Source organism: Hemiscyllium ocellatum, chromosome 20 (assembly GCF_020745735.1).
Source record: "Hemiscyllium ocellatum isolate sHemOce1 chromosome 20, sHemOce1.pat.X.cur, whole genome shotgun sequence".
NCBI lineage: Eukaryota > Metazoa > Chordata > Chondrichthyes > Orectolobiformes > Hemiscylliidae > Hemiscyllium > Hemiscyllium ocellatum.
The window spans coordinates 37,836,189-38,124,546 of NC_083420.1; the positions used below are offsets into that span (position 1 = coordinate 37,836,189).

A 288,358-nucleotide genomic window follows, 5' to 3' on the forward strand; every position below is an offset into this window, starting at 1 on the left:
CCTGACTGCCCCGGCCGACCCATTGTCTCAGCCTGCTCCTGCCCCACCGAACTCATCTCCGCGTACCTCGACACGGTTCTGTCCCCCTTAGTCCAAGAATCGTTCGGGACACCACCCACGCCCTCCACCTCCTTCATGAATTTCGCTTCCCCGGTCCCCAACGCCTTATCTTCACGATGGACATCCAGTCCCTGTACACCTCCATCCCCCATCACGAAGGACTCAAAGCCCTCCGCTTCTTCCTTTCCAGCCACACCAACCAGTACCCTTCCACTGACACCCTCCTTCGACTGACTGAACTGGTCCTCACCCTGAACAACTTCTCTTTCCAATCCTCCCACTTCCTCCAAACTAAAAGAGTTGCCATGGGCCCCAGCTATGCCTGTCTCTTCGTAGGATATGTGGAACAGTCCATCTTCCGCAACTACACTGGCACCACCCCCCCACCTTTTCCTCCGTTACATCGATGACTGTATCGGCGCTGCCTCATGCTCCCATGAGGAGGTTGAACAGTTCATCAACTTTACCAACACCTTCCATCCCGACCTCAAATTCACCTGGACCATCTCAGACTCCTCCCTCCCCTTCCTAGACCTTTCCATTTCTATCTCGGACGACCGAATCAACACAGACATCTACTATAAACCGACTGACTCCCACAGCTACCTGGACTACACCTCCTCCCACCCTGCCCCCTGTAAAAACGCCATCCCATATTCCCAATTCCTTCGTCTCCGCCGCATCTGCTCCCAGGAGGACCAGTTCCAATACCGTACAGCCCAGATGGCCTCCCTCTTCAAAGACCACAGATTCCCCCCAGACGTGATCGACAATGCCCTCCACCGCATCTCCTCCACTTCCCGCTCCTCCACCCTTGAGCCCCGCCCCCCCAACCGCCACCAGGACAGAACCCCACTGGTTCTCACCTACCACCCCACCAACCACCAACCGGAACCTATCAGCGTTCCGCAAAGACCACTCCCTTCGTGACTCCCTCGTCAGGTTCACACCCCCCACCAACCCAACCTCCACTCCCGGCACCTTCCCCTGCAACCGCAGGAAATGCAAAACTTGCGCCCACACCTCCTCCCTTACCTCTCTCCAAGGCCCCAAGGGATCCTTCCATATCCGCCACAAATTCACCTGCACCTCCACACACATCATCTATTGCATCCGCTGCACCCGATGTGGCCTCCTCTATATTGGGGAGACGGGCCACCTACTTGCGGAACGCTTCTGGGAACACCTCTGGGACGCCCAGACCAACCAACCCAACCACCCCGTGGCTCAACACTTTAACTCCCCCTCCCACTCCACCAAGGACATGCAGGTCCTTGGACTCCTCCATCACCAGAACATAACAACACAACGGTTGGAGGAAGAGCGCCTCATCTTCTGCCTGGGAACCCTCCAACCACAAGGGATGAACTCAGATTTCTCCAGTTTCCTCATTTCCCCTTCCCCCACCTTGTCTCAGTCGATTCCCTCAAACTCAGCACCGCCCTCCTAACCTGCAATTTTCTTCCTGACCTCTCCGCCCCCACCCCACTCCGGCCTATCACCCTCACCTTGACCTCCTTCCACCTATCACATCTCCATCACCCCTCCCCCAAGTCCCTCCTCCCTACCTTTTATCTTAGCCTGCCTGGCACCCTCTCCTCATTCCTGATGAAGGGCTTTTGCCCGAAACGTTGAAGTTCCTGTTCCTTGGATGCTGCCTGACCTGCTGCGCTTTAACCAGCAACACATTTTCAGTTCCAAATTTTTTTAGTCTTAATGATGAAGTGATATAAAGAATTTGCCTTTGGGCAGTAGCTGAATACATGGGGGTGGTTGTTTCTGGTACAGTAGTAAACACAGTGAGATCTTAGATTAGATTAGATTACATAGTGTGGAAACAGGCCCTTCGGCCCAACAAGTCCACACCGACCCGCCGAAGCAAAACCCACCCAGACCCATTCTCCTATATTTACCCCTTTGCCTAACACTATGGGCAATTTAGCATGGGCAGTTCACCTAACCTGCACATTTTTGGACTGTGGGTGGAAACCAGAGCACGCAGAGGAACCCCACACAGACATGGGGAGAATGTGCAAACTCCACACAGTCTGTCACCTGAGGTGGGAATTGAACCCAGGTCTCTGGCACTGTGAGGCAAAAGTGCTAACCACTGTGCCACCCACTTTCTTCTTGGGAAAGAAAGGGTCCTCAAACAGCCCTAAGATTGATAGAAAATCAAAAACTCGAACAAATGCAGTGTCTGTTCAGTCAGGGAAGTGCAGCTGAGGTTAAACTCAGCTTGTGGAATATAGAGCAGCATGGAACACAGACAGCTCGTAGCTTACTCTTTTGGACTTTCACTTTTACATTTAGAGTGCACTGATTTTCACTAGTACAGTTTGACTTTTGTTTCGTATTATTAAAAAATGAAAACGAAAATGCATTTACACACAGCCCTCTCCATACTCTTCTGAAAGTTTTCAGAAATAAGGGTGGTCTCTTGAGTCTTTAGTGAGACAAATGTGGAGTTGGGAGCTTTGAACTGCAGGAGTCACACTGCCTCACCCCCACCCTCCTCTGCAGGAGTCACACTGCCTCACCCCCCACCCTCCTCTGCAGGAGTCACACTGCCTCACCCCCCACCCTCCTCTGCAGGAGTCACACTGCCTCACCCCCACCCTCCAGCTGCTGCTTTTGTTGTTGTTTAGCCTCCCGCCCCCTCCCCTCCCCTAGTAACGGAAGTGGGAGGTAGAGGTACTTCCGGCTGGCCCTCAGACGGTTGGCGGTGCAACCTTGTTGTGAGCGGGCGAGTGTGGAGCATCCCAGCGCGGACTGTGTGTGAGGGAGGGGGGGTGGAGAGAGGGTTTAACCGGGAGAGGAGAGAGCGGCAGAGCTGCCGGGGCGGAGGCCCGAGTGTCCGCACACGGACAGCCCCAGGATGTGCCCGGGGGCCTGGAGACGCTCGCTGTGAAAACTCTGCCCCTTCCAAGGCGAAACTTCCAAGCAGCCGGCCGGCCGGCCCGGGAGAAACCATGAAGAAACAGTTTAATCGGATGCGGCAGCTCGCCAACCAGACTGTGGGAAGGTAAGCGCGGTCACCGGGAACTCCCGGGGTGGGGGGGTGCAGTCATTGCATTAGTTCATTGGGGCGAGGGAGGCAGAGTTGGGTGGGTGTGGTGTCGGAGCGATCGAGTCTGCAACTCATCGGGGAACTCGTGGGAGTCACTGCTTGTAACTTTCCAGACTGGCTTGTTCCAGTGATTTTAAAACAACAACAACCCCCCCCCCCCCACCCCACCCCACCCCCCAACCACCACCACGCGCTCCTGGTGCAAGTTGTATCCAGGCCGCTTGCACCAAGATAGTTTCGGTGCATCAAGTTTCAATCCTCTCTGAAGAACTCACAAAGTTCTCCCCTCCGGCCTGGGGCCAAAGAATGGCCTCAGCACAACTCGCGGGGTTGTCAGTTTTGCTGTTTTCTCAGCGTGACAGATTGTGCTGTGGTTTTATGTAAAGCAGTCTGGTAACGGCCGATCAAGTGCTGGGTGGTTATTACAGTGTCGGCGACTTGCAATGCAAATCAGATATTTAAGTAAAGTAGATGGTTGGCCACTGGTGTAACTCCGCTCTTGCTTTGAGGTGATATGCCTGCTCGTTAAAACGTTACCCAGAGCCAATCAGACGCTGTGCGAGCGCAAAGTTTGGTCAACTCCGAGTTTGGAACGTCCCTAAACAGTGTTGAGGAAGTGACCGCGGAAACTGGGTTTAAGTACAATAATTCACGTGTTGCGGTGCACTTTGTGAGCGATATGGTTGGATATGTACTTTCGATCCTCCGATATTGAAATGACAGGACTTTGGAATCAACATACAGGGCGTCCATTACAGCGCTGACTAAATCCTGAATGGAAGAAGGGATCCACAACAGGACAGTAAACCTTTTTAGCAGCCAACCTCTCTCCGGTCCAGGTTCCTGCTCTGTCTAGGTCTGCTCTCTGATTCCTTGCAGCGACCCAGCCAGATCAGATGCTTCCTGTTTGTCAAAATAGTAATCTGGTTGCCTGACCACCTTTTTAGCTCCGGTTTCCCCCTCATCTTGATTTGCCTTGTGATTTTTTTTTTGTAATCAGCAATTTCCAGTACCACAATTTTTCGAACAGTGCTTATTTCATTCCTATTCGCGATGGAGTGCAGCACATTGCCACTTCTATGGTACGCTACATTACGTCTGTTACTTCGCAGTTTGCAAAACTGAAAAATTAAAATTGAAGTGAAAGTGTAACTTTGTTTTTTGTTAATAAAAATTGTGCGAATTTCGCCATATTTAATCAGCGTCCAGAAAAAGGCAGTAAACGTTGTGAATATGTACACTTAAAGTGCGTATTGAACAGTTGACTCTTGTCAATTGAATCATCACTCGTTATGATATGTTCATGCTATTGGAGGGAGAAATAACCCAGTTGTGTCGGACCTACGTATTGTTAAAAATCTGAAAAGTTGAGGCTGACATTCAAATGTCTTCAGTGTCATAAACATGAGATTATATTGGATCCAATTTGATATGTTTTATTGAAATCTTAAATTGTATTGTTGCTGAGAACTTGTTTACAGCAGTATTTAGTTAGCATGAAATGTCTGTGGAGGAAACAAATCCATGAGAGCAGATCTGCTAACTGTAGCATGGGCTTCTGTGCCAATTTTGCAATTTTAAGTCTCTTGTTTCCCTCAGGGAATTTGTTTCAATTATAACTGTGGGTTGTGTGTTGGCTTGGTAACTTGAGGCAAGGTCTTGTGTTGACTGTCATTATTTTGTCAGGAAGATTGTGACAATTAGTAGCAACATAGCTATACACTTTAACGGTGGCTGCTTTAAGGGAGATGAAATGTACTAAATAGCAGGCTCTAGCAACCTTAATCTGACTGCATATTTGTTCCATAGATAGATGGATGGACTGGTATTTCATCTGTGTCTTGAATAACCTATTAAGGTCTGCCTTTCTGCAATGTACCTGGTTGAGTCTTGGTTACAATGAGACCAAAGCACCCACTTGAGGTCTCAGCAGGTTTGAAAATAGCAAACGGGAAGAAAGGATGAAGACAGAAAGCCGGAGTATGTAGGCCAGTTAGGGAAAATGTTGGGAACAGTTAGTAAAAAGCTTATAACAAGCAACTTAAACTCCCAATTCATTCTGGAAAAATCAGTATGATTTTTGTAAAAGGGAAGTCATGTTTGACTAACTTCTTTAATATTCTTCAAGAAAATAACCAGCAGTGTAGATAAAGGGGAACCTGTGGATGTACAAGACTTAGATTTCCAGAAAGTATTCAAGAAGGTCCCACATCAAAGACTACCTTGCATAATAAGAAATCATATGATAGGGGAAAACATGTTAGCATTGTTGAAAGATTGGTTCAGTAAAAGGAAACAGTAGGAATGTGTGGATGATTTTCATTGTGGCAAGGTATGACAAGTGGAGTGCAATAGGGAATGGTGCAGGGCCCTCAGCTATTGACAATTTATCTCTGACTTAAGTGAAGGGTCCAAATATATAACCGCTACATTTGCTGATGACATAAAGGCAGGATTGTAAGCTGTGATGAGGACGTAAGGAGTCTGCAAAGGGATATATACAAATTAAATAAGTTGGGGAAAAATGACAGATGGAGTGTAATTTAGGCAACTATGAACTTGTCCACAATGGCAGAAAGAAGAGAACAGCAGCATATTGTAGAGTCATACAGCACGGAAACAGGCCATTCGGTCTCACCAGTCCATGCCGACCATAATCCCAAACAAAACTAGTCCCAGCTGCCTGCATTGGCCCATATCCCTCCAAACATTTCTTACTCATGTACTTATCTAAATGTCTGTGAAGTGTTGTAACTGAACCACTTGCTCTGGAAGTTCATTCCACACGCAAACTTGTCTCTGTAAGATTATTTAAATAGAGATGTGGGACCTTTAACATTAAATGGTCTTCTGTTTAAGACCGAGATAAGGAGAAATCTTCTCTTTGAGGGTCATGAGCGTTTGGAATTATCTTCTCTAGTGAGGTCCATGAATATTTTTAAAGCAAAAGTAGATATATTCTTGACTAGCAAGAGGGACAAAGGTAGTCAGAGAGTATACAAGAATATGCAAATTGTAACAACAGTGATCGTCTCGCAGAATTGAATTACAAAATTGCCTATCCCTACTTCTCAGCAACGTACGATCGACAGAACTAAGAGACTATACACCTGATGACTCAGCTGAAAGATTTCAGTCTTGCTCCATACAGTTGTGAATGGTAATGAAAATTGAGATATTTGTGGAGCTTCCTTCACTGGTTAATTATTTCAGTGAAAGAAGAACCCAATATATCATTGCACAAGCCAAGGCTGATATATTGCTGCCATCTTCAGCTGGAGGCATTGAATATGATTCTGCTTCCTTCTCAGTTCCAGCAGCTCAGATACCAGTATTCAGTTTCTTTCAACTCTCCACAAGATAACAAGGGACTGAAGGTGCTGGTTTCTACAAAGACTATGGGCCCTGATGACTTCCTAACAGTACTGCTGCAGTTTTGCATTCTAGGACTAGTCTCACCCCGGTCAAACTGTTTGAGAACAGCAGCAATTATGGAATCAAGCAGCTGCTTTTCAATTTTGAGCAGCATTTACCCTCATGCTCCTGAATCGTTGGCTACCTAATGCTAACTGGGGAAGGCAGATCAAAGGCCTTTTCCTTAGGATAGTTCCTGTTGCTGTTATCAATAGATCCAGGTAGCAGACTGTTGGGAAAGTAGTTTAATCTGACTGCCTGTCTCTCTTCTGTGGTTACGTTTGTGTCTAAGTGTCCATGGAGAGAGAGCACATGATGTTTGCTGGCTTGAGGCTTTCCGAGTGTTGGAGTCTAGTGTGCCATACCACTATTGGAAATCACATCTTTAAATTTTTACTGTGGTTAAAGGTGCTTCTTTCACATGAGGATCTTAATTTGTTATTGATGCCAAAAGAACATAATACTGACATTTACCTGACAATGTGCAAAACTTATCCAAGAATGTCTTGCTCATGAGCAGGACAATTCCAATCCAGACATTTCTACTCTTATCAGGGAGGTAAAAACAATGACTGCAGATGCTGGAAACCAGATTCTGGGTTAGTGGTGCTGGAAGAGCACAGCAGTTCAGGCAGCATCCAAGGAGCAGTGAAATCGACGTTTCGGGCAAAAGCCCTTCATCAGGAATAAAGGCAGAGAGCCTGAAGCGTGGAGAGATAAGCTAGAGGAGGGTGGGGGTGGGGAGAAATTAGCATAGAGTACAATAGGTGTGTGGGGGAGGAGATGAAGGTGATAGGTCAGGGAGGATAGGGTCGAGTGGATAGGTGGAAAAGGAGATAGGCAGATAGGACAAGTCCGGACAAGTCATGGGGACAGTGCTGAGCTGGAAGTTTGGAACTAGGGTGAGGTGGGGGAAGTCTATTCTATCAGTCTACTCATGATCATCAGCAACGTGATGGACGATGTTTTTGACAACACTGTCATGTAGCACTTACTCAGATATGACTTGCTACTTGATAGTTGGTTTGGACTATGTCTGAGTCACTCAGTTCCTGACCTGTTTACACCCTTGATCCAAACGTGGCCAAATGGTTGAACGCAAAAGGTGAGGCAAGAGTCATTGCTCTTGATGTCAAGGCAGCATTTAACACAGTGTGGTAGCAAAGAACTCTTTAAAAAAATGTTAAGATGAATGAGATTTGAGGAAACTCTTATTTGGTTGGAGTCATACTTAGCACAAAGGGAGATGGTTATGGGTTGTTGAGGATAATGACCTCAGTTCTAAGACATTGTAATGGGAATTCCTCAGAGTAGTGCCCTGGGCCCAAGCATCTTCATCAATGTCTTCCCTCTGTGACACCTTAACTGAGAAAAGTATGCTGATAATGTATCTTGGTGTTTCACGGCCATTACAATGTGTCTAATCTCAATTGGACCACAAGATGGCCAAGGTGCCTGACTACCACACTGGACAAAAACAATTTGCACCAGTTTGTTATAAACAGAAAATAATATATTTAATCCTTTCTTTTTGATAAAGTTACTAATTTGTCCTCATGCAACATAAACTGTCACCCTTTCAAACTCAGAATGCATACAAGCACATTCATGATGCAAACAGAAAAAAGATGGTTCAACACAGATTATGGGCAGAAGAATATCATCTGGGAGATCAAAAGTCAAGATCGCAAGAATGTCTCTGGCAGTTTGTCCGTAAAGCAATGTCATTGTTCACCTGGTCCAGTGGACCAATTGTTAGAACTATTTCTTTGAATCTTTATTTCTTTATTTTCTCTCACATTTGCTGTGCGTTCTGCAACTTTCAAAGGTTTGACTCCATTCTTAGTCGCAGTATGCAGACTGGACTCGAGGGGCAGAATGGCCTAACTTCCACTCGCAGGCCTTTACTTCTACACCTATGTCTTATGATCTTAGTGTCTTATTTGCAAGTCTGCTGTACTTTCTGTCCAGGAAGTATTGCTTTTATTGAGGTAACAACTTCACATCTAACAAATGGCATGGGCTACCATCGTCAGTTTTCCCTATTTGAGTGGAGGCAATGAGTATTTTTGTATTGGACTCTTCAACCACATGAACATATACAGCTAGATCTGATGTTGCCTTAATTTTGATATTCATACACATTTGCCAGTAAGAGTCACTGGAATTACAAATTGACATTTGTTAAATTCCCAGGCCCAGCATGTCAATTCATTTGCGTCACCTCTTTTATGTTTCCAGTCAGCAAGCACAGCATAAAGTGGGATTGGCCAGATTTTCAGCTTTGTGTTACTGCCCTTATCTTTTAGTTAGATCAGTAGGGAAGAAAGTCATGACATAGATTAAATTGTAATATGCTATTGCACTGTCAGTACACTTGTACAAAAGCATTCTAAATTGCCCCAGAATATTTGATCAGATTTTGTTTTTTTTTCTGTTGCTCCGCTAGTTCAAAGATGACAAACCATTCATATCTTGGTTTACTGACAATCTTTTATTAGTTTAGAAATTATGGCACTTGACAGTGTTTATGGAGTGCTGGCTCTACCATCAGCATGACATTGTACACCACATTTTAAATAATTTATTTCACTCTGCTGAAGATAAATGGACTGGATTACTATCTGCTCATCAGTGCATGATCTCACTTAACGACTGAACAATGTAAATTTTATAGGTGTGGCAGTTAAATGCAAAATGTATGTAATGATCATAAGTTGTCACGTGTAATCAAAGCAAATATTTCTACATTTCTGAAATGTATGTAAAACCACTTTTTGTCTGAGAGGCTGAGATGGGTTAATTCTTGGGCACTCTGCTGCATACCCATTCAGCAACAGTGAAACATTGCATAACTATGACCCAGAAGGGGGGCATTTGCTCCATCAAGTCAATGTAGGCTTTCTGGAGAGCTATTTAATCAATCGCATTCCTCAGTCCATCACATAAACCAGCCTTCCATCCATATCTCCTGCTGCCTCAGGAAAGCAACCAACATAATCACAAACCCCCTCCCATTCCAGTTATACTTTCTTTCACCATCTTCCATTGGGCAGAAGACAAAAGTTTAAATACATGTCCAAACAGATTCAAGAACCACTTCTTCCCCACTGTTATCAGACTTTTGAACAGACCTCTCAATTGTTATTATTGATCTTTCTCTCTGTATGTAAAAAGGGTAACTAGGGAGAGAATAGGGCCCCTCAGAGATCAGCAAGGCGGCCTTTGTGTGGAGCCACAGAAAATGGGAGAGCTACTAAATGAATATTTTGCGTCAGTATTTACTGTGGAAAGGATATGGAAGATATAGACTGTAGGGAAATAGATGGTGACATCTTGCAAAATTTCCAGATTACAGAGGAGGAAGTGCTGGATGTCTTGAAACACGTAAAAGTGGATGAATCCCCAGGACCTGATCAGGTGTACCCAAGAGCTCTATGGGAAGCTAGGGAAGTGATTGCTGGGCCTCTTGCTGAGATATTTGTATCATCGATAGTCACAGGTGAGGTGCCGGAAGACTGGAGGTTGGCAAACGTGGTGCCACTGTTTAAGAAGGGCAGTAAAGACAAGCCAGGGAACTATAGACCAGTGAATCTGACCTCAGTGGTGGGCAAGTTGTTGCAGGGAATCCTGAGGGACAGGATGTACATGTATTTGGAAAGGCAAGGACTGATTCAGAATAGTCAACATGGCTTTGTGCGTGGGAAATCATGTCTCATAAACTTGATTGAATTTTTTGAAGAAGTAACAAAGAGGATTGATGAGGGCAGAGCAGTAGATGTGATCTATATGGACTTCAGTAAGCTGCTCGACAAGGTTCCCCATGGGAGACTGATTAGCAAGGTTAGATCTCATGGAATACACGGAGAACTAGCCATTTGGTTACAGAACTGGCTCAAAGGTAGAAGACAGAGGGTGGTGGTGGAGGGTTGTTTTTCACACTAGAGGCCTGTGACCAGTGGAGTGCCACAAGGATCGGTGCTGGGCCTTCTACCTTTTGTCATTTACATAAATGATTTGTTTGCGAGCATAAGAGGTACAGTTAGTAAGTTTGCAGATGACACCAAAATTGGAGGTGTAGTGGATAGTGAAGAGGGTTACCTCAGATTACAACAGGATCTGGACCAGATGGGCCAATGGGCAGATGAAGTTTAATTCCGATAAATGCGAGGTGCTACATTTTGGGAAAGCAAATCTTAGTAGGACTTATACACTTAATGGTAAGGTCCTAGGGAGTGTTGCTGAACAAAGAGATCTTGGAATGCAGGTTTGTAGCTCCTTGAAAATGGAGTCACAGGTAGATAGGATAGTGAAGAAGGCGTTTGGTATGCTTTCCTTTATTGGTCAGAGTATTGAGTACAGGAGTTGGAATGTCATGTTGCAGCTGGACAGGACATTGGTCAGGCCACTGTTGGAATATTTCGTGCAATTCTGGTCCTCTTCCTATCGGAAAGATGTTGTGAAACTTGAAAGGGTTCAGAAAAGATTTATAAGGATGTTGCCAGGGTTGGAGGATCTGAGCTACAGGGAGAGGCTGAACAGGCTGGGTCTGTTTTCCTGAAGTGTCAGAGGCTGAGGGGTGACCTTATAGAGGTTTACAAAATTATGAGGGACATGGATAGGATAAATAGACAAAGTCTTTTCCCTGGGATCGGGGAGTCCAGAACTAGAATGCATAGGTTTAGGGTGAGAGGGGAAAGATATAAAAGAGACCTAAGGGGCAACATTTTCACACAGAGGGTGGTACGTGTATGGAATGATCTCCCAGAGAATGTGGTGGAGGCTGGTACCATTGCAACATTTAAGAGGCATTTGGATGGGTATATGAATAGAAAGGGTTTGGAGGGATATGAGCCAGGTGCTGGCAGGTGGGACAAGATTGCGTTGGGATATCTGATCGGCATGGACAGGTTGGACCGAAGGGTCTGTTTCCATGATGTACATCTCTATGACTATGTTTTCTGTAGCTGTAACATTGTATTCTGCACTCTGTTCTGCAACCTGATACTTTATATGCTACGATCTGTCTGTAGAAAACAACACTTTTCACTGTACCTTGATACATTGACAACAATAAATCAAATCAAAAGTAGACTTTTAATTCTTTTAAATGTTCATTGAATTTCCTTTGAAGTAATTGTCTCTTCTAAAGGCCGTGAGTCCAGAGTCATTACCATTTCCTGGGTCAAAGGGTTCTACCTCTCATTTACGCTGTATTTTTTGCCTCCGACCTTAAAGCTGTATTCCCTTGAACTTCCACCATCACCTCACAGAGTCAGCTTTTCCTCCTGTGCCTTTCTTAATCCTGTCATAAAATTGTAAATCTATGTTGAATCTCTCCTCGATGTTCTTTACATCTGTACATTGAAGGATGAGTATGAATCTGAAAGCTGTACTCACAAGACAGGCATTTCGGAATTTCCCTGGTCATTGTCTATATAAGTGTTTATCCTTGCGTACATTTGTGGCTCTTTTGCTGATTTTAACCCTGCTGTCACGTGAAACTTAAATTTATGACTTTATTAGCTCTGATTTGATTTCTAGAGAGGAGAGTGTTGGTGAACTTCTTCCTTCTCCATAAAATTCAAATCTGATTTTCAGGAAAAATACGTCGACACCACCTTAAGAAAGATGTTTCGGCCTTATATGATGAGTTCAGTGTAGATTTATCAGAGTGATATCTAAATTCCAAGAGTTAAATTGAAAAAAAACAGAACAAGAGATCAGTCTAAGGATGTGGGATGGGTCATTTAGGACTGAGGTGAGCAGTTTCTTTACCCAGAGAATGGTGAACCTGCAGTATTCTTTGCCACAGAAAACATTTGAGGCCAGAATATTTTCATGTTTTTATGATTGAGTTACATGTAGGTCTTAGGACTAAAATGATGAAAGGGAATGGAGAGAGAGCAGGAACAGGATACTGTGTTGGAAGGTTTGCCATGATCATATTGCGTGATAGAGCAGGGTTGAAGGGCTGAATAGCCTACTGCTACTACGTCTATGTTTGTTTGACAGATTACACAGATATTTAGGGGAATGGGATGGAGTAAATTACAAGTTTTATGTTGATTTGGGACCTAAGACTCTAATAATCTAAAAATTAGAGCCAGAACTTTCAGGAGTCAATTTAGAATATTGTTCCATATTACAGATGGAAAATCTTTGCATTTTCTACATTCCTGAATTCTGTTCTTTGAAGTTTTCCCAACTTGAGCCACCCTCCCTTCGTAGTGCTTTTTCTTCGGCAAAGTCTGATTCTCCTATTTGTGTGGATTTCACCCTATATTACAATACACACATGAGTTGAATTGACGTTGAAATGTTGAGGTCTGTGTGATGATTAATGCTAATGCATTGGTTCCCAGTCTTGATGGTAAGAAAAGTAAAAAAGGGAAAAAATAATATTTTTTTGTGACCTAAAGTTAAATTATTTCACACATTTTGAAACAGACCAGAAGTTACAGCAGTTAGTGCTGTATCATCTGTGACTAATTTTGTTCAGCAAAGGTATTTGGGGGGGGGGGTAAAAATGAGTATTTGGAGTTAGGTTGCAGATTAGCCATGCTCTCATGAGTAACTGGCTTGAGCCAACTGACTGGCGTCTGTTCCTGTCCTAACCGTATCCCAAACTATACCATTTAATTCACCACCACCCCTGCTCGAGCTCACTTACACTGGCTTCTTGTTTCAGTGTAGCTGCTGTTTAAAAAGATTTCACCGTTGTTTTCATATCTCTCTGTTGTCTTACCTCTCCCTGACGCAGTAACCACCTTCTGCACTACAATTCTGTCAGATTTCTCATATATGTCTGGCATCTTGTGCATTCCCTGATTTTGATTATACTATTGACAGTTGCATTTTCAACCACCTAGGCCCCAAGCTTTGCAATTCCCTCTGTAAACTGCTCCTCCTTTTAATGCATGCATTACATGCTGCTTTGGCCAGCTTTTTGCTTTCCTATCTTAATATCTCCTTCTATGAACCACAACTTGCTAGTTGACACTCGAGTGTTTGGGATGTTTTACTATGATAAAGGTGCTTCATAAACAAGTTGTTGATCTTGATCCCTTGGGCAACTGATGCTTTGTCCACAAAGGAACACTGAGCTTATGAACCAGATGAAGGTTCAGGGTTATAGAGGGAATTGACTACCTTTTTTGGTTCTGGTTGCTGATTGAAATGTTTAATATTACTATTTTGATGTACGTTAAAAGTTTACAATATGTGACAGCATCTAATTTGTTTTCTTTATGCCATCCCCCAACAGGAAGGTGCACACCCTGCCTGGAACATCAGTCAGAAATGTAACCTGTTTAATATGTTGCTTGGACAGTTCCATTTTCCTCTTGTACCTATATTCCTTGCAAGAAATTAGTTTGCTTGAGGGCGAAGGAACTGCTGAAATTTCAGGTGGGCCAATTTTGTCCATAAGATGATGTGGCCTCTTGGTAGACTTGATAGCACTGTGAGAAGTAAGAGCACTCTAGATCAATCATTTCACTTGAGCACGTAATCTGAGTCAGGGCTGGATCCCTATCAGAGTTTTGAATTCTGAGGCAGCGATGGTTGTCTTGGGAGTTCTGACTGAGTTAGAAAAACTGTGCTTCACCTGGAACAGACCCCTTGCCTCTCAAATTCTACCCAACCCTGCTCCCTCCGATCTCACTGAGGGGTTGGAGCAATTTTCCAGCCTGAAAATGGTGTCATATTTTGAACAAAGATTGGGAAGCACTGATTTAGGTTGATGTTCCAAGAAAGTATTGCAGGAATGCTGTACTGTTGAAGGTAAAGGGTTTTCTCATTAGATGCAGTTCGAGAATTTATTCTTTCACGTGTGATGTTTGACCACTATCCGGCCTGCCTATTGCTGCAAATCAGATTCTTTGTGTGAAATACTTTGAGACGTTGCAATGTGATAATTTCCTTTTTAAATGTTTTATGTGCATTTGGGCAACTGATTCCCATTTTAAAATTGATAAGTTTCACAGAGACACCTACTTTATTGCATTGAGCCTCCCAAAAAATAAATCTTTGTTTTCTTTTCATAATCATTGGGGCAATTTTTCCTTAATGGCTAGTAATTAAATCCGAGTATCACTTTTTGCTATTATTTGTTTGAGTAAAGTTCTGAGTTAGATCCCTTGCTGTCTAATGTGTCAATATGAAATTTGCAAAAATAAGCAAACAAGAAATGTCATTTAGCTGAAGTAATTTGCCTTGCTGAAAGAGACAGGAGAAGGCAATCTGTTCGAATGTTCCCAAATTATCTTAGATTCCTGTTTGGATTAATAAATGCTTTCAGATGTATAGCTGTGAAATTCCCTTCCTTGATGTTTCCAATTTTCTCTCCTCATTTTATCATGCTCCTGAAAATCTGCCTCTCTGACCAAATTATTGATCAGCTGTCCAAAGATTTCCATATGGGTAAATGTCAAACTTTTGCTTTTGCTTTTGCTTTTCTTAGTAGGAAGTGCCCTGGGATGTTGTACTACATCAAAGGTACTCTAAAGATGTATAATAGAAGGAGGATGGTGGTATCCAAACTTCATGGTATGATTCCTCCTCAATTGACATTGAGTCAACAAGATGAACAGCAAAGAAACAGACACTTCAGTCCAACTCACCCATGTCAACCAAATATCCTAAATTCATCTAGTCCCATTTACTGGCATTTAGCCCATATCCCTCTAAACCCTTCCTATTCATGTGCCCATCCAGTTGCCTTTTAAATGTTGTAATTGTACCAGCCTCCACCACTTCCTCTGACAGCTCATTCTACACACGCAGCAGCCTCTGCGTGAAAAATGTTTCCCCTTTGATATCCTTCCCCTCTCATCTTAAACCTATGCTGTCTAATTTTGGACTCCCCTACCCAACAGAAAGACCATGGCTATTTACCATCTCCATGCCCCTCATGATTTTATAATCCTCAGCCTCTGATGCACCAGAGTAAATAACCCCAGCCTATTCGGCCTCTCCCTACTGCTCAAACCCTCCAATCCTGTCAACATCCTGGTAAACCTTTTCTGAGCCCTCAAGTTTAACAACATCTTTTATACAAAATAATTAGGTATACACTTGATTTAAGAGAGAAAGTTGTGCATTGTATATCTTTTTATTCAACTTGTGCAGAAATGTTATGACACATGTCTGGGGCATGGGCAGCTGGAACCCAAACCTTCTGAGCCAGAGGTAGGGACAGTAGGGACAATACCACAATGTCACAAGAGCCCTTCTAGAGTTGTACGACATGGAAACAGACCTTTGATCTAACTCGCACGCTGACCAGATATCCTAAATTAATCTAGTCGCATTTGTCAGTATTTAGCCCATATCCCTCTTAAACCCTTTCTGGTCCTATACCCGTCCAGATGCCTTTTTAAATGTTGCAATTGTATTAGCCTCCACCACGTCCTCTCGTACTCATTCCATACACTCATCACCCTCGGTACGGAAAAATTGCCCTTTAGATCCCTTTTAAATCTGTCCCCTTTTGGCTTAAACCATCTGCTCACTTGTTTTGGATTCCGCTACCCCAGGAAAAACCCTTTAGCTATTCACCCTATCCATGCTGCTCATGATTTTGTAAACTTCTGTAAGTATAAAATGTACCAGCCTTCAATGCTCCAGTGAAAATAGCCCAAGTCTATTCAGCCTCTCCATATAGCTCCAACTCTGGCAACACCTTTGTAAGTCTTTTCTGAACCTTGTAAGTTTCACAACATCCTTCCTATAGCAGGGAGACCAGAATGGCACACAGTATTCCAAAAATGGCCTACCGAATATCCTGTATAGCTGCAGCATGACCTCCTAGCTCCTATACTCAGTGCTGATCAATAAAGTGTTTTGCGTTGTAGACTGATTTCTGTGCATGAATGCCTGACCTTGGCTGAGGTAATGTAGCATTGTTCAAAGCGAAAAACCACCTTCAGATGCAATCTCAAGATGGGGGATGTTGTCTTCCCCTGCAGTAAAAGACAAGTATATTCCTTAAAGCTTTCAAAAGCCTGCAAATGATCATGTGTTGGCATAGGGTTGGGAAAAATGAACCAGTAACTCGGTTCACTCCTGTCAGTGGTCTACTAGCTCTACACTGTGGAGCTGGTTCATCAGTAAAAGATGATCCTTGACTTAGGATAATAATCTTCAGTCTATTCCATTTGCTTCCCTTGTTGTTCCTTGCTACCATTTTGATCTTTTCAATTTGATATTTTCTGCAATTTGATCACAATTCTTTTTGCTTTATTAATTAATCTTGAACCTCACTCCATCCTTGTTACGAAAATCAGATCTGTCATTATTTTGATCAAATGTTAGCGGAGACTTTTCAATCGGATATCCCTCCCTGTTGGGTGTTCTAGTATTGATAAGAAGTGTCTCCTATCCCTCCTGATGTCTTTACTGATTGTGGCCTGTGAATTACGCAGGAAGTTACAAAGCCGAGGAAACCATTCTGCTACCTGGAAATGCAGAGTGCTAAGACGATTTGCACTTTTGTAACACTTAGCATCTAATGTAGTTCTTAGCATCTTTCTGTCTGTTTTGATCATATTTTATTTCTTCTATTAGTGTTGCCTTTAAAGGGACATTAGTGATTATTCTGGTTTGGCAATAAAGCAATACATGTCATTGACATTGGTTTATCAAAACAGGCATACGACAGAATGGGTTCCTGCAGTCAAGCACGTACTAACTCAGCCTGGTGTCCAAGTGTGGATCCTGCTCTTTTCATCCAAAACAGCTACAGAGAGTTGAGACATTTGTGTCAATAGTAACACTGATTAAACTAGGAGGGAGAGGATGCTGTGTCATAGGTCCTGCGAGAAAATTGGAATTTGTTTTAAATGAATCAAATCTTTCTCAAATTTCTAATTACTTCATGTGAAGTTGTGAAGTATTCTGACTTTTTAAAAAAATGCCCCTGTAGCTAAAGTCTCTCCGAGCATTTAATGGTTTGAAATTCATTAAGATGTGTTTGGTCTTATCTGTTTTTGTGAAGTTTTCCCACATTTTCAGTAAATATACAGTACATTTCTGTGTTCCAGTTGAATCTCCCATTGCAGGAATCTCTAATTACTGTGCAGCAACAACCTTTGTACCTGGTGGAATATTAATTTGGTTATTACTTTGGCTTCCTAAATGAATGCAGTTCTGTAATTTGTGGGCCACTATCTGCATTACGTTTAAATTCTGTTGAATATGATGCACCTGTTAACTTCTAATAAGATCAACTTCATTGTTGTAGAAGGAGATTAGTTTACCACTCAATAAAATGCTGCATACTTGCCTGGAAGATATTCAAATTATTTCTGGCTTCTAAAATTCCATCTATGGCAACTTCCTGAGTGCAAGAATCCCTTTGCTTATTTTGTACTGAGCAAATTTGAAATCATCTGTTGGGAAAAGGAACAATTTGTTTTTATCACCCAGTGTTGAAGTCAGTACTCTCAGCTTAAATGCAGTTTAGTTTAGATGTAATGTTCTTGCTAATCTGTTCCAGCAAATGTCTGTAGCCAGGTACGGTATGAATTAAATGCAGAATGTTGCCTGTATACTGCTGAACACTTCATTATCAAGTTTAGCACCAGTTTATTTCTTCTGCAATGCAATAACATTATATTGTAGAATTTCAAATGAGCATTTTGTTCTGCACTGTCTCTCTCTTTCAGGATTTCACCGAGTTTTCCTCTGGCCTCTTAAATGAGTGTGACAAATTTTTTAGTTCTCTATAGTCTTATTCCCTCAGGCTGAAGTTATGTTAGAAAGCACCCATACACTGGAGTACTTAACATTCTGACTGGCTTGCTGCCCAACATTGGGATCCCAATCTGCTAAAGTGTTCAATTTATAACGGTAAGATTCGATGCCCTAGGCATTTGTGTGTACAACTACGCCTCCTCCTCTCCCCTGCCGCCAAAATCTTAAGTCTGTAACATTGTCCAGCCCTGCAACTTTGAGAACTTTGCATTTCCTCAAACATCATTGATTTTCCTTTGCCCCTCATAGTCATGTAATTGATTGTCCAGGCCTTGAGCTGCTCCCCACGCTTCCACCCCCCCCCCCCCCCCCCCCCCCAAAACCTCTGTCTCACCAGCCCTCTGTCTGACTTGGACTCTCCAGTATCTGCAGGCCTCATTATCTCCTTGGTCACATTTTACCTGCTCGTGCTCCTGAGAAACAGTGGAGAAATTTGACTACATTAATAACAACAACAGCTTGTATTTATACAGATACCTTTGCCATAATACATCCCCTGAGGCAATTTGCTGTAACCATAGCAATTAAATACTTGGTTTTATGAGTTGAAGACAAGAAAGTTATGAAAGGGGAAATAGGCAATCTTAGTAGTAACGGCAGGAATATGAGATCAGAAGCTCATCTTGAGTGTGCTATATTAACAAAGAAATCATGGCTCATTTCAAACACTCAACTCAAAGGTGAAAGTGTGTTGACTCCTGTGCCATTCTATTCTCCTTGTTTCTGTTTCTCTTCATGGTTATGCCTAAATGTTAGGGGGTGATGCTCCTTTTCCTGCTGCATACATTCTGATAACTGCTGTGATGATACGGAAGTGATGTTTCCTTTGGAATCTTCATGGAGAAAGTTTTATTTCGATAGACCAACAATAATCTTTAATAAGGAATCTGGTTGATAGATCTCATTATTTAAAAACTGTTTTAGATATTTTAATTGATCAATTGTCAACTGATAAAAGTATTTTTATTTTATGATTTGGAGATGCTGGTGTTGGACTGGGGTGTACAAAGTTAAAAATCTCACAACACCAGGTTATAGTCCAACAGGTTTGATTGAAAACACTAGCTTTTGGAGGGCTGCTCCTTCATCAGGTGGTTGTGTCCAACCACCTGATGAAGGAGCGGCGCTCCAAAAGATAGTGCTTCCAATTTTTATTTAAAGTTGTGACCAGTACAATAATAGGACTAGAGAAATGGAGCATTCCTATAGCCTCTGTCATAACAAGATTGATGAATAGAGTGTGATGGATGCTGTCCAAACGGATTTTAAGAAAGCATCCAACAAAGTAAAAGGCTTGGTTTAAAAAATAAAAGAGCCTTGTGGAATTAGAGGGTCAGTATTGAATGGATTAATTGGCTTAACGACGGAGAATCGAAACTTGTTGTTAATGGTGACCACAACTTTGCTTTTTTTGCTACATAGGGAGTAGAAGGTGGAGAGAGCAGAATTGCAAACATTGTCAATGATGGTAAATTTAGAGCAATGGCCAGCAGAAGATAAGAATTTACTGCAACAGGACAAAGCTAGGCTAGCAGAGTATGAAAAGCTAGATAATAAGTTTAGAAGTAGAACCTCCAAGGTGGTAATTTCTCAAGTAATACCCGAGCTACATGCAAATTGGCATTAGGTGTAAATTGGAATTAGGCACAAATAAGATGAGAGAAATAAATATATAGTTCAAAGCCCTTTGTGGGCACAGTGGATTCCACTTCGTAGGGCAGTGGCACCAGTACTAGGAAAGTGGTATCTGTACTGTTGCCAAAGTCCATGCCTGAACCATACTGGGACTGGTGTTCTTGCAAGCTGCATAACTATACATGTGGAAAAAGCTTTCATACAAAGGTGTTGAAGGATCAATGTAGTAAATGAAGGGATAAGTTTGAAGCTAAAGAGCAAAATAGCGATGTGGGACTTGAAGGTTAGGCAATTTATTCATTATAAATTGATTAAAATTAATTCATTAATGCAGGGGTTATTGGACAGGTGATGTGTTGCAACTGCAGGATGTGGGTGCTTCTGGATGTCAGTGTGATCAAATCAAACACATTTGCAGTGAATGTCTGCAGCTGCAGGAACATTGGTTTATAGTCAGTGGGCTGGAGGTTAAGCTACAGAGGGTGCAGTACAAGGAGGGCAGGAAGGAACAGACAGCAACAACCGAAAAATATAGCACCATTCAAAACTAGCTATTACAAAGATGATAAAATGTTAAACCTAATTGCTCTGGATTTTAATTTACTATTTCTACAAATATTAGAATAAGTAACAGTCCACACTGAAGAAAGTAAAGATTTGATAGTCATTATGAAGAAATTACTGCCAAGTAGCAAGGATTGAGTCCTGAGTATTGAGGGCTGTGTAACAGTGAAGATGAACAGGGGCTAGGTAACGGTCAGGTGGCTGCACACTTAAAGCTGACAAATCTGGTCTCGTTCCTATTGGAAAGATGTTATGAAACTTGAAAGGGTTCAGAAAAGATTTACAAGGATGTTGCCAGGGTTGGAGGATCTGAACTACAGGGAGAGGCTGAACAGACTGGGGCTGTTTTCCCTGGAGCGTCGGAGGCTGAGGGGTGACCTTATAGAGGTTTACAAAATTATGAGGGTTATGGATAGGATAAATAGGCCAAGTCTTTTTTCTGGGGTTGGGGAGGCCAGAACTAGAGGGCATAGGTTTAGGGTGAGAAGGGAAAGATATGAAAGAGACCTAAGGGGCAACTTTTTCACGCAGAGGGTAGTACGTGTATGGAATGAGCTGCCAGAGGATGTAGTGGATGCTGGTACAATTGCAACATTTAAGAGGTATTTGGATGGGTATATGAATAGAAAGGGTTTGGAGGGATATGGGCCGGGTGCTGGCAGGTGGGACTAGATTGGATTGGGATATCTGGTCGGCATGGACGGGTTGGACCAAAGGGTCTGTTTCCATGCTGTACATCTCTATGCCTTGGATTAGGGGAGTGGAAACAGGCAATTTTCAGGTGACAAAGCTAGTTAGGAAAGTATGGTATGAAGAGAACATTACCTATATTTACCTTAAGTGGGCAAGCTAAAATCTGTTAGATGAAGCATAATATGGTAGGAAGAATTTTTTTAAAAAGCAGAGTTATGTTAATGAACAACAACTTCAGACTTTCAAGGTGCAGTATAATTTATGCACGTAGTACAAGTAAATAAGGTGGCTATTGAAATACCACTCTTTAGAACAAAGGAAATTGAATGTTAAAGTAATGAGGTTGTGCATCAGTTGTACAAGAAATTGGTAGATATGGAAACAAACCATTTGGTCCAAATCTTCCAAGCCGGCCAGATATCCTCAATAAATCTAGTCCCATTTGCCAGCATTTACCCCATATCCCTCTAATGACTTTCCTATTCATATATCCATCCAGAAGCCTTTTAAATGTTGTAATTGTACCAGCCTGTCTGCATGAAAAAGTTGCCCCTTGGGTCCCTTTTCAATCTTTCTCCTCTCACCTTGAACCTATGCTATCTAGTTTTGGACACCCCCACCTAGGCTATTCACCCTATCCGTGCCCCTCATGATTTTATAAACCTCAAGAAGGTCACCCCTCAGCCTCTGCTCCAGGGAAAATAGCCCCAGCTGAGATGCTATAGGAAGGATAGAAAAGGAGGCAAGAAAGGGTGGGGTGGGGGTGGGGGTGCAGGTGATGTTGTTGATTGAACAATACATTACTGCTGTATCTAGGGAAGATATTTCTGAAAAATCATCCAATGAAAATATATGGGTAGAAATTACAAATAAGAAAGGAAAGATCACTTTGAGATTGTACTATCGGCCCTCCAATAGTAAAAGGAAAATTGAGAAACAAATATATAGGGAGATCTCAGAGGTATGTAAGCATAATAAGGTTACAATAATTGAGGTTTTAAATTTCCAAACATTGACTGGGGCTGCCATGTTGTTAAAGGTTTCAATGGTGAAGAATTTGTCAAATGTGTTCAAGAAAATTTTCTTTATCCATATGTGGATACTGGAGAAGGAACAAAATTAGATCTTTTTTTTGGGGCAATAAGGCAGGGCAGGTGACTGAAGTAAAAGAGGCAGAACACTCTGGGTCTAGCGATCATAATTCTGTTAGTTTCAAAATGGGTATGAAAACAATAAGCCTTCCATAAAAGTTAAAAGTTTTAATTGGAGTAAGACAAATTGTAATAGTATGAGACACGAACTTTCAGAAGTTGATTGGAGTAGACTGTTCGCAGGTAAAAGGACGTCTGGTTAGTGGGAGGTGTTCAAGTGTGTGATGAGAGTTCAGAGGCATTTTGTTCCTGTTAGAGTGAAGGGTAAGGCTGGTAAGATTAAGGCATAATGGATGAATTAAGGTATTGAGGTTCTCATCGAGTATAACAGTCTCATTTTAGATATAAGGTAAAAACAATGACTGCAGGTACTGTAAACCAGATTCTGGATTAGTGGTGCTGGAAGAGCACAGCAGTTCAGGCAGCATCCAAAGTGCAGTTTAGATATAGACAACTTGGTTAATTGATTCTCTTAATATAAAGAGTGTAGCGGTATTCTTAAGGGAGAAATCAGGAAGGGAAAGAGGGGATATGAGATAGCATTGGTGGATACGATTAAGGATAAACCAAAGAGACTACAAATACATTAAGAGCAAGAGGATAACTAGAGAGAGGTCGGGCCTCTTAGATCAAGGAGGTTGTCTTTGTATTCAACTCCAGGTGATGGGAGAGATACTAAATGAATATTTCACATCAGTTTTCACTGTGAAGAAAGAAGTGGAGTCGTGTGGATGCAGAGAAATAAACTTTTGTTTTTTTTTAAAACCGTTCACATTACAAAAGAGGTAGTTTGGGAGGTCTCAGAACACATAGGTGGATAAATCTCTAAGACATGATCTAATATATTCCAGAATATTGTGGGAAGTAGGAGACCCTCTAGAATTATTTGCATCATCTATAACTACAGATGATATGCCCGAAGACTGGAGGATGGCTAATGTGTACAGATAGTTCTTATATAAAGCGTCTTTTGGCAGTGCAGTTTGGCTATTACATCGCTGAAGAATTAGGGAACGGAATTTTCGATTATGTTTACCTATTTTTGCAATAGCGCAATTCCAGTGGCAATTGTTTTGCACACTTCATTCTGCACGTGCTAATGTCATCACCAAAGTCTCCACGCCAATTTGCGCATGCTCTGCTGTCAGTGTGTGTGAGAGGTAAGTATGATACATTGAGCAGCTTCATCTCAAAAATTAAATTAAGGGGTGGTCATCGCTCTCCCTCTTGAGAGAAATCCAGCAGTGTTCCACAGGGATCGATTCTGGGTTCTCTCTTGTTATAAAGAAAGGCTGGGACCTTTTTCACTGGAGCTTAGGAGATTAATTGGCAATCTGATAGAAGCTTATGAAATAAGGAGAGGTGTAGACATAGCTAGTGGCAGTTATTTTTTCCCTAGGATGGGGAATTTCAAGACCAGAAGGTATATTTTTAAGGTGAGAGGAGAGAGATTTAAAAAGGACATGAGGCAAAGGTTGTGCTCAGAGGGTGGCTTGCCATGTGGAATGAACTTCCTGAGAAAGTGGTGGATGAAGGTACGATTACCGAGTTTAAAAGATTGATTTGGATATGTAAATGAATAGGAAAGGTTTGGAGAGATATGGGCTAGGAGCAGGTAGGTCTGACTAGTTTAGTTTGGAATTATTTTCGGAATGGACTAATTGGACTGAGGGCCTGTTTCCATGCTGTAAGACTCTATTCAGCTGGTCCATGTCGTTCAATCCCTCCAATGCTGGCAACTTCCTTGTAAATCTTTTCTGAGCCCTTTCAAGTTTCACAATCTCCTTCCTGTAGTAGGAAGACCAGAATTGCGCGCAGTATTCCAAAAGTGACCTAACCAATGTCCTTTATAGCCACAACATGACCTTCCAACTCTTATATTCAATGCACTGACCAATAAAGGAAATTATACAAAATGCCTTCTTCACTACCAAAATTGGAGAATAAATTTTTCTGAAAGTTGTGTGACTTTGGCATTCTCTGCCTCAGAAGGTAGGGGCATGTTTTGACTGTTTTTAAGGCATATGTAGATATTGTTAAGCAAAAAAAAAATGGTTATCAGGATGAGATGGGAACATAGAATTTCAAACATGAAACAGATAAGCCACGAGCTTATTGAACGACAGGGCAGGTTCAAAGTGCCTAATGGGCTATGTTTGCTCCAAATGCATATGCTTGAATGTAAACTATATGTGTAGGAACAGAGAGACTCTGGAGGTGCATCTGCATTGATATTTGAAGATGAAAGGACATAGAGCGCAAAGCACATGAGATCTGGGGCTCCGTAAGTAGATGTATCGAGTACAAAAGCAGAGATGTTGCACTGAACCTTTAACTTCCAGAGGAAATGATGGATGCAGGTACAGTTACAACTTCTGAAAGGCATTTAGATCAGTACATAGAGTGATAGAGATGTATAGCATGGAAACAGATCCTTTAGTCCAAACTATCCATGCTGACCAGATATCCCAACCCAATCTAGTCCCACCTGCCAACACCCAGCCCATATCCCTCCAAACCCTTCCTATTCATATACCCATCCAAATGCCTCTTAAATGTTGCAATTGTACCAGCCTCCACCACATCCTCTGGCAGCTCATTCCATACATGTACCACCCTCTGCATGAAAAAGTTGCCCCTTAGGTCTCTTTCATATCTTTCCCCTCTCACCCTAAACCTATATGTTCTAGTTCTGGACTCCCCGTCACCAGTGAAGAGACTTTGTCTATTTATCCTATCCATGCCCCTCATGATTTTACAAACTTCTATAACATCCCCCTCAGCCTCTGACGCTCCAGGGAAAACAGCCCGAGCCTATTCAGCCTCTCCCTGTAGCTCAAATTCTCCAACCCTGGCAACATCCTTGTAAATCTTTTCTGAACCGTTTCAATTTTCACAACATCCTTCCAATAGGAACGAGATCAGAATCGCATGCAATATTCCAACAGTGGCCTAACCAAAGTCCTGTACAGCCTCAGTGTAACCTCCTAACACCTGTACTCGATGCTCTGATCAATAACGGAAAGCATACCAAATGCCGCCTTCACTATCCTATCTACCTGTGACTCTACTTTCAGGCAGCTATGAACCTGCACTCCAAGGTCTCCCTATTCAGCAACACTTCCCAGTACCTTACCATTAAGTGTATAACTCCTCCTAAGATTTGCTTTCTCAAAGTGTAGCACCTCACATCTATCTAAATTAAACTCCCATCTGCCACTCTTCAGCCCATTGGCCCATTTGATTAAGATCCTGTTGTAATCTGAGATAACCACCTTCGCTGTCCACTACATCTCCAATTTTGTGTCAACTGCAAACTTACTAACTATATCTCTTTTGCTCACATGCAAATCATTTTTATAAAGGGTAGTGGACCAGCATCGATCCTTGAGGCACTCCACTGGTCACAGGCCTTCAGTCTGAAAAACAACCCTCTGTTTTCTATCTTCGAGCCAGTTCTGTATCCAAATGGCTAGTTCTCCCAGTATTCCATGAGATCTAACCTTGCTAAGCAGTCTCTCATGGGGAACCTTGTCTAACGCCTTGCTAGAGTCCATATAAATCACGTCTACTGCCCTGCCCTCATCAATCCTCTTAGTTATTTCTTCAAAAAGCTTAATTAAGTTTGTGAGACATGATTTCCCACGCATAAAGCCATATTGACTATCCCTAATCAGTCCTTGCCTTTCCAAATACATGTACATCCTGTCCCTCAGGATTCCCTCCAACAACTTGCCCATCACTGATGTCAGGCTCACAGGTCTATAGTTCCCTGGCTTGTCCTTACCACCCTTCTTAAATAGTGGCACCACGTTAGCCAACCTCCAATCTTCTGGCACTTCACCTGTGACTATCAGTGATACAAATATCTCAGCAAGAGGCCCAGCAATCACTTCCCTAGCTTCCCACAGAGATCGAGGTAACACCTGAACAGGTCCTGGTGATTTATCTACTTTTATGTGTTTCAAGACATCCAGCACTTCCTCCTTTGTAATATGGACATTTTTCAAGATGTCGTTATCTATTTCCCTACATTTTATATCTTCCATGTCCTTTTCCATAGTAAACACTGATGCAAAATACTCGTTTAGTATCTCCCCCATCTCCTGCGACTCCACACAAAGGCCGCCTTCCTGATCTTTGAGGGGCCCTATTCTATCCCCAGTTATCCTTTTGTCCTTAATGTATTTGCAAAAACCCTATGGATTCTCCTTAACTCTATTTGCCAAAGCTATCTCATGTCCCCTTTTTGCCCTCCTGATTTCCCTCTTAAGTATACTCCTACTTCCTTTCTACTCTTCTAAGGATTCACTTGATCTATCCTGTCTGTATTCGACATATGCTTCCTTCTTTTCCTTAACCAAAACCTCAGTTTTTTTTTAGTTATACCTACCAGCCTATCCTTTCACCCTAGCATGAATATACTTTCTCTGTATTCTCGTTATCTCATTTTTGAAGGCTTCCCAATGTCCGGCCGTCCTTTTATCTGCAAACATCTGTCCCCAGTCAGCTTCCTCCAATTTAGAACTTCACCGTTTAGATCTGGTCTATCCTTTTCCATCACTGTTTTAAAACTATTAGAATTATGATCACTGGCCCCAAAGTTCTCCCCCGTTGACACCTCAGTCAACTGCTCTGCCTTATTTCCCAAGCGGAGGTCAAGTTTTGCACCTTCTCTAGTAGGTACATCCACGTACTGCATCAGAAAATTTTCTTGTACATACTTAACAAATTCCTCTCCATCTAAACCTTTAACACTATGGCAGTACCAGTCGATGTTTGGAAAGTTAAAATCCTGTACCATAACCACCCTATCATTCTTTCAGATAACTGAGATCGCCTAATAAATTTGTTTCTCAATTTTCTGCTGACTATTGGGGGCCTAGGATACAATCCCAGTAAGGTGATCATCCCTTTCTTATTTCTCAGTTGCACCCAAATAACTTCCCTGGATGTATTTCCAGGAATATCCTCCCTCAGTATGGCTGAAATGCTGTCCCTAATCAAAAATGCCACTCGCCCTCCTCTCTTGCCTCCCTTTCTATCCTTCCTGTATCATTTGTAATCTGGAACATTAAGCTGCCAGTCCTGTCCATCTCTGAGCCATGTTTCCGTAATTGCTATGCTATTCCAGTACCATGTTCCTAACCATGCCCGGAGTTCATCTGCCTTCCTTGTTTGGCCCCTTGCATTAAAATAAATGCAGTTTAATTTATCAGTCCTACCTTGTTCTCTGCTTTGTCCCTGCCTGCCCTGACTGTTTGGCTCGCTTAATTTCTCAACTGTACTAGTCTCAGATTGATCTCTTTCCTCATAAGAAATGTTTGGAGGATGTCGGCCAAGTGCAAGCAGCTGAAACTACTTTAGTTTTGGATTATGATTGGCATAGCCTGATTGGACCGAAGCATGGAAACATAGCCTATGTGACTCTAACAACTGTATCATATCCATTTCGAGTTGCCACTTTAAGAAGGATATGAGAGCCCTTGGGAAAGTGCAAAACAGATTGCCAGAAAAGTTCCAAGGTTAGGAGATTTTAGTTGAAAGGTGACGATGAAGTTCTTCTTTCAGCACAGGAGATTAATAAGAGATTTGATAGATATTGCCAGACTATGATAGTCCTGGGTAAGGTAGACGAAAAGAAGAGTTCCCATGAGCTGATGGGGCCACAGACTTGTAGTATGGGTCAAAAAATGCAGGAGGAAGAACTTTGTCATCTGGGTGACAATGACTTGGAACACTGTCCTTTGTAAACTGAGGAGACAGAAGCCATCCAAAAGGAGATCTAACTGCATGGGTGGAGGGGAATGAGACTGACTGAAGTATTTTGTGGTGAGACAACATTACAGTGGACTTGAGAAACTTACTTCTGTGCCTTAAATGAATAAGGACTTAACAATTCTTGTCTCAATCGACTGCATCTAGAAATGCTCCCAAAGCTTTATCTCAACACAACTTTTATGGACATTAAGTGGTCTTCTGAGTCTGCAATGTGACAGGTAGGGTGCAAGCTGGAAATGATCTGCCCACCTTATTGATTAAGGCTAAAAAAAATCAGCATATGGAGGTTTGTCTGAATTCGACCTTCAGCTGATATTATGTTTGAGGTCCACCCTTTAGCCTTTATTTGCCCTGAGGCAACAAACATTGGCTGCATTCAGGAATACAGTTTAGCCCCACCGGTGATCCTGAAAGACATAAATGCCAAAAACAACGTGGTACCATCTTAAAATATTATTTCTTTTTTGTGGAACTCCAAAACCCAATAATCAATAAAAAGCAGATCTCTGACTGCTAGCTTTTGCAATGTGATTTGCATTTTTTAGTTCCCATTTAAACTTGCTGAACCAGTTCTACTCCCAGGACTCTGCAGATGTTTTGTTTGTGATGGTGGGGGATAGTGGAAGGTGAACATTGTGCAAGGCTGTGGCACTAACCCTTGGGCTATAATCCTGATGCATCTAGTCTGGCTGTATATTTCACACGACTGAAAATAGCAATTCCTACAGTTGCTGCAAAGTGGAAGAACATTTTTCTTTGAATGTTGTGTGGCAATGTCCTGTCAAGCCTACAAGGAAAAATAAACCAGTACATGTAATGCAGAGCATTGAAAATGGACCCATTGTCTGATCCCAGTAGTAATGTGTGCTTGACGTTTGAGCTCTTGTTTAAAGCTCTTGGGATTAGTCATGTGCTGGCAGTTCATTTATTTTTAATAATGTGAATTTGAAGCAGGTGAGGAATATGTGAGTTGCTGAAAGGCACGATTGATTGCTTTATTTTCAAACGCTTGTGTATTACCCACCTGATTGTTTCAAAATATTTTAATAAACTGTGCACAATTTGATATTTCTCTATCCCATGAGTTGTTTGCTTAAAATGATTGGATTTTCAATTGCCGTACGAATTTATTGACAGCCCAAACTTTTTATAGAAGTCATCAATTTATGACAAAGAACTTATTTGCAGCAAGGCCGGTCTTCATTTTACTTGCAGTGTATGAGCCATCGTTTTCCAGCCTCGGACACTGTTAAATTGTCTACCCCTATTTTGGACCCACCCAGTAAATAGACATTTAAATTGCATGATTTAAGAGCAGTTGAACAATGATTTGAATTTTTTATTGTATGTAATTGTGCAGAAAACTGTCTACACCGTCTGGACTTAGTCAATTAATTGTTTTCAAGCTTGGTAATTTGGAGCCATAGAGTCATAGCATGGAAACAGACCCTTTGGCTCAAATCGTCCATGCTGACCAGATTTCCTAAACAGAACTAGACTCGTTTGCCTGCATTAGGCCCATATCCCCTAAAACTGTTTCTATCCACGTAGCTGACTAAATGCCTTTTAAATTGTTAATTGTACCCTCCTCTCCCACTTCCTTTGGCAGCTCATTCCATGTACACACCTGCCTCTGCATGGAAATGTTGCCCCTCAAGTTCCTTTTCAATCTTTTCCCTCTCACCTTAAGGCAAGCATACAAAATACCACCTTCACCATCCTGTCTCCCTGTGGTGCCACTTTCAAGAAGCTATGTACCTATACAGCGAGACGTCTCGGTTTGATAACACTCCTCATGGCCCTACCATTAACTGTGTGAATCCTGCCCTGGTTTGTCTTACCAAAATGCAAAATTTTGCATTTATTGAAGTTAACTTCATCTGCCACTCTTGGGTCCACTGGCCCAATTGATCAAGATCTTTTTGAACTCTTAGAAAACCTTCTTCACTGTCCACTTTACCGTCAATTTTGGTGTCATCTGCAAACTTTTAATCGGGCCTCCTATGTTCTCATTCATATAAATGACAAATAGCAGTGGACCCAGCATTGACCCTTCTGGCACACTGCTGATTACAGGTCTTCTGTGTTACTTAAAATTACTTTTGATGAATGTTCTTCAATTGGTGCTTTTGTTTATTTGGAGAACAGCTTTGCGAAATAAATTCTATTGAAGAGAAAGAACTAACCACTTTCATGCGAGTTCAATCAGCAGTTGAATGTGTTTCGCTGGTTTTCTTGAAGACTATTTGGATCTGAAAGATTCAGAATAGCAAATATTGTCAGCCCCATGATAAAATAGACCATTTATCTTCTATTCTGATCTGGCTAGATACTGAATTAATTATGATAGATGAACTAACTGCTACTTGCAAATTGCAGAAACTAGTGTGCTGTTCTTAACCATATCTTCTATAATGAACAGGATAAATAGATTTTCTAGGGATACAGTTTTTAACAATTGCCCTCCCTTTCCTACACGTTACTGTTAATTTAAAGGCTTTTTGAGGAAAAGTTTGCTGCACTAATTATTATTTTATCTTTAATACAGTCTGCCATTTCCTGATGTCAGCAGGATTGCATGAATTGTTTCCAGATGGTGGCAAAGTAAACACTCTAAACTAATTCTTTGTTGTTGGGATGATTGACTTTTTTTGTCATCCACTATACATTTGGATATCATAAAACAACAGGCTCTGAAGTAGGCCTTGGCTAAGATAAAATGAAGTAGTTTTTGCATATGTTTTGGGATAACTGTTGCCTGAACATGTTGTCATATCCAGTGAAAGGGTTGGGACGTCATATGCTTTCAGCTCTTAGACCAATCATCAGTCCTGAGCCCAGTCAGTGGCAGTTGGCACTGCTATTACAAGCATAGTCCATTTGTGCTGTGGGCCTCTTTAACAGAAAAGCCAGGCATTGGATTTCAAGTAGAGACAGATCAGTAATTCATTATACAAGGCGTTGCAGATACTGTGCGAGGTAGGAATGTTTAAGCACAGCATTTGGAGCAAGGAAGGGGAATAATAGGTTAGAAGAGAGAAAATGATAAAAGAAACAAAAGAATGTAAGATGGCGAGTAATTAAAATGATGTTTGAGAAGGTATGCCAGAATGAAAGGGGGATTGCAAAAGATATGCAAGACTGGGAAGTTAAGAATGCAAAACAGATTTCAATTAAAGACTGTAGGAGAACGTATATTATTTTCTCACATAACAAAAATCAGTGTGCCTTAAAATAGTGTATTGCACATGAAGCTCATTTAGAATGAGAGTGAGGAAATAGGTGATACACAAATGCAAGGATTTAAGATTTCTTGCAGGGCATCACAGTTAGTGTATCTGAGATTATTCTTGAATTAAAACTTTGAAAAGTTTTATTTTCCATGTTGAAATTTGAAATATTTGAGTCCCTGTTGTAAAATGTACTTTACTGATGAATAGGTACTTATAGGGTGTGGCTGCATTGCAGAAACTGCAGCTTAGGTTTGTCTACTGCACCTGGTCCTGTTTATACAACAAAAAGAATGCCTCATCACCACAGCTTTCCAACCAGTACCAAGCCACCGCTTGGCTGGTGGTGAGAAGAGCACTTCCAGTGAGAAGAGCACTTCCTGTGAGATCCTTGTATACCCAGACACACTGCGCCACTGCAAGCTGCCCTCGAAGCAGGGGGCAGGCTGGTGGATGGAGACTGTCACACATCTCTTGCTTGGAATGTGCCATTGCAAAGAAAATCTGGAGAAAGATGCTATAGATTTTGTCAAGATACATTCTGAGCAGCTTCCTGACACAGGACTTTTCCCCAGGAAAGATGGGTTGTGCCTGGAGGATCATCAGCTCAGTAAAAAAACGCTGTTTGGCCTTCCAGAATAACGAGTTGACTTTGAACGAGTGTTGCAGACTGGCACATTCCAAGGTCCAGGATTACGTGCTAAGGGATGCACTAAAGCTCAGGGCAGCTCCCACCAAGGCGCAGTTGGGAAAGACCATTGTCTGAAGTTAAATGGGGGCCTAAATGGGGGTCTTTTCAGACACTCCCAAATATTTGTAAATATAACCTTGCACAAGAAAGAAATGCCTTTGGTTTGTTTGTTGGCTAGCGAGAAACTCCAGTGTTTTATTTGTTTCTTCATATGCTACCGTACAGAACCGAACGGCTTCAGTGACTACATATATACCTTTATGAACAAAAATGAAAAAGAAATATAACAAATCTTTCTCGTTACTCCGTATTCCATGAATTGTGTTCCTACCAGAAAACTGAAGCTGTAATTCAATTTGTTTGAAAAATATATTTCGGTAAAATTTCTGTCTTGAATTGTACTAAAGAAGGAATCAGTTTGTTAATTCCATATCTGCAAAACAATTGGAATTCTGTCAGCTGCAGATATCTGTCTGTGGCAGTTTCAGTAAGAGTGACCACTGAATAGTCATTGTGAAGATGAAATCCTTCACATTGATACAATCTTACATTGTGTTATGTGATGTTATCACTTTTGTAAATAGGACATACTGAGTACAGATCGAGTGACTCAACTGAACATCATAAGCGCTGTTTGCCATCAACAGCTGCAGAATTGAATTCAAACACGATCTGCAAATGATTATGGTCTGGCATATCCCATATTATACTATTACCGTCAAGTTAAGGGAATCAATCCTGATTCGATGTGGTGTAGAGGGCATCCCAGCAGCAGCACCTAATGCAGAGGTGTCAAACTGGTGAAGCTCCAAAGAAATAGGTTATTGATTGGTGAGGGCATATCAAGTGTTCACGAGAGAAGGCAGGTAAATAGGGTCGAAACATATTAGTCATAATTGAGTCATGGAGCAGACTGAGTAGGCCAGTGGCCTAATTCTGCTCCTATATCTTGTCTTGCAGCCCCTGAGAGATCAAAAATCATTTAACACATCCTTAAAATACTCATTGGTGCATCCAAAGCATTCTAAGATAGAAAATTCCCAAGGTTCACAAATCTTTAGTCATTTCAGTTTTAAGTGATCTGTCCCTATTCTGAAGCTACTTCCTTGGTTCCAGATTTCCCAACTTTAAGAAACAACACCTCCATACCTATCTTGACAAGCTCCTTTCTCAATCCTGAATATTTAATTTCATCTAATTCTTATGAACTCAAGAGAACATAGCCAGTTTACACAATTCTGTCCTCCTGGGAACTAATATTGTGACGCTTCAACTGTTTGCGTCCCTTGCAGTCTTTTTGTGAAATCCTCTCGACTTGAGTTCTTGCTTGGCTTTGTATATTCAGTTAATTTAGATGCATTTCCCTTTCAGTGCCTTGATCTAGCTGTTTTCATGTTGTATGAAAATAGCTGAGGGCCCTGCACTGATCCTGTGGCACTTCACTAGTCCAGCCTACTACTTTGATAATGCCCAATGTATTCCTGTTTTCTGCTAATCCGTTAACCAATACTGTACCGTATTACAGTATTGTTATTATCACCCCCAATAGGCTGCGCAATCTTGCCCCTTTCCCCCAGTTCACTTGTATTTTCCTTTGCCTTCACTTACTTATTTAGCCTCTCCTTAAATTCATCCATCCTATCCATCTCAACTACTCACTGAACCAACAATTTTTGATTAAAGAAGTTTCTCCTAAATTCCCAACTCCATCATTCTCACAAGTGGAAATAATTCCTGTTAACAAAATTATGGAAGATTTTGATTATGTGAAGTTCCATTAGGTCACCCCCTCAGACTTGGATTTTGACAGCAGCAATGTCAAGATGGTAGTTATATGGCCCAAATTTATGCAAAAACCAAAAATATGTCATTGAAGGATAGTGCTCCTTCTTGCCTAGCTTTACTTTGAGGCAATGAAAATTGGTGACCTTTATTTTCTTGCTGTTTTTATAACGGTGGATAAATATTTGGAACAATACTTGGGGACAAAAACCCAAATTGCTGGAAAGACTGTGGAGAGAAATCCGTTAATGTTTGACTCCAGTGATCCTCCTTCCGAACTGGGAGGGGAGGTGAGATCTGAATGAAAAAGATGAGTGCAGTCAGCTGAATAGAACTGGGATAGTGCTGATGTTGCTAAGTGCCTGAATATCAATTTAAGTGAGTGCACGATAATGTTTTGCCATTAGAATAGGTTTCAATGATTCACAATTGCAACTCTGAATTACATTTCTATAAATATTTCTTGTTAAGTACTGCAATATGTGGTTGCTGCATGTAGTTTACAACTGACAGAAAGTTATGAACTTCTTCATTTCCCACAAACCAGTGCTGGCATTATGGGATGCACATCGCACAGATGCTTCCTCTGTACTGACCCGAATCCTTTTTTGATCGTTGTCTGTTAGTTCCTCATGCCTGAGTTAGTTTATTTTTGCTTTAGTACTTGGTGATATTTTTTAACATTTTATGTTTGTAGTATTTCTGACCTTTATTGAGACCACTGTGGTGCACAATTAGATGAATAATCTGTTGTTAAAAATGTGCTGCAATTTATACTTTATTCACTGGTTATTCAAGAATAAACTTGAGTTGTAAATAAAATATTTGTCGAGGAAGGTGCCACCTACCAGTTCTCTGTGAAAGCTACAGTATAATTTTAAATAGGAGGGTTGTTTGAGATTATCTATTCTTTCCACCTCTATTTTTAAGCCAAGTGATTTTCATTTTATGCGCTAAAAAAATTATTTTAACTGCTTCACCATTTTGGAAGCATGTACAATAGAAACTGTCTGGTTTACTCTCCTGTCATTTACTATATTTAGTAAGTGACTCAGTTATTCATCATGAAAGTGATTCTGATGGATTCTGTCGTCTAACATGAAGTGCTTTGATACCAGACATATAGGGACTTCTGTAAAAAAAGCAAGTGAGACAGTCAGAGTAATAAATTCAACATACCCATCCAGACATAAGTCTAGTGTTCTGCTCTGTTGCCTTTTCTGTTTGACATTAAGTTTTCTTATCTTGCTAATCAGCAAATTCAAGCACCAGAAGTGACCAACCTAATAATACTGCCAAGATGCAAATTTAGTATAAAATGGCAGCTGGGGGTTATCACAATGTTAGTTTTTTTTAAGACTAGCAGAGCCAAGAAACTGTCTTCTGGTAGACTTGAAAAGTAAAGTGTTTTGTTTGGGTTGTGAGTGAGTTTACAATTGTAATTGAAACTCTCCTTAGGTGTGCATCTGACCTGAGATCAAGCAGTGAGCAGGAGTGTTTGTGAGCTGACTCAATGTACCTTTCTGCACTAACATGAGATTTTCATAATGTCCTTTTATTGGATAACCCATTGACTGTATGTGACATTTCACACTTCAATCATCCAGTTAGATCATGCTTTTATCTTTATAAAATTGCTGTAATCGCAGTTTCCTTAAAAGTACTTTTGAATAAATGTTCTATTGAATAAGTTTCAAGAACTAGCCTGCTTTATTTGCAAACCATTTAGAGATTCAGTGCGCGAAATTCTAGTTTTTTAAAATTCGTTCTTGGTATGAGGGTGTCACTGGCTAGGCCATTCCTAATTGCACAGAAGGCAGTGAAGACGCAACCATGTTGTTGTGGGTTTGGAGTCACACATAGACCAGACCAAGTAAGGATGGGTAGTTTCTACATGATGGTCATCATTAGACTCTTAATTCCAGATTTTTAAAAAAAATTGAATTCAAATTTCACCAGCTGCCCTGGCAGGATTTGAATGTGAGTCCTCAGAACATGACCTGGGTCTCTAGATTAACTGTCCAGCATTAATACCACTAGGCTATCACCTTGCATCTAAGCCAGACCAGTTAAAGATGGCAGATTTCATTCTCTATAAGACATCAGTAAACCAGATGGATTTTTCAATTGGAACTGGTCAGCTTTTAACTAAAATTTCACCAGCTGTCATCCATGTCCTCAGAACATTACCCCGGTCCTCTGGATTATTAGTCTGATGCCAACGTTACTATACTACTACATCCTACTGGCAGAGCACCATTGTGAAACTTGAAAGGAATCAGAAAAGATTTACAAGGATGTTGCCAGAGTTGGAGGGTTTGAGCTATAGGAAGATGCTGAATAGGCTGGGGCTGTTTGGAACGTCGGATGCTGAAGGGTGTCCTTAAAAAGGTTTATAAAATCATGAGGGGCATGGATAGGGTAAATAGACAAGGTTTTTTTCCCTCGGTAGGGAGAGTCCAGAACTAGAGGGCATAGGTTTAGGTTGAGAAGAGAAAAGGGATCTTGGGCAACTTTCTCACAGAGTGGTGTGACTAGAATAGTTTAGGATAGCTGGTCAGCATGGGCGAGTTGGACTGAAGGGTCTGATTCCGTGCTGTACATCTCTGTGACTCTGACTCGATGTAGCAAGTGGGAGTGTTTTAATATGGAAATAATGAATGCACTGTCTTTAAATTAGTGCATGTAGTTTTCAAATTAAACTGAAAATTGGCTTTAGTCAGCTAGATCTTGTTTCATTAACCATGGAGGTCAAATTTTAACCTAACTGACAGAGGGCTTCAGTTTGAATTGGTCATTTATATTGACGTTTCTTCCTCTTGGAAATCCACGCAATAGTGGATGTTTAACCTGGGTCATATTGGACTACTTGATATGGTCCTAAATGATGATGTAAAAAAAACCCTGACATTTAAAATGTTCTTAATAGGGGAAATATGATCTATATAGACATTTGGAATTAAAAAAATCTCTGCTTTGAAAGCTAGTATCATGTAATAAATACAATGTAAAAGGAGGACATTCAGCCCATTGTTGAGCTCTTTGCAAGAACAGCATAACGCAACTAGTTCCACTATCATGCCTTTTCATTGTAGCCTTGCAATTTTTTTCTCTCCTCAGGTAATTATCCAAGTATATTTGTCGATCAGGTTCCAACCCCCTCCAATTCTTCTAAACTCTAGTCAATGTAGGCCTAGGTGAACTAATCTCTCCTCATATGACTCTTCTGCCATTCCTGGCATCAGCCAAGTGATCTTTCACTGCATTCCTTCTATGGCAAGTGTATCCTGTTTTGGATAGGGAGACAAAACCTGCACATGTCCAGATGCAGTCTTACCTGAGGCCCTGTCCAACTCCAGTAAGAAAGCCTCTTGCCATGAAGGCCAAAATACCATTTGCCATATAATTACTTTTGCATCTGCCAGTTTACTTTCTTTTGTGCATTCACATTTACCAATATATCACCATTCAAATATGTTCTGTCTGTCTGTTTTCCATAATGAAATGGATAACTTCGTATTTATCTATGTTATACTGCATTTATTATGTGTTTGCCCACAGATTCAAAACCACCTTGAAGCCTCCACGTATTCTCTTCACAACTCTCAACCCACCTAGTTTCGTGTTGTCAGCAAACTTGAAAGTATTACTCATGGATCCCTCATTCAAGTCATGTATATATTTTTAATATATACACAGCTCAGGCACTGATCCCTGCAGTATACCACTAGTCACTGTCTGCCACCTGGAAAAAGGCTTATTTATTTCTGTTTCTAATTTCTCAACCAGTTTTCAATCCATGTCAGCATATTACCCTCAGTCCAGTGTGTTTTAATTTTCTCCACTTTTATGTGGGACCTTAACAAATGCCTTTTTGAAAATCAAATACACCACTTTTTCCACTGGTTCTCCCTTACCTATTCCGCATCCTCCAAAAAACATCAGTGGGTTAATTAAGCACAATTTCCCTTTCATAAACCTATGCTACCTCTATCTAATCCTGTTAATACTGCTGAAGTGCTTTGTTGCACAAATATAAGCACTGACTTGAGCGTATACCCAACTGGTTTGTGGTGAGTTTTCCTCTCCCTCCCTCCTTTTTTTTAAAATAGTGGGGTGAATTTTCCATCCACCAATCTGTTAGAACTGCATTGGATTCTATATAGTTTTGGAAGATGACCACCTATGCGTCTAATATTTCCAGGGCCATGATAACGGTTGTACCTTTATTTTTGCATGTTGCTAATCTTCTGTTTAATGCTTTTCCTTACATCTCTGCTACTTTTTGGAAGCCAATAAAGAACCCCCATCAACATTTTCTTGTGATTTCTTATCTCTACCCCTACAGATTCCACATTATGATTTTCTAGGCCAATATCCTTTCTCACTATTGCAATGATTTTTATCTTTTATTAACAATGTAACCCACCCCTTTTCCTTATTTGTTTGTCCTTCATAAGTATTGAATACCCCTCAATGTTAAGTTCCCATCCTTTGTTACCCTGCAGCTATGTCTCCATAATTGCAACAACTATATAACTGTGTATCTATTTATGTTGTTAATTCATCTACATAATTGTGAATAGTCTGTGAATTAAGACGCAATTGCTTTAGGGATATCTTCTTAACCTTGATAGTTGTCATTTTGCATTATGACCGTACTTGTTTCTTGTCCTTTTTTTTAACCTATGTTCTTTTATTTTGCAGCTTACATTTCTGTATTTCCTTTCCTTCAGGTTCCCATTCTCCCTTCAGGTTCCCATTCCTCTGCAATTCTAGTTTAAACAAACTGAGGAAAGCTCCCGAGCATATTGGTCTCACTCCTGCTCAGGTGAAACCCATTCTGTTTGTATTGTCCATCTTCCTAGAATTGGTTCTAATGCCCCAGGAAACTCCTCCAAACACCAATCCTGATCCATCTTGTTATAGAGTCATAGAGATGTACAGCATGGAAACAGACCCTTCAGTCCAATTCAAATCCATTCCGACCAGATATCAACCTAATCTAGTTCCATTTGCCGGTACTTGACCCATATCCCTCTAAAACCTTTCTATTCATATACCCCTGCAGATGCCTTTTAAATGTTGCAATTGTACAGCCTCCACCACTTCCTCTGGCAGCCTTTACTACACACGCACCACCCTCTGCGTTTTCCCTTAAGTCTCTTGTATATCTTTCCCCTCTCACCCTAAAACTATGCCCTCTAGTTCAGGACTCCTCAACCCTAGGGAAAAGACCAATCTATTTTCCCTATCCATGTCCCTCATGATTTTATAAACCTCTATAAGGTTACGCTTCAGTCTCTGTTGCTCCAGGGAAAATAGTCTTAGCCTATTCAGCCTCTCCCTGTAGCTTAAACCGTCCAACCCTGGCAACATCCTTGTAAATCTTTTCTGAACCCTTTGAAGTTTCATAACATCCTTCCGATAGGAAGGAGACCAGAATTGCAGGGAATAATCCAAAAGTGGCCTAACCAATGTCCTGAACAGCCACAACATGACCTCCAGACTCCTACACTCAATGTTCTAACCAATAAAGGAAAGCATACCAAACGTCACCTTCACCATCCTATCTACCTGTGACTCTGTTATTTCTATATTTGCTAGCACATGACACTGATAGTAGTCCCAACATTGTTACCATTGATGTCCTTTTTAATTACTGTCCCAACATTCTAAAATCAGCTTTTGAACCTCATTCCTTTTTTTATCTTTGTCATTGGTACCGATATGTGACAAAGCCACTGGCTGTGCACCCTCTCCCAAGCAAGACGTTCTTGTCCGTGATACCTGGGAAGCAACATACCATCCTGGAGTTTATTTTGTGGCTACATAAAGGTCTGTGCCCCTTACGAATGAATTCCCCCATTATTGCAGCCCTGCCTCACCTCTTCCCCTGTTGTGCAGCAGGCACCCATAGTGCCCCAGACTTAGTTCTCGCTAACACCCCTGAGAAGCCATCTCTTCAATCCCCACCCCCAAAAAAACAGCATCCAAGTAGTACATCTGTTAGGGAGGCTGACATCCATATAGTTGTATTGCACTACCTGCCTTCCTGTTGTTTGCTGTTACCCATCCCCTTTTTACTGATTCAGACTTTATCTATGGTGTGACTACCTCACTGAATATGTTGTCTACAATAATTTCAGCATCCTATGTGCCCTCAGTAAATTCACCTGCAGCTCCAGCTCCAAAATGCAAGTGGCCAGGAGCTGCAACTAGACACACTTCCTGCACATGTGGTGATAGGGGACATTGGAAGTATCTATGACACCGAGCATTGGAGGAGGAAAGTATGGATGTTAGCTCCGCTGACATGACTTCTCCTTAGATTAAGTTTGCTAGTTCCTCCTTTTAACGGTACTAGTCATGATACGCACCTGTTCCACACCCAGCACTCCCATTACAGTTCAAAGTCCCTTATTTTGTTAAATCTGAAGGACTGCAGCAGTTTTGTTAGGAAAAAAAGCAGAGATACTCCACTGACGTTACTCTGGATACTTTCTTATTTCGAGCTGTTAAAAACTGCACTCTTGCCAGTACTGTCTCACACCATCCCATGGCAGCTGAGCTAACATCCATAATATCTCACTGTCACTACCTCGCAGAGTTCACCCGAGTTCCCATGTGCTGTTTTGTTTGGAGTTCCTCCCTAGCCTGATTCACAGTGGTGCTGACAGCTGCAGGCTCTTCCTATTCCCATTTCAGGGACTGTGCTATGTGATAGAATTAAAACTAGTGATTAGTTCAAGGTAAAGAAAAGTATCTTGAATGTTATGAATGGTAGAAACAACAAACTTGATTTGACTGGGGAGTAGACTATAAATGTTATCACAAGTTTGTCAGACACAGCTGGCTGCACCAAAGGGATCTTCACCCATTTGTTGTTTATTCATCTATAAAGAAAAACAACAAATGAAAGAACTCTGCAATTAAGGTGGAAACTGCTGGAAATATAAATCATGCCAGTCAGTATCTGAAAGAGAAAGATAGGGGAGTTTTTTTTGTAAATTCCTTCAGCAATACAAAATCTTGAGTAGCCAGTGCTGATTCCTTTAAAGAATTGCTCTCTTCCCCACCTATACATAATGACAAATCATAACCTGGTCATTTGCCAACACTTACTACTTTTTCAATTGTCTGTTATGTTGCCATAACAAACACCGGAACAGACAGAGGCAGGAAGTATGCAGTAGTAGGAAATAAAACAATACATTCTGAACCTTTGAGATTCTGATAGCAAATTACATTGCCATCCCATTGCAGATGGTGTAAAGTGGAGTCTACCTTTGACCTATCTGACTTAGAATCAGTCATTGTACTGTACTTGTGTGGCGAAAGCAAAGTTTGTGCAGTGTGAGCATGTGCACAGAACTCTGTTTACTGGCTACTGTTTAAATTTACAACAAGGCCTAGAAACTTAAAAGACAATCAAATTATAATCTGATTGAAAGTTTTGAAGTCTCAGACCATTGAAAGGCATACAGTGGATGTTGTCTGTATAGATTTTAAGAAGACTTTTGACAAATTACCACAAAGGGCTGATTAATAAAGTTAAGTCTCATGAGGTAGGAAGGTCCATGTCCAAACATTGACACTTTACTGCCCTTCAGCCAATGAATTGTGGCAAAAGATTATTTTTTCAGATTACTCAAGGGGAAACAGTGGTGTTCCCTTGGTTCAGGACTAGGATCATAGCTGACGTGGATCTTGGAATGCAGAGTAAAATTGAAATGATACCACACTGAGCAATGGCAGACATTGAGGAGAATGCAAATTAATTGCAGTGGGACCTAGATAGACAAGCAATGAACAGAGGTGGAATTTGACAGAGTAAGTTTGTTCTTTAAGATGCCCTGTTTTAAGTTGTTTTGATTTAATGTTGCGTTTTTCATGATTTTTCCAGTTAGCATTGTGGATTTGCATTAATGTTTTAAGCTGGGTGGATGGGGGTGGCGATCATGTCCCATTGGTTGCAGTTTTGGAACTGACCCCCTGGGCACTCATCCTCACACTTGCCAAACTTCCAGCTGGCAGCTGACACTCGTGCTATCATCGCCTCTCCAATGTGCACCTCATTCCAGATCTGGCAGTTCTCACTCTGTTGGTAGCTCTGCTCCCTCGCTGCTCACAGCAAGGATTCAGAACATGGAAATGACCAGTCAAAGGTTCAGCGGGCAGGAGTATCAGCCAGTAGAAGGGAAGGTCTGAGAGTACAGTTGGCAGCAAGGCTGATGCTAGGGGAGTGGGAGATATGAGGTGTAGGAGGTAAGTACCTGTTGAAAGAGTTTTCATTTTTACTTGTATATTTATTTTAAAGTATTTATTTACAAATGTTGTAATTTAGCTATGTAAAGTATTTAAACTTAGAGGATATAACATTTTATTATTTTTGTCAAGAAAGGTTCAACAGAACTTTTAATTAAAGCTTTTTCCTGGTTTATAACAGGAAAGTCTGTGTTGTTTAACATTTTCCTATATGTTACACATTTCAAGATACAACCAGAATATTAAGTGAGGAATCACTGTAAAGAAAAGTGAAGCAGTGCATTTCGACAAAGGAGATGGGGAGAGGTAACATATATTTAAGGGTGCAGCTCTAAAGAAAATGCTGAAACAGAAGAACGTAGCATTACATGTACATTGATCTTTGAAGATGGCAGAACATACTCCGAGAATGGTTAGCAAAACAATGGAGTTTTTGGACTTCGAATACAAAAGCAGCAAAGCTTGATTCCAGGTCTGGGAGATTTTAGAACATCAGTTTGGAAAAGTTCTCCATGAAACCAAGGAGATTAGGAAGGGATTTGCTAAGGTAAGATAAGGTAGACATCAAAAAGCTAATAGGAAAAGGCTAGGGAATACAGAACTGAAGTCTTTTGGTGAAGAGATGCAAGGGGAATGCGAGGATGAAATTTTTGGAGTGTCAGGTTATGAGTGACATGGATAAGGAGAAATTATACTTACCAAGGGTGCAGTATTAAAGTAATGAGCTGGAGACTGAGAGAATTCGAGGAAATTTTTTTTATCACTGAGGCTGATGCGTACTGTCAGTTCTTTTATAACGAGATGGGTGCGTCTTTGTGCAGCAAGACATAATCGAATAATTGTGCTTTAGGAACCATGTTTAAAGTATTGGTGCTGTAATTGTGTTATAGCCAACACACATTTTCAAAGTTCACACTTTAGAAGCAGTGTCCCCAATCCGTCAATTGCATTACAGGGAACACGTGTTGATGAACGATGTGTTGTAACAGAATGACTTGTATCTGAAACACAGTGCCTAAAAAGTGGTAGAGATAGGAACCCTCAAGAACTTTTGATAAGTATATAGATGACCACTATATATGCCACAGCATACAAGGCTATAAACAAATTACTGGAAGATGGATGTTTGATTATCAATGCAGAACCAATTGGCTATAGGACCTTTTTTTCTGTGTTGTTAAAACTTTAGACTTATATGACTCTGTTCTTTAGTTTTCGTCAACTATTGGCTCATTAAGACAGTTTTTCTTTGTCTTCATTACAAAAACCTGCTTTAATCTTGTACATTTTCATAAAATCTCCCCTCCCTCTCCTTTGCTCCATGGCGAACAAACCCAGCTTCCTAAATTGAATCTTGTACCTAAAATCATTCATTTACAGAATCATTGGGAAATCTCCTCTCCATCTACATGGCTTCCTTCCTCCTGGGTGCTAACTAGAACTAGACAATTGGTTCTGGCCTAATTGGAGTTTTATCAAGCTTCAACATATCTTTGCTGAAATTGGTCATACTCGAGACAACTAGATGCGCAACAATATCTCTGTGGCATGGATTGTAGGAGATTAGGGGTAGAGAGGAATGAAGCCACATTGGGTGCATTGAAGACAATACACAAGATTAAAGGAGGTACAGGTGAAATGCTGCTTTACCTGGAAAGACTGTTGGGCCCTTGAGTGGTGATGAGAGGAGGTAAAGGGGCAAGTATTGCACCTTCTACAGTTACATGGGAAGATGCTGTGGAGAGGCGGTGTTTGTGGTGTGGAATGGACTCTAGTGTCCTGGAGGGAACGATCCCTGCAAAATGCAAATGAGGGAGTGAGGGGAAGATGTGTTTGATGGTAGCATTCTCCTGGAGTTTTCTGAAATGACAGAGAATAATCCTTTTAATGCAGAGGCTGGTGGGATGGAAAGTGAAGACAAAAGAAACCCAGTCCCACTGTTGAGTGATGGGAAGGGGCAAGGGCGGATGCATGGGTGATAGGTCAGATGTGAGTGGGAACCCACAGTCCTGGAAGAAGCAAACCATGTCAGCAGCGCTGTTTTGGAAGGTGGCGTCATCCAAACAGGTGCAATGTTGGCGAAGGAAGTGGGAGAATAGGATGGAGTCCTTGCTGGACAAGGGTAGTGAAGGTAGCTATGGGAATCCATGGCTTTGTAGTGGATGACGGTGGACAGTCTATTCCCTAAAATGGAAACAAGGTCATGAAAAGGAAGGGAAGTATTGGAAATGGATGGTATGAAGAGGGAATGAACTTCCCGAGGAAGTGGTAGATGTGGGTACAATGTTTAAAAGATATTTGGATAGATAGATGAATAGGAAAGGTTTGGGGGATATGGGCCAGGAGCAGACAGCGGGGGACTAGTTTTAGTTTGGGATTATGTTTGACATGGACTGGTCGGACTAAAGGATTTGTTTCCGTGCAGTGTGGCTCCATGACTACAATACAGGGCTGGAAATTGAATTAAGTTTTAAGAGTTCTGGCAAAAACATGATGCAGCACCAATGTAATTGTCACTGTTACAGGGAAATGCTTTTTAACAGCAGCTTTTTTGGGATTCATGATAAAGAAGATGATGACATAAGGTGTTGTGGCATCTTTTAAAGGTCCTTGGATGCTTTAGCTTAATTGTGTTAGTAGCATGTAAGTGATGAAATAGACTTAATCCTCCTTCTAGGAGGAAGCAGATCTGTATTCCAAACAGATGATCAACTGATAACTGAGCAGACAGATATATGTCTAGACTGTTTACCACAGAAGTTCTGGAACGGTTCACATGTCTCAAATCAAACATCATTTGTAGTGTTAAGCTACAAATTGTTCTCATTGGTCACTACCATAGCAACTAACAATTTGCTTAAGAAATTGTTGATTGGCAACCTTCAAATATTTTGACAGTGGCTGAGCAAGTTCCTTTCACGATACAGATTTCCAATTTTGGAAAATAGCGATGCAGCATAATGTTAAAAATTTGTTTGAGCCACTTTAAACATTCCTTCATAAACTCAGTGCCATATTTGCTGAAAATAAACATTTACTTTTGAGGAATAACACATCAGTACTGAGTCTGCCTATTAACTATATGAATTCCCTCAAATGAAACTTGTCATTCTATGTATCCTGATTTATGAGACAGGGAAATTAGTCTGCAACAAATGATTTTAAGTGGGGCATGGGGAGGGAGAACGGAGAAGAATGAGCTTAAATAAGAATTATTAATACCAGTGTAAAATCTGCCAATGTTTACTGAAAGCACACTTCATTTACAGTGTTTTTAAACAATGTAGTGAGTTTCCTCATTATATCAGTGAAGGCTATTGTTTCTCTTAAGAGTTAGAGTCCTACAGCATGGAGACAGGCCCAAACTAGCCCACGCTGACCAAACTGTCCATCCACACTAACCTCATGTCCCTGCACTTATCCTTTGAAACCTTTCCTATTCATGTATTTGTCCAGATGCCTTTTAAATGTTGTTAATGTACCCGCCTCAATCACTTCCGCTTGCAACTCATTCCATATGTGAAGAAGTTGTCTCTCAGCTTCCCTTTTATTCTTTCTCCGGATGCCCTCTTGTCCTTGATTCCCCAACCCTGGGAAAAAGACTGAATACATTCAACCTATTCATGCCTCTCATGATTTTATCCACTTTTATAAGATCTCCCCCTCAGTCTTCTCGCCCTCTAAGGAAAAAAAGTCTTGGCCAACCTTTCCCTCTAACTCAGACCCTTGTGTCCTGGCAACATCCTTGTAAATTTCTTCTGCATTCTTTCCAGTTTAATAGCATCCTTCCTGTGGCAAGGTGACAAAAACTGAACACAGTATTCCAAGTGAGCCTCACCAACGTCCTGTAAACTGCAAATAACTTCCCAACTTCTATATTCATTGCCCTGACTGTTGAAGGCCAGTGTGCCAAAAGCCACCTTCACTGCCCTGTCTACCTGTAACTCTACTTCGAGAATCATGCACCAGAGCTCCAAAGTCCCTCTGTTCCACTACATTTGCTTAGGCCCTACCACTCCCCATGAAACTCCTACCTTAATTTGTCTTTCCAAAATGCAAGACCGCACATGTGTGTATATTCAACTCCATTTGCCATTTCTCAGCTCATTTCCTCAGCTGAACAAAATTAGGTTAGGTTAGATTACTTAGTGTAGAAACAGGCCTTTCAGCCCAACAAGTCCACGCCGACCCTCCGAAGAGCAACCCACCCAGACATTTGCCCCTTCACCTAACACTACGGGCAATTTAGCATGGCCAATTCACCTGACCTGCACATTTTTGGACTGTGGGAGGAAACCGGAGCACCCCGAGGAAACCTACGCAGACACGGGGAGAATGTGCAAACTCCACACAGACAGTTGCCTGAGGTGGGAATTGAACCTGGGTCTCTGGCGCTATGAGGATCCTGCTGCAATTCCTGATAACCTTCCTCCTTGTCCACAATACCACCTAATTTAGTGTCATTTGCAAACTTACAATCATGCCTCGGACTTTCTCATCCAAATCATTGAGAAAGATAGCAAACAAACAGCATTGGGCCCAGCACTGACCCCTGAGACACAATTAGTCACAGGCCTCCGTCCGATAAGCATCCTTTCCACTATTACCTACTGCTTCCTACCATCAAGTCAATTGTGTATTCAATTTGCCAACTGCCCCTGGATGCCATGTGATCTAACCTTCCAGAGCAGCATACTGTGTAGAACCTTATCAAAGGCCTTACTGAGGTCCATGTAGACTATGTCAATCTTTCTGGTCACTTCTTCAAAGAACTTTTAACAGATTTGTGAGGCATGATCTCCCACGCATAAAGACATGCCTCACAAATTCCTAATCAAACCTTGTTTTTTCCAAATGCATGTATATTTTATCTCTTAGAATCATCTCAATTAACTTGCCTACCACAGATGTTAGGCTTACTGGTCTATAGTTCCCAGGCTTTTCTATGCAGTCCTTCTTGAATAAGGGCACAACATTTGCTACCCTCCAGTATTCTGGGACCTCACCTGTAGCTAACAATGATGCAAAAATATCAGTCAGGGCTCCTGCAATTTCTTCTTTAGCCTCTTGCAATGTTCTTGGATATATCTTGTCAGGTCAAGGAGATTTATCCCCCTTCATGCATTCTAGTACATCCAATACCACCTCTACTGTGAAATGGATTGTCTCTAAGATATGACCACTAAACCAACCCCTCCCCCAAAACAAATTCCCAAATCATCGTGTCTTTCTCTATAGTAGACATTGAGAAGCAATCCTTGTTGTGGACCTCGTCCATCTCTTGCGGTTCTACACATGCATGTCCACTTCGATCCTTGAGGGATCTAATACTCTCTCTAGTTATTCTTTTTCCTTTAAGATACTTAAAGAACATCTTTGGAATCACCCTAATCTTCTTAGCCATTGCTATCACATGCCTCCTTTTCGCCCTCCTGATTTCCTCCTTCAGTAAACTCCAGTATCCCCTATATCCCTCCAGGAATTCCTTGATTCCAGCTGCCTGTACCTGAACCATACCTCCTTTTCTCTGATTAAAGCCTCCATATCTCTTGTTGCCTATTCCTGTAAACCTTGCCTTTCACCCTCATAGGGATATACAGGCCTTGAACTCTAGCTATCTCACTTTAAAGGCCTCCCACTTGCCAGAGGTCCCTTTGCCTGTAAACAAACTACTCCAAGCAACCCCTGCACGCTCCTGTCTAGTTCCATCAAAATTTGCGTTGCCCCAGTTTAGAACTTGAACCTCTAGGCCAGTTTTGCCCCTCTGCATAACTATTTTAAAATTAATAGAACTATGCTTCCTACTGTCATTTGTCTTGCCCTATTTCCCAAAAGTAGGTTGAGTTTTGTGCCTTCCTGAGTAGGACTCTCTCTGTGCTGCTTAAGGAAACTTTACTGAATGCACTTAACAAATTCCACCCTATCTAAGTCCTTAACACTCTGGCCGTCTATGTTAGGAAAAATAAAATCCCTACGATGACAACCGTATTGCTCCTGCAAGTCTCCCTGCATATTTGTTCCTCTAATTCCTGTTGACTCTTTGTAGGCCCACAGTACAAAATCAATAATATCGCTATTCCCTTCTTATCTCTTCATCCCATCTACAAAGCTCCATTGGATGAGGCTGTGATACTCGCATTAATCAAAAATGCAGTTCCATCTTCCCTCTTTCCAACACCTTTGTCCTGTATAAAGCACCTGTACCCTGGCACATTAAGTTGCCTGTCCTATTGTTCCCTTGGCCATGTTTATGTAATGGCTATGATATCCCAGTCCCACGTACCTATCCATGCCATGAGTTCATCGACCTTACCTGTCAACCTTCTTGTGTTGAAATAAATTGTTTAATCCAGCAGACATTCCTTGCTCCCTGTCATGTTCCAGCCTGACCTGTCTCTTCACTTTACTACTTCTGATTACTGTATGTCCTTCCAACCTCGTACTTGAGGCTGTTGAGGATCCCACTCCCGCCAATCTAGTTTAAACCTTCCCTTGTAGCACTAGCAAAGCTAACCACCAATGTGGTTGACATGCAACCCATCCTTCTTGAACAGGTTACCTGTGCCCCAGAAAAGATCCCAAAGATATGGGATCCCTTCCCTCTGCACCACTTCTTTAGCCACACATTGATGTGGCATATTCTTCTGTTCTGGAGATTATCACAACAAGGGCCTGGCTTTTAACTTATTTCCTAGATCTCTAAAATCCTTCCACAGGACCTCCTCCCTATTTCTAATGGTCATTTGTGCCAATGTGCCCAATGACTTCTGGCTGCTCACCATCCCTTTGAGAACATTCTGCAGCTGCTCCATGACATTCTGGACTCTGGCAACCAGGAGGCAACATAGCTTCCTGGATTCCAGTTTACCACCACAGAATCTCCTGTCTGTCCTCCTAACTATAGAGTCTTCTGTCACTAAGGTCCTGTTAATTTTATCCTTTCCCGTTGTGCCCCAGAGCCAGTCATAGCACTGCCGATCTGGCTAGTACTGCTTTCGCCTTTCTTAATATCTTTTGATTTACCCTTCATTATAAATCTATGATGAAAACATCTTTTGTTTTTAAAAAATATTAAGCTTCAATATACACACAGCATGATAGTGGTGGCCTGTAACCAATGGAGTTCCATAGGGATCGGTTCTGGATTGTCTTTTATTTGTCATTTATATAAAAGAATTGGATGAAACTATAGAAGGCATGGTTAGAAAGTTTATAGACTGCACCAAAATTGGTGGCACAGTAGACAGTGAAGAAGGTTTTCAAAGATTACAAAGGGATCTTGATCAAATGGGTTAATGGACTGAAGTTCAATCTGGATAAATGAGAGGTATTGCATTTTGGGACAAAAACAGGGGTAGGACTTGTATCCTTTCTCACCACCATTAATTGTATAAGATATGAGCAGGTAGGGAAAGAGTTAAGTTTTAAGTTTTTGTGAAACAAAAGGTTCAGCTAACATGACACTGATCAGATAAGAACTTGCAGTAAACAGTGAGGTGCTGGAGGCAAGGATAGTGGGTTAGCAAGGTGGAAAAGCGTTTATTATGTAAAGCTATTTAACAAAATGAAGGAGCATTCAGTATGTAAAGTCAGTTAACAAGGTGAAAAGTATTCATTATGTGAAGCCAATTAACAAGGTTAAGAATGTTCATTGTGAAGCAGCAAATGGCTTAATCTTTACTGCTGGCACTCTGATTGTAACGGTCACCCAATCAATATGTATGTTGCCTTATATGAATGCTCCTCTCTCTATAAAATGACTATATAGTTCACTGAGAAACTGCTGTTCCAGAGAGGACTGGGAACTCATGTTCCCGTGCACATAGGCGATCGTTCTCTCTTCCTCCAGAGGCTGGAATAAAGATGAAGGAGGTAAAACTATACTGTGTCTGAGCATTTTGCTTCGACTGGGGTGGGGGGGCAGGATGGCAGTGGGGCTTTGGATAGTGATGTTGAACAGAAGCACCTAGGAGTTCAGATACATAATTCTTTGAGGTTTGTGCCACATTGAGACAGGGTGGTTAAAAGGTTGGTCGGCACACTTCTCCTAATTGCTCAGTTGTTTGAGTATAGGAGATTGTATAGCACGTTAATGAGGCCTCTTCTGGAATACTGTGTCCAGTTCTGGTAACCCAGTTCTCGGATGGAAATTATTAGGCTGGAGAGGGTTCAGATGAGATTAACTGGAATGTTGCCCGGTATGGAAGTTGGAGTTATAAAGAAAGGCTGGGACATTTTTTTTATTGGAGCGTAGGAAATTGAGAAGTGACAATTCAGAAGTTTATGAAATAGTGAGGGGTATAGATAGATTTAATACTAATTGTCTTTTCTTTCGGATGGAGGATTTCAAGACTTGGTGGCACATTTTTAAGGCAAGAGGAGAGATTTTAAAAAGACATGAAGGACAAACTTTTTGTACAGATGGTGATTCACTTGTGGAATGAACATCCTGAGGGAAGTGGTGGAAGGGGTATAATTACAATGTTTAAAACACATTAGGATAAGTACACAAATAGGAAAGATTTGGAGGGATATAGGGCAGGAGCAAGCAGGTGGGATTAGTTTAGTTGGGATGGACTGGTTGAACCAAAAGGTCTGTTTCCATGCTGTGTGATACTATGACTATTGCAGTTATTTTTGATTTTTGTTATGTGTGCTTTGAACTTTAGAAATTGGTAAACATTTTGCATTTTGATTGTGTATAACTGTGTTTTATGATCTATGTTCCAATATTTAGTCAAGTAAATTATGTTTACAAAAGTTCTATTTTTATAGTAAGTACATTGTTTTATATTTTGACACTTCAGTAAAATGCAGTTTTGATTTTTTTTCCCCCTGCATTTTAAGATTCATTATATTGTCAAAATGAAGTGCATCAAGTGATGGGCTGACAGTTCTGAATTTTGGCCAAGGAGCAGTATTGTTAAAGTGCCACAAATCATCAGATTTTTGCATGTAAATGTATTTAAAATAGTGTGCATCTTCTAGTTCTTAAAATATATTGCTGATAATGTGAAGATTCTTTTAAAAAAAAATCTAATTCACTTCAGCCAAGCAAGGCAAGATGGCCACTCCTCTAAATGAATGATGAACTCAGCGGTTTGCATTGGCGTTAGAGCATGCAGAGACCTGTAAAATTACAGAACTTTCAGGCAACCTGTTAATTTTACAGTTTAAGAAATGAAGAGAGAGAAGTAAGGCATTCTTATATTTATATCACTTGTGGTCAGTGTGGTTTGGTATTTGCAGGCCATAGTGCATTTAGTATTGTTGCACTGGGACATCTTCAAATAGTTCTCCTAGCAAGGAGCTGCAGCAGGTACATGTATAGAAGACATAAATGGAAATAACGTTTGGCCCAGTTGATAGCACAGTCAGAATCTTATGGATTCAAGCCTCACTATGTATAAGTTGTGACTTTGCATTAAGTATCATTTGAGGCTAATAATACTTATTCTTAAGGCATTAATCGGACAGCAGCTTCTAGGGATGTGTGTGCAGTTAAACATGGCATTCTGGAAGTTAGATTCTGAGTTGTCTTGCTGCTGTGTTATCCTGGTACCTTACCAATAAACTTGGCTTTGAAATCCATGCAAGGGTGTGAAGTTGTTATAATTAGCTATTAGTTTACCTCTAAATACAACAGAGGAAAAGGTTGCCATGTATGGATGCAAATTAATTTCTGATGGAGTGCTCAATCATAATTTACAGACAAACAACTCGTATGCACCTGAAAATGGAATTTTACTAATCTGGGATCATTTTCATCACTTAAAATTTGAGGCTTTGGCGATTTATTTTTAAATGTCTTTTCACTCATTTCCTTTTGTCTCAACTGTCTAAATCCCGTCTTTTTCTTGCTGTATTAATTACTACATTTATACATTATTAAAATGCAACTCATACTGAATGTTTCACTGAGGATCCTTCAATATTACCGATCCATAAGCCACATTGCTATCGTCAGTAAAACCACAGATCAGTAGAGAAACTATACTAGAAAAGACATTGGATTGGAAGAATTCTCTGTTGAAAAGCCCACGCAATGCTGTTGTTTAAAGATAAAATCATTTAATTTTGTCTATGGGGAAAAAAAATCTTTCCTCAAGCCAGGCTTAATAGCATGTCAGAAAATGGCCACTTTTTTTTGGTGTTGTAGAAATCAATGTGCCTGCTTGCGTGACTTGTCCGAGTTAAAAGGGCATAGGTTAAAAACCTACTCCTGTATATAGCCCAGGCTGACTTGTACATGCAGTGAACACTAAAAGTACTGCATTGTCAGAAATTCTGAATTCTGCCCTGCTGGATAATCTCACTTGTGTCCATTTCAAAATGGACACTACATGCCAGCTAACTGTCCAAGATACTGAAAAATGAGTAGAAAACTTGTCGCAGTTATGTAACAAATCTAACATTTATCTAATATAATTAATGTGAAGGTAGTTTGGGATTAAGATCCTAAGTCACTGAAATGTGTTTCTGTTCTTTTAAAATCTGCTTAGATCATTTCTCCCCCATATGCTCTCATTCCCAGAACTTCTCTTCTGAATAGTTCAGATAGTTTCTATTCTGTGCACTTGGGTAATGGTTATTTAAAGCATGTGAATGCAAAAGCTGTGTTGGTGTTGGAATGAATGCAAGTTTTTTTTCTGCAAAACTGTACTGCTGTGCTGTTAGTTTACACCAGATCAGAATAGACTGCAGCATTTCATTTTGTACAAGAGTAATGTCAGTTGTATTGCAAACGTACCCTGAAGTTAATTGTCAGTAATTCTAATTTGCATTCTTTTTATTCAGTTATTTTCAATCTTCATAGGACCTATATTGAGAAGTTTTTATTTGGGAAGGCAAGGTACAGACTGACATCACTTCACAAACCAAGTTCTGCTTTAGAGTGCTTGATTACCTTTGCCTTTGTTTATCAATTGCTTCACTTCTTCCTTCATTTACCGACTTAGATTTAACCTTTTAATCTCCAGGTAGAAGATATAATAATATAATCCCACCCGCTGAATGGATATTTGAAGATCCTGCGTGATTGACTTAGGCCAGGTTCATAGATTATGACTGATTTGTTTTAGATTGTACAAATATTAATCAAGTAGCCTATTTCATAAACAGTTTGTTTGATTTTAATGGGGTACTGCTTTCTAGAAGCTCTTCACATTTGATTTGGTTTATGTAACCTATAAGCCTTAAAATGGGAAATATAATGTCTTGTTTCTGAAAATGATTAGTTTTTTTCATTAGCTTTCTACTTTCTATTAGCATATGCTTCTCCCTCTTGCAACCTTCTAAAATATTGATAAAACAGCTAAACCGGTCAGGGCTTTATATTCGAGTTTAGAAGAATACGCTTACCAAAAGAAACATGATACTGAGAGGATTTCACAGGGACAGTCATGTAAAAGTGTTTCAAATTGTACTCTAATTTAAAATCTTGGTACAAGTTTAAGCTCTTTATCTAGTTTGTCAAATTACCAGAATCTATGAAAGACAGCTAGCAAGGTTAGACCTCATGGAATACAGGGAGAGCTAACCATTTGGATACAGTACTGGCTTGAAGGTCGAAGCTAGAGGGTGGTGGTGGAAGGTTGCTTTTCAGAATGGAGGCCTGTCACCAATGGTGTGCCACAAAGATCGGTGCTAGGTCCACCAGGAGATATCATTAGTAAGTTTACAGATGACACCAAAATTGGAGGTGTAATGGACAGCGAAGAAGGCTACCTCACAGTACAACAGGATCTTATCAAATGGGCCAATGGGATGAGCAATGGCAGATGGAGCTTAATTTAGATAAATGTGAGATGCTGCATTTTGGAAAGGCAAATCCAAGCAAATCAGACCTTAATAGTAAGGTCCTGGAAAGTGTTGCTGAACAAGAGACCTTGGAGTGCAGGTTTATTGTTCCTTGAAAGTGGAGTTGCAGGTAGATAGGATAGCGAAGAAGGCATTTGGTTGCTTTCCTTTATTAGACAGAACATTGAGTGTCGGAGTTTGGATGTCATGTTGCAGCGTACAGGTCATTGGTTAGGCCACTGTTGGAATATTGCGCGCAGTTCTAGTCTCCTTCCTATCGGAAGAATGTTGTGAAACTTGAAAGAGTTCAGAAAAGATTTACAAGGATGTTGCCAGAGTTGGAGAATTTGAGCTATAGGGAAAGGGGGTTGAATAGGCTAGGGCTGTTTTCCCTGGAGCATCAGAGGTTGAAGGGTGACTTTATGGATGTTTATAAAATCATGACGGGCATGAATAGAGTAAATAGCCAAGGTCTTATCCCTGGGGTGGGTGAGTCCAGAACTAGAGGGCTTAGGTTTAGGGTGAGAGAGGCCGGAAATAAGAGGTCTCAGGCACATTATTTTCATGCAGGGGGTAGTGCGTGTATGAAATGAGCTGCCAGAGGATGTGGTGGAGGCTGGTACAATTACAGCATTTAAAAGGCATCTGGATGGGTGTATGAATAGGAAGGGTTTAGAGGGATTTGGGCCAAGTGCTAGCAAATGGGACTAATTAGGTTAGGATATCTGGTCAGCATTGGGTGAATTGGACCGAAGGGTTTATTTCTATGTTGTATAACTATGACTGCATGAAATGTTTGAAAGGCAGAGTTTGTTTAACTTTAAGGCAGAAGTGGGTAGTTCGGATGCTGGCAATCAGAGTCAAGGTTAGAATGGTACTAGAAGGGCTTTTGCCCGAAACGTCGACTTTCCTGCTCCTCGGATGCTGCCTGACCTGCTGTGCTTTTCCAGCACCATTCTAATCTTGTTTAATTTTAAGCCGATCAATGGTCTAATGACCTAGTTCCATTTTCTTCTTTTGCCCTTCTGGCAAAGAGTGATAAAAATTGAAAGTGACACAAATATCTTATTTCACTTTGAATTAGCTGCTGTTTTAAAACATTAAATTGATATACATTGTCTCACCTTGAATGGCAGTGACAGCAGGCAAATTTGGAGCTAAGTCATGGTGTATCTATAATAAATGGCTATGGTTGCAGTGTCTTCCCAATATGATTGACATGGTGCTAGAAAGTGTTGTGTTGGAAACATTAACATATATGCAAATATACTGCAAATTTGTGCAGTATTTTTCAGGTGCAGGGATTAAAAAGACAAAACACATTTACATTGTTAAGCCTAACTTTGGCTGCATGATAGATTTGACTTGATTTTGATTTATTATTGTCACTGAAATAGAGTGAAAAGTGTTGTTTTGCATACTCTACAGGCAGAACACACTTTCAGAAGTGCATCAGTAGGAGAGCAATGCAGAATGCAGTGTTACTGGTGCAGTGAGAGAGAGGTGCGAATTAACATTTGAGAGGTCCGTTCAAGAATCTGATAACAACAGGGAAGAAGCTGTTGTTGAATCTGTTCGTATGTGTATTCAAACTTTTCTATCTTCTGCCTGACGGAAGAGGGCGGAAGAGAGTTTCATCTGGGTGGGAGGAGTTTTTGATTATATTGGTTGTCTTGCTTAGGCTGGTTTGATTGTGGACTGGGCTGTGTTCGTAACTCTGTAGTTTCTTGCAGTTTCGGAAAGAACAGTTGCCATGCCAAGCTATGATGCTTTCAACAGTACATTTATGAAAACTCAAAAGAATCTTTGTGGCCATACTGAATTTCCTTTAGCCTCCTTGGAAGTAGAGGTGGTGTTGTGGCTTCATGACTGTAGTATCGATGTGAGTGGACCAGAACAGATGATCACTCCAGGAACCTGATGTTCTTGACCATTTTTACCTCAGCACCATTGATTCACTGAGGGGAGTGCCCTCCACTCTGCTTCCTGGAGTCAATGAGCAGCAGCTTCATTTTGCTGATGTTGATGGAGACATTACTGTCATTACACAATGCCACTAAGCACTCAATCTCTATCCTGTACTCTGTCTCATTGTTGTTTGAGATCCAACCCAGGGGTCGTCAGCAAACTTGTAAATTGAGTCTTGTGGAATTTGGCCACACAATCGTGAGTGTGTACAGAGAGCAGTAGGGGGCTGAGTAATGCAGCCTTGTGGGGCACCAGTGTTAGGGATTGTCGTGGAGGAGGGAGTGTTGTCTTTTTTTTTAATTGATTGTGACCTCTGGGTCAGGAATTTGAAGATATACTTACAGAGATGGGCAGCAGAGACCTAGGTTTTGGAGTTTGGAGATGAGCTTGTTTGGAAATATGGTGTTGAAGGCAGATCTGTAGTCAATAAATTGAAGCCTAATACAGGTATCCTTGCTAACCAGATGTTCAAGGCATGAGTGTCGGGCCAGGAGATGGCATCTGCTGTGGACCTGTTGCACCAGTAGGCAAATTGCAAAGGATTAATGCAATCTGGTATGGGTTGAGTGAGCCATGACTAACCTTTTGAAGTACTTCATAATTATGGATGTCACCCAGCAGGCAGTAATCATTCATGCACGCGACATGATTTTTCTTTGGTATCAGAATGAGGGTATTCTTCTTGAGGCAGATGGGGACTTCAGATTAACGTATGGAAAAGTTAAAGATGTCAGCAAATGCTTCTGCCAGCTGGTCCACACAGCATCTGAGTGTATGGTCCGGAACTCTATCCTGGTCAGTCGCTCTCCACAGGTTCACTCATGAAGGCTGATCTAACATCTTCAGTAATGAACCTGCGTAATAGACACTCAATTCATTGATTGCAGCAAGCCTGTATTGTTGGTGAGAACATATTGACCAAAATTGTGTCCTTTGCTTTAATAACATTGCATTGAGTATTTTGCAAATAGAGTCATAGAGATGTTCAGCATGGAAACAGCCCCGGCCGAGATCATCTCATTGGTACAGATCCCAATTTCCTCAGTAATTCTGCCAATGCTTACATATCAAAAACTATGTCTGCCATGCATTCATGTCTGATCTGATTTGTCCCATGCCAATTTAGATTATGACCTGGGTCATGTACATAAATTTTGCCCTTTGAGATTCCATGAAATTTGGCTCCTAGCTCCTCACGCTGACTGTCCTCCTCGACCTCCTCTGCCTAGCATGCTGTTAGCGCCAACATGGGCCATAACGATCGATTCTCCCCCTCTCAATGAAAGTGCCTCCGGTGCTGGGCAGGCAACACAGACGTCCAATTCCTTTGGTGTTGATCCTCCTCATGATACTGTCTCCTACTCCCACTAATTTGTACTGCAGTTTTGTTTTGTGTTGATGACATTACAGGAGTCAGTTTATAACGGATTATAACGTCCACAATTAACTTCTCGTAGCTTGCAGTGTTTAACACAAGCCTACTCTGGCATAATTACTTTTATAATGGTACTTTTTCAGTACGTATCAAGAGGAGGAATTGTGATGTTTATAGATATTAATAGGTTTGATTGATCTACTTGGGGATTAAGGTGTGTGGATGAACATAATGGGTGGAGGAAAAAAATCCTTGTTTGAAATAACTACTGTACACGTAATGTGAAAAAGGAGCACTTTATTTTGTAAGCCTTCTCATTTAACCAAACCTATTTTGTTTAAACATGATTCAAATCAATTGTACTTTTATATTTCAGAGCTGAGAAGACAGAGGTGTTGAGTGAGGACCTTTTGCAGGTAAAAACAAGCCTTTAATGGTGTTATTGAAAGCTATGCCTCCAGTAAAGGCAATTAAACATATTTGCCCAAGACTGCAAATAGCATTGGAATCTCACTGAATCTGAGAAAAGAGCTTCCATTCAGATGCAAACGTTGGTTTAAATAAATGTTTTAATATAAGACTAAGCACACTATTATGAACTTGTGTTCTGAAAATATATTAACACTGTGTTTGCCTGTGTATACAGTCCACATTTAAGGCATAAATTCTCAAAAAGAAAATATCTGTGCATATGAGAGAAATTCTTCTTTTGTCATGGAACATGATCTGAATGTTGGGTACTTAAAAGTATTGAGCAAAAGCAAATGCAGTTTCTGCATACATTGATAATTTTGCTGTCATTCTCGCTGTCGAACGTTTGTTTCCTGTCAAGCATCAGCTACAGTAACACATGGTTGTTTTTTCCAGCTTTAAACCTACCCGACCCCTGTGGCTGACTGAGTTAGAGCAGCAAATAATCTTAAATTTGACTGCTACCAACTTCGTCATTCCATTTATGATTGTAGATAGCTATTGACTTCAATGTACAGCCTAGAGTATTAGCCTTGAAGGTGGGAAATTTATTCATTTTATATGGTTGGTAATCCTGAATGTCATAGGTGAAATCCAATTGAACAGTGACTTCCTGAAATGTAATACAGCATCTGAAGAATGTTGAACTTACTGCGAAGAAGCAATTATGCTGGCTGAAGGGAGGTTGCTGTAATTAGTTTAAGAACACTCTTCCAAGGATTGTGAAACTCCTGCATAATTATAAACCTAGAAAATAACCAACAACTTAACAGTAGCTTTAATAAAACTGAAACATCCTTTTCAAAAGTTGACAAGTCCAAAATGGACCTGCATAATTATCTACAGCATATTAAATTGGACAGTTGGACACGGCCTCGCAACTTAAGCTGAACCAAATGATCCCTTCAACTTTCACTCGTTAATAATCTACAAAGGAATACAGATGTTGACAGTAACATTTTTCTCTGAGGGGGATTGTGGCTTGAAGGTCATAGAATCGTGAAATGGATACATTATAAACGGAGACCTTTCACACCCATACTGGTTTTTGGCTAGTCTTGGTACCATCCATTCACTATAGCCTTGCAAATCTTTGCTTTTCAGATAATTATCTTTCTTTTTAATTGAAAACCAAGGTTGAATTTACTTCTACCATCCCTTCAACAACTTCACTCTAGCTCCATCCCAAAAGGGACGTGGAAAAAAGATTTTCATCATGACATCATTGGTTCTTTTATCATTCGCCTTAAACTCGTGTCATTAGAACACAGGCCTTTAACCAGTGAGAACATTTTGTCCATCTCTACTCTGCCTAGATCCTTAATTTTGAACGCTTCTACACCAAGCGTTTTTTCTCTAAGAGCAAACCAAGCTTTGCTATTCACGAGAATTTGGGCATGCTGGTTTGACCAGCATTTATTGTCCATCTCTAATTACTCTTGAGAAAGTGATGGTGAGCCACTACCATGAGTCAGTACATGTAGTACAGGTGCAACCACAGTGCTGCTAGGAAGGGAGTCCCAGGATTTTGACTTAGCGCTCAAAAAGAAAAGAAAATGGTGTAATTCCAAGTCCGTGGTGTTTGACTTGGAATGGACTTCACAAGCAGTCGTGTTTTCATGCATCTGCTCCCTTGGTCCTTCAGGATGGTAGTGGTATTGGATTTAGAAAGTGAATCAATGGAGTTTTCGTAAATTGTTGCAACACATTTTATAGATAGGACATGCTGCTACTGTGCACCATTAATCATTGGAATGAATGTTTTAAAGTGGAGGTGGGATGTCAATCAAGTGGCTGCTTTGTCCTCAATGATATCAAGGTTCATGAGAGTTTTTGGAGTTGCAGTTAGGTAGGCAAACGGAAAATATTGCATCACAGGCTTCTACCTTGTTAAGGATAGACAGGCTTTGAGGAGTCATAATCTCAGTTACACACTCCATAGTTTCCAACCTCAGACCTGCTCTTGGAATTCAGTATTTTTGTGGTTCGTCAAGTCCCTGTCAATGGTAACCCCAGGATGATGATAGTGGGAAATTCAACAATGGCAATGCCTTTGAATGTTGGGGGAAGTTATGTAACTTCTTGGTAATGTCATTCAATGGCATTTGTGTAATACAAATTTTACTTGCCACTTATTAGCTGAAGCTTGAATATTGGCTCCTTCCATACCTGAGAAGTCATGGATGATGCTAAACATCGTACAATCATCAGCGAATATTCCCACTTATCATAGAATCATATAGGCCATTTAGGCCTACCAAGTCTGTATCACCTTTCCAAAGACCATCCCATCCCATCCCTGTGACCCTGCATGAGGTTTTACCCCATGGCACAATCCTGGACAGTGAGGCAAACTTTAACATGGCCAATCCATCTAACCTGCAAATCTTTGGATATGGAAATAAACTGGAGCACCCGGAAGAAACCACATACAGTCACCTAAGACTGGAATCAAACCTGGTTTCCTGTGAGGCAGCAGTGTTAACCACTGAGCCACCATGCCATCCCATTATAATCTAATGATAGAGGGAAGGTCATTGATGAAACAGCTCCAACCTTTTTAACCTTTCTAAATTTTTGAAAGATCTGTTAACTTTCTGAAATTTCCTGCTATTTCTTCTTGCTGTACCCTGTACTACATTATCTGTATCTCGGACTGCATCTTAATGGCACCAGAATTATTTGCAGTAAAACAATTTTCTGCAACTCTGTTCTCTTTTGGTGCATATGCTTGGTGTGTATAAATGATGGTTTCATGTTATAAAACATGAATGTTCATACATGAAGGAGAAGTTGGGGAAGGAGCACAGGGTACATTCAGTGTCTTTCTTGGGCTTTATTTCAAGTTTTGAGCTGACATTTATATTGTGAGGTATATTCTTTTGCTCCTTTGGAAATTTTGGCATGACTTATTGACTGGAGGGTTGATGTAAAGTTCAACATAACATTGATAGTTTTGTTGTTTTTAGAGCATCCCAGGCCTTTTTTAACAAGCATGATTGCATTAAGTTAGAAGCTGTAAAACTGCTCTTCTTTCTCAGCATAATTTCCAAAATAGGGACCTGCAACAAGCTTCTCTGTAACCGAAGTTTGTCAAGGGGTTGTCCTGTGGAAAATATACTTTGCAGATGATCTTTTACAGGGCTCAAAATAACTTTTTTTTCCCAGAAAGCATCTCTTGGAATTTCTCAACGGCTATGTTTTGATTATCAGCAGCTTCTTTCTCACGAACTCCTTAATTAGGTGGTGGAATCAATTAATACAAATATTTGCTGTATTTTATATTGCCAAATGCTGGATTGGGACACTCACGTAAGCAGAATTAGAAGAATTCACTGATATCCTCAATAATCATCATCACTCCATTAAACGTAAAGCTGCAAAACTCGAGGAAAGTAGAAAACAACATAGTACTTAAGATTGAACAAGGAGACAGGCATGAGTCAATATCAAACACGTTTTCGTTTTTTATAAAAAAGAAGTAGCTGACATAGTTTTTTGCCAATAGAAATATCAGCATGAACACAGTTCCTATGGATCGGTGAGATTACAGCTAAATCTAACACAGCTTAATTTATGAATATTTATTGTATGAATTTATGATGTAATAAAACAAATGTGGGTTTTTATGAACTGAAACTGTTCAATATTAACTTACTCAACTGGCACTGTATTGACTATAATTGCACTGGCAAAAACTTTACAAATATATAGCTCCAAAACATCAGCTTTATTCTAGATACTTCGCATTAATTTCCAAGGGATTTATTACTTCACTTTTTTGCTTCGGTGAATATTCCTTTGCTGAAAGATTTAAAACTGTTTTCAGCCCCTTTGCAGTCCCTTTGTCTACCTTTCAGCCACTCATGCCCCTTTCAGAAATTCTCCCTGGTATGCAGACCCTCTGCCCTGTGAGCAGACTTGATTGCTTTCGCCACTGTCCCATCGCTATCCCTATTGCAAAGTGCTGCAGGCAATCATCTTTCACCCCTTATTCACATCCCACCAAGAACATTAAAATACATTTTGCTGGGACAGCATTTATTGTCTATTCCTTATTGCCTCTGAGAAAGTGGTGGTGAGCTGCCTTTTTGAATGGTTGTAGTCCTTTGTCGATAAATGTATGCAATGTTGTTAGGATTGGATTCCAGGATTTTGACCCAGCAGCTCTGGAGGAATGTGATCTATTTCCATGTGATAATGGTGAGAGAACCTTTGTAGGCGGTTGTGTTCCCATGTATCTGGTGCTCCGATCATGTCAATCAAGTGGGCTGCTTTGTTCTGGACAAGCTTTTTGATTGTTGGAGCTGCATTCATCCAGGCAACTTCTATCACACCCTTGATTTATGCCTTGCAAATAGTGGATAGACTTTGGGGTGTCAAGAGGTGAGTTACTAGATACAGGATTCCTAGCCTCTGACTTGTTCTTGTAGTCACAACATTTATGTGTTTATTCTAAGTACATTGCTGGTTGGTTGTAATCCTGTGATATTGATGGTGGAGTTTCAGTAATGGTAATGCCATTGAATGTCAAGGGGTGATCGTTAGATTCACTTTTTTTTGGGAGATGGTCATTACCTGGCATTTGTGTGGTGCAAATTTTACTTGTTGCTCATCAGCCCAAATCTCATTTGGCTGCATTTGGACATGGCGTAGATTCATAGAGTCAAAGAGATGTACAGCATGAAAACAGACCCTTCAGTCCAACCCATCCATGCCGACCAGATATCCCAACCCAATCTTGTCCCACCTGCCAGCACCCAGCCCATATCACTCCAAACCCTTCTTATTCATATATCCATCCAAATGCCTCTTAAATGTTGCAATTGTACCAGCCTCCACCACTTCCTCTGGCAGCTCATTTCATACACGTACAACCCTCTGTGTGAATAAGTTGCCCCTTAGGTCTCTTTTATATCTTTCCCCTCTCACCATAAACCTATGCCCTCTAGTTCTGGACTCCCCGACCCCAGAGGAAAGACTTTGCCTATTTACCCTATACATGCCCCTCATAATTTTGTAAACCTCTATATGATCACCCCTCAGCCTCCGACCCTCCAGGGAAGACAGACCCAGCCTGTTCAGCCCCTCCCTCTGCTCCAATCCTCCAACCCTGGCACCATCCTTGTAAATCTTTTCTGAACCCTTTCAAGTTTCACATCTTTCCAATAGGAAAGAGACCAGAATTGCACGCAATATTCCAACAGTGGCCTAACCAATGTCCTGTACAGCCACAACATGACCTCCTGACTCCTGTACTCAATACTCTGACCAATAAAGGAAAGCATACTAAACATTGTCTTCACTTTCCTATCTACCTGTGACTCCACTTTCAAGGAGCTATGAACCTGAACTCCAAGATCTCTCTGTTCAGCAACACTCCCTAGGACCTTACTATTAAGTGTATAAGTACTGCTAAGATTTGCTTTTCCAAAGTGCAGCACCTCGCATTTATCTGAATTAAACTCCATCTGCCACTTCTCGGCCCATTGGCCCATCTGGTCAAGAAAGCATTAGGGATGTTTTGAATGGTGGCAAAGATTGGGCAATCGTTAGTGAGCATCCTTCAGACTTTATGATACAGGGAACGTCATTGAAGCAGTTGAAGATGATTGGACCTAGGACAGTACCCTGAGGAATGGCTGCAGAGATGTCCTGGCGATGAGATGACTGACATCCAGCCAGTGCAACAATTTTCTTTTGTGATAGGCATGACTCCAACCAGTGGAGAGCTCTCCATTTAACTTCTATTGACTCAAGTTTTTCTCAGGCTCTTTGATGCTGCACTCTGTCAAATGCGACCTTAATTTCAAGGACTCCCTCAGTCTCTCTCTCTCTCGTTTTGTACAAATTCCACTTGACTCAGTTCACCGTTTAAAATGAAAAGTCTGTGCATTGTTCAGAAAACTTTATTTGAGTTCTTAACAGTTTGTTCTTGAGCCCCTGCTTGGAAGTAATTCCATTAATACTATGCAATTAGAGATGTGTGACCACACTCCTGCATGCAAACACCCAATTGATGCTAATCCCAATCTGTTACATTAAAGTGCGTGGGACAGAAAGTAGCTGCCCCAAAAAGGTCTCAGTTGGATTTTACTGAATAATCACTGTGTTCTAAAAATATAGAAATGCAAATTTCTTTTGCTTCTGGTTTTCAGAATCCTGTTTCAAAAATGCTGACTTATATGGAAGTTCAGTTTTTTGAAATGTATAAATAGGAAACTGCACAGAATTATGAGTTGTCTTCAGGATATACACAAAATTTAATTTTAAAAATAATAATTGAAAGTCAGCTATACTGTCATAGTGTTCCAAACATCCTTGATGGTTAATCAATGCAGAATATAATCTGAAGGAAATGTATTGACGTTTCCTATCCTGTCCTAAAATTGTTAACACTTGCTTTGGTACATTTCAAAAGGCACAAGTAACAACTGTACTTCAACTTAGTGACTATTCCTATTGTTAAAGTGAAGTCCATAACCTCTGAAAATAGAGTGAAGTAGTTGCTTGTACAAGAATAAGATATGAGCAGACATATATACTGGATTGGATGAAGAAATGCACTTCAGCAAACATATTGGGTAGAGTGCCCAGTTTCTTGACTGTAATATTCTGTTATAGACATGTATTTGTTCTTTGATTTGTGAGTATTTCTTCTCAGGTCAACTCTTATTATCCACAAGTACCAGTGTTTGACAAGGTAGGGGGGATCCACTGCCTTGAACCCTGCTTGGGCTTGTGACTTTTTCCTATGGGTCTTCCTGTTAATGAATAGCCAATTCTTCTTATAAACCTTTTGTGTCTCTGGCAACCTGTCAACAGCTCAGAAACCTTGAGGAAATACTTCTTACTCACTTCCCAAGCTACTTCATGGAAATGAGACCAACCCTATTTACTGCATTAATTGCCTTGCCAGAGACTACCCAACTCACCATGGGCTGGGAATAGAATCTGGGACAGCATTTCATCAGCTTCCTACTTGTCAACTGTCAGTATGTGAATCATTTGGAACAATAGACTGAGATATATTGTTTAAATCCTGTTTTCTAATTTGCCTCTTTTAATATACCAAGCATTTCAGTCTGCCCATTAACATAAAAGTTACTTTGAATCAATTATTTTTGCTTTACAAAAGGTCTCTTAAGAAAAGCATTTTCCAAGATGTTATTATTCAAATATTCCAAATTTGGTAACTTTAAAACACCTTAGCTTGTTCAAATGTTCAATGGCATTCCTTTATTGTTTTTTTTAAAAATTAGGCTGATTTCAACCACATGTCTATAAAGGATATTCTAATTCTAAAAAAAGCACACTAAAATGTTGTGCGGTCGCTGATGGGGAGAGCTCATGAGTGGGAAACATGAAGAAATGGGATGCAGTTCTGGAGATCAGAGGTAGCGTGAGGGGAAAAAGATTAGTCAGATTTTAGTTTGAGAGGAATTTAATAAATTCTGTGGCAGGAAAAGCCAGTATAGCATGCAAATTGAGGAAATGTGACCATGAACCTCTTTGGTGATGTTTATTCATCATGAGCTAGCTGGGCCAGAATTTATTGTCCATCCCTAGTTGCCCTATCGAAAGTGACATTGAGCTGCCTTCTTGAACTGCTGAGTCTGTTTAATGTATGTGTGACCACAGTGTGAACCCAACACTGCTAAAGGAGTCTCTGGATGGTGAGTAGCTTACTGTGGAACGTTCAGATGGTGGTGTTCCCATATATCTGCTGCCATTGTCTTTCTAGATGGCTGTGATCACGGGTTTGGAAGGTATGGTCTAATGAGCCTTGGTAAATTTCTGTAGTGCATTTTATAGTGTACACTGCTGCTGGTGAGTGTTAGTGGTGAAGTGACTAAACGTTTGTGGATCTAGTGACAATCAAGAGGCCTCTTTTCTATCACTGTGTTTGCAACTCTTTCACACAGCATAGTCTTCAAGAAACACTGCTGAATTGTATTTATGCACCTTAAGACAGTTACACTTGAAAGTCTAACACACTTGATACAACTGCAACACACCAACTTCTGTGAACAAGCAACCTTTATTAAACATAGTACAGTACAAGCTGAGCTTAGTGGGTCGTGACAAAAGCTCTCACTGAATGAAGGAAACAGTCTTTCCTTATACAAAACTCAACATCACAGTCAGTACTGCCCACAAGACAACCCTCAGCCATCTCCTCATAGTCACATGTTACTCAAGATACAATGCATTGATACCCCACCTTCAGAAACATTGTAATGTAAGTCATCCCATAATGGTCAAATGTATTGCAAATGAATTTTTTTTTTGTAATTATACGGAATAGTTAAATTCCAACTGTATTGTTCTTACTAATTTCTGGGTGAAAATGTAAGTTATCCCTGAATGGCAAGGGAATGGCCATGTACAGCCCCAAATTCCACCTGTAACACAAAGACACACCACCTTACTCCTGGGCATTCAGTTTCTTGAGGGTCTGTAGAGTAAATTAACTCTTTAATATTTAAATAGATGTTATTGACATTTTCTTTCTGAATGGTCAGGGTACTTGATATATTATTTGCAAGTGATGGCCAGTTAAAGCAAATGGCAGTTTCAAATCCATTTTCCAGATAATATATTTTAATTTTGTACTTAATTCTGTAATCACTATAGTATTTTGTATTGGGAAATATTGTACCATTCTTTTCAATATATCTTTGTTTGGGGCTTATTGTCGTCTCCTATGAAAATCAATGTCAAGTGATTTCTGCATTATACAGTCCACAAAAATGGAATCTGTGTGTGCAAGCAGAGAACATGGCTTCAGTGAGTGCTTTGCATTTCTCTTGACCAAGGAAGCAGGTACTGCTCAAGTCATAGTGAAAGAGGAAGTAGTTGAGGTACTGAATGAACTAAAACTTGATAAAGAGTAGGTTTTAAAATGGCAGGTTATGCTTATTGTCAGGATCAAATAGCATTTCAAGATGCTGCAGAATGAATAGTTGTGATCTTCCAGTCCTCTTTCAATATGGATGTGGTGCCAGAACACTTCAAAAATGCACATGTTTAAACAGCAATGTGAGGATAACCCAGCTATGACAGGCTTGTCAGCATAATATCACTGTTGGAAAAGGCTTTACCCTCTGTCCTGGGAGAGGGTGAACAATGTCCTTCATGACATCCTTGACTCTAGCACCAATGACACAATATGTCATTTTAGAGTCACCTTGATGGCTGCAGAAACACCTGTCCGTTCCCCTAATTACGAATGCCCTATCACTTCTCTTCCAATCTTCTTCATCCCTGCCTGTCAGCTGAGCTGCTCAATGTGTCTCAAACATCATTCTGACTGCACTGTTCTGAGGAACCAACACCTTCACCAGTATCCGAAATGCTAAGCTGATGAGCGAGCCTGACCTCTGCACACCTGTATTCCCATTTATTCCTTATTTATGATCATCCTGTATTATCATTTATTCCCTATCCTGTGTTGTGACCACCTACTTGAACATGCTATCCACATTGGCCTCAGCCTTGCTAATGCACAGGTGACTCTAGTGCTGCTCCATCTCCAAAACTCAGAAGTTGGATTTTTGTAGTTGGTGAAACTTCCTGCCATGTGGTTGTAGAGGCTACCATAGTGACACGATGGGACGTGTTCCATGCGATGACGCCATGTCTTGCCTTCACTTCACTTGTGTTAGTTTTATTTTACTGTGGCTAACTTATTACATTTGCTTTACGTGGCCTTCACTTAAGAACCCTTACAACCATAGACAAACCATATATGTTCCTTATTTGTTCTGGTAAATCCAACTAATATTTGACACAGTTGCAGTCAACCTGACTTAAAGTGCCTCTTTTTTGTGCAATAAATTCCCACATGAACCTCACTTGGTTTGCATCTCAATCAGATGGAAGCTCTCTACTGTATGCCCCTTAAATTTGAGTTGTTTTAAATGAGGGTAATGCCATTGATGTGTGCATACAGTTCCGAGAAGTGTTTGTTAAAGTTCACAATCAACTAACCAGCACTGTTGAAGCCTATGGAATAAAACAGATAGCGACAGAATCATATAGAGTTGGCTGAATGCAATTGTCACAGTTAACAATTGCTCCACAAACTGGAATTTATGCTTTGTTGCTTTTTCACGAGTCAGTACCAGGACCACTAATCCTCTCTGTCTGTATTAATGATGTGAACTTGGCTGTACAGGGAACAATTTAAAAATGTGCAGATAGCAATCCTGCTCCTTCTCCAGGCACTTTCACTTGCTTGGAGGCACACAGCAACTGGTTTGTAACCACAAGGTATATGCCTTGTTTGTTAAAAGCCACAGCTTGCAACAACTGGTGAAGGGAAATGAATTGGCATTCTTCAGGCTTCAGGTGTTTTTAACCTCAGAAGGACAGCACATTCTTTCCAGAAATCTGATGATTCCAAACCAAACATTTTGTTATGGACTAGGCCAGACCCCCTTAAAACATTTTAAGACGGTAGCCCAGGTCCTAACTTTTCTAGTTGTTTCAGGCATGTGTAAAGTGTATATCCCCAGAAGTGATGCTGCTGGTCAAACCACTTGGCTTCAAGTAAAGCAATTTATTTACACACTACTGAATGAAACACAAGCAAAAGAAAACAGATTTAGAATAACAACTATTTGAAATCCAACCAACACAATATCCCCGCAACTTAATAAAGGAGCTGTTCCAACTTCCTGCAGCAATCCCATAAGTACACCCCTTGGCAAAAAAGGTAAGTTCAAATCCAGGTTCTTATAGCAGAGATGTGAGTGTGAGAGAGAGTGTCAACCAGACATTTGTTGAAGTGGGGAAACTACTTGTCCAGCAGCGCGCTCTAACCAGTAACTTCGAACAGACTGCTTGCTAAAACCCAAAACAAAAAAAAACTTGAACTGGGAGAACTGACCACTCCCCTTTTGTTGTACAAGTGTTTTTATTAAAGAAATCATGAAATCCTTTTTCCTGATGTTGCCTTAGACCATTAGCAAAGTCCTTAATGTCAGACAAATCAAAACTTCTGCCTTTTACATCCCCTCTTGAAAAAAAACAAGGACAACATAACATTGTTAAAGAAGCAACATTGTCACAATTCACACTCCCAATCTGCTTGGGAGCTAATCACAGATTTTAGAGCAAGCTGAAGGATTTTGCTGTCAACATCTGGACACTATTCCAACACCACTCTCTTGCTGATTACTTGGTAGTGACCAAATCTCCCTTCATACAATGCCCATCTCCAGCTCATCTGTAGTAACCTCTCTCACTGCTTGAACAAACAGCAGTATGAGCAGCATTTAGAATGAATATCAGACTACTTGCTTTTAAAATATATAATAATTCTTTTCCGAATCTTTGGTTTGTAAAATAATCCTTTTCCCACTTCAGCACATCATCAAAAATAAGAATTATAAAGCCTTTTTCTGAGAAAAACCTGCATTTTGTCCAGGCCTTGGTGCAGTTAGACATGGACTGCTTTACTGCTCTTAGGGAATTAGGAGTGACATGATGGGGCTGAATGGCCACTGAAAACATTTTGTAATTAAGTAGTACAGAAAGGAAGCGAATTTTGACTAAAATATGTTTTTTTTGGTTTCTGGTTAAGATCGAGAAACGTATGGATGCAATAAGAATAATTTCACACAATGCCCACAAGAGACTTGCTGCATGCTTGCAGGTTCAGCAAGGCATAGAAGTGGAGAAAAGACAAGTAAGTAACATTTATGCTGATTTATAAGAGTTTTCAAAGGAAATATAACCAATAGTGTTTTGCCCCAATTACTTTGAGGAAAATTTGGCAATTGTTCACATGCATGAACTCATTTCAGTTCTCTCTTTAAACATAGTTTGACTCTTAGTAAACAAGATTCCAGGACACATTTATGAGGTGTAGTTATTCTTTTTCCACCTGAATCAGTGGAGGCAATAGATAATGTATTTAGTCATCCTGATGTTGAACTGGAGGAACTCTTATCTCATTTGGAATTGGATGGCAGATGGCAATAGCATCATGAATGATATTTTCTACTACGAGGATAGATAGACTCCCTTTGTGGGAGTAGATTGGATAGGTGCTCAAGGACATGATAACCCAACTTGCCTCCTTTCACACTGTGACTCAATTAATCTGTGATACTACTGTTAAATCAAAAAGAATTTCAGGGGCAGTGTGATGCCAGGTATGTAAACCTTATGTCCTAACAAAAATCAAAGTTACATTACTTTGGCTGGTCACAATTGGCAGCGTACTAACTGTATTCAGACTGTACTTGTAAAACTCAACATAATGTCTAATATTAAATGTGATTCCACAATTGAACAGCATTTGGTGAATAATTAAAAGTTTGCTAATCACACTGGAAGCAATGGAAGATTAATAGTTGAGCTCACAATGTGGTTCGTGGAAACTTGCTGAAAGCTATATGTGTGTTCAGATGCAGTTACCTGTCCTCAGCAAGAAAATGGAATTTGTGCCTTTTTGAATTAAAAATATGGGGATCAATAGTTCTCTTGTTCATTTTTCATGGTATTGCCTTTCCCAATCAAAGACTATGTCCATGAAGTATTACCAACTCATGACTGTTACCTATTAACATTTTGTGTATGTACCTTATCAACTTTTGGAAATCCAGATGTATGATAAAGGCACCTCAAATTCTCTCTTCAGAACATCATTTCTAGTTCTATCAATGTCATTGATTGCCGTGTGAGACAAATCAATTCATAATTATTAAACCCTCTGTTAGGTCAGCCTCTTATTATTTTTCTTTAGAGAAGAAAGACCCAGGTACTTCATCCTATACAGATACATACACCCATAATTTCTGACACCCATTGGTATACATCTTCAATACACTCACCGGTGCCCCGTGAACATAACTGGGGTAAGATAGGTACCAGGGTGGGATGGGTTGATGTATGAGAGGTGGAACTCAGGAAGATTCAAGAGTTACATAGTGATTGCAGTCCAAATGCTAGCTCTAGTTTGGAGTTTAAATGCCATTTGAAAATGACTTGGGATTATTTCAGGGATTGGAAAGGAGTTGAGGTTATAAGGCTGTGTGAAGGTTAGAGTGGTCATCCGAAATGCTATTGAATGTGACTCAGATGATTGGAGTAGGTAGACCAAGTGAGGTACAGAAACGATAGAAATAACAGCAACAATAAACTGTCTAGCTTACTTCATTATTCATATGATCATGTCTGAACTTGGATTTCAATGCCACTTGCATGCCTGCTCAACTCAGAGGCCAAATATCTGTGGATCATAACCTTAAATGTATTCAATAATGGCAACTCCACTTCTCAAGCAGAGAATTCCAAAGATTCACAAGCCCTTTTAATGAAGAAATCTCTTCTTGTTACAGTACTAAAGTGATCAGCCCCTTATCCTGAGACTATACCAACACACTTTATTTCCACTGATGATGGAACCTATCTCTCCATATCTACCCTATCAAGCCCAAAAAGATCTTCTAGTTTCAATGAGGTCTGTCATTCTTTCTTAACTCCAGACCTTAGGACTCCATTTGCTCAGCCTCTAATCAAGGGATTAGTTTAGCGATGCTTTGCTGTACTGCTTCCACTGCGAGTGTATCGTAAATGTGGAGACCCAAAACTACTCCCATTACTCCAGATATGGTCTCAGCAAAACTCTCTACAGTCACAAGAATTCTGTATTCCTGTACACCAATCCCCTTGCAATAAAGGCAAACATGCCATTTGCTTTCTTATTTACTGCCACATCTTCAAGCTAACTTTCTGCATACCTTGCACACACACAAGAAGTTTTTAATATCAACAATTACAAGTTTCACACTTGTAAAAATGATTTTACTTTTTCTACTGTTATGACCAAAGTGAATGGTTCCTAACTTAATTACATTATATTCCATCTTATTGCCTACTCATTTAGTCTGTCAATATCTCTGTGCTGTGTCTTTGTGTCCTCACCACACCGCACCTTTCCATTAGCTTTGTATCTTCAGAAAATTAGATATGTTCTCCATCACTTCACCTAAGCTGTAAATTTGGATTCATTTATGTAGCTGAGGCGCTAGCACTAACCCTTGCGACACTTCATAATTCAATTGCCTGACAACTTGAAATTGTCACAAATGTTGCAAGCTGCATCCTCAAATTTGTTTGTCAAACAGAATTTTCCTGCAGAAAAACCGATAGACTTGATCCAGTGATCACATTCCTGGTGAAGGGCTTATGTCCAAAACGTTGACTCTTCTGTTCCTCGGATTCTACCTGGTCTGTGCTTTTTGACCCCAATGATTCAATGCCTTTCTAAATGTATTATTACAACTTTCTTGACAAATTTTGGCATTTCCCAATAACTGATGTTAAGCTAAAACATTTGCAACATCCTGTTTTCTCTCATCCTCCTGTTTTAGTGTTTTTAACTTTCTTTGCTAATATTTCAAAATATTAACAAATTTTCAATCTGATGGGACAGTGTCTGAATCTAAGGAATTTTGTAAATTCATTGCTAATGAGTCCATTATCACTGCAGCGATCTCTTAGTTTCTCCAATGCCGCTGATGTTAATTTCCTCACTTTTTTAGATTACTGTCTAATTCTGGAATGAAACTTGTCTTCTGCTGTGACGAACATAAAATATCCATTCAATGCTGCTGCTGCTTCCTCAGTCCTACAATAAATTCTCCTATCTCTATTTCTAAGGAACTAACTTCAGCTATTTTCTTCCTTTTTGTACACCTAAAATGGCTTCAAATTGTATTTTGTCTTTTTGGCTAATTTACTCTCATTCTACTTTTTCCATTCTGATCAACATTTTGGTAGCTGTTTTCTAATTCCCTCCCAATCTTTAGAGTTGGTGCTTTTTTTTTGCTATATTATAAACCGTGCTCTGGGCGACAAAGTGGTACAGCGGTTAGCACTGCTGCCTCACAGTACCAGAGACCAGGGTTCATTTCCCACCTCAGGCGACTGTCTGTGTGGAGTTTGCACATTCTCCCCGTGTCTGCGTGGGTTTCCTTCGGGTGCTTCGGTTTCCTCCCACAATCCAAAAATGTGCAGGTCAGGTGAATTGGCCATGCTAAATTGCCTAGTGTTAGGTGCAGGGGTAAACATTAGGGGAATGGGTCTGGGTAGGTGCGCTTTGGCGAGTCGGTGTGGACTTGTTGGACTGAAGGGCCTGTTTCCACACTGTAAGTGATCTAAGCTAATCTAATCTAATCATTTAACCTAATAACATTGTTAACTTGTGAGTGAGCCATAGATGAGTCTTAGTTATGAATTTTTGGACTTCAATTTTATGTACATTTATTGTAAGTTGTTAGATTAAGTATTCCCCGTTTGGTTATAACCATATTTTTCATTTATTAACTCAATTAGCCATTGTCCTATTTCCGCTCATCAATGTAATTGACTGTGCTTAAATTTAAGATTGTTGTTTGATTTTGGAGTATTTCGCTTTCAAATTTAACATGGAATTCAACAGTATGCTGATCACTGTTTCCTGCAGGATTCTTTACCCCTGCTTTGTTATACAAATTGGATCAAAGATAGTTTCATCCCTTGTCTGTTTCATGACATGTTTTTCTATGTTGCAAAATCTCTACACAAACACATCTTTGGGAGCACTCTTGCCATTTTAATTATCCCAGTCTATATTAAGATTCAAATTACCCACAATTAGCACATTACTTTTGTTACAAACTTCAATAATTTCTTGTTTAATGTTATGGACAATGTTATACTTACTGTTGGGGGCCATATAAATCATTCGTACTAGGTTTTTCAACTTGAAGACTGTGATTCCTAGTTTCCACTCATCCTAACTAGAATTCATAATATTTGAGGCTAGATCCTTTCTCATTAATGCCTTTATGTCATTCTTTACATTCTCGAGCAACCCTATTGTGCCTGTCTCCCTGAAGTGTTACGTAGTTTGGAACATTTGTTTTTCAACTTTCAACCATGTCTCTCTAATGGTTCTTCGATCTTAATCATTTACCTTTGTTTTTGCCACTACTTCATCTATCTTATTGCTGATACCTTGTCTATTCAAATGAATTTTTATTTTTTGCACCCCTCTTTCATATAATGACCTGATTTAATGATGTGGAGTTTTTTTTTGTTAAACTTTGGCTTTAATAACAGTATAACAATGTAGGTAATGTTCAACCTTTTTCTTTTTGAATTTCTCACTATCCCTTACCCTTCCATTTCTTGGTTAAGCAATGTCAATGTCCCTAGTTCTGTGATTGATTAGGACATTGGTCTTGGTATGGTTCAAACACAGTCCATCCTGAGAGAATAGCTCACTTTTCCCTGAGTACTGATGTCAGTGCCCCATGAAGTGAAACCTCTTTTGGTCTACACTACTCTTTGATAACACACGTTTAACTCTCTCAACTGCCTGACCCAATGCTAGTAAGTACATGGTGCAGATTGCAAGCCAGAGGTGGTTACCTTTGGTGTTTTGTATTTTAATTTGCACCCGGACACCTCAAATTTGCTTACCAGAACATTCCTCATTCAACCCATGACATTGGTTTGTACATGGTCTGTGACAACTGAATCTTCTTTCTCCCACTACTTGTCCTTCTCCAGGAGGAAGGAGATCTTCTTAAGCCTCGAACTGAGCAGCAAAGTCAAGGGACTGGCCATGACAATGAATAGAAGGGTTTTATTTAGAGTGACTGACAGGTTAAGGAGGATAGTAGGGTGGTGAAACTGAACACAGTTGCATAACTAATAAACTTGTAGCTTACTGAATAAACTGGAACTTGTGACCTTGATAATTTGTTGAATAACTCTTGACCATGCTGAGTAAATGCTTGCAATTTCATCACAATATTTTGACAGGCTTTATCTCTAATACCTTGCACATGATAGCTGCTATTCAGCTTCATGCATAATGACACATTTCAACTACAAAAGATATTCTGCTGAAGTTTTAAGTGGAATTGGAGAAATGTATATAGATTCTTAAACTCATCATTTTGTTTAAATTAAAACCAGTATTTTGGTAATCAGATCAAAATCTTTTGATGGTTTTACTCCAATCATTGTGAAAGCAATCACTTGTGGAATGACTACAGTGTGATGTTGGCACTGATTTGACAAACATTAAAACTGTCAAAGCATTTGATTCCAAATGTTCTATCTCCTTGATTTGAATTTTTTTTAATCATTAACAGAAAAAGTTACCATTGATGGCTCTCTCCCAAAGCATGCAGGAAGGAATTGCTTTAATAGGGGATGACTCTCTCATTACGTAAGTAATGTAACCATGATGGAGCTGCTTTGTTGGATATGGTATAGCAAATTGTTGAGACTTTAAATAAAGAGGAAGACGTATAAATTACTGTCGTAAAACAAGATCAATCAGTGTCTAAAGAGAAAGGACAGACTGACATTTCAGGACTTCGATACAGAATGCATTGCACGTCGCCAACAAAAGAATGAGGTATTGTTTGTGGTTCAGGATGCTGTTTGATCAGATATGTATTCCAGTGTTTTTAAGCTGGTGGTGGTTACTACTGGGGGAGTTTGATACTGCTGAGTGCTTTTTTGCTATAAGTGCAGTGATCTGGTGTAGCCTGTGGCATTTAATTAGTATTTTACTTCAGTCCTTTCACACAAAGGGCTAATAGGTTGTTTTTTTAAGTTATTTTTTCCTAAAGACACTTCTCTCTCCTGCATATTCTGTTTGTTGATTAGATATATTGTTCACAGGTAACCTCAGGCATCGTGTTCACTGCCAAACACAACCACCTAATTATTCCATACCCATTTTCCAGCACTTGGCTCATAGCCTTGTATGCACATCAAAATACTACTTAAATCTAACAGAGGTTTCTGTCTCTACCACCCTTGAAGTTCCAGATTCCTACCAACTCTGGGTAAAAATGTTTTTCTTCACATCACTTCTGACCCTCTGCCCCTTAGCTTAAATCTGCGCCTCCTGGAGATTGATCCCTCCATCAAGGGGAAACATTTCTTCCTGCTCTCAGAAAAATAACCCCAGCCGATCCAATGTCTCTTAATAATTAAACCACTTCAGCCCAGGTAACATTGTGGTAAATCTCCTCTAGACCTTCTCCAATGCAATCACATCCCTCCTATAATGTGGATTCCAGAACTGCACAGAATACTGTTGCTGTGACCTAACCACCTTATGCAGTTCCAGCATAACCTCCCTTCTCTTAAACTCTATGCCTTGTCTAATAAAGATAAGTATAACTTTATAAACCATTTTAGCTTAAGGCACTGGTGGACATGCACACCAAGGTTCTGCTGATCCTCAGTGCTTCCCAGGCTCTTACTATTCAAGTATTCCCTTACCTTGTTTGTCTTGCATCAATTCAAATTTATTCATTTTGAATTCTGTTTGCCACAGATCAACCCATTTGACTAGCTTGTTATATCATCTTGCAGTCTGAGGCTATCCTCCTCACCAAATGCCTCTCCCCACCCCCCCCATAATGTGTATGTCATGTGGAAACTTATTGATCAAGCCTCCTACTTTCAGGTCTAAATTATTTATATAAACCACAAATAGCAAGGACCCTATTACTGACCCCTATACTACCCACTAGACACAGATTTCTGGTTGGAAACATACCCATCATCCATCACATGCTGCTCAGCCAACTTTGGATCTGATTTGCCAAATTTCCTTTGATCCATGGGCTCTTTCCTTTGCTTGCAGTTTCTCATTTGGCCTTAATTGAAAGTGCTGGTGTCCAAGTAGAATACATCAAAATCATTGCCCTCATCTACACACCTGGTCACTTATCAAAAAAATTCTAACAAGTTGATCAGACATGATCTTCCCTTAACAAAACCGTGCTGACTGTTCTTGATTAATCCCTACCTCTCCAAGTACAGAATAATTCTGTCCCTCAGAGTTGCTTTTATTTGCTTCCTCACCACTGAGCTTAGACTGAGTGGCCTGAAGTTTCCTGGTTTATGTCTTGCTCCCTTGATGAATAACAGAACCATATTGATTGTCCTCCAACCTTCTGGTACCTCTCTTGTTGCCTCACTCAACAACTTTAGATGCAATTCATCCGACCCTGGAGATTTATCTACTTTTAAGTCTGCCAGACCACTCAGAACTTCCTTTCTGTCTGTGCTAATTTCTTTAATTATATTACAGACCTTGTCCCTGATTTCTATCACCGTAATACCCATCTCACTCATGAGCACCGACCCAAAATATTAATTTAGATCCTACCTACATGTTCTTCTTCCATGCATAAATTACCACTGTGGTCCTTAAAGGGCCTTCTGGTTCCCTTGTAATTATTTTTTAAACCCTTGATGTATCTGTAAAACAACTTGGGATTTTCTTTTATTTTACCTGGCCTCATATCCTCTTTAGCTTTCCTAATTTCTATTTAAGTTCCCTCTTGCATGCTCTGTACTCCTTTTCTGTTTTGAGACCTCGGGATCCGAGGTAAGCTTCCTTTTTCTCTTAATCCAATGTTATCTTATCAGTTGATATCCAGCCTTCACAGTATTGGATAGCCCCACCCTTTGTCTTTATTGTAACATGTTGGCTCTGCACACTCCCATTTCCTTCTTGAATGCATTTCAATGTTCTGAGTCAGAGTTGCCTGAAAGGATCTGCTCCCAGTCTACTCTGGCCAAGTCCTAACTAATCTTATTAAAATCAACCTTTCACAATTTGAGAACTTGGATTTCAGGCCCAGCTTTATGCTTTTCCATAACAGTCTTGAATCTGACAAAGTTATAATCATGGTCTGCAAAATGCTGATACTTCAACCATTTGCCCAGCTTTGTGACCTAAAATGAAATCCAGAACTGCCCTTTCTCTTGTAGAGCCTTCTACATACTGGCTTAAAAAGCTCTCCTGGGTGCGTTTTAGAATCTGCTTTCTTCAGACCTTTCAAACAATGACTACCCCAATTGATGTTGGGGAGGTTGAAACCCCCTACTATCACTACCCTATCTAAGGAGTAGGGGGAACAGGACACAGGCACCATGGTTGGTCTTCTCAATGGTGCCCTCGTTTACACTGTTGTCACAACAGGGTTTTGTTGCAATCTCTAGAACTCTCATATTTTTGCCGTGGATATGCTTACTTCCCTTCACCAAGTACTTGAATTGGCTACAAACAGGACTGAGATCAAAGACCTGATCAGGATTTGGACTGCAAACAGTAAGTCAAGCTGATCTTGAAGGTGAATACCAAGGGAGCCAGCCTCCACCATTGTCCTATATTTCAATTGGGTGATACTTACACAGCTACTTGGGCTACACAGAACAGCCTAGAATTCTTTTGGACGAACAGCTAATTCAGTCATGTAATGGCCAATTCTAAGCCTTTGCAAGCACGAAACAATTAGAAAAGGATTTCAAGCACAACAGTGTGAAATTGATGTGGTGGGGCAGGCCACCCCTACAAAGCCTGTCCATGATGCTGCCAGTTACCTACAACCAACTGGAAATCATGAGCACGAGGGCAGAACAGTGAACACGATTACTGCATAGGTGATCAACAGCTCTCACCTCACAAAGCTCCCCAGTGAAAAAATCATTAACAAAGAAGGTTCATCGATGGGCAAGGTGGAGGAAAACGGTGGTGCAGCAAGCTGTCAAAAATCAAAGCAGATGAAGTTAGGAGTCAGGCAAGGGGCAACTAGCAAATGAGTTGAGAGGGAAACCTCAAATAAGACAACCCAAAAAGGAATAAACCATTTTTGAGAAAGAGTTAATTTCTGAAATAGATCATGGTAACAGCAACTCTGAATAAGACTGGGCAAGCCAGCCGAAACTAGCAAAGAAATGGCAAAATAGAGCTGGAAGAGAAGATCACTACCTTTCTGGATGCACCATTGTGAATCATTCAAAGTTTTCTGATTTGAGAATTTCCTTTTTGAATTCTGCAATGTTAGCTTTATCAAATTGTGTTGGGATGAACCCAATAAAACATTATCCCAGTTTAATTTATGTTAGCAAGTTCTTACGCAAGCACTTGTCCAGAAAGAATCTTTATCATTATCCTGAGGGATATCATTATTACTTTGTATCCATGATCGTGCTTGGTTTGGTTTCAGGAAATTGCTGGAAACATGTAGTGAAGCAGAACATAAGCTGGCGTTTGAGCTTGCCTCCTATGAATCTCAAATTGAGAGAGAGATCCTTGAGCCATTCAATAACTTGGCAGAAGTGAGTAAACCTCTCGTTGCTTCCCCCTTTCAAACTTTCACACAAATGTTTTGTAAAAAGTTTAGTTTCTGTTACTTGTCTGTAGACTGCTCAATTTCAGCGTAATCCTTCACTTGTTGATGACATGCCAACTTCAGGAATTTATCAAATTTTCAGGTTGAGAATCACTTGCTTTATCTGCTGCTCATTTAGGAGACCAAAGAAGAACACTCTGTGGAATAGTAATAACTACCTGTTTACTGATTATTACTTTTGTTCATTCTTAAAAGATGGAGATTCCTAACATTCAAAAACAGAGGAAGCAATTGGCTAAATTAGTACTAGACTGGGACTCGGCAAAAATGCGGTAAGAGTTTCTACATTGTAACAGAATTTAATGTGATACTTTCAAATCTATAACCAGAAATAACATTTTTAGATGAGAGGAATTTTATAGCTTTCAAGTTGTTCATTAGCACCCGTAATCTGTTTTTCACCTTTCACACTAGCCAGTAATCTGAACAGTAACAAAACAAAAGCCATCGGTGACACCATGAACTTAATCACTCACAGTAATGAATGATTAATCAAACCAAAGTCAGGACCAAATTATTGATAAACCATAAAAGCATTTGAGAGAATTTCTGCAAGCTGAAGTGTTGACCATAGTGAAGTTAGATTGGATGTGGTTTTGCTTCTGAGTGCTCAGACTAGTTTGAGTTTAAGGCTCTGAGGAATTGGAAACAGGTTTGCATCTGGTGTTTGTTGGAACTTTTTGATTGGAACCTGTGTTGGGGCTTGAGGAAATGCATCTGATTTGAAGATTAATTGCCTGTGGTTTGTTTTAGGTATAATCAAGCAAACAAAGCTGCATTTTCAGGAGGCAATTTCCCAGCGGTAGCAGCAAAAGTTGACTCACTGAGGGAGGAAATGGATGAAGCTGGAAATAAAGTGGAGCTGTGTAAGGTATGTTTATATGGTAATTTGAATGGAGAAATCATAGTCTGTATTTCAGTAATGGATATTTGTTTTATCAAGGTTTTGGTACAATTTGTGGGAAATGTTTTTCTATTTGATCTCTTGTGCCTTCCTAGTTGGTAATTTGTTTGGAAGTTACAATGGTGCAAAGAGTGCAGAAGTTTCATGATTTTAAGTTACAAGTCAGAAGTCACGTTATAGAGTCATAGGGATGTACAGCACGGAAACAGTGATACCAGGCTATAGTCAAAAAGGTTTATTCGAAGTCACAAGCTTTCAGAACACTGCTCCTTCATCAACTGATGTGGAGGAAAGCACACAGGCACAGAATATATAGGTGGAGAGTTAATTGCAAGATAATTCCACGTAATTAGGAGTGTTAAAAGATAGCACAAATGGTGTGAGTGGGGTGTCAACAGGCTGAATGACAAGTCTTTGCAGGTGGTCAAAAGCGTCAGATGGCGTGTGTAAAGTGTCACTGACTGAATAGCAAGTGAAGGGATGACCTATGATCCATTTAATTAAGGAAGAAGGATAATTTCAAAAAAGGAGAAAGTGAGGACTGCAGATGCTGGAGATCAGAGATGAAAAATGTGTTGCTGGAAAAGCTCAGCAGGTCATGCAGCATCCAAGGAGCAGGAGAATTGACGTTTCGGGCATAAGCCTGAAGAAGGGCTTATGCCCGAAACGTTAATTTACAAAAAGTCAAAGGTGGGATGGTGCTAGAGACAAACCAAATGGCTGGAATAACACTTTAGGTGTAAGAATCACATGATAAGGGTCTAACCAAAGTAACAAGTAATTCAAAACTGTGCAATTATACAACAATCTACCTTAATTAGTTTGTAATACAATTCAATTAGAATCCAGTTTGATGTGTTATGAAGTTGAAGTTATATACTACCTTTGAGAGAGTGAATGCTGTTCTGCACAGAGACTTTACAAGAGCAGTCTGAGTGTACTGGAAAATTGAAACTATGTAACATTTAGCTGTGAAATAGATATGAATTGGTTGCTGTTTTGATAACAATTCGAATTTAACCAATCAGTTTAATGCTCCAGGATGCTAAAACCCAATCAAGTTTGAATTTATTGTTTTGTCAACATCAAACCAGTGAGATGATCTAGTGTTGGGGATATAAAAAAGATAGGCATTTTGAAAATCAGATAGAGCAACTGCCATTGAGAGAGAGAGAAAGAGACTGAAGACACATCAAAGGTACCTTTTCATATGAAACATCTTCACAGTAAAAAGAACAAAAGACAACCCAGGGAGATCGTCATTTAGAAGAAGAAAGGCACCGAAGGTGACAGCTGCTGTATGGTTTTGAAATTAAGTTATGTAATTTTAACAAGTGTTTTATTGGAACAGTATATTGCTACAGAGTTGAAAGCCGGTAATAAGCAGTTAAGAAAAAAGGGGGGCCAAAGAGTTGTTAATAGTTGCTGTTTAATGTTCACTTTTAGAATTGAAAAATAAATTGATATTATTTTCTTTAAAAGTGGAATTTGGGAGTTCTTTGTCACTCATTTTAACAGATTACAAGGCGAGTGAGCTTTGCTGGGTGTTTAGTTCAATTAACAGAGGGGTTCATCGCCATGTCGTAACAGGTGTTATTAATAACTTTGAAAATACTTCCAAATATTGAGGAATGTCTAAGAATAGAATGTCAAAGAATATACAATTCTTCAACATTTAGTGTTTTATGTTAAAAACCTGAGTGAGTAAGATATCTTCTCTGCATGGAACAAAATACCTTTTGGGAAGTCATGTCTGAAAGCTTCTAATGCTTCTGAAATTTTCATGGAAGGGGGTTGTTTTTAGTCTTGTCTTGACTCCTCCTCCTTTGCTTATGTAGGTGCCAACCCTCTATGTGGTCCTCCCACTTTCATGAAAGTCTGTGTCATTTAACATTATTCCTTTATGAAGTTATGAGCTTGTATCTAGTTTTTTTTTCATAATCCTTTCATTGCTGATTCTTTTAAGATTAAAGAATAAAATATTCATTCAAGGTTTATCAATAAAGATGCTTTGCTTTTCTGTCTTTGAGCATTGTTTTATTCTGCTTTCTAATGATATATTATATGAATCTTTGCCATTCTTATTAACTGGATAGTTTCAGTATATTTTAAACACTTTACTTTCACATCCTGATGTGATGTTGCCATTAGTCTTTCTAGGCTTTATTTTGTATGACTAAACTATTGTTTATACGCTATGTTGTCTGTGCTGAGCACTAATTTACTTAATAGCATATGTGTGTCATCTCTATGTCCCCTTCTAGGTCTACCCTTTTCCTGTTACAAGTAGTTCTCTGACACGATGGTTGTGCTCTTGTGCCACCCCGTATTATACAAAAATCGCACTTTATAAACTGTGATTACTGTTGGTGATGTAATAGTGTTGTAGCCAACACATTTTAAAAGTTTTAGCAAGTCTCCCAATTTGTCAATTGCATTACAACGAATTTGCATTAACAAAATGCATGTTATAGCAGAATGACCTGTATATGGGATGGAGTTTCCATGGTAACTTCTATATTAATCTTTGGTTTGCTTACTTAATATACTTATGTCTCAATCAAATCTATTTTTCTGGAGAACAAAGAATATGATGAATATGATTGAATTTTGGTGGAGTTATAAAGCTTGCTGGCAGTGAGGTTCATCACTTTCTGAATCAATTGTGGCTTTTTCTTTTTGAAAATCCATGTTTTAATTTAAGAACTTTACATTGAGATTTGACACCTGTTCAATTTTTAAACTGACTTCTTAGTGCCTGAGCGCGCTACCAACTTTTCCTTGAGTCAAGGTTGGAATGCAAGACTCAAATGCCACAATTTTTACTGACACAGGGGAATTCTGGAGAGAGAAATCCCAGAAAACCCTGGTTTAGACTTGTAGATGCTTACAGCCCAGAAAGAGGCCATTCTTCTTGTCTTTATTGGGTATCAAAGCACTGAATGCATTGATCCCACTTCACAGCTCGTTGAAGTAATGTTACACGAGTTTCTGACTCATCCATCCATTCAGGCAGCAAGTTCTAGATTCCTACCACCTTCTGCATGAAAGGCATTTCTTCTTAATTTTCCTCTTCGCTTTTGCCTCTTGTCTTCAATCCATATCCCCAGTTATTGACCCTCTACTATTTTACAAAGGTGCCTTCTTATCCATTCTACCTATGACACTTATAATCTTGTACATCATAATCAGGTCATCTCTCGATCTTTGCTACTCCAAGTTAAATTTTCCCAGCCTATCCAATCTTTCCTTTAAGCCCAGGCAATGTCCTGACAAAGCTCTCCGGTACCCACCCAAGTGCAATCACATCCTCATCATAATATGATCGGAACTGCACACAGTACTCCTTTTGTGACCTACACAGCATTTTCTACAGTTCCATCAACTTCCTCTGTTCTTGTATTTGCTGCCTCAGCTATCAAAGACAGAACCTTATATGCCTTCTGAGTCACATTATCTTACCGACCTTGCTACCTTCAGGAATCTGTGGATGCAAACACCATGCTCCCTCTGATCTTCAGTCGTTTCCTAGATGCTACCATTTGGAGCATAATCCTTTGTCTTGTTAGCCCTCCCAAATGCATTGCCTCTCACTTAGCATCATTGAAGTTCATTACCCTTACTCTGCAACCTGAGCAATCTGTGATATCCTCATGCAGTTTATGGGTGTCCTTCTATTACTCTTACCACAGTACCGCTTTTCATATCAGTGTGAACATCATGATCCTAACCCTACATTTAAGTCCAAATCATTAACATCAATGGCCCCATCAGCAAGGCCTGTAGAATCCCACTGAAAAAAGACTTTCAGTCACAGAAACATCCCTGCACAATTATTCCCTGCTTCCCAACTCCCGGGTGGTTTTGGATCCAATTAGCCACATTGCCTTCAATCCTATGCACTCTTTCTTTCTTGGCCAGTCTGTCATCAGTGACCTTATCAAAAGCCTTACTAAAGTCTGTGTAGACCACGTCAAATGCATTTCCAAGTTCACAACTCCTGTTATCTCCTCAAAAGATTTGTTCAAAGTTGTCGTACGTAGCCTTCCCTTAACAAATCCATGCTGATTATCCCTGATTAATCTTTGTCTCCCCTGATGCAGATATATTTTGTCCTTCAGAATTCTTTCTAATAACTTCCCCATCGCTGAGGTTGACCGTCTTGTGATTTCTTGATCTATCCCTTTTTTTAATAATGGCTGTTAACAGTCCTCTGGCACCTCTTCTTGAGTTCTGAAGAAGGGTCATTGAACTTGAAACATTAAGTTTGCTTTCTCTTCACAGATGCTGCCAGACCCGACTTTTCCCCACAAATTGATTTCTTTTGTTTAGATCTTCAGCACCTGCGATTCTTTGTTTTCTTCTTCAATAATCTTCTTACTGTTCTTTTATTAACTGTTAATTTGGTGAAACAAATTTGTAATCTCTGTCAGTCAGTACTGTGCATTACCTCTGATGTTACGTGTGTTTGGGATTCTAAAATGAGGCACTTCTATTTACAGGATCAACTTGCAGCTGATATGTACAACTTCAATTCCAAAGAAAGTGATTATGCAAAATATTTTGTAACGGTGAGTGTTTTACATTAGCACTGACTCATATGTACTTGGATCTTTCTCCTGAAGCTTTAAGCTTTTTGTTGAGATTACAAGAATTATATTTCATAGTCTTAAGGTTACTACTTATGCAAATAGAATTTTTGATGACAATTTGGGTTCTGTTCTCAGTTATTAGAAGCACAAGCAGATTACCATAGGAAATCGTTAAAAGTCCTAGAGGGGGTTCTTCCTACAATCCAAAACCAGCAAGGTACAGTATTAGCAGCATTTAGTTTCATTATGCCTATATGACATCAATCATTTTACTTCCTTCCCTCTCCTCTGCAATCTTTTACTCTGACACTTTCTTTGCAATTTTTCAACTTAGTATTGAGCCAGTGTTTGTTTTTTCTGATCAATACACCATCATCATTATTTTCTCTTTCATTGTCAATTAATGACAAACATTAAAAGGTGTTGATAAATTCTTGCTTATCCACAGAGAATAATGGAACTTTCCATAAGTGGTTTCTGTAACATGTTGGATTATTCAAATTATTTGCATTTTAATAAATAGTCGCGAGGCCATATTAAATTGAAACTAAAATCATTCAGTTGACTGTTATTGCAACAAAAGCTTTATTGTGGAGCTGTCAGTCTTATTTTGTTAATTGGTAAATCTATTTCTTTCCCATTGATCTTTCTTAGATACATGGACAGAGAAACCTGCATTTGGAACTGCATTAGATGAACATCTCAAGCGTAGTGGTCGTGAGATAGCACTTCCTATCGAGGCATGTGTAATGATGCTGTTGGAAACAGGGATGAAAGAGGAGGTGAGGTCTTTGATTAAAATATTCATTTACATGCATACTAATCAATACTCCTTTCCATTTTAAGCAAAGTGCCAGTTCCGTCACCTCACCTCTTTTTTTTAAAATTAATCATGGCTGATCCACTACATTTTCCTGCCTGTAAAAGAAACAAGAAACTGCCAGAGATACGTTAGCAACTTCCCTCTATATGCTTGATTTTTTTTCTAGTTCCAGTTAAGTTTTACCCTGGGACCTGTTCAAGGAGCTGATTAAATTTACAATGCAGACTTTTACACTGAATGCCGAATAAAATATGAAGGTAGAGGTAACAGTTTCAATAATCTGATGCTATCGACAAGCAGATTTTTTTTCATTGAGTTGTTGTTCATTCAGCTCTGGATGCTCGATGTACACGACTGCTGCTGTTTGAATGCAAATCTGTGCATAAAATATAATGTATATTAAGGTTCTGGAATATAACTTGGAATGTAAATGATTAGTATACTTGTATACAACATTTTGGGGATTCAGATCTCTGGGGCTTTGGATGGTCTTAGTCAAGATAGCTTATTGTAACATTGCATCCAGCCTCAGTATCCCAACGATGACAGACATATAGGATCAACATATAGGAGAAAAAACATTAGACTTGACTATGACGCCTTATGGTTTTGTACTTTAGGAGTGGAGTATTATCCTCGTGAAAAATAGTCATTTGTGAACACCAGGGTCTGAAGTAATTTTAATATACAAATATTTTATCAGTGTCCTGACCCTTCGTAAATGCCAATAGAAAGTAATGAATGATAGCCATGCTCTGTTCCTCCAAGCGTATTTCACTATCTTTGTCACTAATACAAGCTACCATTCCTCATACTGCTACTAATTATTCATATGCTGGAAGAAGTCTTACAGCTTCCTTATTTTCTCCTTCTCTCCTGGTTGGTCTTATTTTCTTTTTCACTTTCTCTCAACTTATTGTATCTGGCCTGTTTTGATTTATAAAATTCACCTGATGTGCATTATACGCATTCCTTCTTTTAAACTTCTTCATATTTTCTCTCTCCTTCATCATGTGTAATGGTTGTGTTCCTGTTGTAATTCAGGGGCTGTTCCGAATTGCTGCAGGAGCTTCTAAATTGAAAAAGCTAAAAGCTGCATTGGACTGCTCTGCCTCACAGCTGGACGAATTCTATTCTGATCAACATGCTGTTGCAGGTAATTTTTTTTGGATGAAAGCCAAAGCATTTTGGATTTCAATCGGGTTGTTTATAATTTTATCAGAATTTAAACACTTTTAAAAATGTGTTCGTGGATTGGGTATCAGTGGCAAGGCCCCCACTTAAAAACCTTTGAGAATGTGGTGGCAAATTGTTAATTGAAACCGCTGGAGTACTTGTGGCATGCGTTCTCAATGTAATTCCTTCAGGCATTTCAGGGTTTTGACCCGGGGCATCTTTGAGCAGCAGTGTGTTTTCAAGTCGGGATAGTGTGTCATTTGGAAGCAGATTCCAAGGCACGTGATAGTTCCTTGGTAAAGGTCATTGGTTTGGAAGTGATGTTGAAAGCAATCTTCGTGAGTTATTGCATTGCATTTTGTAGATGGTGCACATCTACCGTTGCTGTACCATTTATGGAGGGAATGAATTTTAAATACAATGGATATTGTTCCAGTCAATATAATGTTCTTCCCATGGATGGTATTGAGCTTCTTAAATGTTGTTGGACCTGCACCCTCTCAGGCAAATGAGGAAGGAACTCTGTCACTACTATTTCTGGCCCGTACCTTGTAGATAATGTAATAGTTTTGGGGGAAGCAAGAAGTCAATTATTTGTCAGAGAATATCCTGCTTATGACTAATATTTATTGCTACAGTGTTTATGTGGCTGATCCAGTCAAGTGTCTGATTTTAGTGGCCTCCTGTGATGTTAATGGTGGGCATACTTGAAATGTGCTGCAATGGACTCTAGTATTTTTCGAATGGAATGAAGTGCTTAACCTCAGTGTTTAAATAAGTGAGTTTTAATTTTCTACAGAATTAGTCTCTTGGAGTTAGAGCAGAAATGAGATGGTGGAGAGAAATAACTTGTTGAAGAGCAAACAAGTTAGAATGACTGTTTTCGAGACGATGACTACAGCCATCGATTGGGAAGGCAACTATACCAGTAGATTGCAACATTGAAATGCGTTTCAGAAAGAAATTCTTTCACAGATGGGGCTGGCTGAACTGTGTACTGTCAAGTCTTCACTAGATTACCACCATGAAGAAAGAAATACTGAAAGGCAACTGGTATCAGTCGAATCATATTCTTGGATAAGTTAACAAGCTTTGATAAGAGACCAGCATTGAAGTAACAGTGATTAATGTCCCTACTCGAGTCCTGAACCACATTTTATTGTTTTTCTATACTTGTTATGGTATGCTTGTGTGTATTGAAAAGATTCTAGCTCACATAATAAATCATTGCCAAATTCTGAAGTGCCTGGAGACTACCTCCTTATGTCAACTTGTTGTTTCTTTGTCTTTAGGTGCCTTGAAATCATATCTGAGAGAGCTACCAGAACCTTTAATGACATACCAGCTTTATGATGAATGGGTCCAGGCTGCAAGGTCGGGATTAAGTGCATTACATTGCACCCTATTATACTTGTGTATCATACAATGTTACGTTTAAGTAAATCAAATGTGCATAAGTTGAACCGGCAATTTCCCAATGCCTACTAATTAACTTTTAGTTCAATTCTATCGCAGCGTACCAGACATGGACAAGAAGTTACAAGCCCTCTGGCTAACTTGTAGCAAAATGCCAAAGTCAAACAACTCCAACTTCAGGTACGTGTCCTCAATCTTCAGATATATCCTATGGAAGTGATGTGGCACAAATGAGACTTGAATGCTGGTATTAATCAAGAATGAAAGAAAACATTCTTCTAATTTTTTTTAAAGTTCTGTTTTCCACAACCAGATGGTTTCCATTTTTTAAAAAAATTCTGACATCAGATTTTTTCATACAATGCAGTTACAAAAGTATGGTGATGGACTAGCAAACTAGAGGTTGTAAGTTTGTTAAATTACAGTAATAACTATGCTTCATTAGCTGTAACTAGTTTTGGGATATTCTTGAGGGCACGAAGCATTCTAGAAATTCATGTTTTCTTTAAAATTCTTCCATAGAAAGTTGTGGAATTTAGCTCTAAAAACGTACTGGCCGATAGACATGGAATCTGTCATTGTGCAAAATCCCAATGTATAGATGAAAGTCTTGCAGCGAAGAGAACCTGCTACCCAATCTGCTCTGGCCTTCAGGTGTTCAGCCACACACTGCGTAGGCAGTATTCAACTTAATTTCAACTCAACATTGTTAGAATTAAATCTAATGAGGGACATTGGTAGAGTTAATAATAATTGTCTTTTCCCTAGGATGGAGGATTTCAAGACTAGAGGACACTTTTTGAAGGTGATGGGAGAGAATCTTTTTTAAAAACGGGCACATTTTTTACACAGCAGGTACTTTGTGTGGAATGGACTTCCTGAGGAAGTGGTGGATGTGGGTATACTTACAACATTTAAAAGACATTTGAATAAGTACACGAATAGGAAAGGTTTTGAGGGATATGGGCCAGGCACAAGCTAGTGGGACTAGTTTAGTTTGGGATTACGTTCGGCTTGGATTGAAGGGTCCATTTTTATGTCAAAGGAGTCTGTGACAGAATGATGAAGGATTTATCCTCATAATTATTTTCACAGAAATGAATTGGGGAAGAGCATTGCTCCCCCACAATGCCACTCCCATTCAAATGAAAAAAGAAAGTGTAAGTACATCCATGGAAAAGGCTAGGTTGACGCCCAGCTAATATTGTTCATTAAAATAAATGACAGAGAGAAGTATGGTAAAATTAGCCAGTCAGTCCGCCACATCATTGGAAAAGAATGAATTTGCAGCAGTTTTGATTTGGAGGTTTGTTGAAGGTTCTTAATGTGTTATTCTTGTGTAGGAGCTTGGGTTCTAAAATAGAGGAATGATGTATCTCTAAATTGGAGGAATGATATATCCTTTAATTGTTATATCTATTTTGTGTGTATGAAGAAAAAGGAGAATATGGATTTTAGTTCATTTTCAATATGTTCAGACAGTGGTACTAGGATGTCTAGGTACATGACTTGTTTGTCTCTGTTAATTAAGTCTTTAAAACTTTTGGGGTAAATAGTTCAGTGTGTTAGGAAAAAGGATAGAAGAGAGGGGATTTAAAAAACTGCTGTTGAAGTCCAGCAACGCGCACTGTCAGAAACATCCAGAAGGAGCGTGACAATTCTGCAGATTTCATTGAAAGCAAAAGTCTGTAACAGCAGATGTGCTGTTAGTTTAGCAGTTTCCAAAATAACTAGGTCAAAAAAAAATTCTGAATGGCTTAGAGAAAAGGTCCAGTGCCAAAAGGCTATTGATGTCTTGACAGAGGAAGATACCTAACAAGATTTTCAAAATCTGACTTTAAGGATCACATGTTAAGGGATAAGTAAGTTACATTAGTGATTTGTTCAAGGTATGGGGAAGAGACATGAATGAAAGAAAATAACATTGAGCAAAATTTGCCAAAAAGAAACTGATTACAGTTGTGCCAGCTGAACAATGTGTTTTAAAGTTGTAATGGGTCACCTGTCACTGAGGTTTGGGTATCTGTAATAGCATTGTTGATAAAACTTGTACATAAAACTAGTCTGTACAGTCATAAACTGTCCATAAAGCTTGTACATAAAACTAGTCGACAAATTATAAAAGAAAATAATATAATTAAGTAATTAATTAAAACCCATTAAAACTGGCATCTGTCGTGGAAGTAGGATGTGAACACTTTTGGATGCCAGTGTGATCTGGGAAACATCTGCAATAAGCATTTGCAGCTCAAGCAGCTTTGACTCGGAAATCTGGAAACCAAGCTGCCCATTCTGTTGAATCTTTCTTTCTGATATTTATATTAAGATCAGTGACTGACCACCATGGTACATGAATAGAATCAATCAAGCTTATTGTTTGATAAGCCAGAGATTACTCTCCAGGATCTGACTTATCCATAACTACAATATCTAGGCTCATAACAGGAGCATGTTTTCTTTTCGGCTGCTTTAGTATCTATGCATTTTGTATTGTATCCCGATTGATTAAAGATCCCTTGCGGTCTGTTCTGTGTCATCCTTGTGCCTGTTTAGCAAGTATTGCTGGTTGGGCACAGTGTCCTGTTTTAGGGTTGTGACTTCTTCCCTGTTTATGGAAGCCTCATTTTAGGCATTTTTCAGTGGTGAGACTGTTCATTCCTGTCTCCTGTCTCTCAAGTCTATATCCCTGGAATAGTGTGGATGGTTGACGTAGCAGTATTACTAAAGTTCTGAGAGGCATTAATTCTGATGGGCAGTATATGATTTGGAACTCACCCTTGCCATGATGACTACTTGCCCTTTCGTTTTTTGTTTCTATGGGAATAACATTGCTTCTCCCCAGTTAATTTCAATGGAAATAATTATTAGCACAACCCCTCTGTCAATCCATTAGGCATTTTTTTGACTGCACTTAATTTAAGTTGACTTCCTTGTTCTACTTTGGTTGATGCTTTGCTTGAGAATGGTCACTGTTTGTGTTTTCTTAAATACAGTTGTCATTGCACAACTCTTTTTTTAGGTGAGTAAACTTTTACAAGGCAGTAAGAAGAACATAAGAGTTATGAAGTTAAGAATATCTTTATAGCTATCTTTATCACACCTATTAAAAGGAAATGGAGGAAATAGGTGGGATAGCTTTGTTGCTAAAGGGTGTAATTAGTACAGTGGTGACAAATGACTTTGCCTCAAAAGGGAAAAATAGTGAACCAGTTTGAGCAGAGATAAGAAATTGGAAAGGAAGAAGTTTACTTGTGGAAGTTATTTTGTTTTTATAGTAGTTACATTGTAGGACAAGGGCATCTAAGAAAGGTACCTCAAAATCATAGGTGAGTTTATATGTTGATCGATTGAATCCAATAATCAAAGGTAGCCTGGGAAATGGGTTCATTGAATATATTTAGGGCACTTCCCCAGGGCACTATATCAGTAGTCCTATATTGCAATGGTTGCATTCTTGTGCAGCCCTGCATTATGAAAGAAATTGTGCTTTCGAAACAGCGCTTCGTGTTGGTGATGTAATCGTGTTATAGCGAATTTGCGCTAACATTATAGCAGAAAGACCTGTATTGTAGAGATATCGAGAGCAACCTATTCTAGACTTATTAGTGAGCAATGAAACAAAAGTTAATCACTAACCTTATATAAAAGCAGCTGTAGGTGACAGCGATCATAAAGCATGATAGAATTTTTCAATCACTTTAAGGCAAAGGATTGTGGGTCTAAGAGAATGATTTTAAACCTCAATTCAGATTGTTAGGAGTCTACAAATACAGTTGAATTGGAAAGCTAGTTACAAGAATGCAAAGCAGAAATGTGATGGCAGAGTCAGGAAAGATTCTTTGAAAAGGATACATCATTGGTGGTTCAGTGAGGAAGTTAAAGAGAGTATCAAATGGAGCAACACTACAGATACGCAGAATATAGTCATAGGTCAAAAGATTGGTCAGATTTTTTAAGAACAAGTAGAAAAAATGTAAAACAAACACAATAGAATATAACAGCAAACTAGCTTGTACATAAAACTAATCAACATATGATAAACGAAAATAATATAATTAAGTAATTAATTAAAACCCATTAAAATTGACATCTGTCGTGGATGTAGCATGTGAACACTATTGGATGCTGGTGTGATCTGGGAAACATCTGCAATAAGCATTTGCAGCTCAAGCAGCTTTGACTCAGAAATCTGGAGACCAAGCTGCCCATTCTGCAACATGCAAGGGATGGGGCAATGTTAACTCGATATTTTGTTGTCAGGAGACAGTCACATCTCTTGCGATATGGCGTATTGATTTGATCAGTGATCAGTAATATGAAAGTGCGGTTACTGTTGAGACAGATATGGGTACCCAGAAGATGTGAATGCTGAGCCTCTGCTGTTATCCAACTGATTTAACATGCTTAGATGAGAATGGGGTTGGTCTTCCTCTTTTATTGGTATTCACGGGAATTATCCAAATATGTGTAAGATGAAAAACTTCACCTTTTTTTCTCAGCAGTACTCAAGTCTTGTACTATTAATTTCTCTCCATTACATAGAATGTCGAGGCACTTGGACCTTACTTATTTCATGGCAACTTCTTGAGTCTTCATTTGTGTAGATAAGACACGCGTGCTTGTTTAGTTTCACTACCATATCTCATTCCCATTATAAATCCTCTTGTCTTTGCCTATATTGGACCCACATTTATATTTGTTTATCTCTTACTTTAAACATAGCAATAGAAGCTCATACAATCTGCTTTTGTTATTACACTTGGACAGTCATATTCTATTCTCCTATCAATTTCTTAGTCCTCTCCTGCTGACCTCTTAAATTTCCCCAGTCGGGCTTTACAACAATTTTTTGTCAGTTCTGTGAGCTGCCTCCTTTGATCCGCTGCTATCTTTAGCTTCCCTGTTAACAATGGAATACTCCCTTTTCCTGTTGGATATTTTTGCCGTGAAAGGAATGTACGTTGCTTTTGAAAACTAAGTCTAAATTCTTTAAATACTCATTGTTACTTATTCACTTTCAAACCTACTGATGTATTTTTTTCCAATCTGCCACCATGACTTTATAATTGATCTTGTTTACATGTGAGACCCTGCTTTGAGATTGAACTATACCTTTTTCAAACTTAATGGAAAATTCTGTCATACTGTAGTCAGTGTACTCAAGGTCTTACGACAAGATTATTAATTAGCCCTTTCTCATTGCATAAAATTAAACCTCAAATAGCCTGTGCACTAGTTGGTTCCTCAACATGTTGCTCTGCAAGAGTGTCTCAAACCGATCTTGCAAATGCTGAATGCATTTAGATGCAGTGCTTTTAATTCTAACTTTTTAATACTGATCCTTGATTCCTGATTTGTTCTGGGGTTTAGTTGTGCTGTTTTAAATTTTCACTTAACAACTGCTTTAGGCTTCCTACAGCCAGCTTTATTTTAATTCTATCAGAATTCCCTCTTAGTTTCACATTGTTGTGATAAGCGTTTTTAAACTATCCCCAACTGAAGTAGCAAATCACCCTATGAGAATATCATTCCCATCCTGCTCAACTGTAATGTTTTTTCCTTATACATGCCCATGAATCCATCTCAATGTCCAGAAATCTGAAGTCTTCCCATGCACCATTGTCTCAGCCATGTGTTCATTCACCTATTCTCCTTATTGCCATTATCAACAATACATCGTAATCTTGATTAATCCTGAAATTACAGCGTTGGAGGTGCTGTTTTTCAGTCTCTTGCCTAGTGTCATAAGGACTCTTTCCATGATCTCATCCATCTCCTACTTACACTATCGGTGCTAGTGTTGGTAATGACCTCTGGCTCTTTACCCTTCCCCCAAAAAGAACATCCTACAGCCACTTTGAGACATCCATGGCCTTTACTTGAGAGGTAATATACTATCCTGAAATCATGTCTATAGCCACAGATACAGCTTACGTTAACTACCAAATTTCCTACCACTATTTACCTTCCATTCTTCTTCACATACATGTGTCTTTTTCAGTGGTGAACAAGAAAGTGGAGTTGGGACTTTAACGAAATCAGCCATGATCATAATGAATGATGGAGTAGATATGAAGGGTGTAATGGCCTACTTATGCTCCAGATCCTATGTTCTTTTATGTGACAAATCCGTGTTTATCGAGTTGAGGATTCATATTAAATGGAGATGTTTTCAGAGGTGAAGCTAAATTGTTGTCTTCTCTTAACAGGTATCTTATAAAATTTCTCTCAAAGCTGGCGCAACACAGTGATGTCAACAAAATGACTCCCAGCAACATTGCAATTGTGTTGGGGCCCAATCTACTGTGGGCTAAGAATGAAGGGTAAGAGCTTGCTGTTTTTATTATGGTCAGGTACTAGCCACCTATATTTTTTTGTAATAATGTTTTTATGCGGGTTAATGAAAAAAAGAGCCTGTTAAGCATAGGGCACAACAGGAATCCAGCTGTAGCAAAATTGAGTTAGTATATTGATGGAACCAATCTTAACATATGTAATAATTGATCTCATTATGTTGCAAGATTAATCCTGGATTGTATATAGTTTTTATTTTAAAATGTGATTTCAATACATACTCTTTCTTCCATTCTAGACTCAACTGTATGTTCTTTAACTATATTGTCTCTCCACACCATGAATGTATGATCAATTTTTACAGTTTTAAAGTACAGCATATAGTGAATGAATACTATGCAGTAAATAATCATATTGAAGAGATTACATGTTCAAATTTATTTTTGCTGCAATTACTTTATGCTTTCCAATGAAATGCGATTTTGCTTTTCATTCTACCATATACCAAAATTCTCTCCTCAACACACTGTCTTCTTGCTGGCATACTGTTTCCCCGACACTGATTGCTTTCTGGTACCTTACCCAAGTAGCTAATCTTCTGTGAGAGCTTAGAGGGTATTTGATTGTAGAAGTTACAAACCTATCGATCCTATCTGGATAGTTGTGCTGATAATAAAGGTCACTAAAAAATAATTGGGGTTAAGGCTGGGCAAAATGATTCCACAACTGAACAGTTGGATCAAAACTCTACAGTTGAGCCATATCTGGTCTTGGATAATGGTGGACAATTAAATACTATTGGGAGGAGGTGGTTATATAAGTATCCATAACCTCCGTGATGGCTGAGTCCAACTTATCAGTGCAGAAGACACAGCTGAAACATTTCAAACTATCTTCAGCCAACAGTGCTGATTTTATGCTCTGACTTGCTATGACTCAGCTTTCTCCTGAGGCCTCCATTTTTTTCACTCAATGAGAAATCAAGAGATGGCTGAGGGTACTGATTGTAGCAAAGACTCAGGACTCTGACAGCATCCCAGTTATAGTCTGAAAGATATACCTTCCAGAATTAATCATGCTGCCAGACAAACTGTTCTGGAATAGCTACAATACTTGGCATTTACACAATGATGTGGAACATTGCCAAGGGTAATATGTTTTCAGAAAGCAGGACTAATACCATCTAGCAAATACCGCTCCTTCAGTGCACTCTGAATTATCAGGCAAGCGGTAAGGGTGTCATCAACATCAAATGGAACATACTCATTGGTGATCATTGAAACTCAGTTGGGCTATGCCAGGATAAGGTCAGCCCCAGATCCTCTTGCAACCTGGAAAAATGAACTGAATTCCAGCGTTGAGAAGAGGATGGTTCCAAGACTATTTAGAATGTAGCAGCAAGGTGTCTCAGTAAAGTTAAAATTGGTGGAAATCAGGCAATCTCCGCCTGCTGGATTAATCAATCCTATCCCAACATAATTGTTAGCTGTCAATCATCTTAGCCCTAGGAAATGGGCGACCAAGGCAAAGCACTATCCGAGGCCCATTTACCTTAACAGCTCCTACCCTCGAAGCTACAAGTCTAAATGCATTTTGATGTTTGTACAGTGTTCGATTCCATTCATAAGTGCTCAGCTTCTGAAGCAGACTGCATCAGCCTGCAGCAAGAGCTGTACAACATTCAGATTTAGGTTCATAAGTAGTAAGAAACATTTGTACCATGCATTTGCCAAGCAATGACCAATCTATCAGAAAAAGTCTAACCATCTCTTCCTTGACATTTAATTGAATTGCTTTCATTGAATCACACCAGCAACTTTCCTGAGGTTACTATTGACCAGAAACCAAATGCATGATTGCACAAGCTGGGAATTCTGCAACAAGTAACTCATCCTAAATCCCATAAACATGTTTATAAGGTGCAGTTCAAGAGTATGATGAAATCATCTCTTTTCGGGATTAATGCAGTTCCAATGGTACTTGAAGCGCTAAGCCATCCAGAGCAAATTAACCCACATCTGCCATCTTAAACCTTAGTTCCTCCACCACTGATACACACTACTGTCACAGTGCATCATTTGCAAGATGCTCTGCAGCAACCCACCATGTCTCCTTCAAATGTATTTGCTAAAGCAGCAACCTCTACCTCTGAGAAGAACAAGTCAGATATGACACATGTTAGCGATCAATCATCTTAGCCCTAGGAAATGACCATTGAAAGTTCTATCCAACTTGCATCATTCTGACTTGAAGTTATTTCATTGTTTCAGTATTCCTTCTCTGTCACTTGGTCAAAATTCTGTACGACATGAAGCAGTTCGCAAAGACTGTCACAACAAGCTTCTCAAGGGCAAATAGGGATTTCATTCCATTTTTTTCACACTTACATATTGTCAGTCTTCCCCAGCCCCTTTCACCTGTACTAACATATTCTGCACGGATTTTATATTAAGGGAGTATTTTCACACGCTTCCGTAGTTTTACAAATTTTAGTGTTTGGGAGAATGAGCACAGTGGCAAGTCTAGCTTGTGTAAGTGGTGAGATGTGAAAACCCATGTATGCTTATATACACGTGACTGCAAATCAGACATGCAATCACAACCCTCATTACTCATGTAGGAACAGCTATTTGGTTTCTGATCATTTGCTTTATTGAAGCTGTTTTAGTCATGTTGGTGCTTCTGTGTTGACAGTGTAGAGTCGCTGTTCCAATTGGGCTAATAGTCCAGCTGAGCATGCTGGTGTTGATATTTTAGTGACTGGAGGAGCAATTCTGAATTTATTTTAAAAGTAAACTGGTTGTAGTACAAATTTAGATAAGATTACTAAATCTCACTTTATTTATTTCTGTGCCCTCTAAGGAATGATGCATGTCTTAAAAGCTGCAGTTCACTTTTCATGTAATTGACAGTTTTGCAATGTCCACCATGAACAAATTGTACAAATTTGAACATTTATAAATTGCATCTGTTTTTGTCCTTCTAAGAGCACTTGCAGATATGGCAGCAGCTACCTCAGTTCATGTAGTTACAATCATTGAGCCGATAATCCAACATGCGGACTGGTTCTTCCCAGAAGGTAGGTACTTAATGTTGTGTTTTTGTACTAATTTGTTTGCCAATATAGTTATCAGCAAAGGTAATTCCACCATTTCTTCACACTAATTCATTAGTTTATAGAAATATAGGATTTGGAAGCAGAAGGAGGCCATTAGGCCCTTCAAACTGGTTCCATCATGCATTACGATCATGGCTTATCTGATTGAAGTCCCAGCTCCACTTTTATGTTTGCCCCTTATAATCATCTACTTGTTTGTCTATCAAAAATCTGTTGGACTTTGACTTAAATCAGTATAATGCCACAGCCTCCACATCCTCGTGGGAAGAGAATCCCATGTACTAATGAACAAAAATTTCTCATCTCCATCCTAAAAGGGAGATATCTTCTTGAAAAATGGCCTCTAGTTCTAGTCTTCTCCTGAAGAAACATTTTTCCAGTAACCATCCTGTCAAGTACACCCAGGATATTGTATATTTCAATAAGATCACATCGTATTCTTCTGAATTCCAATGAGTGTAGATCCGATCTGGTCAACTTTTCTGCGTAGATTAGGCCCTCTATCCCAAGAATGAGTCTATTGAACCTTCTCTGAACTGCTTCAAGTACAATTATATCTGGTTCAAATAAGGACATCAAACTGTGCACAGTAATCTAAGGATGTCAGGTATCTGATTGATTTTATTTCAACATCATTTACCTTAGGGTTTGGATTGTGAAACAGTGGCATTGTGTTTGGTCTGTGTATCTGACTAACTTCTAGATACATCTGTTGTCAGGTGATTTCTTATGAAATAGCGATTTAAGGATTAGGTTTCTTTGAGAATATTGGGTTTTTGTTTCGTTTGATGAGGGTTATGACTGAACAAAATAAACAGTTGTGCAGTAGACTTCTGGAATTAAGTTTTTCTTCTGGCTTGGGGAGGCACCTATACCTTGAAGAAAGCCCTATAGTTTCAGTTTGGAAGTTTTGCAGAGGTAGATCAGTTGCTCTATTTGAAGGAACATTGTTTAGAACAGTGAAGAAATAGGTTAAAACCCATAAAGGGTTTTTTGAAGCTGAGAAAGAAGAGATTATTAGATTCTGGAGATGGGAAAAATTGAAGCCACAGTTAAATTAAACCCTACAGATATGACAGGAGAGAATTCTTTCTGGTACAAGTACTGTTGGGATCAATGGGAATGTGTTTTGACGTGCGGTTCAACATTTGAAATTTGTTATATGGAAATATTTTGCTTTATTTTAGTTTTTCTTCTTCTTTTGCTTAATAAGCTTCTGTTTATTATGTTTAGGTGAGCAACCCCGTAGCTAAACCAAAGAAAGCAATAACGTAATCTATCAATCCAGATTTTGGATTAGGATCTGACTTGTCTAATAGAAACATGAGCTGGTATCATAACATTTCTGATGTGGTTTCATTATAGAGATTCCAGATAAATGCAGAAACCTCTTCACTTTTAATAGTATATTTCCTTTGTAGTAAATGCCAACATTCTATTTGCCTCACTAAACACTGCATTAAAATAATTGTGGTTAAAGTATGAGAACATCCACTTGCCTCTATCACTCAGTTCTGCAATCTCCATTTAACTAGTATTCTGCTTTCCTATTCCTTCTAACGTGGGGTCAAAATCATATTTTTCAGTGTTATGCTCCAACTGCCAAATATTTACCCACTTCCTTAACCTGCCTTACCTCTTTGCAAACGTCTACCTTTCTTGATAACTTACTTTCCCACCTATCTTACTGTCATTGGCAAATTCAGCTACCATACATTCAGTCTCTTCATTCAAGTCATTGATTAAAATTGGAAATAGTTGATCCCTTTGACTTTCCATGACTTACAGCTTGTCAGAGTGAAAAGGATCCAACTATCCCTACTTTCTGCTTCCTGTGTGCTAACCAATCTTTTATCCTTATTAATACGTTGTGCCCCCCCCCCCCCCCTCCCCACCAACGATATGTTCTTACTTTTGTTTAAAGAAACTTAAAATTCAATATTGCTTGGTGATTTATTTATTGAAGGATTATGGAAAATATTTATTTTATGTTCTTTGGAAACAGTTGGAGTGGTTTCTTTAATAAGAAATTAGAAAATTGAAAGTTCACTGTGGACTTTGGAGGTTTGTTCTTCAGCATGGCTTTCTGTAAATCAAATGATTAATGATAACTGCTTGCTTTGCTATAGAACCCTGCTGGGTGACTAGCTTGAAGAAGCTTCTTGTTTTCAGCTGGTTGAGTTGGAGGAATGCCTGCTAAGAACCATTAGCCTAGCTGATTTCTTTCATTTCTGAAAAGAAAGCCCTTTTGTTTCAGTTCACATTGAAATCTATTTATTCGTTTAAAAGCGTGATTGAAAAAAGTCTTGAGGCCGTATTTCCAGAATCGGAACATAATATTTTTGAACCGATTGAGACTGTTCTGCTGTGTTTCAAATCCTTTTGCAGGAGAGTTCTACTGAAGTAAGAACATCCATGTAAACTCATTTTAATAGTTTTCATACTTGGGGTGTTGGCTCTGCTTCTCTCTATGTATGGTTTCTGCCTGGTCTGCTGAGATTTTTCCAGCATTTTCTGTTTTTATTTCAGATTTTCAGCATTTGCAGTATTCTGATTTTTGATAAGAATCATATTGATCTTTTATTGTTGTTTTTAACAGACTTGGATTTCAATGTGTCAGGCATGTTTGCGCCAATGACCCCTGCCAATCACCTTAATAATCTGCCCTTGTTTGGAAATGACTATGATAGTAGCACACTGGAGAGGAAGAGGCCTGTAAGTGTGGCCGCAGTTGAAGATATGGTTAAAAAAGACAGGTATGTCCACATATATGAAGGCTTCAGCCTCATGATTGAGTAGTTTACGGGTGTTTTAACAATAGCAAAACTTACAGGGTCTTAATCAAGAAATAAGTGAAGGCTGAAGTGAAAGCAATATACTAATCATTGGGATGGGATGAGAGGGGTATATTTATTCATTGCATAGTGTTGCCAAATCAAATTGAGTGGAGTATACTGTAGGATGAGTTCATGGGATGCATTCAGGAATTTCCTAGAATAATGTACCAGATCTTGTCTTGTATAATGAGGCAGGGTTAATAGCAACCACATTGTGGAAGATTATCTGGGGAAGAGTATTAATATTATGATAGAATTTCACATTGAGTTTGAGTGAAGTCTGAAAACAGAATGTTGAACTTAAATAAATCCAGTTATTGGTTAGAAGGGTTAAACAGCCTAATGTATTAAATTGTAAATTGTAGACAGACATTAATGATCATTTCAAGATGTGTTTCATGATTTTCAGTATACTTTGCATTGTGAAATAACAAACTATGAAAAGCATGATTCACCCCTGGCTAATTAAAGAGGTTATGGATTATACTTCGTTAAAAGAGGAGGCTTATAATATATTGCCAAGAATCGCAATAAGACAGATTTGGGTGAGTTTTGGAACACTTGAAAGGCTGATGAAAAATTAATATAGAAAGTAAATGGAATGAGTGTAAATTAGTGAGAAATTCTAAAACAAATTGTAAAAACTTTTCTTAATATGTAAAAAAGAATGTGATGGTACTAAACATTGGTACTTTATAGGCAAACGGGAGAAGTTATCATGTGATGAGGAAATGGCAGAGATGTTGAACAATATCTTCTATCTGCCTTTTCTAAAGGGGAAACAAGGGTCTATTGAAAGTGGGGAACTTCTTTATTAATAAAGAAAAACACTATAGAAACTAATGGGACTGAAAGCTTACAAATCTGCTCCTGATCGCTTGCATCCTGGAATTCTACTCAAGGCGGTTATAATTTTCTATCATTCCTTTTTCTGGAACAGTTCCAATGGATTGGAAGGTAACAAATATAATCCCTTTACTCAAGAAAGGTTAGAGAGAGCAAACGGTGAACTACAGGTCAGTCAGCTTGTCAGGAAAATGCTGGGATCCATTAAGGAAGTGGTAGCAGGGCATTTAGAAATTCATAATGTGATTCAGCCTACTCAGCAGAGCTTTCTGAAAGGATAATAATGTTTTCACAAATTATTAACTTTTTGAGGATGTAACTAGGGTGGATAAAAGCAAAGCAGTGGTTTTGGTATATTTGGTTTTCAAAAGGCTTTCATGAAGGAACTACGTAGATTTATTTTTGGAGTAATTAAGTGTTTGTGATTCAGCTATTTATTATCCATATTAATGACCTGGATGAAGAAGCTAAGTGTAATGTTTCCAATTTTGCTAATGATATAATATTAAGTGGAAGGGATTTGAAAACACAAAATCATGAAGGGATATTGGTAGTTTAGTGAGTGAACCACGGGTAATGGTTGGAATCTATGGGAAAGGTGTATCCAAGACACCACAACACAAGAAATAGGAGCAGGAATAAAATATATGGCCCGTCACATCTTCTGTGCAATTCAGTATGATAATGGCTGGTCGCGAGTTTCAACTTCACCTTCTGACCCACTCCTTATATTCTTTCACACAACACAAGAAGTCAACGTGCAGATATGTCAAGCAGTTAGGAAAACACATATATGTTCATCTTCATTGCAAGGGGGTTGAAGTATAAGAATAAGGAGGTCTTCCTAAAGTGTACAGGACCTGGTGTAGTGTGTATAGTCTTGGAATGTAGTGTATAAAGGAAGAATATTAGAAATCCTGAGAGAGAATGCAAGAATGGTTTATTAAATTCTTTTAGCGATGAGATTAGAAGGAGGAATTAGATATGATGGTGCTATATATTGTTGGGGATCTTACTGAAATGTGGCTTGGCAGAGGAGGTGTGAAGAGCTTATTTCCCCAGCTGGAGATCTTGGTTCCAAATGGTTACCTACTTCTCCTGAGACTCTGCTGCAAGATCTAAGATGGGAATTTTCTTTTATTCAGAGGGCTGTAAATTATCAGAATTTCAAACCGGAGTCTGTGGACACTCATTAAATATATTCAAACTCCGATCACTAGATTTTTGATATCTAAGAGAATCCAAAAATAAAAAAGCAGTGACAATTGAATGGGAAAGTAGAGTTGAAAAGGAAGATTAATCACGATCTTATCAAATGGTGAAAGAGGGGTTATGTGAGCTATTATTGTTCTGTTTGTGTTATCGTGATATGTCCCTATATGCTTTTCAATTATTTTCATATATTCAACTTGCTGTATTTACATAACAGAATCTATAGAGGTTGTAGAGAAGCAGGAAGATCTTACTCATTGTGTGACGTAATAGTTTTACCTCCTTCCTACATTTATTTGTCATTGCTTAAATTTTAGCTGTTTCATTCAGAGTCTCTATTCACCTTGTGGAAGTAAATGGCAAAATGCTGTACTAGAGGAATTTTTACTTCATTCTTCTTTGAATATATTTGTCTTCCTATGATGTGTAGAAAATACATTGTTCTATTTTATAGGAAATTATCAAATGATGAAATTAAAGATTGGGAAGAAAAATGTGTATTTTTTTGTGTTGTTTACAATTTGCATGCAATAAAATAGGCATCTTTGATTCATTTAAATATTAATCTATATGTTACAAGTACCTTGGCAACTTCAAGTCATGTGGCGCTGGAAAAGCGCAGCAGGCCAGGCAACATCCAAAGAGCAGGACAGTTGACATTTCAGCCATAAGCCCTTCATCAGGAAGCCTTTCCTGATGAAGGGTTTATACCCAAAACGTCAACTCTTCTGCTCCTCGGATGTTGCCTGACCTGCTGTGCTTTTCCAGCGCCACACATTTTGGCTCTGATCTCCAGCATCTGCAGTCCTCAATTTTACCTTGGCAATTTCAGCTTGCCATGGTGGAACCTGTGTGCTGATTGCACGACTTTGGCGGTGTAAACAACCTTTTATTAAGTTGGTTCCCATCGGCACACTTTATTGATACTGAGTACTGCTATGGACAAGGTGTTCCCATCAAGTTGCAACAAGTGTGGGAAAACCTTGAGTACAATCACTGTACTTTGTTTGTACAAGGTAGTCATGAAGGTGCTCTTGAATGCATACGAATAAAACTTGAGATTTGTTTCAACATGGTGAGCTATGCTCGGCTCTGAATTTCACTGACAAATGATTCGTTGCAATTGTTTTGATGCCGATAGTCAGTAACTGTCCTCTTTACACTCCTTTTCCTGAAAATAAAACCTCCCCTACTGCAGCATGAGGAAGGTATCAAGGTATAATAATTTGAGCTATTCCCCAGTTTGAAATGATTTGCAAAATGCCACTCCTCTATATGGCTAAGGGTAAATGCAGTGTGCTTAAGAGTATAGTGCATGCTCCACTGAAAAACAGCAAGCTTGAGCATTTGCCTTGGAAGTGATGTGCAGCCAACATGCAAATGCTCCTAAAGAGACATAATATTTTATTATTTAATGAGAAATAGTTGAATTTTTAGTTTCTGTTTTTTTGCCTTGTTGATGCCATTCTGCTAGAAAGCTCCTCAAGTGAGCCACCTGTAAATGTTGCTTATTTAAACTTCTAACAATTCTGTCCATCTGCTTGCATCTGTGCTGTGTTTGAAGTCGTCATGCTCAAGTTAAAGTATCTGGTCTGAACTGCATGAATTAACTTGAAACTTTGGATCATGACTATCTTGTATCTGTAAGTTCAAGTTTGGTTGTGGTGTGCATGCTTCCCTTGTCTGATGCTTGACTGTACCTGTCTTAGGAATACTTTGTTAGCTGTAACGTGCATGGTCTGTGTTGACTCTCTCTTTTTTCTGTAGCTTGGGTGTAAAGGTTATTGAACCTCAATTGAATCCTCGCAGAGCTGGCACTCTGATCAGGAAGCACACATGCCCAACTGTGCAGCCGCCTCCCCCTCCTGTTGAGGCAGTTCATATCAATGAGCAGCAGCCATCAGGTTTGGGCCCTGAGTCTGGCCCAGCAGCTGCTGCTCTTCCTACTACTGCTAGTGTGACTGAGCCGCAAGAAACTGATGAACACAGGTAAGAAAATGCCACTCGTCGAGAGTTGTACTGGAAACAAAGCAATTAAGGGAAGTTTGGAAACTTCTGTCGATCATACAATGGGAAAAACTCTCGACAGTAAAAGATCAAACGAATGTATCCTCTCCCACAGCAATAACAAAAATATGTAAAGCTAATCTAATGCAACATACAGAACAGGTTTGGAATTAAATTTCCTTTTTGTGTTTTTTTTTATATGCGTCATCACTTTTGATTGTCATCTCCAGTGAGTGAAGGTGGCGTCAACTAATAGTGACAAGATACAACAAAGTAAAATCTGACACTGCTTCAAAATAGAATGATTAGAGATTAAAATGCTGTCTGATCTATCAAAGTTTTATTTTCTAATACTCCAGTTGTCTGGCTGAGATCTGATTGGATTGCTTTGGAATTAGATTTTGATTGTTCCAGCAGTGAGCCTCATTGTTAATTGTTAATCTCTGATGGTAAGTGAGAAAGTTATTGAAAATTCGAACTGGTTTGAATAATATAAAGAAAAAAAAATTGGTCCCGGAGTTGTTTATCACAAAAATAAATGGAGGGAAAGTTTAAGATATTTACTGAGTTTGCCTTGTGAGAGACTGTTGGAAGCAGATGTCATGATGCAATCTGGCTATGAAAATTGGGCTAGGCAATAGAATAGAATATATGGCTCTTGATCTTTCTCTTTCTGTAAACTAATTCAGGCATGATGCAAAATTCTGTTGTTCTGAATCAAAATTTACTGTGCAATTTCTTTGGATGCTGTTCCCTGGTGCTGTGGTTCTGCCTTCCTGGATTTATTGTGTGTGTCGCATTTAATATTTTGTTTACTTTGATTTATATACTTGTGCATTAATATACTTTGCTGTGATTGTAGCAACATGAGGAAAATATTTGACTAATCAAAACTGCTCTGCCATATTTATACGTCATTTGCAGCTCTAATCTTTTTCATTCTAATTCCTTGCCTTTTCTCCACATTTTTTGAAACCTTTATTTGAAGTTCCGCTTTAGGAAGCTATCTTCAGTTAATTTAACAACGGTTTGCCCTTTCCTACGTGTTTTCTTATTCTACATAGAGGTTGTTCTGTAATTTTTCTTAAATTAGTGGTTAAATTTCAATCTTCGATCTTTCTTCCCTTTTTCACGTAGAAATGGATTCCTCTTGCTATAGCGTTAATTAAAATGACCTAAGAACCCATTGCAGTGTGATACCCTGTTAGTTATTTTTTAGCCTCTAGCCCAAATCTGGTGCGTGCATTTGTTGGTGAACTATTCATAGGCATAACACCTCACAAGTATATGGTGCATAATAGTACTGACTGATCTCTGACTTGAAACGTGAGGTTAATCCAATTATTAAATTGTTACGATTAATTTTATCATTTGAATCCAGTGCACATCTTTTAAAGGTTGATCCTGCAATGCAGTTAGATTTTCAAGTCCCATGTCTGCATGGTTTCTCTGTGACTGTGTATGTTATCTTGTCAAGACAGTTTAATGTTGCATGTACAACATTAATGCCATATCAGTCACAATACGTTTCTTTGTTTCCTATCGCTGTTAGTAATCACAAATTGCAATATTTAACATTTATGTAATGACTGGGTATGGATTCAAACACATGTTAAATAGTCCCTATTCCTGTTCCAACCCAACAATCCAAAGAGAAAATCAGATTAGTCCTCTACGAAACTGACAAACTGAAGTTTGACAAAGGGCTTTGCATATATAATGAGTAACCCAACTATTTGTAGCAAAGTAATGACCAATTTATGGTCTGAATTATTTTGTACTAAAATAAAAACAAATATCTGTGGATGCAGGAAATCTGAAACAAAAATAAAGGTGTTTTGGTGGAAAAGAATGTGAATAGGGAATGGAGATAGTGCACTGAGAGAAAGAGAAAAAAGATTTGGCAAACAAATTGCTGATAAGCTGCGAAAGAGAGAAATGCTGGATAGGGTGATAATCAAATGTAAATGTTTGAAAATCGATTGGCTGCGCTGGTAGGAAATGCCTACAAAACAGGATTCCCACAATAAAGACAGGATCCCCTAGTCTTCACTGCCCATCCCACCAACCTCCATACAAAAAGTATAAGATACTGTTTCCATCATCTCAAGTGGGATGCTGCTACCAGACACACATTCCGTTCCTCTCTGTCATTAGCATTCTGCGGGAAACACTCCCTCTGGGGCACTCTGGTCCACTCCTCCACTCCCTGCATCCCTCCACAGCAATTTCCCATGCAATTATAGAAGGTGCACCACTTACCTGTTTAACTGCTCCCTCCTCACTGTCCAAGGTCCCAGAAACACTTCTCAGGTGAAGCAGTGATTTACCTGCACTTCATTCAATCTAATCTACGATATTTGCTACTCACAATGTCATAGAGATGTGAAGCACAGAAACAGACTTTTTGGTCCAACTCATCCTTGCAGACCAGATATCCCAAATTAATCTTGTCCCATGTGCCAGCATTTGGCCCATATCCCTTTAAACTCTTCGTATTCACGTATCCTTCCAGAGGTCTTTTTAAATGTTGTATTAGTACCAGACTCCACTACTTACTCTGGCGGTTTATTCCATGCACATATCATCCTTTGTGTGAAAAAATTGCCCCTTGGGTCCCTTTTAAATCTTTCTCCCTCACCATAAACTTATGCCTCTAGTTCTGGATTCTGCCAACCCAGGAAAAAGGCCATGTCTATTTACCCTATCTGTGCCCCTCATCATTTTATAAACCTCTGTAAGGTCATCCCTCAGCCTCCGAAGCTCAGGGAAAACTGCCCCAGCCTGTTCAACCTCTTCCTATAGCACAAAAAAACCCCAAGCTTGGCAATATCCTTATAAATCTTTTCTGAACCCATTCAATTTTCACAACATCCTTCCTATAGGAGGTAGACCAGAATTGTGCGCACTATTCCAAAGGTGGCCTAATCAATGTCCTGTACAGTTGCAACATGACCTCTGAATTCCTATACTCATCCTAAACGCCTTCCTCACTATCCTATCTACAGTGGAAACTCGATAATCCGAATGTGATGGGCTGGCACTATTTTGTTCGAATAATTGATTACTCGGAAAATCGATCATATGTCGTTTCTCTCGGGCTCGGAATTTTAAAGTCTGCTCCCTATTCAGGAGACTGCAGCAGTGCACGAGACCCCACCCCCAGCGCTGCCCTCCTTTCCTCCTCCTCCTCCCCCTCCCCCCGAATTTCGGATAATTGGTATTTGGGTAATCGAGTTTCCTCTGTACCTGCAACTCCACTTTTAAGGAACTATGAACCTCTACTCCAAGGTCTCTTTGTTCAGCAACACTACCCTAAGACCATACCATTAAGTGTACAAGTCCTGCCCTGATTTATCTTTTCAAAATGCAGCACCTCACATTTAATCTTAATTAAACTCCATCTGCCACTCCTCGGCCCAGTAGCCTCTTTGATCAAGATCCTGTTGTACTCTGAGTTAACCTTCGCTATCCACTACACCTCCAATTTTGTTGTCATCTGCAAACTTACTAGCTTTACCTTCTATTTCCACATCCAAGTCATTTATATAAATGACAAAAAGCAGTGGAGCCAGCACCAATCTTTGTGGTGCACCTCTGGTCACAAGCCTCCAGTTAGAAATTGTCGGATAAATGAAAAACCAGTTTTTGCCGGGTTGCTTATTTGTCTGCACAAATTCTATGGGAGTCTTCACATGACCTTCCCCCATCAATTGCCCCTCCCACAGGTTCCTGCTATTTGTCTCCCAGTGTGTCAGTCATAATGATCGGTCAAAAGCCTTCCCAAGGCTTTTCAATGTGGCTTGGTTTTGATTTTTCAAAATTGATTACCCTGGTTCTTTGCCTAATGTAGGTTGAAAGCTACTCAAGCTTTAACTGAGCATTTGCTTGGGGATGGGAAGTAAATTAAATTAGCATACATGCTACATGTAGAGGTGACTGATCGGTCTGGTTAAAAATGCAGAGCACACATAGGATTGTCTCCTTTATTACACTGGTGTCATCATTCTGGAAATACTGTTTCAGTCATGAAACAATTGTAATGGCATTCTTGTGACCATTTCTTTGAGATAGTGACCCAATCTCTTCTGCTGCCAGAACCATTTCTTGTCCCTAGCCTCACCACTTCATACCTATCATTGACTGCATACTAAAAGAGATTATTTAAATAGGAATATTCCAGAAATGTTTTATTTCAGCAGAAATTACGAACATTTGGTTGATGTACACTTGAGTCTCGGCAACTGAGCTGAAGCAGATTTCAGTTTAAAGATCCTATTCTAGTGCTGAGTAAAATAGATTTATCTTGAGTTGTTGGTTCCAGGAGGTCTGATTTTGACAGCTAGGAGAATAATTTTAAACTGTTAAGGGGTGAGTTTAAATGTGAGGCTGATAGCACTGTTTAAAGAAATACAGAAGTGGTGACTTTCTTATCTAAACTACCCTATTGTTGAATTTTCATTTCCTTTCTATCAACTGAGTAAAGGTTCCATGGTATGGTTGGAGTTGAGGAGAATTTACCCATTTAGTTTATAATGACATTTTTAAATTCCTAACCAAGCCGAACGTATGCTGTTTGCTGGAATTGGCAGTAGTCTCCTTTGTTGTTTCTCAGAGTTATGCATCAACATGTTCTGCCTTGCTCCAGTTTCCACGACATGGCATTCTAACCCTGATGTTCAGAAACTGACTTTTCCAGTATTACAGGATAGACTAGCTTTGTTTGCTTTGGAAGCTGAAGATAAATTCAAGTACTAAGGGGGTGGGGGTTGTCTTCTGACTCCCATGGAAAAAGGAGGGATTCTAACTGTGACGTATCTTCTTTCAAAGCAGAAATATAATTTACTGAGAACATTGAAGAGAAGTTGGAGTTGGATTACAGATCTGACAAAAGACTTTTTTTAAAGTTAGATTCTTAGTATATTCTGAAAGGAGATTGGATAAGAAATGCCTGGTTTGATTTTTGTGACCTATGTGAAGTGTGTAGCAGATGAGAATGGCTAGAAGACTACTGTAAACTTCACAAAATTATCTCTCTGACTCATTTCAAAGCTCACAGACTACGTTTTACCTCATCTTTGTAACTATTTGGTCTAAGTTGGCTTCTGCAACTTATATGTTTTATGTGTCCCCTTCGTTGTGGCCTTTTTTTTCATAGTGTCTTCACATCATGTCTTGCCCTGCATTTCAGCTGGCAAAGAACTCCTCTTCCAATGCATCTTATCAGACACTCGTACATTACTTACGATAAATATAATGAGTCAGGTTGTACGAAGTGTGGCAATCTGCTCCGACATTAAATGATCCATATTTCTGACAGAAAATTGCAATTGCATGTCCTTTAGGAACATGAGCATACTTTGAGATTTTTGAAATTTGTAGTTCAGGTTGAGGTTCAGGTTGTAAGTTTGCTCGCTGAGCTGGAAGGTTTGTTTTCAGATGTTTCATCACTATATTAGATAACATAGTCAGTGACCCTCTAGTGAAGCACTGGTGTTCTGTCCCAACTTCAGTTTGTGTGTCATAGCCTGTAAAAGATGGGTAATATCATTTCCGGTTCTGTTTTCTCAGAGGTTGATAGATGGGATCTAAATCAATGTACTTATTGATGGAGTTCCAGTTGAAATGCCAGGCCTCTAGGAATTCCCATGCATATCTCTGTTTGGCCTGTCCTAGGATGGATGTGTTGTCCCAGTTGAAGTGGTGTCCTTCATCTGTATGTAAGGGTACTAGTGATAGCAGATCATGTCTTTTGGCAGCTAGTTGGTGTTCATATATCCTGGTAGCTAGTTTTCTGCCTGTCTGTCTAGTGTGGTGTTTGTTACTGTCCTTGCATGGTATTTTGTAAACGGCATTCATTCTGCTGGTTCTTCAGGTCCATCAGCCGCTGTTTTAGTGTGTTGGTAGGTTTTTGGGCTACTGTGATGCCAAGAGGTCGGAGTATTCTGGAAGTCATTTCAGAGATCTCTATATGTGGTAATGTGACTAGAGTTTCTGGGTGTGTTGTTTGCTTGTTTGGTTTGTTGTTGAGAAATTGGTGGAAACTGTTTGTTAGGTAGCCATTCTTCTTGAATATCCTGTATAGGTATTTTTCTTCTGCTCATAGTTCCTGGATATTGCAGTGTGTTGTGGCGTGTTGAAATAATGTCCTGATGCTACTCCATTTGTGAGTGTTGGGGTGATTGCTGCTTTAGTTGAGTATTTGGTCTCTGTGTGATGCTTTCATGTAGTTGGTTTGATGTTCTCCATTAACTGTTTATTCTACTGTGACATCTAGAAATGGCAGTCTGTTGTCGTTTACTTACTCTTTTTTTGTGAATTTTATGCCAGTAAGGGTACTGTTGATGATTTTGTAGGTTTCATCTAATTTGTTCTGTTTTGTAATGACAAAGGGGTCATCCACATAGCGACCCAAAGTTTGGGTTGGATTTTGAGGAGGACTGTTTGTTTAAGTCTCTGCATTACTGCTTCTGCTAAGGACCCTGATGTTGGTGATCACATGGGTGTTCTGTTGATTTGTTTGTAGTTCTTGTTGCTGAAGATGAAGCGGGTAGTGAGGCACAGGTCTACTTGTTTGAGGATGTTGTTGCTGATGAAGTTGGTGTTTGTATCCTTGGTTCCTTTAGTGGTGCAGTCAGTGTTTCTTTGGTGGTGGTGTCAACTACAGGAGAAATGTGTGTATTTCGGGTTCCAGAGGGATACGGGACAGCAATTGACTACTCAAGGGGAGAGATGGATATGTGTCTGATCAGAGCCGAGAGTGTAACTAGTCTAAGGGAAGTTACGATTTTCAACGTGTCTGGTAAATTGGAGGGTCAGTTTAATAGTTACCCAGGTGTTAAACTAGGTTTTTCATTGTTAAATATTTCCTTGGTGAGTATTTCCTGATCCGTAGGCAGAACCCTCTGAATTCTCAGATTTAAATGGAAAATGTTGGAGCATTCCCTGTGGAAGAGATCTCCATGATATCTGCTCTTCCATTTTCCAGACAATTCCCTCAAAGTCTGTTCTTACTATTTCGCACGGTCCTGCATCCAACTTGCATCGAGGCAGCATAAACAACTACCTGACTGTTGAAAAATCTGGGAATTCTAACCATGATAAATAATGCATTATGAAAAGGATGATTTTGATTTTGGGCAATTACTATTGTCTGTCACTTAGCCATCAGTTCAGTAATGCTGCCTTCCACATGATTTATGTAACAGTTCTCAGAGGAGTTTTCATTTTTCATTATTTTTTGAAACTAATCTATAGAGTCATACAGCATGAAAATGGACTCTTTGTTCCAACCAATCTATGTCAAATATAATCCCAAACCAAACTTGTCCCACTTGCCTGTGTTTGGCCCCTTTCCCTCCAAACTTTTCCTATTCATGTACTTATCCAAATGTCTTTTAAATGATGTAACTCTACCTGCATCCATCCCTTCCTCTGGAAATTCATTCCACACACAAACCACACTCTGTTTAAAAAAAAAGTTGCACCTCGTGTCCTATTTAAATCTATCTTCCCCCACCTTTAAAAAAAATGCCCCCTTGTTTTTTAAAACCCCTACCCAAGGGAAAAGACCCTTCCTATTCACCTTGTTTTTGTACCTCATGATTTTATGAAATTCTTGATGAGGTCACCCCTAAACCTCCTATGCTCCAGTAAAAAGTCCCAGCCTATCTTCATCACGCAAACCTTCCACTCCTGACCAGATTCTGATCAATCTTTTCTGAATCCTCTCTAATTTAATAATATTCTTCCTCTACAGGGAGACCAGAACTGTACACAGAATTCCAGAAGGGGCCTCATGAACGTAGTGTACAACCTCAATATGACATTCCAACTTCTATACTCAATATCTGAGCAATGAAAACAAACATGCTAAATGCATTCTTAACCACCCTGTCTCCATGTGACACAAATTTGAAAGAACTAAATGCCTGAACCCCTAGGGTCTCTCTGTTCAACAACACAACTCCAGGTCCTACCATCAATTGTATAAGTCCTGTTGTTGTTTGTATTATCAAAATGCAATACCTTGCATTTATCCAAATTCAATTCCATTTACCACTCCTCAGTCAATTGACCCAGTTGATCAGGATCTCTCTGTAATCTTAGATAATCTTCTTCACTGTCCATTATACTACCAATTTTAGTGTCATGTGCAAACATAATAGTCATGCCTCCTGAATTCTCATCCAAATAAGTTTGTATAAATGACAAATAAAAGTGGACCCAGCACCCTGTGATCCTGTGTTTCTATCTCTCTTTTCATCCTCGCTGATGATTAAAGGTAACTTTATTTCTCTCAAACAGTTGTGGGATCCAGCAACACCAAGTGTTTCAGCACCTTGATTTATTAAAGTGAACGGTGAAATTAGTCAAATGTCTGGATCATACAGTTGCAGCTTTGAACCTTTTGTGGAATGTTGTATTTTACAGTACTCACTTTCTGTTTGGATTTCATGTCAGTAATCTTTGTATCCTTCAGCCCTTCAAAATCCAAAGAGCCTGCTGGCACTCCGCCACCTGTCAGAAATGATGCTAACACAGCCAGTGCAGGGGTGAGCCCATCACAGCCAACTGGCACAGGGCCCACTCAACTCAACGTTGCTGCAGGATCAAATACAACGGGTCCTAGTCCACACGTAATCAGAAGAGGTGAGTTCTCATTATAAATAACTAACATGCACAACAATTTACTAAAATCATGTCATACATTTAAAATCATTTAATTACAGATTTTTTTTGTTATTCAAGTTGAAAGCATAACTACTGGGAAAGGTGTATTTGCCATAACATTAAGAAACCAGATGTAAAAAAAAATTGAGGCCATATTACAAAAATCAAAGTTGCTGTTTTGCTTATTCTGGATGGGATGCATTCTAATTTGCTGAGAGAAATCTGGTCATTTAGTCATAATGGCACACAAAGAGGTTGTTTGTCCATTGGGTCCATGTAACACTGCAATGTAATCCAGAACCTCTGATCCATCCCTATAGCCCTGAAAGTAATTTGTTCAAGAGACCATATAATTGCCAAAAATGTAAATCTTTTGAAGGTCTTGGCTACAATCTTCTACCTTTTTAAACATAAGGGTGGTGCCAAGAGACTGGAAGATTGCAAATATTACACCCTTTTGGAAGACTGAATATAAAAGAAGAATATTAAATCTAGCAATCTCTTGGCCAGCCAATTTTATGTTTGTGGTGAGATGCTTTTAGAAAATGAATAGCAACTTGGACAATGTACCTAGGCTTCTGGCAATGGCGAGCAATGAGAGAATACAGTGGCTACAAACAGATACAGGCAGGTCTAATAAGTGGGTAACAAGGTGAAAGAGTATAATGTGAGGAAGTGTGAGGTTATTTACTTTGGCTTTACAAATCGAAAATAATAATTTTCAAAAGGAATGCAATTTCTAAATGTTGATGTTCATAGGGACTTGGGTGTACAAGAAAGACAAAGTTAACATCTAGGCACAACAAGCGATTTGAAAAGTAAATGACACATTGGTCTTTTATTGCTGGGGCCTTGGAATACAAGAATAGGTAAATCTTGCTATGGGGTTTGTATAGTGGAGAACTGAGCACAGATATTTTCACTTTTTAAGGACAGATATATAAGTCTTGAACCGGTACAGCAAAGTTTGATTAGATTGGTTCCTGAGATGAGAGGATATTTCTATCATGAGACATTGAATCCATATTCTCAGCAGTTTAGAAAAATGAGTTGATTTTATTGAAAATACAAGATCTTGAAAGGCAGAGACTTGGGTATTATTTTCCATGGCTGAGGAATCTACAATAAGAGAGCCCAGTTTATCAGTAAAGGATTGGTCAATTAGCTCTGAGATGAGCAAACATTTTGTCATTGAAGTGTTTGGAAAGGTATCCCAGAAGGTCAAATATGCTCCATATTTGATTACATTTAAAGCAAATTAGTTTGTTTTTTGCTTTGTCTCATGAAGTTGAAGGCATCAGAATTGGTGCTACAGACCATTTAAACTGAAGGGTCTCCTTCTGTGCTGTACCCGATCAGGATTGAGAAACACCAGATCATGTATTATTTCATCGAATCCCCACAGCGTGGGAACAGGCCATTCGGCCTAACAAGTCCACACTGACTGACTGAACAACATCCCACCTAGACACACTCCCTACCTATTCCTGTTTACCCTGCATTTCCCATGGGTAAACCTCCTAATTTACACATCCCTGGACACGATGGGCAATTTAGCATGGCCAATCCATCCAGCCTGCGTATCTTTGGACTGTGGGAGGAAACTGGAGCACCCAGAGGAAACCCTCCCAAACCTGGGGAGAATGTGCAAACTCCACATGGACAGTCGTCCGAGGCTGGAATCGAATCTGGGTCCCTGGCACTGTGAGGCAGAGTGGGAACCATTAAGCCACTGTGCCACCTCCATTAGAATATTCTAAAACAATCCAGGTTTCCCCAATTTATATCTTTGCTCTTTAATTTCCTTTGTTTCAGATGCTTACCTACTCTCATTGTAAAAGATTCAATGGTCTCTACCATGTGCTCTCCCCTTGATCTTCATTACCTGTGAGAAAAAGCTTCAAATTTGCTTCCTTTCCTTCAAGGCATCAGAGAAATGCTCAAGTAGAGCAGCTTATGACAGTTAAGGGAATTGATAAAAATAAATCATGAATTTGGTGTAGAATAAATTGCATGAGCAGAATATTGGCAAGCAGATTCAAATTAGTGAGAGGTAAATTTTGAACTGTATGTATACATAACAATGAAGCAATGGAATGGATTGATGATAGGAGTAGCGTGGGTACCTTGAGAATTATTAAGGGAGTGATTGGATGCCATATCTTGGAGCAGGTGAATTAAAATAAGGTGATTGTCTTCTTCCCTTGCACTTAGCTTGTGATCTTATGTCTTTTAATGTTCATATTAATCGTTTTTTCTTTTTCTTTCAAGCAACGAAAAAGCCTGCTCCCGCTCCTCCAAAACCTACAAATCCACCTCCTGGGCAACCTGCAGGTCATGGAACTAACCAGCCTGCTAGCCAAGCTTCCGTGCATTCACCAAAGCAGCCTAACCAAGTTGTCAGTCCATCTCTGAGTCAGCCTGGAAACTGGAGTCCTGTTCAATCCCATGGACAGTCAGTTTCTCAACCGACGATCCAGCCACGCAGGCATTCTAGTAATCTAATGGTTATTCATGCCCCGAGTCACCCCCCACCTCAACCTCCAGCACAGCCTATCAATCCTTATCCATGTAAAGCACCTAGTGACCAAGTAACAGATCAGTCCTCCCATAGCCCACCTGACACACCAACTCCTCCCAGCACCCCTCCATTAGGAACACACAATACAAGCTTCCATTTAAATCAGCACTTCCCACATGGCCAGGTTTCCACAGCAAATCAGGACCTGCAACCCCAGCATTCGCTTCCCCCCCAGTTTGCCACTTTGCCAAGGGCACGACCAGTACCAAAGCCGAGGAATCGACCCAGTGTTCCACCACCTCCACAGCCAGCTGTAACAGCCCCTCCTACAAATTGTTCCAGTCCTCCAGAACATGCTTTGCCAAATGTGGCAACTACAGCTTCAAAAATAGTTACTGGTGAGTATTTTCAAACAACTTTCAGATATTTATAATTTGCCTTTTATATGTATAGGAAATTTCGGATTTCAGTGCAGTTGCAGTATTTTTCTAAGAAATTTTCCAAACCTTTAATCAAAGCTTAATGTGCTAAATAGGAAAAATAATTTATTAGGTCAATTACCAAAGGTTGTTGATGGATTTTCAAGCTTTCCTTAATGACAGAGTTGACATCATCTGGTGAATGAAGGGGGCGATACCTCAACAAAGGATTTTAGGGAAACATTTCAAGAGAGGAATGTGTAGCAAGATTGGAGAGGTTTTCTAAGAAAATTCCTCTGGACAGTGAATGACTGATCAAAGCTCAGTGGTGCCAACGAATGAGAAAGTAGTCGTAACTAAGATACTTTCAGAGAAGGAGAGTTTTATGTGTAAGAAGCACCACCTTTTGCTGTATAACCTAGCTCTGGTGTAGGTACGACTTGAACCCAAGCCTCTGGCTCACTGGTAAGGATACTACCACGGCACCACAAGAAGCCAGTTCCTCAAGGTAGTGTTCTAGGTTCGACTATCTTTGGCTATTTTATCATTGTCCTTCCTTTATCATAAGGTCAAATGTGGCATGTTTACTCATTGCACAATAGAGTTATAGAGTTATGCAGCAAGGAGTGGAGATAGAGGGGTATTCTTCAGGATGGCAACCATTGGCTGGTGGAGATCAGTGTTGGGACCATGCCTATTCATATTATACATTAATGATCTAGGCAAAGGAACTGAGGGCATTGTTGCAACATTTGTAGATTAGATTAGACTTACAGTGTGGAAACAGGCCCTGCGGCCCAACAAGTCCACACCGACCCGCCGAAGCGCAACCCACCCATACCCCTACATTTACCCCTTACCTAACTCTACGGGCAATTTAGCATGGCCAATTCACCTGACCCGCACATCTTTGGACTGTGGGAGGAAACCGGAGCACCCGGAGGAAACCCACGCAGACACGGGGAGAACGTGCAAACTCCACACAGTCTGTCGCCTGAGTCGGGAATTGAACCCGGGTCTCAGGCGCTGTGAGGCAGCAGTGATATATGATTGTACATGATATGAAGGCAGGTGAAGGGACAGGTAGTGTTGAGAAGTAGAAGTTGCAGAGGGACTTGGACAGGTTAGGAGATGAGCAATTTCTTAGAAGGTGCTGAATCTGTGGAACCCCTTGCCTTGGAATGCTATTGAGACCAAATCATTAAGTGTGTTTAAGACAGACAGATTGGCTTTTGATTAGTAAGAGAATCAAAGGTTTCCGGGGGAAGGCAAGAGAATGGGGTTGAGAAACCTATCAGAGCTGAAAAATGTGTTGCTGGAAAAGCGCAGCAGGTCAGGCAGCATCCAAGGAGCAGGAGAATCGACGTTTCGGGCATAAGCCCTTTCAGGAATGAGGAGGGTGTGCCAAGCACGCTATGATAAAAGGTAGGGAGGAGGAAACCTATCAGCCAGGATCAAATGGTGCAGCAGCAGACTCGAAGGGCACAATGGCCTAACTCTGCTCCTAATATCTTATGGTTTTCTGGAAATCAAAATTAGAATATCGATTTTATTTTTCACATTGGCAATATTTAGTCATTCATGACGGTTCCTTCCCAGGTATGCTTGATTGATATTAATACATTGAATTAATTTGTGACTAATAATTTTACATGCCAATGCCTTCACAGGTTTGGGAGGAGACTCTGCGGCGAGGTTGGTAGATTTCAAACCGTTTGCACTAGCAGCTAGTCTTGCTGTTGCTCGCTGGGCAGTGCTTTGTCAAAGTTGTGTCTGATGTGCTTTTGAGTCATGCTAAAATTAGTGCCTCATTTTTGTTTGCATCTGTGCACAAGTAAATCCCAACACTTGGAGGTTAAGCACTTCCATGTTCATACTCTTCTCTAGCATCTCTTAGAACAACTTCACAGGAGACAGTAATTAAAATCTTGTTAATGTAACTCTCATCATGAAAAGCTATGTTTAGTTCCAACTTCCTTTTCACACTACCCTTTCACTCAGCAGCTCTGGGGAGTAACATTGCAATTGCGTACAAGTAAAATGAGCTGGCTATGGGGAGGGGCAAAAGAGATAACCCGGCCCACAAAGCCTCCAAGAGAGAGAGGTCATCGTAACCTAGAATATTGGTGACGTCACATTTTGTTGCCAGAAACTGAACATCAAGTAATGGGAGTCAGTTCAAATATTAAATCAAACTGATGTCTGAGATTCCTATATCAATGTCATGTAAGAGTCTCGTGAAGAAGAGTAGGACAGTATAGTGTCATCATTAGAGAATCACAGCGCTCTTATTTTCCATCTCCTTTCCCTTCCTCTTCCTCCTCCTCCTCTTCCTCCTCCTCCTCCTCCTCCTCCTATTCCCCCACCCACCAAAAAAAATCCCTACTCCATGCCAAACTCAACACTGCTGATCAGCCTGCACGACACAAGATTGTGGCATGATTCAGATAAGCTGGATAAGTTCCAACTTCACTCCTGGGCAAGTTTAGGCATAATCCATCTCAACTGCATGGCAATACAAGACTTGATGTCCTGCAGGCCCTACAGAAAATCAGGATAAATGCAAAAGAACTTGGATGGATACGATCCTTAGAATGCCACAGAACAAGATTAGCTATTTGGGCAAACCAGAGTTTCAATTCTAGCTAAAGAAGTAAACTAAAGCATTGACCTTTGTGCCTTTATGGTGAAAAAATGTGCTTTTCAGAGTTTGTGAAACAATATGGGCACCAAGCAGGGAGATAAAAAGCTTGGGCTTTACAGAGGGCACAAAACTGAAGATGCTGTGGGTTTTAGGAAGGATGTTAAGAGTGATGGAAGCCAGTGGTAATGAGTGGGATGCACAAGAGGCCAGGGAAAAGGAAAGGTTGAGGGAAACATTGTTGAACTGGAAGAGATTACAGAGTGTTTAGATAGTGTTGATCTTTGACCTTAAATAAAAAGATAGAACTTTAAATTTGAGGCTATACAATAAAGCCAATGTAATTCAGCAAACTTAAAAATCCCACAACACCAGGTTCTAGTCCAACAGGTTTATTTGGGAGCACTAGCTTTTGGAGGGTTGCTCCTCCTTCAGGTGGTTGGGGACTGTAAGATCGTACACAGATGTCTTATGATCTTATATTCCACAACCATCTGACGAAGGAGCAGCACTCCGAAAACTAGTGCTCCCAAATAAACCTGTTGGACTAGAATCTGATGTTGTGGGATTTTTAACTTTGTACACCCCAGTCCAACACCGGCACCTCCAAATCATAATTCAGCAAAGGTATAGTTCTGCGAATGGCACTTGGAGCAGCTCCTCTTCAAGGATTAGGGACAAATAGCTGTTGTCGGATAAAGGCTGCAGCTCAGGTGCAGTGTTGTTTGGCTCATAAAGGCATGGTACAGTGTATAGTGAAAAGAGAGAATGTTTTACAGCAAGTGAAATATTTTTGAAGTGAAATTAGCTGTAATATAGTGTGCTGTAATGATGCATTTCAGTGAACTTGAAAATTCATTCTTTCTCTAAAATTTGTGTGCCGAATCTCCTATCCTGTCTTGAACTAATCAAGAGAATGTAATTCCACTCTAACCACATATATGCTAGACTGGGCAACAGTCTTTGGATTGAATGGGCAGCAATGCTAGCTGTGTGGGAGCCTAGCGATTTATAATATGCTGTTTTAGAGCTGGTTGTAATTATAGTAATGTTCACCATGTATGCAGTTTGCATGAGGATATTAGAGCACGCATGTTCTAATATTATTTGGTCCTCCATTACTTCAATGTAGAATTATGTAATCTGCTTCCTCTGGGCATGTGACCTTGCCAACTTTGTGTATTCTGTTTACCCCATAGCTTCAGTTGCAACCAAATGGCTTTTGTGTCTAGACTCTGATATACATACTGCATGATAATACTGTATTTCCATATAATGGAAATAGTGTGAATTTAAAACAAATCTGATGAGTTAGTTTGAAAAAACTTCAACTTTTGATTTGTTAGTTTTTTCAGTTAACAATTTAGTTTGAAGGCTCTAGAATTATATGCATATGAGAGAATAAAGATCAGAGAATTGTGGATGTTTAAAAACTACAGTTTCACCCAATAATAACTCTGATGTTCTCAGCCATCAAATTTCCACTGACTTATGCTCAACTGAAATGTTTTAGTGCGTTGGTTTATTAACTTTTTTCGTATCACATTGAGATATCATGATCAAGCCAAGTGCTTAACTCCAGATCAGCTATGCATGTGTCATGGTGATTTTATTTAGGCAGTTAGGATCACAATAGAAGTGAACCTATTCACATTGCTGACTGTTCAGCCTCAATTTGCTGAAAGTGCAATCCTGAGATTCCTGCCCTTTGTTCTTTTGTCCAGTTTTTTTTAAGTGTAGAACCCAAGCCAGTAAAGAAATGAAACATATTGTAATTCACCCTAGAATAAATAACAGCTGCATTTGTAGGCTAATACTCCAGATGCTGGCTCACCAATATCTTTTCCCTTTTTAGAGGAATTTATACTTGAAAACTCCAGTCATGTAATTTGCATTTTTCCTGTAATTGGGTCAAGCTATTGGATGCAATTAGTTGATAGCAAATAAATTCTGGCTAGAACAAATGTATGTGAAGCAAATAAAATCCTATAAATAAATGTTCACTTATCCTTACACAAAGTAAAATTCTAAAAGAGTTTGCATGCATGATTGTCTGCATCTGCAGTGTCTCCTCCCCCCATAAGACTTTGATATGCTGCCTATTCATTTAGTGAGATGAGGTGCTGCTTGTACCAAGCAGGAAAAGCAATTGCTTTCAGTGTACCTGGATGTCTATCGATCCTGGCGCTTTTTTGTTTGTTTAATTTTAAATCTGTCGTTCAGCGAATATTTGTTGAGATTAAATGAGATTGATTAGTTGATGTCAGAAGGCTTAAACCCAAGTAGCAGAATGAGAATTTCTTCATGCTACCCTGATGTAGAAAAATTTAAATCTTTGCTAATGGTTGTGCCTGTAGGCTGCTGGGGCCTTACAAATCTTCAATGGCCATCACATCAAAAAAGCTGTATCCAAGAACAAGTTGATCCTTAATGGATACGGTTATCAGTGTTAGTGTGTATCAGAGTTCGCATCCCTCTACTGTAGTTGGCACAAAACTCTTAGATGTTGCACATACAGTACACGTAATCTGCAGACACTGTGTGGTTACCCGCCAATATGGAAAAGCCTTTTAGGATTATGGCTTCTAATTGTAAACTATTCCATTAAAAAATGCAGATGTCTGACCAGGAAAGTACTGTTTGAGCAGAGTGGGGAAAGTTAATGGTAAGACATGGGCAAGTGATTGGCCAATTAATCCTGCTAATTCAGTGTCAATTTAATGCATGCTTTCCAGTCTTGTTACTAACCATTCATCACACTGCTTGCCTGCACTTGTACTAATAATGCATGGGTAAAGAGGTTTGCCAGACATCAGAAAATGCCTGCATACACCCTGAATTTGATATGCAGTAGAAAGTATTCAGTTGGGTTGTTCAGTGGTTAATGTGCAAATAATAGCAATTCAGTTGCTTCAATTGTGACCAACATTTATAGATCCTATTAATGTCACAAGTTATAGAGTAGGAGGGTGCTAAATTATCACAGGTTTAAGAATGGAAAATACTGTAGAACAGGTCAGTGATGCATCATCTCCAGAGGCAGCATCATGTTCAGACTGGGTTTATAGTGAAGTTCTAGGAATGTTCCCTTTTAGTTTATCAAAGGTTACGTTTTAAAAAATGTGCACTACTCACTGAATTAGCTGTTGGTGTGTGCCTTTCAAGCCATCACCCCTGTTGTAATGGTGGAGGTTTTAGAGGTGAGGTAGCCCTCCTGGAATAGTATCCTGGCCACTTGTCATATTTCTTAGGGTATCACTGATGTTTTGTGTTTACTGCCAGATTCTGATTCTACTGTGCAAGAGCAGGACTCAAACCAGCCTGTGGAGTTAATGTCTGCTGCAGGCAACTCTGAACTCGGAAAACATGAGCAGCAAGATCTTGACGATGACTCGGAGAGCACCGCTTTGTGAAGGGTCCCGACACTCCTCCATTTGCACCGCTAAGCTATCCTCTTAGAAGCTTAATTCTGCTGCTGTCAAAAGGATATGCCAGCTACAAAAAAAAAATCAAGAAAGGAAATAAAACTCTCTTGGTTGTTTTCTGCTAGATGTGCTCATGTTGCATGGAATATGATTGAAGATTTCATCAGTGCCACTATCATGATCCCATCAATGCCACTATCATGACCTAATCAATGCCACTATCATGGATTCATCAATGCCACTATTATGGTCTCCAAACTGATCCTCTGTTTTGTTTGTAGTTCAGACAGGAGATTCTTCTGAAAGACATTCATTCATTGCAAGAAACTGTGATTGTATGAGAAACCGTTCCCCTTTGGGAGTTCAACTGTGGGTTAACAGCCAACCATTTGGTTACATTTGGGTTTCTAGTGCCTTATTCAATTGTCACCAAGTTTCTGGATGGAAACTCACCATGGTCTTGTTTTCTTCTTTCTTTTAAATATTGTACTCTGAGCAGTATCCAGATTTTGTACAAGTAATTATTTCTGTGTTGAATTAAACACATACAAGAAAATGGTACTGGACTGAGACAGTCTGCTCAATCTGTACATTTGTATTTATCCTAATGCAATTTGCTTGTAAGATTAATGCTAAACCAGTTGTACTTGGTTGGTATTCATTTTGCTATGTTCTTCTGTTTAACATAAAGTGCACTTCTTGCCTTAGGTCTTGTTTTGCATACAAGGCAGTTTTCTAACTGATTAAATCTGAATAAATGACACTGTTTTCATTAGTCTGAGAATCTGTTATGAATTATAAACAAAAATACATTCTGAAGAAAATGTGTACAAATTACATACATGTATTAAGAAAATAAAATGCACCACTAAGCTGGTTGTTTGTGGGCAAGGACTGCGTGTTCATGGCGCTTATTGTTTTAAAATGACAAATAGAGATGAAGGACAAAGTCACAAACCTGCAAGCACCAAAAAAAAAATTGAAAGGTCAAAATAGGATGCAAGATAAATTGGGAAGTAACAGCTAGTTCATGCAAAATTGTGTCATGATGATCCTTGACATTATTGAAGATAAGGAGTTCCATAGTTTTAAGGTTCTGGGAAAAGATCCTGTTATGAGTAGAAGGTATTAGGACTAATCTAAATATGAGTTTATTGGGAATGCAATGAGAAAGGATAATTTCCCACACATTCTTTCTGACTGAGCGACAGGACAGAAGAGCTCTGACGTGCAACAACCATGGTAGTGTTGACAGAATAAAGAGATAAGTAATTTTTCTAGAAAAAAGCATGTCACCTTTCAAATAGACAGCTGTACATATTAGAAAAAAATCCAAGATATGAGAACAGTATTCATGTGTTGGAGGGGCCAACTTTGTGGGAAAGAAGTATAAAAAACTTTAATTTCTGTGGATACTCTTGTGGTTGCAGGACATCCTAGAGCCAATGATGTATTTTTTGAAATATTGTTACTATTGTAATGCTGAAATATAGAAGTGAAAATGGAACTTTTTCCGAAATTTAGAAGAAAGGAAAGAGTTAGAATGTAGAAAGTGGAACCATGTTAATAAGAATGCTGGTTTTGGCATTGGCTGAAACAAGGTCAGCCAGGAAACTGGGTGTTTGAGATGGGCAGATGATGTGAACATATGAATTCTCCAGGTGAACAGAAAGTATACTGTGTAGCATTGTTGAAACATAAGCCAAGTTTAACACCCTTAATCACTCCTTGGTGAAAATGCTCAATTACATGAGACACTCTCTCCCTGACCTTCCCCATGCTTAATAAAGGGTTAACCACCAAATTTCAAATGAGGCGCTTTTGACTATTGGAGCCAGTAATGCACAAGTAACAGAGGGAGGAAACTGCACTGGGGGAGAGACCTAGCCCACCACGAATCTTTGAGGAGCACGTCTGTATCTCCAGCTCAGCCAGGAATGGTGTGGTAGGTACCTGAGTTTTGCCAAGCAGCAAGTGACTGAACTATACTACATTCTGCAACCACAGAGGAGTGAGAACAGCAGTGTTATGGAGATGTGGGTATATACATAGCTTTGAAAGTTAAAAGCTAGCAGTGACAGCACCAAGTGTTTTCAATAAGAAGCAATGTAGCAGGTGCTCCAGCTAATGGGGTAGCTTGGTTGCCTGGAAACGATAAAAGCAGATTTGAATTAGGCCCATCAGTTTAAATTATACCCCAAAAAATACTAAACTCCAATCCAGTTTGAATTTAGGGGTATATTGACAATCTTAAAAGCCAATGACACAATCCAATGTTTTGTGGGTTTAAGACCAGTGAAGATTGAACAGTTGCGAGGAGAACTGCCAAGCTTCCAGCATGTAAAAACTGCCTACGAAATAGTTCTGTCAAAGGTATCTATCAATCAATCAACATGTGAAGCAGAATCCCCAAGAAGACAGGAATACAGCGAAGACTGAAAGCTGACTGTTTTTGAGAGAAGAAGTTTTGTAAATCTTAATCAGGGGTTTTATTGAACTAGTATTGTAGAAGGGGAAAGTAAAAGATCGATGGAGGAAGGAGTTGAGAATAGTTGTTAGTTAATCATTCTCTGTTATACTTTAAGAAATAAAGTTGTAAACTTTTATTTTAAATAGTTCTTGACCTCTTGAATTTTCACAAATTACTGCATGAGATAAATCTTTTCTGTGTTGCAGGTTTTAAATTAGCAGAGGGGCTTACTCTGTGTCGTAATGGCAGTTAGTGGCTCTTTCTTGTTGAGTGCAGGTACCTCCCTGCTGCAGCTATGGATAGTAGAGGGGATTTCAGTGTTTTCATTGACCAGAAAGAAGGATGGAGCATGTGCTTAGTGACATTCCCAATGATGCAGGTTACTGTTAACTATAATACATGGGGCCTAGAGTTTATTGTAATGAGCACAGAGGCTGGAATATGGTGTGTTTATTGGTACTGTCTGTAATTTGAACTTCATGCTGGATTGCAGGATGAGAGTGAGGGCTGAGAGGCCCATGCTATCCTGAATGTTCTCAGCAGTTCTAGGAACAATGGGCTCGGTTTTAGCCAGCCGCATGATGCGAGACACTGTATCCTGTTGGGACTCTGTCAGTGAGGGTGAATCTCTACTGGGCCAAATCTCAGCTGTTTACTGTGGGGTATTGGCAACCTTGTCTAGTAAAGAATAAAGAAATGTCAGGAAATGTATTGCAATGGGTTCAGGTAACTCTACCAAAGCTGACTAGCAACAGGCATCCAGGGGCAGTGAGGGGTCATTGTGAGGTGGAGTGATGCAATCAATGACTGAAATTTGTTGAGATCTGTGTCTAATTTTGCAAAGAATCTGAATGCAGTATTGTCTGTGTCTGACTGCTTAAATTACACTCTTCCGCTGACAGGACCTGTGATGTAACTAAAAACAGCCAAGAAGCCCCGAGTGTGTTTACTTACACCACAGGTACAATTAGTGAAGTCTAATTTGCTTCCTTCAGACGAGCAGCATTCCACTGAAATTGGGAGGCCCATGTACCAGTGTCACTGTCTCTCCCTCTGAGCCAGGCAGTCTCCGTTCAAATCTTCCTACAATGGAGGTGTGTCATAACCTGTCCAAACAGACTGAATTAAAAAAATACTTTTGCACTGAAATTGTACATTAACATTCTCAACATCAGTGCTGAAGGTATTGAGAAGTAATAGCAGGCTCCTTGTGTGGGCCCACAGTAGTTGTAGCTGTGTCAAATTGCACATTCCAGGCAAAATATAGGGTAATATTGCCCTCGTGTGTTCAGACAGCAAAAACACAGCTTTCAGATTGCACCAGGTAACATCATTAGTTGCAAACTACAAACCAAAAGAACTGTGGGTGTTGTAAATGAGAGAGAATAATAGAAATTGCTGGAAAAGCTCAGTAGGTCTAGCAGTACCTGTGGAGAGAAATCAGAGTTAATGTTTTGAGTCAAGTGACCCTTCCTCAGAAATGATGACACTAAGAAAACCGGTTATATGCAGAAGATAAGGTAGAGGGAAGGTGTAAGGAGTAAATAATAGGTGGGAATAGACCCCAAAAAGAGAAGAACAGTTGGACAGACAAAGGAGTTGATAATAATGTGGCTGGGAGAATGAATAGCTATTAATGGGGATGGTTAGTGGCTAACAATGGGTTCTGTGTAATACCCAACCACGTGATAACAAGTGAGGAGCAGGAAAATCGACGTTTTGGGCAAAAGTTCTTTATCAGGAATCAAGGCAGGAAGCCTTCAGAGTGGAGAGATAGATGGTAGGGGGGAGGGGGGGAAAGGAACTGGGGAGAACGTAGCAAAGAGTACAATAGGTAAATGGGGGTGGGGATGGAGGTGATAGATCTGAGGAGAGCGTGGGGGAAGGTAGCAAAAAGTACAATAGGTGAATGGAGGTGATAGATCAGAAGGGAGAGTGGAATGGATAGGTGGGAAGGGAGATTGGCAGGTAGGACAGGTCATGAGGATGATGCTGACCTGGAAGGTTAGAACTGAGGTAAGGTGGGGGAGGGGAAATGAGGAAACTGGTGAAATCCACATTGATGCCCTGGGGTTGGAGTGTTCTGAGGCGGAAGATGAGGCATTCTTCCTCCAGGCGTCTGGTGAGGGAGCTGCGGTGGAGGAGGCCCACGACCTGCATGACCTCGGCTGAGAGAGAGAGGGTGTTGAAATGTTGGGACACGGGGTGGTGGGGTTGATTGGTGCGGGTGTCCCAGAGATGTTCCCTGAAGTGCTCTGCGAGGAGGTGTCCAGTCTCCCCAATGTAGAGGAGACTGCAACGGGAGCAACGGATACAATAAATGACATTGGTGGATGTGCAGGTCGAACTTTGATGGATGTGGAAGGCTCCTTTGAGGCCTTGGATGGAGGTGAAGGGGGTGGGGGGGAGGTGGGCGCAGGCTTTGCAATTCCTGCGGTGGCATGGGAGGGTGCCAGGATGGGAGGGTGGGTTGTATGGGGTCATGGACCTGACCAGGTAGTCACAGAGGGAACGGTCTTTGCGGAAAGCGGAAAGGGGTGGGGAGGGAAATATACCTCTGGTGGTGGGGTCTGTTTGGAAGTGGCGGAAATGTTGGTGGATGATTTGGTTAAACGAAGGTTGATAACGTGGAAAGTGAGGACCCTGGGAGGGGTGGGGTTCTGTCCTTGTTACGTTTGGAGGGGTGGGGTTTGAGAGCGGAGGTGCGGGATGTGGACGAGGTGCATTGGAGGGCATCTTTAACCACATGGGAAGGGAAATAGCGATCTCTAAAGAAGGAAGCCATCTGGTGTGTTCTGTGGTGGAACTGGTCCTCCTGGGAACAGATATCGTGGAGGCGGAGGAATTGGAATTACGGGATGGCATTTTTGCAGGAGGTGGGTTGGGAAGAGGTGTAATCCAGGTAGCTGTGGGAGTCAGTGGGTTTGTAAAAATGTCAGTGTCAAGTTGGTCGTCATTAATGGAGATGGAGAGGTCCAGGAAGGGGAGGGAGGTGTCAGAGATGGTTCACGTGAATTTAAGGTCAGGAGGAATGTGTTGGTGAAGTTGATGAATTGCTCAACCTTCTCGTGGGAGCACGAGGTGGTGCCGATGCGGTCATCAGTGTAGCGGAGAAAGAGGTGGGGAGTGGTGCTGGTGTAACTATGGAAAATGGACTGTTCTACGTAGCCGACAAAGAGACAGGCATAGCTGGGGCCCATACGTGTGCCCATGGCTACCTCTTTGGTCTGGAGGAAGAGGGAGGATTCAAAGGAGAAATTGTTAAGGGTGAGGACCAATTCAGCCAAACGAATGAGAGTGTCGGTGGAAGGGGACTGTTGGGGACGTCAGGAGAGGAAGAAACAGGGCTTGGAGGCCCTGGTCATGGCGGATGGAGGTGGAGAGGGATTGGATATTCATGGTGAAGATGAGGCATTGGGGGCTGGGGAAACGGAAGTCTTGGAGGAGATGGAGGGTGTGGGTGATGTCTCGAACATATGTGGGGAGTTCCTGGACTAGGGGGGGGTAGGACAGTATCGAGGTAGGTGGAGATGAGTTTAGTGGGGCAGGAGCAGGCTGAGACAATGGGTCGGCCAGGGTGGACAGGCTTGTTTTTCCTGGGAAGGAGGTAGAATCGGGTGGTGCGGGGTTCCTGGACTATGAGGTTAAAGCTGTGGTGGGAGATCTCCTGAGAGAAGGAGGTTCTGTATGGTCTGGGAGATGATGGTTTGGTGATGGGGTTGGGGTCATAGTCGAGGGGGCAGTAGGAGGAGGTGTCGTCGAGTTGGCGTCTGGCTTCAGCGGTGTAGAAGTCAGTGCGCCAGACTATCATTGCACCCCCTTTATCCACTGGTTTGATGAGATCAGGATTGGAGCAGAGGGAGTGAAGGGCTGCGCGTTGTGAGGGTGAGAGGTTGGAGTTGGGGAGGGGGTTGACAGGTTGAGGCGGTTAATGGCCCGGCGGCAGTTGGAAATGAAGAGGTCTAGGGTAGGTAATAGGCCAGCGAGGGGTGTTCAGGTGGATGCAGTGTGTTGGAGGTGGGCGAAGGGGTCCTCGGAAGGTGGGCGGGAGTCCTGATTGTAAAAGTAAGCTCGGAGGTGGAGGCAGCGGAAGAAGTGTTCGACATCATGACGTGTATTAAATTCATTGATGCGTGGATGGAGGGGGATGAAGGTGAGTCCTTTGCTGAGGACTGATCGTTCGTCCTCAGTGAGGGGAAGGTCTAGAGGGATGGTGAAAATTCGGCAGGCTGGGAGCTAGGACCAGGTGTAGGTGTGGAGCTGGGAGTGGGGGCAGAGCCTGTAACTGGACTGTGTGTGGTGGTGGGGGGAATGGGGGTGGAGTCATGAGCAGGGGTGATGTTCCCCTCAGGGTTCTGGGGGGCAGGGATGGTGACAGTGGGATCTGTGGGGGGGTGGTCAGCAGAATGCAGGTGAGTGGCGTTAGTGGGGGTGGAAATGGTGGTGAACACGGCAGTAGAGGGGGCGGAAGTTGCTGAACGTGTGACGTCAGCGATGATGTGGGGTGCGGAGGTGATGTCATGTGTAAGTACAACAAATGTTTATACACCCACCTCCATAACCAGCGCTCCTCAAACATTCCAGAAGAATCTCCCTGGCCTCTGGAACTGCTCGGACGCCATTAGTCGTGTGGCTGGTACAGCTACCACCCGCACAGTGATCGATGACATCACTTCCGCCCCCATCATAGCCACTTCCGCAGCCACTTCCGCCCCTCACAATTCCTCATGCACCACCCCCTCCATTTATCTCTCCACCCTGGAGGCTTCCTGCCTCTATTCCTGATGAAGGGCTTTTGCCGTAAACGTCGATTTCCTGCTCCTCGGATGCTGCCTGACCTGCTGTGCTTTTCCAGCACCACTCTGATCTGGAGTCTGGCTTCCAGCATCTGCAGTCCTCACTTTTGCCATGTGGTAACAAGACCTGGTTTGTGGGGGGTTGGGAAAAGGACACTGGAGAGCTCAAGTCCTAAAACTATTGAACTCAATATTGAGTCTGGAGGGCCGCAGGGTCCCCAAGCAGAAAATGAGGTGCTGTTTTTTTCAACTTCGCTGGAGCACTGCAGCAAGATTGAGACAGAGATGTTGGCCAGGGAACAGGGTGAAATGTTGAACTGACAGGCAGCTGGAAATTCAGGGTCTTATTTGTACATACAGCACAGTGTTCTGCGAAGCTGTCTCCAGTGCTTCATTTCCCCAGTGTAGAGGAGACCACATTGTGAGCAGCGAATGCAGTAGACTAGATTGTGAGAAATGCAGGCAAAGTGCTGCTTCACTTGGAAGGTATGTTTGGGCCCTCAGATACTGAGGAGGGTGGAGATAAACAAATAGTGTTGCACCTTCCGGTTGCAACAGAAGGTGCTGTTTTGGGTGGGGGATTTGGGAATGAAGGAAGAGTGGAACAAAGTGTCCCAGAGGGAACAGACCCTGTGGAAAGCAGACAAGGAAGAGGAGGGTAATATATATCTGGTTATGGCTTCTTGCCGGCGGTGGCAGAAAGTTGGGGGGGGGGCAATGTTCCTCCTGATGTAGATGCTGGTGGCATAGTAGGTAAGGACAAGGGGAACTCTACCGTTCCCTTGGAGAGAAGATAAAGGGTGAGGATTGAAGTGCAGGAAATGGGTCAGACCTGGCTGAGGGCCCTTTCAACCAAGGTGCTGGGAATCCTTGGTTGAGGAAGAAGATGGACATTTCAGAGGCTCCCTTGTCAAAGTTGGCATCTTCAAAGCAAATAAGACAGAGGAGCTGTGAGTATGGAATAGTCTTTACAGGAAGCAGGGTGTGAGGATGCATAGTCCAGTAACTGTGGGAGTCGCTGGGTTTATAGTGAATATTAGTGACCAGTGGGGAAAGACCAATATTTCCCTCCCTTTGCTTGTCAGTCTTCCAAGGGGACTGTAAGTTGCAGGACACCCTGGTCCACTCTTCCTTCACTGTCAACATACCTGCTGAGATTTTCCAGCAATTCCTATTTTTGTCTCGACCATTAATTGCAACCTTAACAATTCTAGTTTATGAAGTGAATGGTTGAACCCTTGAAAATAGGAAAACTTAAGGTATAAGCAAGAGGGCACAAGCTTAAGTTGATCACAAGATAACTACAGGAGAGTTGGAGGAAAGGAAAGGTTTTTGCATAAAATTGGCTAAAGTATGGCATTTACTGTGCAATCATTTTGTGTTCTGCCAGGACCACTCGCAGGGCTGGGGTAAAAGAGGCTGCTTTTGACATTAGCATTTGACAAAGTGTGGCACCGATGAGATCTAACAGAATGAGAACCAAGTGAATCTCTCCACAGTCCAACCCTGCACACAGCAAGATGATTGTGGTTGTTGAAGACCATTCATCTTAATCACATAATATAGATACAGTGAAGTGTCTTAAGCCGTAGCAATATTACAGAATAAGCCTTCAGCTGGATAAACTAGCTGCCCAGTCTAACCCCATTTACCCAGAGCCTGATCTGTAGCCTCGCTGGTTACAGTGCTTCAGCTGCAGCTCCAAGTTTCTTTCAAATGAAGTTGAGGGTTTCCACCTCAGCAGCAAACCAGACAGCAAAATTCAGCCACCAACCAAAACCATACAAATGGTGCAACAGTGACCCCGCTCAAACACCACTTCCTAGAAACAGCTTCCTATTTGCAAAACATTTATTCACGATTACATTTTGTTTCCTGTCATGGACCCAATTTTGGATCCAACTCATAATATTCCCTTGGGTCCCATGGATTTCATTTTTTTCTGACTAGTCTGCTATGGGATCCTGTCAAATGCCTTGCTAAAAAAATCCATGTTGACAATATCCACTGTATTACCCTCATTGATTGTGAAATAGCCAAGTGTGTACCATGCCCATAGAATCTCACCTTAGGATGCTTCCATTTTAGAGGAGATAGATTTCCTGCCCAAAATGTCAACTCTCCTGCTCCTCAGATGCTGCCTGATCTGCTGTGCTTTTTCCAATGCCACAATCTATCTACTCTGAATCTCCGGTCTTCGGAGATTCTCACTACGGTCCTCACTATCTCCTAGGTGCTTCCATTTTGCCATTGATTTTCCTTCAAGTGACTGAGAGTTAATGAGAGGGTTGACACTATATTAGCTTGCTATTAGGTTTAGAATGATTAACTAATGTTTTTAGCTGAAAGAAAAAGCCAGAGATGAAAAAATATTGATTCATTTTGAAGGAGACCCAACTGAAGTTAGATATGAGTTTCTCCTAGCAAAAAGAATTTGTTCAGAGCAGTTATCTCAGTGTAAGGGTTTATTTCATGAAAACCTCAAAACCAGGAGTGTTTCTTTGGAACTTTGCAGATTATTAAAGACTCAGAAACACTGTATTCTTAGTGAGTGAACAGTCAAAGGACAAAAGCCTCACAGTTCACCAGTGGTCATATTGAGTAAAGGAGGTGGGAGGTCATGTTGTGGCTGTACAGGACATTGATTAGGCTATTTTTGAATATTGCCTGCAATTCTGGTCTCCTTCCTATCGGAAGGATGTTGCGAAACGTGAAAGGGTTCAGACAAGATTTACAAGGATGTTGCCAGGGTTGGAGAGCTATAGGGAGAGGACGAATAGGCTGTAACCAAACTTAGAGTTGATAAAAAAAAGGGAAGTTTCTCTGATGTCTTTATTAACTATGGAGTTGAATGGTTTTTCTTGTTGTTTTTGAATTCTTTTAATCTATGCTATATTTAGATGACTTTTCTTAAAAAAATCTTGTGTATTAAATGTCTGTTTTATTGTTAAAACAAACCTGCAGCCTTGTGCGTTTGTTTCAGTGGAAGACTGCCAAATTAAATAAAAATTTAAAGATTAAGTATGTTCTATCAGGCCAGAATTCATTCTGCAATCTGACTTGCCCAGTTGTATCATCAGTTGGAATCATAACAAATAGAAAAATAGGATTACAATAATCAGATGTAGCTTAGACATGAAAGGGTTTTCTTTTCCACAAAAAAAGTTCTTATGATTAAGATTCTTCCTTAGAAACAATTCACACATTTTATAGTGCTGGCTGAAACTTAATTTTCTTTTCACCTGGCTACTGTACATGTTCTAAACTACAATATCAAGGAGGAGGCAAAATTGATTCCTGTCATAATTCCATACAAGGTGCAATTGATGAAAGTGTAGATTCTTAGGTTCACAGTTTTTTTTTATTTGAGAACCAAAAGGTAAACATAAAAACAAAAATAACAAGAATTCACTTTGAGTATTTAAATATGATTGTAATGAGGCCGGCAGGAAGCTGTTTGTTTGATCTCTGATGTGGAGACCCAAGAGGAATCTGTTAACCCCCAAGAAACAGATGAAGAGGAGATGGCCAAATGAGTTCTGCAAAATGAAAAGGAATGAATCAGTTAATGAAGCTAACACTGTCAATCCAATCTGCTAAAGTTAATTACATCAGTATTGACAAATCATGAACAAAGCAGAATGACTAGATCCTGATAACTAAAACTGAATGAACAGAATACAGCTAGCTAGTCAGTTATGTGACCCACCAGTTGATGGCAGTAGTGACATGACATTTCAATATTCCAAGAAATATAATCCAGTAACAGTTTGGGTGAAAATCCTTTCATGAATTTTCTACAGCTAATTATTTCCATTTCTATCTTGCTTTCATTATAAACTTGTATTTTTGTATAATGTGGTATTGTATATTGGATTACAAGATAACAGCCTGATCCATAGCTGAATGGTACATTACTTGGTGTCTGTGCTCTTTCCAATATTGATTAGAGAGGAAATCTATTGATGGTATTATGGGGTGGTCCAAACGTGCCACATTAATTCACTGATGTGCATTACATATCTGCAGATTTCTGAATAAAGCTTTGGGAAACTTGCCCTACTAAATGGGGGGAAGAGGATTTCTCTTGCCTATTGGTCAAAGTTCACGTTTTTCTACATTTTAGTGCTGCTCTGTTGATTTGGCCATGTGTGTACGGGAATTATTAACTATAATGATGTATTGGTAGTTCTTTCCGAGAGACACCATGATGAGCAAAATAACCTTCTCATCGGTGGAATTAAAAACCTTACAAGGAATAATTACTTCATACCTTTTAAAGGTATTGCACTTGGAAGTGTAGTATCAGAGGTATTTTACCTTAAAACTTTTTCACTTGAGGCCATCATAATTCTAAATGCCACTTTTCCAAAAGATGGAGATTTACAGTTAAGTGACTTAAATACTCTGATGATAAATTGTTTTTTTTTAATCATGCAGGTTATCAGGAGCAACTATAAGCAGGTCAGCCACAGTGAGTCTCTCTGTGAGGTGAAGTGTACGTGTAGATGAAGTTCAGTGTTTGATCATGTGCACCCACAGTTTCCATCTTATGAGCACGACATGAAACACTGTTGCTAAATGAATATGAGTAATATAAATGCTTTTCCTTGAGGTCTTGTGAAAACCTGCAGTTTTAAACTTCCATGAGGTAATGGGATGGCATGGTGGCTCAGTGGTTAGCACTGCTGTTTCACTGCACCGGGGACCTGGGTTTGATTCCAGCCTCGGGTGACTGTCTGTGTGGAGTTTGCACATTCTCCCTGTGTCTGTGCAGGTTTCCTCTGGGTGCTCTGGTTTCCTCCCACAATCCTAAGATGTGCAAGTCAGGTGAACTGGCCATGTTAAATTGCCCAGAGTGTTAGGTGCATTAGTCAGGGGTAAATATGGGAAATGGGTCTGGGTGGGTTACTCTTCAGAGGTTTGGTGTGGTCTGTTTCCATACTGTAGGAAATCTAATCTAATGATCCTGAAGGGTTTCATGTTTATGCTATCCTAGTTCTACTTGGTGATGTCTCACAGTTTCAGAGACAAGGAGTTCTCCTTCAGCCTTTGGAGGGAGTCAATGTATCTGTCCCAGCTCCCTGAGATCCTTGTGATAATGTCAGACCAAACGCAGTTGTATTTATGTCATGTGATGCAGTTGTACTTATTGCTATTATGTGACAAATCTTTGTGTTATCTAAAATCAGCACCTTTTCTCTGCAGAAAATATATGACGGTGTATCTGCTGACCTTAATCATTAAAACAAAGACAAAACAAAGACAATTGAAGATTGGTGCTAGCAAGCGACCTCAAACAGCCCATGCCCAGTCCTATATACTGGTGGAGGGTGGTGCCTGGATGAAGTATATCTGGAGATTGGGGTTTTAAACACTTTGAATGTTATTGGCTTCTTGAACACATTGTTAAAATTTTAAATACACTTATCCTATTATTTATCTCATCACTGTCATGTTCACATGTTCAGTATCTCGGGCAAATATCAAAACAAAATAATTTTTTTGTCTTTCTGCTATCTATCATCACCTGTGGTATTATACAGTCTATTCCTTAATGGTCCTACCTACAACCCACTCGCTAAATATTTCCCATTGCTATTCATTGTTTGCTAATAATATTGCCCATTTTCCCTCTCTGGCTCTATTCTAATGCCCTCAAAATCCACTTGTCTCAGTCTATTAGCCAGTTTTCTTGTCATACTTATGTCCCTCCCTGTTATCATCTTGAAACATATTATATTAAGATTACTTATGTCTAAATGTTCCCTTTTATGTCCTACACTTGTTCATTATTTGTTACTCAATCTTTACTTATTTTGGCTTTTCTTATGTAATGTGTCAGAAAGAAGGTATAAGGAACACATTGTAAGGAGCTCTATTCTGTTATCCCCTTTATCTACATGGAAATCTTCCTACAAATTCTAGCATCTCTTTCTCTTTTTCTCTCTGCACTACCTTTGTCTTTCTATTCTATTGATCGGTAATTCTCTGGTCCAAATCATTATCCATTTTTCTTCCCAAGTTCCAAATGCACTATCCCAAACTTTTATTCCTTCCTGTATCTTCACCCAATTGAAATCAAGGCTTTTGGTAATCTATTTTCCTCAGTTTATCCCTGAGGATTGAAAATGTTAAATGCTTTTGATCTTTTGAAATCCTGTTAAAATCCTGAACCATGTAAGTTTTTTGCTCTTCAGTGAGAGTTCCTGTCAATATAAGAAATGTCCCCAGTTCCACATTAGGAAGCCACTCAGTACTCTACCTGAGTCTAGGACGACATATGTTGATTTCTCATAGCACTTGAGGAATGCCTGAGGAGTCATCAGCTCTGAACTGGCACACAAATACTTGATGGTATTCTCCTTGATGATTAGATGTCGGATTTCTTCAGGCACCGTGTGGTTTGGCCCAGTGATGTTTTTCTGTATGAGTGAGATGTGTTGTCACTATCAACTGTAGACTGCTTCCTTTACAGGTTAAAGCACAACTGGCAACAGTAGCATCAGCCATCTCTCTCTAATGAGACAGCAGCCCCATGCTCTGGTAAGGCTATGGTTACCTTATTTTATACATGCACTGTCCCCAAGTCTGGTGGAAACTGAGATATGGCTGCACATACCCCCATGGTATCCAATGCCTCCCTGCTGTGTCCATTTGTCTTCCCAGCCCCAGATTTCCTGACTCCTATGATCATATCCAGAGTTCCTGAACCACTTCCCTTGACCCCCCCCCCCATTGGTATTTCCCTGCTGTTATATTTCCACCACAAGCTGGGGCCGACTGGATTTAGGTGAGTCACTGATAATATTCATCCTAATAATGTCTGACCATTATGATTTGCCAAGCCTCCATGAACTGGAACCACCTGTGCCCCTCCCCAGTTAAAATGGGTGCCTTTATATTTATGACAGAGATGGCATGACACACTGTAAAGTTGCCACCTCTTGGATTGCTGTGAAGTCTCCAGAAATTGAAGATGAATCCTAAACCCTGCTGTAGGAAATGGCTGGTTGGAGGTGGGGTGGGGGTGGGTGTAGTTCAGAGAGTTTTGTTTTAACAACTCTCAATTTTCTTTGTGCATATTATACATTAATTATAGAAATATTGAAAAAAAGCGAGAAATTGGCCTCTTTGGTGAGCTGGTTGGAGGTTACATGTGGCACCTTGAGGAGTGGATTTAACCAACTTGGTCAACCCTCAAGTACAGGCATGGGGCACCTGAATGGTAGATCAATGGAGCAAGTTGCTGCCGGTCAATAAAAGCCGCTGCTTGTGCGTAGTACTCTGCAATCATTCAATAAGAAAGGTCTCTGGCAACAAAGACCCTCAGCATATCTGGGCTGTCCAGACACAACTGCCCCCGGGGTTAAACGACTGCACTTGACTAGAGAAGAATCCCCTTCCACTTTACCCCACTCCCATCCATGCTTTACTGGATTCCCTTCCCCTATAAATATTGTTGCCCCTTCTTGTCACCTACTGTCACTCCCCCTTACCCCCTCACGCTGTAGCATCCTATCCTCAAGAATAGGTTCCTGAGTCTCCTGCCCACAGTAACAGCCCCTCACCCTCCTCCACATTTCCATTCACCTGATTTCTCAGGATGGGACTGACAGACTGAGCCAGGCCAACATCTTGGATAGATTGTGCCCAGAGCCCTGACGGGTGCCTGTATATATTCCCCGACTGTGTTCATTCTATATTTGGCCACTGCGCAGCCACGGGACTGACTGTGAGCCACTGCCCACTGTACAGAGGCATGGACTTCCTGACCAGACACCTGACCAAGGCCACACCTCTGCACTGGTCTTGGGGATGGTGCTGGGAGCCATTGCCTCTACATGGACATTAGTGAGACCCATTCCTGTCAGAGTCTGATTCCTGACTGCCCAGGCAGAGTGCTTGTTGGGTTAGCTGCTGGCACATGGTGCTGCTGGGAGACAGACCTAACTCACTGGTGTACAGCAAGATGTCTTCCTCCTGTGATTGAGGATTGCAAGCTGCCTGGATGTGTGACTGTGCTACAAGGTAAAGCAAGGCAGGGATGCTGTGAGCCACTAGGTGGATGAGTGCTGAGAGAGCAAGCAAACAGCCCTGAGATGTAGCCTGGTCTAATCAATGAGCTGGGAGTACGTGCCTCTCCATAAACCCTTCCTGCATCAGCCTGGCCCATGCTGGTTGCCAGTGCACCCTGCATTCAAATAGCCTGCAATTAGATCCCTGAGGATCCTGGGAGGTTGGCAAATATCAGATGCCAATGTCTGTTGAGAAGATTTGCATGCAGCTGATGTCCATGGTTCATGCCCTGAGATACTGCCTGCTGCTGAGTAACAAGGAGAACCCTTTGCAGATCACAGCCCATGGGCAGTGACTGCTTGTGCCCTCTCTGTATGGTGGTGAAAGCGAGGACTGCAGATGCTGGAGAGTTAGAGTCAAACAGTCTGCCGCTGGAAAAGTACAGCTGGTCAGGAAGCATCCTGATGAAGTGCTTAAGCCCAAAACGTCGAATCTCCTGCTCCTCGGATGCTGCCTGACCTGCTGTGCTTTTCCAGTGCCACACTTTTTGACTCTGCCCCTCCATGCGTGGTGGTTGGTATCATTAAAGCACCATCTTCACCCCATCATCAGGATACGTTTGGGACTCACCTTTAGTATAACCCCTGACATTTGGAGCTCACCGTGACAGTGCTGCTGTAAGATGGCTTTGTGTGCAGGGACAGGGCATTCACCTCATGCAGTGGAACAGGGTACGTCTCAGAGCTCACCAATCACTTTTCTGACTTGCCTCGTCTTTCAGTGCAGACAGATAGCCAGGCAGACTGGCATGTCAGACAGCAACAGACAGTCGCAGGGATGCTGGTCAGTCAGGGGGCTGCTCAAGAAAGGTGGTGAGAAATGCTGAGTGAGGGAGTGAGCAAGCAAGTCAGCGAGATAGTGAGAGATTGAATGAGTGAATCAGTGAGCGAGTGAATGAATGAATGAGTTAGTGAATATGCAAATGATTGAGTGATTGAGAGAGGCGAGTGAGTGATATAGTAAATGAGTGAGTAAGCAAGTGAGGGAATGAGTGATGGAGTGAATGTGAGTGATTGAGCAAGGTGAGTGTGAGACAGGCGAGTGATTGAGGGTCAAGAGTGTGGTGCTGGAAAAACACAGCAGATCAGGCAGTACCCAAGGAGCAGGAGAATTGATTTTTGGGCATAAGCCCATCATCAGGAAGCTCTTCGTCAGCCCTTCACCTCTTGTTCCTTGGATGCTGCCTGACCTGCTGTGCTTTTCCAGCAATACACTCTCGACTCTGATCTGCAGCATCTGCAGTCCCCACTTTCTTCACGGTGAGTGATTGAGGTGAGTGAGTGAATGAGGGAGTGACTGAGTGAGTGAGTGAGGTGGTGAGTGAGTGAGGAAATCAGCAAGTGAGTGAGTGAGGGAATAAGTGAATGAATGAATGAGAGAGTGAGTGTAAGTGAGGGAGTGAGTCTGAGTGATTGAGTTGAATGAGCAAGTGTGCAAGTGAGTGAGCAAGTGATTGAGTGAATGAGTGAGCAAGTGAGTGAGTGAGGTGAGTGAGTGTGAATGGGGGTGAATGAGTGAGTGAATGAGTGATTGAGTGTGAATGGGGGTAAGTGATTGAGTGAGTGAGTGATTGAGTGAGTGAGTGTTTGAGTGAGTGAGTGAGGTGAGTGAACGTGAATGGGGGGTGAGTGATTGAGTGAGGGAGGGAATAGGAAGTGAATGAGTGAGTAGGAAGTGTAGAGGACAGGAAGAGATGGTGTTTAAGAGGATGGGGTGAATAAGAGCCACTGAGGGAAGATGTGATATTGAGAGTGAGGTAAGGTGAGGGAGGGGGCGGGGCAGGGGGGCTAGCAGAGCAGATATGCAGAGTGTATGAGCTGGCAGAGTGAAGATGCTGGGACTTACCCTGGTTCTGAACCTTCCTGACGCATTACTGTGCACTCCTCCAGACTGTAGGCGCTGCATTGATACTTGGCGCTACCTCAGAGCAGACTGGCAGCATTGACGTACTGCACAGTTGGGTTTTAATAATGGCACCCTTGGTGTAAACATCGGATAATCCCAGCACCAGGGTGCATGAGGTCGTGTGGAGAGCTATGGAGACATGATGTGTACTTACTGAAGGAAAACAAGCTCAGGAGAGGAACCGTCCCTGAACCTCCCCGGAAATGCCCTAAGCCCATTTCTGTTAAAATTCAGCCCATTGTCTCAGTGAAGGTAACAGTAGCTTCCAGTGAGTTCTCCACTGCACTGCCTGAAATGCAAGCAGAGGAATCAAATTCACAGCTTCAGACCGGATTCAAACTCTGACCTTTGGATTTTGCTGGATGTAAATCCCAAGTTTCAGGAGAAGAGTGAGACATTCTGGGACTAGCTTGTCCACAGGCTCCATCTCTGAAGTGTCCATCATCAGGGTGAGAGGCAGGTTCACTGGTCGCTGCAGCCATTGGCGATACAGTCGATCTGGGATATTGTGTGACAACACAAGGATCTTAGTGTTTGTCTGAACCAGCCTAAGAGTAAATGAGGTACAAGGAAATATGGCAAAAGAGAATCAAAAATTCCATATTACTCTCTAATTGGAAACATGGAGGAAAAATCTTCTATGAGACACATTGTGTCAGCACAGTGAGAATAATAAGGCAAGAATATCAGAGGAAGACATGCAGAGGTCAGCTGGGATGTCCAGGCATGGTTAAATGTCCAGTCTATGGTCATTGTCCAGGCCCTCACCAAAATATCAGCAAAATACCAGGGGGCTGCAGATTCACTGACCGCTTCTTCCCAATATGGCAGCAGAGGGAGGGCAAGGTCTGAAGAGGTAACCAGTGAGAATATTATTCCCACTGTTTGTTATCAAGGCAGCATACAGATCTGATCTGTATTGAAGGCTTCAACCAGAGGGAATGTCACAGGATTGTAATGTGTTATGATATAACCCACAACCCTTAGGGTGGCAATTGTTAATATAGAATTCGCAAAAAGTTTAAAGAACGTTAATGAGCGTGAGAGAAAACATAGCTTGGGTCTTACTGAAGCATTGTGTCCAATCCTGGGCCAGATGTTTGAGGAATTTAATGTTACTTGATTTAATTTGGAATGATGTTACTTGCTGTTCTGTGTCCACAGTCACAATCTTTCCATCTTATTGTAAATTAAGATTGTGACAAATTCAAAAATATGTTCAAGGCTTAAGCATTTTAATTCTGTTTGCAAAAAGAGGTTCCTCTGCATGGATGTATGTCACTTCTAGCAAGGGTAACTTGAGCCATGCTATGAGCTCAACTGACTACGTTAACTTAGTTATTAGTGTAACTTAGTTATTGGTGCATCCGGGATTACTAAGGAAGTGCTACCGAATCATCGAATCACCTTTAACATTGGACTTTTTTTAGGATTTGCAGATGTGGGCTGGTTGGGTCCAGTGTACACACAACAATCAAAGGAACATACTATTTCATTTGCTCAGCCAATCATTGAATTTAAGCCAACATACCTGGCAACATACTGGCACTGAATTGTATACATGAGCATCTGTGTGGTAGATAGAATATTGTTTTGAACTGATGACTGCATTCATTCATGGAAAACATCCCTCACATTACCATTAAATATTATAAACATGAAATGGCTTCATTAACCTGTTCAATCTTTTGAGAAACCTTGCTTCTCTAGTTTAATGTGAAATAGAACAGGTATGTTTTTGTTGTCTGGTCGTGATAGCCTCTGGCTCATTATGAATTTGCGTGGTACGTCACAAACTGTAATCAGATCAGGAAAGCATTGGCCAGCAGGTTAGCTTTGGTGTGATTGATTTCTGAGTCAAGATTATAAGTTGAGCAAATGACTAGGGCCCTATTTACAAAGTGGTTAATGGGCTGTTTCGCATTTGCTAGGTAAGGGCTGCAGTCAGTCCAAAAAACATAGTGTATATATGTTTGGCTGAGAGTCCAGATTCAGAAAATGCTTAATCTGTCAGGCGGCTGTTTAGACAGCTGGAGAGAACTGATTACTTCAAAACAGCAAGTGCTGGAAAAACCAAAAGTTCCAAGGAAGAGGCATGTTGCACTCAAAATGTAAATTTTCTGTTAATATTGCAGCCTTCTCTGTTTTTATCTCAGATCTCCAGCATCTACAACGTTTTGCTTTTATTATTAAGTTAACTTTGCTTGATTGGCGTTGTTATGTGGGTTATAATAAATTAGTTGTTCTGTGATTCTTTTGTCAATGTCTCCATGGTTATTTACATTTGGTTAAATAAATGTGTGAGAAGTGATTAGAGGTTCTGTCATTCACAATTTGAAAGCCTGTTTGATTGACATTTTTGGGGTATTCTCACTCCACCTTGCTTTCAACACATTAGTGAACGGGTGTTTCACGTCTAAGTAGTTTCACAGGTGGCATGGTTACCATAAGGTCACCAGTCCTTTGTGCAGTGTATTCTGGATGAATGGGTATGGAGGAGCCATGAGTAGTGGTAAAAAACCATGTTCGTTATTCAAAATGACTTCATTTATTGAGTGGCTGAAGCCATTGGCTTAGTTTCAAAAGACCGAAGAATAGCATTTTAAAGACTTAACTAATTGCTCTTAAGGTGGCTGAACATTAACACAGTTACACTATGGAGTCTATTGTTAGTCAGAGACTGCTGTCACAGTCAAGGGCATGATCTCATTCCAGGGATTGAACATGATCAACTTAATCTAAATATTGAACTTAACAGTTGAAGAATTAATTGAATTAATTCACTTTAAATATTGACATTTGGTGTAATCAGGGCCCTGTGATCAGTGTCCTTGCAGTTGGGGAATGAGCCAAGGTCAGTCCTGCAGGGTCAGTTGAACCAGTCCATGGTTGAGATTGTGTCATTTGGGAAGCTGAGGACTCATCAATCAGGGGGCTATTGGCTTTTCCCTGGGACACACACCGAGACAAGCATCAACTGTGCCTGGAAGGCCATCAATTCGGTGAAAGATGCTCTTTGGTCTGCCTGAAACTTGTTGGTCTTCCAGAGCATGGAGTTGACCCAAATCATGTATTGCAGACTGGCACATCCCAAGGTCCTGGACTATGTGCTGAGGGATATGCTAAAGCCTGGGGCAGCTCCTGTCAAGGTGCAGTGGGGAAAGACTACTGTCTGAGGTCATGCTGCTGAAGGTAAATGGAGGCCTGTTCAGTTATTGGACCCTCCCAGTGTCTCAAGTATATGTAAATATTAGTATTATATGCATAAGAGAGGTCTTTTGTTTTTTTGGATAGAGTCAAAGTCCAATTTTTCTTTGTTTATTTGATATGCAACTGTTCAGAACTGAACTGATGGAACCCATTCAACTGAGATACAGAGGGGCTGATAACTGTGAAGAGCGTACTTCCAAATATAAGGTTGGGATTTAATATAGTATGGGTGGACCTTGTCCTGTGGGAGTTGGGTTTTTTCTGCAAGTCGCCATCCTGCTGTCTTCAGTGGAGGGGACATTGGATAGTGCTAATGGGTAGGAAGGGCTGAAGGTAAGATGGCTTCATGGTTTTGGAGCTTGACATAGATAGAGCCATTGCGTAAAGGTGCTGCATCCAATAGTGAAAGGGATAGACCATTAGCGTTGGTGGGAGATGTGTGCAATGGAAGAGTTCAAGTGAGAATGAGTTGAGCAGCGAGATGATAATGGAAGAGATCCTTGCATGGCGTCAAAGTTCAATCACCATCTTTCTCCATTTCCAGGCTACAATTCTTCATTCAGGGGCACTGCATTGAGCTGGGTGGCTATCTCTGGCAATGCCTGGTGCCATGGCCTCCTTTGATGGTATGAAAGAAAGAGGATTACATTTCCTCTCCATCACCCCATCCGCCAAGACAAACAGGCCCATGGACTAGGTGCCACCTCCCAGTCAAGTGACAAGCTTTGAAGGACAGTTTATAGCTTGGCAGCATTTTCGCTGGTACTGGTTAGAAGTCTGGTGCCCGCACTGGGAGGTCCTGGCAGCAGTGAGCACTTGTGTCTCTGTGACTGCACAGTCAGACGAGAACGGCATTGTGGATGCCAGGTACATAACCAATGAGGCAAGCTATGATGGATTGCAAGAGAAAATTTGCCATGTGCCATGGCGGGAAACTCCCCATGAAGTTCCCTGAAATAACACTGCACCAAAGCCTGGGGAAAATTCATTCCAGTCCTACACAAGATCCACGGCAAAATGAAAAGGAAGAAAAAAGCTTACCCTTCTTCATCAGATTGGTTGGCGAGATCCCGGATTACACAGTAAAGCACATCAATGGAAGACTGAAAATAAAAATGGGAAAAGCAGTCATCAGTATCATTGTAGTATTTTACTTGGATTAACACAAAGTTAGTCAAAGTGTCAACATAGACATTGCACTTATTCTTATTTATGCTCCTAACTGATGGTCATGGAACTGCATGAGTTTGCGTGGAGCTGTACTCAACTAGTTATGTCAGTGATGTTAGCCTCTATCCTTAACTTGTCTTATATATATATTATACTTCAAGTGCAAGTCATTGAACTGTGTTGCCACTCTGAATTGTGCAACTGTGTTGCTGCAGATGTTTTCGACTGTGTCGAACTTGTTGGGTGCATCCCCTGAAGACCCTTGACTGACTTTATAAAAAAATGTGTACCTAAGATTTCACAGTTCTTCATTTGACTCAACTCGTGAATCATTATTGCATTGAGTTTGTTGTGTGGTGATGACCTTATCTCTGCAGGCTTTGAAGCAACCCTGAGGTAAAGTGGTTGTACTGTTCTGGGAGACCTTTTCTATCCATGTTTCAAGGTCTATGTACCTAGGCTGTGTCTTGGCAAGTCACTGTAGGAAATGAACTGGTTTGTTAATGTCCTTCATGTATCCTTGATAGTCTGCAGTGCAACGGTAATGACAGCTCCTCCTCTGTCAGTTAGTGTGCTCAGGCGATGCTTCCCAGGTTCACTGTTAAGAGAGCTTGTTTTTGCCACTGAGTAAATCTGTTCTGCCAGGCTGCTTGTATGTAATAGTTGTTTGCAATCTGTTGTGTACTCATCTTCATCTGTCACTTCTTCTCTGGTCAAGTTGTCTCTTGTTTCAGATATTTCTGGCAAGGTGACTCCCACCTAACATTGCCTCACACTCTTTTAACCTGAGGCCTTCCAGTTGGGCATTTGTGTACCTCAAAGAAAACTAGATTTCAATCTTTTACATGTTACCACGTTAAAAAGAAAGAACAGGAGTAGACCATACAGCTCATTCTAGATCATGGCTAGTCATCTCTTCAATTTTCCAGCTCCATCTCCATATTCCTTAATGTCATTAAGCTATTGTGTACTGTCTTGAACTGGTGTTATGGTCAAATCTCCATAGCCCTCTGGGATGGAAACTGTCATGATTCACCACCTTCTGAATGAATTGATTCTTCCTCATCTCAGTTTGAAATAGCTTGTCCCTTATTCTGTGATGTTGTCCCCTAGTCTGAGACCCACCTACCAGGTTATATCCACTCTGTCAATCCCAGTCAGAATATTGTAAATTTCAGTGAGGACACCTCTCATTCTGCAAAGCACTACAAGATACGGATCAAGTCGCCTCATTCCCTTCCCATAAGAAAATCCCACCATCACAGGCATTAATTTGGAGAACACATACTGTAATCTCTCTATGACATGTGTATCCTTTCTTCGATAAAGAGACCAATACAGTGCACAATGCTCCAGGTGATGACTTGTCAAGATCCTCTACAACTGCTGCAAGGCATCTTTCCCTCTGTACTCAGATCCCTTGAAATGAATGCCAACATCCCATATGCCTTTCTAATTGCTTGTTAGCTTTTACTGACTCTGGAATAAGGACACTCGTATTGTTTTGAACACCCACACATCCTAAACCCTCACTGTTTAAGAGATATTCTTCCTTTCTGTCTTTTTCTACCTAAGTGAATAACTGCACATTATTTTGTATCCTATCTGCCATGTTCTAGCCTATTCATTTAGACTGTCCAAGTGCTCTCGACGCCTTCTAGTACCCTCCTCACAATTTGCATTCCCAGCCAGCTTGGTGCCATCAGCAACTGTAGAAACATTATATTTCGTCATCACATCCAAACCATTGATATGATTGTGAACAAGGTTGGATCTAATACTGACCCTTGAGTTACCAGATTATTAACAACCTGCGAGTGGCCAGGGAGTGGCCAGCTCTCACTGACCAGGCTTTCTAGTGTTTTGAGCTGTCGCAGTTAGAAGGTACTTTGGGTCCCAGAAGGTTGGAAGCTTCAGTAAAGGATTCCTAGCTGCTACTCTCTCTGCAATCTCTCTTGATATTGTTTCCTCCTGGTTTGGAGAATTGCATGTGAGAATCTATGTCTGAATTTATCTTTTCTGCCAAGGGGGTTGTTTATGGGATGTTAATATAATAAAGCAATTAATTACCCTATTAAATACCGTATCTATTATTTGGTTAAGTTTTCCAATAGTTAAGTTATTCTAAACCCCTCTTTCTTTGTTTGCATTTTAACTACAGTGTTTAAATAAATTGTTTTCTGCTTAATGTTGAGTAGTTTGATCAGCCACATCACATCTACCTTTGAATTAAGGAAATGTTAGGATCTAGTCTACCCTCTTAAAATATTTTGAGGCGGTCTTATCTGGGCCATAACACAACCTCAGTTGACTCTCATCCCTTCATACATCGCTTTGTGCAGATTTAAGTTCCAGTTTCAGAATGTTGTGTTTAAATGTTAAGCAACATTCTATCATCTTGTGGTCACTATTTCCCAAAGGCTGCTTTACAGATGGTTATTTATTAGACCTTCCCCATTGAACAATATCAATTCCAAACTAATCCAATCCATAGTTGGCTCCTCAACGGACTGTTCTAGAAACCTCTTTATTACACAGTCCAGGAATTCATCCTCCAAACCATTAGTGCTGATTGGTTTTATCTAATCTATATATAAATAAAAGTTCCCCTTATTGTTGTATTACCCATTTTTCATGCATCTCTAATTTTCTGATTTATAGATACCCAGTATGATTGCTCTAGTTTGGTGTCCTATAATCAGCTCCCACCATTCTTTCCTTCCTCTTGTAGTTTGTCAGCTTCACCCAAACTGACTCAAGGAGGCAACATGCCAACCTGGAGTCACAGTTACAGCTGCAGAAATGGCTGTCCATTTCCCTAACTGGAGAATCCCCTATCAGACCAACTCTTTCACTCTCCTTTCTCGCTTCCAGTAGACCAGAGATGCCCATGATGTCACTAATTCAGCCCTGACCGCACTGCTGTGAGGTACCATTCCTTTCTCCAGTATCTATTGCAGAAAACCAATTTGTGAAAAAAAAATCTCAGGGTACTCCAAGGGGAAGGGTGATGGCCTAGTGGTACTATTGCTAGACTAATAATCCAGAGACCCAGATAATGTTCTGAGGACCTGGGTTCGAATCCCACAACAGCAGAGGGTGGAATTTCAATTCAATTTTAAAAAAAGGAACTATGACTCTAATGAAACCATAGTTGGAAAAACCCCACTTTGTTCACTAATGTCCTTTAGGGAAGGAAACTGCCACCCTTACCTAGTTTGAACTATACATGACTCCAGACCTACACCAATGTGGTTGACTCTCAACTACCTTCTGGCCAATAAATGCTGTCCTAGATAGTGATGCTCCCCCCACCCCACCCCACATCCTGTGAATGAATAAACAAGATTCCTGTACGACCTGCTTGTTGAGCTAAAATGTCCAAGTACGCTACAGTTGGTTCTGCTGTAACGCATGTTTCTTCAATGCGAATTGGCTATTACATGATTGAAGAATTTAGACCATTATGTGTAGAACGGTTTCCTTTCTTGTATTGGTTATAACATGATTCTAATCCCGTTGGTTTAAATGGTGCTGCTATTATGCAATTTTCTTATAACGTGGAATTGCACAGAAACAGAATTATCGCTTTGTATCAGCACAGATTGTACTTGCTTTCCACTTCTTTTACAGCTGCCAATCCACCACCGCTGCCACCATGTTGTATTATCTTGGCTGGGATCAATGCACACTTAGTTAAAGAGAACATAGAAGTTGTACTTGGTGTTCCATTGTGAGACAGCTCTTTGTGCTTCAACCACGGTGACACCTCTTGGCTGATTGTATCACTTCCAGCCACACCACAGACATGTGCACAAGCATATTCACATTACATGGCCCACTTCTAATTAACCCAACAAAAAAAAGTCCAGTTCTCTCTGAACAAAAAAAAGTCACAATTCTAATAGTAAATGACCATGGTCCTAATATTCTATAACCTTCTTGGGTACATTGGCACCTTCTGTATGTGCAAAGTGGGTTGGAGATTACTTCTCAACAGCTCCAAAGAATGTGATTGCAATGATTTAATTAGGAACTGAATAGAAAGGCTATTGTTTACCCATCAACACTTAACCAAGCTTGGCTGAAACGTTACTGCTGAATAAAACATGCCACTGATGCACGCCTCTCTGTGGATGCAGAACACTTGTGGCATTTCTATTCAATGTATCTTCTTGGCAATGCTTCCCTGTAACCCAACTGAGATTGCAATTTACTGGGCAGATATTAAACAGTAATCCTGTCAAATTTGATCCCCAAGTGTTATGTGTTCTTTGCCCAGTGAGGTAGAGATTACAGGAAAAAGCCTGCAAAGCAGCCAGTGTGCTTGGGACAGTATCTGCGTTTTGTCACAATATACTTTACATGGTATTTCTAGGTCAAAGGACTTTATAGTTTTAAACAATGATAGTACATTGATTAACTTCCATCATTTCAAACACTGCTCCTGAGGCAAATTCAATGGAGATGCTACACTTAGCTTAGTTCATAATTTGTTTTAATATTGTGCATCTGTTTTGAATTGATTACTCGTTACTGGACCCTATGGTGGAATGTTGCTGTTAAGAAGTGATGGCATTATATTCAGGAATCTGGTACAAAGTGCAAAGTGAGGCCATTACGTTGCTCACCTCCAGCAGATGTATATAGTAGGTTGGGTGCATCAACAGTAATCCTGTTACTGGCATCTCCTGGTACTGGGAGTGTATTTTGTGAAGTAGAGCTTCATAGTAATCTACAAAGCAGCAGGTGATGAATTCAACTTTAAAGCAGATGCACTGCTTAACATTTAAACTGTCAAACATTTAAAACATCTACAAAAGCAAATGAACAGCATAAGATTAAAGATTCCCTTTGCCTGATTTTCCTCAGTCTATTCATTACCATAATATCCTTTGATGTTATCTGTCCTTCCCAATAATCCCTGACTTTCTGTACAGCTTTACTAACATTTTCAAAACTTGCTCACTGCAACTATCTTTGATTTTTTTTATGTACTGTAACACTGTGACGTTCTCTTCATTCTACCTTACGGATATATCTCACACTCTATTATAAGACTGTCTGGTATGACACTTCTTCTTTCCAATAGCATTCTTTGCCAAATTCCACTCTCTACTTTTCTCCACATTGCAACATTCTCCACATACCTACACAATCCGATGTAACTGTATCTTTGGTATAACTCACATTCATCTTCAAAAACGTTGATTCCACCACCCCCCCCCCTCCCCCCACACACACACACACACCCAAACCTTCATAATAAATTCCCTTTCTTTACCCAATGCAATTAGTATAACACCTTCTGATATGACTTTCCAGTGTTCCCCTGGGAAAGTAAACAAGGTTTCTTTAGGGTCAGAGTCTCCAAGGTGACAACACCAATGATGGAATCAGTTGTCTCCTTTGTTTAGATTATTGGTACATGGAATGTTAGTGTCACTGGCTTGGTCAGCATTTTTGTCAATCCCTTACTGACCCAGAAGAGGTGGCAGTGAACTGTCCTCTCGAACTGCTGCAGTTCATGTGGAACAAGTACATTCACACTGCTTTTTGGAAGGGACCAATTTTCTGATTCAGCAACAGTGAAGGAATAACAATGTAATCAAATGCTTTTGTGATGTCCAAGGCATTCATTCTCACCTCCCTTCTGTTTGGACCAAGGCTTTGGGACATCACAATTCGAGTGACCGTGGTGGAACTCAAACTGAGTGTCAGTGGATACATTATTGCTGAGAAAGTGGAATCTGATCACACTATTAATGACACCTTCCAACAGTTTGCTGATGATTGAAAGTAGATTGTTGTGGGATTCATTGGCTGGTTTGAATATGTCCTTTTTCTGGCTTGGACATACCTGGGCTATTTTCCATATTTCTGGGTAAAAGCCAGTAGCTGTAGTGGAACAGCTTAGCTTAACTAGTTCTAGAGCACGCATCTCCAGTACTGTTTCCAGAACATTGTCAGAGCCCATGGCCCATGGTTCTTAGCTGACCCAATCATTTAATATCTTAACCACATAGGTTTTCAATATTCCAAGGCTACTGTAAGTCATTAATGAGCTAACCTGGATTATTATTGGGACCTGGGTGACTGTGACTATGTTTGGGAGCCAGAGTTCCTCTCAAATGACTCCAGATAAACCTGCACGGCGATGAATACCCAAATAAATAGTAACGTTCTAGCTAGAGGAGCAGTGAGAATCAATTCAGGTAAGTGATATGGTTGGGGTTTCTATTCTTTATATCCTTCATTAACATATTTTAACATGCTATATATGCTTGGGAAATTTATGATAAAGCCTGTTAATATGACAATCTCTGCCCATTACCAGTGACTGTTTTCAACTGCAAAGGCATAAAATGTTATTATCTGACTTAGATATCTATTATTTATGTGGTTATTGTTTCCAAACCTGCAATTTCTTTCCTGTCTGTCATCGATGGGTCAAATGAGCTGACGTATACTAATCGGTGCAGAATGAATTTCTGTTAAAATGGAAATCAAATTCAGATAAAGATACTTCAGTTATTTCTCTAAATTCGACTCTGCTTTTAAAGTGATAGTTTGGGAGATATTTCACATACAAAAGGCAATGACTAAATTAAGTATTTGCAAGGTAGATTTTTTTCAAATCTTTAATCATACAATTGCTCGGTGGAATCTTAGGGCATCAATATTTTTTGGCTGATTTGAAATTTCCTGTTCTCCAAAAGGTTAGTGCAGGAATTAACCCATTTTAGTACATCTTCTGAAATAGGGCCCTCAAAATTCCTTCCTGAAGAAGGGCTTATGCCCGAAACGTCGATTCTCCTGTTCCTTGGATGCTGCCTGACCTGCTGCGTTTTTCCAGCAACACATTTTCAGCCCTCAAAAGTTAGCCAGGATCATATTTAGGCTTGGACTTGATGTATCTTTGCATTTGTTCCTCCGAGCTTTAACCAACCATAAGACCCATGAGGCATAAGAGCAAAAGTAGGTCTATCAAGTCTGCGCCATGATTCAATGAGATCATGGCTGATTTGATAATCTTCAAATCCACTTTCTTGTTTTTTATTCCCCATAATCTTTGATTCCCCTTCCTGATTAAAAATGTGTTTATTTCTGCCTTGAATAGATGTAATGCCCCAACAGCTGTAATGAAGTTAGGTTTGCTTTAACAAAGTTAGGTCGTCCTTGGTTTTTTTTTCAGAGAGATTGTAAATGACACAGGTTCCAAAACATCTGAAGTTGGATGGATTTTAGGGCCAATTTGTTTATAGCTAATATATACTGCCTCAGACAGAAGGCGTTCAAATTTAAAGAAAAAAAAACACTTGTGAAATGAAAGGAGAGTGGCCTGTTCTAGCAACTCAGCTATCCTTTGGTTTGGTTTTAATACAGCAGTGGGTGTGTGAAGAAAGGTCACTGCTCTCTCTCTCTCTCTGACCTCTCTCCTGTAAGAACTTGTTTGATTTTTCCTTTTCTGCTAAAGAGTGTTTATGGGGATTATTGCAAGTATTTTAGAACAGCATCATTAAGTTGAGATAGTCTGTTGAATGTTTGGTTAGGATATGTTATTTGGTATTCTATTTTCTGTTCTTTGTGTTTCACTTGGTAATCTTGTAAATAAATTCTGTTTTGTTTAAAACTAAGTAGTTTGACCAGCTGATACTCTCCTGGAATATCCACTGTCCACCTGCTTAAAACAACGAGCAAAATTAGGGTCTGTGCTACCTTCTTGAAACTGCTGGAATCTGTACATTAGGTGCCATCTGTGAAGAGGGGAGAAACAAAATTGCACATTTGTTGCTTGCTCTTGACAAATTCAGCCTGATGTATTGAGCATTTCCATCATTTTCCATTTTTAAGTATGTGGACAAAGCCTTAGAAACAATTTCTCTCAGTCCACTGGGTTTATGGTCTGGTAGCTCAGTTTCCATAACGATAGTCCCAGCTATAATCATAGCCATTAAATGTGTTCATACCCTTAATTCTCACAGTATAATTTCAGTATCTTTACTCTGGCCACGGATTTTCCTTGACAAATAGAGAATAAAAGAGACCTACGAGGCAATTTCTTCACGCAGCGGGTGACACGTGTATGGAATGAGCTGCCAGAGGATGTGGTGGAGGCTAATACAATTGTAACATTTAAAAGGCTTCTGGATGTGTATATGAATTGGAGAAGTATGGCTGGGTGCTGGCAGGTAGGACTCGATTGAGTTGGGATATCTGGTCGGCATTGACAAGTTGAACCAAAGGGTCTGTTTCCGTGCTGTACATCTCTGTGACTCTATAACTCTGTGTTATTAACACAAAGCAACTTAAACCTTAACATTAGCAATAATTCCAAGGTGTCGCAGCAAGGATCCTGAGCTGTAAGTCTCTGGGAAAATCCCTGAAGCAGTATGGAACTGGGACTTAATTGGAACTGGAAAATGTGGGTATCCCTGCCCAGGTGGCACCCTATGTTCCATATGGTGGGGCAGATTTTAGAAAATTGACAATTGATCTCATTGAAACATATTGGATTCTTAGGCGGCTTGACAGGATCAATGCTGAGAGGATGTTTCCCCTCATGGGAGAGCGTAGGATCAGAGGGTGTTGTCTCAGAATAGAGGGGCACCAATTTAAGACTGAGATGAGGAGAACTTTCTTCTTTCAGAGGGTTGAGAGTCTTTGCAGCTCATTGCCAAGGAGAGCTATGAGGGCAGAGTCCTTGTGTACATTTGAGGCTGAGATAGATAGACTCTTGATCAGTCAGGGAACCAAGGACTATGGCGAAAGGTCAGGAACGTGGATGTGAGGAAGTTCAGATCAACCATGATCTCATTGAGGGCAAATGACCTACTTCTGTTCCTGTTTCTTATGGCCTTATGGTCTTGTAGTATCTTCTCATGCTGAGGATTGCAATACAAAACTGGAAGGGTTTGGCACTCTGGCACTGCTCAGAGGTGGAACTGCTGATGGACTGAGAGGTGGTCGTGATGAAAGGGGAATTGAGTATGTCTGAATGAGTAATGGATATGACAGCCCAATGAGCGCTTGTGGAGATAGGAATCATTACTTATGTACAGAGTCCATCCAATCCTGTGGCAGAGATTAGTAGGAAGTTTAAGCCCCCCAGTTCCCTCCTGGGGACATAAATCCAGGTTTTAGACAGGCATCTGTTTCCTACCAGCCAGCAGCGATCCTTCAGGAGTTTGTTGCAAACCTCCCAGGTATCCTCCCAGACCCTAGTTAATCCAACCCCTGATAGATTGTGGATTTTCACCATCACGCTGCACCCTTCCTTTGAACCTTTGAGCTTCTCTCCATCACCCTCACCCTGGCTTTGGGGACCATCCTCCCAACCCACCTATTCTTGACCAATTATTATTCAATCTAGAGCATCTCCCCCCCCACCCCCACCCCCACCTCTCTTCAGTCAGTACCTGGCCCCACCCATCACATCACACATTCACATTGCTCTAATTTACCCTCCAACGTCCATCCATCATCTTTACCTCTCCCTCTGTTACTATTGATTCTCAGAACCTCACACTTGTTCTTTCCTGTCTAACCCTTGATCACCCCAGAATCAAGCTTGCTTTATTGTCTGGAGACATTGGCCTTCCCTGTGCAGTCCAGTTTCCTATTTCCGTCCTCCACAAGTTTTCATTGGACTGTCATATCCCTCCTTCAAGTCAGACATTTTTGGTTCCTCTTTCATAGACATCACCTCTAATTGCAGCAATGCCTCCTCTCCCCTGGTATCCCCACACAAGATCCAACATTGTGGGTTTAGAAGGTGCTGTCAAAGGAGGCTTGAGCAAGTTGCTGCAGTAACACTGGGCATGGTAGACGTGACTGCCATTGTGTGCCAGTGGCGCAGGGAATGAAGTTTAAGGTGCTGGTAGCAGAATGATCAAGTGGCCAGCTTAGCGTTGGAGGGTGGCAAGGTTTTTGAGTGTTGTCGAAGCTACACTCGCCCAGGCAAATGGGGAGTATTCCATCACACTCCTGGTCAAACAATGGAGTCAAGAAATGAGGTACTCATCACAGATTCCCCGGTGCTCCAAACAATTGTTCCGGGCAATAAATGTCAGACTAGCCAGTGACGTCCACACCCCATGAAATATTGCTTCAGTAACTCTGAAGGGTCATAAATAATACTGAATACTGTGCCATCATCAACAGACATCTCCACTTCACCTTGTGATGGAGAGGACATGTTATTGATGAAGCAGCTGAAGGTGGTTGGACCTGAGGCACTGCCCCGAGGAACTCCTGCTCTGATGTCCTGGTGTGGATTGAGGTTTCTGACTCCTCTTTTGGGCAAAGTCCAGTAACTTTCTTCCTAATGGAGGTTTTGAAAAGTCATTGCCTTAGGTGCTAGACACAACATTCTCTAGTGACGAACACTTACCTACAAAGTAAACCTACACTTTGAAACCACCAACATATAGTGACATACCTTGTTGAGGAAGCATTGCAGGTCATGAAGAGTCATGTACAGAGAATTTCTCTCCACTGCTGCCAGTTTCTCATTTTGAGATGTGGAGGTGGATGCGTGGCTGGCACTGAAAACTGTTGAAGTCATTTCAATTGTCTGGTGACCTTTGGATGCCAATTTCAGAACGATTTGCCAGTTTTGTTTTCCGAGGTTTTACCTGCTCCTGAATATTGTGGTAGTATTCACGCTATGTTTGGGAAAATAGCAACAAGTTGTACACGAGTCTGTCGTTTAGCAACAGCTACATTCAAATGCAAACAGCAGCAACACATCACAATAAAAAATGCCAGTGAACATTCTATAGATTCTCAATCAAGAGTCAGTTTAGTTTTAGTTTCCTCTTTGTCCACAGAACTCTTTCCTTGAATTAATGTATGTATCTTAGGAGATACGTTGGGGTGAAATGAGATGGGGGGGAGGTTAGTTGTCAGTCTGTGTGGAACTGTTCAGTCATGTCCACAACCTGCTGGACTCAATTCTAAGTATGTGGGAAGTTCGCTTGAGAATGGAGGGAATCTGAGATTTAAATGTATAAAATGCAAATGAATCAAAGGTTTTATGCTGGATTCTAGTTCTTAATGGCAGTGCTTCGGTTTCCTGGACTGTTGAAACTTGTCAGGGTCAACAAGGCAAAAGCACAGCGATTTCTGGAGCTCAATAACTGCAAACTGGGAAACTTTTAAATGCAGGCTATGTCAGATGCTTCTTTGTTTGAGTGAAATCACTTTACTCCAAGGACTTGCTCTCAGAGTGTGTTTTCACTGCTTTTGAGATTTCAAAGGTTTTGAAAGTCATATCTGTTATTATGGAGGGTTTTAACTTGAATCTACTCTTTACAGCAGCATGGATTAATGCAGCTCCAACTTAGATAACAGACCAGAGCAGCAACCCCCTCAGTACTATGTACAGCAGGAACAATACAAACAGAGAGGTAATAGCAGCCTATTCTGCAGCCACATTGCAGCCCCGTAGAGCACAGCTCCAGTCACAGAAGGAGATACGCTCACACATGGTAAACAGACACATGGCTGGCTTTCTGCACCAGTGTTCAGCTGCTCTGACTTTCACAGTAAGCCATTGTTAACATGCGAATCTTCCTGACCCAGGACCTGGACACAATGACCACAGAATGCTAATGGTAGTCAAGGTCACCACAGCCCTTAGTTGTCCCTGGGGTTCCCCAGGTGAAACCTGTAGGATTTCAAACTCCTCTGTGCACAAGTGCCTCTGCAAGCTGACTGTTGAAGGGAGCCACCAGCTACATCCACTTTGTCATTGATACAGCGAGTCCAACTGAAAGGGCCCTCAGCCCTTGCTGAATGTTCAAGACGCCATAGATTGTACCCCATGTGGCAATCAGGAATCAATCCCAAAACAATTCGGGGTCCCTAGAACCACTGTAACAAGAATCTTTAGCAATCAACTCAGGCTTTATTACATGTTCAAGCTGTTCCAGGAAATCTCATTCAGCATATCCTCGCTGGTATATACTGCCCCCAGACCATCACTGGTTTTATTGAAGGGTGGGGCAGACTCGAAGAGCAGGGTGGCCTACGTTGCTCCTACTTTGTATGTTTGTAAGCAGGCATATTTGTGAATTGACATGGATTCCATTCCCTCAATATTCAGTCAGGATGCCTTTGTTCTGTACCAGCCAATTCTATCTTCAGTCTCCATGCCTCCAAGCAGAGGCAGCAGGTGGCCTTAAAGACAAAGGCTTTCCTTTATGGACATAGCTGACAAACCATTGACACAAACAAAAGCTACAGCTGAAGACATGTGAGCACATCAGTGTTCTTTCAATAAGCTTCTGGTTGTTAAAGTTGTGATCCAGACTCCAGGAAGGATGAGGGGGCACTGTCCATATACACCAGCAAGGCTCTCCAGAATGATGATCCCTGACTGACTGCTAAATTTGTTGGTACAATCTGTCTAGGGACCAGTAATGTTTTTTTTGTTTAAACTATACAATTTGACATCACATGTACTTGCTAAGAGGAGAAAGCCACGCGATTTCACAATTTTCAACAAATAATATTAACTTTACTCTACTAGAGGTAGAATTGTAAAAAAAAACCTATTGTACACCACTTACACACTAACATCTGGAATTAATTTGAGGTAAGTACGGATAGCAGATAAACTATGGTAAAATACCCCACGGAGCACATCAAAGAATAAATGCAACAAAGACAAATCCTGCGGATTTCCCAGCCATTTCCTGACACAGTAAATCAAACACAACATCTGATAGCAGGGACTTGGACAGTTTCAGTCAGCCATTTGGGCCAGTCACAGCCAGATTTCTCATCATTTAATAGATGTGAAGATGAACGCAGGGCAGCCAACTTGACACCTTTTGCCCACTTTCCTCCTGAAATGACAGAAACAGAGACGATTACCAGGGCTGAAAGTGGGTGGTACAGCTGTTACCATTGATGCATGTGGAGCAATCTCCTGATGAAGTGGGATGGCAATACAGGGGGCATACAGGTTAGTGGTGCAGGGTGTTGGGGTTGATGATGCCGAATAGGGAAACCAATAGTGAGACTGGTAGAGCATGAACCTTAGTGGGAGGTTGGTACAGTAACCGAGATGGAAATGGGTGTGAGACATCAGACAGAAGTCAATGACACTTAGGCTGGTGGAATCGAGAAGGTTCCTGACCTAGTTCTCGCAGTGTTGGACATTTCTCCAAGTGGATGAGAACTGCTTTAATCCAGATGGCAGCATTGGACAAGGCTGGCATCACCTGCTGTCATGCCAAGAGGAAGAGGATGTCCTACTTCCAGGACCCTGCCCACACAGTGTGGCACTAATTTTCCCCTGCCTGCCACGTCAAGGACAATGAAGGGGACCGTGCAGGGCAGCTTTTGACTGACAGTCTTTGTCCAGATGTGCAATGGGCTTTTAAAGATGGCACTGGTGCCAGGAATGTCAGTCAATTTCAGGATATCCGGTGAGTGATGGGTTGATTTGGGATGCCCTGTGATAAATTAGGGAAAGTTCTGGAGGAGTGAGATGCCACGCGGGTGGGTAATTAATGAGATAAGTTTGGTAAGATATGGTGAAAAAACTCAAGAACTTGCAACATCAAAACTTTCCATAAAATTCGACACAACCTGCACTTAACTAAAAAACTGTAACATGCAGCCCTTAAGAGTATTTCTTAAATGGTGAGAGGCTAAGAAATGTGGAACTTCAGATGAACTTGGGTGTGCTTATTCATGAGCCACTGAAAATTGAGATCCAATCACAGTCGCAATTAAGAAGGTAAATGCTATGTTAACATTTATTAGATAGGGATTTGGGTGTAAGATATCTTTATGGAGTTATATACAGCCTTGGTGAGACCACTCTTGGGGTTGTGTGTGCAGTTTTGCCCTACTTACCAATGAAGGCATGAAGTTGCAATAGAGGATGTGGAGCAAAAGTTCACCAAACTAATTCCTGGCATGGAGCAATTGTCCTGTGTGGAAAAGTTCAATATTCTCTGGAGTTTAGAAGAATGAGGAATAATCTTATTCAAACATGCAAAGTTCCCACAGGGATCGACAGAGTAGATGCAGAAGAGATGTTAGCCGATGAGGGATCTGGAAGCAGGAAGGGACAGGCCATTTCAGACTGAGAAGAGAAGGAAATTCTTCACCCAGAGGTTAGTGAATCTTCGGAATGGTCCACCCTCGAAGACTGACAATAATATAGGTTCACAACTGAAATTAATAGATTTCTACTCACTTAAACCCATCAAGGGATATACAATATTGGAGAAAAAAAGTGTTGATGACACCTTTTATTACATTACTGATAGGATGATAATTGGCAAGGTAGAATATTTCTCTGTTTTCGATATACAAGACTTGCTGAGACAATTTTCTGTATTGCTGGATAGATGCCAATGTTGCAGCTCTACTGAAACAGCTTGGCTAGACTTGTGGCTTATTCTGGAGAACAGATCTTCAGCACAATGTTTGGGAATATTATCAGGGTCGATTGCCTTTACAGTAGGCATTTTTGTTAATACATTGGTTGAATGCAATTCTGCTGCAGTCATAGGATCCCATGAGTGCCCTGTTTTGAACTGTTAAAGGTTTTCAAAATCTGTTCCATTTAGCATAAAGTTATTGCCAAACAACACACAACACAATGGAAGATATCATTATTATGAAGTCGGATCTTAGATTCCACAAGGAGTCTCTCCTACCAGACTGTCATGGGCAGATGCATCAGGATCAACTAGATCAGTGACAATGACATCAAATACCATTTTCCCTCTTGTTGGCTCTCTCACCACTTGCTACAGATTCAGCCCAGGCTTTATTTCCTCTGGGACTTAGCCAGAACAGTTTGAAATGGTGTTACTGAGCCATTCTTAGTCACCATGACTTGGAGGTGCAAGTGTTGGACAGGGGTGGGCAAAATTAAAAATCACACAATCATTCTTGGTGATGATATTGAGGTCCTGTCCTACCCTGTCCATGGAACTCCGCACAAACTCAACCCCATGTCGAGAGTGTGTTGCTGGGAAAGCACAGCAGGTCAGGCAGTATCCAGGGAGCAGGAGAATTGACGTTTTGGGTATAAGCCCATCATCAGGAATGAGGCTTGTGGGCCAAGGCTGAGAGATAAATGGGAGGGTGGTGGGGTTGGAGGGGGTAAGGTTGCTGAGAAAGCAATAAGTGGATGAAGGTGAGGGAGAATGTGATAGGTCAGAAAGGGGGGTGATGGACAGGTCTGGAGGGTGGTGCCAAGCTGAAAGCTTGGGACTGGGATTATGTGGGGGAGGGGAAATGAGGAAACTGTTGAAATCACATTTATCGTGTGTATTTGAAGGGTCCCAAGGTGGAATATGAGACATTCCTCCTCCAGGCGTCTTTAGTTCAATTTTACCCTGACTGGATCCATTCTCATGTCATCAAAATTAGGCCTTTTCCCATTTAAACATCCTACTTTGGTGTTGTCCTTGCTCTCCTGCCTTTCAGTCTAGATCCTATGGAATGATGATCATTCCTGCCCAAGTGCTCCCTCACAGACACTTGACTTACCTCATTTCCCAGCACCACTTGCAGAAATGCCTACTTAGGTGAGTCATGGCACACTGGTCAAGGAAGTTCTTCCAAACATATTTGCAAAATTCCTCCTCCTCATTACCCACTGGTCTAACACAATCCCAATTTTTCTACTTAAAGTATTCCAGTATCACAACTCATGGTTTTTATACATCATAGTCGTTTGCCTGCAGTTTTGCCCCTTTATCTCCCCCTCACAATTTAGCTGCCTATAGAACATCTCCAGTAATATGATCAAACCATTTTTTTCCCATCTCTAACCAAATGCATTCTGTCCTTGAACCCTCATGGATATCCCGACTTTCTGTGACTACAATATTTTCGGTGTTGTCACCTTACTTGCCTCTTATGCTTCCCTACCTTTTCTGAATGAATTAGATCCTTGCATATTAAGTTCTCACCTTCCATTAGCCATGACCACGACAAGATGTTCTCACATGGCTATTTGTGCTTGTAGCTAACTAATCTTATTCATTTCATTTTGAGCATTTATGTACATGCATTGCAATTCTATCTTTATATTCCTCATTGTTCTACTTAGCCTACACCTTTCTGGTATAGAACTACTTTTTCTAGTACTAATCAATACTCTTATGTTAAGTCCTTTATTCCACTGCTGTCATCCATCCCCTTGCTAACTTAATCTAAACCAATTCAATCAACTGAATTAGTGAACATCCAAGTGACGAAATTGTTTCCAATCCTGTTGAAATGCTGACATCCCTGTTGAAAGGTACCTTCCTCCCCAGACTGTTCTCAATGCCCACCAATCTCACCAGTCTGAAGCCTTCCCACCCACTCTAGGCCCTAGGCTATACCTTCATCTGCTCCATCATTCTGTTTCTAGTTTCACTAAAGTGTGGCACTGGGAGTATCCAGAGATTCCACCTTTCAATTGTTGATTTCCTCCCTACTTCCTGAAAATATGTCAATACACGCCCTTTCTATGTCATCACTTCAATGTGTAGCACAGCTTATAACTCACTCCCTTTCTCCTGCAGAATATTCTGCATTCTCTCCCTGATGCCCCAACCTTGGCACAGGAAGGCAACATATCATGCGTACCTTATGACAATGGCAATAAAAATATCTGTCATGTTAACCATGGAACCTCCTTTAGTGACTGCATTTCTGCACATTGTTGTTCCCCATTGTGGAGACCCTTGCCCATTGATGCTATGTTCTGGACTACAGTTTTTTGTAGTGTCATCAATCCCAGCAGTTCAAATGCCAAGCAGCTGTTTAAGAGTTGGCATATACTCTGACGATTCCTGTACTTTCTGCCTCTTGCTATCTTCCTGAAAGCTGCCCAGATACTGTCCTGACTGTTTGTTGCCCAAGGACTGGCCTTTTCTTGGAATAAGAGGTCCAGGAAACTCTTAGCAACCCTGAAAGTGAACAGTGACTCCAGCCGCTCCCCACACTTTGAAATACTGAGCATAAGCTAAAGCAGCTGGAGATGCTGCTGAAGAGGGGGTTGCATATCTCACAACCTTTCATAAGTACATGGATAAGCACTTGAAATGTCGTAACAGTCAAGGCTCTGGGCCAAGTGCTGGAAGTTAGGGTGAGTGTTGTTAGATGGGTGAGGATCTGATGGGCTGAAGGGTCTTTTCTGTGTTGTATGACTCTCTAACTCCCTCCCTTTCAATGACAACGTAGCCCCTGTGTCTTTCCAAATGGTGTATGATTTGAAGATGCCGGTGTTGGACTGGAGTGTACAAAGTTAAAAACTCACACAACACCAGGGTATAGTCCAACAGGTTTAATTGGAAGCACTAGCTTTTGGAGCGCTGCACCTCCACCTGATGAAGGAGCATCGCTCCGAAAGCTAGTGCTTCCAATTAAACCTGTTGGACTATACCCTGGTGCTGTGTGAGTTTTAACTTTGTCCACATGGTGCAGGAATTGTAAACATATGGTCTCAGGCACTCATTTCGAACTGAACCTATTCCCTCTTTGACAATCTAGTGAGAACATTCTTTATACACTTTAAATATTTTTTATTAAAACTATTAAAGTTTTATTTAGTCTCTGGCTAATAAAGAAAGGCATTTTAGAGATACTGCATATAACTGAAAAAAAGGCTGTGTTAATCAAAACAGTATTAAAAATCTTCTTTCGGTCAGGTGCTGGGAGTAAACTCTGATGACCCTGGGTGTCCCACTTCACTCTGAGCAGTCTGCCTCCAGTATCTAAAACACTGGAAGAGGAACACAAAACAGGAATTGCTGGGAAAACTCAAAAAGCAAAGTTCACACTGAGGTGTGTGGTGTGTTTCAAATAAATAATTGACAGTGTCATTTTGCAGACATATGATTGGTTTATTGTCTTATGCAAAATAACTGTAAAGAAAGATAACAGCGCCCACACAAAGGAGTAAGTTAGCATTGACGACGTAGCGCAGGCGGGGCTCTTCATAAAGTGAGCCAATATAACGGGTTTGAGTGTCGACAAAAGAAATATGCATCTGTCTTTCTTCCATCCCAAGGCACCACAACAACACGCACAATGCTTTTGCTTTCATTGTCCTTTTACCTGCAAAAGATAAGCATAACTAACATTAATTTTGAAATTTTATAGTCAATATTCTGATCCTTAAATTAGTATTTTAAATGAATCATCTCTATTCATTCCCCCCCATTCCTACCTGCGGTGATTATCCTGCCTCTTTTATCTCATTCCATTCCTTCCCCACCTACCCACTGAAACAACGGCCAGATGCAGAAGGAAGGGGCAGTGACTTGAAATGCTCCGTGCCTCCAAAAACAGTGACAGTTTAGTGATGAAACCAAACTAAGAAACCTGCTACATTCCCTTTTCACATTGACACTGGAACTGTGTTCATCTATGACCTTTCTTTAAATGGACTAACGAGTCTGCATTCATCCTGTGGATTATTTACTGCCTTACTTCATACGGCCTTCTAGTGTTTGCTCTTTACAACTTCAACTCCTGATACAACTACAACTGGCTTTCAATTGCACAGAATTGGTGGATGGATCAGTGTTTAATGCCATCCTTAACTGCCCTGGAGAAGTTGGTGGGGAACTGGCTTCTCGAACCGCTGTCCAGGCAGGAGTTCCAGCATTGTGACCCTGCAATACTGAAGCAGCGGTGATGTAATTCCCAGCCAGGATGGTGTGGGGTTTTACAATATTATAAACTTCACAACTTTCATAACTTTTCATAGCTTGAAAGAAAAAAATATAAACAATTACACACAGAAAGAAGTAGCAATAACTCTGTCTGGACTCAGCTACTAAAGGACAAGGACACTTTTTTTTTGCTTCTTTCTTCTTTTTTTTCTTTTTCTTCCCACATTACCGCCTAACTGCGGTAGTGCTTATTTTTTCCAAACCTCCTGGTTTTTTTTACACTACCGCCTAACTGCGGTAGCACTTATTATTTTTTTTTCCCCCTGCACCCATGGTGTGTGCGTGCAGGTGTGAGACACAGTGAGAGACACAAGGTGCACGAATCTTTATTCAATTGCCACCCGGAGTGGCCCATGACAAGCAGTGCCCTTCACATCAAAGGGCAATGCTGTGTGATCAAACAGTGAAGGGGAGGGCAAGGATTAAATCAAAACAGAGTTGGAGGGGGAAATGATTCACTCCACTCCCTGCGGGGCTCACCACTCCCTGAACAACTCCAGGGTGTTGGTGGACACCATGTGCTCCTTCTCCAAGGACACCCAGGAACGACACATTTATATAGGAATCGAAAGCAAATAGCCATATCTGGGAAAAGAGAAGGTTGAGAATACATAGACAAACTGTTTGGATGCCTGCTTGATAAAGTGGATACTTTAATACCATAAAGGACAAGGATTGAATTGCCGCAAATTTTAAGAAGTGCATCACAGGAAAGTTGTGGACTTGAACAGACAGTTAAAGCCAAATGTAATAAGGAACAGGGAAATTACTTCCAACAAGAAGGTGAGTTGCAGAATTGCAGTGATTTGGATGAAAGGACTTTAAAAGAATCATCAATATATCACATCACACATCTGAAGGAGAAAAGTCTGTATAAGAATTGAACAGCAGAGCTCCCCCTTTAGCAGACCTTCAAAGAACATATTGACTTTACAAGGGTCGAACCCTGGACACTTGTAGAGACAGATACGGTTAGTGGAATCTGGCCAAGTTATACCATTAATCGAGGAATAACCAAGTTGGGTTGTGATGCTTAACATGGTCTTAGTTTGGTTACTACATGCAATAAAGTTTAAATCACTATTTGAATATTTGATTGTCTGTCTAAGTAAACATAACTTATGGTGATTTACCCACAACAGCTTGGAGGGGAAACTTCCAGTGTAAGTAAAATTAGATGAGTTTTAAAACAGGACAATCTGTTTCAATCAGTATCCTGTCAGGCTTGTTAAGTTAAAAATACTCGGATAGCTACTTGTGAAAATAATGATTTGTTCGAACAATGATGAAAAACTAAACAAAATATTACATTTTGTGGAAACGTGAAATAATATCAGAAAATGCTGGAGGTACTTTGTAGGTCAGGCAGCAACTGTGGAGAGAAAGACAGTGTTGGTTTTCAGGTCTGTGACCATTCACCAGAACAATTTCTGTGATCTATTTCTTCCATCTTTCCATTTCAGCCTTTCATTGGCAATCCTGAATCTATGCTTAGTAGTAACCAATTCAGCAAACATTACAAATAATCTTGTCCTTTGCATTCTCACAAAAACTTTGCAAAGTTATCTAAGAGTTCTTTAGTGTACACTTTTGAAGTGAAGGAGCTTGATGATATGTGATATGTTTGCTTCTTTATTTAAGGAGTAAGAAGGGGCCTTAGCACTGGCCTTCCATTTACCTTTTTGTGACTCAGTTGTCTAGTAAGCATTGGAGAGAAGAGTTCTTTGATTAAGTCAGTTTGAGAGGGGCCCAGATTCTCATTGTAATCAACAGTAACAGTATCCTTCTGTTGTGTGGATGATGCTATAATCCAGGTGCTATGCAGTGAGGTGAATGCAAAGGCTAGCCTACCATCCAAGGAGAAATCCGAGTCTTCATTTGTGAGATTTTCCGTTAGTGTCGTATCTGACCCTTGAACAATGGCAAGATCAGCCTCGTCATGAGGTTCCAGTTGATTGGCATGGCGTGTATACCAGGTCAACTGAGCGATCTGGGAATGTAGATTGAAACAGAGCATCACACATCCGTTGAAAGCAAAACTGGTTGAGGGTAAAAAGGATAATATCAGTAGGAGTGACTACTGCACAGTCCTTACACAGTCATTGAGTCATACTGCACAGAAGAGGTCCTTCAGCCCATCAGGTCTGTGATGACCTATCTACACCAATCCCACATCCTAGCACTTGGCCCATAGCCTTGAATGTTATGATAGTTCATGTACTTTATAGAGGTTGTGATGTTTCCATCCTCTACTTCCCTCCCAGACAGTACATTTGAGACTCCTATCAATGTCTAGGTGGAGTATCTTTTCTCAAATCCCTTCCAAATGTCCTGCCCTTCTCTTTAAAATTATACACCCTCATTATTCATCCTTTGACTAAGATGAGCATCCTCTCCATGCCCCTCAGGATCTCATACCCCTCAGTCTGGTCTCCCCTCCAATGTCATTGCTCCAAAGAAAACAACTTGAACTTATCCAGGCTTCATAGCTAAACAGCAGCAACATGCCCTCTGCACTGCCTCCAGTGTAATGACAGCCTTCCGATAGTGCGGTGACCAGAACTGCATACAATACTATAGCTATGGCCTAACCAAAGTCTAGACAGCTCCAACAAGATCTCCCCGCTCTTATTATCTCAGTTGTAAGTGTCTCACATGCTTCTTAGCCACCCTATTACTGTGTTCTGCCACCTCAGGGTCCCTCTGGTTTCTTTGAGGTTCCTAGTACCTTCCATTCACTGAGTATGCCCTTCTCTTGTTACTTCTTCCAGAGTGCACCACCTCACACGTTTCAGGGTTCAATTCCATCTGATCTGCCTATCTGACCAATCTATTGTTCTGTAAACTAAGACCTTTCTCCTTACTGTTAACCACCCTGGCCAATATTTGTACCATCCATGAACTTTCTTATTATCAGTGCACATAGAGGTCATTCAGCTTATTAAGGCCACACTGACCCTCGGAAGAGCATGCCACCCAGATCCCCTGTAACCCCACATTTTCCATGTGCTAATCTATCTAGCCTGCACATCCCTGGACATTTAGAATGACCCAATCCACCTAACCTTTGCACTGTGGGAGGAAATTGGAGCACCCGGAGGAAACCCACGCAGACACGGGGAGAATGTGCAAACTCCAGACAGACAGTCACCTGAGGCTGGAATTGAACACAGGTCCCTGGCGCTGTGAGGCAGCAGTGCTAACCACTGAGCCATTGTTGCATCATTATCCCCCTCATATTCACATCTATATATATATATATATCAAGAATAATAAGGGGCCAGCCCTGATCCCTGTGCTATGTTACTGGACACCAGCCTCCAGTCACAGCTACTGCTCCTCTGTCTCCTGTCACTCTACCCATTTCAGATCCACCATGCCATGCTACCCTGGATCTCATTTGCTTTTACATTATTTGTCAGTCTCCATGCAAGACTTTCTCAAAGACTTTGCTGACATCAACTATATCAACTGCACTACCCTCATCCACACACCTGGTGACCTGAGAAAATGTTAGGTGTGATCTGGTTTTATTCATTCACATTGCTCGTAAAACTAGCATTTATTGCCCATTCCTAGGCCAATTAAGAGTCGACCACATTGCTGCGAGTCTGGAGTTCCATGGAGGCCAGACCAGGTCAGGATGGTAGCTTTCTTCACCAAAGGACATTAATGAACCAGATGGGTTTTTCCGACAATTAATAATGGATTCATGGTCATCATTAGCCTCTTCACTCCAGATTTTCAATGAATTCAAATTCTATTATCTATCAAAGCGGGATTCAAACCCAGGTCCCCAGAACATTACCTGGATCTCTAGGTTAACAGTCGAGAGTGTTGCGCTGGAAAAGCACAGCAGGTCAGGCAGCATCCGAGGAGCAGGGGTATCGACATTTTGGGATCCCAAAAACATTGATGCTCCTGCTCCTCGGATGCTGCCTGACCTGCTGTGCTTTTCCAGTACCACACTCTTGACTCTGATCTCCAACAGCTGTAGTCCTCACTTTCTCTGCATTAACAGACCAGTACTAATATGACCATGCCATCAGCTCCCCAGTAATCTCCCTCTGACAGAGCCATACTGACTGTTCCTGAACAAACTCTGCCTCCAAGTGGAGATGAATTCTCTCCTTCAATGTTTTCTCCACTAGTTTCCTTACAGCTGATGTGAGATTCAATGATGTTTATATCCCCTTGAAAAGTGAAACTGCATTAGCTGTCCTCCAGTCCCCTGGTGTCTCCCCTGTGGCCAGGCAGAAATTTAAAATTTGGGTCTGAGTCCCTGCAATTTCTTGTCCTGCTGCCCACAGCTGCCTGGGATGCAACTCCTCTAGACCTGAGGATTTGTCCACTTCTAAAATTGCTAGAGACACCAATGCCTCCTCACTCCCTATTTCAATCTACTCAAGACCCTCACAATCCCTCTCCCCAGATTTTTTACGACATCCTCCTCCTGAATGAAGGCAGGTGTGAAGTACTTGTTCAACATTCTACCAATATCCTCTGGCGTCACGCACAGAGTGCCCTAGTTTTCCTTTTCCATTCCATATATTTACAGAATATCTTGGGATTCTCAGTAATTTTATCCACCAGTGTTCCTTCATGCCCCCTCATTGCTCTCCTCGTTGCTTTCTTCAGATACCCCCCTTCACTTCCTACATTCCACCAGGGCCTTGATTGGGTTACTCCCTTTACATTGCTAAGAGCCTCACTTTTCCTTCTTCTCCTAGTTCTCTGGGCTTGTCGTTCCAACATTTCACCTGAAAGGGATTCTCCGTATTTCCTGATTGAATGCTGCAGACCTTCCCACAAGGAGCTGCTCCCAGTCTACTTTGGCCAGAACTGGCCTTATTTGAATAAAATCTGCCTTCCCCCAATCCAACACCTTTTCTTCAGAGTATCTCTTTTCTTTTCCATTTTAAACTTAAATCGTACTGTGTCGTGACCGCTATCAATAAAATTCTTCCCCATTGCCACCACAACCCACTCCCCAGTTTATAACAAATCTGCTGGAAGTTAGATTAGCCGCTCATTTAAATAAGGACTGCTCCTGATGATCTGAGTCAATGAAACACTTTTGAGATAAAAATGGGAACTCAGCAAGTTACGTTGAACATAACCCTGCACTGTTGAAATGAAGTTAATTCGATGCTGGGCACTGTGAGCTTGGGTTTTCTTTGTTTATTCACAGCAGCTCGTTTTAGGAAGTGCTTATATATTTGACTAGTAGGCATGGCCTGTTGACAGAGCAGAAGGAACCAGTGAATCTGATCATTGTTATTTTTATATTGATATTCAAAGTGCATTAGCACACACTGCACCAAGAGGTATTTTGAAGCCTTTTGAGGGTGGGGTGGGCAGAATCAGATTCAATCATGGCCTATACCAAAGGGAATTGGGTCATTGTCTGTAAAGCAAGCATTTGCAAGGTATTAGGGACTGATGAGGGTGAGGGGGCTCCAATTTACTCTTGCAGAGAGCCAGCACGGTCACAATGGTCTTCCTCTGCGCCTTAGCAATTCCACCATAAGTAAAATGGAATCACTAGAGTTAAGGAACAGTTCAACAAAGTATTTTACAAGCACTTACTTGCTCTGGCGATGGAGGTTTAGAAAGGAGGCTGATGATCACCACTACAATAAGCGTAAGGAGACAGAGGATGAGGGAAAAGTACAGGAAATGAATGTCTCTGACAACCACCGGCCGTGTATCAGGACTGCCGCATGCTGGCGGAGTGAAAATGAGATCCAAAATCATCCGGATTATGCCAGCACACATGCCAGCAGCGAGGCCCCAGAAAGCAGCCTGTACAGAAAAGTCAGATATTAGCGCCTTCATTCAGTAAATATTGACTGAGGTATTCACATGTAAACGATCACAGGAGCTTTTAAAACATCAGGAGTTTGGGAAATTTCCCTAACACTAAGGCTTCGATCAGAGATGGAGTTTCTATTGCAGTAATTGCTAGAAATACTCAGCAGACGTGGCAGCATCTGTGGAGAAAGGAGTGGAGTGAATGTTTGAGGTGGGTGACTTTTAACGAGAACAGGAATCCAGTGTAATTTGTTTCTGATTGAGATAGAGAGCTGTTCCTCTGCGGTTTATGATTAATTTTCATTCCCTATGTTAGAACGATTTCCTCATTGGAAATGCTAGCAGACAGTATTCTGAGCCCCTCTTCCTCATAGAACAGCCACAAAAAAACGTTGGAGCATCCAACGGTGGGTGGGGGAGGGACGGGGGGGAGTGGGGGTGGGGAGGTGGGGAGGTTGCCTTTCTTCAAAGCTAAGGCAGGATTTGTTCTCTGGCACCAGCAAGATAGGGACATTAATTCTCAAGGTGAAGATGTATTGTTGTTGTATCAGTGCACAGCCACTTTACTGGAAGAAGTGTTAAATTGACTTTGAAAATTACTTTTTTTCCTGTTGCTGATCGATTTGATCAAAAGGTTACAAACATATTGAACATCATTCAGCTTTTTATCTCAGGCAGGGTTTTCATGTTGGAGCTGAAAGGGGAAATATTGGTTTGATTACAAAAGGCATCCCAGCTAATCCCATTTTTTATCAGGCATACATGTTTAAAATCAGGATATATTAGAGGGGCACAGCCTGTTAGTGGTTCATTTCCTTAAGTATGGTGCAGACACCTAAAAGCAGCTTTCTGGCCATCTGAGTTTGTCACTACAACGTTGCAGCCAGAAACCAGTATAATCACAGAAACACAATCATTCAAACACAGCAGGAAGCCATTCAGCTCAGTGGGCCTCCACATGAGCATCTCACCCTCTGCATGTGCTTCTTTTTCAAGTAGCAATCCTGTTCCCTCTAAGTGCTTCATTTGGAACTGCCTCTAACACACTCTGCAGCATATTCCAGACAATAACCATTTGTTGCATGGCTTTACTCTCATTATCATTTATTGTCATATCACTTTTGCTAAATATATTAAATGTGTACCTTCTCATTCTTGACCTATTCACAAAATATTTCCCTCTTTATGTTGTCCAGCTGTCTTGTGATTGCAAATACTTTAACCAGATCCCCTCTCAGCCTTCCTTTTTCCAAGAATACAGCCTCAATTTCTCCAATTTATCGTCAAAAATAAAATTATGAGGGGCATGGCTAGGGTAATTAGACAAGGACTTTTCCCTGGGGTGGGGGGGTACAGAACTAGAGAGCATAGGTGTAGGGTAAGAGGGGAAAGATATGAAAGATATGATAACCTTTTCATGCAGAGGATGGTGTGTGTATGGAATGAGCTGCCAGAGGAAGTGGTGGAGGCTGGTCCAATTGCAACATTTAAAAAGCATCTCGATGAGTACAGAGGAACCTCGATTCTCCAAATATCAATTATCTGAATTTTGGATTATCTGAAGGGGATCTCAAGGTCCCAATAGAAATATTACGTCAAAGATCTGTTTCAATCCTGATCCTGACAGGTACAATGATTAAAAATGAACTCAGCTCATTGAAATGCTGCTGAGAACAGTCCTGGATCGTCCAGGCACTGTCTCTAAATAACTGACCTCCCACCCTCTCTCTCTCCCCCCCACACTTTCCCTGGAGGTCTACTCAGGGGTGTACCCTAAACCCCCCTTCCCCAGACCATCTCTCAAACATTATCCTGTACAGGGCAGAGGTAGAATGTGTCAAAATTTGTGTGTGTGCGTGCGTGTGTGCTATTTGAAGAATTACCCCACAAAGGCAGCAGCAGTCTTACTGTTGGTGTACAGTCTGACTGCCCCGGAGAGGGGCGGGGGGAAGGGGGCGCAGACAGGGATCGGACAGTGGGTGGGGATGGACAGGGGTGTGGGATTGGGGCAGTGGGGGGGACAGGTTGGGACAGGAATGGAGCTGGGCTGGGGGGAGCAGTGTGGGAGGGATGGGTTTGGGAGTGAGTGGGGTAGGGTGGGAGTGGATGGGGTTGGGGTGGGCTAGGGGTGGGGTGGGAACGGACGGGGTTGGGGGTGGGCTGGGTGGGGTGGGAGCGGACGGTGTTGGGGGTGTTCTGGGTGGGGTGGACCAGACAGGCTTGGGGGTGAGGGTGGGCTGAGGGTAGGGTGGGAGTGGACGGGTTTGGGGGTGGGGGTGGGCTGGGTGGGAGTGGACGGGGTTGGTGGTGGGGGTGGGAGCGGACGCGGTTGGGGGTGGGGGGTGAGCTAGGGGTGGGGTGGGAGCGGACAGGATTGGGGGTGAGGATGGGCTGGGGGTGGGGTGGGAGTGGATGGGGTTGGGGTGGGGGTGGGCTGGGGGTGGGGTGGGAGCAGACGGGGTTGGGGGTGGGGGTGGGGGTAGGCTGGGGATGGGGTGGGAGTGGAAGGGGTTGGGGGTGGGGGTGGGCTGGGCTGGGAGTGGGTTGGAATGGATGGGGTTGGGGTGAGGCTGGGATGGGTGGGGTGGGAATGGACGGGGTTGGGGGTGGGGGTGGGCTGGCGGTGGGGTGGGAGCGGACACGGTTTGTGTCAGGGGGATGGGTTGGGAACAGACAGGGGACAGGGCGGTGTTGGACGGGGTTGGGGCCGGGGGAGATGGGGGTGGGAGCAGACGGGGGGGCGGGGTGGTGTAGAACGGTGTTGGGGGCGGGGGATGGGATGGGACAGATGGGGGTGGAGTGTTGGACGGGGTTGAGGGCAGGGGATGGGGTGGGACGGTGTTGGACGGGGTTGGGGGCAGGGGAATGGGGTGGAAACAGACGGGGGGCAGGGTGGTGTTGGATGGGGTTGGGGCTGGGAGAGATGGGGTGGGAGCAGACGGGGGCGGGGCAGACGGAGGTGTGGGGTGGTGTTGGACTCGGTCAGGGGCAAGGGGATGGGTTGGGAGCAGGTGGGGGTGGGGCGGGGCGGTGTTCGATGCAGTTGGGAGCGGGGGGGTGTGGGAGCATATGGGGGGTGGGGTAGTGTTGGACGTAGTTGGGGGTGGAGGGATGGGCTGGGAGCAAATGGGGCGGCAGGACAGTGTTGGACGGGGTCGGGGGCGGGGGAATGGGGTGGGAGCAGACGGGGGTGCGGGGTGGTGTTGGACGCAGTTGGGGGCGGGGGATGGGGTGGGAGCAGATGGGGGCGGGGTGGTTTTGGACGCGGTTGGGGTGGGGGATTGGGTGAGAGCACATGGGGTGGGCGGGGTGGTGTTTGACATGGTTGGGGCAGGACGAGGGGGTGGGAGCAGATGTGGGGGTGGGTCGGTGTTGGACGCGACTGGGGGCGGGGCCGATGGGGTGGGAGCAGATGAGGGGCGGTCAGTGTTGGACAGGTTTAGGGCGGGGGGAATGGGCTGGGAACAGACGAAGGGGCGGGTCAGTGTTGGACGCGATTGGGGGCGGGCGTGATGGGGTGGGAGCAGACGAGACCGGGCGGTGTTGGATGTGGCTGGGGGCGGGGTGATGGGGTGGGAGCAGATGGGGGCGGGACGGTGTTGGTGCAGGAGATGGGGTGGGAGCAGACGGGGCAGGGCAGTGTTTGACGGGGTTGGGGGCGGGGGGATGGAGTGGAAGGAGACGGGGGCGAGGCGGTGTTGGACAGGGCTGGGGGTGGGGTCGATGGGGTGGGAGCTGACGGGGCGGGGCAGTGTTGGACAGGGTTGGGTCGGAGGGATGTGGTAGGAGCAGGTAGGGGGCGGGGTGGTGTTGGACAGGGTTGGTAGTGGGGGGAATGGGGTAGAAGTAGATGGGTGGGGCGGGGTGGTGTTGGACAGGGTTGGGGGTGGAGGGGTGGGATGGTGTTGGATGCGGCTGGGATCGGGGTGGATGGGGTGGGAGCAGATGGAGGGCGGGGTGGTGTTGGATGCGGTTGGGGGCGGATGGTGTTGGACGTGGCTGGGGGCGGGGGGATGGGATGGGGGCAGACAGAGGGGCGGGGTCTCACACGCAGTGCTTTCGCCTAGTCTCTTGAACAGGGAGCAGACCTCCCAGAAAACTCCAAGCCCCAGAGGAAATCACTTACCCAAATAATCAATTATCTGAACAAAACAGTGCCCGGCCATCTTGTTTGGATAATCAAGGTACCTCTGTATATGAATAGGAAGGGTTTAGAGGGATATGGGCTAAATGCTGGTAAATTGGGACTAGATAAATTTGGGATATCTATTTGGCATGGACGTGTTGGACTGAAGAGTCTGTTTCCGTGCTGTATAACTCTATAACTTGGATCTGCTGGAATCAGCCTCCCTTCTGCATTCTGACAGCTCCCCTCTCCCAAAGGGCCACCTGATTCCTCTCTGACCATTTCCCACCCCTTGCTAGACACTCTCTCCTTGCTTATTATTTTTCCTTCTCTGCTCCAGTCCCTTATTGTAAATAATACCCCACAATCTGACTGCTTTGTGTCCAGGAAATGAAGTTAAAAACTCAGTTGTGAGCGTGATATTGATTTCTGCATGGCCTCCCCAACAACCAGCCCAGTCCCTCCCAGTAAATACCTGGACCATGGTGTCTACATCCAGGTGAAATACTATTAGTTTGAGACATCCCACTACATTGAAGCTGGCAATTTTGAATCAGACTTTGCAGCTCAGATGTCAACCTTGTCTAAGGTGCAAACGAGCCATAGAACCAGACAGCACAGAAACAGACCCTTTGGTCCAACTCATCCATGCTGACCAAGTTTCCCAATCTAAACTAGTCTCACTTTGGCCCATATCCCTCGAACCTTTCTTATTCATGTACATATCCGAATGTCTATTAAATGTTGTAACTGTACCTGCATCTATCACTTCCTCTGGCAGTTTATTCCACATACCAACCACCCTCTGTGTAAAAAGGTTGCCCCCTCAGCTCCCTTTAAAAGCTTCCTCCTGTCACCTTAAAAATACAGTCCCAAGTTTTGAATTCCACCACCCTAGCAAAAAGACCTTTACTATTCTTCTTATCTATTTTATAAACCTCTATAAGGTCACCCCTCAGCTTCCTACTCTCTCGTGAAAAAAGTCACAGCCTATTCCAGCCTCCCTTTATAACTCAAACTCTCCATTCCCAGCAACATCCTGGTAAATCTCTTCTGAACCCTCTCTTTCCGAACCCTAATGGCATCCTTCCTATGACAAGTTGAATAGAACTGGACAGTACTCCAGAAGAACCTCACCAACATCCTGTACAATCTCAACATGATGTCCCAACGTCAATACGCTATGGTCTGAGCAATGAAAGCAAGTGTGCTAAACACCTTTGTTAACCACCCTGTTTACATGTGACGCAAATTTCAACAAAATATGGACCTGGACCTTACAGGGAAGGAAATTCTGCACATCGTGTGGGAGCTTTAACAGAGCTACCAAAATAATCCAAGTCTCCTGCTCATTCACCATGGCCTGCAAATTCTTCCTTTTTAGGTATGTATGGAATTCTGCTTTCAAAATTACTACAGAATCTGCTTCCACCATCAATTTAAGCATTATACCCGAGATCACAGCAACTTGCTATTGAGAATAAAGTTCTTCACTTTTCCAACCTGGTTCTTTTTGCTAATTAGCGCTGAAAATGTGTTGCTGGTTAAAGCACAGCAGGTTAGGCAGCATCCAAGGAACAGGAAATTCGACGTTTCGGGCCAGAGCCCTTCATCAGGAACCTGATGAAGGGCTCTGGCCCGAAACGTCGAATTTCCTGTTCCTTGGATGCTGCCTAACCTGCTGTGCTTTAACCAGCAACACATTTTCAGCTCTGATCTCCAGCATCTGCAGACCTCACTTTTTACTCTTTTTGCTAATTATCTTATCTTAAACCTAGCTCCTCCTTAAACCTAGTCATTGACTGTCCTGTCTGTGGAAAACAGTTTTTGCCTATCTATTCAAACAAATCACTTCACTATTTTTACCATCTCTATTTTATTTCCCCTTAACTCTCCATGCCATAAAGAAAACAATCCCAGATTTTCTCATTTTTCCAAGTAACTGAGGTTCATTACCCTGTTTCAGTTCTGTATCCTCTCTAAGGAATAGACTGAGGCAATTATTCCCATTGGTCTTGCAGTATTAGCTAATTTAGACCAGATCAAAAATTAATTCAGGGACACACTAGTCTGAAAGCAATTTTACCAATTCGGGTATTTGGAAGGCTGTGAAGTCACCGCCAGAAGAAACTATTCACCTTTTCATTAGTTCGTTTCCAAAAGCAGCCAGCTACAAAGATCACTGCAATTGGTGGGGTCAGGTTGGAGGTGATTGACTGGATGTACATGAAGAGCTGACCTCCTTGGCTTGATTGCACCAGAGGAATCCACAAAACCGACACCACCACCAGTACCAGCACAAACAGTCTGAAACAAACGGAAAATCACATTTAGGAATGACACAGGAACTTCATTTAGTCATAGAGTCATAAAGATGTTCATGCTACGTTCCCCTGAGAGTCCATCACCACTTACATTTTCCAAAACAGCATACCTGTTTGAAATGGGTATATTCACAAAAGACTCCTGCACTAGCTGCCTACCTCTCTCACCCTTCCTGGAGTTAGCCCATCTATGTGACTGTATCTGAGACGCTCCCCCCTTCCTATAACTGCCATCCATCACATACTGTTGCTGTTGCAAATTCCTCATTGCTTCTATCTGTCTCTCCAACCGATCCACTTGATCTGATAAGGTTTGCATCCAACAGCATTTATGGCAGATATAACTCCCACATCTGACAAGAAGTACATATCACTGCAAAGGCCATTTTTCCTCCTTCACAATTTACAGACCCAGAAAATAACACCGTCTTATTCCTCTACAAACACTGCCCCAGGTTAAATTAATAGCTATGGCTTATACTTTAAGTTTAATCAAGAGGCTTATCTCCAAAAAGGATAATGAAGAAAGAATCCACTATACTCACTACTGCAGCCTTTCTTAACTTATCTGACTCTGTGCTGTGAACTTCACCCAACAGTTCCTCCAAGATTAGTTGTGAATTTCACTGTTTGTTAACTTTCTCTGTTGAATTTGATTTCCACCAGCATTCTGACTTTCCTTGGGTTACAGTTCCTGCAGTATCTTGTTCAAGTAACCATTCTCTGTGAAAGTGAGTTCTGACTGTCCACAGGTTATTGGGTATGAGATGCTGCATGGAAAAACTTTACTCAACATTTGCCAGCACGACACACAGGATGACAATAGAGAGCGGACTCCCCAAACCTTAGATCAAGCCCTTTGCAGCACACAATCTCCCACCTTATGGAGAAAGTCTAGCGTTTTCCCATTCCTGGAATGGTCAGGCAGAAAGAAGGCTATTCAATCATTGAGACTGCATTAGTCTTTCAAAAAATAATCCAATTGGTTCCACTCCCTTGGTCTTTCTTCAAATGCCTACCATACCTTTCAGTATTTATCCAACTCCTTTATGAAGGCTGTTAATGAATCCGTAACCACCACCCTATCATTTCCAATGTTAACTACCCATTGCTTAAAAATGGCTTTCCCTATGCATTTCCTTTTTCTACCTCTGATTCTTTTACCAAATGAGTTAAATTTCTGTGCTCTTGATAATATTTCAGTAACTGGAGACACTTCAGACTCGATTTCCAGAGCAAATAGCTTAGCTCAACAGACCTGCTTTAGTTTAAAGGGCCCATTATGTTTTTGCACAGTACTTGGTCCCTTTAAGAATGAGCACTGAGGGAAGAGTCATGTGACCTGCTAATCTAGTCAGGGAGGGAGAGGGGACTGTGCAAGGGGCATGTGGTGACTTGCCCAGCAGTTGAATCGGGGAGTTGGATGTGTAAGGAACATATTCTGAACAAACCTTATTAGTTTGTATCAAATCATTATGTTTTCTACAGCAGAGTGAAGCTTTGAAGTTATTAAATTGGTAATAAGGAAATGGCCAGTAACTCACTACGAAGAAACAGCCAGTCAAGTCCAGCCTATGAAGAAGATTACAGTCAAATACCTCTTTTTGGAAAATTCAAGCCATTCAGTCCAGCTACAGAAGATTGAGTACAGCGTGTCAAATGCTTCAAACTCAGTTCTATCTGCGTGAGTGAAATAGAGGGAGCAAAGTGCTGGCAGGGAGGTTTTAGACTTCAGAAATAAACCTTATGTAGTTAGAAATTGCAGGTGAGGGTTGTGGGGGGATAGAGTAATACCAAGACTGGCACAATCAAATATCTGCCTCAGTTCTGTTTTTTATTCATTCATGGAACATGTGCATCGCGAGCCAGCCAGCATTGATTACCTTGAGAAGATGGTAGTGGTGAGCTGGCTTCTTGATTTGATCAGATGATTAGATTCCCTACAGTGTGGAAATAGGCCCTTCGGCCCAACCAGTCCATACCAACCCTACTGCAGTCCATCTGCTGTGGATTGATCCACAATTGCATCAGGGATAGAATTCCAGAATTTTGAACCAGACCCAGATATATTTACAGGTCAGGGTGGTTGGCTTGGAGGGGAACGTGGTTAAAGATGCCCTCCAACGCATCTCGTCCACATCCGCCCCTCTGCTCTCAAACCTCACCCCTCCAACCATAACAAGGACAGAACCCCCCCTTGTCCTCACCTTCCACCCTACCAACCTTCATGTAAACTACATCATCTGACGACATTTCCGCCACCTCCAAATGGACCCCACCACCAGGGATATATTTTCCTCCCCACCCCTTTCCGGGTTCAGCAAAGACCGTTCCCTCCGTGACTACCTGGTTAGGTCCACACCCCCCCAACAACCCACCCTCCCGTCCTGGCACCCTCCCCTGCCACCGCAGAAATTGCAAAACCTGCGCCCACATCTCCCTCCTCACCTCCATCCAAGGGCTAAAGGAGCCTTCCTCATCCATCAAAGTTTTACCTGCACATCCACTAATATCATTTATTGTATCCGTTGCTCCTGATGCGGACTCCTCTACATTGGGGAGACTGGACGCCTCCTAGCAGAGCGCTTTAGGGAACATCTCCAGGACACCCGCACCAATCAACCCCACCTCCCCGTGGCCCAACATTTCAACTCCCCTTCCCACTCAGCCGAGGACATGCAGGTCCTGGGCCTCCTCCACTGCCGCTCCCTCACCACCAGACACCTGGAGGAGGAGCGCCTCATCTTCCGCCTCGGAACACTTCAACCCCAGAGCATCAATGTGGACTTCACCAGTTTCCTCATTTCCCCTTGCCCCACCTCATCCCAGCTCCAACCTTCCAGCTCAGCACCGCCCTCATGACCTGTCCTACCTGCCTATCTTCCTTTCCACCTATCCGTTCCACCCTCCCCTCTGACCTATCACCTTCATCCCCACCCCCATTCACCTATTGTACTCTATGCTGCTTTCTCCCCACCCCCACCCCCTCTCATTTATCTCACCACTCTTCAGGCACCTGCCTCTATTCCTGATGAAGGGCTTTTGCCTGAAACGTCGACTTTCCTGCTCCTCGGATGCTGCCTGACCTGCTGTGCTTTTCCAGCACCACTCTAATCTAGACCCAGGAACTTGCAAGTGGTTGTGTTTCTATATATCTGTTATCCTTATTCTTCAAGATAGAAGTGATCCTGGGTTTGGAAGGTGCTGTCTTTGGATCTTTGGTGAATTTCTGCCGTGCATCTTCTGGATAGTACACACTGCTGCCACTGAACATCAGTGGTACAGGGACTGAATGTTGGTGGATATGGTGCCACCATATCTGCTTCAGTATCTGAGCAGTTGCGAGTGGTGCTGGAGATTATGCAATCATTGGCGAACATCCCTACTTCTGATCTTGTGAAAGAGGGTAGGTCATTGATGAAGCAGCGGGAGATGGTTGGACCCAGGACACTGCCCTGAGGCATTCCTACAGAGGTGTCCTGGAGCTGAGATACCTGACCTCCAACAACCATGACCAGTAGAGAGTTTGTCCTTGATGCCCATTGATTCTGGTTTTGCTAGGGTTCCTTGATGCCACACTCAGTCGAATGCAGACTTGTTGTCAAGGATTGTTATTCTCTTCTCACCTCCCCTCTGGTATTCAGCTCTTTTGTCCATGTTTGGACCAAGGCTGTAATGAGGTCAGGAGCTGAGTGGCCCTGGCGGAACCCAAACTGGGTGTCACTGAGCAGCTTATTGCTGAGCGAGTGCTGCTTAATAGCACTGTGTTGATGATAGTTTCCATCACTTTACTGATGATCGGGAATAGATTAATGAGTGGTAATTGGCTGGGTATTCTGCTTTTTATGTACAGCACATATCTGGGCAATTATCTCCATTGTCATGTAAATACCAGTGTTGTAACTGTACTGGAACAGCTGGGCTAGGGGAGCTGCAAGTTCTGGTAGACACATCTTCAGTATGATTGCTAGAATGTTGTCAAAGCCCATTGCTTTTGCAGTATCTAGTGTCTACAACCATTTCTTGATTTCACATGGAGTAAACTGAATTCGCTGACGACTGGTATCTGTGATGCTGGAACCACAGGAGGAGGCCGAGATGGATCATCCACTCAGTACTTCTAGTTAAAGATCGCTCTGAATGCTTAAGGCTTAATTTTCACTGATGTGTTTGGCTCTTCTATCAATAAAGGTGAAGGTATTTGTGGAGGGTTTACCAATATAGAATCCCCACAGTGTGGAAACAGGCCATTCAAACCAATGTTAACCATCTGAAGAGCATCCACCCAGACCTGTACTCCATAACCCAGCATTTCCCATGGCGAACACACCTAATCTACACATCCCTGAACACTCTGGGTAACTTAGCACATCCAATCCACCTGACCTGCATATCTTTGGATTGTGGGAGGAAACCAGAGCACCCGGAAGGAAACCCTCACAGACACGGGGTGAAAGTATAAACTCCACACAGATAGTTACCTCAGGCGGGAATTGAACCCGAGTCCCTAGCGCTGTGAGGCAGCAGTGCTAACCACTGAGCCACCGTGCCACTTCCTCCAAGTGTTGACAACATAGAGCAGTATTGATTCATCAGCTGAGGGAGGCTGGTACGTTGTAATCAATGGGTAGATTGCTTGCCCATGTTTAACTGAAGCCATGAGACTTCATTGTGTCTGAAGTCAATTTTGAGGACTCCCGGGTCAATTCCCTCCTGACTGTATACCACTGTGCTGCTACCTCTTCTGGGTCTGTCCTGCCCGTGGGACAGGACATACTCGGGGATAGTGATGGTAGTGTCTGGGACATTTTGATAATTCCTTGAGTATGACCATGTCAGGCTGTTGCTTGATTATTCTGAGCACCAGGTCTCCCTCTTTGACACTATGAGACAGCAACAATTAACTAGATTGGTTCCTGGGATAAGAGGGTTGTCCTATAATAAATGGTTGAGTAAATTTGGCCTACATTCTTTCATGAAATAATTTGACATTGTGAGGAGGTTCCTCTGACTAGGATATCTTAAACACAGGAGAATGGTGCCATAATTAGCGGTCAATCATTTAGGATTGAGATGAGGAAAGATTTTGTCAGTCAGAGGTTTGTGAACCTTTGGTATTTTCTGTCTCAGACAGTTCTAAATGCTCCATGATTGAGCATATCTAAGGTTGAATCACTAATGTTAGGTCTTGCAGAACCAAGGATTATGAGGACCTTACAGAAAACTGAACAGAAATAAATGGTGGAGCAGATACAAGGAACCATTGATATATTCCTGCTCCTATTTCTCGTGTTCTTTTGTAAGTAGGATGCAGCAGTTGTATTTATGTTTGTTTTTAACTGACCCATATTAGTCAGCTCTGTATTGCCCTACCTGCCAACAATCATGAGCTCCCATTCAGTGCAGCGAGGTCGGATGTGATGCCAAACGTCCATTGTAAATAATGTACTCGCACTGTTAAAAATTGAAGTGAGGGAGGACATCAAGGCTGCAATCATTACTGACATCATAAGGCCTCGTAGTCCTGCAGTGGAACAGAAAATGGTCAAACCTGGCATTGTACGAAAAACTGTACTATGGTACTAACTGTATTACAGGATGTGATTTATTGTGTCACAAAAATATTTTATGATGAGTGACCCCAGGAGTAAGTTTTTGCTGCCTTCTAGCCCATATTAATAGAAGCCTCGCACCACATCTTTGCTCTTCTTAGTATGAATATAAAACAATGCCTCCCCAATTTCCTGATGATTCCTGAAAATGTGAGAGTCAAATATTGCCATGTCGCTATGAAGGAGGGTGATGTGGATTAGTATACTATTTATGTCTTGTTTTATCTGATGTATAATGTGTAATTTTAATTTAGATTGACTGTGGATTTGCTTGTGAATTAATGTTTGATGTATTTTGATTTTGATTTGATTATCACACGTTATAAAAAGGTGAAATGTTTCCATTGATCTTTCACTGTGGTAATTTGGTAAATTTGATTTTTTGGTTTGTTGATCTCAATATTGGTTCACAACAGTGATTACTCAGAATGCAATCCACTGCAAGTGTGAGGGCATCTTTTACTATTTCTCCATCACTTTAACGTGAGAATTTTACTAGAACTGTTAACGCTGATTATGATTGGTCAAGATAGAGAGAACGTGGAGAAGGTGTTTCCACCACTAGGAGAAACTAGAACCCAACAGAGTTTTGAAGGAATTACTTCAGTCATGGGTAATGAATCTGTGGAACCCATTGACACACAAGGCTGTGGAAGTCGAGACAACGGGGTGTATTTAAACAGAATTAGACAGGTTCTTGAGGAACAAAGATTATGGGGAGAAGGCAGGAGAATGGTGGTGAGAAATATATCAGTTATAATCGAATGGTGGAGCAGGCTTGATGAGACAAATGGCCTAATTCTGTTCCTATATCTTATGGTCTTATGGAGTCTGACTGATGGATTTGTCAGGAACCAGTTAATTTAATAGATGCAAGTGGGCAAGGACACAGAATGTACTCTTAGTTGGAGGCCTCATAAAGTGTGGCTCAGCAGCATCAGTACTGAGTGAGCTGGCCGAGTCCTGAAGGCCGTAGCTGCTAGACTAGCCTGTGACAGGCAATGGGAGAACCAACATGAAAGACAGCCTGTTTAATCTCCACCAATTTAGTTGTGGCTGTTGAGTCTTTCCATGACAGTGTTGAATTGGATTAATTACTGTACGGATCTTTGTGGAAGTGAAGTCCCGTGTACAACACAATGGAGGGTGTCACTGCCACTTGCTGAATGGGATCAGGTAACTAAAAACTTAGTATCTGTGAGGCACTGTGAGACATTTGTGTGTGCAGTGGGATCGTATTCTACCATAATCTGTAACCTCATGGTTACAATACATTATTCATTCCACAATTATCGTTGAGCCAGGAGCCAGCAATGAGTCACTGAGGCATGTAGAAGAGAGTGTACAAGCAGCACAAAGACTACCAAAACTGAGATGTCATCCTGGAGAAGCTACAAACACTGGGCTGGATGTGTCCTAAACAGAGGAAGCAGCATCACATAGAGCTAAACGATGTCACAAAAGGATCTAATCATAGCTCCACAGTCATGCCTTCTCCAGTTGTGAATGGTTGTGGATAATTACACAATTAATTCAAGGAGAAGGCTCCATGATTCTTTGATAATGACAGAACACAGAGTCTGAAGACTGTGAAGACCACTTTTTTTTGTTTCTTTTGGACTGTGGACTAAAAATAGGAAATGATACCACTTTAACTGAGGAAGTTATGTGGCACACTGAGACGTTAATCTAACACTCCCAGCTTGGGCGCAGCAATCGCACTGCACGTGTATTCAACCCTCATGGCCATGTCAGAAGATGGGTGAGGGCTTGTCCTCAGTTCAGTCACAAGGAAGGCTGCTGTCTGTCAGGAAGCCCAGGTATCATCAGTCACTGGCACAGTCTGCACTCAGCAGGTTTGCCTGACAGTGTTCTGGGAATTGAGCATCAGTCTGTATTGTAGGACCATCACAAGTAGCCAGGGGAATCGCTTATCATCTGTCAGGGAGCTGCAAGCACAGTGGTCAGGGGTCTGCTCCGTTATGTCGGAGGGTTGTTCATCAAGATTAGTCAGGAATAAATGCAGTCCATCCATTAGTCATTGAAGCAACACAAAGCGGGCCCATCAGGGCACAGACATCACGGCCAGAGAGGTGGGCCAGAAGCAGAGTCACTGTGTAGAAGGGAACAAGGACGGTGATGGTGGGGGATAATCCGAGGTGCATGTGGGGTATGCAGAACAGCATCGGAGAGTATGATAGGCTACTAGAGAAGGGACTATTGGCAGTGACCACCACCATGGCCTCCACAGAGGACCAGGGTGGGTATGATTAAGGTGTAATGTTGGAGTCTGGAGACAGAATGACATTTTGGAAGCAAAATTCAATATGGTGAGTCTTCAATCTGATGGAAGCCAGAAAACAGCAGGGCACTGAGAAAGTCCTTCTGTGGACATGTGGGTGTTTGCACATGTGTGGTTCATGGAGGCAGCTAGCCTCATTTAAATGAGCAGCTGGCTCCATTCAGAGTAGTTTCCAACTGTCTGGTAATGTGGAACCTGATATCTGCAAAGCTGTGATATGTTGTATGGGGAAGATGAGGGTGGGTTCAGGGGCGTAGCTGGTATAAGGTGAACACTGGGGCACAATGCCATGGAACGGTGTGTAGGTTATGAGAAGTGAATGCTAGTGATTATGTAGTCTGGGGGAAATGGGAGGAATGAGAATGGGGAGAGGGATTAGATGGCACAATGGGTATGATAGACAATGAAGTGGATAGGTGGCATTGTGAGGATGATGTGGGGTAAGGTTGAGTAAAAGGTCATCAGATGGCAAATGTTTTGATGGGCAGTCTGTATTTAGGAGGGGGATATAATGAGGGACAAGTATTGGAAGACTGTTTTTCGTTTCATTAGTGGGCAACAAGAAATCATTTTATCTGGCCAAGACTGGAAAAGCAGAATATATTTTATCAGGTGTGAAATTATAAATATTAGAGTTCAGAGAGATTTGATTGTACTATTAAGAGAATATATTATGAAATACAGAAAGCAATTCAGAAGGCAAGTGACATCATGTCTTTTATTGAAAGGGGATTAAATGACTGTAATGAAGAGGTTTTACACAATATACTGCACTGCAATGAGAGCAGACCTGGAATACCATACAACCTTTATCTCCTGTTTAAGGAAGAATATTGGAAATTGGAGTGCTGGAAGGGGTGAAGAAGGAAAGATAGGCTTTGTGTGGTGTCATATTGGAACTGGTGGAAATGGTAGCTAATAAGTCATTGAAAACAATGAGTGTTTTCACCTGAGAACCCTATCGTACTGGATGTAAAGAAAATTCAAAAATGCTAGGAATTGGATAACCCAACCGAGGGCCCTGTCAACTAGGAGGGGGGAGATTTGGAGAGAGGAAAGGAATATCTGAATCATTGGTGTGTTTCTCATCCGAACAGATATGACAGGATGAATGGAATGGAATTCTACTGGAAGCAAGATGTAAGGAGTGGTAGCCATGGAATCTGAGGCAGTCAGTGGCCTTGTGAATATTTTTTGAAAGGTTAGGAAATGGTTGACAAAGAAACTGAAGGAAGGGATACATCAAAGGGCATATGGTGAGACATGTGCTGATTATAGATAGATAGCAATTGGAAGCAAACATCATGAAATTTCCTAGTACAGCACAAAAGTGTAAAATGGCCCCAGTACCAGACATGAATGTACTGGAACGAGAGCTTAAAAATGTGTTGCTGGAAAAGTGCAGCAGGTCAGGCAGCATCAAAGGAACAGGAGAATTGACGCTTCTTCAGGAAGGGCTTAAGCCCGAAACGTCGATTCTCCTGCTCCTTTGATGCTGCCTGACTTGCTGCGCTTTTCCAGCCACACATTTTTAAGCTCTGATCTCCAGCATCTGCAGTCCTCACTTTCTCCTGTACTGGAACAAGAGTAAAGAAAGTACCAAGAGAAAGACTGGAACAAATAGTGTTTCACAAATGTCACAAATCTCTATAGGAGATCATAGAATCATAGAAACCCTACAGTGTGGAAGTAGGTCATTTGGTCCATCAAATCCACAACATCTTGCTGAAGGGCATTCTCCCCAGACCCACTCACCACTTTGTCCTTGTAGCTTTGCATTTCTCATGATGAATCCACCTCGCCTGCACATCTCTGAATAATTTAGCACAGTCAATCCACCTAACTTGCTTCAATTCAAGGAAGAAGCAGAGAGCCCTTAGTCAGTCCTTGTGGATCCAGGAGGTTTAAACCTTTGGACACCCGTGGTGAACAGGAAGCTTTAAGTGTCAGAAATTGGGAGCTATTAAAGTGTAAATGCCTAAATTTTCTGTGACCATTTAAGATGTTGCCTGCATACAAGCTGCATTGATCATCGGGTTTCCTTCCCCAAAGCAATGGGCTCTCAAGAAAATTAAAGACAAGCTGTAGCACTGGAAGACCACTTGGCGATCTAATAATCTAGTGGCAGGGCAGAAACAGTGAATCATGGTCACAGGCCAGTCCACTTCCTGCATTAATATGGCAGTGACCAACATGTTGACCAGTTTTTGTTTCTCACTTTAAGTTGACAAAGTACCTCCAGGTAGCAATTCCAATACTAATAATGGATAGGCGATATCTGTACAACCAATTGAATTTCCACAAACTTGGCGACAAGTATTCGGATCTGCACAAGCCACAAGATCTAAAACAAGAGGAATAGGCTGTGAGTTTCTGAAGATTACATTTATGATCTGTACACTATCCTATGCAACATTGCTTGAAGTTGTTATCAATGGCCCATGAGATTATTCAACTTTTTCTCAGTAAATCAGTTAATTTCTGAAAATGTCACATCTAGAGAAAATGTAAAGTTGTAATGAGATTTACATTAGTTGGAACGATGGAAGGAATCATTGGATTGGAGCATAATTTGTAGAAGATCATTACTATGAAAATAAAGTAAATTTTACAAAGTAGGTCATCCTCAGTTTAAACAAGTTATTTGTCACACTTTACACTTACTCGCTGAACATGAGCAGTGTCTAGTAAAATTAGAGTTAAAGAAAAGATCTCAGATGCTGCAATTTATAAATAATTATAATTGATAAGTCTGAACATACAGACGGTATTAGGCCATTCATCCCCTCAAGCCTATTCTACCTTTAATTATATCGTGGACGATTTGTATCTTAATTCTATTCACTTGCCTTGCTCCAGAACTCTTTCTTGTGTAAAAATCTATCAATCTCAGATTTAAAACCATTCTCCTCACTACCATCCTTAGTCTCTTGAAAAAGAGTTTCAAATGTCTCTCTCAAATTGGATGAAGAAGTGATTCCTAGCTTCCTGAATAGGCTTTCTTTATAGTTTCTAATTATGTTCCCTTAACCTTGATTAAATTCTCTCTACCTGAAAAATCTCTGGGTGGGACGGTCCACGGTTAACCTTTCTGTGTTACTGCTAATTGAGGCCCCTAAGTAGCCAAGTGGGACCACTTAAGATTGTCAGCGCACTACTACCGGGATTAGCCCACTGCAGGCTTGGTCTACGGATATACAGCATTCCCTGAAACAAAAGGAATATGGGCTGTTGTCACCTTGTGGGAAGTGAGGTGACATGGTGGCGGCTTGGTCAAACGAGGGTATGCACATTGGGCGGCAGTGCCCTTGCTTGCAACCCCTTTGCCCCCTCTCCCTGTGACCCTATACCCTGCAGAAGTCTACCCTTCCACTTCCCTTGCATTTGAGACTGAGATAGGGAGGTACTTTATAGATAGATGTGACTCTGGTGTGTCTGTTCCTCTGTAGCCATGGCCCCCTCTATTGCACTGCCAAATGCAGAAACTATGGCCTGCCAATCCTGGCTGCTGCAAATGTCTGCCCTTAGGCACTTCATTCCAGTGGAAAGCTTGCCAGTGTTCCCAGAACTGGCTCCTTGGCAGAAGATTTGACAGGCCTTCCTTAGAAGCAATATTGTGCATCTCTCACTGTCAATGAAAGGTTTCCGTCCTAGTTTATTGTATGGGTTTTGCTTCCAGCAAGGCATTTTAACTGATGGAGCAATGCTTATGTTTGTCACATAAGGCGGGGTTATCACGGTTTTGAACAGACATAACTAGAACATACCAATATTAGATTCCAACTGAGCAGCAATGAACAGCATTCTTCCAATTGTATGCTGTTTTAAGCAGTAAGGTGAGACACTCAAGTCACATGCAATGATAATATCATGAGCATGCTTATTAAAGATATACTGCCATACACAGACAGCTGTCTGTACTCAGTGAAAACTGATGCTACTCATTGTCTGAATCCAGTATTGTCCAGAGCTGATATTCATTTGGTCTGCAATTAGTTTTCAAAATGACCATGAGGACCTTGGTGTCTTTTTTCTTTACAGATGGCAAGTCCTGCTAACTAGGATATAAATTTGCCTGCAGTAGGGTGCTTTACAGGATGCAATGTTTATGTTATCACACATAATATGAGAAACTAAACATAGGATGTTGTGGTGCTGATGAATCCAACAAAGAGTAATTACAAACAACTGTTTTAGGCAAACATAAGATTACCGTGGAGGAGAATGCTTCCTGTGATCCAGGGTAAGATGGAGTCTGAGAAATTAAACCCTCAGGTTATACTTTGATATCATGGGCATGGCTCTTGAAAGTTTACTTCATACGAATTGAGATAGAGCACAAACGTATGTATAACCTTTCCTCACAATCGAGCCATTGGAGTGTTTATAACGTTCTGGTCAATCTGTGCAATGGTGCATCCAAAACCATTTTTTTTAGGCTCTGATGCCTCAAACTGCAGACAGTACAGTCCTCTAACAGTCTGAGCTACGTACAATACTGATGATGGCTGATGGAATGTGGGTCTAAATTTACATATTTCAGGTATTAGCAATGGAGACCTCCAACGATGACAATGATTCAGAAGAGGAATAGGTGGCATCTCATTTAACAGAGTTAACATTGGTTCATGCTAAAGACCTAACATCAATGAAGGATACAATTGTCCTTCATTTCGCAAATTGCTGTTTGAAGCTAGATACACTGCAGGGTATATAAACTTCAAAGATTAACAATTGATTGATCATTTTTGTGAAACAGACTTTTACTGATTCAAAAATCAAAGTAATGAAACTGACTTTCCAACGCAGATTTATGAAGAACACATTTTTAGTTTATTGCCTTCATTAATATTAGGACCTAAGCTTTAACAACAGGCAACATGTACTTACTGGGAAAAAGGATTCGGCTGATCATGCCTGGAAACACCATAATGAAAATAGGCAAGATTTTCAAGTAGGCAGCAAATATGGTGCCACCCTTGGCATGAAGAATTGATTTGGCAGAAAGTGCCCTTTGCACAATAACCTGAAATTAGTACAAGGTGTATATAATTCATTTGGATGTCAATAAATTCCCAATTTTGTGTAAAAATATACCATTGACAAATGCTATTCAAACCAATTTATCTATTTACACATTTTTTGGAGTCTGCTCTTGGTTTGTTTCATCTCAGTCCATTAACATATCTTTTATTCCAATCTTCTATTTAAATAATTCTCCCTTAAATGTATCTGTGGTGGTTGCCACAGTTTCTCCATGTGATAGTATGCTCCACATTTGAATCATGCTCTAGGATTGGATTTTACATTCCCCTGTCAATAGGCTTTGAACTCCAAAGGTGGAATAGCCATCCCCACAACCCCATCTGACAAGCCTGAATCTGAAATGTGAACCAGGACGGGGTGTGTGGCCCAACATTTCAACCCCCCATCCCACTCTGCCGAGGACATGGAGGTCCTGGGCTTCCTTCACCACCGCTCCCTCACCACCAGACGCCTGAAGGAAGAATACCTCATCTTCCGCCTCGGAGCACTTCAATCCCAGGGCATCAATGTGGACTTCACCAGTTTCCTCATTTCCCCTTCCCCCACCTCACCCCAGCTCCAAACTTCCAGTCAGCACTGTCCCCATGACTTGTCCTACCTGCCTATCTTCCTTTCCACCTATCCGCTCCACCCTACTCCCTGACCTAGCACCTTCATCCCCTCCCCCACTCATCTATTGCTACATTCTCCCCACCCCCACCCTCCTCTCATTTATCTCTCAACCCTTCAGGCACTCTTGCCTGTATTCCTGATGAAGGGCTTTTGCCTGAAACATCGATTTCACTGCTCCTCGGATGCTGCCTGAATTGCTGTGCTTTTCCAACACCACTCTAACCTAAACTCTGGTTTCCAGCATCTGCAGTCATTGTTTTTACCGGGGTGGAAATGCAGGCTGTCCACCAATCCTTATGCCTATTGAGGCTAATTAATGACTAGTTAAGGGTCTCATCCCATCCCCGCCAATATTTTAGCCAATTACAAGGGAAAGCACATGCCAACTGGATAGCCATGCAGCTTTAACTGTACAGACTGGTGTTGGGCACATTGACTAAACCTTCCTTGCGGGTCCTCTGTGCCCACTGGAGGCACACATCCCAACAATGTGAAGACTGTGGCTCTAACTCGCTCACCCACATTGCTGGATCTGCCAACCTGGACCTGGCAATACCCCGTACTTACTTTGAGTATGGGCTCCTCTTTGTTGGGACTGTCGAACAGTAATCATGCTCCCACCTGACATTGCTGGGACTGCAGAGCAGCAGGACATTCTACTAGCTGGCAGCTCCCTAAGGTGAGGATGTCCTTTCAGAGATGGAACAGGTAGTCTTGCCTCACATGACTGCCAATGTGAATTGTGAGGGATAACATATTGAAAGCAGACTGCTAATCCCGTGATATTTCATCTGGGCTGTTGGGGACCATGTAGCTGTGTAAAACCCAGCCTCAAATAAAGGGGCTTCTCCTGGATTCCTTGCTGGATTTATTAGTGATTACTTTGTTTTCATGACTGCCTAATTTTGGACATACATTTAAGTATTATTTTACTTTTCATATATTTCACACTGTTGATAAACAGTTTCATGCTGAAATCTTATTCTACACGCCATGTCATTTCATACTATCCAATCTAAGTGCCTTAAAGTTAAGAGATCGCTTCACATGGGTTCTCTGGGATATAATCTAGTACTTTTTCAATTCCAACAGTATACTAAGTGTGTCCATCAGCAAAGAGCTTGAAACAACATACCCTCTAAGATGTAAATCTGTGTGGCTGCACAGAAATTCTGAATGTACTATACGTTGAAATAGGCTTGTTGCTCACAACCTTGCCAATTCCCCTCGAGGCATTCCTGACATAAAATAGGTCGCTACATTTATAATGTCCTTTTAAACTGCCTGTGGACAAAAAGGAGTGCTCAGGAGATTTTGTTGCCTGATCAGTACGGAAAGATGTAAATGGTCTGTTGCTGTGTAAAGCCAATAATCTTTATTTCTCTATGAGCTGCACCCAAACTGAGTTGGAATTTCATTTTTAAAAATGACCAAGTGAAGCAGGCTTTGGAGAGCTTCTCAGTGCCCAGTGTTTGGTGCTTGGCATCATGTTAAAATTCTGTGGAATTATTTAAGTCAAGTCGTGTGTCTACAGAAAGGGAGTATGAACCATTTTGGACAAGTAGCATTGCTACGTCTAAAATTCTGAGTAGAATTGGGAATCTTCTAGCCATGGTGACAGGTTTCTATGTGTGTCAGATGCCTCAGCTGATCAAAAAGCAATAACATCAAGAGTTTTTGAACTTTACATACAGAATGCAGATATATAAATGTGTGTTACCTGATCTGTGCACCAATACCAAGTAGAAAGAACAGTTATTCCAAATATTACACCTGGCCAGGGAAAGTCAGAACTAATAGGATCGTGGAAAATGTGAAAGGCATCCTCTCTTGGTAGGCCACAGGTTGAGTTAGATTGATGAACATTGGGAATGGCTGTAAAATATTTCTTCTTGAGACCCGCATAGCCATCGACACTTTTAAAAGCTATAAAACACAGACTTAATTTACTGAACAAATCATTTGTTACATTTCCATATAGTCAAATAGATACTAAAACTTTGGCACACTAGTCATATTGTACTGTACACAACTGGTATCCAGAAGCACTATCAAAATTATCATTCCTTTGAGATAATTTCCAACACACAATTTTGACCAGTAAGTTTTGTTTTGTATGAAAATTGTGCTTGAGTAAAATGTTTGCTTCTACCCTTTTTTTAAACTTTTCCTTGCCTCCCCCCATCTCCCGCATCCATTTTACATTCTCCCTTCTCTGTTCCTCAAGTCAATGGAACATATTGTCCCCTTTAAATTGAAGTTAAATTGAGAGCTCATTCTGAGGGAAACCACTAGTGTGAATTCCTGGTATATATATATAAACTGAAAATGTGTTGCTGGAAAAGTGCAGCAGGTCAGGCAGCATCCAAGGAACAGGAAATTCGACGTTTGCTTATGCCTGAAATGCCGAATTTCCTGTTCCTTGGATGCTGCCTGACCTACTGCGCTTTTCCAGCAACACATTTTCAGCTCTGATCTCCAGCATCTGCAGACCTCACTTTCTCCTCATATATATGTAAAACCAGGCAATGGTGGAAGAAGGGTCTGTGCTGGGACACGTAGTATTTTCTATTCAACTTGCCTATTTTTATACCTTTCGACATACACACAGAACCCGTGCACAATTTTGCCTGCACCTTTTGTCTTTTCACACGGGTCAGATTCATATTGTATTTTTTGAGTCAGGTTGGAGGAAGTGAGGAGTGTGAGTGTGGAGGCAGGCCACCATTCTCTAATGCCCCCAAACATCTTCCTATAATCACACCTATGCCAATTCTTGGCCCCCCCTTCAGATCACCATGCCATCCCATACCTAAACCATGCTCCTGTCATCTCGCATCCCGTCACTCCCTACCCATTCCCCATTTCATCTCATTAGCCCTGAGAACACACACATGCCATTCGATTACTCCCTCACCCTCAAACAAAGGCAAACAAACTTGACTTGGAAAGAAACAGAAAATAAATAGAAATGTGAAAACTTAAACTGAAATTACAAAGAGAAAGAAATAGCAGAACATCGGAATTGGGTAGAGAAAAGTTTAGATTACACAAGTGGGAAATGTTGCTATAACTTTGAGGATGGCTCTGGATTTAGTTCTTGTTTGGATTTGGCCAGAAATATTCATTTCATACCAAAGTTTAGTGAGATAGATGTTGAAATGTATTTGGAATGTTGAGAAAATTGCCATAATTTTGCTGAGGCTGAGATAAAATTTGATGGTTTTACTGTGGAAAGTGTGGGTGAGGAATGTTTGGTGGTGAACTTCTCTCTTTCAGATAAACAGTTTGGAGACTATGATAAAGTGAACATTGCCTAGGAGTTAGTGCCAGAGGCTTACAGGCAAATATGTGGCCATTTTATGAAGAATCATGAGTGAAATTTACCTAAGATAAAGGAAATGGCGTTTATTGCAGAAAAGAGAGACATGGCGTTGAAGCTTTGCAGTTTGACCTCATTGGGACTGACACTGAGTTACAAAGGGAGCAATAACTCATACTAAATCAAGACAGAAAGTGCTGGAGAAACTCAGCAGCTCTGGCAGCATCTGTAGAGAGAAAGCAGAGTTACCTTTTGGGTTCAGTGACTGGACTGGTTGGCAGATGGACGTTAATTGTTCAAAGCATTGCTGAGAGAATGCACCAAGAAACAGTTGCCTCAAAACCAGTGTTTCATAGGTATAGTTTGAGGAATGTTCTATCAGATTTTGAATACTATACAGAAGGCGATGGCAGTGAAAGTGCTTAAAAATACAGTGTCCCTTTGGGAATAACATCTCACCGTGAAGACCAGAAGGTTTCTAAGTTGAGAGAAGCTACATCAATGGCGGAAGACTAAAGAATGACTCACATTCATGTTAGAAACAAACCTTTTTGATATCATGACAAGCTGAAGAGTAAGATCTGATTACAATGAAGAAAATGATATGTGAGGGCTAAATGTTAGAAATTTAAAAAAACAAACCTGTGTCATTTGTCAGGGCATTCAGTATTCCCCCAAAAAATCTGTCCAGTGAGTAAAATAGATAACAAACTGATGTGTTCTCTTGCATTTACTATTAAAGTGGAACAAAGTGCAGAAAATTGTGGAAATTTTCTTCTTTAAAAGTGGTGTCCTTTTTCTTGTCTCATGAGGGAGGATAACCAATTATAATTCCAAAAGCTGTAGGATTAGCACAATCTTTCATATTGGAAGGCAGCAGGAATTTCCCTCCACATAATTTGTTAAACAAAAACATTTTGATGCAGTGTATTAATGGGAATTGCATACTCACACATTTGTATGGAGTTAATTTAGAATATGGCTTACTTAATAGCTCTGTAATTGTGGGGGTGGTTTGTAAGTGTCCAATTGATGACATGGATTTTTTATTAGGAAATGGTTTGACTGGGGACAAGGTGCTACCATCTTCAGCAGCTTGAGAAAAGCCTATTAAGACTGTGGAAACTGATGTTCAAGAAGAACTGAATAACCTAAAAGAATCCATGAATTTTTGGAACCCTGCTGCAAGAATTAATGTTTCGACTAAAGATGTGTCCAAAGAGTCACCAACTCAGCATTCTATTTTTCAAAGGATATAGGAATATCAGGCTGAATAGAAAGAGTTATGACAGTTGGAGGTAAGTTAAAAGTGACTTCTACGTGGTTTTGATTTCTATAGAAACTGATAATTTTTAAAAAGAAATTCAAACTTCCAGTTAATGGCTGAAAGGATGACATGACAAAACTTTGTATTTTAACACTTTTTATTAATAATAAAAAGAAAGTAAAAATACTGTGGACTACTATCTTTGGAAATAACTTGTGCACAAAATAGAGTATTTCCCTTTCTTTTTAGCATAAGACACTTAGAGCCATACAACATGGAAACAGACCATTGGATCCAACTAGTCTTTGCCAACCATAATCCCAAACTAAACTAGTCCCACCTGCCTATGCTTGGCCCACTTCCCTCTTCACTGAATGCTTTCTACTATCCTTTAAATGGCCATTCAATTCTCCAATAATCATTCCAAGGTGAATCTTACTTCCTAGAGGGTTTACTTCTGCTATCTTCCCTCCTCAGTCGAGAAAATTTTAACCTCAGTATTGTCTTTCACTGAGTTTTCTCTCTCATAGATTTTTCTTCTAGTATACACTAGTCCCAATCTTACAGCTTTGTGTTAATTCCTCATGAATTTGGTCATTGTGTTATTCAAGTGTGCTCTCACCCACATTCCTGTGTAATAAAACACAGCTTCCTACTTCTTAAAGCTGCTCTCCCTCTCCCGAATCCTGAAAGACTAACCTTTCCTATGAGTTTTCAGGGATATCTTAGATCCTAACCCTTCAAAATTCATCTCCATAGCATTATGAATCACTGAGACCTTGTATCCAGGTACAAAGACTGATTAGTTATTCTTGGGAGCCTAACTTTATTTCTTTTTCAAAGTAAATGGGCAGGTTAAAGTAGATTCACTTATGATCCAAATTTTCATCACTTTTCTGGAGTTTGGAGACTCACAGCCTACCCACTTTAGCACTCAGGCTGTTGCTACTGTCTCCAAGTGTAAACACCTTACACCTTATTCTCAGTAAACAATTAGGACTGCCTAGATTTTAGAAGAGATCACATGATCCTTTTACATTTACCTTAAATTAAAAATCTTAAAAATTTCATTATTGTAACACCTCTCTCTTTGAATAATGAAGAATTGCACCATTGTGAAGGGTTCTTATAGATACCATTCAAAGTACAACTTATAACATTCTATACACTTTGATAACTAACTTAGTTCACACAGCACAAGTAATATTCTTCCCACCCCCCTCACTCCCAATCCCCACACTGTCACATTTTCTTTTAAACAGCACATCTTCGTAGATCATATCGTTTTATCTGCATTAACCCAACTATAAGTTACAATTAAGATTTAAAGTCACTCAATATTGTTTCTTAAAGTTGTTCTCTCATATGTGAGGATTTGTTTTACAGCTAGCAACTCCACCTTCTGCGATGCAGCATTTGTAAAAATCTTTCCACATGATGATTAAAGTTCATATTGTTTCCACACTCTTGGTTAGTCATTTGTATCCTTGGATCGATCAAGCACAGCACTGCTGATTTCTGACATTTCCTCTGGCTTTTGAGTACCAACAGGTGAACAATGTAGGTTCAGAACAAATTCTTTGTTGTAATGCTATTTGGTCTGTTGATCCAGCATTTTCTTTACTTCTTCTTTAACACTTTGCAGTGACATCAGTAGTTGAGTCCCTAAATTTCCATTCTCTTTCAGAGATATAACTTCTACATTGTCCATACATAAAAATTCTTTCAGCTGACTACTATCCAGTTATCTTGCTCATGTGTAAAACTATGGTTCCCTTGCTGCTTTAAGCATCTCGTTGAGATTAGATCGATGTTTGGATAAAAATTCTGATATTCCTTTTTATTTAAATTTGCAGTTTTCTTTTATATTCTGTCTGTCTTTGTCTGTCAACTTTAGCACAAACTTTGTTCAGTTCTTTCAGAACAACAGCAATAGCTTCTTAACTTGGAAATTTCATTTTCCAATTTAGGATTTAAGTCTGCCATTGTAGTTCTACAGTAACAGCAACAGTTACAGCAAAGATATTTTATTTTTAACAACTGTCTTTATTTGTTCATCTATTAGTCTGGAATTCTATTGCTGTATTCTGTTTTGACACCGCTGACTTAGGATCTGGAGGCAGTTTAATTGAGACAGATCTAATTCATTTCCAGCTGGTGTTACCTTTTTGCAGTCAAGCTGATTTACTCTCAGCAGTCTGAGCTTTGATTCTTTGGACACATCTTTAGCTGAAACAGTACTTTCTATAGCAGGATTACAAAAAGTCACTCATTTCTTTGGTTTATTGTCAGTTTCAATGGACTTGCCTACCATCTCTGGCGACAGCAGCAGTTTATCTCCCACAAGGTCATTTCCTAGTATGAAATCAACATCATTAATAGGTAATTTCCACACCACTCCAATAATAACAGATCTATTGACTAAAGAGCAGTTTAAATTCACTCTACAATTTAAACAATTTTAATTAATATCCCTCTTTTAATATACTTTAAGTAAGTAAAATTTCGCTACAGAGTAATTCATGTCTTTTGACAATATCAGGGATTTAACTAACTTCATTTCTCAAAGGTCAACAGCTTTTTATGCCTCTTTATCTGACACCATGCATTCAAATGTAAAAATATCCTATATTCCTCTATGTTCTGATTACACCCAATATAAATATATTAGATTGTATAACTTTGCTACAAGCTAAACTCTCAGAAATACTAGATATACACACTAAAACTACCAGCTTAGCTTCCAACTTACAATAGGCTGCCTTCATGTGCCCTGTCTTATGGTTACACATCTGATTATAAGTTGTATCTCAATTGTCTTAGTTAATGCAAAAGTATGTTTTCTTTAGTTCATTGTATTAGTTGTCTCCTGAATAATGTTTGATTTCTGTTGATTTTAGTTGGTTTGGTATATTAAATGTCTTAAAGCCTGAAAACATATTTAGATTCAGCAGTCAGTGAGAAAGCCATCTATTTTAAGAAGTAATTAGACTCTGCTGTTATCATAACAAAACATGGAGTTGGGACTAAATTTTACAAATGTATTTTGTTTTGTTGGAAGTCAGCTTCTTCCGAGAAAACACCTCTTAAGTTGGTATTATGGATAGTATTAGCATTTCTGGGATAAAGAGATACACTGTTGAAGCTTTTCATCTTGCTCTCAGAGTTATAAGAAAAACAAAATTTCGGTACTGAAATTTGGTATTCTTGCAATTCTATCCTGAGGTGTGCAGGATTAGAGCTTTGACAGCATACCTTTTAGCAATTCTAAACTTCTGTAGTAAAAGTAACTATAAATAAGCTCATTGTTTGAATTTCTATCTTGTATTGTAATTTTAAGTTTTTATACTTCATCTATCATGGGTTAAATAAAGTTTCAGCAGGCTACAAAGGTGGTACAGCAGTTCCATTTGTGTCAATCTTGACACATACTGGTGAACTCCTAAATCCTGCCAGATTTGGGCATTCCTTAATCAGTCAGAAATTGGAACTCCTGGGTTGTTAGATCAATCAGAAAAAGACTTGTAGAAAATTTCTTCAGCAGTATTTATTTAGTTTAGTACCCAGTCAGCACAGTTGCTCAGTGGTTAGCATTGCTGCCTTACAGCACCAGCGACCCGGATTTGATTCCAGCCGCGGGTGACTGTCTGTGTGGAGTATGGCATTTTCACCGTGTCGGCGTGAGTTTCCTCCGGGTGCTCCGGTTTCCTCTCACAGTCCAAAGATGTGCAGGTCAGGTGAATGAACCATGGGAAATGCAGGGATAGAGTAGGGAGTTCGGTCTGGGTGGGGCACTCTCCAGAGCATTAATGTAGACTGGATGGGCCAAATGGCCTGCTTCCACACTGTAGGGATTCTGTGATTCTATCAGTAAGAAACACTTTACCACATATGGTTAATGAAGAAGTTTGTGGAATACATGCTTCAAGAGCTAGTGGGAACCTAACAAGCTAGTAGAGAATGATGAGGGCAGAGATCTAGTAGCAATAGTCTCTCTCCAATACGTAACTGCCTTTCCATATGGATTTCCAATATTGGACAATTCTTTCCACATCTTGAAGAAGGGTAGCTCTGGAATTGTTGAGAAAATGGTTGCCAAAAAGAGTAGGGTTAAATGCAGCAGTGTCACAGTAATGGCTGATATGGTGCTAAGAGCACATTTGCTTTGTATTTGACCTCTAAACACCCAAATTCCAGAAGTTCAATAACAAAGCAGCATAGAAGCTTCTGGGGAGGAAAGACATCAGCAAGAACTGATGCTCTTTGCCAAAACCAAATGTATGTGAGAACAGGATTCTAGTGCGAGAAAAAACACAGGAAAGAAAACATTTCCTGCTGTTACTGTGGACAATAAAATAAATTCAGCCAAGGATTGAGAATAGGTGTAGTTTGAAATTTTCCGTAGCACTGAATGGAGCAGAATTTGACTGTGCAATAATATTTAAATTGGGTAATTATTGGAAGCCCTTATTAGAACCCTTGTGGATTTTTATTTCAATTTGATTACTTTATTAAAATCTGATGACAAAAGGACAGTGTGAGAGAGTTTATGACACAAGAATAATATAGTAAAGTCCAGAACTAGAGGGCACAGGTTTAGAGTGAGAGGGGAAAGATATGAAAGAGACCTAAGGGGCAACTTTTTCACGCAAAGGGTGGTACCTTTATGGAATGAGCTACCAGAGGAAGTGGTGGAGGCTGGTACAATTGCAATCTTTAAGAGGCATTTGGATGGCTATATGAATAGGAAGGGTTTGGAGGGATATGGGCCGGGTGCTAGCAGGTGGGATTAGATTGGGTTGGGATATCTGGTTGGCATGGACGGGTTGGACCGAGGGTCTGTTTCCATGCTGTACATCTCTATGACTATAACTAGGAGTTCAAGCAAAGGGGAAGCAAAAAGAGAGTGAAATCACAGGCAGAGGCAACCCTTGCAGTGTGTGAGTTATCAATGAGATATATGAGAGGTTGGATTATTTTGATCTCCTCACCAGTGTGTATTTAAAGACAGACTGTAACAGGCAAATATCTGCTTCCCCCCGACCCCTGACTGTTTTTAAGTCTGGTCTGATTTCCCAATTGAACAATAATATTAGCAACCAGAACTTCCATCTGAAATGGAGTTAAATCTCACGGATAAATTTGAAATGGTGCCATTTCTCTAATCCCACTTCCTGCTCCTGCCAATAGACTACCCGCAGGCCCTCCTGAGTAAAGCTTTTACCATCTTTCAGAGACACACTTTGACATACAGTTGCGAATCATATTATTGTTATTCTAGCTCCTGAAATTAACAGTCTTTCAGAGACATTAAACTAAGGGAGGCTCATAGAAAGACATAGATTTGAAGAATAGCTGATAGGTTCCCCTCTGTATGCCAATTAACTGTTGAGAAAGTTATTTTCCTAAGTTCTAATGTAGGAAATGAGGACACATAACAGTAACAAAGACTCAAATATATGTACCAAATATCGTGAGAGTCAGCGATCCAGCCAGAATGATCACTGTCTGTAGTGTATCTGTATATATAACAGCAGCCAGCCCACCTGTCAGAAAAAGGAGAGCAGAAATAAATCCTCAAAGCAAACTTGATTCAAAAGTGCATATAATTGAGAATGCGTGAGAGCATATATACAGAGTTTGCATCCTCACGACTGTTTCCACTTCCAAACCTGTATGCTTGCACATAATTATACAGGAGTGCAGACTCGGATCTTTTATTTGAGTTCTTGTCTTCCGAATATTTATTTGAGATTTTTATCTTCATTTATGTTTTTGCTTATGTCTTTACTTATGTATGTGTGCAACTGTACACATGTGGATACATGACTGTTTCTTTCGGTGCATGGGAGTTTGTCCGTTGGTGTGTATGTGTTGTGCGTGTTGTGTGTGCATGTTTGTTTGTGTGTGTGTGTGTGTGTGTGTGTGTTCGTGTTTATTTATGGAGTCAGTGTCCTGTTTGCTGTACATCAGGATTCACACTATCCCTTGGCAGGTTCCTACATGCTGTGAATACTCCTTGTGTTGAAGCCTTTTAAAAATTATGTCAAGATTTCTCAAGATTATGTCAGTGATGTACGTGAATCTTACGACACCAGATTTGCACGAGTTCAAAAGAGGCGTGAGCCAGTCAGCATTGAGCAGTTGTGTTTAAGGTCAGCAGTTTTCCTCGCATGACTCTGCAGTAGGAGGGAGAGGAACAAGTTTATTAGCAGTTTTAAATGGAAGCTCAGGACTGATGGAGTTAATAGCTGGTGTTTGAGTGCATGATATTGTGAGAAGGGAAGGCCAGTGTGCTGGGTGTCCTTACAGAGAGGAGCTGTAAGACTATGTTAAATGGTCAAGGGTGATGAGGGCATATGTGAAACAACAGGAAAAGATTGGAAGGCACAGAATTGGGCTTTGAAGATAGCATGCACTATGATTTGTGGTTCCATCCAAATGCTCACTGGCATGTAAGGTTTGCAGATTCAAGTTGGAAGAAGCCACTTTTATGTGTGGATAATGTGAGGAGTGAAGGTGTTTACTCCTTATTAGTTCTTTGGATATGAATCATGGATAAGCATATTCCCTGCTCTTATGGCTACCCATTCAAAAGAGTTCACTTGCTTAAATAACCAAGAGGATCAAATATTGCTGAAATATTGGAAGCAGCAGGAAAGGATGCAACAAGGGGAGAGCTGTTGTGAGCAGACAACAGAGCTCTCAACAGCAGAATCGGTGGGATTGTCTGGTCAGGATGTATCAGGAATACAACTTTCCATCAAGAGCTAACTACATGCAGATGTTGGAGGAGCATTACAAAAGTAAAATGATGATGAAACTGTCACTGACAATGTGGAATCTTCAGCAAGACCTGCATCCGTGTGGATTTGGTGGGAACGCTGTGCCAGTGGCTTTCAATGGCACTGCGATGCTCAGTTTCTTCACCAGTGGTGGCTTCACGTGTGAAACGGGTGACAGATGTGGTCTATTACAGATATAGGTGAACAGAGGAGGTGACCAATGCACAATTCCATTGTGCCAATATCTCGATCCATTTCTCCACATATGATGGCAGCCAGATGTTAGTGAGGGCATCGCTGGAGGTGAGATGGCACCGAAGAGTGGAAACTTTAGTTCCAGTGGTGTTGGCATGACAAAGGGGACCTGTGCCTAGCACAAGGTGGAGCACTTAACAAGGAGGACTGTAATGTTGAACTTGTTTCCTTTATTTCTTTATTTTTCTGCCTTTAATATTCTATGTTTTAGTTTATTTTTCTTTGTTTTAACAGAAGGGTGGTGAAACTATACAACACTTTTCTAACAAAATACACATGACAATTAAGAAATCAAATCAAATCAAGATGATCATTGACTACACATTTGACCGTTGGCAATCCCTGGGATTGTTCTTGTTCACCCATGGGATGTGGAGAATGTTGGCTGGGTCAGCATTTATTGCCCATCTCTAGTTGCCCTTAGGTGATAGGGAGATGCCTTCTTGAACGACTGCAATCCATGTCTTATAGATTGACCTCCAATGTCCTTAGGGAGGGAATTCCAAGATTTTAACCCAATGACAGTGATGGAACAGTGATATATTCCCAAGTCATATTTGTGAATTGTGAAGGATTGCACCTCTTGAATGTATAGCTGACAGGAGATGACAGTTGAAGGATCATTGTGGTGTGTTCACCTTTCCCAGGGAGCTGTCACAAACATACATCTTGCACCATCAAACCTCCCAGAGAATTTTCAGCCCTAGCCCAGGTTAATGGTTGGATCCTGGGTGATAAGGGCCACCGATACCTGTGAGGCATCCCAGAAGTATAACAAAAGAGCTGTACAATCAGATTCATACTTTCACCACAGCAATTACTGAACACACTACCACCTTACATAAACTACTTCTGCTGCTTTAACTGATTGAGATAGACTCTGCAATGATTGTCATCAGCAGCTGTACCTAATCTTGCAACCAACACAAACGTTACCGCAGGACTGGAGTGAGGAGCAATCAGTTCTCCTCAATTGAAGTTGAATTGAATTCGAACCTGAGGAGGAGGCCATGAACATGTATAACCCTTTGATAGATGCCAGACTGCAAAGAGACATCCCAAGGATTCTAGTGACGACATTATAGATACACAGTTTGCCAGTATTCTATTGGCAGAACTTTATCATCTTCCTGCAATGCAGCTGTCTGCCTGCCATTCTTCCTTGCAGAATAACCAAAAGCCAGTGTTCTCTACCATCCAGAATAAAACAGGCAGTGGAGATTTGTTCCCCAAACTCATAATTTCGCTACACTTGGACAACAGATTGTGATTTATCTCATCCAGCTCCACCTTCAAGATGCACCTGAGTTATACCCACAGAAGGTGATCTGCAGCAATCTCCTTTAGATTATAAACAGAGATTGAATGAAGTGGAGGATGGTGAGGTGCAGCTGTTGCATTGACTAGAAAGTACAAAACTGCAAACTCACACAAATGTTCTGTGAAGATTCATGTAATTGCAAACCATCTACTTCAACAATTAATGCAATGTCCTTATCTACTCTGGGACCAGCAAAGCGTCTAGGTTAGAGTGGTGCTGGAAAAGCACAGCGGGTCAAGCAGCATCCGAGGAGCAGGAAAATCGACGTTTCGGACAAAAGCCCTCCAGCGTGCCAACAATGAGGCAAGCCATTCAACATAGCTGTCACATTTCCAAAATCCTGACAAATTATGATTATATACATATGGATATAGCAAAAGCAATATATTTTGAATGTATTTACCAATGAGGTATATTCAGAATGATCTCCATGCCACTTTCCTGCTCCTGATGTTTAAAGTTTACATTTCTGGAACGATGTGCTAGCCTAACAGCAGCAGCTGAGGTAGAAACATTCTGTTCACTGGATTGTCCTGTTACTTCAAGATCATGTCAGGCAGCTCTGGACATGTGAAGCCTTGAGGGCTCCGGCATGAGTGCAATGATATAGCCCTTACCCCAGCTGTTGGAGCTATTGGGGTCAATGATAGAGGGAGTGAGGAGATGTCACAAAACTTAGTACAGTCCAGAGGCGATCACTTTAGGGCCAGCTGGTATGTGCTGCTTTTTCATTTCATTCCATGGTGGCAACTCCCTCTCTCCCTGAGGAGGAAGGATTCCTGATGATAGATCCTGCTTCTTTGTCCTCTTCTCATTCAACCATCTATTGGGTTAGGCACATGACTTGCGTGATGGAGTACACACCCAAGTGTCTATGGAGTGAACGCACAGCCTGACTTTACATTGTGGTGAGCATCCTTTCCATGGAAGAAGACTTTTTTAACTTGCATGGGAAGTGGCAGAACTCAGGATAATGCAGGCTTCTCCATGTTCCACACAAAGCTGCCACAATGTATCTCTGCCATCGTTACTCCTGACTTCTATTGCATGTTCTGTAGACCTTTTGTGGTTGTGACCAGAGGCCAATCATCAGAGCGCGGTGATTTTATTTTCTCAGAAAGAATAACCACGGTTAAGATAGAAGAAAGGTTAGAAGTCTCACCATACTAAGTTATAGTCCAACAGGTTTATTTGAAATCACAAGCTTTCGGCATGTTGCTCCTTTGTCAGGTAAAGTGAAGAAAAGCATACAGGCATAGAATTTATAGGCAGAAATATTTTAAAAGTCATACAAATGGTGTGAATAGGGTGTTGATAGGCCAAATAACAAGTCTCTGCAGGTGATCAAAAGTGTCAGACAGTTTGAGTAAACTGCCAACAGCTGAATAGCACATGAAGAGATGACCTATGATCTGATTAATTGAGGCAGAGAAATAATTACAAACAATAAAAATAAAATGATGCTGGAGATTAACCAAATGGCCGCAAAAACATGTTAGGTATAAGATCAAAGGAAAGCCTTTTGATATAATTGATATCCAAGTTTATGCATTGACACAAGATCACATTGAGTGGGTAACAAAGGCATTTTTAAATATATAGTGGCGTTCTGAATTGTTGTAATCCAATTATGATGTGGTAATCATAATGCGCAACATAAACACAAAATTACTGAAGGAGAATGAGGAATGCACATAAATTAAAACAGTCTTGGATCAAAAAATGAAAAAAGGAGAGAGACTGATATAATTTTGTCAAGAAACTGATCTTGAACACTGTTGGTTTCATGGATTTAAAGGCTTTTGAGACAGTTTTAAGGCTTTAAATAACAATGTGTACAAGACGTGAAAGTCCAAAGTTGAAGGGTGTGCACAGTAAGGCAGCATCCGAGGTGCAACAGAATCGACGTTTCAGGCATAAGCCCTTCATCAGAAAGTCCAAAGGGAAACATCAAAAGAAATTGCTCCAGAATGCTGCTGTGGGGGAGTGGGTATAACCTACAAAATCAACCTTTAAGATACAGCAGGCAGGCAGACTGGGAAAAAAAACACTGTTCAAGCTGACGGCTGGAGATGATGGTTTCAGAACTGAATTGAAGCTGCAAGAAAGCTGTTCTAAAAGCTAAAGCAACCAGTCAGACCAGGGAAACAATTTTGAGGTCTGAACAGCTTTTACCAAAAGTCAATTTCTTTTAGAATTGCAAAGTCCACTGCTGCTGTTTTGAAAATGGGACAAGCTGCAAATCAGATATTTTGTTTTAAGTTAAAGAAAAATTAAAAGAAGAACATTTAAAAACCTTGAAATTTGTTTTAAATGACTCAAAGTTTCATTGCAGCAGATGAAATCACCACCCTGAGACCTGGACACATCAGGAGATTACTTACGTGCTATAGAGACCTGTTAATCCATTTGTTAATGTAGCAAGTTGAACTTTCTTTTAGAAAGCAGGGAAAGGTTGTACATGTACCTTTGACCGAAAGACACTTTACCGTCAAGATGCCAGGTGTTTTGTGAATATATGGCTGCAACTCTATGTCGAAGTTAGTCTGATTGAGAGTGTGCAGGAAGAACACACAGTAACCAATTGCTCTGATGTAATGCTTGTTTAATAACTTATAATATGCTTTACTGTTTTAAATGAACTAAGTCATGCACTTAATCAATCCTTTGGGGAGTGATTGATTCATGTACCAGGACATTCAAATCCCTCTATACCATCAAATTCTGCAATGGCTGCCCATTTAAATAGTATACAGCTTTTCTGTTCTTCTTTCAATGCTTCAAGCAACATTATAAAGCAGTTATAAAAAACATTCATAAGCACCCAAGTGTGAATATAATTTTAAAACCTTTTGTCTCCTTGCACAAGAACTAAGTTGAAACTGAAAATACCAAAAGGGAGAAAAATGTGAAACCATTTTGACCTTAACATGATGAAGTATGCAAACACCATTGTGACATTCACTCAAAGGTAAAGAACAATTATGAATGTCTCAGGAAGCAGTGGTACATACAGAAAGCATAACAGCGCAGTACAGCCCTTGATATTGCACCGATCTGTGGAGCTGAAAATGTGTTGCTGGAAAAGTGCAGCAGGTCAGGCAGCATCCAAGGAGCAGGAGAGTCAACTTTTCGGGCATGAGCCCTTCTTCAGGAAGGGCCGATCTGTGGAACCAAGGTCTCAGAAGGAGAAATAGAAGGCAAATGGAAAAACATGAAAGTGAACATTAAATGGACTGCAAAGGAAGTGCAACCAAAACAGACAAGAAACAGAGACAAGCAATAGATGATAAACAAAATATTTAAAATGATGCTAAAGAGGGGAAGGAAAAAAAAGTACGTGAATATGATGAAATTGTTAAGAAAATGAAGATTGCATTGAATGTTTGAAATGTTTTGTATAGGTTGAGCCGATATTCAGTGCAGTTTAGGACAATGAGAGGTCAGCTTTAGATTAGATTAGATTACTTACAGTGTGGAAACAGGCCCTTCAGCCCAACAAGTCCACACCGACCCACCGAAGCGCAACCCACCCATACCCCTACATTTGACCCCTTACCTAACACTATGGGCAATTTAGCATGGCCAATTCACCTGACCCACACACCTTTGGACTGTGGGAGGAAACCGGAGCACCCGGAGGAAACCCACGCAGACACAGGGAGAACGTGCAAACTCCACACAGTCTGTCGCCTGAGTCGGGAATTGAACCCGGGTCTCAGGCGCTGTGAGGCAGAGAGGTCATCTTATTGAAATATATAAGATCCTGCTGAGACTGGAAATGGTGGAGACTTGGAAGATATTTCCGCTTGTGGGATAGATGGAACTAGGAGGCATGGATTAAGAAAATGGGGTCTCCCTTTTAAAACAGAGATGAGGAAAATTTCTTTGTCCTCTGAGGGTCTTTGGAATTCTCTTTCCCAAAGGCAGTGAAGGCTGACTCTTCAATTATATTCGAGGCTAATTTAGATTTGTAACCGATGGCAAGGATAAATAGGTGCAAACAGAAGAATAGAGGTGACACAGCAATCATATCAACCATGATTTGATTGAATGCTGGAATAGGCTGTAAGAACTAAATGCCCATTCCTACTCCTCATTCCTATTTTTCTGAGTCCCTATGTAGGCGGGCTAAAGAGAAATGGTATAATGACATGTGTAATGAAGTATTGGAGCTGGAAAGAATTCAAATAATGAGATTATCCACCAGAAGCTAAAATCTTTAACAGATAGAAATACAGGGACAACATAAACTAATGATGCACAAAAGTCAAAGCCTGTGATATATCATTTGAAAGTGAAACAATAGCAAAACAATGGTTGCAATACTTATTCAATATATAGAGACAAAGACGAACCAAATTGATATCAAAGGCAGGGAATTATCTGAAATTGATGACCACAGGAAAAGTTCGAGACACAGATGAATAACAAAAGAATAATGAGCACCCTTGGAAAGACAGATTAGAAGTGATAAAGAAACTTATGATCAAAAACATACCAAGTGTTTTAAGATATTCACTGTTTAAGTAAACTAAGAATCCTTATGCAATGAAATACAATGATTTTTGAACAATAAGCTTAATTAGTCATCTCAGTAAAGTTATCTTGAAAATCATATTAGAAAGGATCAATAATACATCCGAAGTAGAAATTGGTGAATAGCATTCTGGATGTAAACCTGAAATAGGAACGAGAGACGGAGTATTTAAACTAGGAACAATCTTTGAAAATCTACAAGAAAACAAGAATGTGTGTTTCATGAGCTAAGAAAAATTTTGATTGTATTTATCACAAATAATTCTTGAAGTTTACTGAATTGTGACTTTGACAGTAAAGATGTGAGATTTATCCATCACCTATATTGGAACAAAAAGCAAGCATCAGGCTAGAAAAGGGGAAATCATGTATTGCTTCATTTAAGAGAGAAGTGCAGTAAGAATGTATACTATCAATAAAATTATTCAATTTGTGCACAGAATAATACTTACTGGATTAGATGTATTTCATGGTAAAAATTTGCAGCAAAAACATAACAAAACTGGCATGCTGATAATGCAACATGAAATGCAATATGTAAAATCAGAAGAAGCCCTACAAGATATTGTACAGTAAGTACATTCTAGATACTTAGAAATGATAGTTCAAAGCAACATGTTAGAAGAAACTAAATTTAAGACTGAAGTGGATGGTGTCACAATGGAACATATTGTATATTGGACACATGATAACAGAAGATGACAAATGTGATGCAGCAGTTAGAAGGAGATTAGAAACAACCAGAAGTTATTTTGCGAAGATGAATGATGTGTTAACAACAAGAAAATTCAAGGTTGTAACAAAGGAAAACTCACAAGAATGTGACATTCTATCCACCATCCTGTATGCTTTAGCAACCTGTACAATAAGTAAAGACCTGTGGAAAGAAATGGAACTTTTGAAATGTGGGTGTAAAAAATGTATACTAAAAATTCTATAGATAAACCATAAGACAATTGAAGGGGTGTTTCAAATAGCGAAAGCAAAACAAATCCTAAAAATTGACATTCAGAAAAGAAAATATCAGTATTTTGGCCATTGATCAGATTTGAAAAATAACAAAGATCTCTCCTAGTGGGCAAAATGGAGGAGGCAGTAGAAGGCACTGTTGGATGACAGAGATCGTATGGTGGTTGCAGAGGAGCTATCATGATGTGTGAGAATGATACAAGACAGAAGAGCAGGATATACCACAAAAGCATACCTTCTGGCATGAGTAACTATGCATTGGTAACAGCAGAGGACAAAGTCTTAGTTGAGCTGTTTCATAAGTAAAACAAACTTTTTTGTTTTTACAGCTGCTGCTAACGCATCACATTCTTCACTCATTAGGTGTCTCACAGTTTGCTTTTGTCCACCTATTAGTTGTTGGGATTGTCATGATTTCATTGCTATTTGAATTAAAAGCAGACTAAACCTCTAAGTGACAATTTTAGTTATATGCTATATGGGCTTAGTGTTGGGCTTACTGGGTTGAGGATCTTATCTCAGGAAAACTAAAGAACAGGTAAGACCACAGTTCCCAGCAAAGTTATGTTTGTGATAATTTGACAAACATTGGGCAATTAATAAAATTTCAATAGATGAGTTATGTGTGACCAAGAATCTTGAGCTGATCCTCCCTCAGAATGATTAAAAAGTAGGAACTAAAACAGCTAGATTTAGCTCCTTGGAGATCTTATAGGAGCCGATATTAGATTGTGGCTAACACTAAATTCTATTTAACCAGTTTGATCCAATTGATACCATTTCCTAATAAAAACCTGCTAATCCTAGTCTTCAAAACATCAATTGTTCTCCAATATCCTCAGCATTTTGGGGAGAAATTTCAGTTTTCTAGTACCAACTTCAAACAAAATTCTTGTCTGTACTGCTAAGATTATGCTCAAGACCTACTCAGACTTTTGGTACCATTTACTGGAATGGTGGACAGTCTTGAATAGATTTAAAATTGCATTGATGAAGGATACTTTTAATTTTAATTGACATCCCATTCCAGATAACACCTCAACTTACGTTAGTTAAAAATCACACAACATCAGGTTATAGTCCAACAGGCTTAATTGGAAGTACACTAGCTTTTGGAGCGACGCTCCTTCATCAGGTGGTTATATCCTCCACTACCACCTGCTGAAGGAGCGACGCTCCGAAAGCTAGTGTACTTCCAATTAAACCTGTTGGACTATAACCTGGTGTTGTGTGATTTTTAACTTTGTACACCCCAGTCCAACACCGGCATCTCCAAATCATAACTTAATTAGCATACAGAGCATTCCACAAGACAGGAATCCTTAAATGCATCTTTATGAATCACCTCAATCACTTCCAAATCACAACTTCCAAAATCACACCATCTGTCTGATAGTAAGTGGCTCAACACCAGAAAACATAATCTAGTATAATGCCCTAGTGAGAGTGTGCTACACGGTGTCATCTTTGAATTGAGACTTGAAGTAAAGTCACCATTTTCATGTTCGGGTGAAAATTAAAACTTCCATATTATTAGAAGAAAAGCAAAACATTTTGATGTAATGCTAGTCAGTCCCCTGGCTCAACAGTGTTCTATAGTGAATAACTAATTGTATTGGAAAAATCAGTCACAGTAACTTCCACCAGAAGAGAAAAGATGTTCTATAGACAGATTGGTATATTCTCAGTCATGAGTCACTGCAGGCAATCATTTGCAAAGGAATTAAACGACCACAAAGATGAGAATACTAAAGAAATGGAAAATGGTTTATGGCTACACACTGACACAGACTGGGTGGACTGTTTCTATGTTTTAACATGCCATGATTCTGAGAGGCTTGGAAATGGTTTTATTTCTTCTTGTCTTCTTGAAACACTCAATTTTATGACAAGGCAGATATACAGTCCAACCTCTGGCCTGTTCCCTCCATAAGCAAACACAATCACTGAGAATGGGCGAACTATTACATGGTCTTATGATATTACTAAAATCTTTTCCAAGTTCTTTACAGTCTTCATAGTTATGAGTAGTATCACTTCTGATCAGGCCAATTTGAGGTCATGGTCAAATTCTTACTATTATATAAGGAATCTCATAAAACAACTCTCTCAAGAAACATAATTCCTGATGTACAAAAGGTAAATTGTTTAAAAATGCATCACTTAATTGACAATGCCAGCTGAGCGGTTTAGTAGAGAAAACATTAATAATTGCAAATGGGTAAGAAACAGTTATCAGCTTAAGAGAACCAGAATTCAAGGAATGGCACTTTTCCAATAGTAATAGTAATAGATTGTTTTATATGTTAGGATGGGTGACAGACCTACCTCCAATGGCATATATTGTAGTAAGAAAGAGTAACCCAGCCACAGAAATGTACAGATCCCATTGCAAAGCAATGTGAATAATGATGGCTCCAGCATAGATATCAACCTGGACAAAATACATCATAAAATATATTACTCAGTAACATTAACCAACATGAAAAATATTTCAATAACTGCATTGTTGATTTCTATTGTGGGACAGTTTAATGTATGGTTTGTCTACAGTGTGACGTGTAACTAAAGAAAGAGTAGGGAGCTGTCAGGTATGTATGAAATCAATGGGAATTGTGATTAAGGAGCTACGTAAAATGAGCTGCTAACTCCCTACTACCCACTTTACACAATCAAAGTCAAGATCTACCTAATAGCTTCTTGTGAGGATCCTGTTTCCTTTCTTTTTCATCCCTTTATTAATTTTTATGAGCAGAACAGAAATATCCCCAGAAGACTTAATTATCTCAGAGATGGTATTCTCAATTTTGGATCTTTTCTGAGTTAAGTGTTCAGACACTTCCTCTTGAATTTACATTTTTCGCTCCACAGCATAGAGCTGAGATTTTATCACCATTAATTCAATAGAAAGTAAAGATTTTCACTCTTCTGCGAGAATTTTCTGACTAGTTTGCTGTAGTTTTTGTTGTCTATGCTCTATGATTGATTGAATGGATTGTGACTAATGGGAAATCATGGCATACTGGTGTAATAAGTCTCCATTGCTAAGGAGAACTTGACAGCTTGCATTCAATAGAGCAAAATCTTAAACTCTTGCTCTGAACACCATTGAAACATTTTAAATTCAGTTTAGAGGTTTGCTGTGTCACAATTTAAACAAGAGAATTTTATGGACTTTCTGACAAAGTACCTTTCCTTGCTTGCTATTGATCTGCCACATGGCCTAACCACTTATTTTTCTCAAGTGAGTTAAATTGGTCTCTCAATAGTTTGTCTGTTTACCAGCAAGCTGTATTTACATTTTCCATTATTTACACTCTTCAACACTGTAAATTAACAAAGATAATGATGGTTGTCTCAGGCACATTAGTACAAATGAGTATCTGCCATGCATTTCAACTATAAATTGACTTGTTTGTTGTCAATTTAAGCATGATAGGCCTCATGTGCACAATGTATGTCATTGTTGTTCACTGTGTCATTTTAATACTGATGGCCAAATATTCAGTTGCTCATCAGGAACTAAATAATTCCATGAGTTTTATTTTTCATTTGAAGCAGCAAAACACACTATAACTTATGAAGCAGACAATACCACAACCGAGTGGTTTCAGCATGTGAAGCTTGCAATGGCTATCTAACTGGTAGACAGAGTTACAGTATTGTATATAACATACGGCGTTCTTCAGGAAAACTCTTTTAAAGGAAAAGCACAAATATAACATGTGACACTTATCCATGGTATTCCACTGGGCTGTGTCCTAAGTCCGTTTTGTTGGCAATATGTAAATGAAGCATGATACTAACAGTGCCATAATCACAAATCAATGCAGCAGGAAATGAGCAAATGGGAATTACTAGAATTCAGAGGGCTATAGAAAAGTTAAGCAGATGGCTGAATTGAGAGAAACAGAGAATTATGGTATACCATAATTCATACTTCCATGCAGAGCCTGGCTCAAAGGGTCTGAGGTAAAGAATTACTTTTGTGAAGTATTCTTTGCAAACAGACCACGCACAAGAACTTTCTAAGTGGGATGTGCACCTGTGATAACAGAAAGCTATTGGGTTTTATGGCTTTAATTTCTGGCTGCAGGACTATGAAGCATCTCAAAATATCTGCAACCATCTTCCACAATGTCTGTCTGGTCTTGCTTCCCTTAAGAATTAGTGTGGTAGGAGGTGTTCCCAAAAAGGCTGGTATGTTAATTGATACTGATACTGATCCCGATCCAGCAAGATGACCATTATCTGCTTGCGATTAATTCTAACTGGAAACATAGTACATTGAAACATAGAAACTAGGAGAGGAGAGGGTCCTACAGTCTCCCTGCTACCTGTTGTAGACTGACAATAATAAACTTCACCAGCTGTTGCAGGTTGTCCCAATTAACTCCTGCCTTAAGGCAGACCAAGGCCCATATATCAGTTAAGCAGAAGATACGTCACTTTGCTTATTACTTCCTTTGATTCCTTTAAACTGCTACCTATAGTCCTGAACATTTTTGAGGATCTACATATTTCTGTTTGGGCTTGCACTAGTTGGAATACTTCGCACAGCTTATTGTGAAGTCTCAATCTTTGTGTTCACAGCATTTGTTCCCTTCAGCTTCAGGAGAAATCTAAAGGATAGTTGCTGGAGAGCGGCCTTATGTCTCAAAGTTCACCATCACATTCTTGATGGATTTCTGGCCAAAAGGATTAGAAACATCTTCCCAGCTCTCTCCATTGTTTCAGTATTAGTCATTCACTGCTTTGTCTAAAGAGTGATTAGATTCTCTACAGTGTGGAAACAGGCCCTTCGGCCCAACAAGTCCACACCACCCCTCTGAAGAGAAACCCATTCCCCTACCCTATATTTACCCCAGTCTAACTCACCTAACACTGTGGGCAATTTAGTATGGCCAATTCACCTGACTTGCACATTTTTTTGGATTGTGGGAGGAAACGGGAGCACCCAGAGGAAACCCACACAGATAGGCGGGAATCGAAATCAGATCCCTGGTGCTGTGAGGCAGCAGTGCTAACCACTGAGCCACCGTGTCACCCATGGTGAGGTGTTTGGCCTGGAAGCAGAGATAGGCAGGAGGTTGAGAAACCAAAGTTTGTGAGAAGATTTGTAGCTCGGGTGCTCGTTGTTATGGTTCTGTTCGCCGAGCTGGGAATTTGTGTTGCAGACGTTTCGTCCCCTGTCTAGGTGACATCCTCAGTGCTTGGGAGCCTCCTGTGAAGCTCTTCACAGGAGGCTCCCAAGCACTGAGGATGTCACCTAGACAGGGGACGAAATGTCTGTAACACAAATTCCCAGCTCGGTGAACAGAACCATAACAACAGGTTGAGAAACCCTACCACGGACTGCATGCCATCCTGTGCCAAGTCCTTTCAAATAAACATTTATGTTTTATTTGCAGGTTGTCTTTTGAAGGTGAAATTTGGGGTGTCATATGCATTGTACCCTACTATTTGCCCTCAGTGACAGAATATTGTAAAATGTGGAAAGATTTCTGTGTACGCTTCACAGGTTAGACCACTAAGGGAGCAGCAGCAGGAGACATCAGATCCATGTCTCCAAAGGAGGAATAATATAGAATGCCCTGAAATTCCATGGCACTTCACACTTCTTAACCTGCTTCATCCTGTGATGTAGGGAACACCCTTACTTCCACAATGCAGTCAACTCAGTAGAACTGATGCCGATTCGTGAGATAGATTCTGGATGGGTGAATGAAAAGGAAGGGTTAAAAGGGATATAGGCCAAATGTTGGCAAATGGGACCTTGATTAGCTTAGGGTATCTGGTTGGACGAGTTGGACTGAGGGGTCTGTTTCCGTGCTGCACATCTCTATGGCTCTCAGTATGTGCTTGCTGTTTCTATCTGGTTGGATGGCAAGAAAGGGGGATATCAGTCATCTATATTTGCTCTTTCACCTCATGCTTTTGTTTTCAGAGGAGGGCTGAGACCAGTGGATATGGCTGACTGTGCTCAATGAATATACAGTGTTGCTGGCATGGAAGTGGGCATTCACCAATATAATATTTCACATGCTTGCATACTGACAGCACCTTTGTCAACAGCAGCTGTGGTAGCTGTGTCTATCTTCATTGTTATAGGAGTCAGCAAAGTCAACTAAATGTAGTTGATGCACACTGCCCCATCAGGAATCCAAGCAAAGCACCAGGCCCTATCTCTGTGTTTGTCTCTGCTGAAAGACAATGTAATCTCCTCTTCAGGACCCAACCACAGTGTCATGAAAGCCACTGGCAAGACTTTCTAAGGGCTCCAGGTCAGCTTATAGGAGTGCCCCAGTTCAGCAATTGTTGAACATGACTTTCCACCCAGACATGCTCCTGAGTCATATGGAAGTGGGAGAATTGCTTCTGAAAAAGCACAAATATAAACAGAGTTTCTGAAACCAACACAAAATCAGCTGGAATGATTGATCAACTTCATGACAGTAACACCCCTTCTGTTCTGGTGCATGCACAACACACTCATACGTGAGCTCAGGCCGCCCTGCAGCCCACACCAGAATTGGCTGGAAGTGCAGCCAACGCCATTATCCTGCTCAGGGCCTGCTGTAACATGACCCAGTTTATACCATTACTCTGTATCACAATGATTTTCTGTTCCACTGAAGTCAAAAGGAAAGAAAATAGATCATGTATAAAATGAACTATTGGTTTGTTATTGCACTTCTTGTGATACAATCAAACAGTATTTGGACAGTCCATGTTGACGGTATGAAATGGTCAAGGGTTTTGCATATGAAACATAAGAACTTAAGAACCAGGAGCCTGCTCTGCTATTTAACATGATTACGGCTGATCTCATCTCAGCCTCAATTCCACTTTGCTGTCTGCTCTCCATAACCCTTCAACCCATTATTAGTTAGACCTCCATCTGTCTCCTCCTTAAAGTTATTCAGAGCAATATAGTATATGGAGAGTTTAGCACTGAGGTATATTGTATTTTCAGGATACCAGATGGTGAGAGACAGTGTGCTGGACCTACAGTGAATGTCAAGTAGTCACAATGTGTGGCATGCAGCGGAAACCTCAGTTTTCCCAATTGTTTACTTCATAATCAAATCAAGTATTCTCAGAAACACCTGCAATATTTATAATACATGTGGAATCTTCAATAAAAAAAAACAGACTTACTGCTATCTTTGTGAATATATAGATAATCAAAGAAAGTAAAGCTATTAAAAAATGAATTCTTTGGCCTCCAAATCGTTTCAGGAGATATTCAGGCATGGTGGTGACCTGCAGAGAGATAATATGTTCATCTTAGGGCAAACATGGAAATTGAGATCGAACCATTAATCACAAACCCAGAGGCCAAACAGAAGAATTAGATCTGAATTTCACTGCTTTCATCTAAGTATAGGAACCTGAATCAGATTACGTTGTCTTTGATCAGGTAGAAACCTTTTCACTTCTCCCACAGTTGCTATTGGAAGCAATAATGTCCCATCATAGGGTTTTTTCATTAGCTGGATACAAATAAATGGACCAGGACAGCATTTCTTGCCCATCCCTAATTGCCCATGAGAAGATGGTAGTGAGCTCTTCTTGAACTAGTGGAGTCCACAGGAATAGGCGCAAACAAAATGTTGATAGGAAGTCCCAGGCCCTTTACTTGGCAACAGTGATATAATTAAGTCAGAATGGGGTGTGGCTTGCAAAGAAATGTTCAGTTGGTGGTGTTCCCATGCATCTGTTACCCTTATCTTTTTGGGTGGTAGAGGTCGTATATTTGGAAGAAATTGAAGGAGCCTTGGTGAGTTGCTGGAGCGCATCTTGCAGACGGTACACACTGCCGCTTCTCTCTGTCAGTATCATGACAGCTAGATATGGATATGGAGGCAGATGACTTGTGGTTTCCATCAGTTTAAAAAACCATATTCTCACAAACCATAACCTGAGTAAATCAAACTCTGTTCTATTAGTTTGAACTGCATTTGTCTTTAAGGACCCAATTTGTGGGAATGAAGTTGGTCTTTTTGCAAAATTGGTGATTTTACAAAGCTGCCTATTCTGCTACCTTTCAATTACCTTCCATAACCTTTCCATCCCAACAATCCTAATTGTAATTCTTCATTAGTAGTCTGTTCTTATATTTTGCAGAATCCTGCTTTGAAATCCCCTTCTCTGGGGTTATACAAAGTGTTGAATAAAGGATAAAATGTTAAGTAGAAACAGGAAATTTTATTTTTGTGAAAATGATTGTTTTGCAATAGAAGTAGTTAAAATGCAATCTTACCCCCGCTGCAATGTATATGGGTAGAAAAAGCCAACCTAGTAACATCAAAGCATACATTCCCTATAAAAGGAAAAGTAAAGGAAATTATCATGGTATGATCTTGTATCACCTGGTATTACAGTATTATTCTTTCACACAAAGGAATTTCCTTTCACCACTAGAAACAACAGTCTTCTCCTAAGCTCTCGTCTTTACTCCCCTCCCTCCATACACAGCTATTCCCTCCCATCAGATGCATTCCCACACTGGACACAGCTATCCTACAGCCAGCAGACACAACTATTTCGCTTTTCCCTCTCTCTACCAGACAAGAATTCCAAGCCTCAAACTTGCTCAGCAGTTATGAAGCTGGTTCAGTTCAGTTTCTAGCCAATGGTAACCCCAGGATGGTGATAAAATTAGATTTATTGTCACATGTACTCAAGGACAGAATTATGCAAGTACAGTGAAAAGTTTACAATGTCAATGGCAATACCATTCAATGTCAGTTGGATTTGTCCTGTTTTTTTTGTGGCCAGGCCGATTTGGACAATTCTTCACATTGCTAGGTTGATGTCAGTGATGTAGCTGTAGTGGACTGGCACTGGAAGAGTTTGGCTCAGAGTGGGACTAGTTCAGGAGCACAAGCCATCAAGACTTCTGCTGGAATGTTGACAGTGTATATAGTCTTAGCAGTACCCTGTGTCTTCAGCTATCTCTTTGTTATCATGAAGAGTGAATCACATTAGCTGAGGACTGGCATCTGGGATGCTGGGAATCTCAGGAAGAGGCAAAGATGGATTATCTACTCAATACTTCAGGCTGAAAGTGGTTACAGATTCTTCAGCTAAGCTTTGCAGCTCCAGGCCTCAGTGCGTTCCTGACTCCAGGCCTCAGGGTGCTCCTGGCACTGGGCCCCAAAGTGCCTCTGACTCTGAGCCTCAAGGTAGCTCCAGGCCTCAGGGCAACTCCTGGATCTGGGCCTCATGGTGCTTCTGGCTCCAGGCCTCAGGGTTCTTCTGACTCCGGGTCTTAGGGTGCTCCTGGCACAGGGCCCCAAAGTGCCTCTGACTCTGGGCCTTGGGGTGCTCCTGACTCTGAGCCTCAATGCAGCTCCAGGCCTCAGGGCAACTCCTGGATCTGGACCTCAGGGTGCTCCTGGCTCCGGGCCTCAGGGTGCTCCTGGCTCCGGGGTTTGCGATGCTCCTGGCATCGAGCCTCAGGGTTCTCCTGACTCCAGGCCTCAGGGTTCTCCTGGCTCCGGGCTTCAGGGTGCTCCTGGTTCCGGGCCCCAGGCTGCTCCCGGCTATGGGCGTCAGACAGCTCCTGGCTCCTGACCTTAGGGTGCTGGCTTTGGGCTCCAATCAGAAACAGTTACTCTCCCCTAATTGCTGCTGATAGGCTCACCATAAACCTACTGCAGCACACATGGAGATTCCAATAATCCTTGAAGATCTTCCGCTCATACTCACCTGTATTTGAAACTCTGGTTTCAAATAAAACAAAAAGAAAATAAAAAAATTGAAACCAACAAACTTTCACTTTATATCATCCTGGTCTATGATCCTTCTTGTGTAACGTTATGTAATTATTAATGAATGACCTATAAATTTATCTACCTGTAGAACATATGTCAGTCTTGCATGAAACACTCTGGCAGGCTGTTTGTAGCCATCAGCCCACAGGTCGGGCTCTAATATATATTCAGTCCTGTTCCCTGTAACCCGTGGTTTATTTCCCAGGGGAGCCCATACAAATTCCTTTTGATATCCTCGTTATCTCCAACTCCATCACTCTCACTGGCAATTATTTCCAGGTTATTATCATTTGCTGCTTAATGTGTTTCTTCACATTGTGTCTGCATCACTTGTCTAAACCTTAATTCTCTGCCATATAGCATGAAGTCATAATTTAACCACAATCTCATTGAATAGCAGAACAGACTCAAGACATTGATTGGCTAAAACCTGTTTCTATAACTGAATGTTTTGTTTTAGTTGGAAGCTTTTTAACAAGTAAATATTTCAACATGTAAAATAACTTACACTCCACTCGAACACACTAACAGCAATTCCAGTGGCTGCTCCACTTCCAGCCAACCCAATGAAATGGCCACTTCCCACATTGTTGGCAAATAGTGTTGCTCCAATCTGGGCAAAAGAAATAGCAGTCTGAGACTAGGCAGTGTCAAATGCTGGTTGTCCAATGTAAGCTAGGAATCCAAATACTTACTGGCCACCAAGACATATTCCTTCCTGCCAAAAAGTAGCCTCGAATAGTGTTCCTCTTTGACTTGTACATGGACTAATCGAAAAAATCAGAAACAATATATCATTCTTAATCTAATACAATGCTGTTATTCGAAAGAATTAGACATTAACCCTGGAAAACTATCTCTGCCTCCTCATCTCGATTTCCTAATTAAGGACACTCCTTCAAACTTCTTTAACTCAGCTTTAGATTGTCTAATCTAATACCTCCTCATGTGTCTTTTTTTCAAAGTTTTCTTGTCAAGTGTCTTGGAGTATTTTATTCTGTTGAAGGTGCTCTATGAATGTTGGTTACAGTGTAAAGTTACAGGTCCACATTGCTTTGTTCTGCAGTCAGCCTGAGTAACAGCAGTGCAGAACTGAGGACCTTTGGAAAGCTATGTCTTTAGGATACCTATCCATCCTGTTAGCAAGCTTTGATAATACAATATTTAACTACAGATCACAGAGAACTGAATATTACTTGCATTAAGTTAAATAAAAAGATAGAATATCTTGAGTTGAAAAGGAATGAGAATTGAAAACATTGGTGGAAAATGGTCTGGAAGCAATCACTGATTCTAATCACATGACAGATATCATAAAGGAATTTTTTTATTAAGAAACTGCACATCAGCTACAACATTAAAATGTGTAGTGCCTAGATGTTTGCTGCTATGGGTGTCATTTAGATTCCAAATGGCATTGTGAGCACAGATGCATGAAGAAGGCATTCAGTATATTTGGAGTAATCTGCTTGTGATCTCAGTCAGTATGCAATACTGATCTGACACTAGCAGTGTTTATTCCAATGTCATAGAATCCCTACTGTATGGAAGCAGACCATTCAGCCCATCAGGGAGAAAGTGCGGTCTGCAGATGCTGGAGATCAGAGCTGAAAATGTGTTGCTGGAAAAGCGCAGCAGGTGAGGCAGCCTCCAAGGAGCAGGAGAGTCGACGTTTCGGGCATGAGCCCTTCTTCAGGAATCAGCATTCAGCCCATCACACCCACACTGATCTTCCAAAAACTTAATTGACCTGTACCAACGAACGCATCCCATTTCTCCCAACAAAACCATCACAATGTTATCTTGCCTTCAATACTGGAATAAAAACTACCACCGAAAACAAACCAGTGCAGAAATAACCATGTTTTTCAAATACGCCCAGCCTGCCTGCCTTTGACCGGCCCAGTACTAACCCAGTAGCTGTAGCATGATTGGTGAGAGGCTGCTGACTATCTGTGGGAGAGACTGCAAATGGCCTGGCAGGATGACCTGATGAGGCTTTGCAAAAGAAGGCTGGACAGCACCAGCTCAATGTGAGAACCAGCAGTCAGGCCCTGGCAAGTAGTCACCCTGAAAGCAACTCTGTGCTCCCACAAAGCCACTGCCACTCACCCCAGGTCAGCACTTTAGCAATTCCAGAGATCAGCTACAGCACATATTGCAGACTTGCTCTAAGTACCTGCAAGTCTCTTTGAACACTGGTCTCTGTTGCCATGACTGCAGCAGTTTGAGCTTGCACTGCATCAGCCAGATATTGCAATCCATCTGCTGATACTGGCAGATGAGGTATTGGCCATCAATTCCTGTATGATGCCAGAGTTCTCCTGAAGTTGACCAGTATTTCCACTGAAGGGTTAAGCTCAAGTTTTGCACAAAGCCATGTGCATTACTGCATGTCAGATCTCTCTGTCCATCGGCTCTCTGGCAGCCTTGCCAAATATTGCTGTGTGCATATGTCTTCTGCAATGTGCCTCTCCATAGAAGTCTTCATCTACAGCAGAACTTCTGTGGGATATTGCAGACCAACAAGCAGACATCTGCACAACTCCATCGCCCAGCTGCAGTCTGGTGGCTCAGCAAATGCAGCTATTATCTTGAAGTGCACAAAGTCTCAGTGTCCAAGCTGGTGGCTGCAAAGGTGAAAGTGAGTCAGACTGTTTCTTCACCATCAGTCGTTTCTTCTTTAATTCCTCCCAGACCTTGCACCACTTCTTGGTCAGGTTGTGATTCTTTTGGATTTTTTTTTAGGCACGGTGGCACAGTGGTTAGCACTGCTGCCTCACAGCGCCAGGGACCTGGGTTCAATTCCCGACCCAGGCAACTGACTGTGTGGAGTTTGCACATTCTCCCCGTGTCTGCGTGGGTTTCCTCCGGGTGCTCCGGTTTCCTCCCACAGTCCAAAGATGTGCAGGTTAGGTGAATTGGCCATGCTAAATTGCCCGTAGTGTTAGGTAAGTGGTAAATATAGGGGGTCTGGGTGGGTTGCGCTTCGGCGGGTCAGTGTGGACTTGTTGGGCCAAAGGGCCTGTTTCCACATTGTAAGTAATCTAATCTAAATTACTTACAGTATGGAAACAGGCCCTTCAGCCCAACAAATCCACACCAACCCGCCGAAGTGTATATCGCCCAGGCCCATACATTTACCCCTTCACCTAACACTACAGGTAATTTAGCATGGCCAATTCACCTAACCTGCACATTTTTTTTTGGATTGTGGGAGGAAACTGGAGCACCCAGAGGAAACCCACGCAGACATGGGGAGAATGTGCAAACTCCACACAGCGAGTCGCCTGAGGTGGGAATTGAACCCAGGTCTCTGGCGCTGTGAGGCAGCAGTGCTAACCACTGTGCCACCGTCCCACCCAAGGAAAGGAGTGAAGCACAAGGGTAAGTTCCGGGTGAGTGGTGGTCATGAAGGGATCACAGACCGCTGACTGATGTGCAACTCCAAAATCAGAAGGGATTGTGAAATGATGGGAAATCAAGAAGGAGGATTAGGTTTTAAAATATCACAACCTTTAGCAGGTTCAGCTCACTGCTGGTCACGACCTCAGTATGTTTTCATTCACTCATAGGATGTGGGCATTGTGGGCATTTATTGCCTGCCCCTAGTTGCCCTTCAGAAGTTGGTGGTGAGTGGTCTTCTCGAACCACTGCAGTCCGTGCAATCATTACAATGTTGACAAGTTCTTGCTCCTCCACAGAATGTACTATCCCTTTAGGGGTGAGACTGCCTCTAAAATATGATGACACTTGCATGAACGTGAGTCCCTGCTGCAGAATGTGGCTATTCATCAGTATAGTTAATGCATCTATCTGTCAGGTAAATGGCAATGTCACATGAGATGTTTATCCCCATGTATCAGGAGTATCTGGTGCAGGTTAATTGCAAATCACAACTCTAATGCCTATTTTTGGGGGATATCCAATTTTATCTGCCTCATCTCTTCAGATTGTTTTCTAATGTTGGGCCTACTAGTGACTCAGGGGATAAAATAGGTAAATGTCCATTGCAACACTGAGCCATTGGAAAGGGCAATGGATATCAGGGACTGAAGAGATCAAGAGAATGGATCACAATTGAGATGAGTGACATGAAAATGTGGCTGTGATCAGGAGAGGGCAAGGCGATGAAGGGGATAGCAGAGGCATCATCATGACCAATGCAGGGGCACATGGGGAGAGAACAATGTATCACGCTCAGGAGAAGATAGAGGACTATGAGAAGGAAGGAGAATTCAACATGTTCACAATTAATTCAAGTGGGATTTTAACAGGTTTGTGAACCAAGGGCTATAGAGTGATACCCTTGATTTTTCCTCATTCATGAAATGTGAGCTTCACTGGGAAAGCCAGGATTTTTTGCCCATCCCTAATTTTTCCTCAAACTGAACAACTTGCTAGGCTTCATGGACTGTTAAGAATCTACAATATTACTGTGGTCTGGAGTCACATGTCAGCCAGAAAAGGATGGCAGTTTTCTTTCACTAAAGGGCAATAGCAAATGAGATGGTTTCCATGGCTGTTACCATCATTGGAACTAGCTTTAGATTCCAGATTTATTCATTAGCATTTATAATGTTACCAGTTGCTATGGTGAGATTTGAGCTCAAGTACCCAGGATTACCAATCTATTAACATTACCATCTTGCCACTGTCCCCCTGCCTCTGAATAGTTGTCAGGGATTGTGTAGTTTAGGTTGCCCTCTCACAAAAACCATCCCAAACCCCCAGCCCTCCACCCCTATCACTCGCTTAATTTTAAATCATAAAAGTCATGGTGCCTTCGGTCCAGGTCTCTGCAATGTTAGTTTCTGCCCTAATAGTATTAAAGATTAAGGCTAACAAGTCTGGAAATCAAGTAGCTGCAATTTTGGACTCAGTTATTGTGCACACTTGCTCAAAGTCAACACAGGTTGATTAGCATCACATCTTGCTATTCGGTCTGAAACTGGACCTTTGCAGCTGGATGTTTGCACATACCTCACTCCCTCACCCCACTCCATTCATATCGGACTTGTTTCAGGGAGGAAGGAGCACATGTCTTTGTTGCCTCCTATTTGCAAGCCTACTTGCTCGTAATAGTGAACTGAGTTAGCAGATCACAGTGATAGACATTATTTGAAGAGACTGGCATCAAGTGACTGCAGAGTAAGGGTCTAATTACAGCCATTTTATTGAAAGCAGCAGCTTTTTCATGGAGATGGGGTAATCTTTCACTAAGATTTAGTTGTAAGGTAGGGCAGCACAGTGGTTAGCACTACTACCTTAGAGCATCATAGACCTGTGTTCAATTCCCACCTCAGCCAATTGTCTGTGTGGAGTTTACACAATCTCCTTGTGTCTGCGTGGGTTTCCTCCCACAGTCCAAAAATGTGCAGGTTAGGTGAATTGGCCATGCTAAATTGCCCATAGTGTTAGATGTAGGGGAATGGGTCTGGGTGGTTGCTCTTTGGAGGGTTGGTGTGGACTTGTTCAGCTGAAGGGTCTGTTTCCACACAGTTGAAGTGTTGAATCTTCATTTTCTGTTTTCCGTATAAATATTGAAGTGTTTTTTGTTGTAAGTATATTGGCAGTTCTTGTGAAAGTGTTCGGTTTCTGACCTCTACACTAAACAAAAGAGAAAAAAAACCTATGATCTATCAAGCTGTGCCTCACTCTGGGATCAGACTTGTTCAATATTATCCTCAGCTGGAATGATAAGACTACCCAATGCACCACATCACCTCCCCAGATCAATCACATTTCCCAAATAAATACTCAGAATTGGCTTTTTACTGGCTTCAGCATAAATCCATGCTTGCTAGTTTCATGGAGGTTTAAAGAAATTGTCAAAGGTGCCCACAAGCAGCCATTTTGATGTCCTTTTGATTTAGGAAATATAGGTAGAAATTCAAAAGTGGCATTTACCTTACCAAGAAAATGACTGGAAACAAATGAAATGAAATCCTTGAGATAATAGGTTCCATCCCTAAATTCCAACTGCAGTTATGCATATTTTCCTGATCCATCTGCACTGCACCTCAAACTTCGGGGCCCAACTGCACACTTAACCCTTGCAAGTGGTGATTTTCAAAATAACTCACGATACTGGGTCTACTTCTTCAAAGGACATAGAAGAAATTTTAATCAAGAGTGTGTTTCCAGCCAGCAGTTTAGTAAGTAGATGAAGATCTTACCCAGACTCCTACACATATAACAAGTAAAATGTAGAGGGACAGCACAACAATGTCAATCTCATTCAGTTTCTGATGCATGATGACACATTCTTGAGGTTCCAATGTACTGGCAGGGACATTATCTGTCCTGAAGTAAGGGTTCTCTGTTGTTGTCGTCATACTTCCAAACTTGAACATAAAACAGAAGAATAAAGTAAGTTTATGTAAATAGAATATGTATTAGCTGAATAGACTCTGATTGAGTTGCTTGAGTGCACTAATTAATAATAAGTCAGTGGGATAATCAAAAGGTTAGTCAAAAGGAGGAGTGAGAGGAATAGATTCTCATGCATAGATTAGAACAAGCAGTTGAAGTAAAAACAAAAGATGCAGGAATATTTGTTTTGTGCAGGATTCAGTTGAAATTCTATGCACTGGTTAAAAGGAATTAAAACTCTTGCTAACTGAAGAGCTGTACTAACAGTTAGATTTTTGGAGCAGCTGAGTCCAAAAGAGAGGGTCAGATTTCCTAGTTGCAAGACACCAGGCGGTAAAAACAATAGCATGAGGAGAATTCTGAATCTAAGTGGCTACGTTTAAACCTCTGCTGAAAAGGGGAATTAAGAACAAGGGGACAATTGTCTTATACACTTAATGGTAAGGTCCTAGGGAGTGTTGCTGAACAAAGAGACCTTGGAGTGCAGGTTCATAGCTCCTTGAAAGTGGAGTTGCAGGTAGATAGGATAGTGAAGGAGGCATTTGGTATGCTTTCCTTGATTGGTCAGAGTACTGAGTATAGGCATTGGGAGTTCATATTGCAGCTGTACAGGACATTGGTTAGGCCACTTTTGGAATACTACGTGCAATTCTGGTCTCCTTCCTATTGAAAGGATATTGGGAAACTTGACAGGGTTCAGAAAAACTTTACAAGGATGTTGCCAGGGTTGGAGGATTTGAGCTATAGGGAGAGATTGAATAGGCTGGGGCTATTTTCCCTGGAGCATAGAGGCTGAGGAGTGACCTTATAGAGGTTTATAAAATCATGAGGGGCATGGAAAGGATAAACAGACAAAGTCTCTTCCCTGGGGTGGCAGTGTCCAGAACTAGAGGGCATAAGTTTGGGGTGACAGGGGAAATATATAAAAGAGACCTAAGGGGCAACTTTTTCACGCAGAGGGTGGTATGTGAATGGAATGAGCTGCCAGAGGATGTGGAGGAGGCTGGTACAATTGCAGCATTTAAAAGGCATTTGGATGTGTATATGAATAGGAAGGGTTTGGAGGGATATGGGCCAGGTTCTGGCAGGTGGGACTAGATTGGGTTGGGATATCTGTTCAGCATTGATAAGTTGGACCGAAGGGTCTGTTTCCATGCTGTACATCTCTATGACTCTATGGAGGAGATTTGAAGGAACCATTTTTTCCAGAGGTATGTGGAAGTCTCAAGCCATAATGTTGTGGTTACTCCTGGTAATTCGATGAAGTATCTGACTTCAATTTTTGTTGGGTGTGTTTCAAATGGATATGGAAAACAATTTGATCTAAGACATTTGGCTTGAGTAGAAGTAACTGTAATCATTGTACTTGTAATAACTTTAATGTAACGGACTGTTAAGATATAGTTGTCAGCTTCAATAGTATTAGATTTTGCTGTGGTTTTCTTTTACAACCTTAAAGCTTGATCCTTTTAAAAAGTACCTAGATTTTCAGATTTACAAAACAAATGATAAAAATATTATCGGTCTCTACCAAGATCAATACAATCATAACAATGGCAACCAAAAGAGGAAAAAAAATTTTATCTTGCACTATCTACTGTACTATATAAGACCAATGTTTAACATACCTAGCAACTCAAAACTGGACAACTAGTAAGCTCTGAAGGCCACCTGCAGCAGCAGAATTGTATTAACTCACAAGCTATAATCTTATGGTCCAGTATAATGAAGAATGCAGGAGGGTATGCCCCAGGCATTCCTAAAGATGAGGTGTCAACACGATGAAGCTATAATAGACTCCAGACAGGGGTGGCAGCATGCAGTAGACAGAGTTAAGTGACCCAAGAACCAATGGATCAGATCCAAACCCTGCATACCTGATCCAGTCATGAGTTGTGGTAGCTGAAAATGTGTTTCTGGTTAAAGCACAGCAGGTTAGGCAGCATCCAAGGAACAGGAAATTCGACGTTTCGGGCATAAGCCCTTCATCAGGACAATTGAACACTTAACAGGAGGTGGGAGACCACAAATATCTTTATCCTCAATGAGTGGAGCCTAGTATATTCGTGCAAAAGACAAAGGTAAGGTACTTGCATGCACCTTCAGCCATAAGGGCTGAGTGGGTGATCCAAGTCAGCCTCTTCCTAAGGAACCCAGATAAAAGTATTCAACTAATTTGATTCTAGATTAGATTAGATTACTTACAGTGTGGAAACAGGCCCTTTGGCCCAACAAGTCCACACTGACACGCAACCCATCCGTACCCCTATATTTACCCCTTATCTAACACCACAGGCAATTTAGCATGGCCAATTCACCTGACCTGCACATCTTTGGACTGTGGGAGGAAACCGGAGCACTCGGAGGAAACCCACGCAGACACGGGGAGAACGTGCAAACTCCACACAATCAGTCACCTGAGGCAGGAATTGAACCTGGGTCTCTGGCGCTGTGAGGCAGCAGTGCTAACCACTGTATCACCTTGCTGCCCACAGATTCACTCCACGTGATATCAAGAAACAGCTGAAGACAATGGATATTGCATGGGCTGACAACATTCCAGCAAAAGTACTGAAGACTTGTGCTCCACAACTAGCCATATCCTTCCCCAGCTGTCCCAATAGAGCCACAACACTGGCATGTACCCCACAAGGTGGAAACTTACCATGGTATGTCTTGTGTACAAAAAGCAGAACTAATTCTACTCAAATAGGTCAGTATCAGTCTACTCTTGATTGTCAGCTAAATGATGGAAATGGCCATCAACAATTCTATTAAGTAGCATTTGCAAAGGAATAACTTATTCACTGACATTCAGTTTGGTTTCCTCCAGGGCCACTGGGCTTCTGACCTCATTACAACCTTGGTCAAACACAGACAAACAAGCTCAATGCCGAAGGTGAATTGACATTAAGGCAGCATTTGGTCAAGTGTGCCATCAAAGAACCCTAGCAAAACTGGAGTCAATGTGAATCAAACGGAAACTCCTCTGTTGTTTGGGGTTATACCTAACACTAAGGAAGACAGTTGCGGTTTGTGGAGGTCAATAATTTCATCTCAAAGGCATCACCACAGGATTCCCTCAGGCTAGTGTCCTAGGGCAACAACCCTCAGCTGCTTTTCCTATGACCTTCCCTCCATCATAAGGTCCAACTGAGAACATTAGCTATTGTTGTGCAATGTTTAGAATTACATTTTTCAATTTCCTGTTTAAATCATTTCATGGCTTTTTTCTACCTTTTTCAACCTTACAATACTCTAGGCACTGGGCTAGGAACCCAGAGGCTCAAGCAAAACTCTGGTGATATAGGTTGAAACCTCACCAAGAAAGTTGTTGGGATGTAAAACTCAGTTAATAAACCTACTCCCACAGAAACTGTGAAAGTGTCACTGATTGCTGTAAGACACCATTGGAATCGTGAATGTCCTTTGAGGGAGGAAATCTGCCATCTTTTTCTGGTCTGATCTACACATGACTGAAGATCTGTAGCTGAACCCTAAATTGTCTTCTGAACTATCATGTCGCAAACCACTGAGTTTGGTGACAAGTGGGGGTGGGGGGTGGGGGGTAATAAATTCGGGCTATGCCATTGATGCCTGCATCAACTAGAAGGCATGCATTTTTTAAAAAATCTACACCTTCTCCCAGTCCTTGCTGGCTGTGTATTTAACCTTATTGGCTGTGAAATGCTCCTATTAACATCTCTATGTTCCTCTCCCCATTAGAGTCCTCTGTAAATACACCTCTCCAACCAAGCTTTTTATACTTTTCTGAAGCACCTTTAGGATGTTTTACAACATTTAAAGTGGCTAGACATAAAATACAAGCTACAATGTTAATTGTGCTTTAAGGCAGAAGATTGTTACCTCATTAAGCTGTTGGATGAATGATCAAACAGCCTGGTATGCTTTTCTTTCCAGTTTGGGAATATTCTGCTGCTGCAGTTTATTAACAAATGTTATCAATGTTGTTCTTAGAAGGTTTTCCTTCCTAATGGCCCTGGGACATACATTGAAACCATTTGGTTTCAAGTTGTTGCCTCCGAGGTGGTGGAGGTTTTAATGCCAGACTTTTGAGTTTGCACCCAAGTTGGTCCAGTTGAAGAATGGCAGTTGGTGACAGTTGGATAGAGTGGTTCTCCTCTGTTTGAACCTGATTGGCTGTTGGTTGCTGGCTCTATTGTTTGTTTGGTTGATTTTCATTCTGTCACCTCTGATTGGCTCAGGTTGTTCTGTTCCATCTCCCAATCACCTGAGGCTTATACAAGTATTCGGGGTAAATTGTCTGACACACAGAAATGGTCTCACGTTGATAGCGTTACCTTACTTAAATGTACATAGGTGGCACAGGATTCATTCTCTTAGAGTAACATTTAGTTTTGCATTTTGTTCCTGCTTTTATCTGTCAACTCTTTTTTTGTTTGGAACAGGTACTAAGTTCTTCATAACTGCCTGTAGCTGCCATTTCTTTCCTGTCCACTATTGTCACTTCTCATCTTTCACTATTTCCAGGCCTGTAAGTGTCAGCCATTCCCTTTTCTTACCTGTAACAGTGTCTGTCTTTATTTGCAACACTTGTTTTTATATTCTTAGCACTACTCCCTGCCTGTAATGACTGCGTGCTATTATTTCCTGCCTGCAACTTTCACCTCTTTCAGAACCCTGACAGTGTGGGGAGAGAGAGAGAGAGCAGTGAGACCCCAGGACCCTGACTCTTGGATGAGGGAAGGGAGACTGGTCAGACCAGAGAGATGTCAGGGAGCAGGGGGAGAGAGGACAGGGAGCAGAGGGAGAGAGGACAGGGAACAGAGGGAGGGCAGGGAGCAAGGGGAGAGAGGACAGGGAACAGAGGGAGGACAGAGAGGAGAGAGAGAGAGAGGACAGGGAGCAGGGAGAGAGAGGACAGGGAACAGGGGGGGAGAGAGGACAGGGAACAGGGGGAGAGAGGACAGGGAGTAAAGGGAGAGAGGACAGGGAGCAGAGGGAGAGAGGACAGGGAGTAAAGGGAGAGAGGACAGGGAACAGAGGGAGGACAGAGAGGAGAGAGAGAGAGAGAGGACAGGGAGCAGGTAGAGAGAGGACAGGGAACAGGGGGGAGAGAGGACAGGGAACAGGGGGAGAGAGGACAGGGAGTAAAGGGAGAGAGGACAGGGAGCAGAGGGAGAGAGGACAGGGAGCAGAGGGAGAGAGGACAGGGAGCAGCGGGAGAGAGGAGAGTGAACAGAGGGAGAGAGGAGAGTGAGCAGAGGGAGAGAGGACAGGGAAGAGAGGGAGAGAGGAGAGGGAACAGAGGGAGAGAGGAGAGGGAACAGAGAGAAAGAGAGAGGAAAGGGAGCATGGGGAAAGAGGAAAGGGAACAGAGGGAGAGAGGACAGGGAGCAGGGGGAGAGAGGACAGGGAGCAGGAGGAGAGAGGACAGGGAGCAGAGAGAGAGTGAGGACAGGGAGCAGGGGAGAGAGGACAGGGAGCAGGGGAGAGAGGACAGGGAGCAGAGAGAGAGAGAGAACAGGGAGCAGAGAGAGTGAGAGAGAGAGAGGACAGGGAGCAGAGAGAGAGAGAGGACTGAGAGCAGAGGGAGAGAGAGAGAGGACAGGGAGCAGAGAAAGAGTGGGAGAGAGAGGACAGGGAGCAGAGAGAAAGAGAGAGGATAGGGAGCAGAGGGAGAGAGAGAGAGAGGACAGGGAGCAGAGGGAGAGAGAGAAGACAGGGAGCAGAGAGAGAGAGAGAGGACAGGGAGCAGAGAGAGAGAGAGAGGACAGGGAGCAGAGAGGACAGGGAGCAGAGAGAGAGAGAGAGGACAGGGAGCAGAGAGGACAGGGAGCAGAGGAAAAGAGAGAGAGAGAGAGAGAGAGGATAGGGAGCAGAGAGAGAGAGAGAGAGAGAGAAAGAGGACAGGGAACAGAGGACAGAGGGAGAGAGGACAGGGAGCAGAGGGAGAGAGAGAGGATAGAGAGAGAGAGGACAGAGAGAGAGAGAGAGAGGACAGGGAGCAGAGAGAGAGAGAGAGGACAGGGAGCAGAGAGAGAGAGAGAGAGAGAGAAAGAGGACAGGGAACAGAGGACAGAGGGAGAGAGGATAGGGAGCAGAGGGAGAGAGAGAGGATGGGGATAATTTAGGGCTGGATGCAGTGTGAAACAGGGTGTGCAGTGAGAAAGTGCGAGTATCCAATTCAGTCTGATCTACCATGTCCAGAGACATTACAGGAAAATGGGCAATTGCTTGGGTGTATTTACTTCTTTATCTTTCAAATACAGTAATAATAATATTTGCTTTTGGTTAGAGCTTTTCTAGCTGTAGTGAGTGATAACTCATCATTTTTAAGGAACAGGCAAATTAAAAGCAATCACAAAGTCCTAATAATAAGTAACAACTGAGTAGCTGGTGCATGTTCTTGTCATTTATTTTTAACGAGAGTTTATTCTTACTGGTAAAATATGTTAGGTATTAGTAGGATCTCAGAGGGTTTATTAATCACACAGGCATTACATTATTGATATGGCCTTCTTTATACCTTAACAAGGTTACCGAATGAATCACGAGCTCACAAGGCCCACTGTAACTCTCAAAGTGAAATCCGGTGCCTCTTGGGGTCTCCAGGAGCCTTCCTGTGTTCCGAATGATTATTTCTGCAGGTAATGTCACCAGTTACAACAGCTTGAACTCCAGGTTTCAGAACATGAATGGCACATGGCATTATTGAAAACAAAACCCATGCAGCTGAGATCATGCTGATCGGCATTTATAGATCGGATCATTCCACAGCTTCAAGTATGCAGAGAGAGGGAATAGGTGGCTAACTACAGTCAAAGAGAAACAGACAGCTAGTGCAGGAGTACTGTAAATACAGCCTACTCTCCAACCAATTTTCAATTCAGAATAATGACGAGAATTGAACCAGAACCAAATCAAAAGCACCCTGGTGGCTCAGTCCTACAGGGTGTACAAGGAAGGTTGGAAGAGCAGTCGCATTATGTTGTTGGATAGTTCTGGGAAGAGGTAAGCATTTTGTGGTGCAGACATGAACAGGGGTGATGTGTTGCCTCCCAGATGCTAGGGTGAAGCATGTCACTGAGTGGCTGTTGGGGTAAAGTGAACAAAAAGCCATTGTGGTCCATTTGGCATGAGTGGCATATACAGAAAGAGGGACCTACATTCGGATTTAGGAGGCTAATAGCAAATTAGCCAGCAGGAGTTTAAAAGTAGTCATCTCCATGTGGCACCATGTGAAAGCAACTATCCTCTTTGACTTTCAGGGGCTCCTTCTCCATTCTCACCACCATATTTATTAGATAATGCAGTCACATAGAATTATTGGGTTCTGTGTTTATGTTGACATAAAGGGTATTTGGACTTGCAAAAATAACATAATTAAAAGAATTTATTAATATCCTCATTAATTATCAACTTTCTATTAAACTTACAGCCAAAACACAAAAGAAAAGTATTTATCTCAATGACCTCCTCCTGCTGCTAAGTTTAATGTTTCTATGTTCATGTATTTTGAGACAACACAGTATTTAGATTGGTACACAAACAAATCCAAGTTCATAGAAGTTTCTTTTGGGCAATCCAAGATGGAGGATGGGAAAACTTTCTGGCTGTAAGAGCTGCTCCTTTGTTGAGGAATTTTAGGTGCTGGAGGTGATTTCCTCGAATTCCAGGAGCAGCAATTACTGTTTTATATGGGGTTGCATTGTTTTGGAACTTCGGAAAAAAAAATCAAAACAACAGCAGTTTTAAAAGGGAGAACAACAGACAACAGAAGCACATGGTGAGGTCAGTGCAGGAGAGATAGAGAAGGAAACTGACACTGCCTTTGCTGTTTGAATTCATGCATTGCTGGATATTGGAGTACGTCTGGGAAAATTAGCAAACAGTGAAATTCACAACTGCTCTTGGAGGAACTGTTTGGGTGAAGTTCACAGTACAGAAGCAGATAAGTGTGCTGTTTTAAGTGGCCTACAGAAAGTCTGCAGTAGTAGGTAGAGTGGGTTCTTTCTTGATTATAGGTTTTTGCAGATATGCCTCTTGATTAAACTTAAAATATAAGACATAACTATTCATTTAACCTGGCGCAGAGTTTGTAGAGGAATAGGACAGTGTTAATTTCTGGGTCTGTAGATTGTGAAGGAACAAAATTGGCCTTTAGTAGAGTAATATGTGCTTCTTGTTAGATGTGGGAGTTTAAAGAGGGTTTAAGGGTTACTGCGGATTATATCTGCCATAAATGCTGTTGGTTGAAAATCTTGTTAGATCGAATGGATCAGTTGGAGAGACAGTTAGAAGTAATGTGACAGTATGTGAAGGATGGCAGTTATAGGAAGGGGGGAAAGTCTCAGATACAGTCACATAGATGGGTTAACTCCAGGAAGGATAAGAGAAGTAGGCAGCTAGTGCAGGAGTCTTTTGTGGATATAGCTGAAAATGGAATCCTGATGAAGGGCTTTTGCCCGAAACGTCGAATTTCCTGTTCCTTGGATGCTGCCTGACCTGCTGCTCTTTAACCAGCAACACATTTTCAGCTCTGATCTCCAGCATCTGCAGACCTCACTTTTTACTCTTTTGTGGATATACCCATTTCAAACAGGTATGTTGTTTTGGAAAATGTAAGGGTGATGGACTCTCAGGGGAATGTAACACAAATAGCCAAGTTTCTGGTATTGAGACTGGCTCTAATGCAATGAGGGGTACATCGGGTTTCAAGAGATCAATTGTGTTGGTGGATTCTCTAGTCCGAGGTACAGACAGACCTTTCTGTGGCCAGCAGCGAAAAAGCAGAATGGTGTGTTGCTTCCCTGGTGTCAGGATCAAGGATGTCTCAGAGAGGGGGCAGAATGTTCTCACAGGGGCCAGCAAGAGGTCATTGTCCACATTGGAACCAACGACATAGGAAGGGAAAAGGTTGAGATTTTGAAAGGAGAGTACAGAGAGTTAAGCAGGAATTTAAAAAGGAGGTCCTCGAGAGTAGTAATATCTGGATTACTCCCGGTGCTACGAGCTAGCGAGGGCAGGAATAGGAGAAGAGAGCAGATGAATGCGTGGCTATGGGGCTGGTGTATGGGAGAAGGATTCATAATTTTGGATCATTGGAATCTCTTTTGTGGTAGAAGTGACCTGTACAAGGAGAACAGATTGCACCTAAATTGGAAGGGGACTAATATACTGGCAGGGAAATTTGCTAGAGCTGCTCAGGAGGATTTATACTAGTAAGGTGGGGGGTGGAGTGGGGTACGACCCAGGGAGGTACTGAGGAACGAGATCATCCTGAGATGGTACAGTTGAGAACAGAAGCACGTCAGTCAGGGCAGGCAGGAACAAGGTAGGACTAATAAATTAAACTGCATTTATTTCAATGCAAGCGGCCTAACAGGGAAGGCAGATGAACTCAGGGCATGGTTAGGAATATGGGACTGGTAGATCGTAGTCATTACAGAAACATGGCTCAGGGATGGGCAGGACTGCCAGGATACAAATGCTACAGGAAGGATGGAAAGGGAGGCAAGAGAGGAGGGGGAGTGATGTTTTTGACAAGAGATAGCATTACAGCTGTGCTGAGGGAGGATATTCCTGGAAATACAGCCAGGGAAGTTATTTGGATGGAACTGAGAAATAAGAAAGGGATGATCACTTTAGCGGGATTGTATTATAGAACCCCCAATAGTCAGAGGGAAATTGAGAAACAAACTTGTAAGGAAATCTCAGCTATCTGTAAGAATAATAGGGTGGTTATGGTAGAGGATTTGAACTTTCCAAACATAGACTGGGACTGCCGTAGTGTTAAGGGTTTAGATGGAGAGGAATTTGTTAAGTGTGTATAAGAAAATTTTCTGATTCAGTATGTGGATGTACCTACTAGAGAAGGTGCAAAACTTGACCTACTCTTGGGAAATAAGGCAGGGCAGGTGACTGAGGTGTCAGTGGGGGAGCACTTTGGGGCCAGCGACCATAATTCCATTAGATTTAAAATAGTGATGGAAAAGGATCGATCATATCTAAAAGTTGAAGTTATAAATTGGAGAAAGGCCAATTTTGATGGTGTTAGGCAAGAACTTTTGAAAGCTGTAAATGTGTGCTGGAAAAGCGCAGCAGGTCAGGCAGCATCTAAGGAATGGCTGAAGAAGCCATTCCTGAAGAAGGGCTTATGCCCGAAACGTCGAATCTCCTGTTCCTTGGATGCTGCCTGACCTGCTGCGCTTTTCCAGCAACACATTTTCAGCTCTGATCTCCAGCATCTGCAGACCTCACTTTCTCCTTGAAGAACTTTTGAAAGCTGATTGGGGGGGCAGATGTTTCGTAGATAAAGGAACGGCTGGGAAATGGGAAGCCTTCAGAAATGAGATAGCGAGAATCCAGAGAAAGTATATTCCTATCAGAGTGAAAGGGAAAGCTGGTAGGTACAGGGAATGCTGGATGATTAAAGAAATTGAGGGTTTGGTTAAGAAAAAGAAGGAAACCTATGTAAGGTATAGACAGGATAGATCGAGTGAATTCTTAGAAGAGTATAAAGGCAGTAGGAGTATACTTAAGAGGAAAATCAGTAGGGCAAAAAGGGGACATGAGATTGCTTAGGCAAATAGAGTTAAGGAGAATCCAAAGAGTTTTTACAAATACATTAAGGACAAAAGGGTAACTAGGAAGAGAATAGGGCCCCTCAAAGATGAACAAGGCGGCCTTTGTGTGGAGCCGCAGAAAATGGGTGAGATATTAAATGAGTATTTCACATCAGTATTTACTTAGAAAAGAATATGGAAGATATAGACTGTAGGGAAATAAATGGTGACATCTTGCAAAACATCTATGTTACAGAAGAGGAAGTCCTCGATGTCTTGAAATGCATAAAGGTGAATAAATCCCCAGGACATGATCAAGTGTATCCGAGAATTCTGTGGGAAGCTAGAGAGGTGATTGCTGGGCCTCTTGCTGAGATATTTGTATCATCGATAGTCACAGGTGAGGTGCCGGAAGACTGGAGGTTGGCAAACGTGGTGCCACTGTTTAAGAAGGGTGGTAAGGACAAGCCAGGGAACTAAAGACCGGTGACCCTGACCTCGGTGGTGGGCAAGTTGTTGGAGGGAATCCTGAAGGACAGGATGTACATGTTTTTGGAAAGGCAAGGACTAATTCAGGATAGTCAACATGGCTTTGTGTGTGGGAAAACATGTCTCACAAACTTGAGTGAGTTTTTTGAAGAAGTAACAAATAGGATTGATGAGGGTAGAGCAGTAGATTTGATCTATATGGTCTTCAGTGAGGCATTCGACTAGGTTCCCCATGGGAGACTGATTAGCAAGGTTAGATCTCACGGAATACAGGGAGAACTAGCCAGCTGGATACAGAACTGGCTCAAAGGTAGAAGACAGAGGGTGGTGGTGGAGGGTCGTTTTTCAGACTAGAGACCTGTGACCAGTGGAGTGCCACAAGGATCGATGCTGGGTCCTCTAATTTTTGTCATTTACATAAATGATTTGGATGCGAGCATAAGAGGTACAGTTAGTAAGTTTGTAGATGACACCAAAATTGGAGGTGTAGTGGATAGCAAAGAAGGTTACCTCAGATTACAACAGGATCTTGACCAGATGGGTTAATGGGTTGAGAAGTGGCAGATGGAGTTTAATTCAGATAAATGCGAGGTACTGCATTTTGGGAAAGCAAATCTTAGCAGGAATTATAAACTTAATGGTAAGGTCCTAGGGAGTGTTGCTGAACAAAGAGACCATGGAGTGCAGGTTCATAGCTCCTTGAAAGTGGAGTCACAGACAGATAGGATAGTGAAGAAGCTGTTTGGTATGCTTTCCTTTATTGGTCAGAGTATTGAGTACAGGAGTAGGGAGGACATGTTGCAGCTGTGTGGGACATTGGTTAGGCCACTGTTGGAATATTGCGTGCAATTCTGGTCTCCTTCCAATCGGAAAGATGTTGTGAAACTTGTAAGGGTTCAGAAAAGATATACAAGGATGTTGCCAGGGTTGGAGGATCTGAGCTACAGGGAGAGGTTGAACAGGTTGGGGCTGTTTTCCCTGGAGCATCGGAGGCTGAGGGGTGACCTTATAGAGGTTTAGAAAATTCTGAGGGGCATGGATAGGGTAAATAGACAAAGTATTTTCCCTGGGGTCGGAGAGTCCAGAACTAGAGGGCATAGGTTTAGGGTGAGAGGGGAAAGATATAAAAGAGACCTAAGGGGCAACCTTTTCACACAGAGGGTAGTACGTGTATGGAATGAGCTGCCAGAGGAAGTGGTGGAGGCTGGTACAATTGCAACATTTAAGAGGCATTTGGATGGGTATATGAATAGGAAGGGCTTGGAGGGATATGGGCCAGATGTTGGCAGGTGGGACTAGATTGGGTTGGGATATCGGGCCAGCATGGACAGGCTGGACCGAAGGATCTGTTTCCATGCTGTACATCTCTATGACTTCAAAATACTTCTATGACCAGGTGAGATGGAGTGAATTATCTTTTTTTTTTAATCTCAGTTGATCATAGCCAATGTTTACAATTCTCTTCTCAAATGGACTATACCTCTGTCATAAAAATGGCGTAATCCAATGTCTATTGTAACAGGTAGGAACCAGTTCCTACATTTTCCTGAGTAAGATAAAGGGCAATTTTCCTATCTGTTAATGTTGAGAAACATGGTAAAGATAAAATGTCAAACGTGTGTACACAAACTTAAGAAAGGATAGTGTTGAATACAAAATGAAAAGATGAAAAGCTCTCGGGTGTCCCTGAGATGTGAATGTTTTAACCTGAGACCACTGTTGTTTAACTGGTGTTTTGAGTGAATTGCAGCAGTGACTATGTGAGTTCTCCCTTGGGTTGCTCGTTTTAATCAGTTCTGTCACATAGCACTTCTTCTTGAGAGACTGAGAGCGTACTTTCTCCAGTTGGTTCCAGTTGCGCTCAAAAATCCATTTGCTCTCCTCAACCAAAAACACCCACCTCTACCCGGACCTCTCCTTTCTAGCCTTTTACTTGCACTTGACCTATTCATTGAGAACTGTCAGCATGACACTGGCCGTGTCAATTTCTCTGAACACCCCCTTATCCATTCAACCCCTTACCCTCTAAATTGACTGTTCTCTGTGCTCTCAGCTCCAACCCTGGCTTGTAATGAAACCTGCTGACAAGGGTGGTGCTGTTGTTGGTGGCTAATGTACTGACCTTGACATAGTGGAGGCTGAACGCCAACTCCCAGATACCTCCTCCTATCTCCCCCTGGACTGTGACCCTATTATGCATCTATTCTGAAGATGCCAATTTTGACAGGTGGCCTCTGAAATGTTCACCTTCTTCCACAAATGAGGATTTCCCACCATTGTATTTGACAGGGCCCTCAGCCAGGTCTAATCCATCTGCTGCACTCTGGCCTTCAACCCCGTCTTCCCTCTCTTCCCTCCCACAATAGTGATAGAGTCTCGCTTGTTGTCACCTACCATCCCACTAGCATATATTTCTAAAAAATCATCAGCCAACTCCAGTGGGATCTCTCCACCAGATATATATTCCCCTCCCCCGCATTGTCAACCTTCCACAGGGACCGTTTGCTTGAGGCCACTGATTCACTCCTCCTTCACTCCCAACAATCTTCCCTCACCACCTCCCGGCACCTTCCCTTGCAATCTCAGAAGATGTTACACCAACCCGTTTACTTCCTCCCCCCTCACTATCCAAAGCCCCAGACACACTCTCCAGGTAGAGCAGCAATTTACCTGAATTTCACTCAATCTAGTCAAGTGTATTCATTGCTCAGAATGTGGTCTACTGTACACTGGGGAGACAAAATGAAGACTGGGTGACCGCTTTGCTAAACACCCTTGTTCTATCTGTAAAAATGACCCTGAGCTTCCGGTTGCCTACCATTTCAATACTCCAATGTGTTACTCAGCTGACATCTCTCTCTTAGACATGCTGCAGTGCTCCAGTGAAGCTCAGCACAAACTGGAAGAACAACACCTCATTTTCCACTTGGGAACTCTGCAACCTTCTAGATTCAATACTGAATTCAATAATTTATGCCTGTGCCCTATCTCCTTACCCTAGCTTCCACACACCAGGCCTTGTCATCACACAGGCTGCTACCACAAACTGCCCATTGTCAGGAACTAATGGTTCTCATTTACAGTTATTTATTCTCCCAGGCTGATCTTTATTCATTCCTTTCTCTGTCCAGCCTTCTCTCTCTCTGGGATCCATCTCCATCTATCATTTACTCCTTCCCCCTGCCCCTATCTTTTCCTTATAATAAAAAATAACTTTCTCATAATTACTTAGTTCTGAGAAAGGATCACTGGAGCCAAAACATTAGCTATGATTTTTCTCCACAGGTGCTACCAGACCTGCTGTGTTTTTCCAGCAATTCTGTTTATGTTTGATTTCCCGAATCCACAGTTCTTTGGTTTTTTTTGTTCATCTTTTATAGAATTTTGCAGGTTTACAGTATGGACAAGAAGACACAAAATCTGTGGATCAGAGTCCAACCCAAAATGAATGGAATGAAGTGACTTTATCATGATTGCGCCTTTTGGTATTCAGTGATGATATTGTGCTGCTGTTGACTGCAGCTATCTTCAATTTGGCAGCCGGTCAGTTGGACCTACATCTTGTCTTGAGATTTGTTTTCTTTCTACAATGTCTTTGAGCGTTATTACTTTGCCCACATACAGACAGTCAGTCAGAGAGAGAAAGATTTTCACTTGCTGACAGGTTTGACAGTCTAAGTCCCAACTGCCTTCTTTCATTTCAATGCTGTAAAAAAACGCCACTTACAACAGATTCAAAATCAAATTGCTGAGCAGATACTATTTTTACCAAATGCATCTGGTACCAGTACAAAAACAGCAAATCTGGGTCCAGAAAAGGGACAACTACAGTCCCACTTTTCCTTCATGCCGCAAAAGTAAATAAATGATCGCCCAAAATTCCATTTTCCAGTTTATATTTCCAAATAAAATATGAGTAATCCTTACACTAGTTATCTCTAGATTTATACAATTTTCACTTTACTACATTTGATATGACATTAGATCAATCTTTTAAGCGAAAAATCCATAGAGGAAGACAGCAGCACTCAAACAGACGATTAAATTAGCATTAACAAAGTTGCGCATGTGAGGGTTTTCATGTAACACGTTAGTGTTATCCAAAGCTTCATTTGTTGGAGAATTAACTGTTTCTTCCTTCTTATCCATCCCACAGAACCACAGCAGGAAGGAGATCAGCTTTGAACGTTTCTTCATTGATATATCTGTGGGAGAGAGGGAGGGAGTCAAATATTGTGATCCAGAATGCCCCAGTGCATGTTGAGCATAAAATCAAAACTTTTGGGTATGGATCAGCGCTGAAGAATCAGGTTCTTCCATCCTGGTTTGCTTGACAAGAAAATTACTTGCCGTATTGAACTTATGAAATGTCAAAAATAGTGTAGGATTCAGGCATGAGATTCCCACCACAATTATTTATCCTTGCCTTGGATGTAAGTTAGTAACCTGGTGCCCTGTGTGCTATTACAGAGATGTAAACACTGAGAATTACTTACTCTCGGACAGACTGGCATTGCTAACGCTACTGTCTTCCTCTAAATGAACCTCACCATCGTCAAGTTGATCTGGGTGAGAGCAGAATCAGAGACAGAATTACCTCTCAGTTACAATCCTGTTGCATTGGCACCAAAACAATAATCCTGCTGGATTGCTTACCCTTTGAGACAGTGATGCTACCTGTGTTGCTGATATCCTCTCGATGCTGCTTACTCTCTTCAGGCTGTTTGGTTGTAGAATCCATTTCAGGTGCAGCTGGTGGAGAAGAAATACAATAGGTTGTTTCAGGATTCTACTGGTTATATGAAGATACTTGTAGTCTCTTCTTGTACCTATCCCTCCTCTAATTGTCTTGATATTGGTAAGTATTAGTTGTCAATTTACAACTTCTGTCATCTGATTTTCATACCTGAGAGCTTTCATGGACTAAAATGGTTTTAAAAAGGCAACAGTAACCTAAACTAGCTGCAACAATCAGTTGACCACAGAATAAAGCAACGCAATGTGGAATAAATAAAATGATCTAAAGTGAAATTTTCGTTTTAGTTAAAGACATCCATAACAGTCAACCTTGTCAGGTGTCAAAAAACTCACATCACCTGTGTTAAGTTACACTTGTATGAGAAGTTGCAAGTATTGGAAATGATAGGGTTGCCTGCAAATATCCACCTCAAAATGACAAAAGAGCCAACCTTGGAAATACAAAACTGAACCATATTTAAGTAGCTGCTCAGCAGAGCATTAAACAGAGAGGAAGAACTAGTAACTGGTAACAGACTGGAAACAGAAAGGCCTAAGTATCTCTCTCTCTGTCTCTGATTCCTTCTCATCCTGTCGAAAACAGCATTCAGTGAAAAAAGCAAAGAAAACAGTCTGAATTTTGTTTTTTTTTGCCTAATCCCAAGTTGGGTCAAGTTTTTTTGAGGAGATTTCTGCTGCAATGCCAAAAAGGTTCTATTGGGTACTTAGCAAACTCACCTCATTATCTAAAATAAAACATGCTGGAAATCTGAAACAAAAACAAATATTGCTAGAGAAACTCAGCAGGTCTGGTAACACCTGTGGAGAGAAATCATAGTTAACACTCCAACTCAGTGGTCCTTCCTCAGTAGTATTGTGAGACTGGTATTATTGGCTGAGGGGACAAAGTGCAAAACAGTAAGGCAAGTCAGGCATGCTGTGAGCATTGAGGCAGGCCCAGCATGAGTAATCACTATGACTGTGAATGAAGCATGCAGGAATGCAGTGTGGTCCAGTCTATGAGTGGAATGGGTATTCCTGAGTACAGTTTCCTTGCTTCAGTATTACAATGAGATGCCAGTGCAGCCTGAGGTGCAGCATTGAAGTGCAGAAGCTTCTTGTAAATGGGTCAGAGATGTTGGCATGACGTTCTTCGAGGCTGGCATGTGTCAGACCTGCTAGGCACACTGGCCTCATTCCTGAAGAAGGTCTTATGCCCGAAACATCGATTCTCCTGCTCCTTGGATGCTGTCTGACCTGCTGCGCTTTTCCAGCACCACACTTTTCAACTCTGGTCTCCAGCATCTGCAATCCTCACTTTCTCCTAAGTATCAGACCAGTCAGATGCCAACGTCCATGGACATGGGGTGTATGTGTCCGATGCCCATTAAGAGAAGCCTGAGATGTTGGTGCTTGGAGTTCATTGTGGAGGTCCTTCAGCGCAAGTGGTGAGCTGAACTTGCCAAGTACCTACTCTTATTTTCCATGTCACATTTTCTCAATGTCTAACTTGTTTGGTAGGTTATGAGACTGAATATTAATGAGGTAGGTTGAGCCATCAGTAAGACGTTTAACAAGCTAGTTTAATTGTCAACTCACTGCTGCTGAGCTCGAAACTTAGCTGTGCTACTCACGCAAATCATAAAAGATAGAGCGAGAGGCTTCCAAAGTAAGATCAGCTTCACTGGACTTTGTATCTGATTCTGCCACAAATTGTGCCGTAAGTCCATATTGCTCAGATTACCCCAGCCATTTATGAACAACTTAATCCCCTCAGATTTTGCTACCACTAAGGATGCAAAGCAACCATTAAACAACTGTTGTCTCAGGTTAAAATTTAACACCTCTAGGACTCAGGATGTTAAAATTCCTCCAACGCTCCCTGTCTGTCCTACACACCCTCTCCTTTTAAACATTATACCTGTGTTTGTGTTTGTGTGTGTGTGTAATGTTTGATATCACATTTTATTATTTTTCTCAGGATTCAGTGAAAAAAGCAAAAAATAACTCAATCAGAATTTTGGTTTTTGTTGGCTAATCCCAAGTTACGTCAAGTTTGTTTTCTGCTGCAATTTCAAGCAGATTCTACTGGGGTACTTATCTAACTCACCTCATTAACTAAAAGAAAACAAGGAAATGTGCATGCTGGAAATATGAAACAAAAACAGATTTTTTTTTCTTTTCACCAAGAATACTTTGTAAATGGCTCCTTTATTTTGACTATTACTCCAGTTTACTTGAACTGTGCTCACTGCAGGCTAAAAAGAAACATAATTGTTTGTTATGACTAACCAAGAGGTGTTGAAAAAGTGGGGTGCTGAATTATCTCTCTTCACTCAGTCATTCCTTCTTTTTTTTTCCTTTTACCATTTGGTTACTGTGAAGGTGAGTCACGGAACATACTGGGTTGTAATCCTGGAATTTCCTGCCTAAGGCATCATGGTGAATCTACAGCACATGGACTGCAGTTGTTCAAGAAGGTAGCTTACCATCTCCTTCCCAAGGGCACCTTCTGAAAGAAGGCTTACTGGACACAAAGCATTAAGTGCCTTTTCTCCATAGGTGCTGCCTAACCTGCTGAGTTTTTTCCAGCAATTCCTGTTTGTGTCGATGATTTCCAGCATCTGCAGTTCTTGTTTTTTTTTAACCTTTTCAAGGGCAACGAGGCAATGAGCAGTAAATGCTGGCTAGCCAGCGATGATACCATGAGTGAAAAAAAAGGCACCTTCTCAGAACTAAAATCAAAAACTCATTTACCTCTACTTTAGAATCTAGGTGCCCAAAATAATAATGATATATTATAAACATTCACACTTTTGCTAATTCAAATGAGGTTAAGTAACTGCAGGAGGCAGAGTGACAGCAAACTGTTCAACCTGACAAGTCAATGCACCATGAGCAAGGGCATAGATGTGCGTTGGTGTTTGCTAATGACACTGCATTGATATCCCACATTAAAATTCATCTGCAGCAGCTTGTACGTTGGTTCTCCTGTACCTCCAAGGAGTGCAGATTGAATCAACATCAGAAAGAGCAAAGTTATTGGGCCACGACACAGAGACTTCCACCAACATTGACAACCTCACTCTGCACTTCTTCATTGGCAGCTTCATACCAACAATTCCAGTTGCTGTATTCAGCACCAGGGTTGCAGCTGGAAAAGCAAAGTTGAGACATTGAGTGCAGGCCAACAGCAAATTAAGTAAAAGTGGAAACTCTGTGCATTGCAGGCTCATGTTCTCAGCATCCTCCTTTACAGCAGCAAGCATGGACAATTTAGACAAGTCTAAGGGAGCAGCTGAACAGTTCTGCTGCCTCAAATGAATACTGGGCATGTCCTGACCAGACAGATGCTGAATAAGGAAGTACACTACTGTCCAGAGAACTCCAGCATGCTTACACTCTCAGTCAGCATTGTCTGGGTCACGTGACCTGAACTGATGACACCTGCAACTCCAAAATCATGGTCAACAGTGAGTTTGTTACCAATGCAAGGCCAACACAGATTGCCCACAACGGCAGTCCAAGGATGTCTTGAATCCAAAGATTGAAGTTGATTTAAGTTGATTGGGTTCAAAGTCATTGAATCAGAAGTCTTCGTTGCTGAATAGCTATCGGGAGTCGAGCAGTCACGAAGCACATGGAAAAAGCAAAGGACAAAAGGAACCAGCAGATGGCAGAGAAGTGAGGCTATCAGAAGGAGTAAACATCATTTGTCCGCAGGTTAGTACACCTGCAGGTAGAACTGACACATGAATCAGCTTTAAAAGCCACAACAGAGAATGTTCATAACAGAAAGGACATTCATGCTTGATGCAATTGTTTCCCATCACAGACAGATACCATGAGCACTGCATTATCCATTGGTCAGGCCAGTGAGAGAGCTATGCATCTCCAATAGACAAGGAGGTCTTTAACCCCTTATCCGGCAACGACGAGTTAACTTGTCTTCACCCAATTTGTCTTTTTCAAAGTGCAACGAGTAAACTCGTCCAAAACATATAATTTCAAAAACAGCCACAGACAAGTTTATATGTCAATTCTCGGCATTTCTGGGCCCTTCTCAACTAGAAACGAGTGTACTCAGTGACTCACATATCTGGTAGCTGTGTGTTGTCTGAAACATGACCATAGAGTGAAACCAGTCAGGAAGGAGTCACGATATATGTGTAAACTCTGTAATGTACCTTTATGTGTAGTACCATGCTTTGAAAAATACCATACCAAGTAATCGTTCATAAAATACCAGAGAAAGTAAGATGTATGGAAAGATGAGGTAAAATAAAAGATAAAATAAGTACAGTATTTTATTTACATTAACTTTTGGTTATGAAAATTGAAAAAAAATATAAAAAAAGATTTTTGAGAAGACATGCTAAAAAAAGAGTAAATTAAATGTGTAATTCCCCTTTATCATCAAAAGTAAAGTTGGGAAAAAAAGCAATAAATAAAAAAAAATTTAAATTATGGGAAGACGAGTTATCTTGTTTTTACCGAAAATGGTATCTTCAAAATAAAATTTCAAATAAAATATTGGAAATAGATAAAAACAAAAGTTATTTCCATCATCAGCATTAAAAATACTATTAAAAAAAGCAATTAAAAAATTTGTCTGAAAATGAAACATTTTATCCAAAAAAAGTCGCTGGGGAAGGGGTTAAGAGATTTCCCAAATGACATATATCCTTCACTTTCCTGCAATCTGCAAGGTACTAGACCATGACCCATCATGTAGCATTACATTAGATAGAAAAGCTTACCCTAGACTCACATTAAGTTGCCCTACTGTGATGATGCTGCTCCTTTAACAAGGTTAGGTTGTTCTCGGTATTTTTTTAGAGTCGTTGTAAAACCCTCTAAATGTCACGGTTGAAATGTCAGGGGTTATCTACTTGAAGAAGCATTTAAGTTTTATGAAAAAACATTTGTATAATGAAAGGGGAGTGGTCAGTTGTCCCAGCTCACCTTTTCTCTGGCCTGGCTTTGTTCTAGCAAGTAGTCTGGCTGTTCAGAGCTGCTGGGTCAGTTGTTAGCTGGGAATCCAATAGGAACAGCTCCATGGAAGAAGGTGTTCCACACTGAATCTCTCAGCTATCTTTGTCTCTCTCTCTCTCTCTCTTTCTCGTGTAAGACCCTGTGTTTGATTTTACCTTTTTTGCCAAAGAGTGTTTATGAGGATTGTTGCAGGAATTTGGAATAGCAGCATTAGTTCGGACAGTCTGTTGAGCTTTTGGATAGGTTAAGTTATTCTGTATTCTGTTCTCTTTTGTGTTTCATTCAGTACTCTGGAAATAAATTCTGTTTTGTGTAAAACCAAGGGGTGTGGACCAGCTGCATTACTCCTGGAATATCCACTTTACACCTGTTCAAAACAACTAGAAATGTTAGGGTCTGGGCTACCTTCTTGAAGTTTTTGAGAGGGCCTGGCCTGGTCCAGACCACTACACATTGGGTAGTTGCCACACTCGTATATAATTGTATCTTGTCGCATTTATGTCAGACTTTTGTTCTGCCTCTAATATATTGTGTATTGTTGCAATGATCGCAGGGGCCTTGTCCCCATTGAAACTGTGATTGCTCGGGTTAGCAGTTCCTTGGCATGTAGCTTACCTTCATCAAGCTGTTTTACCACAGAATCGGTTCTTTCAAAACGGGTGAACCAGGTCAAACGACTAATCTAAAATGGGAGGAGAAAGATTACAGCACAATGCACTAAGATGATAATTTTGCTGTGTTCAATGTTGGCTAGACATTTCAATCAAGAACCCTGTTAATTTGATACATTAAGCAGTCTTTTCCCAAGTAAAATATATGAATAGCTGTTGGGATGCTGGTGGTGTAGCACTGGACACAAGATAATATTCTGGGGACATGATCTCAAATTCTAACAGATAGCTGGGTCAATGAATAAATCTGATGTTTGAAGGTAATCTCAGTGATGGTGACCATGAAACTAGTTTTTATTGAAGGCTATGATTGGTTAATTTTACGTGGGGAAGGAAATCTGTGAAGCCCAACTTGTGTCAATGGCAAGTCACCCTCTGTCCCTGGGCAGCCTAGATGTCACTCCAGATCCACACTAATATGCTCAACTCCTAACTGCCCTCTGAAACGTCCTTTAATTAAAGGACAGTGAAGAATAAATAACAAATGCTGGCCTTGCTAGAATGACCACATTCCCATGAAAGAAGAAATGTTAAAGTTCATGCACATTCAATGAGTCATTCCCAGTTACGATGTCTGCCTATTTCCACCTGTGAGAGTTGCTCACCTTGACTTGTGTAGCCATGCTCCAAAGTTCAGAGCCAGGAAGAAACTTTTGCAGTAGATTTGCCAGAGGCTTATTTCAGGTGTATTGAGTCCAGTCCAAGTTGTGAAGACATTCCTAAAATCGAAAAAGATCTAAAGGGTGATTTGAACTGCCCAGCAGAATCTGGGAGGAATGGGCAGTTAAAATTGCCTGAGGCATTCTCAGAACTGAAGCAGTCATGAATCCACTGTTTGATATTTCAACCTTTGACATTGGACAAGGACACGCAGGCAAATCAATATTGTCCTATTTCACAAACACATAGCAGGACCCCATGATGCAATTGAGACAAAGTGATCATTTTAATTGAAGTTTCAGCAGGGAATTTGACCTAGTGTTGTGCCAAGTGAAAGCCTATCAGGGCCAATCAGGCTCCTTCAGACCTCACACAGAACACTTAAGCATGTCACTCTATATCAAGTGAGATCTATGTTCACAGCACAACCCACCCCAGTCCCCCGTAATACAGAAATGGAAACCAGTCCACCTTGTATCAAAGGGAAGTCAACCTGCCTCTCTATTTGAAGACCAGATCAAATAGAACACCATTTGGTCCCTCAAGCCTGTTCTGTCTTTCAATACGATCACGTCATTTTCCACCACTTTTCCATCCAGAGTTGCTGGAAAGTCAACCAATGGGATTTTCAGCACAATCCAGGAGTTAAAGTGGCCTAGGTTCCAGTTCTAGAGCAACAAGAGCATTTCCACCTCTCCTCACCATCTGCTTGCCCAGAAGCTGATTGAATTTGAATCAAAGTCAATGTCTCTCATGACAGCGATCTTATTTATTGACTCAGATTTTATTGAAGCAATGACGACTAAGCCTTCAACCTGTGTGACCATGGTGGAAAGGCCCAGCAACTAACATGAGCAATGTCATGCATAAATCCAGAAGCTGCAGTGGACCAACCTCCAGTTCTCTCGGAGCTTCATGGTATTAGTCATCTGCCGCCCTGCAAATTAAAATGGGAGATAGGGCAGGAGCAGGAAGTTGGGCTGATTGCCCTCTAACAACTTACTCTGGTTAAAAACCATTGGCTTTGGTAGGAATTCTCTCACATTGTGAATGCTTCATAAGGACAACTACACTAATACAGAACTTGCAAAACTGCTGTCGGACAGAAGTAGGTTTGTTATCTTTTCACAAACTCAACTTAATTTATCAGACATTTTAAATGTTCAGATGGAGTTAACAAAATGTAGTTGGCTTTTTAAATAGTCTTTGAAATGGGTCAATGCATGTCACTTTTGAAAAATTCTGACTCTTTAAAAATGTATTTATTTAGGAGTTTGTAAAAAGTATCCTGATCAAATTAACTGATATATTCTTTTTCTCCTTTGATTTCTTTTTTAATTATGACAGCAACAGAGGCAGTTGGATTTTGATAGGTTCTGTGCTATGGCTTCAAGACACTGCACCATGTTAAAGGCAGTGAACAATTAATCGACTTACAGCAGGTAGAGGTATTTGTACAACAAGAGGAGCCTAACATACTTGTTTTTCTTTGGCCATTTATTGTTCATCCCTAATTGCTCAGAGGACAGTTAAGAGTCAGTTACATTGCTGTGGGTCTGGAGACACATGCAGGCCAGTCAAGGAGAGCAGATTTTCTTTTCTAAAAGGGACCCGGAAGTGACAAATAACAGTGGTTACATAGTCACCTTTTCAGGTGCAGAATTCTACTGCATTAAAATTTCACCACTTGCCAGGGTGTGACTTGAACCTGTGTCCCCAGAATATCAATTTAGTCTAGTCCAGTGACATTACATCATTGCCTCCAAGGTAAGTGCTAAAGACAAAACTGAAGCATCTGCAATCAACTTCAGCACGAAGTGCCAAGTAGGTAACCCATCTCAGCTACCCCGAAGTACCCAGCTTCACAGATGCCAGTCTTCAACCAATTTAATTCACTTTATATATCAAGAAATAGCTGACGACACTGGATACTGTAAAACTAAGGGCTGATAACATTCCAGTAATGATAACGAGGACCTATGTTCCAGAACTAACTGCTCCCAGCTAACATGGTCCAATAAGCTACAACACTGCCATCTACCTGACAGCATGTAAAATTGCACAGGTATGTCCTGTGCACAAAAAGCGGGGAAGTCCACCCCAGCCAATCATTGCCCTGTCAATTTATTCTCTATCATCAGTAAAGTGACAGAAGAGGTTGTCGATAAAGCTATCAAACACTACCTGCAAAGGAATAACCTGCTCACTAATGCTCAGTTTCAGTTCAATCAGTGCCATTCAGTTCCTCACTTCATTACATCCTTAGTCCAGGGCTGAACTCCATAGTGTCATAAGAATGACTGCCCTTCACGTAAAGATTACATTGGATCGAATGTGGCAACAAAGAGTTCTTGAAAAACTGGAATCAATGGGAATCAGGAAGAAACCCCTCTGCTGGTTGGAGTCATTTCTGTCATAAAGGTAGATGGTGGTGGTTGTTGGGCGTCAGTTATCTCAGCGGGTGTTCCTCAGGGTAGTGTCCTAGGCTCAACCATCTTCAGCTGCTTCATCAATGACCCTCCCTTCCTAATAGCACTGTTGTTGAGCCTGCACTCTACAATCTGGAGAGTTCTAGAAGGAACTCATCCCACCTTCTCCAGAGTCACTAGGATTGGGCAGTAAATGCTGGTCTAACCAGCGATATTCAAATGCCATAAATAAACAAGATGTCACAGAAGTGTTATGGTACAGAAGGAGGCCATTCAGCCCATTGTCTGTGTATCAGCTCTCCAAACAAGCATCATGACTTAGTATCACTCTCCTGCTTTCTCTTCCATTGTTTCCATTCACATAATCATCCAGTGCCCTCTTGAATGCCTCAGTTAAACTCGCCTCCACCAAACCTCCAGACAGTATATTCCAGACACTAATTACTCACTGTGTAAAAAAGTTTTTCTTCTTTTGCAAATCATTTTAAATATGTGTTGTCTCATTCTTGATCTGATCTACTAGTGGGATCAGTTTCTCCCTGTCTACTCTATCCAGCTCCCTCATGATCCTATCAGATCTCATGTCAGCATTGTTCTCTCCAAGGACAAACTTCTAACCTCCCCAATTTAGTCAGATAACCTACATTCCCTTAATTTTGTTTCTCCACTGCACAAACCTTCAATATCTATGTGTTGCAGCAACTTGCACATGTGGGATTAAAATCAACGGCACACTGATTGGCATAACTGGGACTGCACAGCTATACGGACACGTAGCTAAATGGAAGTGTTCTCTCTCTAATGCATTTATATCCTTCCTGTAATGCATCACATAAACTATACACAATACTTCAGCTGAGATCAAGTAAGTTCACCGTCACTCCTTGCTCTTGTACTGTATGCCCTTATTAATAAAGCCAAGAGGACTGTATACTTTATTAACTACGCTCGCCACCAGTCCTGCTATCCTCAGTGACTAGTGCACATGCAGAGCCAAGTCCCCTTAGAATTGTACCTCCTGTTTTCTAATGTCTCTTCACATTCTTCCTCACACTTCCCTACATTGAACTTCATCTGCTATCTATTCACCCACTTGATCAATTTGATAACATCCTTTTGAGGTTCCACACTGTCTTCTTTACCAGTTTACAATTCTTCCGAGTTTTAGCATCACCCACGAATTCTGAAATTGTCTTCCTGAATATCAAGATCCAGATCACTAATATATGTCAGCAAATCCAAGGGTCCTAATATTAACCGTTAGGCAACTCCATTATAAACCTTCCACCAGCCCCAAAAATATCCAGTCACCTTCATGCCATTTTCTTATCACTCGACTGATTTTGTATACACCTTTGTTCCATGAGCTATAACTTTCCTCACAGGTCTGTTGTATGGCATTGTATCAAATGCCATCTGGAAGTCCATGTATACCACATCAACACATTACCCTCATCAACCCTTTCCTCTGTCTCTTCAAAAATCCAGCAAATAAGTTAAACATGATTTCTCCTTTAGAAATCCAGGCTGTCTCTTCCTAATCAACCCACCTTTTATCACGTGACTATTAATTCTATCCTAAATAATTGTTTCTAGAAATTTCCCCATCACTGAAGTTTAACTGACTGGTCTATATTTGCTGGACTTATCCTTACAAAGGACTTATCCTTACAAATGACATGATATTTGCAATGGTCCAGTCTTCCCATGAAACTAAGCAAGACTGAAAGGTTATGGGCAATGTTCTGCAATTCTCATTCGCACTTCCTTCAATATCCTTGAATGCATCTCATCCGATCCCAAGGCCTTGTCAACTTTAGATACCGACAGTCTATTCGACACTTCATCCTTATTAATTTTAAATCATTCTAGTGACAGTGCTTCCTCCTCTTTCACCCTAATCTCCTTCCTTAGTAAAGACCAGAAGATATTGCAGCAGAATTAGCCCATCAGATCTGCTCTGCCATTCAGTCATGGCTGATATATTTCTCAACCCCATTCTGCTTGCTTTGTCCCCGTGACCCTTGATCCCCTGACTAATCAAGAACTCTGTCTTAAATATATTCAATGATTTGCTCTCCACAGCCCTCTGCAGCATTGAGTCCCACTGATTTATCACCTTCTGACTGAAGAAATTCATCCTCATCTCAGTTCTCAAGCGTCGTTTCTTCACACTGAGGTTGTGACTTTGAGTTTGTGTTCTCTCTTACCAGTGGAAACATCTTCTCCATGTCCAATCTATCCAGGCCTCTCAAGGTTTTGTAAGTTTTATTGAGATTCCCTCTCACCGTTCTAAACTCCATCAAGTACCGATCCAGAATCCCCAACTGCTTATCATATGACAAGTCGTTCATCCCCAGGATCATTTTTGTAAATCTCATCAATGATTTATGTAACTAGACTAACATCTGAGTCACTCGTAGGTGCAGCCAAGTACATAATTAAGGAACTAACTCGCCATTACAATTGCAAAAATACAAAATTGCAAATTCTGGAAATCTAAACTGGAAGACTGGATCTGCTTAGCAGCTTAGTGATACTTGCATTGACAGAAACAACATGAACACTTCAGATCAACAATCTCTTGCAGAAGTTAGAGGCATGGCAGATTTTAAGTAAATATGGAAACAAGTACTTTTTTCAGGTTCCTTTGCCAAAACAAGATACGAGAAACAGAATTTTTTTCATCATTCATCAGTTATACTGTGAGGAATATCAACATCAACAGTTAATTTTCAAAAAAACTGTTTGCTCTTCTCTGTAGGCATGTGGAAGAACCACAGCTAACTGGTGCTTCACAGAAATCCAGGAAAGTCCCGCTGTCTTGTCCTTCATGGAGTAATCAAATTGTAACTCTACTGATACTGCATTTCTGACTAATTTTTTTTTAAATAGCTTTCCTTGTCTTTAAAATGTTGATTCTGGTCTAGTACCATAGACATAAATCACACAACACCAGACATGAAAAGACCACCAAGCCCATATACCATGATGATTAAAACTTTGTGACTAAAACTTCCAGAGATGACAAAGAGAAATCATCTCACATTCAGCAACCCTTATGTAGCTTTAGTAAATGTTCCCTAGTTCTGTTGAACTGGAACAATCTTAATAGGTATGCAATCCAGTCCGTTGCTTATTTGACTTCCGGCAGGTAGTCTCCAAGGCTGCACTGTTCTAAAGTAAGTAGATCAAGGCCCATCAGCCTCTCTCAATAGCCCAGCTGAAATATTTGAAATGACTGAATCACTTACCCTTTCTAGATCTGGAGGTTTTGTACTGAGACTGATGATCACCACAACAATCAATGTAAAGACAGAAAGGATGATGGAAAAATGCAGGTAATGAACGTACTTGGTCACCAGAGGCCGGTTATCAGGTTGGTCACACAGAGGCTCTGGATAAATGAAGTCCAAAGCCATTCGAGTGCAACCAACCAGGATCCCTGTCAAGAGGCCCCAGAACGCGCCCTGTGCATACAAGCAGAGTCAGACATTAGCTCTTGTAGAATACTCTGTAAAATATTCACAGACACATTCTCTGCAAGATTTGTTTTAACATTGGAAACCAAAGTTAAAGGATCAAGTAGTAAAGCTGGAGGACTGTTACATTTGAAAAGAACATATGGAGCACATAGCAAGGTGACAACTATAATTTAGCTGATAACAGTTGGGAGATTGTGTGTTTCAATGTCTATTTCAGAGATTGTCATTCTACTGCAGTACTGAGGAAGTGCTAGCCTGTAGGATGTGTTGTCTTGCAGATGAGATGTTCAACTAAAACCCTGTCTGACCCAAAAGATTACATGCACTACTTTACAGAAGAGAAGGGAAGTTCCTTGGCCTCTATTTATCATTCAACCAATATTAAAAATTATATGTGCATCATGCAGTGTGTAAATTAAGTGCTATGATTCCTATATTACACCATGGACTACAGCCCAAAAGTGCTTTGGGATCACTTGAGGCCATGAGAGGTTTAATATTAGTGTAAGCCTTTCTTTTCTAGTCTAAACAATCAGTAGTCTATTGGAAACTTGGGTTTCAGTTGAGAAGATAGCTAGGAGATCACAGGACTGAAGCTGACTTACACCCCCTTAGACAGGTTATCTCCGTCTCACTTGCTAGTCGTCTAACCCAGCCCTGTCCCTGCTTAATCCAAGATCCGTTTTTTTTCATCCCTTCGATCCTATCGCACAATGATTATGTAATTTTTTTAACATTCAACAAGGTTCCGCATGGTAGACTGGTTAATAAGGTTTGGATACAAAATTGTCTTGAAGGTAAGAGACAGAGGGTGGTAGCGGAGGGTTGTTTTTCAGACATGGAGGCCTGTGACCAGCAGTGTGCTGCAAGGGTCAGTGCTCGGTCCACTGCTTTACATCATTTATATAAATGATTTGGATGTGAATATAGGAGATATGCATAGTAAGTTTGCAGATGACACCAAAATCGGTGGTGTAATGGGCAGTGAAGAATATTAACTCGGAGTACAACAGGATCTTGATCAGATTGGCCAATGGGCTGAGGAGTGGCAGATAGTGTTTAATTTAGGTGAATGTGAGGTGTTGGACATTGGTAAGGCAAACCAAGGTGGGACTTACATAGTTAATGGTAGCACCCTGGGGAGTGTTGCTGAACAAAGAGACCTAGGAGTGCAGGTGCGTAGTTCCTTGAAAGTGGAATGCATGTGGACAGGTTGGTGAAGAAGGTATTTGGTATGCTTGCCTTCATTGGTCAGAACATTGAATGCAGGAATTGGGATGTCATTGCTGCAGCTCTACCGAACATTAGTGAGACCACCTTTAAAATATTGAGTACAATGCTGGTTGCCCTTCTACAGAAAAGATGATGTTAAACATGAGAAGGTCCAGAAACATTTACAAGGATGTTGCCAGGATTGGAGGGCTTGAACTGTAGAGAGAAGCTGAATAGGCTGAGGCTTTCTTCACTGGAGCATTGGAGACTGAGGGGTGACCTTATAGAGGTTTATATAATCATGAGGAACTTGGATAGGGTAAAAGAGACAGGGTCTTTTACCAACTAGAGGGCATTAAGCTGAGGGGAGTATCTCAAAAGGACCTGAAGGGTAACTTTGTTACACAGAGAGTGACATGTATATGAAATGAATTGCCATTGGTGGAGGCTGGTGCAATTAAAACGTTTAAAATGCATCTGGATGAATACATGAATAGGAAGGGTTTAGAAGGATATGGGCCAAATGCTGGCAAATGGGACACGCTCAAATTGGTTGGCATGGATGATTTGGACCAAAAGGTCTGTTTCCATGATCTGTGACTACAATTTGAGTAGTAATTTGAGTACAATTTTGCTTGCTGTAATTGGATAGGAGATCATTGAATGGCTGGGTCAGGATCTGCTTCGCCTTCTGATTAGTCGAATTAGAGGGGTTTTTTGCGTTTCTTCTTTAGACATTTTATTGCCCAATTGAGAAGTTCTAGCACATCGCAGAATGCCCAAAGGGTTTTGTGAGACAGTTTTGGCAGTGACTCCCTGACAGTACACCGTTATCTTTGGACTGGTGTACTCCTTTGACACTGTTAACAGAAGCTCACCAAATAAAAATAAGCAGAGAGAGCCCAGGCAGGTTCAACGTTATCACCTCATATTAACTGAAGGTTACTAGTGAAATAAATGAAATAGGCACCATCTCATTAGTTCGTTTCCAGAAGCAACCGGTCATGAAGACAACTGCGACGGGTGGCTGGAGGTAGGAGCTGATGGATTGGATGTACTGGAAGAGTTGGCCACCTTGGCTCATTTGTACCAAAGGAATCCACAGGACAGAGAGCACCACCAGGACGAGAACAAACACCCTGGAGCAAACAGAAAACCCAATTTATCAATTGTGCACAGAAGCATCACCTCCACTCAATAGCAATCATGACAAGACACTGCTAGAGGAAAAGGCTTTTTATAAGAAACAGGAATTGGGAAGGTTGATTGTCCCTTAAGTCTTAATGGAACCCCATTGCAATAATCAGAAACTAAACTGTGACTAAAGTTACCTTAGAACATCATGCAAGAATAAGATCAATGGGATGGCTTTGCAGACCAGAACTACGATGCAGAGATATTGTACAGAGCAGTCTCTGATGGGGAATGATGGAAGATTTAGTGATTATAATTCAGTATAAGTTGAATCATACTTGGTCTATTGCTAAAGCTCTTCCAAGTGTAGGATTTGCTGATTCTGGAGAAGGTGAAGGAATAGCAGGCAATGACATTAATGGGGAGAGTCAAAGAAATTTCATTTTTACATTGAGATAAACTTAAAGTAAGACCAATCTCAACAAATAGGCTTACCTGCATATGTTGCCTTTATCCATCCTTTACAAGACAGGCAACAAAGGGAGAAGGTTTCTGACAGGATCTGCAAATGTCAAAATTTCTACAGCCTGGGACCTCCTCGGGATTTGGATCAGGTTGCACTGGTATGTTTGGAACAGGCCAATTGACTGGCAGTTTTGAAAGATGTGGTGCTGGAAAATCACAGCAGGCCAGGCAGCATCCGAGGAGCAGGAGAATCGACGTTTCGGGCATAAGCCCTTCTTCAGGAATGATTCCTGAAGAAGAGCTTATGCCTGAAACGTTGATTCTCCTGCTCCTCAGATGCTGCCTGGCCTGCTGTGTTCTTCCAGCACCGCATTTTTCAACTCTGGTCTCCAGCATCTGCAGTCCTCACTTTCTCCCAATTGATTGGCAGTCAATTCTTACGATCATGGCATTTTGATCAAGATCCAAGGTTTTTGGAAGGGCAATTAAGGCAACTCATATCTTTCTTCCTGGGATGAACCACCGTACATTCACCTAGAATTTCCTATCTGTTCAATAGGTCTATTAACTTTCAGTCTTCTGTGTTCCAGATGTGCCACTAACTATTAAATCCCATGATGTTTCCAGCCCCATGAAGCGTAGCTGTGGTAAGAAGTTGCACTCACATGGAGATCCATCACTCTCTGGTATAATAGAATGGATAACCATTTTAAACTGGTGCATTTAAACTTTGATATCCCACTTCCAAGTTCTCCCTCACCCATCAAATCTCCTTGTGGACTTCACTAAGCTAAGGAGAACAACCACAGCTTCTCTCATCATTCCTCAAGGTTATTTCCCATCCATCAGACCATTCAAGTATTTATTCTTCTGTATCTTTATGAAGTTAGAAGGAGACAGACAGAGAAGGAGGGAAAGGAGAAGGAGCAGGAAAATCCAGAAAGGCTTTTGCTGATCACAAAGGCAGTTGATTCTATTTCTTAAGGTAAATAATTCCTTCACTGTGAGACTATAGCAGACACAAATAAGAATGTGCAAATCCAGAAAGAATCTTTCTGAACAGAGAACACCAACAATCATTTGAAAATTGTTCAATTATTTAAAAATGTTTCAGATAACCAGAACTATGATGCAGAGATATTGTACAAAGCAGTCTCTGATGGGGAATGATGGAAGATTTAAGGGTTATAATTCAGTATAAGTTGAATCATACTTGGTCTATTGCTAAAGCTCTTCCAAGGGTAGGATTTGCTGATTCTGGAGAAGGTGAAGGAATAACAGGCAATGACATTAGTGGGGAGAGTCAAAGAAATCTCATTCTTACATTGAGATAAACTTAAAGTAAGACCAATCTCAACAGATAGGCTTACCTGCATATGTTAGCATCTTGTTAAAGTACAAATTAAGTCAGCCTTCATTCTAGAATGCCCTATTGAGGAAGCTGTTGCTTCAGAGACCTGGTTATTTATGATAGGAGTGTACCTGGAAACCTTCAGTACTTCCTGCAATACAGAGTAAGTACGAACTGCTGTGTCCTTTAGAACAATATGACATTGATCAATCTTCGTATTGAGTTGTGGTGTAAGCTCTCCAAGTATAGTCAAAGTATGAAGGGGAGGAAAGCAAGTTGTGTCCATGGGCCAAACTATAACCTGAGTGGCTTGTTGGAGGAGGCAGGGTGTGTCCAAAAGGAGTCCAAGTGGCTAAGGGGATAGGGACTGCCTCTGGCTTAATGCTTTGTTACTGCACACAGAGGCAAAGGGGACGGAGGGCTCTGTCTGGCCAGAGGTGGAAAGATGGACTTTGCAACAGTCTCTGTCCTGTCCTGTCCCAGGGTTTTTGATGCCATAGGTGGGAAAGGATAGCCGCAGGGACAGGGAGATGGCTTTCCAGGGAGTTTTCCTTCCTGCTCTGTAATAGGGATGAGTCCAGGAGCATTGGCTCTCAGGGGCTACTGTCACAATAATAGTGGGGAATTGGGTGTGGTTGGTTGGGACTTGGTAGGTTAGTTAGTGAGTATGTAATCTCAGAGCTGGGGTCAAGGAAAGTGATGATGCAGTAGTCTCAATCATGGAAGGTTGTGGGTCAGGAGGGGCATCACAATTCAACGGGGGGAAATCAAACGTGACTTGGAGGAGGGTGCAGGGGCATATGGGAACAGGGATTGTAAAGCATTGAGGAATGTAAACCATCAGGGACAACATGTTGGCTCAGCTGAAGGGTCAAACATATTGGTTCACAGGACAAAAGGAAATCCCGCCACCTTCTACAACAACTGCACAATTCTCTTTTTATTTCAGAAAAGCTACATCCATGTGGGAGGAATTATGTATTGAGGTGGATGGAGTTCCAGCTTCTGACTGACTGAAGGAGCGTCCCATTAATGTGTCTGATGGATGACGAATCAGGATCTGCTGGGCTCAATCTCCACAGAACCAGCATCTTTCCACATTGAGGGGTATCACATCCCAGTGAGATCTCATGAGGTAACAGAACCATGTACACAGTGGCCTGATTGCTAGCTCATGTATGAAGCTATGGAAGAAAGCAGATGGATTTAATCCATAAGCTGCTCTGTTGGCACATTGCTGACTTGGTAAAATGATTCTGCTGCAGCCTGCCTGAGGGAAGCTGACTATTGTCGATGGACATATTCCGTGAGAGGCAACAAGTATTCAGGCTGATGCACATTCTACCTCCAGACACATTCTATCTCTGAAAGTTTGGTCCCAGGAGCTGACTCAATGGTATGGCATGGATGAAGCTTTCCAGGGTCTGCATGTTGGTTTAGGGAGACGGGCAGCGCGGCGATATTACAAGAACAAACCACAAGGAGAAAGGTGACTGTATGCATCAAATTAATGTCTTCACAGATCTTCTAAAACAACAGCATGATGCACAGATCGACACTGCTATTCCTCTGGCCATCTTGCAGCTGAGGAGGAAACAGTGCTGTGAGATGCAGAGCAGCATCCCTGACTGCGGTACAGGCTGTGAAGGCATAACACAGCCAGAACAGTGAGCCATGGCAGAGTTCCCACACTTTCAGGGTGCTACCAATTGTACATACATTGTGATCAAAGACCTTGCAAATAATCTGTAGGGATCACCAATAACAAAGGATTCCGCTCCCTAAATGTGCCAGCATCTGTAACCACACTCGCTAAATGTTCCAGGTTTAAATGGGAACCAGTAAGATGTCACAACTCCTATATACTGGAAAATTCACAGTTGCCTGTACCTTCATCACTTATGGGACAGGCTGCTGAGAGGTAAAGGCTACTACTCCCTCGAGACCTGTCAGAAATCCTCAGACTGATGCGCAGGAGATGTACAATGCAGCACATGTTTCCATAAGGTCCATGGTTAAGCTGACCATGAAAATGAAAATCAGATGGCGCACTGCAGTTTACCACAGACAGGGCATGCTGCATCACTGCAGTGTGCTGTGCCCTCCATAAACGTATTAAGAACATCTTGCAAGAAAAAGAAATGTCAGAGTGAGAGGACTCCTCCATTGAGGAAGGTGACAGTGAGAAGAAATGACTGGAGTCATGTTCGAGGATTCATACTGGGGCTATAACAACCTTGTAGGGAACTGCTTCCAGGGTAAGTGAGCAAGATGCTTATTTTAGTTTATATATCTGCTGGCTGGGAATGATGTCACTTTGGGACATACTTCAATGACTGAGAAGTCTTTCAGTTGCAGTATCGTTTTAAATAAAGGCTAGATTCTTAATTTCCATGTACTTGTGTACTGTGATCAATTATCAGCACCAAAGTGTGGGAACAAACCTACAAATGGGGAGGAAAGCAAGTTGCGTCCATGGGCCAAGCTATAACCTGAGTGGTTTGTTGGAGGAGGCAGGGTGTGTCCAAAAGGAATCACTGAGACTCATAGATTTTCATTTAGATAGGGATATTACCGAAATACAAAACTAACATGGGTAGATGGGGTTAATGTACTGATCAGCTGGAATTTATCTGACAGAACACTCTCAAGGAGATGAATAAACTACATTCGGGGTTTATTAGAAAGATCCATCAAAGGCTTGATCAATATAAGACAATGTATAGTAACAGACAGTTAGTTCTAAACCTGCAAAAAAACAAGGACTCAGCTAAATTTTTATTTAGTTTGATTAAATTATGAGTCTTAAAGCATTGGAATCTAATGGTGAAGTGAATTTGTGAGGTGTTCAAACACAGAAAATTCATACTAACAAGATGATGCACCCAAGGTCAGACTTTGGAACATGATTGTTACTTGTACATGATCATCAGGGTAGAAGAGATGCATGGATGGAGTGGACTGTTGGATTTATCACACGTCAAAGACTGAGAGCTCGATTTAAAACTAAATTCACCACTGTAATATTCCTAAAGTGAGAAGACATTTTCAATTGCATTTAGTTGGAATGCAGCCAGAGCTCTCTGCTTCCCAGTATCCAGTGGATCACAGGTAGGCCATACCAGGGTGCTGCACAGATACTGATCTGGCTATGCCATCTTATACAGTTCACCTAAAGCTCGCAGTCCTGCAGTAGGAGAGGTGGGGTAAGCTTTGGGTATTCAATAACTCCTCCTGTATTTAGCTGTGCAACAGTTAAATGAGGGAAGAATGGTTTCTATTTGACTCCTGCTTGTTAAAATGCTAGACAACTGGGACAATTAATGGAATGGAAAGGGAAAATATGATTGCAGCCAGGACGCGTGCAATAAATGATGGTGGTAGTAGGAGGGTACCCGCTGGTTTACGAACATTTTTAGATTTCAACAAATAAGGATTAGCAAGTAGCAGGGGTGATTGGATTTCAACACTGCTGTAATCCCAGAGGTCAGCCAAATCCCAACGTCAATGTACAGGTGGCCTGGCCCCAAGTAGCTGAAGTCACCTGGAAGGTATCCTGACCCCGGCTCCAGCCCCCCACACCTGTATGCCTCTGTCTAAGTGTTTTTTTAACCCTATGATATATAAGTCTTTGCTTACTATGATCTGCCTGGACTGCTCGAAAACAAAGCTTGTCACTGTACTTACGTATACATGACAATAAATCAATCAAATCAAATCAAAAACCCTGCCTCTCCTTGACCCAAAGAGATGTAGCTCAATCAACATGCAGGGAGTGGAGAAGCTACACTTAAATCTCCAAAAATACTCAACGTGCTCAGTTTGAAGATTGAATATGAACAATTGCTTGTGTTGAAAATCAGAGAGATTCTCCATATGAAATCATTTTATTATACATCAAGAGTATTTATAAATGAAAGCATAATTTAGTTTTAAATAAATTGGATCTTTATTGGTAAGGTTTCTATTGTGTAATCTACCTTGGAGAAGGAAGCTTTGGTAACAGTGTTGCTCTGCTCAATGTCCCGGTTAGACTCTGTACAAATCAATCAAGTTTCAGTGTGGAGTTTTCAAGTTTGAAATGGTGAGCTGACAGTGAAATTGTTTATGATCTCTCACACTCTGAACTATTATTTGAAGCTCTAACAAAAGTCACAATGATCAAAGTACTCTCTTACCTTCCAACCCAAATTTCTGCCATATTTGGTTGCATAATAACAGGGTAAATTAGTCATTAATTATATGTAAATACTTACAGATATGATATAAATACAAACCTTCCCCATGCTGTATGCTGACACTATTGGACAAAATAAACTATAGGTTTAAGGAGTGGTTGAAGGTACTGGGACTAACTGCACCACAGCAGTGCAGACCAGAGTGTAGGAGGTAGGAAGGACTCAGTAAAGTAAGAGATTTCTTTCTTACAACTAAAGCAGGTAATAACATGATGAGGTTTGATTTCAACACAATTTAAGTAGAGGAAGAACACATAGGAGGGTGTATTAAAACCTCTCCTCAGAAAAGTGTAAGTGTTGCTTATGGACAGACAGTAATTCTAGAAAAACATTCTTCTCTTCAGCTAACTTAATCTTTTCCTACCTGCCAACGATCATGAGCTCCCACTCAGTGCTCTGAGGTCGGATGTGGTGCCAGATGTCTATTGTAAACAATGTACTCGCACTGTTGAAAATTGAAGTGAGGGAGGACATCAAGGCTGCAATCACTACTGACATCATAAGGCCTCGCAGTCCTGCAATAAAAGAGGTGGTGTCAAACTAAGCATTGAAGTATAAAATGCATCACAATAGTGACTTAGTTACAGAGTAATGATATTTGAGTCTAAGAACACCAAAGGCCACTCTCTTCGAGGGCAATTGAGATAAGCAACAAATGCTGACCATGGCACTGATGCAAAAATATCTATGAAAGAATAAAAAACAAAAAAACTCCCATAAACCAGTTGAGACACTTGCACTTCAGTGGGAATTAGAGCTTTATGAGTGAAAAAGGAAACTCAGAAGAGAAAAGTTCCTTGAATAATTTAATAGAAGGAAGGATGTTTCCCATTAATGCTTTCTGCTCGTGATGGTTTTACTGAAAGACCTTGTTGGGATCCAGCGACCTCTGTAAATGATATATGCAGGGTCTGATGGGAAGCGGCTGCTGAAACAGGCCAACCATGTCAGGTCACTGGAATCCTGGGCCACACGATTCCATAGAGGCTGCCCCAAGGACCAATCTCTTCGTTGAAGCGGGCCATCCATGCCACTGACCCTTTCGCTGGAATCCAGGCCATGCCACCAAAGAGTCCGAAGCAGACAAGCAGACCGCGCAATAGCCACAAGGAACCGCCATTGCCACTGCAGCAGCCTGCCCGAAACATCCCTCATCCACCTCACCAATGTTGCCTCCGACAATGTAGCAGCCAGTACTGAGTCCCCATGCTTATCTTTCCATATCCTCAATGCTGCTGCCAGAGTCTCATTCCGATACTCCAGCAGCCCAGTGTGGCGGTTTTGCAGCAGAACTGTCTATTCCCGAACCCAGGAGCCATGAATTGAACTAAGATGGACTTTGTCTTTTTTTTCTTCTCGATGCCTTCTGCTATTACTATGGGCACCATGGAATGGCGGCTCAAATACTTTCCACTGCAGTCTATTATGTTAAAAAATACAAGTGAGAATAAATGATGGGAAGAGCAGAATAAAATGGTGAATCAAGACAAACATCTCAATGGCAACGTGCCACTGGCTCCTTTGTACAACTTTCCAGATTCTTTCTTAACTCAAATAGAGGTGAGAATGTGGAAGTCTCTAATTCTTGCAGTGGTTGAAATGAATGGATTGGTGTATTTAAGGAGGAATAACTGAGTATATGAGGGAGCAAGAATGCTGATGGGCTGGAATGAAGCAAATTAGGAAAGAGGCTATTGATAAACATAACCACCAGCATGGACCAGCATCTGTGTGGGGAATTCTAGATAACTGGAGTTCTTTTACCTCCTGGCAGCAACTCCATTACCAGCTTCGGGTAGGCAATGTCCGAACAACCAACTTTGTTCCCACAAATTCTCTGACAGGTGTCAGCATCAGCACAAGCCACTTCATCTAGAAGATGAATCATAGTGGAGGTAAGCATAAAGGAACATGTTAATGCTGTTAAATTACATGGTGCCAAGAAGGTGCAGCTATTTCTTTCCACATACCTGGAAAGAGTACTCGGCTTATCATGCCTGGAAGAACCATGATGAAAACAGGCAAGATTTTCAAGTAGACGGCCAACAAGGAGCCACCTTTGGCATGGAGCAGATTCTTCGCAGAGAGTGACCTCTGGACAATGACCTAAAGTTGACACGAGAAACAGAATCATTGAGTAAAATATTGCAAATTCTGGCAATCTAAGCTCAGGTCGAAGTGACAGTTGGTATCTGAGAAGAGAGGACCTGACATTTCTGATGTGTCGGTTTCATCAGAAAACTGGGGTCACTTCTTCAGACACCGGTTTCTCTCTGACTTTAAGGCTATTTCAGTTCTAAGCAATTCAATAATTGCCACTTGGCACCACTTCCTAATATGAAACTACCGGCATTCCATTAATATATCTCAGGATTTTACCCAGACAAGCTCCAGCGCAGGAACACCACTCAGGAGAAAGAAAAACGTGACAGGACGAGACTGATCTTTTTCTTCTAAAATTATAAATGGAGCCAGTGAGCTTTGACAATAGGGTGTTGGTCATCAGTTTAATTATGTGCAATCAGCAACGGTGAAGCCCATAGAATAAAAAGAGACAATAGTACCATGAACATAAAAGCTGGGAGCAGAGAGTTGGAGTATATTGTTGTTTTTCAGGCTGGAATAATGTGGTCAGTGGGATTCCTTAGGGACCAGTATTAGCACCACAACTTCTTGAGATCTGTATTTGTGACCAGGAATTGGACATGCAGTGCACAATTTTAAAATTTGAGGATGATGTAAAACTTGTAACTATTGTGAACTGTGAGGGGAATTAAACTTGAATGATTTATTGTTACATGCATTTTACAGTGAATATTACAGTCAAACACAGTGAAAAGCTTCAACTGTTGCCACGATCTGGCACCATTTTAACAGTTAAAGAATAAAAAGAATTTTAAACGACATAACTTTCTTCATCCTGCCACTGCATCAGCACTGGACTCTTGATTTACTTCAAGAGAAATACGGAGCTGGATCTCAATTTTTTTTGGCTAAGTCATTGTGTTGAGTTTTTGGGAGGGTTTTTCACCATGACGTCCATATCTAACAACACTCACTGCATTCAATACCTGTGACATCTCTCATGTCCAATTCCTTATCATGGACTATTTCCCGAGCCACGTCCCATTCAGCTGATATCTACCAAAAGGTTGTGTTTCCACCATCTTTAAATGGTCAATGTGCCCCTGGGTGAGCACTGGTATTCCAAAGCTGCCCTGCTCACTGATGGGCAAACTCAGAACAAATCATAGAGGGCAGTGAAGGCATAGACAGGGACCTGGAGTTCCTGGTGGGTGGGATGTTTTAGACAGAGGCACTTTTGGGTGGCATGGTGGCTCAATGGTTAGCATTGCTGCCTCATATCACCAGTGACTCAGGTTCAATTCCCTCCTCGGTTGAGTGTCTGTGTGGAGTTTACACGTTCTCCCCGTGTCTGTGCGGGTTTCCTCTGGGTGCTCTGGTTTCCTCCCACAATCCAAAGATGTGCAGGTCAGGTGAATTGGCCATGCTAAATTGCCCATAGTGTTAGGTGCATTAGTCAGAGGTAAATATAGGGTAGGGGAATGGGTCTAGGTGAGTTACTCCTTGGAGGGTCAGTGTGGACTTGTTGGGCCGAAGGGCCTGTTTTCATGCTATAGGTAATCTAATCTTTTCTCCATGGAGGAATATTGAGGAAGCTGTGCCAAAACACCCTGGCAGCCTGTTCTGAGGTCGTCACCCAGGGCAACACTGTCTCCTAGGTGCAGAGGAACAGGCAGCAGTGCCTCAAGGTTAATAAACATCTCTGCTCTGCCAGGGTAAGTGCCATGCTTCTCTTTGCCACATCACATCCATTCTAATTCACCTTCTGTACCCACCTGTCACAAAGGCTCATGTTCTACCACTCTCACTCCTGCCTGCAATTTCTTCCCCACTCCCTCACACCAACCCTCCACACCCCTTGCCAAAAACCTCCTCCCTCCACAGCGTACTCTCTGCCTGGCCTCCTCAGGGCCTCTGAACACCTCACCACCATTTCCCCACATGTATCAACATTAACAGCTGTGCCACCCACTGTAAGGAGACTCAGTCCCTCGTGTTTCTTATCATCACAGAAGAATACAGCACAAAGCAGCACATTGTGGTGGGGAGGGGTTGGTGGTGGTTGACAGGCAATTGGGTCCTCAGCCCCTATGAGCAGAGAATCTTTTCCCTCATGGGACCATTACTGTGGGGATACAGAAACATCCATGTTCCACCAGCAGACCAAGTACTACCCTGCATGCTACTGCCGCTCTCCATTGCCACTCTCATTCATTGCATACCACTTCTATACCATCTCTCGCTTGTATCTTGCAAGTACAGCTAGACTCCCTGATCTCATGTAGAAAGGCTGTCTCCCCTCAGAAGTACTCTCATTCTCAGAGGAACTATCAGCAAGGCTGCCTTCTTTCATCCCCAGATACTGGCACCTCGGTGGGCACCTTAGCCATTGTAAGTGTGAGGGCACAAGCTGGTGAGCACCTCAATGTGACAGCTCTGCAGCTGGCTGAGGAAGGAATGCCTCAGGCCATTGGCACTTGGAGGACTGGCAGAGACCAGGCACCCATTCATGGCCAGGCAGGAGAGGACTCTGTGGTGTTGATAATCAGGGATTTGGTCCACAAACACCATGGGATATGGGACACAATGTCCCTCATTGGCTAGAAACTGCAGCAATGCAGTAATGTCAGGCAGTCTCCCTGAGCAAGTCATCATGGATAATCAGGCCCAGCATCTTCTGGGGCTGATGGAGAGGTGCCCACCTCTTGCAGCCATCGCCCTAGCCACTGATCCACAGGGGGATAGGGAGCGTTCTCATCCCATCACATGTGATAGGACAGAGTCAAGAGGTACCTAACCAGTGGGGAAACCACACACACAGTCCCCTTGTCAGTTAATATCCATTTTAGTAGAGGGGTGGCCAGGCTCTCCATCTCTATCCTGTCTGCTCCTCTTGGACCCTTGGAAGTTCAAGCTGAGGAAGGTGAACTTGCCTATGGCAGCATTTCAATGATGGTTGCTGGTACACCCTTCAAAGCAGGTCTGTCCTTCCACAGCTGATATCGTGGAGAGGTGCTAGAATGGTCATAAGGGGTTGCTGAATGCTCATGGACAAAGGGTGTGTGCATCTCTGCCAATGGCTATGATCATAGGCAATATGGAGGTTGTTCCGAGGAAGTGGTGAGCTGGTTCTGCCAGGTACTTGTTCCGGCTTCCTTGTTGAGGTTTCCTGGCATTGAGCTTGTCTGGTGAATTGCATTGGACAAAAGTCTGAATATTAATGCAGTGAGTTGTTCCAATGTTCCAATATTCTGGGGCTGGACATCTGATTTCCAGTCACCCATCACGTTCACTGTGACAGAGAGGCTCTCCATTGTAGTAGCCATTTGAACCACAGAGAATAAAACCAGGGACATTCGAATGAACTGTTAAAAGATACAGGTTTGGCTTGAACTGGAATGTTGCGTTCAGTTTAGGGCACAATACTTTAAGTGGCATTTAGAATGCATCAGAGGGGATGCAGAAAATATTTATGAGTATGGTTCTAAAAGTGAGAGAGTTACGTGGACAGATTGCGAGAAGCTGGGACTGTTGTTTTTGGAAATTGGAAGGTTGAGAGGGGATTTGAAAGAGCTTTTTGAATTCCTGGGTGTTTGGGACAAAGCAGAGAGCAATGACATGATCCTACAGGCTCTGAAAGGTCAAGAATCAAAGGAGTCCTAATTTAAAAGTGCTCACGATGACAACAGGAGAAAGATTTTATACAGCTAGTAGTCAGCATTTGGAATACACTAATTCTCATCTCAGGAGGAGGTTGGGTGAGGGTAGAGGAGGGATGGAGGGTCATGCCTTCATCTTCCTGACATTCTCCAAGGATTGAGTTAGGCCTGAGAAAGGGCAAGGGTGGCCTTCCTAGCCGGTGGCTAATGGACGCCCACAAGTGGCCAATCAATATCCACTTAAAGGTCTACTTGGCCATTGCCACAACCAGAGGGGGAAGGAAACATACACTAAGGTAGGCTGTCCACTCAGAGTTGGTCTCCAGGTCTGCCTGGGAAGGAGAGAGCCTTTTTGATTGTGCAAGTTTCTCAGGCATTCTCCTGCTCTTTCAACTGATCTCAAGATGAGTCACAAAAGTGTAGGTCAAGGCTGCTCCAAGATGAGTGTACAAACATTAAACTCATTACTTGTGCAGTACTGAGGGTGTGCTGCATTGTTGGAATTGCTGTCTTTGGAATGAGACATTAAATCGAGGGCCCATCTACCTCCACTGGTAGATATAATAGACCCCACAACACTATCTTGAAAAACAGCACAGGAGTTAACGTTCATCTCCCACCCAATATTTATCCCTCAAATCAAAATCACAACAACAGTCCATCTGGTCATTATCCCATTGCTGTTTGAAGGAGTCTTGTGGTCAAACCGATGATTAGAAAGCACTTTAAGACATTCAGTCACTGTGCAAGAATTTATATAAATGCAGGTCTTCTTCCTATCTGTCCTATAACATGATCATCCAAATCATCAACAGATTGTCTTGAGATTCCAATCCCTCCCTTCCACAAACTTACAGAAACTTTATAAACCAGAGCAGCTCTTGACATTACATAGTGCATTATTGTAAAGAGATGGTGTGAGAATCTGACACAACAACTGAGAAATTAGTCTGGGCCCAACCCATGCTGATTTCTTTCCACAGATACTTTATACTTAGGGAAAATTAAGGAAAGCAGTAAATTCTGATCTTTACTTTCAGCTGAGCCAATCAGATATGCGAGTGCCAGTGTGGAAACGCTGAAGTGTTAATGTAATTGGTTGGATGAGTCATTCCAAGCTTTATATTGAAAAACTCAGAAGAGAAGACTGAGGTAGGACACACTAATATTAACAAAGTGATGATACCTGATCTGTGCACCAATACCAGATCGAAGGGATGGTCATTCCGATCAATACACCTGGCCAAGGAAAGTCAGAGGTCACAGGGTCCCGAAATATGTGGAAGGCATCATTCCTTGGGAGGCCACAGGTTGTATTGAGGTCACGGATACTGGGGATGGCATGGAAGTATAGTTCCTGAAGACCTGAATAACCATCAACCTTAACGAAAGCTGCAGAGCAGAGACTGGTTTTATTGATCCAGCAAAACGATACATTCATCAAGTGAACATTCATCAATCAAACCTGCACTAAAAAAAGTAGCTAATCCCCTTCCAACAAAACCAATGTTTATTTGCAATTATTAAGATGCAATCTTTATAGAAAACCATTAAATGAAGATTATACTTTTGGATAAAATATACCTACTATTTCTTTTTATCTCTTGTTAAAGGCTTTCTTCTCTCCTTTAGCTAATTGGCATCTTTCTATTATACTGGTTATTCTGAGCTCAATGATGGGAGAGAACTTCAAGAGATGTTCCTGGAAGTTACCATTCACCTCCTCGGAGGCTGTAAAATGATCCGATCAAGTTCTACCCATTGATAAGCATTAAGAACTCACTGTGCTGGGTTACATGGGTTTAATTGGTTTTATTTGTTCCTGGATATGATATGAGTGTGAATCTAGGTCAATAATTATTACTCATACCACTGTTGTTCTTGAGAAGGTGGTAGTGAGCTCGCTTCTTGAACCACTGTTGTCCCGGGTTGTAGATAGATCCACAATGCCACCAGTGAAAGAATTCCAGGACTTTGACCCAGCAACAGCAGATGAACAGCGATATCGTTCATATTTAGGATAGTATATGCCTTGAAGGGGAAATCATAGGTGGTGGCATAACCATGTATCTGATGCCCTTGTCCTTCTCAGTAGCATTGGTAAACCCTCTCAGAGTCAGGAGGCAACAGCCAATGATGCCACCTGGTTTGGAGACACCTCTGGATAAAAGCAAAATCTCTGCATCTGGTGATTCCTGGAATACATTTCAGTTGCTGCTATCATTCCCCTATATAGTCCTTCACTCCAGAAATACTAGTGCTGATGGTTTGATGGATATCAGCCTTACTTTGTGATTGGTATTGGCCAATCAACATGTTACTGGTATCAACCTTCGTTGTACAAACCCAGTGCAGTATAAATGAACAGTCAATTTTGGTTCTGATCAGTGCAGGTTTAACATTGAGCACATGGCTCGAGTGCACTTACCGAATCCCATGAGAACCAGAGCCCCAATCAGCATGATCACAGTCTGTAGGGCATCGGTGTATATTACAGCGGCTAGCCCACCTAGTACATAAGATAAACTAAAGTGAGTACTTGCTTGGTTAAAAGCAGCACTAATTTTTCTTTTCAAAAACCAACTTACAAAGATGGCTTTGCTGACATAGGCTCTTTGAAGAAGAAGAAGGAAGATGAGAATTTTGGAGACAACACCAGGATGGGATAGTGTTGCTGGATACATTTACCTTTTACATGGGAAAAATGCTCACCGTTTGTTGAACCTACCCCCAACAGTGTAGAGAGTAGTGATCGCCAATAATCCAATCACTGCAATGTACAGGTCCCAGCGAAGAGCTTGCTGAATAAAGACAGCTCCAGCATAGATATCAACCTGCACCCAATACATACCACAAGATACATTACTCGGCAATACAGCATCACAGAACCTCACAGCCCAGCTCAAAACCACCAACTCTGACTTCCTACAGGAGGAATTATTTACTTATTCTTTCACAGAACATAGACATCACAGTATTTATTGCCCATTCCTAATTATTCTTGAGAAGGTGGGTGTAAACTGCCTTCTTGAACTATTAGAAACAACCACAGTGCTGTTAGGAAGGCAGTTCAAAAATTCTAACTCAGTAACAGTAACATAGCAGCAAGATAATTCCAAGTCAGGATTGTTACGGTCCAGTTAAGGATTGTCAGAATTTCAAGAGAAACTTGAATGATTTGATTTTACCATTAGAACCATGCTATGGTTTTACTTTTTTAAAGAACATAAACTTTATTTTACAAATTGAACTCAAAACAAAACAATAACTATTCATTTAATAATATGATTTATAATTATATACACTCTGCATTTAGGTTTATTCCTTATTCCCTCTAAGAATTAATCCTATAGTTCTGTAAGGAGCACCAATAAGAATGCCACAAGAAACTAGCTTTAATTCTCCTCAGCTCCAGCCATTCTCACAAGAAAGTCTTCCTTTTACCACCTCTTGATGCCTCAGTTCCATGTTCAGTTACGTTCAATACTGGTTACATTCAGTACTTCCAAGCTAACCTGCTTTCTTTGGGACAAGACTCAATGGAGAACCACTGTAGATCCACAAGTTTCAAACTGAACAATCCTTTAGCTTTTGTTCCTTCACAAAATTCAAGCTGTGATTAAGTCTCACTTGTACACCGCAGACTGAGTGATTTTTTTTAACTCTTCTTACTGAGCAGGTCTATCGGTCAGCTAGTGAGTTGCAAATCACACAAAGTCCAAACTGTAACAAACTTTCTCAGCAGATATTTCAATAGATTGAAATCAGAGAACCCCCCAAAGCTCTTGTCCACAAATCAATCTTTAAGTCAATTATCACTCATTTATAAGTTGAGTTTTGACCTGTGAAGTAAATGGGTTTTACCATCTATTTTAAGCAATGTTTTAAAAACATTTTGTTTTCTTGTGTAAATGGCTTTTACAACTCATTTACCCACAAAACTAATTGTTTTTAACCTAATTAACCAAAAACAAACATCTCATTGGAATTCACATTTTGTAAGAATTCCAGACAAAATGTTTCAGTCCTTAACTAAATAAGCCCAGCTAACATTTTATATCTCCATCTCCCTATTGTTCTGATTTTATTAAACAAAATGGGTCATCTTTTGAACTGCCATCTTTCAGATTTTCTCTCAAGCCCAATATTTAATACCCCTCCCTTTACAACTTTAATGTCCTGAGAATTACAAATTACCTCCAAAATATTAATATGAACCATGAAGGGGAGATTGTCAATTGGATTATGTAAGGCTGAGAGAGTACTTCAAAGGCAATAGAGCTCCCACATGTCTGCTGCCCTTACCTTTTGGAGGACATAGGATTGAAGACACCGTTGAAGCAGCCTTGGAGAGTTTGAGCAGTGCAAATTGTAAATGATGCATTTTGCCTTATGGCAAATAGACAGTGGGCGGCACGGTGGCACAGTGGTTAGCACTGCTGCCTCACAGCGCCTGAAGACCCGGGTTCAATTCCCGACTCAGGCGACTGACTGTGTGGAGTTTGCACGTTCTCCCCGTGTCTGCGTGGGTTTCCTCCGGGTGCTCCGGTTTCCTCCCACAGTCCAAAGATGTGCGGGTCAGGTGAATTGGCCATGCTAAATTGCCCACAGTGTTAGGTAAGGGGTAATGTAGGGGTATGGGTGGGTTTCGCTTCGGCGGGTCGGTGTGGACTTGTTGGGCCGAAGGGCCTGTTTCCACACTGTAAGTCTAATCTAATCTAAAAGTGGTCAGTACAGTGCCAGACAAGTGGTTGATTTATTCTTGATGCTGTTAAGCTTCTTGATTGTGTCTGGACGTGTACTCATTTGGTTAAGTGGAGAGCATTCTATTACAGGACTGGTTTATGGCTTTTAATGATAGCCAGGACATGCAGAGTCAGCAGGTGAGTTATCTTCCACAGAATTCCTAGCTTCTGACCTGTTATATTGTGTGAATATTGCACACCGTGTATCTGCCCAAGTCTGAGGTCTTGATGAACAAGGACAATGACACCTCAGTGTCTGAGAAGTTGTAAATGGAGTTGAAAATTGGGTAATCAGCAAATATCCCCACTTCTGACTTTATGATGGAGGGAAGGTCATTGAAGAAGCAGCTGAAGCTGGTTAGGCCTAGGGCACTACCCGGAAGAACTCTTTTAGTGGCATTCAGGGATTAAAATGATTGACCTCCAACAACCACAACCAACTTCCTTTGTGCTAGCTGGGACTCCAACCAGCAGATACTATTCCCCTAATTGCCACTGACTCTAATTTTGATCCCTGTTGTTGTACTTGGTCACATACTGCCTTGATGTCAAGGACAGTCAGTCCCACTTCTCCTCATCCCTACAGTTCAGCTGTTTTGGCCATGCTAGCACAAAGGTTGCATTGAGGTCAGAGACTGAGTGGCCTCAACAGAATGCAAACTGAGCATCACCTACCAGGCTCTTCTATAAATGCTGTTTATTAGCACCATAGGTGACACCTCCTCTCACTTTAAAAATGACCCAGAGCAGACTGATGGGGCTGGGTTCGATTTAACCTGCTTTGTTTGAGGACAGGACAAACCTGAGTAATTTTCTATGTTGTCGGATAGATGCCAGTGTTGTAACTGTACTGGACAAGCTTGGCAAGTTCTGGAGCACAAGTCTTCAATACTGTTAACAAAATGTTGTCAGGGCCCATAGCCTTTGCAGTATTCAGCGTTTTCAGTCACCTTTGAATATTGTGAGGGATGGTTAGCTCAGTTGGCGGGATGGTTGGCCTCTGATGCACACCGACAGCATGGGTTCAATTCCTGTGTCAGTTGTTGTCACCACGAACGCCCTTCATTGACTGTGCCCGAGGAATGGTTGAACTCACCACCAGTAATCTCTCTGTATTGAGAGAGCAGCTTATAGTCCTTGCAGTGATTTTCACTTTTACTCGATCATGTGGAATGTGTCAAATTGGCTGAAGACTGTGATGGTGGAGGCCACTTGGCATATTCGGATGAAGAGATGCACTGATTTGCTGGGCTCCCTCACCATTATACGGCAAGACTACCAGCCTAGATCTGATCCATCGGGTTGTGGTGTCATGAAACTCTGTCTATCATAAGATGAATCCACTGTTTAATATGCAAGTGCAGATGTAGCTTCTCCAATTGATTTTTAGGTGATTACCATCATTTTCAGATGGTAACCAGCAGAATGTTGTTTGACCTGGGACCATGAGAGTTCATGGGCATGGAGTAAATATTCTGAATCTCCCTGGTAACTCCCTCTTGACTGTTTCCACTCTGGTGCTAACTCTAATGGCTCAATTGTAACCTGTCTTACTTGGGGTTGGTCACGGTGGTGCCTGAGAGATAATCATACCCATGTAGATATTTGCAGGCTGTTGCTTGACTAGTTTGTGGGGAAACTGTCCCACCTTTGGCACAGGCCCTAGATGATATTGAAAAGGACTTTGCAGTTTGATAGGACTGGATGTACAGTTGTCATTTCTGGTGCCTAGGTCGGTGTCAGGTTGTTCCTCCATGTCCCCAAAGTATTATCCTGAGCTTCTAGTTACATTAATCTACAATGACATGACAACCATGACACTGCATTTAATTCTTGTATACAAGGGACACTCCATAGTGCTTTATTTTTCCAAAGTGAAGTATCTGTAATCCAATACACCTGACTACACTTACAATTGACACTGCTCAGTTTTACGCCTCACCCATTTACAGATTTTTCTTTGCTCCTTTCCATTAATCTGTGAGGACCTCAAGGAGGAATATTTCTTCCTGCATGTGCATTCACTCAGTTTGTGTTTGCTAATCATTTTCCAGATTCAGAAATACTGATTTTTCATGCATTGTTAGAGAACCTTCAAGTTGGTCTCTTCAAAATTGCATACTCACCGATATCTTTGTGAATATGTAGATGAATAAGTAGAGAATTGCAATAAAGAGCCGAATTCTTTGGCCTCCAAACCGTTTTCGTAAATATTCGGGCATGGTGGTGACCTGCAGGGACAGAATACCTTCAACTCTATTCTAATGTTAAAATCACATGGGAATCAGACACAATGAGACTTATTTATAATGTTTGTGATTCAACCTTGCCCAGCAATCAATTGTGTAACCATTCCGAGATGCAGGACATTCTTCTTCAAAGATGAAAGAGATTGAAAGAAATACATGAGGAGTGAGCATTTAGACAATTATCAGAATTGCACACTGAGCAGACAGCGTGAATTAGAAACAGAAACTCAATGTTTCCAGAATGTGTAACCAGCCCAGATCATACAAAGTCATTACCGATCTTGAGCTATGTTGCAAAGGAGCAGAAGCCAGCTCAGAAAAATGCATGGTACAACAGTCATGCACAAAGATTGTGAGGAAGACCACTCTGATATAATGATGATTGTGCAGTGATGTTGAGTGACAGCAATCAGCAGCAAGACACCAAGCTATCAAACCAGTGCAGCAGAGAAGGAGGTGTACCTCTCCACACAGGCTGTGATCACAAATTGTCCAACTTCCAAAGCATTAGATTGAATTTTAAAGTGGCATTCTTGTAAAGTCTGTTTCAGTTAATTATCAAATTGACAGCACGTGCCAATGTATAATCATGTAAATCAGTTTGGAGAATGCTTTAATCATTGGTAAATGAGGGTGGTGATGTATTATATCTCACAATCAGTATGGCAGTATACCTTAAGGGACATGCTCATGATATTATCACTGTACCTGGCCTGAGGTTGTAACGATTAGTGCTCCTGCCTCAAAGCTCGAGGGACTGGTCTTCAATTCTGCCCTCAGGCAACTGTCTGTGTAGAGTTTGCACTCTCTCCTCATGTCTGTGGGGGTTTCCTCGGGTGCTCTGGTTTCACCCCACAGACCAAAGATATGCAAGTTAGGTGGAATGGCCATGCTAAATTGCCCATAGTGTCCAGGGATGTACAGGCTACTTGGATTAGCCATGGGAAATGCAGAATTACGGGAATAGGGCAGGGAGGTAGAACTGGGTGGGCTGCTCTTTGGAGGGTCGGTATGGACTCAATGGGCCGAATAGACCTATTCCACATTGTAGGGATTCTACAAACCATCACAGACTCCATCTTACCTTGAATTTCTCTAAATATGCTGCTCTGCTGTAACCTGATACCTTAATAGTAGCCTATATGTTACGGACTAGATCAGACCACTCAAAACATTCTTAAGCAGACAGCCCAGACCATAACTTTGCAATATGTTTCGGTAAATGTTCAGTGAAAATTACCCAGAGTAAGGAAGCTGGGTTGACTACTGGATCTTAAAACAGACAAACATTTATTCACAAAACTACACAATGAAACACAAAGAACAGAATAAAGAACTCCTATAGAACTCAGTCTATCCAAACTAGACTTAAGTATGCTGTTCCAAATATACACAATAAAGCCCCCTTAAAAACACAGTACCAAAAAAGGATCAGATGCTTACAGGTTGAAGTTAGAAGGAGAGAGAGTTTCCACACAGTTCACTGTTAAACTCCCAACCATTTCTGGACTGAACTAAACTGCTCAGTTAGAGTGCTGACCACTTCCCTTTTCATTCTACAAGTCATTTCTAAAACATGGCCATTTTGTCTTGAAATCTCACCTGTTTACATATAAACAAAAGGCCTCTCAAAATCCTTTTCATCTCTGTACCAAACCAGACTGATCAGAGCCCCGCCTGGTTTATTACCCCTCTGAAACAAATCAAGGACAGAGCCTCCTTGAGCCAAGGAAAAGCTTTTAGAAGAAAAAGGACTAGCTTTGTGACACATGCCTGAGGAATGTAATGTTTATACATTATCGTTAGTTGCTATAAAGGACTGTTGGTTTCTTCAATATCATGATATCTGTTTCCACGTGTTATGGTATAGGAGATAACATAAGCATCAGATGAAATTGCTTGCTAGTGGCAGGTTCAGCAAGGATCAAATAAATGGTGAAGAAAAGGAAAGCTTCCCATGAATGAAGAGATCAGCTTGTTTTTAACTTTACCTCAGCTGCAATGTAAATGGGGAGAAAACACCAAGCCAGCAGGATCACAATAATCATTCCCTAGAAAAGGAGAAGTCGAGAAATTACAATCAGGAACTGGAACAAGAAAGTTCTGCCACTGAGTATTGTGACCATACCCTTCCAGACAACAGTAACTTTCATCCTGTTAGTTTCCACCCTCCTCTTGACTGTAGGAAACATCCATGATGATAATTGACAACCCAGAGACCCCATCCCTGTTCACACCATCACTCCTCAGATGAAGCCTTTGAGCAAAATAATACAAAGCTGGACAGACTGAAACGATGCAAAGCATTACACATCCAATGAAAGAATGGTATTTATCTCAGAGTACAAAGTGAAACACTGAGATTTAGAAAATCGTAACAATGAATATGATGGAGTTAGTTGAGTACATAAATTAGGCACAGGTCAATATAATGACCATATTTCAAAAAATATAAAATCACTTAAGGCTAAAGTAGATGCATAAATGCCAGACCTGCAGGACAGAAAAGGAGAAGTTTCACTCCTGCATAGATTTGAGTTGATGTATTCATAAAAAGGAACTGGCCAAATGTCTAACTAAAGTAGGCGATGAGGATAAACGCATTGGAAAATAGTTTGAATATTTTATATTACACCTGACTCAATCGGATACATTATTTATATAACATAAATAGTCAGAGATTACAGATTGTAATTAACAGCTGTATTCTCAAATTTTGAATCAATTTATTCATCATAGCATCAGCTAAAGACAAAGCTGTAATTTCTTTAACATACTTTGCATGCTCAATATCTCCCACAGCACTTCATAGCCAATGAATTACTTTGAAGTGTGTTTATCTTTGTTATGAATGAGGCAAATACTGCTCAGCTAAATCCACAAATTTAAGATTAAAGAGACAATTCATACACTTTAAGTGCCTGATTGGTTCAAGTATAAACTAGACATGAGGATAGCTCACCTGCTCTTAATGTTATAGATTTTTTACATCTGCCTGAATAGATAGACAGGTGTCTTCGTCAAAAAGACTGTACCTTAAAGAACACATTTTCTCCATGACACAGAAGTGGTAGCCTATATTAGGTGTTGTAAATCTGGGATATTATTACACCCTCTTTAGGAATGATTCATGTAAAGTGAAATGCAATGGATTTTGGTCTCCATTTCCAGCTCAGGAAGTCTCAGTGCCTTGAACAACATGATGACTGACATTTCAATTTAGTGCAATTAGCAAGCAGACTTCAAAAGCTGCAAACCAGACATGGACCCAAAAGTTCAGTTTCACACCAACTGGTCACCATCTTTAAGGCAAGCTAACACTTACATCATTACCAATATTATAATTGCAGATGATTAAATACTTTGTTTATTTACTTATGATTCTTACGATAACTTGGTTAACAATGACCTTATATTAGATGAACAGATTAAGATTGTTTATCTTATCTACATCTGATTGGCTATTTCACTGTCCAGATTTGTCAGCTCAGTTCTGAAGTTGGGCCAATCTCATGATTAATTAGTATATTCATTTTGGTGATTGGTATAATATTCATATTTTATTATTTTTTGTGATCCATCAATCCAATTCTTTGTTCAAAGTATATATGTAATGATTATGTAAAAGATTAATGTAAAAGTAAATGATTTCTTCTTCTAATTTTCAAGGAATCATAGAATGGTACAACCGCAAAAGAAGGCCATTTGGCCCATTATGCCAGTGCCAGTTCTTTATTCTGTAAGGTTTTAAAATACTTGAGACCGTTTGTCACACAACATTTGACTACTTGGAAGGTGGCGGTGCAGGAGTGAGGATAGTAAGGGTTTACATACAGAATTACAGGCAGATCCTGGGGTTGCAAATGTGTTCCATTCTGGAGCCCATTCCTAAGTGGAATTGCATGTAAGTTGGAACACAATACAGGACAATGGAAAACTGACGTTCATTAGTACAGGAAAACTTTATCTGTCAATTATAACCATGTGTGAGCATGGTATAAGCTTTTGTAAATTTATTAATAGGGGACCTTTGAGTCCTTTATCTAAATGGTACACAATTGCTCTCTTACACATTGGTAGTTTTGCATTATTCTATGACAATGTTCCTAATCTTAAAGAGTTGGGCTGGAGAGGGAAGGCAAGATAGAATCTTTCTAAATAGGTAATTGTCTGTGCTAATAAAACCTAGCAAATTTGTCAAATGGCTCACATTGAATTCATATGCACTGACAGCAATCCCAGAGGCTGCTCCTGTTCCAGCTAATCCGATGAAATGCCCACTTCCCACATTACTGGCAAACAGTGACGCTCCAATCTAATGGAAGAGAGTAAAGAAAGTCTCAGACTAGGCAGAGTCAAAGGCAACAGTCAACAAATGAGATCATAGGCCAAGATACTCACCGGCCACCATACCATATTCTTCCCAGCTAAAAAATAGCCTTTCACAGTGTTCCTCTTTGTCCTGTACATAGACTGACAAAAACAATGCATCATTTTTAATCCAAGATAACGTGTTCCGAGCAAACTATAAGGGTGAAATCAATATGGAGATCTATACCTTTCTCATTGATGAACACTGGCTCTCAAAGCTCATCAGGTAGCTACTGTGGTCCACCTGGATTCTTTGTTATGTCCCATCCCCGATAAAGAGCTGAGACGCAATGCCATTTCCACACAAAAGATCTTCCTATGTCAACAGAAGACCTGTGCTGGTATGTAGCTTTTACTCACCCACCCGCTTTTTCCCCAAAACCCATTATCCGATGATATATTTCAATAGTTGCTTTAGAATCTGGTTCTGCTACCCTTTCATAAAGTGCACTCCACATGTAAAGCACTGCGTCTATTTTTCTTTCTCATACCAACATTGACTTTCTTATTTACTTTATTAAAACCATTGATGATTTAAATACCTTCACTCAAATCCTCCCTTAACCTTCTGTAGGGAAAGTGATTCTAATTTCTGCATCTCTAATTTCTCTAGTAGTTTACACACAGAATTATAGGTAGTCACCAAAGCTGGTAACACACCATATTTGTCCTTAAAGGAATGTGTGTAGTTCTTATAGGTGGGTAACAATATGGGTCTCACATAGGTTAGAACAATCCCTGCAGCCCACAAAATAAGGCTGCGGTAAAGAAGAATACTTTTGGAGGTTAACATGCCACAATCCATGCTGGCTGTGTTTAAATTGCTGGAGTAAATCCAGGTGCAAAGACCTTCCCCAGCTGACCAACTTTGGACACTACATACCTGAAGTCCCCTGCTCATTCCACATCCTCTTAACGCCTTGACATCCTTCCGAAGTTGTGTGTTGCCCAAATTTGAACACAATATTCCAGCTGGGATTTTCTAAAATTTAGCTTTCTTGTTTTCATTCGGGAATATATTGAGATGATGAGATACATTAGCCCACACTTGGTTCCATTGGAGCAAACAGCATACAGACTGCATGCAGCCTGCTCAACAGCCTGACTGCAACACGCAGTTCAGCATGAAATGCTCTGCCAACTGATTAAATGTTCGGTCTGATACAATGGATGTATCATAAGCACATGACAATTAATCTAAAAAGCAGCCTGTCTCTCTTAAAGGGGAGTTGGTCTGCAAGCTATTGAATCAGTTTCAGAAGAGCTTTGTTGAAATGCAGACGACAGGCTAGAAAAAGGGCGTTTCAGAAGCTTAGTGATGATGGTTGGTAGGACTGGAAAAGCCATTGGCTGAGAGACAGAATACCCATTTAGCTGAGAGTAAGAAATGTGGGTCAGAGCACCAACTGGGTACAAATGACCAACCGTGAATGGTTATTTATTGAACGATGTTTGACATCACAATGTGCATCCTGTGAATATATCAGTGGAAACATGATGCACCCAGACTAATGCCCTTCCAGTCAGAAAGTGCCACATGAACCGCACTGTAAATGGACAGAAGGATTCCAATTATCATTTTAGATGTTCTGGTCTCTGTAAACCAACACCAATAGCATTACTGAATCCAGCTTTACAAGCCATTTCTCCATTGACAAAGCCAAGGATCTGTTTGATTTTACACTTTTTCAATAGCCTTTTCAATTTGTCCCACTAACAGCACATCTGCAAACTGGTGGGCATATACTTCCTTCTTACAAACACAAATACCTTATCATCCAGACATCTTTTCCTCTGCAGCTGAGCTCACACAGTCCCATCCATCCCCCTCAGCAGAAAAAAAATGGCTTCCAATGAATAGAGGTCTTACCCAGAGTCCTACAGCCAAGACAAACACTAAATATACAGTCAGGATCACAATGTCAACCACATCCAGTGTGTGTTGTTTTACTGGAGTTTGAGCTGTGCTGCCTGGGGTATTTGTCGTCTTCTCTGTCGTCAAAGTCTTCATTTCCATTTATCAGGCTTTGATGGGAATCAAATGGGATTTCATAATTAGGAAACAGAATGATCAAAATTTTATGCTAGTATAAATGAAAAAAATGCTTTAAAGTTATATCTGTAATCTGTCAGTTTTATCTAACAGAGTGTTGATCAAGTGAGTGGTTCCTGTTTAACACCTCTTACCTGGCTTTCAAGTATAACTCTTTGCCTTTACATTGACCTCACACAGTGATGCAGAATTAACCTTTCTCTGCAGCTGTGTTTGAGGGGTATCACAGGAACAAACAGAAGCAGGTAATCTTCCCGTATCAGTGCGAGCTGCTCTCCTAACAAAACTTACACAAAAACTTGCTCTTTCTATGGTCCTAAAAGTTCAAATTCCAATCTGAGGTGTTATTAAGTAAAGGAACAAATTCACTTTGGGTTAAAGTTTAAATCAAATCTATTTCTGTGATGTTAGTTTAAGCACAGCCAGGAAGAATCCAATCATGTCACAATCATGTGAACCTTGGAGCCCTTTAACAGCTTTCTCCTTATCTCTTAGGCAAAAGTGAGGACTGCAGGTGCTGGAAACCAGAGTCTAGATTAGATGGTGCTGGAAAAGCACAGCAGGTCAGGCAGCATCCGAGGAGCAGGAAAATCGACATTTCAAACAAAGCCCTTCATCAGGCTTCAGTTCTGATGAAGGGCCTTTGCCCGAAACATCGATTTTCCTGAGCTTCAGATGCTGCCTGACCTGCTGTGCTTTTCCAGCACCATCTAATCTAGACTCTCTTCTCCTTATCTCCCAACAGCTTAATATTCTTTAATGTTCTCCTTCCCTCCCATTCCATAAGGTGCTAGTACCTTACCTCCAAGCCTCTGCTAATACCATCAAACAGCCTCAAGTGAGGAGATTCTAGTCAATGCAACAACTCCATTGATTGATTGATCATCTCACTGTCTTTTTCAGGATTCAGGATCGGCAAGATCCTCAGCTAAAAGGATACTGCTGGCAAAGAAAGCTAACTGACAAAACATGGGTGAATTGTCAGCTGTTTTTCATCCATTCAAGTTGGTCAGTGAAAGACTGTATGAAACATCTACACCTATCCAATAAGTGTCCACTGTGGGAGATGCTTCACCAGTGAATTTGGGCCTTTAGCATGTTATTACCCGAAAGTTTTCATTTCCTTAGCTTTCATATGGTTCAAGAATGAAAGTTGCATTCTTAATGGGAAAGTGAGGCGATTTCATCCAAGCAGTAGGACTCATAATGTGGCTCATTTATTTATTTTTATTCACTCACAGGATGAGGGTATCTCTGCATCGGCCAGAATTTGTTGTCTATCCCTAATCGCCCAGAGGGCAGTTAAGAGAGAACTGCATTGGTGTGGGTCTGGAGTTATATGTAAGGCCAGGTGAGGGTGGCAGCTTCCTTCCTTAAAAGACAAGGGTAAACCAGACGGGTTTATCCCCCAACAATCTGTGGTCAACAATTAGACTCTTAATTGCAAATATCTATTGAATTCAAATTGCATAATCATTTGAACCTAGGTCCAGAACATTACCTGAGTCTCTGGATTAACAAGTCCAGTGATTATACTACTAGGCCTTTTAGAATTTATGCTTGCTAGAAGAAACATACATTTAGATGCAGAGACTCATTCTTTTCAGACATAGGGATATTGTGAAGCCTTGCATTTTCCTTTGGATTACCTGGAGCCTCTAGGTCCCTGATGCCTTTTCTATAGCAACACTACAATCAATCAGTATCAACTTGCCAACTAATCAGCCTTTCTTCCTGTAATATTGAGTTCTCCAATTTCAAATAACCTTCCTTCTCTTCCCCTGACTCCCTCCCAGCCCCTTTCCCTCCCTTCCACTCCATCAGCCACCTACGTGTCTTCACCACTCCCCACTTTACCACCCTGCCTCTGCCACCCCCTTTATCTGCAGCGCCCCCCAGTCCTGAAGAAGGGTTACACCCGAAATATCAACTTCTCCACCTCCTGATGCTACCTGTCTTGCTGTGTTCTTCCAGCCTCCTGCTTGTCTATGATGGTTTGAATTTTAACAATTCAGTCTTTGTCCTAATGAGTGCAAGAAAAACAGTTTCAACAATATGTCTCTTTTCAGTAATATTCAGGTTCTGTACTATCAACTAAGTAAGATGCTGATTAGATAACAATTCATAAGATTAGATGGGGCAAGTTACTATCAATGTCAACTCTGATAAGATTAATACCAAACCTCCAGAAAGTTCAATGTATAAAGTTGATATTAGTCATTGTTAGGCAATGATGATCACTTTCTTGATCAATCTGTAACTGTGACAGAACTGGCCTACAATGTCTGCAGAGCAATGTGCATACAACCAAAAGCCCATGGGAATGGGCGGCACGGTGGCACAGTGGTTAGCACTGCTGCCTCACAGCGCCTGAAGACCCGGGTTCAATTCCTGACTCAGGCGACTGACTGTGTGGAGTTTGCACGTTCTCCCCGTGTCTGCGTGGGTTTCCTCCCACAGTCCAAAGATGTGCGGGTCAGGTGAATTGGCCATGCTAAATTGCCCGTAGTGTTAGGTAAGGGGTAATGTAGGGGTATGGGTGGGTTTCGCTTCGGCGGGTTGGTGTGGACTTGTTGGGCCGAAGGGCCTGTTTCCACACTGTAAGTCTAATCTAAAATATGCACTCCAGGTGAAGTCCTGCCCTTTTTCAACATCTTCTCTCTGATAAAGATCTTCTTTCCTTCTCTCCTCCTCTTCGGACTTTTGGTAACCGATCGTGCTCTGTATAACATTTTGTCATTCTCTCAAGGATGCTGTAAACATGGGCAATGCCAAGGAATGCCCTCGTGCCTGGGAGCAACTGACCTGTGCAGAGCCTTGAACCCCATGCATGCTCCTGCAATTCTCACTACGCCACTGGCTAGACATTTTTGCAGCTTTAAACATCAAGGGAAAGCACCAATCATTTTTACAGACTCAGCAAGGGCCAAGAGAAAAAATGTATCTATCTGTAAATAGTCAATGCTACCCTTCAATGCTGAGAGGGGCGATGCCAGGGGATAGGGAATTTTCGATTCTGCTGCTGAATGTGTAGCTGTACAAGGGGCATTAGCTGGCAGCATCACACTCTGCTTGACGGCAAATCTGCCTGCTGTGAATTACCAGTGCCTGCTCGTTGTACTTATGCTAATGATTTTCCCAAAGCATTATCTCCGCAATTTGCCCCAAAAGTGTCACAAACATCATTTTGTACTGAGGGCACTTGTGTGCCCCCCCAAGAAACAGATGTGAATCAGTGTATTGGCCCGTTCTGAAGATTTTAAAAACAGACCCAGGAACATTCACAAAGACAACAATATCAGCCTGGGACAACTTTATTTAAATCAGAACAGCATGGCTACACACTAAGGCTGAGTGTGTACATAAGCCTGTAGAAACATTGCACTGACAATACTTTGAGCTGAGCTTTAAGTACCACAGTGCATTATTTTGTATTTTTAAACTACAAACCAAAGTGCATTTATTGAAGTTCTGAGAATTGCAAACTCTTAATTGCCTTGTTAACTAGTAAACAAGTAGTTTAGAATTGTTACTGCTACTGCATGCTGATTTGTTGAGCTTTTTATAATCTATGCTGGAATTCACTCTTAGAGAAAATGCACTGTTCAAAGTTTACAAGTTGTGAAGCTGGGATATGGTTGAAAGCATATTCAGCAGTCGAGGATTTCATCTCGTTTAGTTCAACCAAACTGAGCAGCTATTTCAAGCATTATAGTCAATTAATAGTGAGAATTAGCTCAGCAAATACTTGGTTTAATTCTCAATTGGTAAAAATGAAATGCAAAGCAGTGAGATTTAGGGGGATATAAGACCATAAAATAGAATTGAGTCCTTCAGCCCATCAAGCCTGCGCTGCCATTCCATCATTTTTAATTCATTCAAGAGATGGGGGCTTTACTGCTTACATCAGCAGTTAGTACCCATCCCTAACTGCCCTTTGAAGGTAATGTTGAGTTGTCTTCTTGAATTGCTGCAGTTCATTTGGCGCAGGTAGTATTGAGGGAGTTCCAGGATTTTGACACATTGATGCTGAAGGAGCAGTAATTTACTTCCAAGTCAGGATGATGTGTGGAATTTGCAGGTGGTAGTCATAGAGTCATAGAGATGTACAGCATGGAAACAGACCCTTCAATCCAACAAGTCCATGCCGACCAGTTATCTCAACCCAATCTAGTCCCACCTGCCAGCACCCAGCCAATATCCCTCCAAACCCTTCCTATTCATATACCCATCCAAATGCCTCTTAAATGTTGCAATTGTAGCAGCCTCCACCACTTCCTCTCATTCCATACACGTACCACCCTCTGCGTGAAAAAGTTGCCCCTTAGGTCTCTTTTATATCTTTCCCCTCTCACCCTAAACCTATGCCCTCTAGTTCTGGACTCCCCGACCCCAGGGAAAAGACTTTGCCTATTTACCCTATCTATGCCCCTCATAATTTTGCAAACCTCTATAAGGTCACCCCTCAGCCTCTGACCCTCCAGGGAAAACAGCCCCAACCTGCTCAGCCTCTCCCTACAGTTCAAATCCTCCAACCCTGGCAAAATCCTTGTAAATCTTTTCTGAACCCTTTCAAGTTTTACAACATCTTTCCAATAGGAAGGAGACCAGAATTGCATGCAATATTCCAACAGTGGCCTAACTAATGTCCTGTACAGCCACAACTCGACTTCCCAACTCCTGTACTCAATACTCTGACCAATAAAGAAAAGCATACCAAACGCCTTCTTCACTATCCTATCTACCTGCGACTCCACTTTCAAGGAGCTACAAACCTGCACTCTAAGATCTCTTTGTTCAGCAACACTCCCTAGAACCTTACCATTAAGTGCATAAGTCCTGCTAAGATTTGCTTTCCCAAAATGCAGCACCTCGCATTTATCTGAATTAAACTCCATCTGCCACTTCTCAGCCCATGTATCTGCTGGCCCTATCCTTCTAGATGTTAGTGGTTGTGGGTTTGGAAAGTGCAGTCTAAGGAGCCTTGGTGAATCTCTGCAATGCGTCCAATAGATGGTATATATTACTTTGGTGCATCATTGGTGGAGGGAGAGGATGTTTATGGATGCGGATACGGTGTTGGTTAAGCAGTATGCTTTGTCCTGGATGGGGTCAATATTCTTGAATATTGTTGTAACTGCACCAAGTAGGCAAATGAGGAGTATTCCATCACACTCCTGACCTGTGCCTTGTAGAGGGTGGACAGGTTTGGGGAGTCTAGAGCTAAATTACTTCCTGGCCTCTGACCTGCTTTTGGAGGCATTGTATTCAAGTGGATAATCCAGTTCAGTTTCTGGTCAGTACTGACTCCCAGGATGTTTACATTTGAGCTTTCAGTGATGGACATGCTATTGAATGTCAAAGAGAGATGGTTAAATTCTCTCTTATTGGTGATAGTCATTGCCTGTCTCTTGTGTGGCATGAATGTTATTTGCCACTTTTCTGCCTAAGCCTGGATATTGTCCAGGTCCTATTGGTTACAGACATACACTGCTTCAGTATTTGAGGAGTCATGAATGGTGCTGAACATTGTGTAACCATCAGCGAACATTCCCACCTCTGACCTTATGATGGAGGGAAGGTTGTTAATGTAGGACCTGAAGGTGGTTGGACGTAGGACACCACCCTGAGGAACTCCTGCAGAGATATCCTGGACTTGAGATGACTGACCTCCAACAATAACAACCGTCTTCCTTTAAGCTAGATATAACTTGCAATCAGTAGACAGTTCTTCCCCAGATCCCATTGATTCCAGATTACTAAGGCTATTTGATGCCATGTTCAGTCAAATGCAACTTTGACATCAAAGGGCTGTCACTCCCACTTCACCTCTGGAATTCTGCTCCTTTGTCCATGTTTGAACCAAGGCTGCAATGAGGTTTGGAGCTGAGTGTCCTTGATGGAACCAAAATGCAGTGTCAATGAGCCAGTGTTGTCTTGTCCAGCTGTTTGTATACAGGACATACTAGATAATATTCCACATTGTTGAGTCAATGCCAATATTGGAGCTGTACTGGAACAGCTTTGCTAGGGGAATGACAATTTCTGGTGAACAAGTCTTCAGTGTTATTGCTGAAATGTTGTCAGACCCGAAGCCTTTGTAGTAACCATTTCTTGATATCACATGGAGTGAATGAAATTGGCTGAAGACTGCTTATGCCATTAGGCACACAAGTAATCCTATGTTGTAGCTTGAGCTGGTTGGCAGCTCATTTTCAGGCTTGCCTGCTGTTGCTCCTGTCATGCTCTTATAGAGTCATCAAGCCATACAACATAGAAGAGACTCTTGGGTGTGAGTGTGTGCTGACCTATCTACACTAATCTCATGGTCCAGCATTTGTAGTCTTGAATGTTATGTCATTTCAAGTGCACCCAATGTTGCACCAGGGTTAGCTCAGTTGGCTGGACAGCTGGTTTACAATGCAGAGTGATGCTAATTCCCATATTGGCTGAGGTCACCGTGAACATTCCACTTTCTCAACCTTAGCCCTCCCCGGAGTTATGGTGACCGTCAGGTTAAACTCACAACCAGTTGTCTCACTCTATTGAGAGAGCAGCCTATGGCCTGGCGGGAGAATGGCAACTTTACCTTCATGTTAGGCAAAGAAAGGAGATATACAACCTGTGACAGATGAGAATGCTTTACTGATCCTGGAGTCTTTCCAAAGAATGGAGGATTAGAGGCAGCACACTCCCACATCCCAGTGGTCCTATGCCATTTTCTCATGGTCTCTGGTAGTCTTTGGTGGTCTCACTACTAACTATCTTTGTTTATCCCCCAGGCTGCTGTAGAGGAACTCCTGGACTTATCCCAAGGAGATGGTGTGGCTGTATCCCTGGACCTTCTTGTCCCTCCCTCCCATCCTGTCCTTGTTAATAGACTTTACGTTGGCGACTGGCTATCAACGCTCTGTCAATCATTTTCTAACCCCTCTTGGTCAATGGTCATGAGACAGATATTCATGATGTCAGCTGACCATTGTCCCCTCACTCAGGTTCTTCTGAGCATTAGTTTACTTTTATAAGAACAAATACCTCTTATTTTTGAAAGCAATAAACTGATAATAGGGTGCATTTAGCACCAAATAGATTGTTGAGACTAGTTCAATACACGTCATATTTCTTCCTTTTTATTCCCATGCTAAACGTTTTGAAAGTTAACTACTGCTGTAATAGCTGTTAAATGAAACCTCATGCTACAAATTAACCACTAAGAGGCTAGTACAATTACAACATTGAAAAGGCATCTGGATTGGTATATGAATAGGAAGGGTTTGGAGGGATGTGGGCCAGGTGCTGGCAGATGGGACTATATGGGTTCGGATATCTGATCAGCATGGACAGGTTGGACCGAAGGGTCTGTTACCATGCTGAATATCTCTATGACTCTATGAAAATTCAATTCAGACGGGACCCCAATATCCGACAACAAAAACGGTATGGTGGGTGACTTTGACTGATACCATCATGGGTGCACCTGCTACAGGCAGATTGATGAGGGTGAGGATGAGGTCAAGTATATCTTTCCCTTTTGTTGGTTCCTTTGCAGACCCAGTCCAATTTCCTTTCAGACTCAACCACCCGGGTTAGTAATGATGCTGCTGAGCCATTCCTGGATATGTCCTGCCCCACTGGCAGGACAGACCCAGCTGAAGTGGTGGACACTGAAGACCACCACTTAGAATAAATTATACACCCTTGCCATGCTCAGTATTTCCTCCAAGTTGTGTTCAACATGGAGAAAGACTGATTCACTGGCTATGTGGCCGTGGGGGTGGTAATAACCAGCAGGAGATTTCCCTGCCTATGATCAACCTGATGCCATGAGACTCCATGAGAATGGGAATCAATATTGAGGTGCCCCAGGACTATTCCCTCCATCTGTGTATCACTGTGCCAGAACTTCAGCTGGGTCTGTCCTGCCAGTGGGGCAGGACATATCCAGGGATGGCAATGGAGCTACCTAGAACATTGTCTGTCAAGTATGATTCCGTGAGTATGACTATGTCAGGCTGTTGTTTGACTAGTCAGTGAAACAACTCTCCTAGGTTTGGCACTAGCCCCCAGATGTTAGGAGGGGGGAGTTTACAGGGTCGACAGGAGTGTGTTTGCAATTGTTGCTTCCAGTTCCTGGGTTGATATGGGGTGGTCCATCCAATATCATTCTTTTAAGAAGTTTTAGACTGGAGAGTTGGCAACCATAATTGAATAGAAGATTGACTGAATGTAAGAATGTACATTCCTCATCTTTCCTGACTCATATTTGGCCAGGTTTGGCAGGTGCAGCAGTCAATGTGCATTACAAGCTTATTGATTTGCTCCTCTCAGCACTGCGTTGTCTGCCTGTTTTTATTTGCTTTATATTCTTTAGATTCTAAAGGCTGAATTTTGCCAGATGTGATCTCTGACACCTAATCTACTTGGCCTATGGGGAATTTTATCACATATTCTTTCACTCATTGCCTCATTAACTGTGTGACTAGTTTTTTTTTTGGCATCAGTCTCATGGAGCCATGTGGCTATAGAGAAGGAGGCGACATTGAAGCTGTTGGCATCATATCGAAGCCCCCGCAATGCACCACTTCAGAACCACCTTTCACACTGTCTTACCCGGACATTATCCTGAAGGAAAGGGTCCAAGAGAAAAGCTTAGCTCCTTGCATTGCCTGGAGATGCTGATGGTTCGGTGGTGATGGACAGGAGGGCAGCACTATATCCTACTGACTGGAAAAGACAGCCACATCGTGAACATTGTTTCCTCAAGTTATATTTTCTGCTGAGGGCTCCTCAGGGATCTGTGCGTGACAATTGCAGAGAAATGAAGTGTGTTGGGCTGTCAATGATTTTCAAGTGTATGGAAATAAGATAGTTGCCATGCATTAGTGAGAGTGTGAAATTCCAGTTCAGACTTTAAGGGCAAATTTGGTGACTGTTTTTCCTCAGAGTCAGATTTCAGATGTTTTCATTTTCACCACATTTTCTCACAATTCCTGACACTGACCAAGCCTCTCAACAGCATAGGAAATAGGGTTTTGACGCAGTCAGTGCAAATGAGCATATGTAAGGTATAGACAGGATAGATCAAGTGAATCCTTAGAAGAGTATAAAGGCAGTAGGAGTATACTCAAGAGGGAAATCAGGAGGGCAAAAAGGGGACATGAAATAGCTTTGGCAAATAGAGTTAAGGAGAATCCAAAGGGTTTTTACAAATACATTAAGGACAAAAAGATAACTAGGGGAAGAATAGGGCCCCTCAAAGATCAGCAAGCCGGCCTTTGTGTGGAGCCACAGAAAATGGGGGAGATACTAAATGAGTATTTTACATCAGTATTTATTGTGGAAAAGGATATGGAAGATATAGAATGTAGCGAAATAGATGGTGACACCTTGCAAAATGTCCAGATTACAGAGGAGGAAGTGCTGGATGTCTTGAAATGCATATCTCCCCAGGACCTGGTCAGGTGTACCTTAGAACTCTGTGGGAAGCTAGAGAAGTGATTGCTGGGCCTGTTGCTGAGATATTTGTATCATCAATAGTCACAGGTGAGGCACTGGAAGACTGGAGGTTGGCTAATGTGGTGCCACTTTTTACACAGAGGGTGGTACGTGTATGGAATGAGCTGCCAGAGGAAGTGGTGGAGGCTGGTACAATTGCAACATTTAAAAGGCATTTGGATGGGTATATGAATAGGAAGGGTTTGTGGGGATATGGGCTGGGTGCTGGCAGGTGGGACTAGATTGGGTTGAGATAACTGGTCGGCATGGACGGGTTGGACCATGTTGTACATCGCTATGACTCTATGACCTGGCTGTATAGCTGAACCCTTTCATACAGTTGGTTTGATGCACTTCATTGAAGAATTGGCTAGTGAAAGAGTTAAGTCCTCAGAATAAAGTTTGAGACTTGGATGTTCCTCTGTGCACTCTCAGGTTTTTAAAACAGACTTTTATTGTTTCTGTAGATGCTGTTCAGTTCACAGATTGCATTTCATTTGAACTTTTGTCACCTCCCTTGTTGATTTAACCAATTTAAAAAGCAAGGTCTTTATGTTTATCTTAACTATACAGTTGTAGAGCATGATAATCTTTCTGACACAGATAGATAATAGAATGGACCCACTATTTAAATATGATCTCCTTCCT

At 41.4% G+C, this 288,358-nt stretch overlaps 3 protein-coding genes across 9 annotated transcripts; 1 reads left to right on the forward strand and 2 right to left on the reverse strand.

Moving 5' to 3' along the window:
* The first annotated feature begins 2,748 nt into the window (after positions 1–2,748).
* LOC132825461 (rho GTPase-activating protein 17-like) lies at positions 2,749–122,669 on the forward strand. 7 transcript variants are annotated; one of them, XM_060840758.1, is made up of 22 exons: positions 2,772–3,085; positions 57,615–57,654; positions 69,300–69,404; positions 74,872–74,948; positions 78,760–78,871; positions 79,141–79,217; positions 79,699–79,816; positions 84,352–84,420; positions 84,577–84,658; positions 85,096–85,223; positions 86,309–86,420; positions 87,733–87,814; positions 87,956–88,036; positions 94,066–94,179; positions 97,138–97,229; positions 99,868–100,024; positions 103,931–104,152; positions 112,653–112,822; positions 115,115–115,762; positions 117,454–117,478; positions 121,042–121,089; positions 121,707–121,795. In XM_060840758.1, exons 1-21 carry the CDS (start codon positions 3,033–3,035, stop codon positions 121,085–121,087), a joined length of 2,610 nt encoding a protein of 869 aa, XP_060696741.1. In that variant the 5' UTR covers positions 2,772–3,032; the 3' UTR covers positions 121,088–121,089; positions 121,707–121,795. The 7 variants fall into 7 exon arrangements, with proteins under 7 accessions (XP_060696746.1, XP_060696741.1, XP_060696742.1 ...); XM_060840759.1 differs by lacking the exon at positions 121,042–121,089 and having other exon boundaries at positions 121,707–121,800; XM_060840761.1 differs by lacking the exon at positions 117,454–117,478 and having other exon boundaries at positions 121,707–121,746.
* Positions 122,670–161,360: 38,691 nt separating this feature from the next.
* LOC132825604 (sodium/myo-inositol cotransporter 2-like) lies at positions 161,361–222,600 on the reverse strand. The gene is made up of 16 exons (XM_060840987.1): positions 222,442–222,600; positions 216,958–217,029; positions 216,771–216,875; positions 214,747–214,806; positions 213,642–213,746; positions 208,809–208,914; positions 198,077–198,157; positions 189,743–189,948; positions 187,255–187,390; positions 184,601–184,708; positions 179,824–179,974; positions 174,265–174,433; positions 167,776–167,991; positions 164,038–164,176; positions 161,997–162,221; positions 161,361–161,566 (listed from the first exon to the last, which is right to left on the reverse strand). Exons 1-16 carry the CDS (start codon positions 222,598–222,600, stop codon positions 161,361–161,363), a joined length of 2,244 nt encoding a protein of 747 aa, XP_060696970.1.
* Positions 222,601–237,669: 15,069 nt separating this feature from the next.
* Positions 237,670–278,143, reverse strand: slc5a11 (solute carrier family 5 member 11). Its single transcript, XM_060840988.1, has 17 exons — positions 278,033–278,143; positions 276,193–276,264; positions 276,002–276,106; positions 273,783–273,842; positions 271,669–271,773; positions 267,526–267,631; positions 267,226–267,306; positions 265,984–266,189; positions 261,024–261,159; positions 260,818–260,925; positions 259,418–259,568; positions 252,836–253,004; positions 250,423–250,638; positions 244,024–244,090; positions 238,333–238,428; positions 238,173–238,241; positions 237,670–237,881 (listed from the first exon to the last, which is right to left on the reverse strand). Exons 2-17 carry the CDS (start codon positions 276,259–276,261, stop codon positions 237,670–237,672), a joined length of 1,956 nt encoding a protein of 651 aa, XP_060696971.1. The 5' UTR covers positions 276,262–276,264; positions 278,033–278,143.
* Positions 278,144–288,358: the final 10,215 nt, after the last annotated feature.

What these genes read in the sequence shown, in the direction of transcription:
- LOC132825461 (XM_060840763.1), top strand. Translation starts at nt 3,033, where the DNA reads ATGAAGAAACAGTTTAATCGGATGCGGCAGCTCGCCAACCAGACTGTG. An exon ending in GCCAACCAGACTGTGGGAAG is followed by an intron (nt 3,086 to 57,614) that starts GTAAGCGCGGTC and finishes TTTATATTTCAG; the next exon opens with AGCTGAGAAGACAGAGGTGT. An exon ending in GATATGGTTAAAAAAGACAG is followed by an intron (nt 100,025 to 103,930) that starts GTATGTCCACAT and finishes TTTTTTCTGTAG; the next exon opens with CTTGGGTGTAAAGGTTATTG.
- slc5a11 (XM_060840988.1), bottom strand. Translation starts at nt 276,261, where the DNA reads ATGTACAGGACAAAGAGGAACACTGTGAAAGGCTATTTTTTAGCTGGG. An exon ending in TACTCTCTACACTGTTGGGG is followed by an intron (nt 267,307 to 267,525) that starts GTAGGTTCAACA and finishes CTTATGTACTAG; the next exon opens with GTGGGCTAGCCGCTGTAATA. An exon ending in AATGGAGTTGCTGCCAGGAG is followed by an intron (nt 259,569 to 260,817) that starts GTAAAAGAACTC and finishes CTTTTATTGCAG; the next exon opens with GACTGCGAGGCCTTATGATG.
- LOC132825604 (XM_060840987.1), bottom strand. Translation starts at nt 222,600, where the DNA reads ATGACGACAACAACAGAGAACCCTTACTTCAGGACAGATAATGTCCCT. An exon ending in TTAGTGTGTTCGAGTGGAGT is followed by an intron (nt 214,807 to 216,770) that starts GTAAGTTATTTT and finishes TTCCTTTTATAG; the next exon opens with GGAATGTATGCTTTGATGTT. An exon ending in GGTATTGGTGCACAGATCAG is followed by an intron (nt 187,391 to 189,742) that starts GTAACACACATT and finishes TACTAATTTCAG; the next exon opens with GTTATTGTGCAAAGGGCACT.